Genomic DNA, 237294 nt, shown 5'->3' with positions numbered 1-237294 from the left:
AGGGAGTCAAATCCTCTTATTTTCTTCTGTTCTCTGTCCACAAGAGGAAAAAAGTCCCAAGAGTAAAAAGGTCAAGAGTCTGTTTGAGACTGAAGAAAAGCTGGAAATGCAAGAGCTTGTCTAAACCACAGTTTGGGAGAGACTAAAGGAGCCTGGAGTGGGGTTTTGGTGGGTTTATGTGGGATTTCTGCTCACCTTTCTGGCCCCAGAATACTGGAGGAATTTCTTTGCTAAGAAACACTCCAAACTTCCTCAAATACACAAATGGGCACCTGTAGGACACACTCAGAACTGCACCTCTCCTGTGCTTTTGCAGTTTGGAGCCAGCACTGTCAGATTATTGTGGAGTTAAATGTAAAATGAAGCACCAGCACAATCCCCTGTGGAAAGCAGCTGTGGCCAAATGAGCTTTGTTCCTTCCTTGCATCATCCAGGCTCTTGTTGGAGTCACTGAGCTCCCTTTAGGTCAGGCAAAATTCCAGCCCATGGGAAAATGAGCCAGTGGTGGTGCAGCAGGCTGCTGGATCCTGTTAAAATGCTGCCTGGCAGCTTCTGTGCAGGGATTTGGGGATCCTCTGGAAGGTCTGCAGTGCTGTAGGTGGGTTTTGTTTAACTTAAAGGTTAGTTTAAGTTTTTTGGTAGATTGGTTACAGTGTGGGGTTTTTGTTGGCTTTTTTTTTCCCCTTAAGGATGATAAATTATCAACAGAGTTCTCAACTGCTTTCCCCAGGCTGCCAAAAGGCTCAGTGTACTAATTCCTAATAGTCAGAGGAAAAAGCTATTAAAGAGAGCTTCACTAATCCAGTTATTCTTAAACCTTGTTGCTGGGAGTGAAGGGTGAACTGGGAACTGAGATACCCACGATAACTCCCCATGCTTTTTTGGTCCCCAGTTTCTGTTGCTTCTCCTCAAAATGCACAGACATGGAGAGGGGGGAGAGACTGGGATACCATTTCTATGTTCCAGCTAATTATGGCAACCTAAATGATTTTAAAAGGTATGAGGAGAAAATTATTTTAAAAGATATGAGGAAATGACCTGAGCTAGATTCCCCTTTGGCAAAACGTTTCCCCCCAAAAATGGGTGGGTTCTTGAATCATAAATACAGTCCTGTGTCTCAGAGTGGTTTGGTTTTCAGGGTAGCTTTTTTAGCTTGGGTTTTTTTCCTTTGTGTCTAAGACCTGCCTGTGTTCTATATCCAAACTGGCTCTTCAGGCAGGTTACAGATGTGGTTTCACTGCCCTGTGGGGCTTTGTGTGGCGTGCCCAGGTCGCTGTGGGCTGGGGTGAGGCTCTGCAGCACCTGTAGGTGCCCTCTGGTCTCACCAAGCTGCACCAATGTCCTGTCTGGTGCTGCCCTCGTGAAGCAGGACTGCTCTTTTCTCAAATGTACGCTCCTGACCACAGAACAAAGAATTCATAAGAGGAAAATGCTCTTGGCATCTCTTTATTCAACCCTCATCCTCAGGTCGAGTTCATGTCCTTCTCCAGCAAAACCAAGCCCCTGTGGAGGTTGAGCAAACCAAGGTCAGGTGTTCCCTCACCCTCCAAGGGCACAGCCAGCTCCAGATGTGGAGATCACAGCTTTTTCACCCCAGAGCCGTGTTTGGGGTGTAAAGATCTGCTGCAGTCACACCAGCACCCCGGCCGAGCACGGGAGCTCTGGTCAAACACCAGCAGAGGAGCCCAGCGGGATCCTTGATCTTCTGACATCTCCCCTCTGAGTCTCTGCAAGCGCCTGCAGGTGGAAATGAGCAGTTCTGAAGCTGCCACTTGCCCTGCAGGGTTTTCCCTGGCTCTGAGCTCGGTTTAAGTGTCCAGCTTGGCTCTGTGCGCCGCAGGGCTCTGGGGCTGTGCCGTGTCGTTGGCCACCACCGCGGCTTCTCCAAAGGTGTCGATGCACGTCCCCACAGCAGCCAGGACCAGCTGTAGCCGCCTGTCCAGGGCCAGGAGATGGGGCTCGGTGAGCACAGGGGCCAGGGGGTCCTGCAGGAGCGATTCCCTCATCACGTCGCTCAGCCGGTACTCGGGCTCCGCCAAGAGCTGCAGGCGCAGCAACGTCGTTCTCTTTATTCTGGAAAAAAAAACAGAAATCAATGATTTAATGCCTCCCAGCAAGAGCAGCTGAGCTCCTTGACAGCAGGAGGGCAGAGATGGGTGAAGAAATTTAAAGCAGTATTGGACAAAAGTTCTTTAATTTTAATTTTGGAAGGTAATGAATTTTTTTTTTTTTTTTTTTTTTTGGAAACTTCTTCCTTTGTTTCTCCAGAGTATTTGTACTTCAAATTTCTGTCAGCAGAGAGAAAAACACGAAGTTCTCAGTAGTGAGTGAGTCAGAGATGACCCAGTTCCCCAGGTTCCTGTGGGGTGGTGGCATCTCCCCAAGGGTGACATTTATGAGATGGGAGCAGAGGGGGAGCTAAATGAAAAGACATGAATGAGAAAACGTCTTCTGTCAAAACTCTGAGCAAAAAGAGGGAATATTTCCTGGAACTGATGTAACTGTGACTTTTCACCTCAAGGGGTACTGAGATTCAAATGTGATTTGTTTTGACAGAAAATGGGATGAAAAGCTGCAATCTTGGAATGCTTCTGGGCATGAAATGAAGTGTTCTGAAATCATTTGTTTAATCCTCAGCAGAAATGTGTTGACTTCAGCATGTATAATACTGAAATGAATCAGGGCTTGTAGTTACTGCCCTTTAAATCTTGGAAACAAAGTGGTCCATGTTTGTGGAACCATTTAGCCCATTCAGAATTTTCAGGTGGGAAAAGGTACAGTCAGATCCATTTTAGGCAGCTCAAGATTTTGTATTTGTAGGCTGTCTACATCCACTGGGAATGTTGCTCTGGATCTGTGCAGCTCCAACAGGCCAGGTGCTGTTTGGGAAAGGGTTGTGGCTGTTCCAGCTGCTGGGGACAATCACTAAGGTTGGAAAAGGCCTTTAGGATCAGCAAGTCCAGCTGCTGTCCCAGCACCATCAAACCATGTCAAGAGCCACATCTGCACATTCTTTAAAGAATTCCAGGGATGGTGACTCCATGATTTCCCTGGGCAGCCTGTGCCAATGTTTTAAAACCCTCTCCAGGAAGAATTTTTCCTAACATCCAATCTAAATCAGGAGTGAGTGTGGAGCGAGGTGTGTGTGGGCAGCGTGCCTGTAGCACAAGGATGCTCCTGCCACAGGGGCAGGCAACACCTTCCTGCATTAATATTCCTGAAGAAAATAAAATAACCAATTGATCAAGAGTGAGGGCTGACAAGGAAGCTTTAAAGCCCAGCTGTGAGGTGCTGCTGCTGCCAGGGAAAGCTGTGCCCGGAGCAGATGTGAACGAGCAGGAGCTGCTGTGGGTAAACACCAGCTGTGTTTGCTCTGGTCCCAACAGTGACAGTGTTTGGAGGTGGAGAGCAGGCTGCTCTGACCCGTGGGGAGCAGCTGACTGAGAGCTGGAACAGTTTCACAACAAACAGGCAGAGCACGGAGAGGGCTGAGATGGAAACGCTGCCGCTCCAGTCCCACGGGGGCTGTGACCTGCTGGCTGTGCTGAGCTGCCGGACGTTTCACCCCGAGCCTTCCAGGGACATCAGCAGCCTGGCTGGGGCTGCTGTCAGCCTGCCTGTGCCTCCAGGAGGGAATGGGTGCTCTCAGGGAAAGGAGCATCTCATGGCGTGGCTGTACTGGTGCCACTCATTGGGAGAGGAGAGCTGCAGGCTTCAGCGTGTGGGACAGGGGCTGGGAAAGGCAGCTAAAACCAGGCTCAAATCTGCTGGAAGGCAGACTTGGAGCAGAACTGAGCTGGGAATGAAGTGGATGTGTTTAACAGGGAAGGAAGCTCTCAGCATCCCTGTGCTCCCAGCGCTCCTGGCTGGAGGAGCTTTCCTGCTCCCATGGCTCAGCTGGTGTCGGAGCACCGAGGTGACTCGGTGGGCTGAGTCCAGGTGGTTGGTCAGGGAAGGAATTTGTTACCTCTGTGTGCTTACTCAAGTAAAACCTCTTCCTTTCCTTTCCAAGTGGTTTTAGACACTCTCCACTCCAAATGGGTCAGCTCTTGTGGGAAATGAGGGTTTGTCTGTCTCCCTCAGACAGCACGAGTTGTTTTTATGCTGTTCCTGGCCCAAGTTTGCTTATGAAAAAGTGTTCAGGTCCTCTTACCGCTGCCTTCTACAAGAATTAAATTAAGAGGAGTTTGTGGGAGGTGGATCTGGAAGAATAGGAATGATGTGGCCTGTGGATATTACGGTATGCAGGTCAAATTAAGAGGCAGAGTTAATTTCAAACTGCACAAAATTTCAAGAGAAGGATTCCCTGAGAGCCTGCAATTAGAAATGAAAAGACTTTATGAGTGCAAATAACAGTTCTTGAAATTAAACTTGGTGGGAGGAAAGTGCAGTTACCACCCTGAGGGGGAGAAGGAGCAGGTAGAGCAAGAAAAAAGGCTCCACATCTGAAGAGAAACCCTAGGAAAGAGCAGCTGCTTCTGCCTCTTAAATGTAACTTTCAGCTGCTGATTAATGTGAATTAATGAGGTGGGAACATCAGGTTAAATTTATGAGCTTCTGCTTCATTCCACGAGAAGAGGGAGCTTGATTAAGTGGATCAAAGTTCCACCAGGATTTTGGATGGAGATTTCTGTGTTTCCTACTAGCACCTCATGTTGGTGGGCCGGGAAAGGCTGTTAGAACTTTCTGGAAGGGTTTGATCCACTGGCCAGTGTCTCCTGGTCTATCAGTGAATGTTTTCCCACTTGTGATCCCCTTGGCAGGTACAGCAGGGTCCTCCTGGAGCTGCTGGACGGAGCCAGGCCTGGGTGACCTCCCCAGGGGCAGCAGGAACACCCCAACATTCCTGGGAAGGAAGGTGCAGCTGGAACTTACACACAGCACTGGGAGAGCGGAGCCAGGATGGAGATTTCATCGTGGGAATGCCGCCCAAACCTGGGGGTGAAGCAGAGTTCAGAGCCTGCCCTCCTCCTCCTCCTCCTCCTCCTCCTCCTCCTCCTCCTCCTCCTCGCCCACCCCTCCCGCTGCCTCACCCTCTGGCGTTGTCCAGGTGCAGCAGGAAACCATCGTCCCCAAACTTGGTGAACATCTCGTAGTGGTGCCGGTCCATGTTCCCTGGAAAAGGACAGACAGAGGGACGGAGTTTCCCTTGCAGGGAATTTTCTAAATCACACCAAGCTTGCTTTCAGATCTGCATGGAATATTTGTTGCTGTGCTGGAAGTGGCTGAGGTGCTGCTTTCCCCTTGCTGGGGTGAGCCTGGGGGGCTCCCCTGTGCCCCCACTTTGGAGGGGCTGTGCTGGGAGACAGCACGGTCTGAAGTGTCTGTGGAGGAGAAGGGAAAGGGGAAAGGGGAAAGGGGAAAGGAAGGAGAGGAGAAAGGAGAGGAGAAAGGAGAGGAGAAAGGAGAGGAGAAAGGAGAGGAGAAAGGAGAGGAGAAAGGAGAGGAGAAAGGAGAGGAGAAAGGAGAGGAGAAAGGAGAGGAGAAAGGAGAGGAGAAAGGAGAGGAGAAAGGAGAGGAGAAAGGAGAGGAGAAAGGAGAGGAGAAAGGAGAGGAGAAAGGAGAGGAGAAAGGAGAGGAGAAAGGAGAGGAGAGGAGAGGAGAGAGGAGAGGAGAAAGGAGAGGAGAAAGGAGAGGAGAAAGGAGAAGAGAAAGGAGAGGAGAGAGGAGAGGAGAAAGGAGAAGAGAAAGGAGAGGAGAAAGGAGAGGAGAAAGGAGAGGAGAAAGGAGAGGAGAAAGGAGAGGAGAAAGGAGAGGAGAGAGGAGAGGAGAGAGGAGAGGAGAAAGGAGGAGGAAGGAGAGGAGAGAAGAGGGAAAAAAAGAGAGAAGAAAGGAGGGGAGAAAGGAGAGGAGAAAGGAGAGGAGAAAGGAGAGGAGAAAGGAGAGGAGAAAGGAGAGGAGAAAGGAGAGGAGAAAGGAGAGGAGAAAGGAGAGGAGAAAGGAGAGAAGAAAGGAGAGCAGAAAGGAGAGGAGAAAGGAGAGGAGAAAGGAAGGAGAGGGGAGAGGAGAGGGGAGAGGGGGGGAGAAAGGAGAAGAGAAAGGAGAGGAGAAAGGAGAGGAGAAAGGAGAGGAGAAAGGAGAGGAGAAAGGGGAGGAGAAAGGAGAGGAGAGAGGAGAGGAGAAAGGAGAGGAGAAAGGAGAGGAGAAAGGAGAGGAGAAAGGAGAGGAGAAAGGAGAGGAGAAAGGAGAGGAGAAAGGAGAGGAGAAAGGAGAGGAGAAAGGAGAGGAGAAAGGAGAGGAGAGGAGAGGAGAGGAGAGGAGAGGAGAGGAGAGGAGAGGAGAGGAGAGGAGAGGAGAGGAGAGGAGAGGAGAGGAGAGGAGAGAAGGAGAGGAGAAAGGAGAGGAGAGGAGAGGAGAAAGGAGAGGAGAGGAGAGGAGGGAGGGAGAGGAGAGGAGAGGAGAGGAGAGGAGAGGAGAGGAGAGGAGAGGAGAGGAGAGGAGAGGAGAGGAGAGGAGAGGAGAGGAGAGGAGAGGAGAGGAGAGGAGAGGAGAGGAGAGGAGAGGAGAGGAGAGGAGAGGAGAGGAGAGGAGAGGAGAGGAGAGGAGAGGAGAGGAGAGGAGAGGAGAGGAGAGGAGAGGAGAGGAGAGGAGAGGAGAGGAGAGGAGAGGAGAGGAGAGGAGAGGAGAGGAGAGGAGAGGAGAGGAGAGGAGAGGAGAGGAGAGGAGAGGAGAGGAGAGGAAAGGGAAAGGAAAGGAAAGGAAAGGAAAGGAAAGGAAAGGAAAGGAAAGGAAAGGAAAGGAAAGGAAAGGAAAGGAAAGGAAAGGAAAGGAAAGGAAAGGAAAGGAAAGGAAAGGAAAGGAAAGGAAAGGAAAACCTTCCCCTCCAACATTACCTATTAGGAAGTCAAATATGGCCATGTCCACGATGTTGAGCAGCCGGTTGCTGTTGCTGTAGGGGTAGATCTCCCTCACTGTGTTGCAGTACAGAGGATTCATTTCCCATCTGCAGAAGATGGAGAAGGGGAGACACCCTCAGCTGGTGCTGCCATGTCCCAAAAGTTCCCCAAAACCCATCTTCCAAGTGAAGATGCAAAGGAGGAGGAAATAAAAAACAAATCTCCCCTTGTGCATGCAGGAGACTGGAACTGAAACACAGCCAATGGCCAGGCTGTGAGGGTTATTACACCAATTATTACACTAATTATGGACTCCCAGATTCCTGTGCCTGTTTCTGCAGGTCTGTCTGCAGAGACGGGCAGCAGCCTCACTTCCCACTTACTCCTCTTTTCCATGGAAGGAGTAGGAGCGGATCCACGGGTTGGGGATGGAGAGCCGTGGGGCCAGGTTGAGGGAAGGCAGGAAGGCGGAGAGGGAGCCCTCCAGGAGGTGAGGGTTCCCACACACCGCGTACTCCGTCTTGCACATGTACGGGCACTTGGCGAAGAAGCAGACATTGCTGGCTGGGAGGAGAGCAATAAACAGGGAAAAGAGCAGAAAACAGGGAAAAGGGGCTGTGATCTCCAGCAGGATGCAAGGTGGCCTGGACTGAGCCCTTCCCCACCTTGGGACAGCAGTGATTCCTTGTGGCAGGGATAATAGAGCGAGGGAGAACAGGGGAGGAGCCCCAAGGGGCTGCAAATGAGTGCAGAGCAATTGAAAAGCCCTGTTTGATGGATTTTTCATGGGAACACTCTGGGGAATCCCAGGAAAAACAAGGTAAAACCCAAAGCATCCACGTCATGGATGTCAGCCTGCCAATTCATAAATCTGGGTCCTGTGCTAAGGGAAAAGTTAAGAAAAAAGGCCAAATGTGTAGATCTGGTGGATGATTCCAGCTGGAGGTTGGGAGGGGGAACTTCTGCTGTAACCATGTCCTTGTGCACATTTAACCCAAGAATTTAATTTCTGCACCACAGCACGAGTCCTGCAGCCCCTTTTCCTGCAGCCCCTGCCCTTCCTCCCAGCACAGGCTGGGCTGAGGTGTGAAGGGACCTTAAAGACAATTGGCACCATCATCTGCCTCATCCCTCGCACACCTGGTGACACGAAGAAGACGCTCTGCAGGACCTCGTTCTTGGTGACCTCCAGGATCTCCTTGGTGACATTGATCAACCTCCCCACGGTGGGTGGCACCCTCCGGAAATCCAGGATCCTGCACAGGGGGCACAGGGGATGGGGACAGGGGGTGTTGCTGCACCGTGGGGTGGCAGGTGCTGCCCTCTCCCCTTCCACCAGTGAACCAGGATCACCACACCCAGACTCTTTCCAGCAAAAAGCCACTCTGGGCCAAAATGCAGCTCTGTTTGGATTTTGGTATTTTAATAGCTGCCTCCTGGAGCAATCTGGATGTTCTCCAGCATTCCTGTCTCTTTCCCTAGCATTGCCTCGGTTTCTCCCATCCCTTTGCACACAAACAGGGTCCACCCAGGGCCAAAGCAGCCCTTCAGGCCCTTCTGCAGGGTTGGTTTGACACGGAGCAAAGATCTGGATCCTGGTACAGCGTGGCTGAGGAGGCACCCCCTCCTCCAGAGGCACTCATGCCCAGCTAATTCCTCAAAAATACTCTTAAAAACCTCAGGGCCTGGGGCAGGAAAGCACTGCTGGCAATCAGTGGGAAGCTGCTGCTGATTGCTGAGTCAGTAACTCGGGGTGAACTGGCTAATGCTCTGCTTGGCTCCTTGGGTAATGCCCTCTGCTCCTGGGAATTGGGCACAGAACAGGATTTAGCCTGTTACTTATTGAGCAATGCTTGGAGAGAAAAAAAATATTTGCTTTTATCCAGCATCTTTCAGCTCTAAAAACCACAAAGCACTTCACAAAAGCAGCCTGGCCTCATTTTTGTGGCGGTGGAGCTGCAGGGGTGAGGTGGTGGTGGCTGAACCGAGTAGATGTTGAGTCGAGTGAGAATGTTGGGGCAGAACTGGGAAGGGAATTCAGCTCCCTTTGTTCCCTTCCTCAGAGTCTGAGCTACAGAACTGCTTATCCTGTGGAAACTGGGGACCCCCACCCACCCTGACCATCAGGGACCACTTCCCTGGTGTTCAGCATTCATCCCACTGAGGAGAGAAAGGCTGCTGCCCTCATCTTCTGAGAAGGGTATTTTTGGTTTTATTAAACACACACCCTGCTGGGAAGAGTTGCCAGATTAATTGCTCATTATCTGAGGGCTTAAAAGTGCATTGCTGCAGTTTATCAACCCAAAGCACACCTTGATTGCTGATTGAGTGCGTGCCTCCCTCACCAGGAGGGACCCAGAGCTGCAGGGGAGGGACAGTGTGTGACAGCCAGGGGAGGAGGGGCTGACCTGCTCCAACCTGGCCTTCACCTGTTCCCATGCAGTGGCCAAGGCAGAGCTGCCTCTGGGCTGTCAGGTGAGATCCAGAGCCACTCCTTCCCTAAATAACACCTGTGCTGCAGAGCAATCCCTTCTCTGAGCTCTGCAGGGCTCTTCCCGAAGCTCTCGTGGGCAGAGTCGCAGCAGGAGCAGGCAGGGGCTGGGACAGGCCTTACCTGTCCAGGTGGAAGGCGGCGATCTCCGCGTTGTGCCGCTGGAAATCCACGAAGTAGAAAAAGTCCTCAGGAGTCTCCTCCTCGCGTTTCTGCCTGGGGGAAAGCAGGGGCTGAGCCTGGACACTGGGGGCTGGCACCAGGACAGTGCACCCAGGACAGCTGGTGGGCTCGGGGACACTGGGGACAAGGCCAGACCCCAAGGGCTCAGTGCCGAGCTGGAGCCCTCGCCCGCCGTGCCAGGGAGCAGCACTGGCACCCAGCTACTGCCAGGTGGCTGGGGGACACAGAACAGCTGACTGGGGGTTGAAATCTGCTTGAGCAAGAGCTTAGACCCCCTTAGGGCAAAGTTTCAGGTGGGTGTTTGTCACATCCCCCTGGAGGCAGAGGAGGGCTCAGGTCCGGTGCTCTCCTATCCCTGAGGTGGGAACTCCACTAAACTCAATTTTCTGGCTCTCACACGGTGCCCCAGCACAGAAATTTGATGTTCATCCTCCCAGGCAGCTGCAGGACACAGGAAAGCCCTCCTGGCTCAGCAGGGCATGGATGCTTTCCTTCCCCTCCAGGACCTGATGGAGGCTGGGCAGAGGTGGATGGAAACCCATGGGAGAGGAGCTGGCTGCCTTCAGGGTGAGGATTTTATCCCAGGCCCTGTGCTGCCAGCTGCTCTGCTCACACATGGACAGTGACAGGGAGGAGCTGGGACGAGTCCCAGGGGGCTGCAAATAAGTGCAGAAGCAATTTAAATCCTCTGTTTGATGGCTGTTTCTTGGAAACACTCTGGGGAATCCAAGGAAAAACAAGATAAACCCCAAATTCTGCTGGGGAAGAGGCAGTGAGCAGTCCCTCATGGCAAAGATCTCAGGAGAACAAGCGTCCCCAGGTCCTTCTCCACCCACAAACTGAGAAATTTCCAACACCAACAGCAGGGTGGGAACGCTGGTGTTTATCCACGTGTGCTCCTGGGATGGTGTGAGCAGCCAAGAATAACAAAAAATAATGGGACCTTTTCAGCTGCCCAGGTAGCTGAGGGCAGGAGAGGGAAGGTGTGGCTGTGGTGTGGCTTCTTGTGCCAAGGAAGGTCACAGCCCTCCCTGCAGGGGCTCAGGGGGGCTCTGCTGGCCTTACCTCATGGGCTTGAACATGGCTTTCCCAAAATCCTGGAACCTGAGGACCAGCTTCAGGTGCACACCGCTGGGCTTCACGACTTGGGGAGGAAAGGGGGTGTTAACTCCTGGGAAATGGGATGATAACTCCTGGGAAATGGGATGATAACTCCTGGGAAATGGGATGATAACTCCTGGGAAATGGGATGATAACTCCTGGGAAAGAGGGTGTTAACTCCTGGGAAAGAGGGTGTTAACTCTTGGGAAATGAGATGATAACTCTTGGGAAATGGGAGGATAACTCCTGTTTAAGGGGCTGTTAACTCTTAGGAAATGGGTGTTAACTCCTGGGAAATGGGATGATAACTCTTGGGAAATGGGGTGATAACTGGAAACACCCCAGTTACACATCCCAGCACATCCTGCCTCTCCAACCCCCTGAGTGCATCCCATCTCTCCTTCCAGCTGCGCCCCTCCCTCTCTTCCCATTGATTTTCCTTCTCTCCCTTGTGCCACAGAGAAGATTTCCCTTCAGCCTCCCTCCCAACCACCCTCTGTTACATCCCCTTGGGGACTTTTTCCTCCCTCCCCAGTAGAAACCAGTGGTGTACTGGTGTCCTGATACCCACAGAGAACAGCTGCTCGTGGCAGTGGGGCAATTATCACCCCTGGGTGTTAAAGTGTGGATGCGGCTCCATCATCTCAGAGGACTTTTCCAACTGAAATAATTTTATGCTCTGTGATCCCAGCCTCTGCTGGGGTGGTGGGGGTTCATGGGAGGGAGCAGAGCCTGGCTTGGCATTTCCCTGGCCGGGGTGAGGATGGAGGAGCTGGGGACTGGGGCCAGCCCAGGTGATGGCATGTGGGGACCCCAAGTGCCACACTCACTCTGGCTGCAGTCACAGGCTCCCAGCAGCGCCTTCTCATCCTGGCTGTAGTCTGCAAGGGCAGGAGGAGCAATGAGACCCTGCCAGGCTCCATCTCCTGCTGCTCACCCCCCTCCCAGGCTCCCAGAAGGGAGGACCGGGGCCTTTCAGCTGCACACAGCTGCCCCCATCCCCATCCCTGTCCCTGTCCCCATCCTTGTCCCTGTCCCTGTACCCATCCCCATCCCCAGGGCAGTGTGAGAAATGGAATTGTAGAGGATTCTTAAAACTGGACTGAAAGCTCAGTCCTGTACATCTGTGTGCAAACTCTGGGGTGAGGTGTGCTGGCTTAGCTAGGCCATGGGATAGGGAAAACATTGAGAGATTGAACTGGAAACAAGCTTCAAACGATGGCCTTGCCAACAGAACAGGTGTTTTAGAGAATCAGAACTGTGAAAGGTGCATTGTAACAAGACCATGTGAAGGAGAATGCCAAGTGATTAGTGTTAAAGGTGTTAGCAGCATCATGTGGCAAAAACTGATGGGCTAAAACCATTTATAAAGTATTGTAACCAGGGAATGAGCTGGCTTCTAATAGAGTAGCGTTGAGTTTTACATCTCTTATGTTTTACCCTTCTATGAGACTAAGAATAGAATAGAATTCTATAGTAGAATATATGTATATTCTATTATAATAGAATATAATATATATAATATATAATATATATATAAAATAGAATATAATATATAATATATAATATATAATATATAATATATGATATATAATAAATAATATATAATATATTAAATATAATATATGATATATAATATATAATATACAATATATAATATATATTACATATTATACAATATATAATATATAATATACATTATACAATATATAATATATAATACATAATACATATTATATATTGTATATTATGTATTTTGTATTATATATTATATATTATATATAATATATATTATATGTTATATATTATATATTATATAATATATATTATATATAAAATAGAATATAATATATAATATATAATATATATATAATATAATATATATATATCAAATAGACTATAAGAATAGAATAGAATAGAATAGAATAGAAAATATATATATAATATACATAATATATATTATATATATAAAATAGACTATAAGAATAGAATGGGATGGAATGGAATGGAATAGAATAGAATATATATAATATGCATAATGTATAATATATATATATTAATAGACTATAAGAATGGGATGGGATGGGACGGGATGGGATGGAATGGAATAGAATAGAATAGAATAGAACAGAATAGAACAGAACAGAATAGAATAGAATAGAATAGAATAGACTAGACTAGAATAGAATAGAATAGAATAGAATAGACTAGAATAGAATAGAATAGAATAGAATAGAATAGAATAGAATAGAATAGAATAGAATAGACTAGAATAGAATAGAATAGAATAGAATAGAATAGAATAGAATAGAATAGAATAGAATAGAATAGAATAGAATAGAATAGAATAGAATAGAATAGAATAGAATAGAATAGAATAGAATAGAATAGAATAGAATAGAATAGAATCGCCTCTCAGAGGCCCCGGAGGGCAGGAGGGAGCTCACCGGCGCTGATGGTGGGGAATTCCTGCATGTCCCGGAGCAGGCTGCTGACGGCAGGGCTGGAGCGGGGGTAGAGCCCATCGCGGCTGATGCCCAGGTGGAACTGCAGCCAGCTGGCCTCGGGCCGCAGCGGCAGCGGGGCCGCTGGGGAGGTCAGGTTCTGCTCCTCCCGGTAAAGCTTGTGTCTCCTGCGAGAGAGAGGTTCTGGGGATGAGCCACGGGGTGGAAAACTTCCCTTCTCTGAGCCTGGAGTCTGCTGGGGAGTGGGGAGGTGCCAGGAGCAGAGCATAGGGTGGATAAGGGGAAACTGAGGCAGCGGGAGATGGCCAGTCTCTGACTGTCTCTGACAGTGTTTTTTCCCTGAAGCTGGAGGTTCCAGTAAGGGGGGAAAATAAAAAAAATCACAAACTGCCTTTGTGACCAAATTCACAGTGAGCAGGGGTGCTACGAGCTCATCTGGCAGCATCTGCCCATGATCTAAAAATCAAGGTTCAACCCCATCCATTTTTGGTAGGTGGAGCTGAAGGAGCCTCCCAAGTTCAGCAATAACCCAAAACCATCTCCCCGCTCCATCAGCATTTTCCTCAACCTCGAGACCTCCAAGGCTGGGACTGTGGAACTGGAAGGTCACTAATTCCAGCCCGCAGAGGACGGAGCTTTAGTTTCTCATTAACATTGTCCAGCCCACGTAGGGAGCAGCCAGTCCTGATAAAGGGAAAATGAACTTCAGTTTACACTGAAAGTGCCAGGATCCATCCATGGAAGCAAACAGGAGCTGGGGGCTGATAAGGAGTAGGACATTAACCAAGGCAGGTTGGAGTGGCTGGAGAGGGGGAAGTGCCACATGCCTGGCCAGACTCCATCCAGAGCCTGAGCAAGTGAGCTCTGACCATGCACCGAGGCATTTATCAGCCAGGGAATGGTACTGGGGACTGGGAAGGGCTCCTGGGGGATGGTGTTTTCTCTGTTTCCCTGCTCAGCCCAGCAGCTGGGCTTTGGTTGGGATTTTTCCATCACCTTTCTCCATCCAAGCAGGCTGAGCCATGTGGTTAATCTGGCTGTGAGCAGGGGATGAACCCTCCCACAGGTGTTCCAGGGCTGTCCTTGGAGACATCTAGGAACTGGAGAGGCAGCTTGGATGTGCAGCTCACCGTTCCCTCTCCCAGTTTGTTTGTCTTTCCATTGGACTGGGTCAGCCACAGCGTGAAGTCCACGTGTGCGTGGCCAGGGGGAAGCTGGAGCAATTCCCTCCCACAGCAGCTCTCTGCTCAGGCTGCCTGCAGAGGAGGCAGAAAATTCCCTGTGCACGAGGATGTGGCCCTGGAATGCCATCAGCTCCAGCAGAAGTGCCTCGACCCCCAGCCTGCTGCCCTGCACCAGGTTTCCCGTGGATAAGTGAGGCACAAGCTTAACCCTGCCACAGCCAGGGACAATAAACCCCAGCACAAGGGACAGGAATGACTCAGGATTTTTCCCTAGGGAAGCTGCCCAAATATTTTACCATATTTGCTCTCCTGCCTGCCATACACACAGGCTGTTCCCCCGGGGTGGCAGCGAGCAAGGGATTACTGAGGGGGAAAAAAATGCAGTGGGAGGCAGATCCCAGCCCTACATCCACACTGTCCCTGCTCAGGCTGAGCCAGTCCCTTCCCAGCCTTTCAACCCAAAATACAGCTCTCTCTTCCTCCCTGCTTCCTTCAGGATTCCTGAAATATTTCCCTGGAAAAAAACAGATCTCTGCAGAAGGCATAATGATATAAAAGCAGGGTTCATTTCTACCCTGCTATAAATAGCCCTGGGGTTGCCCTGGCTTTCAGTTCTCTGCTGGGCTGGGAGGGAGGCACAGCGTGGGGTGACACTGCTCAGGCCACCAGCATCCTGAGTCTGGGGTTTTGAAGCTTCTCCTTCAAGGATAAAAATAAGCTCTGGAGTTTTCAAGGGATTTTTTTTCGGTTTTGAAGAGGTGTGGATGTTTTTGGTTTGTTTTTTTTTTTCTGTTTCCTTCCTGCATCCCCATCAGTCTCTCCAGCTGGTTCTGCATCCTGCAATCAAACTGCTGGTCCTGATTGGAGTGCTGGGAGCAGCCAGGGATGGGCAGCAGGGAGTTTGCAGGAGGAGGACACACTCTGGCCCTGGCTATCCCAACAGGACGTGTCCTGGGGCCGCTCCAGCTGGCAGAGTCCCTGTCCAGCTGATGTCCATCTGGGCGCAGAAATGAAGGCAGATGTGCTGTGCTGGAGGAACGGGGTTAAACTGCAGCCTGTTCCACTCAAGGGGAGTGTCCTGCTGCTCCCAAAGCTGCTCTGTGCAGAACATCCACGGCTGATGGAGAAATGTGCTGTCACCCATGTGGGGAGAGCATGCCCATGGACCCTGAGCCTCTGCTGCCTGGCTCTGGATGTGCAGCTGCTGCGGACTTCTTGCTCCTCAGTCCTCAATGGCAGCAGCAGCTTTGTTGAACCCATGCAGAAGGAGAGAAAGCCACGGACTCCTGATTCCCACGAGGACCCTGCCCTGGCCACCTCAGAGAGGACACGGGCTCTGCAGTGCTCCTGGTGAGGCAGAAACTCCTTCGTGCCCACAGCAAATGAACAATCTAATAAAATCCATCAGCTCTGGCAAGTGTCTCCTGATTATACACTCGATTTGCAGCACCGATGGGTGTTGGCAGGTTTGTGGTTGTGTCACCTCAGCCTGTGCCTTCTGGAGGTTTCACCCACTTAGGATCATCATATATTTTATTTCAGAGTGACTGAGGAATAATCAATACTCTTCCTCCCTTTCCTTCCTGGAGGTGCAAAGCGAAGTCAGTCAAGGACAAATGGCATCACTGTGTTCTTGCCAGTCACATCACAGCCAGACCTTGGGGCAGAAGGCAAAGTGCAGCCATGGCTTCATCACAAATTCCATGTTTTAGCAGAGTGGTGAATGAAGTTGGGGAATGCAGACTTCTCACTGTCCTGCAAGTGAGGCTACAGCAAGTGCTCAGGGCTTCTGATGGTGCCATCAAGCCATGAGCTGCTTTGGTTTAAATCCCCCATTCCCACCGGGATTTTGCTTGGGAAACATCCACCTTGGTACCCAAATCCTGATGTCTTCAGAAGGCAGTGCTCAGCTCTGAGAAGGTGGGTCTGTGGCACAGCCAGGGATACTCAAACCTGCCATCCACAAAGGATTGAACATCCAGACTGACTGGAGAAAGGGAAGAGTCTCTCAGGGGAGACCCTGGCTGAGCACAAAGGTGGTTCCAGACCCTGGTGCTGCTCAGGCCATGAAGGTCATTCTGTGTTCCTTCCATTATCGCTTCCCATCATCTCCTCCAGCAAATCTTGCATGGAACCAGCACTGGGTGAGTCCCACAGAAACAGGAGGAACAGGCATGGAAGTGGAGAGAGCAGGAGCTTGGGAATCCTGCCTGTGCAGCTCAGCAACCACCACACAGGTGATGGGAGGTGTGGGGGCTGCTCCGCTGCTGGAAACCAAACCTGGGCAGTGGGGAAGTGCCAGGACAGGGATCCCTGGGGTGGTCCCAGGATCCAGGGGCTGTCATCCCCTTGCAGGTGTCCTGTCCCACAGAGGGGACAGTGAGGTGATGCCATGAGCTCAGCACACCAGCAGCTCCGTGCTCTGTTGTATCCCAGTTTATGCATGAATGGAAAAGTTCTTGGGGTGCAGGGAGCAGCTGTGGGGTGCTGTGTGCTCCAGCTTGGCCCCAGCCCTCATGGAAGGGGGGGTTAGATCCTCCCAAGGTACAGATAATTGATGCTGGGAGCTGGTGCTGAGGGTCACTGTCCCCCCCAGGGCAGTGACCCCAGGGCAGTGACAGTCCCACCCCAGGAGCAGGGCACCAGGGAGTTTTCTTGTTGCTGGGGCTGGGAGAGGCAGCAGGAAGAGGGCTCTGAGCTGGGGGTCCCTTTCTCTGGGGCTCTGGCAGTGCAGCAGGGTGGGAGACACCCCAGGAAGGAGCAGAGCCCCTCAGCCCGGGGGTTGGAGCTGTGAGGGCACAGAGACAGAATGGGGGGGCAAACTGGACTGGGGGTGCTGAAGCAGGGGAGGGGTGCCCAGGAGAGCTGCCCAGAAAGGGAGTGAGTACCTGTGGGGTACCTGAGAGGGTGCCTGGGGGTGCCCATACAGGGAGTGCCAGGTGAGAGTGCCCAGGGAATGCCAGGGCAGGGGTACCTGTGCAGGGGGTGCCCAGAAAGGGGGTGCCCGGGAGGTGCCCGTGCAGGAGGTGCACTCACACGGGAGCTTGGGAAGGGGGTGCTCAAGAGATCCCAATACGTGGAGGCGTCCAAAAAAGGGGTGCCCAGGTGATGCCAGGGAAGGGGGTGATCATGCAGGGGGCGCCCAGGAAAGGGGTGTCCAGGAGATATCCCAGAAAGGGGTGCCCATGCAGAAGACACCCGGGAAGGGGGTGGCCAGGAGATGCCGGTGCAGTGGGTGCTCGAGAAAGGGGTACCCAGGAGATGCCCAGGAAAGGGGGGATCATGCAAGGGGTGCCCGGTAGGAGGGTGCCCAGAAACTGCCCGCACAGGGATTGTCCGGGAAGGGAGTGCCCAGGAGATGCCCAGGAAAAGGATGCCCAGGAGATGCCCAGGACGGGGGTGCCGGGGAAGGAGGTGCCAGGGCGCAGGGGTGCCAGCAGACGCCGGTGCACTGGGTGCTCAAGCAAGGGATGCCCAGGAAACAGGCAGGAAAGGGGTGCCGGGGAAGGAGGCGCGCAGGAGCTGCCCGGCGAAGGGCGGTGCGGGGGCTGCGCGCTGCGGGGCGCGGGGGTGCCGCGGCTGCGGGACGCACCTGTTCCAGCGAGCCGCCTTCCGCCGGTAGTAGCGCAGGGCTTCGCGGGCGCCCAGCAGCGGCTCGGCGGGGCCCGGCGGGGCGGCGCGGTACAGCGGGTGGGCGAAGAGGCGGCGCAGCGCGGGGGCGGCGCGGGGGGCGCGGGGGAGCGGCGGGCGCGGAGCGGGGCAGGGGCAGCCCGGGGAGACCCTCCCCAGCTCCCGCCGCGCCCGCGGCCAGAGGTGGAAGTAGAGGTCGGCGGCCAGCAGCGCCCCGAGCAGCAGCAGCACGGCCGGGCGGTCCCGCCGAGGGCCCGGCATGGCCGGTGCGGGCTGCGGGCGGCCGCGGGGCCGGGGACAGCGCCGGGCGAGCCGCCGGCGGCCCCCGGGGCAGGGCGCACGGGGGAGCTCGAGCGGAGGAGCCGGGGGTGCGGGCACCTCGGGGCGGGACCGGGCAGGGCGCTCGGGGCCCGGGGCGGGGGAGCGGCGGTGGGGGACGGCAGCCTCCGTGGGAGCCTCCCCCGGAGCGCGTCCCGGGGCGGGTGCCGGTGCCGGTGCCGGTGCCGGTGCCCGCGCCGGTGCCGGAGGGGACCGTGCCGGGCGGGCCCCGGCTCTGCCGCCCGCCCCCCGAGCACCGCCCGCTCGCCCAGCGCAGCCCCCGCGCAGGTGGCGGGTCCCCCGCCCGCCCTCGTCGCCAGCTCCTTCGGGGGCTTCGTCCCCTCTCCCGAAGGCGGAAAGTCGGCCCGGCGAGAGCTTTGGCAGGAGCTGGAGGGCGCTGGGATGGGATGGGGGGCCGGGGGGCTGTGTGGGAACGGGGCGAAGCTGCTCGAACCCCGCTGGGTGTCTGCGGGCAGGGCCCGGGGGGGCTTTGGCCCCACAGAGCTGGGCTTGCAGCCCCTCCGCTGGCAGATGGTTCAGACGCCGCTTTTATTTTCTTAATTCCTAAAAAAACCACCACCCTATAGTTGAGGCAACTCCTCCCTGCAGTTTTCCGGGAGCGGCTGGGCCGTGGGGATGTGCGGGGACCCACGGCACTGATGCGGGGATGGAGAGCCCGGCTGCCCAGCCCAGCCTGGAGAGCACCGGGCACCCAGGGGAACGCAGGAGAAACCGGCTGAGCACCGGGGGAGCGTGACCAGACCGGCCTGGCTCCGGCACCGTGCTGAAAGGAGAACAGAAAATAAACTGCAGAAAGAGGGAAAAGCCGGTTGTGTGCTCAGCTGGCTGGAGCAGGGCTCTGTGCGCAGCACGGCCAGGGGAGGCTCCGGGAAGTGCCTGGGATGGGCTGGACTGAGGAAAACGGAGTGGCAGGGGCTGCTTGCTGCCCGAGCATCTGTCCTGAAGTGCGAGATGCTCCTTTCATCCAGAAGGGGAGAGAAAACCGTCCCCTGGGCTGGGTTGTGGCTGCAGGAACCTGAAGCGCGCCTGTCGTCTTGGTCTCCTGATCTTTGGAAGACGGTTCTTACTCTCCTTTAGAAATGCAATTTCAAAATCGCTCAGTCTTTTGATATTTGAAGAGTTTGGGTTTCAGGTTTGGGGATTTTTGCTCTGCTTTTTGCTCTGGAATTTTTGCTCTGCTTTTTCTGTTTTACCAAATTGTATGTGTTTTCCACAGAAGATTTACAAGCACAAACTGCTGCTGGTGCTCCTGTGGCCAGCAAGGATCAGTGGGAGGAAAGGATGTGCTCCCCACACTGCTTGGCTTTGGGGGACACCAGCTGTGCCCCCCTTCTGTACCCCTTGGGGACAAAACTGATAAAATGATTGCGCTTGGATCCCTTCAGGCTCTAGACCAGGGGTGTAAAGATGGGAAATTTTAGGGTGTTGCCTGTACTGAAAGGTTTGGGGGGCATGGGGCAGGCAGGGGCTCTGCTCAGAGGTGCTGGGTTGGGGTCTGCAGGATGGGAAGCCACAGAGCTGATCCTTCTCAGGAAGAGAGAAGGAGCTTTCAGGACATGAAATTGGGTGCAAACAGGGGGAAATGAGTGCCAGCTCACCGGTCAGGTGGTTTAGGGGAGAGCAAAGAGGGGTGTGCTCTGTCTGGGGACACCCTGGTCCTCAGCCCCTCCATGGCCAGGTGACCTGGCAGCTCCCCCACACAGTCTAAACCCGATAAGAGGTGACCTGCTGGGACTAACAATAGGACTCTTCTTCGTTTTTTTAAACTTACTTTTAAAAAGATTGCCCAGATGAAGTTAAACCCCAGAGTTCAGCAAGCCTGGAGGAATCCCCAGGAGCAAGCCCTGCTCCATAGCTGCCAGCCCATTGAAGGACACTCACGAACTCACTTCAAACTCAAAGAGCAGCTTTTGACAAGCACTCCATCAAAACCTGGCTGATACTTGCTTGGCTCCTAATCCTCCCTGAGCTATTTCCCTGTTGCTAATCTCTCCCAGGAACCATTAATAAATCTTTCCTGGTTTGCAACGCTAATTCTGGACAAAGGCACCAGGAACCAGCAGTGCCTGGGCCCGTGTCCCTGTTGTTTGCATGCTCTGCAGGAAGATTGTTTGGCTTTTAATGAGGCTAATTAAAAAGAAACAAAAAAATAATAAATCAGTCCCATTAATCTGTAATAAATTGAAGTGCTACAATCCTTCCCAAAGCAGTTGGGACTGCCAGCTCCCAACAGGCTGCGATGCAAAATCACTGTTATTATTATTTAGAACAAGTCAGTGGTTCTCCATAATGCCACAGTGATGCTTCCCTGCTCATCCAGGGCTTGGAGTTCCTCTGGAGGAGGGGATCCCACTGAAGCTTCTCCCACACACATCCCTGGGCATCTCCTGCTGTTCTGCTTTCTTGGCTGGTGGCTCTTCCTGCCCAGCTGGGGTCCCTGGGCTGCAGGTGAGCATCACTTCCCACCCCAGGGCTCAGCAGAACTCATTCCAGCCTGCTGGAAGGGGTGGATACGTTCCTAAAATTAACCTGGAAATACTGTTTTGATAGGCCACTGACAGCTCCAGCGGAACCAAATTACCATTTGGAATTACCATGAGATAATTGGCCTAATTTACTATTTAAAGATGGGGGAAAAAAAAGCTCCTTCTTCCAGACAACTGCAGTGGAGAAATGTTCAGGCACAGATGATGTCCCAAAACATATCATTAAAGCTTTAAATAAATGTATGATGACATCTCAGAGTAAGAAATACTTTCTTTGTATTTCAGATAGGAGCCAGCCAGGTCCTTTTCAAAGTCATTTTTTAATAAACAAAGGATATTCCTCTTGTTTTTCCAGACATGCAACTTACAATATTTGGAGTTGTAAGTATGTAATTTAAATTCTTTCACACATTATGGATTTAAAACCCATCTTCCTTAGAGACATCTTTTACTTGCCAAAAGGTAAATGCCTCTGTTTGCTGCTTTTTGTCTTTTTAACTTGAAATGCTGCAGAGCTGCCCCGGTCCCACCCTGCAGATTGTAATGTTTGCAAAAGGGAGGAGATGAGAATTATCCCTTTCTCACTGCTTAATGAGGATTAAACACCAAGGCAGCTACACAACATTACAAAGGAAAGAAAAATCTGAGTTGGAGCAGCCAAGTTCTGCATTTGCTGCTTCACTGACAAGAGCACAGACAGGCCAGGAGCACATCCTGCAGCTCTGGTCCTGTTCCTGGTCCTGCTGGGACACAGAGCATGTTCTCCCTGCATGGTGCTGAAGGTGGTGGGGATGGTGGTGGTAGTGGTGATGAAGATGGTGGTGATGGTGATGATGGTGGTGATGGTGGTGGTGGTGGTGGAAGTGGTGATGAAGATGGTGGTGATGGTGATGATGGTGGTGGTGGAAGTGGTGATGGTGATCACGGTGGTGGTGGTGATGTTGGTGGTGGTGATGATGGTGGTAGTAGTGGTGATGATGGTGCTTGGGTGGTTATGGTGGTTAAGATGCTGATGGTGCTGGTGGTGGTGGTGATGTTGGTGATGGTGATGGTGGTGGTGATGGTTGAAGTGGTGATGGTGATGGTGATCATGGTGGTGGTGATGATGGTGGTGATGGTGCTGATGGTGGTGATGTTGGTGGTGGTGGTGATGTTGGTGATAGTGATGGTGATGATGGTGGTAGTAGTGGTGATGATGGTGCTTGGGTGGTTATGGTGGTGATGATGCTGATGGTGCTGATGCTGATGGTGGTGGTGATGTTGGTGATGGTGATGGTACTGCTGGTGGTGGTGATGCTGGAGGTTGTTTTGAGGGTCCCCAAAGAGCATCTCAAACCAGGGCTGGGTTTGTTTCCCAGGAAGGTGGCACCTCTCACCGGGGTTGGGCTGGGGCTTTTCCCACCCCCAGGACGTTGTGAGATCCCTTCCCAGTCTCTGCTGCATTCCTGGGAGAAGCTCTCGCTGTTGCTCTGGGCTGTCTCACGCTCTGTCTCGGCTTGTAATTAAAAATGAAATATTTGGGCCAAGTGCTTGGATGAAGAACACATTTTTGATAGCTGACAATGCCGAGGAGAGCCCTGGAGACCCTGACAGGGCAATTAGTGCCTCTCCACTTGCATTGGAGAGGAGCCTTGAGAGAAGTCTGTTCACTCCAGGGGGCTTTTTGGTACAGAAATGCAATTATTGGGTATAAAAGGAAATGTTTAGAAACACACAAAGCGGGAATGAGTCAGGAGCCGCCTTCACCACGGGGCAGGGAAGGCAGAAGGGAAGAGGTGCCCCAGGCATGAAATCTCTAACACCTCCCCATCCCTGGCAGCAGCTCCCATCAGTGGTTTCATTTCCCTCCTCCCATCTACCTCTCCTGGCTGCTGTTCCAGGCTCATCCCTTGGCCCCAGTGAGCTCCCAGCTGCTCAGGGCTCGGGAATCTGGGTGGATCCTCTCCCTCTTGGCAATGAACCTGCACAGCTAAGCACGAACAAGAGGAAAGCCCCTTCATGGTCCAAGCGAGCGGCTCTTGAGTGCTGGGCTTTGCTTCCCCCCTCCCTCTCTCCCTCTGAGCATCCCTGGAGCTGGCTTAGAGCAGAATCCTGGGGAGCTGTGGCAGCTTTCCATGGTCAATCCCAACACCAAACCATCCTCTTCCAGGAGGGTGGGGCGAGTCACGAACCCTTGAGTGGTGTGGGGGGGGCTGAGAAGGCTCCGCCACTCTCCCAGCGCTCCTGTCCGAAATCCAACGGATGGACCCCAACCCTGGGAGCCTGGAGAAGCTCTGTGCAGGCAGAGCTGGTGGAGAAGGGTGACCTGCATGTCCCTCAAGAGCTGGGGTGACATGGAGCCCAGATGACACAGGGCTGTTTGTCTTGGACACGCTGGGATTGACCGGAAGACGGCGCCGACCTCTTGAGCAACACCGGGGGTTTTTGGCCGGCCGGGCAGGGGCTCAGCCCGTGCTGAGTTTATAGGATCTGATTTCCAAGCTAGCAAAAACAAAACAATCCCTCTCCAATGGATTCGCTGGCTGGAGCCACCCCTGCCATGGAGACAGGAGCAGCCCGCTGGTGTCATTAAAGGTTAAATCACATTCCTCGTCTGGAAACGACGCGGGGCTGTGCGCACGCGTTATTTAATGAGTATTTAGTTTGTGGAATTGCTTTTATTGGTAGTTAACTGTGCAGTGGTCTCCTTGGGACATCTGGTGCACCATTTGAAAGGAATATTCCTCATGCCTTGCTGAGTGAAATTGTTTTTGTAGACAAGTGGAGGCTTTGGGGCCATTAAGAAGATGAAACACAGATTGTTTGCAGAGGGTTTTTATTTTATTTTAATGGCTTTTGAAGAGAAGAGCTTTTATTATTTTATTTGTCTATTGTTAGCAGGCAGAAGGGCTGGGAAGAGCCACAGATGTTCCCTTTGCTGTTGGCTGGGCCAGGCCCCAAACCTAGGGCAGAGGGTTTGAACCTCTCTCCAAAGCTGCTGTAACATTTTCCAAATCTTGAAACAGCTCCTCTGCCCACCAGTTTCTCAGTAAAACCACTGAAGGCTGGGGTGGGACTAGCTGTATTATAATTTGAAAGCTTGACAGTGGATAAGACAAGGACTGTGTACAAACCAGAGAAAATGAAGGGCTTTGTGCTTCCTTCCAGTAATGGGAAAATCACAGATGGATCTCAAACCTCCAGCTCTCAGCCCAGCAGCAGTTCATCCAGACCACAAAAGAAAGCAGCCAATCTCCAGTTTTGGGGCATGGATGGACATTGGGACACCTTTGTCCTCAAAAGCCAATCCTCTAAAGAGAAGAGCATTAATTTCCAGTAGCTAATGAGTTGCCTCAGGAGTTAATTGTACATTGTGTCCCTCAGTGGAGGAGGCTGCCTGACTCCTGTGTGTCTGCAGGAACACTGATTTCAGTTCTTTGGAGGAAATTCTACAATCCTGGGGGCTGTTTGCTCTTACAAAGGCACATCCTGTCCCAGGGAACACCACAGGCACACCTGGGCTGGGAAATGAAGGTTTCAGTAGGAAGATAAAGTGGAAATGCTAAAGGAGGTAGGGATGGATGCTTGTCTATCCTGGAGGCATGTTACAGGTGAGATCAGGATTTGGGAGGGACTTTGGATGGCACTGGAAGTGCCAAGGGGTCAATTATGGGATGAATGAGAAAGCATCTTCCCCTTCCCATCCTTCTCCCTCTTCCCTTTCCCTTTCCCTTTCCCTTTCCCTTTCCCTTTCCCTTTCCCTTTCCCTTTCCCTTTCCCTTTCCCTTTCCCTTTCCCTTTCCCTTTCCCTTTCCCTTTCCCTTCCTTCTCCCCCTCTTCCTTTGCTGTTTTATTCCAGCACCTCTCTACACCTTGATTTTTGGGAAATCCCCTCATGTATCAGACCTGCCAGGGAAAGAAAAGGAAAGGGAGTGAGTGTTTCAATCCCAGACTGTTTGTTGGGGGGAAGGGGGAGGGGAGGAAACCCTTTCATCCTCAATCTAGAGTGGAAATTGTTAATTAACAAGCACAAATAAATTGGGATGGTAAAAGGCAAACTGCAGAGTGGTCAGGTGTGTGTGAGCACAATGCCAGGGGGGGAGATCCTCCCACTTCCCAGGCAGCTTTTGGGATACCACTGCCCTGCTCAGCTTTTCCAGAGGTTTTTTTTCAGTTTGTGTGTGTTTGTTTTTCCCTCTCCTGCCCATATTAATCTCTGCTGTCACTAGGGTCACCTTAACCTTGGCTCTGCTGGCCACAGAACTGGTAACTCCTCTGGGGGTGTCCCTGTGGACACAGGATTGGGTAACAAAAGTAACGATTTTGGAACACAGCGCTCATGTAGGCATTTGTCCAATGGCTTATTCTGCAATAAATGTGGCATAAATTAAGAAATAAAACAACTACTCAAAAAGGAGGAGCTGGGAAGGGCCTGGAGAGAGCAACAGCTCCATTCCTAAGGATGCCAGGCTGGATGTGGCTGCAGGATGGGGGTGATCACACCCAGACTCATCACCTGCCACCTCCCCTGGCTTTCTGACCACCAAACTATTTAGGCCTTAACTGCTCATCAGCTTTGCTTCCTGTTTTCTCCCTTCATTGGAAAGCAGCTGTGTTTTGGCTCAAAACCCTCAACCACCAATGTTGAGGTTTTTTTACCAGCAGAACACAAACCAAGGAGAATCCGTGAATCCCTTGCAGTAAGAGAATTCGTGCTGAGCCTGGGGCTGTTCTCTATCTGTTCTCAGTTCTGTGTCCAGATCAAATGAAAATGGAATTATGGCTCTTGGACCCCACATAGGTTCCAATATCTCTGTGTAAAATATCCCCAGCATTGTAAACATGAATTCCTGTGCCAGAGCAAAGATCTTGGACTGAAGCTGCCCTCCAGTGCTGCTGTAGGGGTCAGTTCCCCTTGGTTCATCTCATTTCACACCAGAAAACTCCCTGTCCTGCTGGAGAACCAGCAGTAAGTTATTTTTTGAAGCAAAAAAACAGTCAGGATAGTTTTAATGGGGCTCAGAAGGAGGGGTCTCTCATCAGCAGAAAATTCAGCTGTTTTTCAGTTCTGTCCTTCCTTGACTCCCTTATTTCCCACCAGCGAGTGAGACCAGGGGAACCTGGGCTGCAGATTCTGGTGTTTAATCCCTGTTCTCCTCTCCTGGCACCTCCAGGAGTGGAAAACATTCCTGACCTTGTTTCTCTCCATGTTTTCAAGCCTCTGCAGTCCATGGAGAAGGACACAGGTAGACTTCTCTCCCCCAGCCCAGAGTGCTGGATGGAGAAAGCCTTGGAGAGAGCCGGTGCCAATTTTAGCACAAGTTCCTGCAGCAGAAATAGATCTTCCTGAGCTCACATTTAAATCTTAGTAAATTATATCTCAGGTTAAAGTGTTTATTCAAGTGCTGTGGGGGGATTTCAGGCTGGCTGTGTTCCTCATCACAGGAGATGGGCTGGAAATTACAGTCATTTGGAAAGAACATGGATTTGAATCCCGGGGCCCGTGGTGAAAGTCAGTGCACAGTGAATTATTCCACTCAATTCCTGTTCACACATGGATTCAGCTGGAGCCAAAGCCATTTCCAAAGAATCCCGTTTCTGCTGTGAGCTGTGAGGGCTCCTGGGGAGGGGTTTGTGCTTGTCCTTGTGTTTTTCATTCTTCTGCCCTTGCTGCTCCTCCAGAGGCAAATGCCAATGAGGTGAATTTGTTCATTTGCTGTGTGCAATAAGCACAGAGAAAGATCTTTTCATGCTTCTGTGATGGTGGGAAGCAAACAGCTGAGGAGCTCTGGTCATTTGTGTCCTGCCTGGCAGAGCTGTTGATGTGTGGGGCTGTCTAATATTTATATAAGAAACTGTCAGGGAAACTCTTTAATTGGCAGTGAGAGAAGGTCCAGCTGTTCCTGCAAACAGCTGGAATTTTCTCTTGGCTTTCTGCTGCTTCAGATGTTCCCCTGGGTGTCCCTGCAGCCATCTCTGAGGGTCACAGAGTGATGGGGCAGGGACAGTTTGGGCTCACAGGGCTGAGGGTGCTGGGCTCACCTCCCCTCGCTCTCTCCTGTGCTCCAAATCTGCTCAGGAAAGTGGGATCCTGTCTCTGACACAGAAAATGTCTCTTTTGGGGGGTTCAGAGGTCGGTCTGCACCTCCCTCATGGAATTTGTAGCTGCCTCAGCTCAGGGAAGGCACCAGCTGGCTCAAGCACTTTGAGAGTCAAAAATAAATCCCAGAGGGAAGCAGCTGATGGGCAAAAATCTGTTGGATTGATGGAAGTGATCACCCTTTCCATCAGATCTGGGGGGTACCAGAGGTGTTTGTTCTCCTCCAGCCTGGCACTGTGCTGTGGGGGTTGGATGGGGCCTCTTGCAGTTTCCAAATCTCCATTTTCGGTGTTTTTCACTGCACAAAACATGGACATTCAGTCCATGCACCCAAAATGAGCTCAGAACGGCAAGTTCTCCCCTTGGCCATGGTGTGGGTGCTCTGTTGGCTCTGACTGCCACATTCTGAGAGCTCTTAAAAACACCTGTGAACCAAATGGCTCAAAGACCAGGAGGAGAAATGCCTCGATTTTAGCTGTGGTTAAAGTTTTCTCTCATTTTCTAAATTACCCACCTTTCTTCCCAGCCCAGCTGATGGCTGCAGAAGTTTTGGGTGGTGCAGAAGACAAGCCCTGCACTCCATCTCTCTTTTTGTTGTGTGGGGCCTCCACAGGACAAATGTGAAGGGTCAAAAATGAATATTTACCCAGCACTCGATTGCTGCCCATCTTCCTCATCAAACTGTGAGTGGTGATTGCAGCTATTGCTGAATTCCCAGCTTATTCATGACATGCAGATTGCAGGGCAATAATTGCAGCTGGGGCTGCTGTCATTCTGCTGGATCCCTGAGGATCCACATCTCCTAAGGGTTGGGATTTTTTTGTTCATATGGCAACGTTTGGTTTCAGCTGGAGACACAGTTAATAGGGGAAGCTCAGCTGCAAAATGTCCTTGAACACAAGGTGACAACGGAGCTCTGTCTTTGTCTGAGCTTGTCCCATTATATTCTGGATGTTCTTGTGGGAGCTGGCACGGGCTCTGAGGGACATCAGCAAAGATTGCTCTGGGCTTGGTCACAGCTCTGTGGCTGTTTAGGAGCCTGCTGGAATGTGGGTGATGGTGGAGAGGAAGGGCATGGCCAGAGTGGGAGGCTGGGAATGAGATGTCTTTCACCTAGGTGTGATCCAGAATGAAGGCTTCCCAGCCTCTGAGATACTCCAAACAAGCAATATGAATCCCTGGGGGGAAAAAAAAATATAAATCCCTCCCCTCTCACAGGTGCCCTCTGCAAATTGAATTCACAGCCCTGAAAACCCAGAGCTGATGCCAAGCATTTTAATCTCACCAGAAGTAAACAGTGAGCACCAATTTACATAAAAATCGACGTGTAAAATGGTTTCGGTGTTAACATGGTGGCACTCTGAGTGTGCTGGGTGACTCTGGGGCCACTCAGCGCTTTTTAAGTGGCTGCTGCTGCCACAGGAGATGCTGCTCGTGGTTCTTTCAGAGGTTTGTAGGAAATGACTTGGGGAGGAAAAGCTCTGCTTCAGGAGAAACCCCGAAGGAAAATGGAATGGAAAGAAGGAGCGGATTGTCCAAGGAGAGTCCTGGAAGTTTTCCTGGCAGGGTGATTTGGGGAGGGTGGGAGGTTTGGGATGCTCCCTCCGGGTGCTCCCCCAGTGGGTGACATTTGCTGGCACTGAGGGTCCCCAGGGTTTGCTCACTGACTTTTCCTCATGCTCTTCCCCCTCAGCTCATTCTCCCAGTGTTGTCTGAGAAATCTGTGAGTAGGAAAATGGGAGCAGGACTCGTTAGTGAGGGCAGAGAGTGAATTAAAGAGCAGCCTCTGTGGGAAAGGGCCCTGGCAGGAACGGCTGGAGCTCAGCTGGCCCTGGCCTGGGGAGTGTCACCCATGGCAAAGCTCTGAATTATCAAACCTCCAACCCTCTCCAGTTATTGGATGAAATATTTTAGCTTGTGGTGAAAAGAAGCTCAGGGAAGATTCTTTAATGGCTGCTTCTGATCTGAAACACAAATATTCCCTGGAATGCTGCCCACACCGAGGAAAACATCCCTGAGCTGTGCTGGCATTTACTGCATGAGGATGTACTGAGGTTTATCCAAGCACAGAGTCTGCATTTTCAGACCTTTGGAGATTACTTTTATCTTCTTTCTACTATTACATATAGCTCAGCTCTGCTGCACTTTCCCACAAATAAAATTTGCTGGTGATTACTTCTAGGAATCATCCATGGAATATTTTTAAGGAGCTGTTCAGCCATGTGTTTGTGCTAGATGGGATCAGTGTTGTGCAATCCACAGTGTTCCCTCTGCACTGTGATTATTTTTTGGCTGGTTTATGTGGGAAGAAACCTTCCCTGCATCACCACTTTGCCTGTCTTTTAAATCTGAAATTGGGGTGGATTTTTTTGGAGAGGAGATGGTTGTGTGGAGGCGGCAGGGATTCTTCATCAGGAATTGTAGGGACAGGACAAGGGGGAATGGGCTCAAACTGAAAAATACCAAGTTTGGATGGGATATTAGGAATAAATGATGTCTGTGAAGGTGGTGAGGGGCTGGGATTGAATTCCCAGAGCAGCTGTGGCTGCCCCTGGATCCCTGGCAGTGCCCAAGGCCAGGCTGGACAGGGCTTGGAGCAGCCTGGGACAGGGGAAGGTGTCCCTGCCATGGCAGGGGTGGCACTGGGTGATCTTTGAAGTCTCTTCCAACCCAAACCCTCCCACGACTCTTTGACTCTGATCTGGAGCTTTCCCCAGGGCTGGGAGCACAGAAGGGATCAGGGATGGGGAGGAGGGCTCACCTGATGATTTCTCAGGCTGGGGGTTGTGAAGCGTTGATTTGTGTCTGGGGGTACTGAGGGCACTGGGGGATCAGCTCTGGTATCTGTACCAGCAGAGAAAGGGCAGGGGAAGGGGAGCAGCTCCTCATCCCCTCTGGGGGAAGGATGCTCAGCTCATCTCCTCCAGAGGAAAGCCACCGAGGGAGGAGGAATCACACACACACACAGTGCCAAACGGCATACGATGACTCAAGGGAAAAAAAAAAATCACACTTCTTTATTACCCAGATTCATCTTCCTGTGCCTGACAAGCAGCAGCAGATGCTCCTCTTCTCAGTTGCTTTATTGGATTCTGGGACATCCTCGTAATTGCTGTAAGTGGGAGATGATTCCCCAGCATCTGGCGTGTGTTCATACTGATCCTGGGAGCTTATCAATCCACTTAGGGAGAGCACAGACGTGCTCCCTGTGCTCTCAGAGGCAGCCTGGAAATTCTAAAGCATCATTTGATGCTACTTTTCTTCCTCTGACTTGCTGAGTGACTGAGGCCTGGCCACTGGGCCTCCTGCAGGCTGGCCAGTTGGAGGTGGGGAGACATTGCCCAGATTTCAGCCCTGCTTCCAGGGATGGGCAGGAAAACAGTCCCAGCTCCCCCAGCCTTGCCCCCCAGGCTGTATTTTGGGAGCTGCTGGAATGTTATCCCAACACAAGTTGTTCCCTCAACTCATGGAAGCGCATTTAACAGTTAAAGTCCAAAAGAAACCTTTGAATAAATTAAAATTGCTTCTGATTTTTGGTTTAGGTTCAGAAGGTCTCATGCTCACTTTGGGGCTGGTGGCAGATATCGATGAGCAGCTCTTGGCCATCATTTAATGGAGTTTCCCAGGTGGGTGGGATTCCCTGGTCAGCTCAGAGTGAGGAAAAGTGGAATAAAACCAGTTAAAAGCAAATACTTCAAGAATTGCTCCAAAGCTGCTGTTTTCATTCCAGGTAAGAATTAAAATATAGGGTTTAGGCTGTTAAACATTTTTTTTCTTCCCAACTTCCTTCCTCCAAGCAGCCTGGCAGGGTTTGGCCCAACAAGAGTTGATGCTGGCATGTGGTCAGCAGCGCTGGCAGCTTCTGTTTTCCAGGCACAGCTTTGGAGCTGGAGCTTTTGGAGGGACACAATGGTGTAAAAGGGTCTGTCTGAATGACAGAGTGGAATACTTCCCAGCTTCAGGAATGCTGCTGGCTGTTGAATAGCAGGGAAAAAAGGGATTCTCCAGGCCTGCAGGGCTCCAGCACTGTCTAGACTTGGTAATGCAATGCTGCAAAACCGCCCTCCCTGAACTCCTGCCATGGCCTCTCAGCATCCTGTAAATGGAATTGGAGAAACTTCCCGGTGCCAAAGCCTCAGCCATGTTAATGAGCCCCCATCTCCTCTCAGATTTGGCAAGCCAGCCTCTAAACCAGTGAACTTGCAGCAGGTGGGAGAAAAGCTTGTTTCCTAAACCCACATCCTTCTGGAAGCAAAAGGCCCCTCCTGGCTTCCCGTGGCCTCTCCCTCCAGGCTGGTGGGGACTCCAGGGTGTGGGGATGGATGTTCCCACAGGGAACACTCAGACCACCATTCCACAGAGGGTATCTGGGTCAGCACATTGCTCTTGAGTCAATCACCGTCAAGTCATCTCACAAAGGTGACACTCCCTGCCCAAAGCCCACTGCATCTGGCACTGACAGCACCAAAATCAGTTTTCAGCCACCAGAATCAGAAGACAGAACCAAGCTTTGCACAGCTCTTGGCTCCAAGTGAGCAGGCAGGGCTGGAATCAGAGAAAAGCTGCCTGGATCCCAGTGCGGGCTTCATCCTCAATGGGAACTTGAGTTTGGGATGAACAGGATTTTCAGATCTGCTGAAGCTCCAGGTTCATGGTATTTTTGCCTCTTGGACTGACACACCTTATGTGGGTTATGGACCAGGGGGTGATGTGTCAGGGCCCATAAAGAAATCTTGTTTCCCATAAGAATTCCCATAGGAATGCACTCCTCCAATCCATCTGGTACTAGGTCTGGCATCCCAGGAATGGCTGAGAAGGTGCCCAGAATGGCCAGTGAAGTCTTTGCATCTCAGATGAGCAGTCACTTCTTAATTTACATGCAGGAGAATGGGCACAGAGACCTTCTGTGCTGAACTCCCTAACAAATGCTGAGAAAACCTGGAAAGTCCTGCTCCCATTTCCTGCTCCAAATCCCCCACAACAAACCCTGATATCCAGGGCTGGGAGCCAAGCCCTCTCGAGTCAATGGAAAGATTCCCCTTGACTTTAATGGCCTTTGCATGAGTACCTAATTCCTTCCTGTTCACAGCCTCTCTTGGACTTGGTCATGGAAAGAACTGCAGCTATAAAGTGCTGCAGTGAGCTGTAAACCCTTCAAAGCAGTGCCACGGCAGATTTCCCTGTCCTCCCAGCCACTTGGAATGGGATTTGTTTGACAAAAAGCCTGCTCTGTGTTCTCCCGGCCAGGCTGCAGTGTGAATGAGAGTTTTAACAAATATATTCCTGCAGACAGGGTTTGTGGTCAGCCTGCCGGGGCTGGAGCCAAGCTCTTCCCAGCAGGATGGGGAAGGCAGAGAGCCCTGGCAGTGCTGGGGGAGGCTGAACCTCTGTGGCTCTCAGAGCTGGGCTCCTGGCTACTCCAGCTTCCAGGGACCACATCACTGATGCTGCCCAAATGTGTCAGCTCCTTGGGAAATGTGTTTTACCCCAGGCTGGGCCATCCTAGGCCACTTTGGTGCCTGGCTCCACAAAATTCAGACAAAACACTTGGAAAATGCTTAACTTTAAGGATATAGGTGTGTTTGGCTGGGGATGAAACACATTTGGCTGGGGAGGGGTCTTGGTGGATCTGGCTGTGTGATGCCAGCAGGAGGCAGGTGGAATTTTCTCCCAGCACCTGGGATTATCAACTGGCACCTCAAAGCGTGAGATCTGCCTGCTTCAACCTCATCATACAAGGAGTAATAGCAGCACACAGATTTTTGAGCCTTTATCAAGCCAGAGTCACCAAATCTGACTGTGAGAAGGACAGCGATGTTCACAGAGGGCCTGAGAAGTTTTGCCACTGGGGAACGCTGCTCAGCTGGCTCTGGGGGAGTGGAGGCTGATGATGACTGCTCTTTCTTTCTTCACATCCTAAAATCTTTCTAGATTGAGCTTTAAGTTGTTTTTATTTCACTGTTCAAACACCTGATGGGTTTTGCTGTTTTTTTTTCCCAAAGGCAACCGGGTGTCTGCACCTCCCACCTGCCCATCCCTCTCTTCCTGTGCAACCTGAGCCCAAATGTGAGCCCAAAATGTGATCCCAAAATGTGAGCCCAAAATGTGATCCCAAAATGTGATCCCAAAATGTGAGCCCAAAATGTGAGCCCAAAATGTGAGCCCAAAATGTGATCCCAAAATGTGATCCCAAAATGTGAGCCCAAAATGTGAGCCCAAAATGTGAGCCCAAAATGTGAGCCCAAAATGTGATCCCAGAATGTGAGCCCAAAATGTGATCCCAGAATGTGAGCCCAAAATGTGAGCCCAAAATGTGATCCTAGCGTGGCCTCCAGGGCTTGGGCACAAATCCCCACTTCTGGAGCCATGTCCTGCAAGAGGAAGCTCGGCCTCGCTTTCACAGCTGTGCATTCCTGAGATGAAAAGGGCAGCTCAGGCCCTGGACATTTCTCAGCAGAAATTCTGACCTGGGCAATCCATGGAAAGGTCTGGCAGCTGCTGGAGCTGTCTGGCTGCTGGAAAAATCTGGAGTGAGCTCTCTCCTGACACCCCGGTTTGGGGAGCTCAGCCCTTTTGGATTTTGGAGTGTTTGCCCATCAGTCTCCCTAGAAATGTGGCTGCTTGAGGACTCCCAGTCCAGCCATGTGGGAATTGTGTTGGCCTGGCTCTTTTGGAAGGATTATTTGCTTTTTAAAGCCCTTGTCTGCAGCCCAGGCTGATCATTCTGTTGCAGAAGAAAACAGGCAGAAGCCTGAGACGTGGATGAAGTAATGAGTTCATCTCTCTGCGGTCTAGCCAGGTACACATTTTTTTGCTCCCAGGACTCAATTAAAATGCAGGCATCTTTCCTCACACTTTTATGAAGCTCAATGGCAAATAACGGTCACCCTGTTGTTACGTCAGCATTAACTTGTTTTCTTGTCTGCAAAGGAGAGATCCAAGGGCAATATCCCTGCTTGCCCTGTGTTTGGTTACTCTGGGATGCACTATCTCCAGCAAGCAGCCAGAAACCCGGGGTTTATAGCAGGACCAGGACTCGTGTGGGCTGGACTCTTCTGGGGACAGAAGGAGAGACTTGTCCAGTGGAAAATACCTGCAGCAGCCCTGGATGGCTGATAAATCCTCACCTGGCTGATGCTCTCCCTGTTCTGCTTTGTGGGCTCTGGCACTGACCCCATGGACATCATCCAGGCCCAGAGGCCTGGACTCCTCCCCGTGTCCCCAGGGCTCACTGGAGAAAGGGAAAATAAAAATCCAGGCAAGTTTGATTGAATAATGAGTTTATTTACTTTACCCAGCCACAAAGTAAGTCATATTCACCCAGAAGAAAATGAAACAGAGCCCCACCGGTGCAACAGAATCATCTGTCCTACAAAGGAAACCTCCATCTCCTTGTGGGAGGGGTGTAAAGCTGTTGATGGAAATGATCATGTCATGATCTGGAGGCCTTGCAGTGCTCTGTGATTTTGGTTACTCCAGACTATCATCAGCACAGCCAGACCAGTCCTCATCCCAGCCCAGCTGGCCACTGGCCCCAGCAGCTGCTGGCTGCTGTGCCTCGTGGCTTACAGGGACTTCAGACAGTCCCAAGAATGTCTTTGTGCTGCTTTGCAGCATCCACCCAGCTTGGTTGCACCCTGAAGGGTTATTGGTTATGAAATGGCTGGGTCTACAGGAACATTTTAAAAATTCAGCTCTTTTTAATATGGAATTGGTGTCTCCTGGTATGAATATTGCAGTGCTGTGTTCTGCTTGAAATGATGCTGCTCCAACAGGCCAGAGCTCAGCACTGTTTGTTCCATGTCCCTGGCTGAACCTGAGCAGTCCCATAAAATCAAAACCCATCCTAAAATACTTTAATTTCTCAGATTACACTTCATCCATGGGGAATGGACACATTTAAATGATGCTGCCAGGATGGCTGCACTGAGGGAGAAGGTTTTGCATGAGGAGAGAAGGTTTTGCACTGGGGGAGAAGATTTTTCACTATGGGAGAAGATTTTGCTCTGTGGGGAGAAGGTTTTGCTCTGTGAGAGAAGGTTCTGCAGGAGGAGAAAAGGCTCTCCATGAGGACAAAAGGTTCTCCATGAGGAAAGGCCTGGCACTGTGGGAGAAGGCTCTCCATGAGGAGAGAAGTTCTCCATGAGGACAGAAGTTCTCCATGAGGACAGAAGCTCTCCATGAGGACAGTTTTCCATGAGGAAAGGCCTGGCACTGTGGGAGAAGGCTCTCCATAAGGACAGAAATTCTCCATGAGGAGAGAAGGTTCTCCATGAGGAGAGGCCTGTCACTGTGGGAAAAGTTTCTCCATGAGGACAGTTCTCCATGAGGAGAGAAGTTCTCCATGAGGAGAGAAATTCTCCATGAGGACAGGAGTTCTCCATGAGGAAAGGCCTGGCACTGTGGGAGAAGGTTCTCCATGAGGAGAGAAGTTCTCCATGAGGACAGAAGTTCTCCATGAGGAAAGGCCTGGCACTGTGGGAGAAGGTTCTCCATGAGGAGAGAAGTTCTCCATGAGGACAGAAGTTCTCCATGAGGAGAGAAGTTCTCCATGAGGAAAGGCCTGGCACTGTGGGAGGCCATGCAGGCCCAACACCACCCCTCAGGGGTTTGGGTGTTGTCCCAGCTGAGCAGGGGAAGGAAGCAGGTGGCTCTGACCATCTGCAGGCCGAGGAGGAGGTGCCATCCCTCGAGCCACCCTCCAATTTCCCGCGTGCCTGGAGAAGGTGCCATCGGTATCCGACAGCATCGGGACCACAATGGCTCATCCCTTGGGATCTCCTTTGTGGCCCAGAGAGCTGTGGCTGGAGAGATGGGAGCACCAGCAAGGGCAGAGGGTTTGGAGGGCCGAGTTAATCAGCTGGAGCACAGGAGGCTGCAGGAGCACACCAAGGCCGTGGAGCTAAAAGAACAGTGGGGACAGCACAGAAATCGTGCTGGCAGTGGGATTTATTGAGCTGTGAGCTGTCTCTCACTCCCAGCAGCAGATGCCTCACCGTACGTGACATTTGAAAGAGGTTTTCCTGCAGGAAGAGCCAGTCTCTGCTGCCAGGGGGGCACTGGGCTGAGCTGGTTTGCGGCGCCTGCTCTCGCGGCCGGGGAGGGAATTTTCTAAATCAGATTTTTATGAGGTGTCTAATTGACTCATCATCCCTGCCCCCCTTCCATGCACAAACATTTGCTCTGCCCTGAAATGTGAGATGAGCAAGGCTGGCGAGAAATGTCTGAGTACAGCAGGGGAGCAGAGGAGGGTGAGGAAAGAGCCAATTCCTCCCTTGCCAATCTTTAAAACAAGATTGTAAAAAATCCCGTATAAAAATAACAACAACAGAAAGAGCTTGTGGTTTCCTAAGCCAGTTTGCATTTCTGGAAGTTGATGACCCCCTGGATTACTGTTGTTTTTTTAGACCTCTTTCAGTATTTTTTTTTTTTAGGACAGTTTGTCTGCAGTGTGGCTGTGTGTGGGTAGAGAACTGGAGAATATGCAGAAGGGAAAAAAAAAAGCTAAAAATGGGCAGGAAAAGGAGGACTGCATATGGTTTTTTTTATCCTTATATTTAAAAAAAAAAAATTAAAAAGAGCTTGAAGTTGTTAAAGATTTGTAGGGGTGGAGAACAGGCAAATGAAGTTGATGCTGAAGACCACATCTAATCCAGGATTTTTTTGGGTCTCTCCTCGACTGCAGGAGAGCTGTGTCTCAGTTTGCAGAATAACCACTCCAGACTTCTTATTTACATCCCTTGGAAGCTGCAGGGAGGAGAGGGGGAGCAGCCAGGCCATCCCAGGGAGCTGGATGCTGTGGTGGGCCTGCAGGTTTGTACTGCTGCCACCAGGAAATTGGTTTCTTTTCACTGTCCAGTTTTTAGTGTCACATCTCATTTGGGTGTTTTGCTCAGAAAACAGTCTGACCCTTCAGAAATAGTTCTCTCTCCTCTGTGATGCTCCTGCATGTGCTGAGCTGAGCTCTGCTGGTCTCCTTGGGGTGTGGCTGCTTTGCAGGAACTCCAAAAAAAGGGGAGTTTTGTCCCAGGGTGGGACAGAGGGAAAGGTGGATCTGGGGGCTGAGGTCTGCTCCCATCCCTGTGTGCAGCAGCCAGAGCACGTCCTGCCCCTTCTGCTGCTTTCCTGCTCTGCATTTGCATTGCTTGCACTGCAAGAGGGACCAGAAGGGACCTGTGGAGGGAAATTAGAGCAAAAATCCACTTGTTGCATCCTTGTCTGGGGGTGAGAAATGCCATTTCCCACTGTGCAGGGTGTGAGTGGCTCCTGGGGACATGGCTCTGTGCTGGCAGGGCTTGGCTTGGGCACCAGTGCCCATTAAATTTTCACTCCAAGCCCTTCTCCACCCAGAAGCCCTGGAGTCACTCCAAGAAAGCATTTTTTTTGTTTTATTTTTTTCCCAGTTACCAAAGCAGAGCCTGCCATTCCCAGCCAGAGTATCCACCTGGTTTATTCTGTGCCCATTGCTCCTTTCCAGCACAAAAAGGTTTTATTTGAAAAGTTCAGTTTTTCTCTCCCCCTTTTGTTTCCCTCAGCTGGAAGCTTCCCTTCAAAATATTAATATCCCTATTATTCCTTTCCCCCCAGCAGGTTAATTAATACTTGATTCATCACCTTGAAAGCTAATGGGTGTTTATCCAGATCCTGAAGGCAATGAATGCCTATAAATAAATACATCCCTGACAGCCCATCTTTATTTATTCTCCTTCAGGAAGTGACCTCTGCTTGGCTCTAAAGGAGTTAATCCCAAACTTTTCCCAGGTTTGGTTTGGGATTGGCCTGGCTCCATGTTTTCCTGTTTGAGCTTATTTTGCAAACATGGTGCCTTTTAATGAGGGAAAACAGCAGCTTTTGTGGGGACAGACCCAGACAGCTCAGCAGGATCACTTCAGCCTGGGTCAGCAAAAACCATTGGAGATCCTGGGTGTTTTTATGGGCTGGGAGGGCTCTGTCTTTCTCTGAAATATTATTTGGTTTTGGCTCTGGGAGAGCCTTTTCCAGGTTCTCATCTGCTTCAAATAAATGGTGTTTATCATCTCTGTCTCCAGCCATTGTCATCAGTGACCTTAATTAGGTGCATATTAAAAATAATGTTGAGTTTGTCACTCATGCAGAATTTTAGAAAATGGTGATTTACTTCTGCTGTTAACTCATGTGTTCCTCCTGGGTGCTATTCCATCCTCATGAGAGCTCCTGGCTGCTGTCACCTCAGCAGTGACACGTGTCCTGAGGCAGGGTTAGAGGAACCAAACAAGCTCATCCCTCACCTGGGGCTCAGAATTTGGGTTTTCCCCATAAGTGAGGCCATTTTTGGGGCTGCCCCCAGGAAGCTCCATCCTCTGGACTCCCATGATTGTGTAACATCCTCGGTTTTTGTACGTTTTCCCACCCCTCATGGAAGTGTCAAGACCAAAGGAGCAGCCAGACATTTTTCATGATTATTTTAAAATCCCTGCTGCTTTGAATGATGAACTTTTTTTTTCTCCTATTCTTTTTTTTTTTTTTTTCCCAGGGACATTGGCTCATCAATTTTTAATTCTTGATCTTGGCAGCGCTGGTTGAATTAGAAACAGAACAACTGATTCTAATGAGTGAGAGATTAATGCAGATGAACTTGGCAGGGACTGTGATCCAGCTGAGGAGAGGTGATTGTCTCCCCCCAGCTCCCTCCTTGGTGGGCTGTCACATCCCAGCACCACTGGAGCAGGGAACATTCTCATCCCAGCTCTTCACCTGCGGGAGGGCTGCTCATTATCCAGCCTGGCTCACTCAGGATATTTTGCTCATTAAGCCCTGGCAGCTGCTCTGGGCCTCCCCCAGCCCTGCGAGGTGCAAGGGGAGGAGGAAGGTGAGGATGATGTGCACAGGCACAGGAGAAACTTCCCTCTGGACGGGAAGGAGAAGATTTTTGGCTGCTGGGTGAGGCCACCACAGCTCCAGCAATGGTTGTGATCCACACCTGTTGCCTGTCCCTCTGTGCAGAGATGTAATTTTATTTTTGGGTCATATAAGCAGCTGATAAAAGAGAGCCCAGGACATCCCTCAGCAGGCTGAGCTCTCCCACTGCCCCACATGAGCTCAAGGACTTGCTTTCCTACACACCTGAAATGCCATATCTGCAGAGTGAGTGGTTTTATTACCAAGGAAAGATGGGCAAGACTGAGCTGAGCTAATTTAATTTGATTCTGTGGGCAACTGGCAGTTTTATATCCCTGTTTTATTATTTTTTTTTTTTATGTGCTTTAATCAGGTGGTGCTTGCAGCCATCACAGAATTGTGGGTTTAACCTCCTGGGCTGTCGGGTGGATTGGGCAGGAGCTGAGTGGGATAAATAATGAGGATTCTCCCAGGAAAGCAGCAGGAACTGGTGAGGAAAAAGCTGGAGCAGCAGCTGGAGAGGTCACCCAGAGATTTATGTCCAGCTTTAGAGGGACCTGCCTGACCCGTGGCATTGTGGCCATGGAAAAGCCATGGATGGCATCAGGTCCTGTTTCAACATCCCACCCTCAGGGTGGAAGGAGGAGCTGTGACCCCAAGCCCAGGGTTCCACGGTGTCTGCAGGACCCTGTGTGTCCTGTGGGGGTTAAAGGGTGGGACACAGCAGTGGGGAGGGGGTGCAGATGGGGGGGATGTTACTGTGGGTCTGTTCAGCACCCACAGTTCAGATCCTGGAGGTCCAGTGGGAGGGAAAAGGGGCACCTGGGGGAAAAAACATCTTGTCTGGGTCTGAGTGCTGGCCACCTCCAGCTCTGTAGGAGCAGCAGGCTGGATGGAGAGCCCATCTCGGTGCAGTGGTTCCATCTGGACCCTTTGCAGGCCAGATTCCCAAATATCAGCTTCCCTTCTGTGTTCACAGCCAGGACAGCCAGAGATGTCCAGGGCTGGGGATGAGGCCTGGCTCTGCTGCCTTGGGCTCCACCCCTGTGTACCCCAAAAATGCCAGGGCAGGGGGGCACTGCCAGGCTCTCCCAGGGGTGTCTGGCACAATCCCCTTCCAGTGGCTTTGGAATCACCAAAGCTTTTCCTCACCAGTGTCCTCAACATCTCCCCAGCCTGGTTGGGGCCAGTTCTGTGCTGCTGACCTGGCCAGGTGGAAATGTCAAGAGAAGTTGGGGTTTTTTGGGCTTTTTCCCATTTTCAGCTTGTTACAAACTGTTGTTACCTTCCCATCTGCCAGCCCAGGACAGGAGCGCTGCTTTAGCCCGGAGTCACCAAGGAGAGCTTAAATATTGTCATTAAAAAATTCCAGTCTTGCATCATCTTCTCAGACACACAGGAAGAAACCTTTGCAATTAAATTCTCTGTGCTCCAGCAGGAAGGCAGAAGTTCCTCCTTTTTTTTTTTTTTTTCCTTTTCTGTGATGATGATATTCTGGGATTTTAGAGCAGCAGGGGGGAAAAAAACCCTGTTTGATTTTCCTCATTATGTTAAGCCTGGTTTTACTTTCTGATTGCCAAAGCATGATAAATGGAACACAGATTACCTAGAGATTTTCAAAGATTTGCTTTCAATTTGATTTTTCCTGAGCCTCATTAAGCCTGCAGGTTTTATCTACACTTTGTTCTTCCAGTGGAGTAACATTATTGTATATTAATAGCCATATTTTTTTTCCCCATTTGAAATTAAAACCAGATCTATCTGGCTTCTCATGTTTTGCTTTCAAATTCTATTTAAAAAAAATATTGATCACGTGTGTGTGCTGTTTTTCCTTTCCCTCTGACCCTGCTGGCTCTGTAGAGGACATTCCCCAGAGAAATGCTTCCAGTCGTGGATCTCTGGGCATTGCTGGGTGCAGTTTTGTGAATTAAGGGATGCATTTTAGAAGGTAGAATGTATAGATGGTAAAAAAAAAAAATGTGGCTTCCAACAGAAAGGCAGGCAATAAATATAAGATTTAAAAGCAGGAGCTGTAAAATCAGGGAGTAGAGAGGAGCTTAGGCAGGGTAAGGTAACCTTCAATGTGCTCAAGTGCTTCTTGCAGGAGTTAATGCCATTGGAAGGGATTCCAATCTCCATGATTTTAGGAGAAATGGCCCAAAATCCATGGCTTTAAGAGAAATGGCTGGGAGCCCCCAGGCACAGCCCGAGTGCTGCTCTCTGGGAGAGGCTTGGGGGGTGGCAGGGACATGGGACAACACGGGACACACACTCAGAAGCCATCCTGACACACCTGGTGTGTTCCTCCTGCGGGAGCCAGGAAACCTGAGCCACCTTTGGGGCTTTCCAGGCTGTGTTTCAGTCCAGGGAGGGTTCCAGCACATTCTCCTCTTTCTGTGCCCATCCAGAGGTCTTTGGGCAGCTTGAAGAGGTGATGGAAAGGTCTCCCCACAGCTGGTGTGGGAAGCAGCTTCCTCATGTGCATCAGGACAGGGTGCCGGGAGCTGGCTGTGTCCTCCCAGTCCTGGGGAAGGTGCTGGGGATAAAACACCCAAGGCAAAGCTGCTGTGTTGATGGCCTGACCAGGAAACACAGTGGGGGGAGAACAGAGCATCCTTGGGGTGCTCCTGGCCCGCCCCAGCCATGGAGCAGAAGTGAAACCCCTGACTTCCAGAGCTATCTCCGTGGGCTGAGGCACTTCTCAGGGTGTTCTGCTCCAGGCACGACCCCAGGAGCTGTGCTTGAACTGGACACTGCTCTTTTGGAGAGGTTCCCTGTCGTCCCTCCAGCCCCACTCGATGAATTCTAATTATAACTCGCTGCTTTCTATTTATGAACGAGAGCAGCACCGAGGAGCTGAGGCCACCACGGCCCCAGTGCTCCCAGCCCTGCCCAGCCCAGCCCACGCTCTCCCCTCTGCCACGGAGCTCTTCATCTCCACTGCCCTTCCAGAGCCTCATCCTGCACTGGAAAGGGCATCTCCCCATCCCCTTTCCTTTGGATAAACACACCTGGGGTTTTTTTCCCACTTGTTTACAAGAGAATGTTTTCTTTTTAAGAACAGGGATTGTTTTTGCAGCAGCTCCAGCCCTGCCTCATAAACCAAACATTTCCCAAGCACTCCATGGCCCGGGATGACGTTGTTGTTACTGGAATGCCAGTGTCAGTATCCAAAATGTGTTTCTTGGTGGAGCCAAGAAACTTCTTGGGGGGTTTTGTGCTCTGTATCCCCAGATGTGACACAGAGGAGTCCTTGTGGCTGAGCCAGGGGGATGTGGCTGGAGCTGAGGCTGAGTTGGGGAAGGATTTGTGTTTATTTTAACGTGCTGGAGCCCAAGGCCAGCTCTCACCATCCTGCAGCAGGGGAGCCTCCCCTCCACTTCTGCTGGCTCAGGCTGAAGGTGCCTGTGCTGGTGACAGGTGACAGGGACTGGACCTTGCTGCTGGTTCTGGTTTTACCCCAGCCTTGCCTTTTTCCCCCTTTCCAGCAGCATCAAGCACCTGCACTTCTGAGAGAATCCTCCTTTCCCCCAGAAGCCTCCTCTCACTATCACCACTCCATGCAGGATGCCAGATCTGATGAAAATGCTCTGATCTGTTCTGACAAATCCTCTGTTCCTAAGCAGATAATAACCAGAAAATCTTCCTAAATAAATCCTGGTTTTGGATCTGTGCCCACACTTTGTCATTCTTTCCCTGCCAATTAACTGCTCCTTCTTGCCCTGAACTGGGAGCATCCTCAGCCCCTCCAAGGGGAAAGGAGACACAGATTTATGGAGCTCGGTGTGGGACTGGGAGGAGAGTTGTGACTGCAAAAAATGAGAGTCTGATTTGGCAGCATGGAGGCACCACTGACCAGAACCTCTCTCCTCAGCTGAGCAGGGATTAAAGGCTGCAGATAGCCATAATCCCAAACTGCAGCAGGAAGGGCTGGGATACCTTCCCATGATACAGAATCACAGGATGGCTTGGGTTTGGGTAAAAATCACCTAATTCCAAAACCCCTGGCTATGGGCATAGCAGTATTTCAAGGAAGCTGGCACTGGAGGAGAGACAGGGATATATTGGAAGAACGCCTGCTATTTTTTATTTATTTTTTTTATTTTCCTCTCCCTTCTGTATCAAGTGGATATAATTGATATTGAGATGTCCCTTTGGGCAAAGGGAATCCCAGGACTCATCTTCCCCCAAAACTCTGATGCCACTGATGAGGTCAGAGCTTCACCACGGGCAGGTTGAAGAAAGGAATGTCCCTGCTGGTGGTGGCACTCCCGTGGCCACCAGCCACATCCAGAGCCCTGGGGAGCAGCTGCTTGACCTCCTCCTTCCACCGGCCTGGGCCCAAAGCGCCAGTGCTGAGCTGCAGAACAAAGGTCTGGGGAGCAACAGCTGGGCTCAGCTGGGAGACAAAACCAGAAAACCCTGGAGATGCACACCTGCAGGTGGCTGGGTTTTGGGCAGGGATGTGGGGATGCAGGGATGAATGGATGCAGGGATGCAGGGATGCAGGGATGAAAGGATGCCGGGATGCAGGGATGCAGGATGCAGGGATGCAGGGATGAAAAGATGCCGGGATAGAGGGATGCAGGGATGAAAAGATGCCGGGATAGAGGGATGCAGGGATGCCGGGATGCAGGGATGCAGGGATACAGGGATGCAGGGATACAGGGATGCACCGCCCGCTGTCACCAGGAGGTGGCACAGCCAGAGCGCGAATGTCGCACCGGGTCGCGCCCTCCTCCGCCGGGACCCCTAAAAAGGGAGCGAGGTGATTCATCGCTTCCAGGAAAGCCAAGGAAAAGTCTCCCATCATTTTCCTGGGAAAACCTTTGTGCAGAATCACTTCCGCGTGGAAAACAAACAAACAAACAAAAAAAGGCACAAACTCTGTTTCACTTGGAGAAAAGGGAAATCCTTGTGTGAAATGTGGAGCCCTCGACATGATGTGGGCAGGAGGCTTCTGTTCTCTCCTGAGAAGGAAACAAACAGCAGATTGCAAGCCAGTTATTTCTCAAATTAAAATAAAAAATAATTAAACAATACCCCCCTCCCCTCTTTTTGTTAATTTTTTCTGGATTCTTCCTTAGCGTCCTGAGAATTCTTGAGAGGATTTGCATTTGGAACATGAAATGAATTTCTCACAATGAGGCCAAAGAAAACCAAGGTCTGTGGATGGATGGATGGATGATGGATGGATGGATGGATGGATGGATGGATGGATGGATGATGGATGGATGGATGGATGGATGGATGGATGGATGATGGATGATGGATGATGGATGGATGGATGGATGGATGGATGGATGATGGATGGGTGGATGGATGGATGATGGATGGATGATGGATGATGGATGATGGATGATGGATGGATGGATGGATGGATGGATGATGGATGGATGGATGGATGGATGATGGATGGATGGATGGATGGATGGATGATGGATGGATGATGGATGGATGATGGATGGATGGATGATGGATGGATGATGGATGGATGGATGATGGATGGATGATGGATGGATGGATGATGGATGGATGATGGATGGATGATGGATGGATGATGGATGGATGGATGATGGATGGATGATGGATGGATGATGGATGGATGATGGATGGATGATGGATGATGGATGATGGATGGATGGATGGATGGATGGATGGATGGATGATGGATGGGTGGATGGATGGATGGATGGATGATGGATGGATGGATGATGGATGATGGATGATGGATGATGGATGGATGGATGGATGGATGATGGATGATGGATGATGGATGGATGGATGGATGGATGGATGATGGATGGATGATGGATGGATGATGGATGGATGGATGATGGATGATGGATGATGGATGGATGGATGGATGATGGATGATGGATGATGGATGGATGGATGGATGGATGGATGATGGATGGATGATGGATGGATGGATGATGGATGGATGGATGATGGATGGATGGATGATGGATGATGGATGGATGGATGGATGGATGGATGGATGATGGATGGATGGATGATGGATGGGTGGATGGATGGATGGATCTGTCCATAAAACCATCTGATGTCTGTGATGGAGATGCACAGGAAGAAATCAAAGATCTCCACTGCTGATTTCATTCAGAACCGTTCTAATTGAAACATCATGTCTTACACAATCACCTTCTTCTTCATCCCCTTCTTTCACTCTTCTAGAAACCATTTCCTGCTTTTCCTAGCTGGACACGCTGTCCTTCCTCCTGCTCTGAAGCAAATGTTTTGTTGGGTTTGGCTGCTGCCAAAGCCACACGTTGTCTTCTGCCTGATATTTGAGCCATCTGCTGCTAAAGAGAATATTTGGGGCTGGAAGTCTCCGAAGGGTTTGGAGGTGCCAAGATGAATCAGGAAGCAGCAGAGCAGGAGGAAAATCCTTCTCAGCTTCACCTGCAGAGTAATTCAAGTTGAAATGCTTTAAAAATGAAATGCTTGTTCCAACAGCCTGGTGCTCCCGGGATCTGATCCACCCTGCTCCCCCTCCACACGGACACAGAATTCAACCCCCATTTCCTCTTGTCTCAAGCGGATGGAAAAAGAGAATTGGCCTCCTGAGCCATGGAGGTTGCCAGCATCTGCCTTGCCTCATTTCTGCTGCTTGGTGAACATCTGGCTCTGCTCTGGGCCAGCCCCCATGGCCAGAGCAGGGACAGGAGCTGTGTGCTGGAGGTGCCCGGGGCAGGTGACACCCCTGTTCACAGTGCGTTTCCTTCCAGGACACACACACACACACAGAGCTTTCCCTTTGATGTTGCTCCAGCCTTTGCCTGGGTTGTTTTTTGTCCAGCTGAGCTCCAGGATCTGGAGATGCCTGCCCAAGGGGACTGCAGGGGATACAGGAGGGGCTGTGAGGAGCTGCAGGGGCTGGGGGATGTGCCAGGCACCTGTCACAGGACCCAGTGTCACAGCCCTGCCATGGGATTCCTCTGCAGGACACCAGCCCTGTGCTTGGCATCCCCTCCTCCCACCCTGCAGGATTCTGTCTCAGCTGCTTTGGAGCTTGCATCACTGCTTTTTGGGAAGCTCAGAGAATTCTCAGAAATATCACTTCTTGTTGGGTTTGCTACCTTGCACTTCAGGGGAAAACAACCAGGGTGTCTCTAAAGATGTGTCCTCCAGATGCCAAAATATGTTTTGAAGTGTGGGATGTGCCCAAAGAGTGATTGCAACACAGCCACCACTGGGACTGTGTGGAGAGAACTGAAGATTTTCTGTGAGAGTTTTAACCTTTGCAAATTCAGCTGGGCACAGGGGTAAAAGGAGGGAAATAATTGAATAATTTGTGTTGGAAAGAACATTAAAGGTCATCCAACCCAGCCCCTCTGCAGTGAGCAGGGTCACTTTTAACTAGACCAGGTTATTCCAAACCAAATCCAACCTGGCTTTGAATGTTTCCAGGGATGGGGCAGCCACAGCTTCTCTGGGCACCCTGTGCCAGGGTCTCACCTCCCTCTCAGGGAGAAATTTTTTCCCAATATTCAATCTAAACCTGCTCTCTGTCAGTTTGAAACCACCTCCCTTATCCTATCACTCCATGCCCTTGTAAAAAATCCCTCTCCAGCTCTCTTTAGCTACTGGAAGAGTCTCTTAGGAATCCCTGGAATCTTCTCTTCTCCCCCTGGGTGGTTTCCAGGGGAAGGACTGACAACGACTCGCCCCAGAGTGGAGGGAGGGCAGGGCTGAGAATTTGCTGAGCCAGGCAAACATCTCCCTGCCCTCTGCAACGTCCCCATCCCCAGGGGAGGGAGCTGGAGCTGTTCCTGAGGGTCCCCAGCAGTGAGGACAGGCAAGGATGGAGCTGCAGTTTCTATAGAGATGTTTATTGGAAGGATATGAGAACAGAGTGCAAATTCCAGTAAGAACACATCGTAGGCAGATAGTCCCAGACATTGGTGGGGGAGGAACCCAGGAGGGCGGCAGCGTGTCCAGACTCCTTGATGCACCCAGATCCAGAGAGATCTGATCCCCAGAGATGGATTAGGACCCTTCTTTCTGCAAAGCTTTCAGTCCTCCTGCTTCATCCTGCCTGGCTTGATGAGAGCTCTCACCAGAGCAGTCACTATTTTCCCAACCAGCCTTTGGAAGTGCAGCTTGGAGCAGAGTGCAGGTGAAACATCCTCTGTGTCAGAGAGGAGCCTGGTCCCCTCTCCATGGTACGCTGAGAGTGGCAGTAAATATGTGCAGTTTGGTTAATACTGAGCAAGGCATAAACGAGCATTTAACAGTCCTCCTGCTGCAGCTGTTTCCAGTCGAAAGTCCCATCCAAAGTCAGGTCAAAATTACCCTTTTCCTGCTCTCGGGAGAGCTCCAGAAACACCTGGGATGGGCAAGGTAACACTTGGGTTATTCCTCTGTGCTGCTCCTTTGCAGGAGGCACAGCTCTGCAGCCCCTGGGAGAGGTGTGGAGAGGTTTTTTGGGGGACAGGGGAGCAGGAGCTGAGCCTCCTGTGCTCTCTGGAGTAACCAGACAGACACCACCTGCCTGAAGGGGTTTCCATACGGGTTTTCACCACCAATGGTTTGACTTAAACATTCCTCATCTTTTCACCAGCCTTGCACAAGCAGCAATAAATAATCTGCTGTTTCCAGGGCACCCAGAGGGGCTGGGCAAGGGCAGCTCCATCCTTGGGTGTGCTGTGTGCCTTTCTCAACCAGGTGGGGTCTGAGACTTCATCCTGACTTGTCCCCACCACACAAAATCCCAGCAGCAAAGAATCCAAACCATTTCCCACCACTTTACCAGTAGAGAACCCCTCACCCACCACCCTCAGGAGGTTTTTTGGTGGAGCTGCCTTTTGCCACTGCACCAGCCTGGGTTTGGCTGCAGCTTTTGTCCCTGCTCCTGCCTTTACAGCACAAATAAAAATCACCTGCCTGAGTCAGGGTATTCAGGGAGAAGCTGTACTCCTCGAGGCTGCAGCTCTGTTTGGCTGTGGAGAAATGGGAAGAGGGTTGGAAATGAGCAGTTGCTGTTCTGCCTTTTTGAAAAGCCACCTGGTGTTGCTCTTACCTTCCTCCAGCTTGGAGAAGGACTGGGACAGGGGCAGTGCATCTTTCATCGGGACCTTGTAGACAAGCAAAGAGGGGAACCTTGAGGAAAGAGAAGAAAAGGTGATTCTTGCTCTGGATTGAGCAAGAATCTTTATGGATGCATGGATGTCTTGCTGCTGGGATCACAGCAGGGCTGGAAGTGGTGAGGTTATGAAATCAGATCCCCCTACAGGGAGCTGTTCATCCCTCTGCAGCTGAGATCCATCGCACCAGGCATGTTTTCAGGGATGAGGCAGTGCTGGAACCTCTCCTCATCCCATATTTTATAGTTACCTCTCCTGACGGGCTGCACCTGGGAAAATCCTCAGAATCTCAGAGTGCAGAACATCAGCGCTCTCTGGATCCTTGACCTTGATTTCCAGGAGATATCCTTTGCCAAACTTGTTCTTCAGGTACTGGATGGAGCCAATGCACCTGCAGGGCAGGGAGGAGCAGAGATGACAGTGAAATCATTGTCACCTCAGCACCTGCTCCTTCCTGAGATGGAAACCATGGGACACTTCATAAAGCCATGGCAGGTGAGGCTGGAGGAGCAGCTGGGATCACTTCCAGCTCAGTTCCAGGTGCTGTCACCCACCGGAGCTGCCCGGACACCAGGATGGCCACGCGGTCACACACGGCCTCCGCCTCCTCCATGTAGTGCGTGGTCAGGATGGCTCCTGACTCCTTGGATTTCAGGGCATCCCGGATTGTTTTCCTGAGGATCAGAGTAAAAAAATATATAAAAGAAATTCTAACGCTCCCTAGAAATATCAGGCATTGTTTTTATGTCTTTGTCCACCCAAATGCCTTTCCCCTAAAATAAGATTAAAATTTTCACACGCAGCAACTTTAGATTAATGAGCACACGGTGATGCTTTGAAATAATGACAAAAAATACTTTTGACTTGAGTCTCTTTATGGATTCTCCCAAATCCCATGCAGGACTCCCCTAAATCCTGCAAAAAAGATGAAGATAAAATAGTTTTTCTCTCTCCTTGCTCATCCCTGAGTTAGAGAGAGACAAGAAACGTGTTTTCCAACAGAAGCATTGTAACGTGAGGGACAGCACCGTCTGTGGATGGGGTAAAACCCTTTTCACATAACTTTAAACACCTCTTTTTGGCTTCCCCATCCCTTTCCCACCGTGGTGGCCCAGTGCCCGGGCTCCTGCTCACCAGACACGGCGCTGCCCGTTGGGATCCATGCCGGTGGAGGGCTCGTCCAGGAGCAGCACGGAGGGGTTGCCCAGCATGGACAGTGCCACACACAGCTGTGACACAGAGAAGGGGCTCAGCCAGACCTGCTGCACACCCTGGCACTGTGTGCACACACAGCTGGAGCCTCCTCCTTTATGGTTGATGGGAAAAGCTCATTTCCATCACCCCACCCACCACAAGGCTCTCCCGGGTGCCTCAGGGCACAGGTTGGTCACTCCACTCAGGAAGGAGAGTTTTAATTGCAGAGCTCATTATGGGTGACCCAAAACACACCTTTCTGGTTATCCCAGCAGGTAATTTTCTGACTTTTTTGTTTAAGTAGTCTTGGAGCTGCAGAGCGTTCACAATTCTGCGGGGAAAATGAAAAAAGAACATTTTTATTATTCCCGATCAATACTCTCATCAAAGGCTCAAAAAATGACAAGAAAAATGAACTTTCCTCCCCTTGCTCTTGACTCCTTCTTGTTTTCATTAAACATTTATTGTGTTATTAAAATGCAAGTGACTATTTGAAGCAAAGTGTACTGAATAAGCCACAAGCTCTTTTCTAAACCCACCATCAGTGTCAACAGCATTACGAATCCATTCCCCCTTGCCAGTGTCAGCTCAGCACCCTTTCTTGTGGAGCCAAACTCCAATATCAGAGATTTCAGAAAATCTGCCTAAAGATAACACTCTTAAAAGGGCGTTAGTGGTAAATTTATCCCCACCAAGTGCACTTAGGAAAATCGGAGATTTTCTCAACCCACTCACTAAATCACGGCATTGAGCACAAAAGCACTTTTGCAGCTGAGTTCCCTGAGTTTCTTTCAAGGTTTTTTTCCTGTGAATTTTGGCTCTCCCCATGGCTGAGGGGTGGAAGATGGCCCATCCCAGAGCTCCCTCTGTACCTGTGGACAGCAGCGGCCGCGTCCTCCTTGCGCAGCCCCTTGACGGCCGCGTAGACGCTCAGGTGCTGCTGCGGGGTGAGGTCCAGCCAGAGCGGGTTCTCCTGGGGGCAGAACCCCAGGAATGCAGGAGCCTGGCCCTGGGAGCCTCCTCCATCTCCCCTCTTCATCAGCACCTGCACCACCAGGCATTGTCCTCACACACAGCCTTGCCCAGTACAAGGGGTGGTTCAGGGGAGGATTTTGGGGTTTAGGTGAGGAAACGCACAGTGAGGGAGTGATTTCACACTGTTCTTAAATATAAACATGGCAATTAGGGCTGATGCAACAGCTTATTAAAAATAGAAGCAGCTCACAGTAATTTTATCAGTACATTATTTAATTTTATAGCACGATGAACTTGATTGAAATGCTGATCACTAATAATGCTCTGACAAAAATTGCAGCCTAGATAAAAATGATGGCTTAGCTCAGGTGCAAGGTTTGGATTTTTGTCATGGATCCATGCCTTGTCTCCAGGTGTCTCTTACCTGCCCAGCAGTTGGGTTTGTCTCTCCAGTGATCATTTTGATAGCTGTGCTTTTCCCAGCTCCGTTGGGCCCCAGAAGTCCCAACACTTCTCCTGCAATCAGTACATGGAATTTCTTAGGATTATTCCCCATTCAAGAAATACATTATGCACAGTCCCACGAGAGAAAAAATAGACAAGGCAGCACACCAATATCACAGATTTAAAAATAAATTATTTTATTGTACAAAATACATGCTTGGAGAGCCCATAAAATTTCAGCTTAAACTGAGACTGTGAATTGCTCCCAGAAGCCACTGTTAAAGTGGTCCCCTCTCCCCAGGATTTTTATTTTATTTTAGATAATGGACAATCACAGGTCATTAATAGGATGCACCATTAACACATTAACCCCACACTGAAGGTGCTTTAAAAACAGAACAAATAGATTTGACCTTTCTGTCCTTGCTCAGCTAACCGAGAATGTGCAGGGAATTAACTCAGGGTTCAACACAGTCCCAGTTCTCACCTTTTTTAACACAGAAGGAAAGGTTTTTGGTGGCTGTTTTCTTCTTCTTCTTAAAAAATGAGCCAGCTTGCTTTATATTATATTCCTTGCACAGGTTGCTGACTATAATGACTGATTTCTGAAAGTGAGGAGGATGAAACAAGATTCATTTATTATCTTGGACAGCATTGGTTCTTCAGTTATGTTTTTACATTAAAAAGGCAGAAAAGCTTCTGAAGATCTCTGCTTTATAGTTCAACAGGAATATGAGGTGCAACAGGACACTTTATTGTCCGGGTTCCTCTTAAGAGCTTTCTTCTCCTGATGGAAGCCAGGCTTTTGGAATTTTGATTTTCCCAGTGAGAACAGCACAGCCAGAGCACTGACCTGCCCTGGTTTGGTAGAAAACCAAACAGAACAAGAAGGACAACACTCAGGGGTACCTCCTCCTGACTCGGAGCCACCATGGCATTTCTCACTTCTTCCCTTTCAGCTCTGACATCTTCATCTTCCTCCTCCTCGAGCTCCTTGGGGTGCTGCTGGCTGCTTTCTTTTCTTGGGGAGATCCTGAAAACCCGCCAGATTTACCTTAGGATTTTGTTCTTTACCTTTGTTCTCCACCTTTTGGATAAACCAAGAGTGAATTTCCCTGGGATTGAATTTATATTATATTACAATGATTACTATTAATAACACAATCATTATTGTTAATGTTGGGGATGATGATGACATTTATAACCTTTGTTTTGTACCAAAACAGAAGCTGGTACATCCCACAGCACAGGCAACATCCTGTGGATAACTTAAAAGCTGTTTTATATTATCCCACCACTGCAGTATTTAAGGGGCTATTTAAGTAATCAAAAAATCACCAGTATTAAAAATAAATACGTAAATAAAAATGGAGACACAAATGCAGTGATGTTTTCAAGGAGAAGCAGTGGGGTAGGAGTTTAGATCTCACACGTGCATGTGTGTTTATACAAACCTAAATACTGGGTCTTGTCTCAGCACTGCTTTTCCATATTTTAACTCCAAAAAGCGAAGAAGAAGAACGAACGCCACAGAATGGATGTAGGGCTGAAAAACAGAGGTTGCCACATTAACAGCCTTGCATTGCCTCCCACCATAGCTGGCACTGAGGTGGTGGCAGTGCCATAAAATACATGGGGGAAACAGGATTTTCATTTTCAGTGAAAATGGAGCCCATTAACACTGAAACTCAGGGTAATCAACACTGCAGAAAGCACTAAGGGCAGAAAAACCCCAGTTCATAAAATAACACACAACTCATAAATTCATAAAAATCACAATTCATAAAATAAGCATGAGGTGATCTGGGCTTATTTCATTTTGCTTTCCCCATTTCAAAGGTGTGAAATTATTTTAGCACTATGGGTAAAATGTCATCCAGATCCACTCAGTTCCTCCTCCTGCTTCCTCATACCTGAGGAGGGGCTTTAGAAAACCCACATTCCTAAATAAAAGCAATGTTAAATGTTTTCTTACTGCAAAGACAGCAATCAGGATATGATTGCCTGAAGCCATATTAAATGTCTCATTGTCCTTCATCATCTGTAAGAATAGAAAGAAAAAACTCTCAGTGAAGACTTCCAATTCTTTAGCATCGTTCTGGTTAATGCAGTAACGTTCAAAAATGCTTTGAAAATCTGCAAAACTTCTGATTTTCCCCAAACATTCAGCATACAGATGAACAGATGCAGATGTTTGGCTTTGGGAACCCTGGTCCTACACCAGAATATGTCACAGCTCTCAGAACACAGACTCTCCTTCCAGATGTCCTGTCCCAGGAAAACATCTCTGCTCTGGGTCCCACTGGAGAAGAGGCGAGTGGGACAGGACAGAGGAGATGTCTTTCTTCCTTGGACTTCACCCCTCAGTAATTTATCATTTATCAACAGTGTTGCACATAGCTGGGGGGTTTTGTTAAGATCTCAGCTGACTTTCCACCACCCCCCTCAGCTGGCACGGAGTAAAGCCCCTTGTGAGTATTCTGAGTTCTCGCTCAGGTTTTTTTCCATGCAAAGACTGATCTGTGGCTTCAGATTTTCTCCTAGGATTGGTCAAGCCAAGCTGATTGACTCTGTAGCTGCTCCATCCTTGGCAGTGTCCAAGACCAGCTTGGATCAGCCTGGTCTAGTGGAAGGTGTCCCCTCACATGGCAGGGGGTGGAACGAGATGAGCTTTAAGGTCCCTTCCAAACCAAACCATTCCATGATTCCATTCTATGACTCTGCATGGAAAGAATTAGGAGTTTTTACCTAATCCACAGTCACAGCTGCACAAGAAGTCACCCCCAGCCATAAAGAGCAGCTGGAAAAATGAACTCTGAGCTGAAACAGCCGCCTAACAAAAATCCCACCCAGGATGAGCCTTCCCAGACTGGAGTGGGCAGTTACTGCCAGACCTTGGGGCAGTTACTGCCAGACCTTGGGGCAGTTACTGCCAGATTTTGGTTCAGTTACCACCAGGTTTTGGGGCAGTTACCACCAGATTTTTGAGCAGTTACTGCCATATTCTGGGGCAGTTACCACCAGATTTTGGTTCATTTACCACCAGATTTTTGGTCACAAGGACCCAGGGTTGTGTTTTAGGCCTCTCCTTGCCCAGAAGCACCACTCACGTGCTGGGAGTGGATCACAAAGTCGATCAGAAAACCCATCATGGGGTACACAGGAACCAAGAGGGACAAAACGTAGAGAGAGGTGCTGGGGTGGTCCAGGTGATCAATGATTCTGCCGATGAAAAAAGAAATAAAGCACACCTGAAAATAAAACAAGACAGCAGCTCAGCTGATGGGGAGGGTTACTCGCTGCTCGTTAAAACTGTGTGAGTCTAGCTCTGCAATTCCCTGTTGAATTTATAAAAATGGACAAAAAATGAGTAAGATGAGAGACAGAGACAGCTCAGGAGATCCTCAGCTGTCTCCTTCTGTGGGTTGGCTGCTGCTTTGGGCCAGCTGGGGAGACTTCTCCCCAGGGACAGGGCTGCTTCAGGCAGAAAAATATCAAAAATCAAACATGGGATCCCATTCTGTTCATTCCCATCCCAATCCACGCCAATAATCCATCTCCTTCCAGGTCAGGCTTGGATGATCAGTGTCTAGCCTGATGGCTCTTGTCTCAGCACTTTACATCTCTCGGATGTGGGGTGTCAAGCAGAGTGATAAATTAATTTTTTGCCTCCATTCCTGCACCAGTTCAGGTTGGATCCAGGTATTTCCCCATGTCACAGCAGGATTGTGGCAACAGAACACGGTGACACCAATTTAATTCAGAATTGGCTGCTATGAAACACACCCAGATTTATGTTCCACATCTCTGCTTGGTGTTTCGACATCTAGCTCCTCCTTAAGGTCTCAAAATGTCTGTAAACCCAGCAGTGCATTATCCAACCATGTGCTCACCAATATCAGGATAAAAGACCAAAGATCACAGCTCCATCCTTTGCGGGAGTTGAAGGAGATCAGGTAGACTAAGAGAACGAGGGAAATTCCATAACCCAACATCCCCGTGACCTACAGGGACGAAAGGCTTTTGTTGGAGAAAATGGAGTGAAGTAAACCACCAGAAACCCACCTGTAGCAATGGGGAGCAGTGGAAATGATCACACAGTAAGATCAGGGCATTTAGAAATTACCACAATTTCACTCTCAGGTGTAAAAGAATATATTAAGGCAAGATTTATTGCCTTTTACTTCCAGCTGGAGAAACCCAAAGGATGGGAGGTGAAACAAGAAGGTCAGCAAGAGGATCAAGAGTGTTCCAGCACCATCTGCACCCACAGTGTCTCAGCTGCCCCCACACACAAAATATTTCCCCTCAGTCCCTTCCCAGCAAAGCAAGGACCAGAACGGGACCTACCAGCAAGACAAATGTGCTGGCACTGCCAGAAATCTTGTTGCTCATGGAAAACTGGAGCCCAATCATGGAGAAGAGCAGGATCCAACAGAGTGGGATGTCCACCAGTGCCTGGCCACACCAGTAGGCTGAGGGAAAGAGCCCCGAGATCCGCAGCTGGGCACGAGCTCCTGCCTGGAAAAGCACGATTTTAAAGGGTGGTTTATTGTCTGTGCCTGGTTGGCCAGCTGCACCCATGGGAATGGCCCCAGAAAATGAAAAGGGAATAAAATCTGGCACCATTATGATTTGGGGGTAAAATTCGACCTCCTTTTGTCTTTGAATATTTTGTGCTGGCTGAAAAACTTCTCATGGATCAAAACACCCCAAGCTGCCAATCACAGGGCTGGATTCAGCCTGTGTTTTCCTGCAATTCAAAACTCAGAAGTGTTTTCCAGCCTAAATGATTCCATGATTCTGTACTCAAACGTCCTTCTGGCAGTGCAGCTGTAATCCCTTCTGCCCACCCCAAACCTGCTCCATTTTAGGAATTTACCTTGCAATCCTGTGTGTAGCCCATGGCAAAGTGAGGAGGAAAACCTGGGGCTAACAGCATCATATAAACGAGGTAAATGGACATGAAATAATCCCAATATCCTGGACTGAACAGCTGAAAACAGAAGAACAAAGCATTTGTGGAAAATGCCTACAATTCATTTTACCATTCATCGTACTGCATTTCTCATGGATTACAGGGCAGTATGAGCAAAAAGAGGGATTTGAAGGAAGGTGGGTTTACATGTTCAGACAGCCCTACGAGGCTTCCCATTAAAATCTGATGAATTAGTGAGACCTTAAACGGTTTTCTGACACCTTTTGGCTTCACTTACAGAGAAGAAGGGGTGGCTCCAGACCTGGATGTGCCCGGTGGAGTTGAGGGTTCTCAGCAGGGCATTGCTGATGATGTTCACCAGCACTGGGAAGCAGTTGACAGCCTCCAAGTGGCACAGCACGGTGAACCTGTAGCTCTTCAAAGAGCAGGAAAACAAGGTGAGAGCTCCTGGCTTTTCTCCTCTGCAGGGAAGCAGTAGAAAAGGAGCACACCAGGAAAAATCCAGGCCTGAAATAGCTTTGCTTATGCCTTGTTTCCTAAAAAGCAAATGATGATGTACTGGAGGTCTGTATTGCTGTGCTAAAAATGTACATTTTGAGGTGGAAGGCCAGGGAGATGAGGTCTCCTCTAGCATGGGCTGCTCAGAACACTTCCTAATTTTCGTACCTGTGGTACAAAAAGTCAATGGAGCCGTCCCACAGGGAGAGCTGATGGAGGCACCTTGCTTAATTATTCAGTTGTTGTGAGGAAACTGGAAGGAGAGGAGAAAAATCCTCACCTGACCTTGGCGGGACACTTTTATAGCCCCGTTGTGCTGTAGTTCCTCTGTGATATTTTCCTCCTTTGCTATTTCCACTGTAAGATCCTGGCTCTGGAGCACATGGATGAAGTTGTCAATGCCTGTGCCTGGTGCGAGGACCAAAAACAGAGGAATTGTAACACTGGAAAACAAAAGAGTCTTTGACGATTTTATTTTTATTTTTAAATCCATGACCACCAAACTAAAACAGAGGAAATCTAATAAATGTGGACTTCAGCCAGCACATGTGTGCTGGATCTTTGTGCTTTAGTTTTTTGGGAAGTTAATGGATTTCAGTCTGAATTTTTGCATTGTGTTTTTTTCCCCTAGCCTTTTCTGAAGTGCTACAAAATGAATTTTCCTTTTGGACCATCTGATGTAGATACCAGTGCCATTCTCTGGCTAATTAACATGAAATATCATCCACTCATGGGAATGTTGAAGTAAAGCTCTGGAAGCAGCCCATTAATTTGACTCAGCATGAGTGAGCCTGGAGTGTGGCGCCTGCTCTGAAAATCCCACACTCTGAAATTGCTTGGATAAGAGACCTGGATTCGTGGCAGGGAGAGAACCCTGTCCCCACCTTATTTTCCCTGCTCTGATGCCCTTTTGCACATCTCTCAGCAGGGTCTCACCAGCTGCTGAAGCCACAGTAGGTTTCCCTCACAACCCTTTAAAGACAATCCCTACCCCCCTCCCTCATTAAAGCCTTCATCCCCCCTTGGATCCTCTGCATCTCACGGATCTGCTCTGTCCTGCATTTTCCCTTGGAGCAGCAAGAACCCAGAACTGGGAAGGATGAGGAAAAGCTTCTTGCCCTCACCTGTGTGGTTGTAGACCAGGAGGGTGGTGGTCTCCAGGTAGGATCTCCTCCCCAGGGGCAGGAAGTAGCGCGCAGGAGAGAGCTGCCAGGCACTCACACTCTGCCAGCCAGCCACCACGCACAGTTGCAACACCAGAGGAAGCAGAAAAACCACATAGAGCAGCAAACTGCGTTAAGAGAGAGATGAATAAACACTCTGAAAAGAGATGTCCAGCAGAAATGCCTGCAGAATGCATTTGTGTGTTGGAAACGGTGGATGATAACCAGATCACCCAATGCTCTGTTAAAAACTTCTGGCAATTTTCATAGAATCATGGAACATCCTGACTTGGAAGGGACCTACAATGATCATGGATCCAATTTTGGCCTTGACACCCCAACAATCCCACCCTGGGCATCTCTGGCAGTGCTGTCCAAACTCTCCTGGAGCTCTGGCAGCCTTGGGGGCATTTTCAGGGGAGCCTGGGCAGTGCTCAGCACCCTCTGGGGAAGAACCTTTTCCTAAAATCCAGCCTAAACCTCCCCTGGCACAGCTCCAGCCATTCCCTCAGGCCCTGTCACCTATGCTCAGAGAGAATTTTATTTCCGTAAGTCTCAAACCTTGATCATTCACCAAATGTTTCAAAATATAGCAGGGAGAGAACGTCAGGTCTGGACTGCTCAACTTTTTAGGGCCATGAAATGCCTTTCAGACTTCCATTATGTGCATAGTTTTCATAAATCAGCATTTTCTAAATGATTTAGGGCCATGAAATGCCTTTCAGACTTCCTTTAGATACAAGTTTTTCATAAATCAGCATCTTCCTTTAGTTTCTTGTGCCCCACCAGGAAGCTCCAGCTTGAACATCAGTGGGGCCAAATGAGTCACTGGCAACACGAAAGAATTAAAAAAAAATAAAAAACCAGAAGAAGCCTGAAAGTACTTTCTGTACACACTGACTAATTTTAAAACTTCCTCCATTTGATATAAAAGTATTTCTAAATGATTCTTTTCTTTGGAAAGAAAATGGGCTTCTCTTGCATAAATTATTCAGCATAGAAACGAAAATGCACAAAAGGGAGATTTTGTGTTACTGGCACTGGAAAGGAAAAAAACCTTCCCCCTCCTCTGAGTGCAGATGACCAAGATCATTCCAAAACCTCATATCAATTAATCCAAACTCATCAAAACAGGGGCGTGGTGCGACCGTGTCCACTCGCAGAGCTACAGGGGAGGAACCCTTCATCACTTACATCGACCGCAGGTTCTTCACCGAGCTCTTGAGCTTCAGGAAGTGCATCCATGCCGTGGCAGAGACCTGCTGCCTCCAGAGGGCCAGGCCCTGCACCGAGGCCGTGCCGGTGTCCGAGAGCAGCAGGGAGCGCGGCCTCGCCTCGTCAGCGCATCCTGCTCCTCTCCACTCCTCCCCAGGGACGGGCTCACCTGCAGAGAGATTCCACCTGCACATTTGTGTCTAAGACCAGCTTCCAGGCTGGGATTCGTGGAAGTTTAAGAGCTGCCCTCGGAGGTCACTGCAGAGGAGCTGATCTCTTTGGCTGTGGATTGTAAATTGTACCTTCTTGATGGGCCGTGGCTTCTCCCTCCAGCCTCAGGAACACGTCCTCCAGGGTTGTCATGCTGACTCCATAGTTGATAATTCCCTTCTCAGAGGAGCTGTCGAGGCCACTGAACAGATCTGCAGGACAGAGATAAAGGCATAAGCACAGATATCCATTCCACTCTGCTTCAGCCAGCCTGACTGGAGCATCTCCAGTGAGAGAGAACACAACAAAGCAATGAACTGCCAGGACACAAAGGTGTGGAGGAACACAAAACTGCCAGAGCTGACCCTCATGGAGGGTGTTTTTCTGCTTAGCACCAACATTTCAGACTGTTTTCATCCTCTGTACGATGGTCAGGCTGAAGCGACGGGCTCGGTGGGTGAGAAATGGGCACAGAGCAGTGCAGGTTGTGTGGGGTTTTCTCTTTTTCTGTCTTTTCATTTAACAGAAGGAGAACTGAACTCTCAGTAACACACATGGCCCAGTTTAAACTTCAGGGTTTGTCACTGCAAACAGTAGAAAAGCATTTGTTGCACAATTTGATCTTAAAAGTACGATAAAATTGTGGGGAAAACCCAAACTGTGATGGTTCTGAAGTCCTGATGTGACTCCTGTAAAAAAATCTCATTTGCATTTTTCCCTCCCCACATTTGTCATAATTTTTTTTTTCCCCACAGATAATTCTCAATTATTTTCATATTCATTACCTGGGAATTTATTCACGTTTTCTAAAGGCAGTTTATATCTCAGTTCATATTGGGTGTGTCCTGAGAAGGTGGCATTGGGGATGTACCCTTTCACCAGGGATGTCAGATTCTCCAGGTCACAAGACTCACTGACATGGATCCTGTTGTGTGGAAAAAGCCCACAGACGTTTAGGTTTGGCATAAAAACAATCCAAACCCACCCAGACAATCAACATCCACCATTTTATGGATGCATAAAAAGAAAACTCCAATATTCTTCATTCATTCATTCCCTACTCTGGATTAACTAACCATAACCCTAAACCTTCTGTTTAGGATTTAATGCAGGATTTAATTTAGGATTTTAATGCAGGTAATTTGTTTGTTTTGATGACCTCTGCTCATTAATTTTGGTGTCCCCTTGTACTGGCATGTTGCCAGGTATTGTTGGGTCTTAAGGACATACCTTAAATGATAGCAAATCCCCCATTTTTTCTTCAGGAACAGAGAAGAGCCAACACACTTCAGTCTCCCGTGCGAGATAAAAGCCTTGCGGTCTGGAGAAAGGAAAAGCCAAAGGAATTTCTAGTGCAGAGCAGTCATTGCCATCTTCTGGGGCTTTGTGCTCCAGGGTTATCCCGCAGGGATGACATTGCCCGCGCTCACCCGCCAGGATATCAGCCTCGTCCATGAACTGGGTGCTGAACAGGATCACCCGCCCCGCCCGCTGCTCCCGCAGGAGGCTCCACACCTGGTGCCTGGAGAGAGGATCCAGCCCCGCTGTCGGCTCATCCAGGAACAAAACCTGCAGGAGGGATGGAATCAGACATTCCTTGTTGCCGGAGTGGTTGCGCGTCTTTGGGGTTTGGTGTTCTGAAGGCAAGAGACCCAGAGCATCTTTGAGACAAGGGCAGCTGCTCTGGGGGCTGTGAGAGCTCTGTCTGCTTCAAAACTCACCTGGCAAGGTGGCTTATGAATTTAAAATAGAAAGAAATGATGAATTTTATTCATTCTAATTTAAGCACTTTAGAGAAGTCTGAAATCCAAGAGCCAAATGCATGCCCAAGGTTTTAATTATGCTGGACCTGAGTATTTCCTACGTCACAGAGCCATGCCTGCTGCTTTACCTGAGGGTTTCCAAGCATGGCTATTCCAATGGATAACTTCCTTTTCTGCCCGCCACTCAGTTTTTCAGCTTGAGTGTCTTGAATGTTGCTGATATCCAGCAGTTCCAGAACGTTTTGCACCTAGAACAGCACAAGGACGTCCATTTTCAGCAGCCATTGTCCTTCCATCCTTTATTAGGGTAGATTTAGATGTAAATCAGACAGCAGAAGGAAATTGTTCCTTGTGAGGGTGGGGAGGCACAGGGTGTCCAGGAAAGCCGTGGCTGCCCCTGGATCCCTGGAAGTGTCCAAGGCCAGGTTGGATGGGGCTTGGAGCTTCAATTCTCAAGAGATCCAGGTGGATTCTTTGAGCTTCCCAACGCAAAAGGATCCTCTGTGGGATGGTGAGGCACACACGCTCACCTCTCGCTCCACCTCTTTGGACTTGATGCCCTTGATTTCCGCAAAAGCTTTCAGGTTCTCTTTCACCGTCAGGACCTCAAACTGCGTGTTGAACTGCGGGCAGATCCCGATCATCCCCCGGATCTCCTCCCTGTCTCCCGTCTCGGAGAGTTTGTAGTTGTATATGGTGGCAGAGCCTGCTCACGGGGACAAATGGGATCAGGGGGAGTGCATTGGTGGTTGGAACCTGTGGATCAAGGCCACCCCATCCCAGCCTCCTCCCACCTTCCGAAGGGAAGCTGAGCCCGCTGAGCACGTTGAGCAGCGTTGTCTTTCCAGCCCCACTGTGGCCCAGCAAGGCGGTGATCTGACCCTCATAAATGTTTAAAGACAGACCTACAACAGAAATAACATCAAGTTCGGGGGGGAATGAGGTTTGAATCGCCCCCACTCACTGTCAAAAGCAGGAGAAGGCAAAAAGTACAAGAATGAAGTGATAACAATTAGCCAAAAGAGCACTGAGTGGGGCAAAGCTCGGCACACCTTTAACTAAAAGTATAAGGAGTTGGTCTGTATTTAGCAGAAAAGACAGAAATAAAATGATTTTAAAAAAAGAATTAAAATCTGCCTTCTCTTTAGTCTTATTAAAAATAGCAAATCAGTAAAAACTGAAGAAAATAGTGATCAGTCACATCAATTAATATTTGACATAAATTTTCAAGCAATGCAAGTGGGTTTATCATTGACTGTTTGCACAATGGTGTTTCCTTGTCTGTAACAGGAATAAATCTCACAGCTTTCATACCTCTTAAAGCCTCTGTCTTCTTGTCCTTCTTCTTATAGACTTTTTTAATATTGTGGAGCCTAAAGGGAAGGTAAAGAGCTTATTACTTGATTTCTGTAAATGCTTTTACCTGCTGCCCTTTTACATTTTTATGGACCTTAAGTTACAACGACAGAAATGGCATAAAGAAAATAAAAGGAGGTGAGAAACAAAGCTGAGATCTGCGGGTTTGACAGGCTCTGTGCCCAGGTGTGATCATCACAACCTGGCACCAAAAATGGGGCACCAAGATTGGCAAAGACAAGGCCAAGCTCATTGCAACACTTTTACAATGGGTCCCCTCTTCATTCTCCCTTTTGTCCCTAAAGGACATTGAAAGTCCACAATAATAAAAAAACAAAACAGTTATTTTTTAATCTAAATTTATCTAAATTTTTTAGTCACTAGTCTGAATTGCCTTTTTATCTCTAATTTTTCTCTGTGAAACATTTTTATCTCTAATTTTTCTCTGTGAAACAAAATGTTTCACAAGAGCCTCGTGAGCACGAAAACTGCCTGGGAATCTCCAACCCAGGCTGATGATGGGAGGAGTGGGGAGCAGTAAACCAGACACAAGAAATTCCTTCTCTCTTAACCTGATGGCCTCTCTCCCCAGGAATTCGGGGGGCACAGGTTCTACATCATCCCCAAGGAGCTCCTCAGGGTTTGCTGTGGAACTGGGAATGTCCCTGGTGGAGCCTCTCCTGCTCCTCATCCAGTACGAGGCCTTCAGGCAGAACAGAGGAGGGTCTGGGATCCCATATTTGCCTGCCAGGAAAGCAAACAGATGTTCTGTCATTAACCAAAGGCACAGCCAAGACATCACCCTAGACTAAACTTTTAGGAGTTCCAGATGAGTACAAAATTGGTATTTTCTCCAGTCAAACCCCCCCAGGTTTAGAGCAGAGGTAGATGAGACAAGAAGGGTGACTTCAGGGATTTAGGTCATGAATTCAGTGCTTTTTGTAATGAATATTATTACATTATAATCTCATAATTAGAAAGAAAAATATTAAATATAAACTATTAAATACTTTGTTGTCATTGATTCTGTAAATCTGGTGTGCGCCAGAAACAGAACAGTCACTCCATGACATTATAAATTTCTTTTAGTCAAAACTTTATTTTGGTTGAGTCCAAGAATGGAGCAGCCCATCATTTCCTTGTTATAGCCCATGCAATCCATGTAAACAAAAATAAATCATTCCTACCTGGCAGAATTTTGTCAAAATACAGAGCCAGCAGCATGTACAAGACCGAGTCAAACACCAGCAGTATGTATGTTGAAAATAAAAAGTATGCTTCCTCCATAAGGTTGGAAAAGGAGAAACCTATTCTATATTTCTCTAAATGGAAAATCTGAAATAAAAAGGGAAAGAAGAATAAATTTCAGGCTCGACAAATACCCACATGCCGTGGATGCAACTCTGTTTGTTAACCCAGAAATCATCTGCAGTCCTGAACAACTGCTCTTATTTTCTTTCTAAAGGGGAAGGGGAATGAATTTACTCCGTGCAGAGATCTTCATGCTTTAATCCAGAATTTTCCAGAACAATCCAGAAACAGAAGAAAAATTCAGAATTTTAGAGGACATAAATTCAAAAACCTGATATTGGCACTCTTGATGTGACAGAGTCACAACAAAAAATGTTAAAATTTACATAATGATTGATCTAACCATATGGCAAATTAACAAAGTCAGTCTCTTTTTCTGCTGAGGCAGAAATCTCCTCTCCCAGGCAGATTTTTAAAAATACAAATCAAGAAATCCAATATTAGATTACCAGAGCTAGGAAGAGCTGTGGGGATATGACCAATGGCAAACTGGGGAAGTGCAGGGGTTTATCCAGGGTGGGGATGGAGGCAGGGCAGCAGCAGCAGGAATCCAGAGCTGGATTTGCAGAGTCCCCTCTGCTGGGAGGAGGGAAGGGGCTGGGCAGCCAAGGATGCTGTCCCTGCTGTTCCTGGTGAGGATAATGGGGCTGCTGTGTGCAGGGATGGGGCTCCCTCAGGCTCATGGGGAAGCTGCAGACGTGAACAACAGCAGATTTTTTTTTTTGGTGCCAAGGGCCTTGCTTGTTTTCATTGCTTTTAGAGCAGGGGAATGGGATGGGGGCGTTGGAGCTGCTCTGTGCTGCCCAGCTCAGCTCAGCTCAGCTCAGCTCAGCTCAGCTCATGTGGGGGTTTCAAACAGGCTGGGGAGAGGAAGGAAAAAAGCCAGAATGTTTTAGAGGTGGAATTTTGAGCCAAGGGCAGGAATTCCTGTCTCCAGCAGCAGGGGTGGTGCCCCCATACCTCGGCAATGCCAGTGTTGAATGCAAAAGGACACATGAGACCAAGAAACCACTTCAGAGGCTCGGGGACATCCTCTATCAGCACCGCCAGGCTCAGGAAGCCGAAGATAAAGATGATGAGGAAGCCCATGGAGCTGACAAGCTTGGAGGTCCTTAAGAGGGAGCAGAGCATGAAAACCAGGTGGATCTGTAAGAACAGAGCTTTCCTTCAACCACTGAAGGAAATAAATTATCCTTAACAGCAGCACTTCCATTTGCCAGGCACCAGATCTCTGCTGAGCTGAGTCTGTATAATAAAATCCACTAAAGCCCTTCCCAGTGGGTTGATCTGAGTTTCAAACGTGGCCTTTTGTAGCCAAACAAGAACCTGTCAGCCCTTCAGGCTGCAAATCAAACCTCTGCTGCTGACCCAGAGAAGCCACCCCGATGTTTCAGCCAGCGTGGCCCACAGAGGTCCTGAGCACTGTGCAAAAGGCTCTGGAGCAATGCTTAGGCTCAACAACACGGTGATAAATCATGTGGGGAGGAAATCTGGCTTTAAAGCCTGACTTACACATGCCAGGCCATAGAGGAAGAACAGGAGTGAGACTGCAGGGAAGCTGCTGGTGTAGAAGGGCTCCCACAGCACCAGGGCTGTCAGCAGGCAGGAGAAGATCAGCACATAAAGAGAGTACAGCAAGCTCCAGGACAGCCTGGGGAGGGAAAGGTGCCATCAGCCTCCTGGGGAATTAACAGCTCTGGTTACAGCTTCATCTGCATGTCAGAAGGGTTTAAATTCAAATACGAATTCTTTCCCGTGGCAATCATTTCTCTCTGACATCCTCAGAACAGACAGGTGATCCAGCTCAGGAGGAAATGCCCCGGGGAGCAGAGGACACCACTGCCATGCTCAGCCCTCTGCTTGAGAAACAACTAAACCAGTGACCAGTCACATCAATTCATGTTTGACATAAATTTTCAAGCAATGCAAGTACGTTTTTTTCACTGACTGACTGAAATGTTTGCACAATGATGTTTCCTTGTCTTTACCAGGAATCAGCCTTACAGCTTCGAGTGCTGGCTGAAAGTTATGAACCCATTTAACTCATTAATTGGCTTCTCTAGTGCCCAGGAACCGACTGATTTTTGGCAAAGATATTCCACTTTAAAAAGAGCTCACCAAAATGCAATGTCCTGCAGCCCCATGGTCTTCATCAACACTTTGAGCTGCTTCTTCTCTCGTGTGACATTCCTTGATAAGAAATACATGAAGGGAAAGAAGCACATGACGGTAACGATCATGAAGTAGCTGTACTCCAGGCTGATGGAGAAGATGATGCTCTGGGACTTCGTTCTGACACCAGCAATGGATTTCATTTCTTCCCAAACTGAATGATTTGCCACCATCTAAAGGAATGCAAGGTCAGTAGATCAGTGTTTTGCTTATTTTCTGCAGTGAGACTCATTTATACAAGGAATATTCTGTTTCACCCTCCCTGGATTAACTTTTAAAAGCAGCTTTATTCTCTGCCAAACCCATCCCTTGCTATTCCCACAGCAGAGGTTGCCTTTCCTAACTGTGTTTGAAAGACAAGGATGCCTCCATCAGTTCCTAAATTGGATTTACCTCTATGATGGCAGCATCAATGCTGGACTGCAGGGACAGGAAGCCTTTGTACCAGTAACTTGGGCTGTTGCAGTGCCTCGAGGAGAAATTATAACAGCTGTCTGTGAGGCAAAGGGCATCACACTGATGAAAAGGAACTAATTTTCACTATTAAATGTAATGACAAGAACACACTGGCACTGTGGGAAACTTCAAATGGACACTGACAAGTAAAAATAACCCCAGAACACCCAAACCCCCAATTTATTCCATCACTTAACAAATATGGATTATTCCCACCCTGTCCACACCAGGCAACCACCCTGAAATTCTCACTTTGTATTACCTATGTATCCAATGACTTCATTGGGAATAATCACGTGGGAGGTAGGAAACCTGAGGTGGTAGGAGAAGTTGTCCTTAAATACAACTCCTATTGTTTCCTTATCTGAAATCCAGGCTTTCTCCATGGCTCTCTCATCATCTAGTTCCTCTAGTTTTATACCTGTGGAGTGTCAGAAAAATATTGCCATGAGATTTGGTGAGTCTGGAGATGTGTCCACAGGCATTGAGGGAATGCTCTGCTTTCTTAGCAACTCCTCCTTTCCCAGCTCTCACTGGCCAGGGAGGCAGCTCTAAATACTTCAGCCTCCACCAGCTGAGAAGAAATGCACCTCAAAAGAACATTTTTTAATGTGTTTTAAAAGTATTAGGGAATATTAGGTAAGGCAGAGCTTTCCATTTCAGAAGGGCAGGCTGGCCTCACAGGTAGTTTAAATCCTAGAGAAGGAATATTCGCGGAAGTGGAGGATTCTGGATGAATTTATCTCCTGGTCAAGGATGCTACAACACAGCACAACCAAATCAAAAATTAAATGAAAAATTCAAAATTTAAGAAGCAAAACCCACCTGTCATGACAGAGCTGGAGGCCACTTTGCTCATGATGTGCCTCGTGGTGGCAGTGGCGGGGGTGAAGGTGACGGTGACGCCGGTGGCATTGAAGGCAGGGTCATCCAGGTGGCCCAGGGGGCTGTAGGGCACCTCGGGGTAGTGGATTTGCAGCGTGAACGAGGACACGATGAACACCAGGGGCAGGAAGAGCAGGGACAGAATCCACTCCTGCAGCAGGGAGAGCGGGGAGGGGAATTTCATGGCAGTATGAAAACGTGTTCTTTGTGGGTTTAAAATGGGAGAAAGAAGAATTCAGTCTTTGTGGGATTGAAATATAAACATGAAGAACTCAGTCTTTTCTCAGGTGTGGATGATGAGACTGTCTGCATTGTGCCCAGCACCTGCTCCAGGAGCCCATCTGTGCCCTCATTTGTCACAAACCAGACATAAATATCACCATTTAAAACAAAATTCAACTCTCTAGGTGTTCATCACCAGCCAGGCTTCTCAAAAGTACTTCAAGGTCTAATTTTACCCAAAGAAGTTGGTGTCTAGGGGCAGGCAGGGATTGGCCACTCTCAGTAGTTAGCTATTATTTTGGTTTTGGTTTTAATTTTTCCTTACCTGAAAGCTCTGCATCTTCATCCTCCACTTGATCAGGACATTTTTCCACAAGAGAATTTTAGTTTGCTGGAATACACTTATATTCCTCTGGAGTGTCTTCATCTTTGAACCTAGAGACAATTTCTTTTTGAAAATTGCTTTCAAATACAACAAAAGCCAAACCAGCAGTAACTGGTTTTATTTGCACAGTCCTTGCAGATGTGCAGTGAAACTTTTTCTCCCTTTCTACAGCAAGAATGAGCTGGAGAAACTCAGATGTTGTGTGCTGAGCACAACCACCCCCGCAGCGCAGGGTCCAAGAGACCTCATCACCCTCACACTCTCCAAACCTCACAGCTCAGCTGCAAACCCTGATGAAAATCAGAATTTCAGGCTTCCATGCTGCAGCATGGGGAGGTTTGGGAGGAGTTATTGATGAAATAGAAAAGGGACTATCACATTACATGATCTAATCAGCTTGGGTGGGCTCCATATCCAACAAACAACAACGATATAGTCAATTAAAATCCCTAAAATCCTTCTACTTGTAATTTTAATGTGCTGTAGGCTCAACACCAAGAAGTGTTGAGCAACTCCTGGCTGTGGTGTGTGCTGAGCTCTTGTGGAAAACAGCATCTGCTGAAGGAAATTGGGAGCCATGAGGGAACAAGTTCTCAGAAGTGCGTGGGAGAGATGTCACTGGCAGGTTTTTCATGAAAAATGAGGGAAAACCGAGTGGCCACGAGCATGCACTGATGTGTTACTCCAACAGACAGGGCAGAATCCTCAGAATGACATGGTCAAAGCAAAGCAAGGATTATTTTGCCTGGTTAATGCTGGTGGGAGGCTGAAAGAAGTGAAGCGTAAAGGTGCCTGTCAGATTTTTGCATCCGTAAAATAACCGTGAGGACCTCTAATGAGCAAAATGATTCAGTACCTCCATGTAAAAGAGCTCTGCTCATGTGGCCAAACTGCTCTGCTGTCACATCTGGAGCTAAAATCTGCTTTTAAACAAAACCCTGATCTTCTCTAAGTGATTCTCAGGTAGAAAAAGCAGAGCTTTTACAGACCTAACCCCTTCGAGCCTTCCTGCCATAGGGAAGGAAGGTTCACCTTGTCCTGTTCCCCAGGGGGACAATGCCTCATGGTGCTGACAGGCAAGGCAGAGTTTATCTCCCTCCAAATATTTATATTCAGCCCTCAGGGGCTGGATGTGTGATGAGACAGCAGGCACTGGACTGCTGGAAAAGCAGCAGCTGCAGCAAACGGGCTGCAAACACTCGCTCTGGCTCCTGCCATCATCTCTAAACAGATTCTTCCCTCACTGATGATCTCACTAAACCCAGGTGCATAAAATTTTGAATTTAGCCTGTGTCATAACCTCTAGACTTCCCTGAACAAAGTGTGGATTTAAACTTGCTGTTGTTTGGTTGCTTTTTCACCCCACAGGAGCGAGGGGTGGGATGTCGAGTGTCGCCTGTGCCCGTCTCCCCCTGGGACACGGGGTTTGTGTCACAGGTTGTTGTAAGGGTCCCACGGAGTAACCTGGGCAGGCTGGCACCCCCAGGAGATCCTGGCTGGGGTGGGGAGGTGGCACACCAGGAGCTCATCCTGGACATCCCACATGTCCCTCCTGTGGTCACCCCTTCGTGCCCACCCACCCCGGCCGTGCTGCTGCAGAGTTTGGGCAGCTGGGGGAAACGTGGTACAATGCATTTCTTTGTTCCTCTGGTATTTCAGGTGGAATCTTTTTACAGCATAAGATGGACAGAACTTTTAAATTCAAACTTCAGCTTACACTGGAGGTAGGGAATGAAATCTGCTCCTCTTATGTCCTGGATCACTTGAAATACTGAGCTGAAGCTGCTGCTTGTAGTGCTGAGAAACACTGGAAATAATCCTCTGCCATAAGCTGAGCTCCATTTGTGTGTTATTTCATGTCAAAGTAAGCTTAAAAAGACTTTATTGCCTTTAAACACCCCTGAGATTAATCACAAGCTTGACTCAACCTGTTAGAAAGATGCCCCGTACACGTTTGTACCCTCACCCAGCATTATTAACAGCATTATAATTTACTGGGGGGGTTCATACCTTCAAAATAACATCTTTTTATTTAGGCTTAGGAAGAATGCTTAAGCCTTACCTCAACAGGAAGTTTTGAGAGGAATCCAGAGCTTGTCCTGGAGGAGCAGAGGTGCTGAGCCTCTCTGGGATGGACTGGATGACTGGAGATTCCCGGCTCTCCCTCGTCGTTTCTTTCCCTCAGGCACTTCTGCAAAAGACATTCCTCACACCACAGCTTCTTTTTTCCCTGGCTTCCTTCCCCTTCCTCCCTGGCAGAGCTCCAGCTTTATTTGTGTCAGAAAAAGCAAACAGAGCACATCGCTGTTGAGGCTCTGGAGCGCACTGTCCGAAAAGTTAACTCGGGACATTCTTGAGTCGTGGCCAAGAGAAGAAAAACAAGTCCCACAAGGAACCACACAAAAATCCTTTCTCTGGCAAACTCCGTTGTGTTTCTCAGTGCAGCAAGAGAGGCTTGAAGTCAACAGCGATGTCACAGCACAGGCAGGGGAGGGCAAAAGGTGACAAACTCTTCCCGTGGCACCAGCCACAGAGCAGGAGCAGCGGAGGAGTGCTGCCTCCTGCACAGCAACAGCTTTTCCAGCTAAAAAACATCCTGGAAAGGTTGTAATGAACTTCTCCTGACTAACTCTGCACTTGTAAAGGGGATGGGTTTGGTTTCATCCCAGGCTCTGGAGCTCGGTCGCCCATAGCAGCGTCCCCAGGCTGATCACGGCTGAGGGACCAGGGGTGGGAGGGAGCACGAGCAACTGGGACAGAGGCTGGGCTTGGAGAAGTGGAGCAGCTGGATTTGCTTCCTTCTGCTCTGCCCAGCAGGAAAAAAACCACCCCTAAGATTGAAATCCCATGCAGATGTTTCAGAGCGAGGCAGACAGCAGAGGTGCAGTGTCAGGGCACGGGGTGAAGTTAAAACCTGTCCCCAGAACATCTCCTGGGTGTCCAAACCTTCTCCTCCCCTCCTTGCAAAAGGATAAAAAACCAACCCTGCTGTGAAGAGGTGGAGATGCCAGGTGAATCTCAGAGTCTCCTCCTGCCCTTCTCCCGATGTTGGGAGATCCCTGTGGAAAGCAGAACTCCAGGGCTGTGGTGCCAGCTCTGGGCACCTCTCCTGGCAGGAGCAGCCCATCCCTGAGCCACGGCAGCCACCTGCTGGCCCCTGCTCGCCCACATCCCCTCCTGCACTGCCAGACACGAGCCCTGCCTGCCCAAAGCACTGCGGAATTCTCCCTGCCCGTGTCCCAGTCCAGCATCAGCCACACCACCCAGGACAGGTGAGGAGGAGGAGGGTGCTGCTGCTGTGTCCATCCCACATGGATGGCACTGCCCTGGCCTCCTGGCAGGGCAGCAGGGCACAAGGGGAAACACGTGAATGCAGGGAGTTCCTGTTTTTTTTAACTGATTCTTTTATTTTTATATATATATAAATGTATTTTTTTAATTTGTTTTTTAACTCTCTCCATGGCAGGCAGATATCCAAGAGGAGATGCTGATCTGCTCAGCCAGGGTCAGGGTGCTGTGCTTGCCCCCATCAGTTGTCCCATCCCAGTTGTCCCCACAGGGGTGGGTGCTGGTGAGGATTCCCCCCTCTCTTCCCAGTGACCAAAGCAAGGCTCAGCCTGCTTCCTTCCTCAGCACTATTTTGGGCCAAAGCACACCTTATTTGGACTCTAAATAACAACTGGGTTTTACAGATGATGATATAAGAGCTGCCAGTTTTATTTATATTTTTCCAGCCACTGCCGAGTCCTTTCCTCTGTCCCTGGCCCCAGTGGTGGGGATCAGATGAGCCAAGTTGGCCTGAGCTGGAACTCACAGCAGGAGCAGCTTTTTGGGTCAAAATACAACCCTGTACCCCTCTCTCCCAGGAATCAGCACCAGCCAGAGGGGGGATGAGTGTCAGGCATCAATCTGTCAAAGGATAAAGGCTTTATTTATTAAAATAACAACTCTTTATTTCTCTGTGAGGCGCAGTGCCTGCGGGGCTGCTCGTGGCTAGCGGAGCGCTGGGGCTGCAGCTGGTCACAGCTCTCAGTGCCACTGATGAAATCCAGAAACACTGATGAAATCCATGGGATATTTCCCACCGTGGCTCCAAGACTCAGGGGTGAAGGGGTCTCTGCTCCACAGCCCCGTTGGATGCCACCTCCAGGTCGTGCTCTTCTGCATCCCTGGTGAGGTCTACAAACACCTGCAGCGGGACGCAGAGGGACCCAGCCCATCACTGCCATGGACTGGCTGGATTTGTGCTGGTCACAGGTTATTTCTTCCTTTCCCACAGGCAGTTCCCAACCTGGAGCTCCTGCATCAGCCTACCTGGTGCAAAGTGTTCAGTGACAAGCTGTACTCCTCAAGCTTGAAATTCCGTTTAGCTGCGGAGGGATGGAGAAAGGATCATTAAAAACCAAATCCACATAAACAGTTTGAAAGTGATTTCCTTATTAAACTGATGGTTTCTTTTTACCTGCTTCTAGCCTGGAGAAAGACCTGGACAGAGGTAGTGCATCTGCCACTGGAATCCTGTAGGTGAGCAAGGAAGAAGTCCTGAAAAAGTAATAAAAAAAAGAATTATTATTATTATTATTATTATTATTATCTTGTGACTCAGCATTGCAGTTTGGGGGGGTTTGTAGGATAACTGTGCTCCAGGTAAATCACTGAGCAAGGTCAGTAGGAGGAAAAGAGCATCCCAGCCCAAATCCAGGCTGTGGGCAGCCCATGGACACTGACCTTTCCTGCCGAGCTGCGCGAGGGAAGAGGTTCAGGATTTCGGAGTGGAGAGCTTCGCTTTGCCCCACATCTGTCATTTTGAGTTCTAGGTGGTAACTTGTGCCAAACTTACTTTTGAGATCCTCAGGGGAACCGATGTACCTGCAGAGGGGGGAAAACATTGCTCAGACCACCATAAACAGCAAATAAATCAACGGCTCGAGAGGGCTGAGGAGTAGCTGTACATCCTCCTCTTCATCAGCTCTTTATACCACGCTATCTCCTCACAAAACTGATTGTCACACACGTGGGAGCATCCAAACCAGTATTTTCCATTAGATTAAGAATGAAAAAAACCCAACTAACCCCAACAACCCCTCCAGACTAAGCCCCCTGCCCGCGGTGCCCACCGGAGCCGGCCGGCCAGCAGGATGGCCACGCGGTCACACATCGCCGCCGCCTCCTCCAGGGACTGCGTGCACAGGATGGCTGCCCTCTCCTTGCTCCTCATGGAGTCCTGGATCATCCTCCTGGGAACACAGGGACCACAGTCATCCCTGGGAACAGCCACGGAAGATCTCCTGGTCTGTGTCTCCCTCCCTAGAAACAACTTTTTAAAGAATTAAAAAGCGGACAACTCAAAGACTTCAGTTTTCTCCTTTAAGGCTGACCCGGATGCCACTGCTACGTTACAATTTGTCACACCAGCATCCCTCCAAATTTTGCTCTGATGGTGTAAACTGGTGATGAAAAGCTAAAGCAAACACAGCACTGAAGGGAAGACTTCCTACAAGCTTTTTCTCTCGCACTGAAGAAAACAGAGATTTGTGTCTTTTGTACCGAAAGCAGGGGTTCAGCTGGTGTCTAGGGAGATTTTTTGGGGTGTATTAATGACCATTATATTACATTTATTACATTATATTATAATGTAATATTATATCATAATTATAATAGAATATCACAAATAGAATATCACAAATAGAATATCATAAATAGAATAGAATATCACAAATAGAATATCATAAATAGAATAGAATATCATAAATATAATATAATATAGTATAGTATAATATAGTATAGTATAATAAGTATAATAAGTATAGTATAATATAGTATAGTATAAGAAGTATAGTATAATATAGTATAGTATAAGTATAATAAGTATAGTATAATATAATATAATATAATATAATATAATATAATATAATATAATATAATAATATAATATAATATAATATAATATAATATAATATAATATAATATAATATAATATAATATAATATAATATAATATAATATAATATAATATATTGCAGCTGCCAGCTGAGTGAGGAGCTCAGCAAGTTCTCCCCATCCCCTGGGCATCAGGAAAAAGGGAACAGACAGATCTACTCTGCCACCAGGGCAGAGCCTCTGCCTGCCCAGGAGTTCCTGCGATGGGGAGGGCGAGGCCCATCCCGCTAAAGCTGTCCCAGGTTCCCGTTCCTGCAGGCCAGGGCTGCTCACCGCACGCGGCGCTGCCCTTTGGGGTCCACGCTCACCGAGGGCTCATCCCAAAGCATCACTGTCGGCTCTCCCAGGATGCTCAGAGCAAATGACAGCTGGAATGGGAACAACAAGAGGTCAGGGCTCCTTTATCCTTTAAACCTGGTGCACCTTAATCCCCGTGAGGTTTTCAAAGCTCTGGATTCCAAAGTAGAAGAGGGACAGGGATTTAAAAAATCCCACTTCAGGTGTTCTCAGTTAATGTTTTGATCTCTCAAAATCAGATTTTCCCAGAACTCCTGAGCCTGCCAAAGATGTGAAAGTGGTTTTCCATCCCATTTGCTGGCAGATGTAGGTGGTGGGGCGTGAAGAGGTGACTGTAAATCCAATTTGTGGTTAGCACTTATTAAACACAGGTGCAGGAGAGGGGGAAAAGAGGGTGAGGAGGAGGGGGGGAACCCTGCCAGGCTGGATTCAAAAGGTATTGATGGAAATGAATGATGCCTGGCACCCACTCAGCCAAAGGTTTCCTCTGCACCACATCCAAGGGTTTGGTTACATATCAAGACAAATCCAACACATACCTTTCTGGCTTCTCCAGCAGATAAACTCCTTGCTGGGGTCTTGAAATGCTTCAGGAGATCCAAAGCCCTTCCTAAGCTGTGGGGAATGGAAAGGGAAAAGCCCCAAGTGACCATCTTGGTGTGCATGGTCAGGGGGTGCTGAGGAACCAGACACTGGCATGCTTTGGCTGATATCCATCCCCTTGGGCTACCTGGTGATTCTGCTCCTAACTTGGATGGTAAATTGAGGAATTTTTGTAGAAATTCAAGGCAGGAAGTGCAGCTAATGAGAGAAGTGAGTTACCCATGCAACTGGCCATGAGCTGGGACAAGTTTGATTTTGTTTTTCTGAATTTTCCCAGATAAACTTGGGCTGCAACCTTCATTGGCAAGGGACTGAGAACAGTAAAAAACAGCAGACCTCATCAGGAGAAGCCACCTCTCTAAGGTGAGAGGCACTGGGGATCTCTTAACCCACAAGCCAGTTTTGTTAACAGAGAAACCCTTCCCTTTGAAATCACAGATGGATTGGGCTGGAAGGCTCTGGAGGGAGGGAGAACCAACAGATGAGATCACTTGGATTCCTACCAGCTGATGGCAAGAGCAGCATCTTCGTCCCTCATCCCTCTGACGGCAGCGAAGGCCTCCAGGTGCTGCAGCACCGTCAGGTGTGGCCAGAGCGGGTCCTGCTGTGGGCACCAGCCCAGGGCCCCCGGGCACAGGGGGGCTCCATCCTGGCCCCTGAGCAGCACCTGCACAGACACACAGCTCTGGACTGGTGGTTTGGGTTGGAGGTGCCTTAGGGCTCATCCCATCCCACTGCCATGGGCAGGCAGGGATGCTGGATGAGAGGGATCAGGCAGGGAGCAGTGTCTGTGTGAAAATAAGGCACAGGACTTGCCCACACTGGCCTGAGAAATCATAAGGAGGAATCCAAACAGTGCTGAGAGAAGGAAAACAACCTCTGCAGATGTTGTTTGTTCCTTGTTTTCCTGCAAGGAACAGTCAAGGGATGTTGTTCCTGACTGCCCAGGGTTGGTGATGTGTTGGTTTCAAGACCAATGAGAGGTTTTACCTTTCAGACCTGCTCAGAACTGTCTATAAAAGAAGATCTGGAAGAATAAAACTCGCTCTCTTGTGCAAACAAAGCCAGAGAGTCTGTGTTGTCTCTTTGCTGTTCCTAACACAGTGTGACAGGCAGGGACGTCTTCCACCAGCCCAGGTTGCCCCAAGCCCCATCCAAGTGGCCAAGCAGTTGTGTGGTCAGTAGCCACTTGGGAGTGCTCACCATGAGCAGGGTGATCCTGCTCCATCTGCCTTTTCACTCTGGATAGTATTACCAACATCAGCCTGTCTTTTCCTAGCAATACTTTTCTATTTCCAGCCTTCAGTCCCAAATCTGTAAGAGCAATGGCATTTCTCCTCCCCCAGCACATGTCATTAATCATTCTGCACGTAATTAAGTGATGGATTGTTACTGGCCCAACACTGCTCACATTCGTTTTCAATTTCCTGGTTTTGCAAGGCTGTTTGTGGAGAGTGTTATTTTTGGGGTTTTTTCAGATGTCAACAATTCTTACAGGGTTTGTGACATTTCACAATGGGTTTCCAATGCCAGCTGAAGATTTCCTGTTGCTCAAACTCTTAAATCTGTAACACTGACTTTGATGAACACTAGAATTTATGCTTGGCATAAATCAACGCTTTTTCTCAGCTCTGTAAATACCCAGGACACACAAATTGTACATAAACATCCATAAATCCCCTGATTGTAGGGAGATGTTGCTGGATTGCCTTATCACATCCTTAGTTTTTAAAGACATCAAGGTCATCTCTGCAGCTGCTCCAAGGAGCCACCTACCTCCCCAGCAGTCACTGCTACACCTCCAGAAATCATGTTTAGAGTTGTGCTTTTCCCAGCTCCGTTGGGTCCTAACAGACCTAACACTTCTCCTGGAACAAATATGCAACAACTGTTAATAATATTTACTGGTAATATGACTTCTCCCCTGTGTTCTATGTAAAATTTAAAAGTACAGGAGGAGAAAGGGTTGTTTCATCCCCATAAATTAAAACTTTGAATGCAGGAGCCCAGAGCGTCAGGTCTGAATGCCTACAGGAAAATTCTAACAGAAATATTACCTCCAAATGAGACCTTCCTTATATATTTTAGTCATTTGTATTATAGGGAGTGCAGCAAAGTACTTGAACCTTTTTTAACACCAAAAGAGAGGTTTTTGACAGCAAGTTTCTTCTTTTTCTTAAAGATGGAAGTGGCTGTCCTGGCTTCGAATTCCTTGCGCAAACTGCTGACAACAACCAAGTTCTGTGAAGAGACAGAGAGGGAAAAGAAATTCTCCTTCTACCCCATGAGAGAGATGATCTGTTCTTGCTATTAGGCAGGGCTTTGAAAAAAATAAAATTTCTAAATTTAAAAGCCATGAAACAGAGGATAAAAAAAAAAAAAAAAGGAAAATATGCAGAATGGGAATAAAAATAACGGTGCCAGCTGAAGTCCTTGTGGTGCCAGGGTGAGATCACATCAGATCTGAGTGCATGAGCTGAGGAAGCAGAGGCAGCTGAGAGAACGAAAATGACGGAGAATGGAAAGCAAAACAATGCAGAGGGCTGGGTTTGTGTTCACCTCCTCCTGCTGCAGCGAGGCCATCGCGCTCCGCACCCTGTCCCTCTCCGCCTGCACTTCGGGGGGTTCCTCTGCAGGGAGCTCCTTGTTCTGCTGGGTGGCCGCTCTTCTCTGCTGGATCCTACCAGTGGAGAGGGGAGATGCTTTCACTGGGAATCACTTCCATAAAGGTTTGTGTTTAAAAGTTTTTTTTTCCCCAGGGCAGTGCCAACAAAACCCAAAATTTATCTGTCCTCGGGGAGCTCAGAGACTCAGCTGGAAGGGACACATGAGGATCACTGAGCTGTTCCACAGTGGCATGGCTGAGAAAACAAAGGCCAGTTTTAGCTTTTCCTTCATCTTTAATTATTGGCTGGTTCCCTGCTCCACACATGCCAATCATCTGTTCGAGGAGAATTAAAATACAAGGGGCAGGTTTGCAGTTTGGGCATTTAACTCCCACACTTGGTAGTGTTTGATAATTAAATACTTCTTGTAAGTCTTCTCCCACCTGACTTAGGTGGTTGGTGACAGATAAGTAGAGAGCAATTAGAAAACCCCAACCTGATGAAGATTTAGGGAAAGTCTCCATCCTGTTTGGAGCAATACTGATACATTTGAAAAGGAGTTAAATTTTTTTCTGTTTAAATTTGGAACTATAATTTAGCCCCCTGTAGGGAAATGTCCTGAAATCTCAGCTATGAACCTTAAAAAAAAAAAGCTGAAATCACAATCTTTTATCCTCCCAAGGACACTAAAAAAAATTAAAACTACAAGCTTTATCCAAATGTTGGAAAACATTTTTCACATATGGTGTTTTTCCCTCCTGCTGTCGGGGTCCTGCCTGGCTGTGCAGCTCCAAGCCCACCCTGGGATGACTGTGGCTCACGAGGAATCCCTGGGACACACCTGAAGACGGGATCAAATCCTGGGACTGCTTCTCCATATCTCATCTCCAAACAGCGCAGGAGGAAGGCGAAAATCACACAGTGGATGTACGGCTGAAACACAGACGTTACTTGGGTTTGTATGGAGACAAGGTAGCAACACACTCCATTAATTATAATTATAAAGGGGTGCAGTAACCTGTCTCATTAATTTCAGCTGTTGAAAAGGTCTGCAAGGGGAAGGAGCTGAATGGATGCTTTGCAGATATTCCTGTCTGATATGCAGATTATTTGCTAAAGCCTGGATTTCTTACAGCAGCCCCAGCCCAGATAACCCACCTGCACCCCAAGAAACATCCTATGGGATGTTTCTCATCCTCATCTCGTTCTTCTGCAGAAGCAGCATTGGGATGATCAGTTTATTAATAATATCTCTGCCTTCTACATGAGCTCCACTCAACCCCCTGCCTCGTATCCAAAATCCACGTGAGGCACAAGCCCAGGATTGCTTGGAATTTGCCTCCCCTGCCAACACTTAATGGGAGATTTTGACTACAAACCCCATCCTTTCTCTATGGGGAGAGTTTACAAGCCCAGTGCATCAGTGACAGGCATCTCTGCCCAAGCAACCACCTCCTAGTCCCTCCTTACCGCAAAGACAGGCATGTAGATGTAATTCCATGTCTCAAAAATTGTGTAATCATTATATATGAGGAAATTCTGGAAGAAAAGGAGACCAGTCAATTAGAAATTTGATCAATCAGGGCAGTGTCAGAACAACTGTGGAAGGTAGGGATGTTTAGCTTTTCTTCAGGATGGGATAAAGGAGCTTTCATCTGCCTTTCTTTGGTCCTTACTGCCTCAAGGGGTTGTGGCTTCCTTGGATACAGTAATTTAGAGGCCTCAAATCAGCCAGGTTAAGTCAACCTTTTCTATCATTGCTTCTCTCTTCCCAGTTCTTTGGCTTTCTCCCAGCTCACTTCCTCCTTCCTGGATTTCCCACTCCACCACCTTCCCCTCCCGTGCCACCCTTGCTGCCATAAAACAGTCACTGCAACAGCTCTTAGTGACCAAACAAACCAAAAATACCCAAATCAAACAAAGGATTCACAGGTCAGACCTTGGCTTCTTCTCTCACCCAAGACCCTGGAACTTCTCTTTTCCTGTTTTCTTTTCCCACTATCTCTCTTTGGGAATTTGAGAAGTGCCTCTTGCTTTGCCATTTTGCAGCATTAGGATAATTATTGAATTTAGCAGGAAGTGTTTTGCTTACTAGTCCAGAGAACATGATCCAGCCCACAGGTGGAAACACAGGAATCAGCATACAGATGTAGTAAAGTGCTTCATTATGGTCACTGTTCATAAAAGCAGCATAATTCACCTGGAATAAAGCAAAAAAGCTATTTCCAGTATTAATGTATTGTTGCTAAAAAAAAACGGGTTATTTGTCAGTGATCCAGGTTATTCTGCTGAATATTGATATAAATTGAAATTTATTGATGTAAATTTGAAATGAAACCCCAAGTGGCAAGGTGTGTAAATCAAACATTTCAGAGTGAAGATGCTCCTCACTTACCAAAATGAAGGTTAAGGACCAAACGAAGCGATTGCTCCGTCCCATGCGGAATTTGAAGGCCATTAAATAAACCAAGAGGACGAGAGATATTCCATAACCAAAGAGGCAAATGAGCTGGGGAGAGAGAGAGAGAGAGAGAAACATCAGTGACAAGGAGGTGCCTGTGGATACATGAAAACCTGCCCAGAGAAACCCACTGCAAATAAACCCTCTAAAGCCAAACCCTGGGGTGAAATGACGCAGAGCTCACCAGGGTCAGCACGGCTTTGGCCTCCAAGGGGCAGATGCGGGTGAAGAGCACCAGGAGCCCAAACATGAGGCACATCAGGCTCCAGAAGAACGGGATGTCCACCAGGGCCTGCCCACACCAGTAGGCCGAGGGGAAGAGCCCCGCGAGCCGCAGCTGAGAGCGAGCCTGGAGCTGCAAAAGCGACAAAAACGCCAAAAGGGAAAGTCTAAAACATCATTCCTGCTCCTCCTCCATTCCTGTGCTCCTCCCTTCCTCTCCTTCCTGAGCACTTCCTAGCACAACCACTCTTTGAAACCACGTCATTCCTAAAAGGAAAAAAATGAAATCATTCCAATCTCAAAAGCTTTATTAACATGTGAATTATTGTCAGCCCCAGCTGTTTCCCTGGGATGCAGAGAAATGTTGGGGTCAGGGGCACAGAAAATAACCCCTTATCTGTGGGGCCTGGCTCTGATACCCAGGAGAGCACTGGGTTTAGCACAACACCATGGAGACAGCTTTAAACTTAAGCAGAAAAACTGGGAATTTGAGTGTGTAAGTAGATAGAATTTTCTTAAGTCACTGGGTGAGAAATTTAGAGTTTAAGGTTTAAGGTATATTAGAGAATAAAGAGGCAACATGGAAGATTTAGGGTGTTGTTCCTTTCTCCTTCTTCCTTCTTCATCTTCTTCTTCCAAGGGTTTTGGGGTAATTATGAGTGATTGGATAGAGAATGCTGCAGTGCAGCACACAGGTCATTGGGTCACTAAGAAAAATAGCTCACTTGGCGTTTGTTAATTGGACAAATAGACATAGAAAGGACCTTGAAGAGGTTCTTCCTCAGCCATTTTGCACCTCTCTACCTTAGTGTAGCTCCTTGTACTCTGTGCATATGTAATATTGATAAGGAAAGAATAAACAACCAAGTCTGAACATGAGGAGACAGCCTCTCCCTCATCAATCTCGGTCCTGGGGAAAAGAACCCAACCACCAGTGTGACTGAGAAGTGCACTCTGGTACTCATCTGACTGATTTTCTTCTATCATCCTACCGAGAAATCACAGAATCACAAAATTATTTGGGTTGGAAGGGACCTTAATGATCAACCTCCACTATCCCAGGGTGCTCCAAGCCCCATCCAGCCTGGTTTTGGGCACTTCCAGGGATGCAGGGGCAGCCCCAGCTGCTCTGGGCACCCTGTACCTCCCCACTGGTGCTCTGCAGATATTTTGCATCACATTCACTCCTGGTGAACCACCTGCAGCTCCTGCTCTTTACCTTGTAATCCTCCACGGTGCCCATGGCAAAGAGAGGAGGCAAACCAGCAGCCAGAACCAGCAGGTAGGTGAATAAGCCGAAAAAAATGTAATTCTTCAGCTCTGTGTTTTCTCCCTGTGGGGAGAAATTCAGCCCTCCGTAATTGATGCTGCCCAGGGAAAGTCTGGGCAGGCTCATGAGGTGGTTGAACAAGTGAGCAAGAGCACTAATGGTAAGTCAGTTGTGTTTAACAACAGAAAACAAGGCAAAAAGAACAAAATAATGATGTTTAGCATCCTAGAATTTGTAGAAAGAATTTGGAATACTGCAAATTTTTGAGGATGGAGGACAACTTTTTGTTGCTGAGGAGAGGTGGGGTTTGCAAAGATCACTGTTGTGTTCCCACCATATTGATCAGCATGGCCTGGTTGGAAAAAACCTTAAAGATCATCCCATTCCACCCTGCCATGCCAGGGACACCTTCCCCTGTCCCAGGCTGCTCCAAGCCCTGTCCAGCCTGGCCTTGGGCACTGCCAGGGATCCAGGGGCAGCCACAATTGCTCTGGGCACCCTGTGCCACCCTGCTCACCGTCACAGGGAACAATTCCTCCCCAAAATCCCATCTAAACCCATCTGGCTCAGTGGGAAGCCACTTTTTCCCCTTTGTCCTGTCACTCCAGGCCCTTGTCTCTCCCCACCTTTCCATCAGAGACTGGAAGGCCACAATTAGGTCCCCCTGAAACTTCTCTTTCCCGAGAACAATCCCAACTCCCTCCAAACAGCACAAACGTAAATATCTCACGGTACCAAAACCCCGCAGAACCCTGCAGGAAAAATCATCTCCAAACACCCCCAGGAACCACCAGCAGCGGGACCACCGCCCTCAGCCCTGGGATCGTGCTCCCCCAGGCAGGTTTCCAAGCTGTGCAGTCCTCACCCCAGCTATCCCAGCTGGTTTTGGCCCTCACCGTGTAGAAGAGCTGGCTCCAGACGCGGAAGCGCGCGGTGGAATGGAAGAGCCTGAGGAAGGTGTTGCTGAGGATGTTCATCAGCATTGGGAAGCAGTTGATGGGCTCTGGGCTGCACATGACCGTGAACTGGTGGCTCTGAGGACGGCAGAACAAAAGGCCTTCATGTCCCTGGGAGGTGTGAGCAGCACCCTGGACATGGTATTCTGAACCTGGGAGAATTTCAAGCTCTCAGGAATGGATTGTTCCCACGGGAAAGTCTTTGGGGAACTTTTTCTTCTCTCTAGGATTGTTGTGTAAATAAGGTTTTACTTTCCCAAAACAAGACACAGATGTTCTGAGAGTGTTTTCTCTCTTGTCCCACCAATGGGATGAAGGAAGTGTTGTTCCTTCTACCAATTAGGGTGACCTGGATCGGAGCACCTTATAAAAGGGTTGAGAAAAACCCAAAATAAAGGCTTTTCTGCCTCATGCAAAAACCTCCAGCTGCTGTGATTCTCAGAACCTTTGCTCTATACTTTGTGTCCTCTAGCAACACAGCACTACCAAAACGATTTATTATGCCCCAAAAAATCAAATTCTCCCTTTTCTGGTGTGTTTATTTCTCTCCTTTAAATACTTCTCAGAAAATCCTGTTGATGTACAGGATGAAAGAAGGAAAGAATATCCCTCACCTTGCCTTCCAGGGATATTTTTATTGCTCCATTATAATCTGGAAGGCTTGTGATGTTTTTCTCCTGGGTTATTTCTGGGGTTATGTTTTGAGTCTTCAAAGCAGCAATGAAATCCTCGATTTCTGATCCTGAAATCAAGTCAAGGACAGAAATTAGAGTCATCAGAGGGTTTTTTTTTCTTTAAACAGAAACAGTTTCATATAAACAAGTTCCTACTTGCAAAACAGAGGTATGTTTAAGCCCCCAAATACTGAGATTCTAAGCCAATACATATTTCCTATATATTTTCTATTCATTTAAACTGGTTAAACAAAATATATGTTTCAAACTTAATTTATTTATTGCTTTTTATTTTTTTTAACTTGCCTGGTTCATTACTCTTTTACTTATCTATATCATCACTAGAACTGCATTTGCTTGTGCTCAAAAGAAAACACCTCTCACTGCACATTCCTTTATATATTTGTGCCATTTGCAAGGTTGCTCTGTCAATTATAATAAAATTCACAGATTTTGGTGCAGAAAGTCACATTCACATGTTGTTCCTCACCTGTGTCATTGAAGATGAGGAGGTTTGTAGACCTATTTTGAATTTTCTCTTTTGTGGGAAGAAAATACGGGCTAGAGGTGATTTCCCAGCTGCTGGAGTTGTGCCACAGATGAAACAGGATTAAAACCATCAGTGGTGGAAGGATAAATGTTCCAAATAACAGCAATCTAGATGGCAAAACAGACCATAAGCGAGGCCAGGGGAAATCCACCAATAAGTAATTGTGTGATTTATGGGGAAATTTAAAACTTAAGCAAGCCAGAGTTCTCCCACTAAGTCCAGGCTGCCCCTATTTTTGCAGCTTTGAAACATTTCCCACCTAATTCTCGGTTTCCAAACATCCCCAGCAGTATTTCAGCTGCTCCAGGGTAGGTGGGAGCCCCTGTACTTACACGCTCCTGAGGAATTTTGTGTCGTGCCTCAGTCTTAGCAGGCGGATTCTCAGCACAGCACACACTTGCTGCCTCCAGAGCATCATCCCACTCATGGCCAGCATCCCCTGCTTGGAGAACCCCGGGAGGTTCTGGTCCCTCTCCTCGAGGTCTCCATCTCCTGTGTGTTCACCAAGAGAAATGCCATTACCACAAAGAGCCTTCACAGGACACCTTTTAATCCCAAACAGTCATCCAGGATCTTCTGCTCTGAACACAGGGATGATTTTATTTTATTTTATTTTATTTTATTTTATTTTATTTTATTTTATTTTATTTTATTTTATTTTATTTTATTTTATTTTATTTTATTTTATTTTATTTTATTTTTCAGAGAGAGAAGTCAGAAGGACATAGAAAAAGGGCCACAATTCATCCAGAAGAGAATTTTTATTTTATTGTATTTTACTTTATTTTATTTTATTTTACTTTAGTTTATTTTTTTTTACTTTATTTTATTTTTTAGAGCGAAAAGTAAGAAGAGCAGAGAAAAGGGGCCATAATTTATTCAGAATAGAATTCATATAGGTGAATTCAGACTGTCTGGTGTGGCAACACATCCAAGATATTCACTGCCTTTGGGAAATGCCTTCTGCAAACTTTATCCCTTCCCACCTGCTGGTCTGGGCTGTACAACCCTCCAAAGGTAAATATTAACATGAGAATTAATTCTTGAGCTTAAAAGCCTTTAGGAAGCCAAGCTGGATTTATTTGGGCTTCTCCAAGATGTTATTCCTCACTGAAGGCAAATGGGATACAACTGCCACTCTGAGCCTATCAATATTCACATTTAGCAGAAATTCATTAGAAATTCAATTAAAACACGTTTAGATGGAACTTTAGGGACAGCACGCTTGAAAAACGGAGTCAACGCTTTACCTTCTGGATCGATGGCTTCCTCACCCTGCAGCCTCAGGAAAACATCTTCCAGGGTTGTCCTGGTCACCTCGTAGTGAACAACCCCCTGCAAGAGGCTGCTCTCGAGGTGGCTGAACAGACCTGGAGAAACAACCAGAGTCAGCCGGGGCTGGGGCTGAGCACGAGCTCAGCCAGCTCACACCGTGTGTTCCAGCAGTCACCACTGATCCCCATAACCTGGCCATCAATTCCTGTCATCTCAAATTCATCACAAATTTATCGTGTTTTTTACAGCTGGAAAATTCAGTGGTTTTGGTTTTCATGGATGTAGTGCTTTAGATTCGTCAAAAAAATCTCAATGTTTTGAGTTTTTGTGGTTTTGGGTTTTTGTGTTTTTGGGTTTTTGGGTTTTTGGGTTTTTGGGTTTTTGTGTTTTTGTGTTTTTGGGTTTTTGGGTTTTTGGGTTTTTTTGGGTTTTTGGGGTTTTTGGGGTTTTGGGGTTTTGGGTTTTTTGGGTTTTTGGGTTTTTGTGTTTTTGTGTTTTTGGGTTTTTGGGTTTTTGGGTTTTTTTGGGTTTTTTGGGTTTTTGGGGTTTTGGGTTTTTGTGTTTTTGGGTTTTTGGGTTTTTTTTTGGGTTTTTTGGGTTTTTGGGGTTTTGTGGTTTTTGTGGTTTTTTGGGTTTTTTGGGTTTTTTTGGGTTTTTTGGGTTTTGGGTTTTTGGGTTTTTTGGGTTTTTTGGGTTTTTGGGTTTTTGGGTTTTTGGGTTTTTGAGTTTTAGTTTGGTCAAATTTGAGTTTAAGCATATTGAAAACAGAAGAGAGTCAGTGGAATTTAGTTTGTAGATTAGTTAGTGGATTTTCTTTTTTTTAATCTTCATTATTAATATTAGCACGTGCTTTCTGTGAAGCTGATATTTATGCAGCTTCCTAACATCACACATTATGGACCAAAGAATATAATTATTCCCTTCACTGTAACTTTGATTTCTGCTTTTCCCACCAGTGGATTTCCCTTTAAAACCCTGGCACAGGCATGGGTTTCTTACCTGGGAAGCTGTCGGTGTTTTCCAGAGGCAGCCTGAAACACAGCTCATCCCTCCTCTGTCCCTGGAGCACAGCATCAGGGATGTACTGTCTGACCACGGACGACACAAGCTCTGGGTCACACAGGTCATTTATCTGCATCCTGTTACAAAAAAAAATAGAAATGTTAAGTTGTTATAATGTTAAATAAGGAAAAAAAAAAAGGTGCATCATCTGGTTGGAGTCCAGAGGCAGATTCTTCCTTAGGGAAACCTCACGAAACTGGGCAGAACTTCAGTGGAATGTTTACAGCCATCTGCAGTGCCCTTGCTTTTGCTACGCATGCACAAAATGGTTGAGGTGAAGAATTATGATCCTGGAATCCTGGAATCTTGGAAATTTGGGAATCAAGCTCCTTTTGCATCAAAGCCATCTCCTGTCAGGCAGAGATCAGCTCACCCTGTCCCCTTTCAGCTGCACAGGAGGTGCAAAGTCACCTCAGCTGCGTGCTCAGAGCTTTCCGGGTCGGGTTCCAAGGAAAGGCAGCTTGTTGTCCAAAGCAGGGAAATTTTGGCAGCCTTTAAGTTCTTCTAAAATGAATTGTCAGGATTTCTATTACTGTCTATATAAACTCAACCAAAACCACAGATTCTACAAGAAAATACTCACGAAAATGAGAAGCTTTTCACAAAAGGAACAATGACCAAAAGCAAAGGTTTTACCTTAAGTGATAGCCAATTCCCCACTTTCTCTTCAAGTAGAGAGATGAGCCAACGCTCTGTAATCTCCCACAGGAGAGGAAAGCTTTCCGATCTAAGGAGGAGGGAATACAAAGGATTTAGGGGGATTTACAAGACTGACCTCACTCTGCTCCTTCTGAACCCAGCAGACATTTTCATAATAAATTGAGAGGAGTAAAACCAGGCCAGAACTGAAGATCATTTTTTTTTTGTTATTTGTAAGCCAATGCCTTCCTCCTCAACATCATGGTTAATTATTTTAGTTCTGCATTCTTGTGGGCTCGTGGAGAATTTCCCACGCGGCACAGGAATAATACGGAAATGGGAGTAGCAGCAAGTGAAATCCAGGAAAATAAACCACGTTTTACTGACACAGAGACAAATCCAGATAACGTGGAAGTGCTTTATCCTGGAGAAGACCGAATTATCCTGCAGAGGAGCAGGAGCAAAGCCTTGGAGGGACACATCAGCCTGGTGTCAGGGCTGCTTGGGTGGTCGCTGTCAGGCAAAACGCGTGCGGCGAGCACCAGCTGTGCCACAGTGGGACCCACAGCTGGGCTGTGCCCTGGGAACCCCCGTTTTGCACCTCCTGAGGTGCCCCCCTGGGCTCACCTGCCTGAGCATCGGCCTCCTCCATGGCCTGGGTGGTGACGAGCGTCACGCGCCCGGCGCGGCGCTCCCGCAGCAGGCTCCAGACGTGGTGCCTGGAGCAGGGATCCAGCCCTGCCGTGGGCTCGTCCAGGAGCAGCACCTGCAGAGGACAACGGGATCAGAGCTCCCCTCGCCCCAGCCGTGCTCACGTGGCTCAGTTCCACGCTTGCACCGCTTCGTTTCGCGCTGCTGGTGGCCTCGCTCGGAGAGGAGAAGGCATCCTCAAGTATCGCTCGTTTTTATTGCTCTTCCTCCTGCTGCAGTATCGCCACCCCTCTAATTAAAAATACAGCTCTGATTGAACCAGATTCCCCAGTCCTTCCAATAAGGGAATTAGCTTGGAATGGCAGGGGAAAATCACAACAGGCTCTGTGGCAAGTTAAAATGCAAAGCTATGTCCCAAAACAATAAATGTTGTGTGTGTGCATAAACGCGACCGGTCCCTACCTGGGGATCCCCTAAAATTGCGATTCCAAGGGACAGTTTTCGTTTTTGTCCCCCACTCAGGGCATCAGCACAAACATTCTGAGCGTCGGTGAGGTCCATCATGACGAGAACTTTCTGCACCTTGGGAGCACACCAAGACAAGAGTCACATTTCCAAAGCACTGGGCACCTTTGAGTTCCTAAATGGCTACAAATATCACAACTTCCAAGATTTCAAACTCACCTACTCTTAATGGATTTGCTTGGAGCTAAATAAGACAAATCTGAGTTTTAACTCATCATGTGAGGATAAGAAAGAATTGGAAAACCAATCTGCCACTAAATTAGGTTTGTTCTCATTTCCAGAGAATAAGATGTAGGTGAACATCTTTTATAAATAAAGCACAAAGTGCCCAAGATGCCATAAAAGAGAGTGGCTGAGAAGCACATACCAACCTCTTCATCTACTCCCTTCCACTGAATCCCCTTGATGTGAGCAAAAATTCTCAGGTTTTCCTTCACTGTTAAGGCTTCAAAATGCAAATTAATTTGGGGGCAAATCCCAATCCTTTCCTGCATTCCTTCCATATTCCACATTTCAGAAGCACTGTAGTTGTAGATCATGGCAGAGCCTGCACAGGGGGGTGGATGAAACATTTGACATTAATTCCAGCACCATGGATGTTTCTCAAGTGTTAAATTAAAAATTCAAAAAAACAAAGAAGCAAAATAACCCTATAGCCCAAAGATTTAACACCTTTCAAAAGTATTTCAGAGCACCAAAACCCTCCCTTAAAAATAAAAACGGATTTCCTGTAGGTTTGCAGCTGATGGAAAGCAGCAGGTCATCCAGATGGACAAATGACCATGGTGCACACCTGAGGGATCCATCATCCCTGGAGCTCGTGTTGAAGCAAAAATCTTCACTGACAACAACCCAGCAGGAATTACTGAGGGAAAACTTGGAGTTTTTTTCCACATTTCCCCCTTACACTTGAAGAAACCAACAGCTGCCAGCATCCAGGCCCATCATCATCATCATCAATCATCATCATCATCATCATCAATCATCATCATCATCATCATCATCATCTCACCTGCTGAAGGCTTGGAAAATCCACTGAGCACGTTTAACAGAGCAGTTTTCCCAGCCCCACTGTGACCCAGCAGTGCTGTGATCTGGCCTTCATAGATATTTAAGGACAAACCTGGAATAAAAACAGGACAACAGTGGGATGGAAGCACCTGAGCAGTGGACTTGGACCTGTAGCTGTTGCCACAGGTGCCAGAAGTGACATTTCTTTAGAAGCTGAGAGGCAAAACCAGATCCAAAAGCACAGGTTGGTTCTTCAGGAGTTAGGCCTGAGCTTAGTAAGGAACCATGTCTTGATTGAATTGAGGGAATAAATGTATTATCTTCAATATTTAAAAAATTTTGACTTCAGTTTTCTATGAGGTTTGTAACATTTTATTTTAGTGTGGCTCAAGAAGAGTCCTGAGGAAGAGAAGAGCCCAGAGTTTTTCCAACATGTGAAAATTTCAAGACTTATTTCAAAGCAGACAGACTTTTCTACCTCATTTTCTTTTTTTAAAAAATACTTTGCCTTTCTGTGGGTTGCTCAAGTTGTGTCTGTTTAGTTTGTTTCCACTCAATCTAGACCTTCGAGGCCATATTGATATTTTTAATATTTTGGGTTTTTTTCATTTTTGATATTTTTGCTTGGAGTCCTTATTAAACAAAGACATTTAATACCCCATGACTTCACTATGTGCCAAATATTTGCATTGGCAAGTGCTTGGAGAGCACAGCTCAGGCAGGGACAGCAGATTTGGCCATAAAATCCCAAGTTTGCCCAAAATAGTTTACATTTGAAAGGGAGATTTGAGAGGGGATTTCTAGAGTGGTTCATCACTGCAAAAACACAGCTTTTAAGGAGACTTCTGCTGTTGCAAAAAATAATAAACAGTGATTTTCCTGGAGGGAAGAGGGAGATAACAACCTGGTAGATATTTGCCAGTAATTTACCCTGGCAGAAATAACCATTGCACAATATAATTGAACAGGCCCAGAGGCAGAATTCGGTACAGCCAGTACATTTCAAACCACTTTGGGCTCTTATCTAGTGAAAAATGAATAAAAGAATCACAAAGCCTCTCCTTACCCTTTAAAGCTTCGGTGCTCTTGTTGTTCTTCTTGTATATTTTTTTAATATTGTTTAGTCTAAAGAAAAGCAAGCAAGCCATTACTTATTGAATCACAATTTGGGGCTGTTTCCTCTGCCTCAAATTAACCTTTGAAAACTTTTGGGGGAGTATTTTCCAACCTCCTCCTCCTCAAACTGGTCCTGGGGAAGGAATCACTTGATGTAATTAATTTCTGGATTTAAAGCAGGATTAGTCCTGTACTTTCCTAAAAGCTGTTTAAAAGGTCTCAAAGATAAACTTGAGGAATGTTTAGAGAGTGAAGGAGGAGGCTCTGGGGAATAACACATGGATATTTAATTAAGGGTGATGATCTAGCTGACATTTGGGCAGATTTCTGTTTGATTTCTGGTAACAACCAGTGGGCAGCACCAGCCACGAGCCCACCCAGCCCTGCAAGGATGGGCAGTGCAGCATCCTCAATTTTCTTTCTCTGTGCTTGAAGATGATGGGGAAGAGGAACAGACTTGCTGCTGAGAGGAAGTTGGAGGATGCCCCACATCCAAAAAAATCCAAACAAATGTTCAAATCCAGCTCTGGAGCGGGATGAAGCACTGAACAACCCCTCCCTTCCACATGTTTGAGTGACTCTTATCCACAATGCCGGCCTGACAGCCAGCAGTGCAGTGTGGCTGTGCTCTCTAGAGCCAAACAATCCCTGCAGAGCTGTGTTTTTCACACCAAAAGCAGCTCCTCACCTGATGGCTTCCTTGCCTTCGAAGCCCGGCGGCATCGGCTCAGTGTCACCGCCGAGAACGGGGTCGTGGCTGCTGCCAGCTCTCACCCCCACGGACCCACTGCTGCCCCTGAGCCAGTAGGAGGGTCTCAGGAAGAAGGCAGGAGGATGTGGGACCCCGTACTTGCCTGAATCAGAGACAGAGAAGGTGAAACAGCAACCCCAAAACCTCCGTCCGTCAGCTCTGAAACGCCCAGCCCAGCCACCGCTCCCCCGGCAGCTGCAGAGCGTGAACTGCCAGCAGAGAGAAAGAGCCCACAAATTCTGCAGTTTAAGTTGTCCACATCTGTAAATGCACGTGGGGAATCATCACAGCACATTTACAACCTTTTTGGTTCCAAAAGCTGGGGTCAAGTCCTACAACACCCTTCCAACGCCCGTGGGAGCAGGATCTCAGTGCCTCACCGCAGGGCTGCAGCTTTCTCTCCTCTCACATCCCCTTTGGGAACTTTCCCTCCACAAAGCAGGGAATTATAGAAGAAAAAGCAATGAATTTTTAATTTTCCCCCTCACATTTTCACTCACCAGGCAAAACCTTATCGAAGTAGATGGCTAGCAGGAAATACAAGACACTGTCCAAGCTCAGGATGAGGTACAGCTTACAAAAAGGGTGCAGCTCTGGGGTAAATGCTGGTCCGTATTTTTCTAGTTTTACCATCTAGGGGCGGGAAAAAATAAAAAAGCACAGTTCAGATGCAAAATTTCCTTCAGGCAGAAATACTTTGTGCCAGCTCCTGCTGTGTCATCACAGCCATTTTCACCAAAAACCCAATTCGCTCGTGACCACGACGCTGTTTCTAAGGAGGCAAAGGGTTTCTCCTGACCATGAGCACCAGAAATGCCTCAGTAAGCTGAATTTCAAACCATGCAGAAGTTACAGAGTGATGCACGTGCTGCTTGCAAAGGCAGCACTTCCAGCCCTCGCAGTTCCTGCCGCTCTTGGTACCCACCAGCCACATCCCACCTCTCATTTTGTGGAGACTTCAATTTGCTGCAGGAAAATCCGTGATGCAGTTGAGTGTCCAACCATCTCTGCCACGATTTAGCACTGATTTTTTTGGGGGGGGGAACTGGAATAAAGAAAAAACTGGGTATCGGGAAAATCACGGGAATCGGGGGAAAAAACGGGAATAAAGAAAAAAACCCTGGAAATCGGGAAAAAAAACCCGGGAAAGAAAACAACAAACCAGGAATAAAGAAAAAAAAGGGAACGGTGGGAGAAACGGAAAAAAGGTACTGGGATCAAAGGGAACAGGGTCAAAGGTCCGGAGGGAGCTGAGCGCCTTCCAGAACGTGCAGGATGAGTGCCGAGGGTGCTGAGCACCCAGGGAAGGTGCTGAGCACCCTCGGGATGGTGCTGAGGAACCTCGGGACTCATCCTGCACCCTCGCGATGGTGCTGAGCACCCTCGGCATGGTGCTGAGCACCCACGGGAAGGTGCTCAGCACCATCCAGAGGGTGCTCAGCACCATCCCGAGGGTGCAGGATGAGTGCCGAGGGTGCAGGATGAGTCCCAATGGTGCTGAGCACCATCCTGAGGGTGCTGAGCACCGTCAGGCGCTTGCTCAGCACCATGCCGAGGGTGCTCAGCACCATCCCGAGGGTGCAGGATGAGTCCCGAGGTTGCTCAGCACCATCCCGAGGGTGCTCAGCACCATCCCGAGGGTGCAGGATGAGTCCCGAGGTTGCTCAGCACCATCCCGAGGGTGCTCAGCACCATCGCGAGGGTGCAGGATGAGTCCCGAGGTTGCTCAGCACCATGCCGAGGGTGCTCAGCACCATCGTGAGGGTGCAGGATGAGTCCCGAGGTTGCTCAGCACCATCCCGAGGGTGCTCAGCACCATCCCGAGGGAGCAGGATGAGTCCCGAGGGTGCTCAGCACCATCGCGGGGGTGCTCAGCACCATCGCGGGGGTGCAGGATTAGTCCCGAGGTTGCTCAGCACCGTCCCGAGGGTGCTCAGCACCATCACGGGGTTGCAGGATGAGTCCCGAGGTTGCTCAGCACCCTCCCTAGGGTGCTCAGCACCATCGCAGGGGGGCAGGATGAGTGCCGAGGGTGCTGAGCACCCAGGGAAGGTGCTGAGAACCCTCGGGATGGTGCTGAGCACCCTCGGGATGGTGCTGAGCAGCCTCGGGACTCATCCTGCACCCTCGCGATGGTGCTGAGCACCCACGGGATGGTGCTGAGCAACCTCGGGACTCATCCTGCACCCTCGCGATGGTGCTGAGCACCCTCGGGATGGTGCTGAGGAACCTCGGGACTCATCCTGCACCCTCGCGATGGTGCTGAGCACCCTCGGGATGGTGCTGAGGAACCTCGGGACTCATCCTGCACCCTCGCGATGGTGCTGAGCACCCACGGGATGGTGCTGAGCAACCTCGGGACTCATCCTGCTCCCTCGGGATGGTGCTGAGCACCCTCGGCATGGTGCTGAGCACCCACGGGAAGGTGCTCAGCACCATCCAGAGGGTGCTCAGCACCATCCCGAGGGTGCAGGATGAGTGCCGAGGGTGCAGGATGAGACCCAAAGGTGCTGAGCACCATCCTGAGGGTGCTGAGCACCGTCAGCCGCTTGCTCAGCACCATCCCGAGGTTGCTCAGCACCATCCCGAGGGTGCAGGATGAGTGCCGGAGGTGCAGGATGAGTCCCAATGGTGCTGAGCACCATCCTGAGGGTGCTGAGCATCCTCAGGCCGTTGCTCAGCACCATGCCGAGGGTGCTCAGCACCATCCCGAGGGTGCAGGATGAGTCCCGAGGTTGCTCAGCACCATCCCGAGGGTGCTCAGCACCATCGCGAGGGTGCAGGATGAGTCCCGAGGTTGCTCAGCACCATCCCGAGGGTGCTCAGCACCATCCCGAGGGTGCAGGATGAGTCCCGAGGTTGCTCAGCACCATCCCGAGGGTGCTCAGCACCATCGCGGGGGTGCAGGATGAGTCCCGAGCTTGCTCAGCACCATCCCGAGGGTGCTCAGCACCATCGCGGGGGTGCAGGATGAGTCCCGAGGTTGCTCAGCACCATCCCGAGGGTGCTCAGCACCATCCCGAGGGTGCAGGATGAGTCCCGAGGTTGCTCAGCACCATCCCGAGGGTGCTCAGCACCATCGCGGGGGTGCAGGATGAGTCCCGAAGTTGCTCAGCACCATCCTGAGGGTGCTCAGCACCATCGCGAGGGTGCAGGATGAGTCCCGAGGTTGCTCAGCACCATCCCGAGGGTGCTCAGCACCATCGCGGGGGTGCAGGATGAGTCCCGAGCTTGCTCAGCACCATCCCGAGGGTGCTCAGCACCATCGCGGGGGTGCAGGATGAGTCCCGAGGTTGCTCAGCACCATCCCGAGGGTGCTCAGCACCATCCCGAGGGTGCAGGATGAGTCCCGAGGTTGCTCAGCACCATCCCGAGGGTGCTCAGCACCATCGCGGGGGTGCAGGATGAGTCCCGAAGTTGCTCAGCACCATCCTGAGGGTGCTCAGCACCATCGCGAGGGTGCAGGATGAGTCCCGAGGTTGCTCAGCACCATCCCGAGGGTGCTCAGCACCATCCCGAGAGTGCAGGATGAGTCCCGAGGTTGCTCAGCACCATCCCTAGGGTGCTCAGCACCATCGCGAGGGTGCAGGATGAGTCCCGAGGTTGCTGAGCACCCTCCCGAGGGTGCTCAGCACCATCGCGAGGCTGCAGGATGAGTCCCGAGGTTGCTCAGCACCCTCCCGAGGGTGCTCAGCAGCATCGCGAGGGTGCAGGATGAGTCCCGAGGTTGCTCAGCACCATCCCGAGGGTGCTCAGCACCATCCCGAGGGAGCAGGATGAGTCCCGAGGTTGCTCAGCACCATCCCGAGGGTGCTCAGCACCATCGCGAGGGTGCAGGATGAGTCCCGAGGTTGCTCAGCACCATCCCGAGGGTGCTCAGCACCATCCCTAGGGTGCAGGATGAGTCCCGAGGTTGCTCAGCACCATCCCGAGGGTGCTCAGCACCATCCCGAGGGTGCAGGATGAGTCCCGAGGTTGCTCAGCACCATCCCGAGGGTGCTCAGCACCATCGCGGGGGTGCAGGATTAGTCCCGAGGTTGCTCAGCACCGTCCCGAGGGTGCTCAGCACCATCACGGGGTTGCAGGATGAGTCCCGAGGTTGCTCAGCACCCTCCCTAGGGTGCTCAGCACCATCGCAGGGGGGCAGGATGAGTCCCGAGGGTGCTCAGCACCATCGCGGGGGTGCAGGATGAGTCCCGAGGTTGCTCAGCACCATCCCGAGGGTGCTCAGCACCATCCCGAGGGAGCAGGATGAGTCCCGAGGTTGCTCAGCACCATGCCGAGGGTGCTCAGCACCATCCCGAGGGTGCAGGATGAGTCCCGAGGTTGCTCAGCACCATCCCGAGGGTGCTCAGCACCATCCCGAGGGTGCTCAGCACCATCGCGGGGGTGCAGGATGAGTCCCGAGGTTGCTCAGCACCATCGCGAGGGTGCAGGATGAGTCCCGAGGTTGCTCAGCACCATCCCGAGGGTGCAGGATGAGTCCCGAGGTTGCTCAGCACCATCCCGAGGGTGCTCAGCACCATCCCGAGGGTGCTCAGCACCATCCCGAGGGAGCAGGATGAGTCCCGAGGTTGCTCAGCACCATCCCGAGGGTGCTCAGCACCATCCCGAGGGAGCAGGATGAGTCCCGAGGTTGCTCAGCACCATCCCGAGGGTGCTCAGCACCATCCCGAGGGTGCAGGATGAGTCCCGAGCTTGCTCAGCACCATCCCGAGGGTGCTCAGCACCATCTCGAGGGTGCAGGATGAGTCCCGAGGTTGCTCAGCACCCTCCCGAGGGTGCTCAGCACCATCGCGAGGGTGCAGGATGAGTCCCGAGGTTGCTCAGCACCATCCCGAGGGTGCTCAGCACCATCCCGAGGGTGCAGGATGAGTCCCGAGGTTGCTCAGCACCATCCCGAGGGTGCAGGATGAGTCCCGAGGTTGCTCAGCACCATCCCGAGGGTGCAGGATGAGTCCCGAGGTTGCTCAGCACCATCCCGAGGGTGCTCAGCACCATCCTGAGGGTGCAGGATGAGTCCCGGGAGTGCAGGATGAGTCCCAATGGTGCTGAGCGCCATCCTGAGGGTGCTGAGCACCGTCAAGCGGTTGCTCAACACCATCCCAGCGGTGCTCAGCACCATCGCGGGGGTGCAGGATGAGTCCCGAGGTTGCTCAGCACCATCCCGAGGGTGCTCAGCACCATCGCGGGGGTGCAGGATGAGTCCCGAGGTTGCTCAGCACCATCCCGAGGGTGCAGGATGAGTCCCGATGGTGCTCAGCACCATCCCGAGGGTGCTCAGCACCATCGCGAGGGTGCAAGATGAGTCCCGAGGTTGCTCAGCACCATCCCGAGGGTGCTCAGCACCATCGCGAGGGTGCAGGATGAGTCCCGAGGTTGCTCAGCACCATCCCGAGGGTGCTCAGCACCATCGCGAGGGTGCAGGATGAGTCCCGAGGTTGCTCAGCACCATCCCAAGGGTGCAGGATGAGTGCCGGAGGTGCAGGATGAGTCCCAATGGTGCTGAGCACCATCCTGAGGGTGCTGAGCATCCTCAGGCCGTTGCTCAGCACCATGCCGAGGGTGCTCAGCACCATCGAGAGGGTGCAGGATGAGTCCCGAGGTTGCTCAGCACCATCCCGAGGGTGCTCAGCACCATCGCGAGGGTGCAGGATGAGTCCCGAGGTTGCTCAGCACCATCCCGAGGGTGCTCAGCACCATCGCGAGGGTGCAGGATGAGTCCCGAGGTTGCTCAGCACCATCCCGAGGGTGCTCAGCACCATCCCGAGGGTGCAGGATGAGTCCCGAGGTTGCTCAGCACCATCCCGAGGGTGCTCAGCACCATCCCGAGGGTGCTCAGCACCATCCCGAGGGTGCAGGATGAGTCCCGAGGTTGCTCAGCACCATCCCGAGGGTGCTCAGCACCATCGCGAGGGTGCAGGATGAGTCCCGAGGTTGCTCAGCACCATCCCGAGGGTGCTCAGCACCATCGCGAGGGTGCAGGATGAGTCCCGAGGTTGCTCAGCACCATCCCGAGGGTGCTCAGCACCATCGCGAGGGTGCAGGATGAGTCCCGAGGTTGCTCAGCACCATCCCGAGGGTGCAGGATGAGTGCCGGAGGTGCAGGATGAGTCCCAATGGTGCTGAGCACCATCCTGAGGGTGCTGAGCATCCTCAGGCCGTTGCTCAGCACCATCCCGAGGGTGCTCAGCACCATCGCGAGGGTGCAGGATGAGTCCCGAGGTTGCTCAGCACCATCCCGAGGGTGCTCAGCACCATCGCGGGGGTGCAGGATGAGTCCCGAGGTTGCTCAGCACCATCCCGAGGGTGCAGGATGAGTCCCGAGGTTGCTCAGCACCATCCCGAGGGTGCTCAGCACCATCCCGAGGGTGCAGGATGAGTCCCGAGGTTGCTCAGCACCATCCCGAGGGTGCTCAGCACCATCCTGAGGGTGCAGGATGAGTCCCGGGAGTGCAGGATGAGTCCCAATGGTGCTGAGCGCCATCCTGAGGGTGCTGAGCACCGTCAAGCGGTTGCTCAACACCATCCCAGCGGTGCTCAGCACCATCGCGGGGGTGCAGGATGAGTCCCGAGGTTGCTCAGCACCATCCCGAGGGTGCAGGATGAGTCCCGAGGGTGCTCAGCACCATCCCGAGGGTGCAGGATGAGTCCCGAGGATGCTCAGCACCATCCCGAGGGTGCAGGATGAGTTCTTGCTACTGAGAAGTGTGACGAAGCCGCATCTCTCCTGTGCTACAAGGGAATCCCCTCCCGCGTGGTTTATTCGGGGTGCAGATTGCCCAGTGACCTCTGCACCCCTGGTTGCCGCAGGGCCCTGTGGCACTGAGAGGTGTGGCGAAGCCACGTCTCTCCTGTGCTACACGGGACACCCCTCCTGCGTGGTTTATTCGGGGTGAAGGTTGCCAAGCAGCGTCTGCACCCCTGGTTTCCGTGGAGCCCCCGTGGAGCTCCGGGGGGCGTCGCAAGGCGACGGCCCACCTGGGCTAAGCGGCGGGGAAAGCCTCTACGTGGTCGAGCGAGGGGCAAACGCTGCCACAGCATCTGCACCCCGATCTCTCTAAAAGTGTTTCCGCTGCAGTGTCCAAACCGTAGCTTTCCGACGACTCTGCAGCGTGGTTATGTGCGAGTATTACTAAGTGACAGCCGAGAACGGACGGGAGGTGCCTGGCCAGCAGCCATCGCCCGAGCTCTGAGAGACGAGCCAACATCAGTTAAATAAGAGGTGAGTCACAAAGCAGTCTATCACGGGTCAGAACTGTTCAACCCCAGACAAAAAGCTGTATAAGCAACTCCAATTCTTCCTGAAAGCCAGCCAAAGTAATTTGCCTAAACGAGAAGTAAAACCCCTCCTAACCTGGATTCGAGTTAATTTCCCAAAGGCAAAACGCTCAGATTTTTTTCACTAGAGATTTCTGGGACACAGTCGGTAATAAGCTTTTTAATAACATTTCCCGCCGAGATATGGCAGCTGCTAAACTCCTGCCAGCCTGCAGAGCACTGGTAGAAATGTGTGCTGCGAATACACAACGCGCGACCAGCTCCCCGTAGCCCGCGACCTCCGTCTCTCCTACCCCTACACCCGAGCACGCGGCCCCCGTTCCCTCGGTCCCCGCCGGCCCCCCTCCCTTCCTGCCCGCTCGGACCGGTGTGCCCCCGCCCCCCGAGCACGCGGCCCCCGTTCCCCCTACCCCAGTGTCATGGAGTTACTTTACCTTTAAGAAAGTTTAAGTTGCTGGGATCTGCCTGGCGTCTTTTCTCCTGACCAATTATCGGTCATTGCTGAGAATTGACAGCAGTTTAGGCCATTGAAAAGTGGGATCAACTTGTGAACCCTACCTTAAAGTGTAAAACCAGAGCTCTCTTGGCTCTCTTTGTTTCCTGGCTGGGAAGGGCGGCAGAGCCCCAGGCTTCCCGCTCCCTGCCCAGCCCATGCGGCCGGGCGGGGACTGGGCTGGGCCCAGCGTCTCCCGGCCGGGGGATGCGGGCCCTGTGGAGGGGGTTTTCTCCGGGCTCCGGCCGGGCCGGGCCGAGCCGATCTCTGGCTCGGCTGCAGGTTTTTTGCTGTGGCTGGATTCACTGGAGACTGCTGAGTGAAGAAGGAGAGAGGGCTCTGGGCCTGCAGCGGGCTGGGCGCGGCGACTGCACTCTCCAGAGCAGCCGTGAGGAGCTTTCCATCGCAGACGGCTCCAGCTCCTGCACCGGCCGAAGCCACAGAACTACCTACAACAGCCTGGGCAAGATTTTAACTCTTTCATTTCCCAGATGAGACTTGCGGATTAATCTTTTTATCCAGACAGAGAAAAGAGAGTGATCAACATGAAAAGAGACTTTATAAACTACTAGTGACAGGAAAGAAAAGAAAAGGTAGAGAATTAAGAAGATGCTTTAATTAAGCTGAAATATCTTTCTGTTAAAACTATGGAAATGGACAATAAGGTCTCGAAAACACTCCTTTAATTCATGACAGTAAATAGGGAGGAATAGAGTGTTCAAAGTGTAAATTTTGAGTAAAAAAGTAGAGTAATTATGGTACAGTGAAGTGCTGGAAGATTTGAAGCCTTGAGAGGCAATGAGAAAACTGTTTTCTAGTGAAGCTCACGGAAACAGATGAAGAAGACTTTTTGCCTTTGAATAACTTATCCTTAAAAATCCCATCCCTAGACTCATGGCCCATACACACTTAAGAGTGATGTGAAAATGGGAGGAGTGGGCTCTAATAACAGCAGCTCTGGGCAGCTAACATTAGAGCAATGGAAAACTATAAGAAAAATAGTTTTTCTTGTGAGAAACTCCATAAATTAACAGGAAGAAACTTCTGTTTCTCTATAAAGACTGGTGAAAGGACTGTAGCAAGAATTGGGACTGTTTTAACCATCAAAGTTCCAAAGGTTTTGTCTCTTTTGTCATGTGAACAAGGGAATAGTGGGTAGACAGGGGATGAAAAGGTTTTTCTGGAAGTTTATTCTGGTGTTCTTATTGTAGTTTGTCAATAAACTTTCTTTTTTTTCCCTTTTAAGTTTTATGCCTGTTTTGCTCTTGTTCTAATCCATATCTCACAGCAAGAAATAAGTAATTTTCTTAGTTATTGGTTTAAAACCACGACACCCAGTCCCGGCACGCTCCGTTCCCACCGCCCCCCCCCGCTTTTGCCCCCCTCCTGCCGTCCGAGCTTCCCCCGCTGCTGCGGTCCCGCCCCGTTCCACCGTCCCCGCGGCTATGGGCCCCGCCGCCGCCGCGGCTCCGCCGGCCCCCGGCGGCGCGGTCCCCGCGGTCCCGCCTTCCCCCGCCGACACCGTGATTCCCGGCTCCGCCACCCCGCCCGCCCTCGGCATCGCGGTTCCCGCAGCTCAGCTCCCCTACGCCCCCTCCGTGCCGCCCGCGCCGCCTTGGTGCCCCGCGGGCTCCGCTTTCCCGGCGCCCGTGGGGCCGCCGGCCCCGCCGCCGCCGTGCAGCGACACCGATCTGTGCGGCGCGGGCCGATCCGAAATTGGCGCTGCCGTCCACCGCTCCCCCGTGCTGCCTTGCGGCGCTGACGTCATCCACGCATGCGCAGTCACCGCTTCTAGCGCCGATGCTCCCGCCGCCGCCGTCCCCGGGCCCCCCGTGCCACCCCCCCGTGCCGGCCTCTCAAACCGCGGAGGGGGAGAAAGAGAACGGGCACGGGACCCCGGCTCTACAACTGCTGACACCCGCGTCGCCTCTGCCACCGCCCGGCCCAGCCACTGTCCGCTCCCCGCCGTGCGTCTTCGCGTCCCCGCGTCCACCAGCGAAGCCGCCCGGCGCCGGCACACGGCCCCCGCCTGTCTCTGCCCCGCTGCTAACACCGGCACAATAAATAAACGGGAATCGGGGGAAAATCGGCAACTGGGGGAAAAGGCGGGAATCACGAAAATGGGAATTGGGGGGGAAAATATCGGGAATGGGGAAAAAGAACCGGGAATAGAGAAAAACGGGGAATAGGGAAAAGCCCGGGAATCAGGAAAAGAAAAACCGAGAATCGGGGGGGGGGGGGGGGGAACTGGAATAAAGAAAAAACTGGGTATCGGGAAAATCACGGGAATCGGGGGAAAAAACGGGAATAAAGAAAAAAACCCTGGAAATCGGGAAAAAAAACCCGGGAAAGAAAACAACAAACCAGGAATAAAGAAAAAAAAGGGAACGATGGGAGAAACGGAAAAAAGGTACTGGGATCAAAGGGAACAGGGTCAAAGGTCCGGAGGGAGCTGAGCGCCTTCCAGAACGTGCAGGATGAGTGCCGAGGGTGCTGAGCACCCAGGGAAGGTGCTGAGAACCCTCGGGATGGTGCTGAGCACCCTCGGGATGGTGCTGAGCAGCCTCGGGACTCATCCTGCACCCTCGCGATGGTGCTGAGCACCCACGGGATGGTGCTGAGCAACCTCGGGACTCATCCTGCACCCTCGCGATGGTGCTGAGCACCCTCGGGATGGTGCTGAGCAACCTCGGGACTCATCCTGCACCCTCGCGATGGTGCTGAGCACCCTCGGGATGGTGCTGAGCAACCTCGGGACTCATCCTGCACCCTCGCGATGGTGCTGAGCACCCTCGGGATGGTGCTGAGCAACCTCGGGACTCATCCTGCACCCTCGCGATGGTGCTGAGCACCCTCGGGATGGTGCTGAGCAAGCTCGGGACTCATCCTGCACCCTCGCGATGGTGCTGAGCACCCTCGGGATGGTGCTGAGCAACCTCGGGACTCATCCTGCACCCTCGCGATGGTGCTGAGCACCCTCGGGATGGTGCTGAGCAACCTCGGGACTCATCCTGCACCCCCGCGATGGTGCTGAGCACCCTCGGGATGGTGCTGAGCAACCTCGGGACTCATCCTGCACCCCCGCGATGGTGCTGAGCACCTTCGGGAGGGTGCTGAGCAACCTCGGGACTCATCCTGCTCCCTCGGGATGGTGCTGAGCACCCTCGGCATGGTGCTGAGCACCCACGGGAAGGTGCTCAGCACCATCCAGAGGGTGCTCAGCACCATCCCGAGGGTGCAGGATGAGTGCCGAGGGTGCAGGATGAGTCCCAAAGGTGCTGAGCACCATCCTGAGGGTGCTGAGCACCGTCAGCCGCTTGCTCAGCACCATCCCGAGGTTGCTCAGCACCATCCCGAGGGTGCAGGATGAGTGCCGGAGGTGCAGGATGAGTCCCAATGGTGCTGAGCACCATCCTGAGGGTGCTGAGCATCCCCAGGCCGTTGCTCAGCACCATGCCGAGGGTGCTCAGCACCATCCCGAGGGAGCAGGATGAGTGCCGAGGGTGCAGGATGAGTCCCAATGGTGCTGAGCACCTTCCTGAGGGTGCTGAGCACCGTCAGGCGGTTGCTCAGCACCATCCCGAGGGTGCTCAGCACCATCCCGAGGGTGCAGGATGAGTCCCGAGGTTGCTCAGCACCATCCCGAGGGTGCTCAGCACCATCCGGAGGGTGCAGGATGAGTGCCGAGGGTGCAGGATGAGTCCCAATGGTGCTGAGCACCATCCTGAGGGTGCTGAGCATCCTCAGGCCGTTGCTCAGCACCATGCCGAGGGTGCTCAGCACCATCCCGAGGGTGCAGGATGAGTGCCGAGGGTGCAGGATGAGTCCCAATGGTGCTGAGCACCATCCTGAGGGTGCTGAGCACCGTCAGGCGGTTGCTCAGCACCATCCCGAGGGTGCTCAGCACCATCCCGAGGGTGCAGGATGAGTCCCGAGGTTGCTCAGCACCATCCCGAGGGTGCTCAGCACCATCGCGGGGGTGCAGGATGAGTCCCGAAGTTGCTCAGCACCATCCTGAGGGTGCTCAGCACCATCGCGAGGGTGCAGGATGAGTCCCGAGCTTGCTCAGCACCATCCCGAGGGTGCTCAGCACCATCGCGGGGGTGCAGGATGAGTCCCGAGGTTGCTCAGCACCATCCCGAGGGTGCTCAGCACCATCCCGAGGGTGCAGGATGAGTCCCGAGGTTGCTCAGCACCATCCCGAGGGTGCTCAGCACCATCGCGGGGGTGCAGGATGAGTCCCGAAGTTGCTCAGCACCATCCTGAGGGTGCTCAGCACCATCGCGAGGGTGCAGGATGAGTCCCGAGGTTGCTCAGCACCATCCCGAGGGTGCTCAGCACCATCCCGAGAGTGCAGGATGAGTCCCGAGCTTGCTCAGCACCATCCCTAGGGTGCTCAGCACCATCGCGAGGGTGCAGGATGAGTCCCGAGGTTGCTCAGCACCCTCCCGAGGGTGCTCAGCACCATCGCGAGGGTGCAGGATGAGTCCCGAGGTTGCTCAGCACCCTCCCGAGGGTGCTCAGCACCATCGCGAGGCTGCAGGATGAGTCCCGAGGTTGCTCAGCACCCTCCCGAGGGTGCTCAGCACCATCCCGAGGGTGCAGGATGAGTCCCGAGGTTGCTCAGCACCATCCCGAGGGTGCTCAGCACCATCCCTAGGGTGCAGGATGAGTCCCGAGGTTGCTCAGCACCATCCCGAGGGTGCTCAGCACCATCGCGAGGGTGCAGGATGAGTCCCGAGGTTGCTCAGCACCATCCCGAGGGTGCTCAGCACCATCGAGAGGGTGCAGGATGAGTCCCGAGGTTGCTCAGCACCATCCCGAGGTTGCTCAGCACCATCCCGAGGGTGCTCAGCACCATCGCGAGGGAGCAGGATGAGTCCCGAGGTTGCTCAGCACCATCCCGAGGGTGCTCAGCACCATCCCGAGGGAGCAGGATGAGTCCCGAGGTTGCTCAGCACCATCCCGAGGGTGCTCAGCACCATCCCGAGGGTGCAGGATGAGTCCCGAGGTTGCTCAGCACCATCCCGAGGGTGCTCAGCACCATCTCGAGGGTGCAGGATGAGTCCCGAGGTTGCTAAGCACCCTCCCGAGGGTGCTCAGCACCATCGCGAGGGTGCAGGATGAGTCCCGAGGTTGCTCAGCACCATCCCGAGGGTGCTCAGCACCATCGCGGGGGTGCAGGATGAGTCCCGAGGTTGCTCAGCACCATGCCGAGGGTGCTCAGCACCATCCCGAGGGTGCAGGATGAGTCCCGAGGTTGCTCAGCACCATCCCGAGGGTGCTCAGCACCATCCCGAGGGAGCAGGATGAGTCCCGAGGTTGCTCAGCACCATCCCGTGGGTGCTCAGCACCATCCCGAGGGTGCAGGATGAGTCCCGAGGCTGCTCAGCACCATCCCGAGGGTGCTCAGCACCATCGCGGGGGTGCAGGATGAGTCCCGAGGTTGCTCAGCACCATCCCGTGGGTGCTCAGCACCATCCCGAGGGTGCAGGATGAGTCCCGAAGTTGCCCAGCACCATCCCGAGGGTGCTCAGCACCATCCTGAGGGTGCAGGATGAGTCCCGGGAGTGCAGGATGAGTCCCAATGGTGCTGTGCGCCATCCTGAGGGTGCTGAGCACCGTCAAGCGGTTGCTCAACACCATCCCAGCCGTGCTCAGCACCATCGCGGGGGTGCAGGATGAGTCCCGAGGTTGCTCAGCACCATCCCGAGGGTGCTCAGCACCATCCCGAGGGTGCAGGATGAGTCCCGAGGTTGCTCAGCACCATCCCGAGGGTGCTCAGCACCATCCCGAGGGTGCAGGATGAGTCCCGATGGTGCTCAGCACCATCCCGAGGGTGCTCAGCACCATCGCGAGGGTGCAAGATGAGTCCCGAGGTTGCTCAGCACCATCCCGAGGGTGCAGGATGAGCCCCGAGGTTGCTCAGCACCATTCCGAGGGTGCTCAGCACCATCCCGAGGGTGCAGGATGAGTGCCGAGGGTGCAGGATGAGTCCCAATGGTGCTGATCACCATCCTGTGGGTGCTGAGCACCCTCAGCCGCTTGCTCAGCACCATCCCGAGGGTGCTCAGCACCATCCCGAGGGTGCAGGATGAGTCCCGAGGTTGCTCAGCACCATCCCGAGGGTGCTCAGCACCATCGCGAGGGTGCAGGATGAGTCCCGAGGTTGCTCAGCACCATCCCGAGGGTGCTCAGCACCATCGCGAGGGTGCAGGATGAGTCCCGAGGTTGCTCAGCACCATCCCTAGGGTGCAGGATGAGTCCCGAGGTTGCTCAGCACCATCCCGAGGGTGCTCAGCACCATCGCGGGGGTGCAGGATTAGTCCCGAGGTTGCTCAGCACCGTCCCGAGGGTGCTCAGCACCATCACGGGGTTGCAGGATGAGTCCCGAGGTTGCTCAGCACCCTCCCTAGGGTGCTCAGCACCATCGCAGGGGGGCAGGATGAGTCCCGAGGGTGCTCAGCACCATCGCGGGGGTGCAGGATGAGTCCCGAGGTTGCTCAGCACCCTCCCGAGGGTGCTCAGCACCATCCCGAGGGTGCAGGATGAGTCCCGAGGTTGCTCAGCACCATCCCGAGGGTGCTCAGCACCATCCCTAGGGTGCAGGATGAGTCCCGAGGTTGCTCAGCACCATCCCGAGGGAGCAGGATGAGTCCCGAGGTTGCTCAGCACCATCCCGAGAGTGCAGGATGAGTCCCGAGGCTGCTCAGCACCATCCCGAGGGTGCAGGATGAGTTCTTGCTACTGAGAAGTGTGACGAAGCCGCATCTCTCCTGTGCTACAAGGGAATCCCCTCCCGCGTGGTTTATTCGGGGTGCAGATTGCCCAGTGACCTCTGCACCCCTGGTTGCCGCAGGGCCCTGTGGCACTGAGAGGTGTGGCGAAGCCACGTCTCTCCTGTGCTACACAGGACACCCCCCCCTGCGTGGTTTATTCGGGGTGAAGGTTGCCAAGCAGCGTCTGCACCCCTGGTTTCCGTGGAGCCCCCGTGGAGCTCCGGGGGGCGTTGCAAGGCGACGGCCCACCTGGGCTAAGCGGCGGGGAAAGCCTCTACGTGGTCGAGCGAGGGGCAAACGCTGCCACAGCATCTGCACCCCGATCTCTCTAAAAGTGTTTCCGCTGCAGTGTCCAAACCGTAGCTTTCCGACGACTCTGCAGCGTGGTTATGTGCGAGTATTACTAAGTGACAGCCGAGAACGGACGGGAGGTGCCTGGCCAGCAGCCATCGCCCGAGCTCTGAGAGACGAGCCAACATCAGTTAAATAAGAGGTGAGTCACAAAGCAGTCTATCACGGGTCAGAACTGTTCAACCCCAGACAAAAAGCTGTATAAGCAACTCCAATTCTTCCTGAAAGCCAGCCAAAGTAATTTGCCTAAACGAGAAGTAAAACCCCTCCTAACCTGGATTCGAGTTAATTTCCCAAAGGCAAAACGCTCAGATTTTTTCACTAGAGATTTCTGGGACACAGTCGGTAATAAGCTTTTTAATAACATTTCCCGCCGAGATATGGCAGCCGCTAAACTCCTGCCAGCCTGCAGAGCACTGGTAGAAATGTGTGCTGCGAATACACAACGCGCGACCAGCTCCCCGTAGCCCGCGACCTCCGTCTCTCCTACCCCTACACCCGAGCACGCGGCCCCCGTTCCCTCGGTCCCCGCCGGCCCCCCTCCCTTCCTGCCCGCTCGGACCGGTGTGCCCCCGCCCCCCGAGCACGCGGCCCCCGTTCCCCCTACCCCAGTCCCGGCACGCTCCGTTCCCACCCCTCCCCCCGCCTTCCCCGTCCCACCGCCCCCCCCGCTTTTGCCCCCCTCCTGCCGTCCGAGCTTCCCCCGCTGCTGCGGTCCCGCCCCGTTCCACCGTCCCCGCGGCTATGGGCCCCGCCGCCGCCGCGGCTCCGCCGGCCCCCGGCGGCGCGGTCCCCGCGGTCCCGCCTTCCCCCGCCGACACCGTGATTCCCGGCTCCGCCACCCCGCCCGCCCTCGGCATCGCGGTTCCCGCAGCTCAGCTCCCCTACGCCCCCTCCGTGCCGCCCGCGCCGCCTTGGTGCCCCGCGGGCTCCGCTTTCCCGGCGCCCGTGGGGCCGCCGGCCCCGCCGCCGCCGTGCAGCGACACCGATCTGTGCGGCGCGGGCCGATCCGAAATTGGCGCTGCCGTCCACCGCTCCCCCGTGCTGCCTTGCGGCGCTGACGTCATCCACGCATGCGCAGTCACCGCTTCTAGCGCCGATGCTCCCGCCGCCGCCGTCCCCGGGCCCCCCGTGCCACCCCCCCGTGCCGGCCTCTCAAACCGCGGAGGGGGAGAAAGAGAACGGGCACGGGACCCCGGCTCTACAACTGCTGACACCCGCGTCGCCTCTGCCACCGCCCGGCCCAGCCACTGTCCGCTCCCCGCCGTGCGTCTTCGCGTCCCCGCGTCCACCAGCGAAGCCGCCCGGCGCCGGCACACGGCCCCCGCCTGTCTCTGCCCCGCTGCTAACACCGGCACAATAAATAAACGGGAATCGGGGGAAAATCGGCAACTGGGGGAAAAGGCGGGAATCACGAAAATGGGAATTGGGGGGGAAAATATCGGGAATGGGGAAAAAGAACCGGGAATAGAGAAAAACGGGGAATAGGGAAAAGCCCGGGAATCAGGAAAAGAAAAACCGAGAATCGGGGGGGGGGGGGGGGGGGGAACTGGAATAAAGAAAAAACTGGGTATCGGGAAAATCACGGGAATCGGGGGAAAAAAACGGGAATAAAGAAAAAAACCCTGGAAATCGGGAAAAAAAACCCGGGAAAGAAAACAACAAACCAGGAATAAAGAAAAAAAAGGGAACGATGGGAGAAACGGAAAAAAGGTACTGGGATCAAAGGGAACAGGGTCAAAGGTCCGGAGGGAGCTGAGCGCCTTCCAGAACGTGCAGGATGAGTGCCGAGGGTGCTGAGCACCCAGGGAAGGTGCTGAGAACCCTCGGGATGGTGCTGAGCAACCTCGGGACTCATCCTGCACCCTCGCGATGGTGCTGAGCACCCTCGGGATGGTGCTGAGCACCTTTCCGAAGGTGCTCAGCACCATGCCGAGGGTGCTCAGCACCATCCCGAGGGTGCAGGATGAGTGCCGAGGGTGCAGGATGAGTCCCAATGGTGCTGAGCACCTTCCTGAGGGTGCTGAGCACCGTCAGGTGGTTGCTCAGCACCATCCCGAGGGCGCTCAGCACCATCCTGAGGGTGCAGGATGAGACCCGAGGTTGCTCAGCACCATCCCGAGGGTGCTCAGCACCATCGCGGGGGGGGAGGTTTTCTTTTTAAAAGCAGAGGGGGTGACTGGGTTGTTCTGCAGATGCAAACTGTGGATTTTGCTGCTCCCTGGCAGAAATTCTGGGGCTGAGGTTTTGTGCTGCCCTGGGTTTGTTATGGACATACCGTTGCGAGGCCAGCTGTGAAGGCAAAAGGACTGAAGAGGTTTAAAATCCATTCCAAAGCCCGTGGCAGTTTTTCAAACAACGTCAAAAAGCCCAGTGCCCCAAAGAGGATGTGAAGGAGAAATCCCACAAAACTGGAAATATTTGGCTGCTTTAGCAACGAGCTGAGCAGGAAAGTGAAGTGAATCTGCAGCAGAGAAAACCAGGGTTAGCAGGGTGCATTTCTGCTGCAATTTAAGAAAACAACCAACATGAAAACAGGAGCAGAGTTAGAGACCCAGCTGGGTTTCAGTTGCACAAGGCTTTGTTTAGCACACAGCTCTGGGATTTAGGGCAGGTTTATAGGGACAGACAAATCACTCCCAGCCTCATTTTAGCACCTCTCTTTACTCTGATTTCGAGTCAGAATCTCCCAAAATGTAACGGGAGTGGTATAAAAGCCTACTAATAATAAATTACAGTATTTTTGTTACTTTCTCACATAATACTAGCCCTAAAAACTCAGTCTTTCAGATATTTTAATTAGGAAATGGCGGGGGGGAAAAAAATGTGCATCACATAAGAACACAAAAGCAAACTTACAGATGCCGTGCCATAAAAGAAATAAAAAAAATACAGTTCCAAAAAGCTGTTGTGATTGAAAACTTCACTCAGGGTGATCCAGGTCAGCAGGCTGGCTGTGATGGAGACATACACAGTGTACAGCAAACTCCAGGATAACCTGCAAAGGAAGGCACAGCTGTTTCTGTCCCTGAGCCTGACAGCACTTGCCACGGCATAGCCAATACAAGGCACAGTGGTTTTAGTTCAAATATTTTGTATTTTCATCCATGTAGAGCTTCCAGACTGGACAGGTGCAAATATCAGAGAGCCACAGGAAGGGCCAGGTTGGAAGGGACGCGGAGGGTTGATGTCTCTGCTCAAAAAGGGTCATCCCAGAGCAGAAGGCACAGGAATGTGTCCAGATGGGTCTGGAGTATCTCCAGTGAGGGACACTCCACATCCTCTCTGGGCAGCCTGTTCAGTGCCTGGTTACTGCTCAGGTGAAAAGTTCTTGACAAATTCAGGTGCCCAGATCTCTGCAGGTGCAATGATGGCAGCAAAGGGACATAGAGGATCTGCAGCCAGCACCTTTTATCCATCTGCTTTTCCTGATGCTGTGAAATGTTCATGCCCATTAGGAAAGCCTCTTTGGATAGACCCTGTGTCCCTCCTCTGCTTCAGCATTCAGGGGTTTCTCCAGAATTTGTTGTTTATTCGCTTTTTCTGTGTGTTCCACCCATTTTCTGGAGGCAAACAACCCCTCCACACCCAGAGCCCTGCTGCACGCACCCCTGCTCCACGAGGAGGGCTCCTCCTCTTTTTCTGGGGGGGGAAGAGCGACAAAACAGCTACAAAAAACCTTTCTCAGGCTTGGAAACAGAGTTCTCCCAGCAAAGAGAACCCCAGAATGGTTTAGGAACCTCAAAAACCCCCTAATTCCACCCCTGCCATGGGCAGGGCCACCAGACCAGGCTGCTCACACACTTGAGAAAATAATCCCTTTAATTACACATTAATTTCTGAGACTTACCAGAAGGAGATATCTTGCAGACCCATTGCTCTCATCAATATCTTCAGCTTCTTCTTCTCCTTGAGAACTTTGACTGATAAAAAGTGCATGTATGGGCAGTAGCTCAGTATGGCACAGATAATGAACCAAATGTAATCCAGTTTAAACAGAGGTTTCAGCACGGTTTTCAGGTGAACTCCAGTAATTGACTTCATTTCTTTCCACACAGAGTGGTTGGTTTTCATCTAAAGGAAAGAAATCAGACATTCATTTCATTTTTGCAATGAAACAGCCAGCATCAGAACAAACAGGGAGTTACAAACATTAGAATTATCAGCTGGTCAATAATAAGTTTATAAGCAAATAATCAGTATTTATGATCTTTTTGTGTTGCCTTGCAATAAACATCATTCCATTCGCTGCCTCGAGCCGTGAGAATGATCTGTCATTCTTTCAAATTTTGAATTATGTACTTAAGAAGTTGATGACCACAAAAAATCAGAGCATCCCAGAATGGTTTGGGTTGGAAGGGACCTTGAAGATCCCCTTGTTCCACCCCCTACCACGGGCAGGGACCCCTCCCACTATCCCAGGTTACACCAAGCCCTGTTCAACTTGGCCTTGCACACTTTTAGGGATGGAAAAATGAACTGGCTTGGTGCTTTTCTTGGTGGTTGGGTTTGATTATTTTCCCCCCTCTGATTTTGCTTTCATCAGTTTGGGTTTTAAGTTTACACAGAACTCTGGGAAGAACAGCAAATCCCATCATGAGCACACTTACCTCTATGACTGCTGCATCGATGCTGGACTGGACTGAGAGGAATCCCCCGTACCAGTACAGAGGAACCTTGCAGTGCCTTGCTGAAAAATCCCAGCAGGTTTCTGTTGGGGAAGCAAATTATTAAAAAATAATTAATCAAGATTAATTAATACATTTCCATATGCATGTGCATGTAAGTGCTTGTGCGTGACATGTGGGGTTGGAAATGAGTTTTACTTAAGTGTGAGGAAATCAAGGTTGGGGTTTACTCCTTTTATCTTTTAATGTGTTAAATCTCTGTTATTGCACACACAATTCTCATTTTCCAGGCATGATTTGATGTGTTAAGGTACGAAAGGGAGAGGGGCAAAAAGGCACTGGATGATCCCTGAACTCCCTTCCACCCCAAACCATGCTGGGATTCTCTCATTCTCTGCCTGTGGATGACATTTCTGTCCCTACAACTTTTTTCTCTGACAATTTTTTTTTCCTTTTACAGACACAAACCCTCAAATTTTAACTCATGTCTCCCTTGAGCCACTTGGCACACACATCCTCTGTGCCTTTGGGCTGGCACAGAAGCACAGAAATCCAGCTGAACAGTTTCTAATGCAAAAATCAAAGCCTGGGGTTTGATTTCATTTCTTTCATTTCTTTGGTTACCGATGTGCTCAAAGCCTTCATTTGGAAACACCGCTCTGCCCACTGGAAATCTGAGAGTGTAGGAGAAGTCATCCTTAAAAACAACACCAATGGTTTCCTCCTCAGAAATTGCTTTTTCTTCCATTTTCTCCTCATTTTCCATCTCTTCTATTATTACACCTGCCGTTAGAATAGATAAATAGTATTAATTTAAATGAATAAATAAAACCAGCACAGCTGACACTGATTATTCAGGCAACGACGAAAATGGGCATCACCACCATTTGATCCCTCAAAAATCACACGGGACAAATGCTCTTGTCCCTCCCCTACCACCAGGGTGGGTCAGGTCCACATCAGACCCTGCAGGAAGATGGATTTAAGAGCTTTTACCCCTCAGTGGCGAGCTGGCGGCCACTTTAGCCATTATTGTCCTGGTGGTGTTGGTTGCAGGGGTGAACATGAGCGTCACCCCCGAGGCGTTGAAGGCTGGGTCGTCCAGGCGCCCCAGGAATTTGTAGGGGAACTCCTGGGTGGGGTAGTACATGATCAGACTGGCCGAGTCGTGCAGGATGTAGAGGAAAACCAGCGATGCCACCCATTCCTGGAGGAAAGGAAGGAAATGCAGAGGTGAGGGGCAGCCCAGGGAATTGCTGGGGTGGGGATGAAGCCTTAGGATTGAGCTTTTCTATTTCTCAGACCAGCACTGCTTTAGTGTGGAACTCCAAACCCCACAGCCTGTCAGCTGCTGCTCTCCCCTTTTATTCAGGCACAACAATTCCTCTCCAGGCCTGGGAACCGAGGACACCTCACTGCCTCAGGCCTGGAGAGATGGAAACAGTGAATTTGGGGGAAACTTGGGGTAAATGGCTTCATTACCCAAAGCTGTAATTGGAGGATTAACCCCTGCCATGTAAATGGGCCAAACTTATAAAAGTGTGAAAAACTCGTGGCCACCATCCAGCCCCTGGAGGCTTCTGACTGCCCAAGCTGCACCTACTGAAGGCCTTCAATAAAAACCCACTTTTATTCTCCTAATCTTGTCCAGCCTCTCTTTTAGGAGCCACCCCAAGGCATCAGGGAGGCTCCTCCGGGGCCCTTCTAACCCAGCTCCCACCCCACTGCCCCATCCAGCTCCTCCAGCCTTTCCCCCGTGCACCAGGGAGAGCTGGGCCACAGGTGTGATGGTTTTAAAATCTGAGCGAGGTTTCAGATGGAAAACATGTTTTCTTAGTCCCGGGGCCAGCGAGGTCTGTGGGTAATTTGACACTGCAACCATGAATTGGACATTGTGTTCCTCTGGACAGGGCAGGAGCAACAAGCTAAAGGGAGCAGCCAGCTTTGTCACGAGGCAGATTTGTAGTGTCCCAGGAAGAAGGAACTGCTGACATTTCCCAGGGAGCCACAGCTGAGCCTTCTCACATCCCCTCACACTAAAACAATGCACCCTGAAAATTCTTTGTAGTAGAAATGCTGATTTCCCTTCGGAAGAACTTGCCTGAAAACTTTTTGACTTCATCCTCCACACCAGAAGAATATTTTTCCACAGGAGAGCACAGGTTTGCTGAAATATTTGTGAGGCCTTCTTGGATACCCCCTGCATTTTTCCAGCTGAGAAAGAAAATGATATAATTTAGAATAAAACAGATCACTCATCCTTCCTCATCCAGACTCATCCTTCCTCATCCAGGTTCATCCTTCCTCATCCAGGTTCATCTTTCCCCATCCAGGTTCATCTTTCCCCATCCAGGTTCATCTTTCCTCATCCAGGTTCATCCTTTCTCACCCAAATTCATCCTTCCTCATCCAGACTAATCCTTCCTCACCCACACTCATCCTTCCTCATCCAAATTCATGCTTCCTCATCCATATTCATCCTTCCTCACCCAGATCCATCCTTCCTCACCCAGGTCCATCCTTCCTCATCCCAAAGAGGCTTTGTGGAACGAGACAACCGCTCACTTTCCTCGTTTCAGTGCAGAAAGTGAATTTGTGTCTGGCCTCAGACACGTGGTTTGTTGGCAAACCGCTGCTCACGTGCTCTGGGTTCTGAACCAGACCCCAAATCACGTTACAAACGCTGGGGAGATGCTAAAAATAACCCAAAATAGAGGCTGCCACTGCCAGCCTTCAGCAGGCTGGTAGGAAACCAGATTGTTCTGTTTTCACCCAGATATTAAGGAACTTTAAAGCAGTTGGAGCAGGGCAGGATTAGAACACCCATGTGCTCCTTAATATCCTGCTAAACACCGAGCAGGGAGTATTTCTTTGGGATGTTTATTTCAGCTCCAGCTTTAATCCTGTGGCCAAGCAGCAAGAGCAGGAGCAAGTTCAGAGCGATGGGTTTCACCCCGTTCCCAGGGGAGCAGGGCAGGGAACCTCCCAAAGTGTTCCTGGGGTTTAATCCTTTCAAATGGCTGGAACCTCAAATCAAAGCAACCTCAGAGGCAGAGTGCTCCATTCCCCTTGGACAGCACTTCCTCATTTCACAGATGGGGCAGCTGGAGTTAATAAAGGGTTCCACTGTCTGTTCCCTTCACTGCTGCTTTTTGGGAGAATTAAATATTTGTGTACTGCAGGAGCAAGGGATCCAGGATCCCAGTTCAGCTTCTGTGCTATCACAGGGCTTATCTATCTTATTTTATCTCCTGGTGCTCTGCTTGCCCTGCCCAAGCTTCCTCCCACACTTCCTCCCTGCTGCACTGAAGGTTAAAGGTAAGCAGGAAGGGATTTCTAGGAAGTGTCACTTTAATTTTCATTTTTTTTCCCCTCAGGTCTGGATTTCAGTCATGAACTGAAAGCAGTGGCTCAGCCCAGGATGCTGGGGCAGTAAACAAAGTGTGGTGGTATTTGGATAACAAGGAAAACATGATGGTCTTTAAAAGATGCACAGAATCTCTACAGTCACAACAGTTTTAAAATGATGGAGCAAATCTAAAACTTTTTAGAAAACTTTAATGAAGTTTCTATCAATTTTAATTTACTTTTTGCCTGTGGAGCAAGGAGCAACCACCACTGGGAGCCAAATATGAAGCCAGGAATTCAAACAAGTGATGCTGCCTACAAAGGCTTAACTTTCAATCAGGTACCTAATAAATATTACCTATTATTAACTTCAAATTAGATATCTAATTAATCTGTTAGATAATTACCAAAAAGGTTAAAAATATAGCCAAGAGAGAACCCTCTGCAAGGCCTGAGGCTCAAAACTTAAGATGCAGAAGGCAAAATAAACACATCAGAAACTGGAGGCAATGATGTTTGGGAAACTTTAATCTCATTAAGAGCATCACTTGTAAAGCTGGATGTCCCCTGGGGCTCATTAAGTGCATCCAAACTTCCTGCTCTCCAGGAACTCACTGCCAGGGTGTTGCAAGAACTTTTCCTGGCTCCTGCGTGCAGCTCTGCTCTACCAAAACTCGTCCCAGGAAGGCACATCCCATATAATCCCTTTATTTACTGTCTCTGGGAATTCTGCTCTTCAGACCGTGTTCCTTTATAAATTCACCTTACTGAGGTCTGTTTGAAGATGTTCTGCCCCTTGCAGGGGGGTGGGACTGGGTGATTTTTAAAGGTCCCTTCCAACCCAAAGCGCTCCTGGAGTTTATGATTTCAGTTCCTAAAATCAAGCTGCTCTTCAGGAGCTCTGGCAGGAGCCTCTCGGTGCTGGGTTCAAAGGGAGAAACCCACGCTGCATCTCACACTTCCCAGAGGCTTTTCCAGAGGCAAGGATTCATCCCTGCACGTGGAGAGTGCAGAGGTGCTCTTTCCATCCCCTCCTGTTTGCCAGTTCTCACAGTTTTTTGTGCTTGCATCTGACAAATCCCAGACAGATTTGCACTGACTCCACTCCAACACAGACTGGAACAGGTTGTTTTTTCCTACTCTCAGCTTGAAAATAACAGCTCTAAGCCTGCCCTTCATCAAAGCTCAACACTTCAGCTGATACAGAGAAGGGAAATTTGGGGGTTTTGCATTTTTAGAGGCCTTTAGTGACAGCAAGGCAGGAGGAGGAGAGCAAAGGGAGGGGTCATCCCCCAGTGCTCAACCTGCAGCTCTTCACCTGCAGCCATGGGGAGAACCAAAACCCACACACACCCAGAAAAAGCTGAATATTCTTCCTCCTTTTCCTCTAAAATATTTTGTTGTGAACTCACAGTCCACCAGAAAACAGAGCTGGAAGGTGCAGCCTTTATGCATTCAGCATCATAAAGCATTAATTAGGAAAAACTGATCATCCCCTGGTGAAAACTCAACCCCTGCATGAAACTGCCCCGGGGAGAATTTTTCCACCTCTACTTCTAAATTAATTTTCCCTTGGAAAAAAAGGAGAAACCTCTACTTTGAAATTAATTCTCCCTTGGAAAAAAGGAGAAACCTCTACTTTGAAATTAATTCTCCCTTGATGAAAAAAGGAGAAACCTCTACTTTGAAATTAATTCTCCCTTGGAAAAAAGGAGAAATACGTGACTCCTTACCTGCTGGTGTGTTTTCCATCGGGAAGGGTCTCCTCCAGCTCTGAGGTGTCCGGGCTCCTGGTCCCTTTTCAGCCCCAGGGAGGCTCAGCTCGGTGGCCCAGCCCGGTGGCCATGCCCCTCTCCAGCCTGACGTCACCCGGGCAAACCCTCCCAAAACTTCTGGAGCGATGACCCAACGTTGGAACAACACCTACAACCGGCTGGCCCCGAGCCTGGGGATGTTTACACCACGCTCTGGAGGACTGAACTCAACTCCTGCAGATGTTCCCAGCAGGCAGCAGAGCTGGGGTGGCCTGGGATGGGGTGAACTTTCACTCCTGAGAGGTGGCAAAGCCACTTTGTCCCTGTCCCAGCTTCTCCAGAGGGAAAACTCTGCTGCCTCGTCCCCATCGTGCCCAGAGCCTGACTCAGCTCCTTCCTCTGCTGAGACAAATCCTGCATCCCAGCACCAACGGGATTTTAGCTCTTGTTTAGTTCTTTCTCCTTTCCCCTTCGTTTTGAGCGTTTCTTTCCCCAATTTCCACTCCTTTTTAATTGCTTTTCCAGCAGCTGCCGCACAGCTGGAAGCAGGATGGAGCGTGTTGGGCGTTTCAAAACAAAACATCTTTCCAGTGGATCTTCATTCAAAACAGGGAGGTGAGGCAATCAGACAAGCCAGGGAATCCAAACGAGCTGGAAGGGCGCATGGCCATGGGAAAATTCAACCAGTTAAATGAATTTGACCGTCCCAGAACTTCCCCAGCTTGAGGATTGTGCCTGGGGTTTGCAGAGCTGCCTCAAACCACAAGGGCTGGCTGGTTGTTGCTTAACAAAAGGCCAGGGCTCTGCTGCAGCTGCTGATTTACTCATTTTCAAGGCATGAGCTCATTTAGGAGAGGAGCAGAAGCGTTTTCCGGCATCCCTTCGCGTTGGGCAACAGGGGAGCAGTGGGGAAGGCTCCTTGTGACAGCAAAAAGCCCATCTGAGGTGCAGTTCACCAAAAAACAGCACTTTTCTGACCAAAACCTGTGCCTCAGCGTGGGACCCAGCCCTGCCCTGACTGCACATTAGCTACAGAAAAGGCTTTTTCACTGAAAAACGACACCTGCTCCAAGCACTCCTTGGGTCCTGCTCCGGGCCCTGCTGCTGAAGTGGGACCCCCAACCCCTCAGGGCTTCACTGGGAGCACAGAGCACCTCAAAAATACCAAAATATCACTCATGAAATCCCCCAAGCAGATGCTCCACAGGATTTCTGAGCAGGACACTCAGGACCAGGCTTTGTATCTGCCAGGAGGAGGAGAGGGGCTGGGAAGGGAGCCAGAGCCTTCCAGGGGGACATGCCAAGCGAAGGAAAAAGGAACAGAGAGAGCTCCGGGAAGCCCTTATCAAAGAGAAATTCAGCATGTTAAATCAGGGACTTTCTGGACATCTCTTAAAAGAAGCATTATAAGGGAATGAATTAATTTTACAGCTTAAAAAAAAAATAAAAATGCATGGCACACTGCCCTTCCACACCATCAGAAACAAACGAGGATGAACTGCTGGGAACTGTCACCAAGCTCAGATTAAACTTCTTTGGGGTTATTTTCCTTTCCACTGAGGAGCACAGGGAGCACAAACAAACCCTTTTTATTTTGCTGCAGCCTTCAGCGACCCATGAGGCTGGAGGTGACCAGCTCCTCCTGTTCCTCAGCAGGGTGTGTGCAGGGAGCTGGCAGGAGCAGGCAGTGCCCTCCATCCCTGCAGAGCACCTTCCACGTCCCACCTTCAGCCCAACCTGCCCCCATTTCACTGCCCCTCAGCCCAGAGCCAGCACCCACACAGAGAATTCACCTTGGCCACAGCTCCAGGCACAAAAATGAATTGTTTTTTTTTTTACTGGGGTTGGTTTTCCAGTGGCTGGAGGCGATTCACCCCTGCAGATGGATGATGTGCCGTGGGGTCACTGCTAGCCCAAAGCTGGGCTCGATGGATCCGGCTGCAAAACGCCACCCCAAGTGTTGCAACGCTGCAAAATTCCCCCAAATTCAGTTTAAAATATGTAAATACTGCAGCCTGAGAGCCCTGGCCATGCCAAGAGCCAGGGCCCCCCACGCTCTGCCTGAGCCCAACCACCCTGGGGCACCCCAAAATCAGCCCAGGCTTTGAAAACCATCCCCATTTCCAGCACAGCAAAACAGCCAGGGAGCCAAGAGTTTAACAACCCAATCCATCTTTATTTTGGAAGTACTTCTTGCTGGGAAAGGAAAATCCCCACCTTTCCAAGTACAGCCAAGTGGTGAAAGAAAGGCAAGTGTGTAAAACGAGCTGCACGTGGTGCAGCAGCAGGAGGAGCGTCACAAAGGTGTCACCCTCGGGCCTGACACCTTCTGCTCCTGCTGCCAGAGCTCTGGCTGCTGGCTGTGCAATAAATCTCACTTGCTAAACACAGATACTCTTAAATAAGGACTTGGGAACGTAAACGAAACCGGACACTTTAAATTCTCCACAGGAAAATACAACCTTGTAACAACACCACTGAGTGAACGCGCTTTCCAAGCTCCGGATACGACTCACAGCAACCCTGCAGCTCCAAACATCTCCCTGGGAATGGTGACCCAAAATGGGTGGATTTACCCCAAATCCCCCCCAAATCCAGTTTATCTCTGGGAGCACAGGCTGGGTGTGTGTTGGATGGATGGGATTTGGAATGTCACTGCTAAGAGCTGAACAAAGGGGCTTCAAGCCGCAGGAATAAAGCTCTGCTGTTCCCAGGGCACTCCCTGCTTTCATTTTCCCTGGGTTTGTCCCTGTTTTGGCAATTACAGACATTTTAGGACGCTTTGAAACACTTCTGATATGAGGACAGTGATGTTTTGGGGTGGAATTTTACCCCATTTTGACACACGATGCCACCAAGCCAAAAAAGATCCCGCCCTAACAGGGAATTAATTTAACGAGCCAAATTCTTTGTCCTTTCTGTAGCTGCACAAAAACAAGTGCCACCACCCACTGGGCTCCTCCAAGATAAACAACAGCACCAAACTGAGCTAATCCAGCTCCTAATCCAAAATTTTCACACCTGAAATGTGAGGAAATATGGAAATATCTGAAACAGACAGCACAGAACTATTTTACAGACTATTAACTCCAAGTGAAAGAATAAATTCAAGGCAGACACCAAGGCTGCTCACAGCTCACACAATTCCCTAAATCCACGTGACAAGAATGTGCTGGATTGATGGGAAGGTGACACTTGGCCGAAACACCATTGGCAAAAAGAGACCAAAGAAATGTGAGATTTGGGAAAAATGCACTCAACTTGTACACACCTGCATGGGAAAGTGCCAAGAGAATTCTAAATCCCAAATTGCTCCAAATAAAGGCAAAAACTCAGGGTTCCCAGCCAGCAGCAGGGCTGGGGCTAAATAAATAAACCACCTGAATTTGGGGTTTTTTTCTTTTCTGACAGGGAAGTTTTACCCCTGTCAGGCAGTGCTGGAGCTGAAGTTTGATTTCATCCTGTCCTTTTAATCCCTCATTTCCAGGGCTGTGGCTCCCTGGGGAAGCAAATGGGATGTCCAGAGCTTTCTCGTAGGGCTTGGGCTCCAGTTTTAACTGCAAACCCAAAACCCTGCATTTCTGTGGGTACAAAAGAGGAAGTGAAATTCTGCTTAAGGAGTTCCCATCTCCCTATGTAAGAAACCAGTGGAAACATTTTGGCTGAACACACTGATAAACCATTATCAGACATATCAAACATTATTGCCTGGGACACACAGCTCCAACTTTAACCATTTTTTTTTTTTTTTGAGTTTTCTCAAGAAAAACAAAGGTCTTTTCTAACCTTAAAGTGAAGATACATAAATGACTTATGAAGCCAATGTCTCAACAGAAACACATCTCTGTATCTGCTCATTGCAGAGCAAAATGAACCGGGAGCAATCTTATATTTCCCCTTATAAAACTAAAAATGCGATGTTCGTGTAGAAAAAACCAAAAAAATAATACATTTTCAACATACATCTGTCATATCTCAGGCTAAAGGACCACAAATTCTACTCTTAGTGCTTCTGTGCAAACCAAAGGCACCTTTCTGATGGATGAGGCTGTGAGTTGGGACTGTTTAATTTGGGGTTTTACAAAAAAGGGGTGATGAGTGGCCAGGCTGGGCCCTGTGTCACTGACTGCAACCACAACAAGGAGGGGCTGGGCAACACTGCAGCTCATGGCAGGGAAATGCAAACATCAGTGTGTGAGAGCAGCTGGCAGGACACTGTCCCAGGCAGGGGCAGGAGCAGACAGCTCTGACACATCTCTCCAGACCCCACAGCCCTGGCTGCGTCCTTTTAACCGAGCAGGGGAAGGAGCACATCCACTCTGCCCACCCCCTGTGCCCCCCAGCACGCAGGACAAGCCCCATGGCACCCAGAGCTGCGGGGGAGAGGACTGGGAGTGCCAACAGTGCCGTGTTTGGTCTGAAAATGAACTTTCTCAGGTTTTCTGAGCAGAGCTGGCTCAGGCCCCTCCTGGCAGCGGCACAGCCACTCTGCAGTGGGTTCCCCCCTCTCCTCTGAGCAGGTGCATCTTCAAAGCAGAAGCAGGGATGGCTGGGCTGGTGGAGGAGCAGGGCTGGGTGTGCAGGAGGGCAGCAGAGCCCGGCCAAGGGCACGGCCAGAGCCTGCAGCCCTGGGGCAGGACCCTGCAGCCGCTGGCTCCGCTCAGACGCAGGATTCCCCTAAGGACAGCCCGGCCCAGCAGAGCCAAGGGAAGGCAGCTGGCAGCTCCTGAACCAGCCACCAAGCCCAGGAGATGCCAGGCTGCCGTGGCAGTGCCCTCCTGCCCAACACAAACCGGGGACGGCCAGGGGAGGAGGGATTGGGGTCAGCCAGAGGAGCAGGGCGATGCTCACCGCTCCTGCGGCCTTATTGCCAAGGCCAGGATGGTGGGACACGCTCAGGGCTTCCAAGCCAGCTGTCCTTGCCCACCCCAGCTCCAGGAGCAGCCAGAGGATCGGAGCTGGCACCCACAGGAGCACGAGGAGCTCAGAAAATGACTCGGTCCTCCTGCATCCTCTCCCACCACAGGCTGCTGTTCAGGGTGCCAAAGCTGCTGTCCTCCTCCTCCTGCTCTTTTGCCAGCTCCACAAACACCTGGAAAACATGGAAAAGACCCCCTGCTCCTTGTAGGAACTTCCTTGGTCACAAATACAACCCATGCTAAAATCCTCACCAGTATTCAGTGTATTGCTTCATCTCTGAGTAAGACATTTCTAGTGTTTTGAGGTTTTTCTCCTTATTCCTACCCTCCCACCTCTTTTCTTCAAGAGCACAATGAAAAGGAAGTTCAACACTGAAGGACATTAATTGTCAGCAATAATTAATCCACAATAAGCAATTACAAGTCTCAGCTTCACCCTCCTTCCAGCTACAAACACCAAGTGCCTGTTCTTGGAATAAATCAGAGAAGCTTTTCCTCGAATAACATTCAGACATCATATTTAACATTACAACAGTAACACATTTGCTTTCTTCCAGTCACTGCAGTTGGCATCTTATTTTTAGAGGAGAAAGCAGGAATAAAGAGGAGCTGGAGAGCTGGCAGACGTGATTCACTGTGCAAAAAGGGAATTTAGTTTCCCAAAAATGCCCCAACAGGCATCAGCAAAGCTGCCCCAGTGGCCTGAGAGCAGAGCCTGGGGGATGAGCTGCCTGCACAGGAATCATGGAATCAGGGAATGTTTTGGGCTGGAAGGGAGCACAAATCCCATCCAATCCCTGCCATGGCAGGGACACCTTCCTCTATCCCAGGCTGCTCCAAGCCCCATCCAGCCTGGCCTTGGGCACTGCCAGGGACAGCCACAGCTTCCCTGGGAATTCCATCCCAGCCCCTCCCCACCCTCCCAGGGAGGAATTCCTTCCCAACATCCCATCTATCCCTGCCCTCTGACACCTTCACCTGGCAGGGTTTACAGTCACAAAACAGAATTTAACACACCTGTTCCAGTGTTGCTTGAGAAAAGCTGTAATCCTCGATGTTGAAGGCGTGTTTTACTGGTGAAAGAATCAGTAAGAGCAGATTTAGGGACACTTTACTTACTCTTGATTTCACAAGAAATGGGGTTCAGGACAACATCAGTTAAAGAAAATTAAATTAAATTAATTTGGAACAGAAATGGAGGTGTGGCATCATTGGGCAGGACTGTCAGTTATGGGAGACAAAAGGATTTGTGTGTGTGATGTTTGGCAAGTGCTTCATTACCTTCCTCCAGCTTGGAAAAAGAATGTGAAAGCGACTGTACATCTTCTTTAGGAATTTTATACGCCAAGATAGAAGCAAAACTGGAACAAAGAAGGAAAACAAATTTAGCTTCAAGCAAAATCACTCAAAGAAAAAATATTAATACCCCACAGAATGGATTTTAACTCCTTTTCTGAAGGACACTGCAGGCATTTTGACTGTCAGGATCACACAGGAGAAGGGGAATGACGCAGCTCCAGGTGCATCAGCTGAGATCCCCCTGAGACTGTTGTGAGTTCCTGCTCTTCCACTCAGATTCAAACATTTCTATTCTGCTTATTCATGGCAGATTTTCTCCCTGGAACTCCCAGAGTCCTGAGGTTTTGGGTTTCAGCTGAGCTGGGAGGTGTCAGCATCTCCTGGGAGTTGGTTCCTGCACAGGGAGCTGCTCTGCCCTGCACCCTCTGCTGCTGGACAGGGACCTGCCCTCCCTCCCTCCCATCTCCCACCTTTGGGGAAGGATCACACCCACGATTCCCCAGGGATCACACAGCTCTGGATGCCTGCAGTGCCCTTTGTGGAGTCTCTGCAGTCACAGAGCCCAACCCAAGGGCACAAACTCAGAGCTGCTGGTGGAACAGCAGCCAGCCCACCCTCAAACCGAGAGCCCCAGAGACCTCAGGCACTTCCAGGTAGGGGCAGTGAGTCAGAGACTTGGATTTCAGCCCTTTCCTGGGGGCCCTGACCCAGGAGGAAGCTGTCAGGCAACAGCTATGCAAAAATGCAGTTTTGCTTCCTCCGTGCCAAACATCTGCGTGGGCTCCCGGCCCCCGCCCTGGCAGTTTGGGCTCTGCTGCCTTCCAGATCCCTTCCCTTTTTTCATTCTTCATTTTTGTTGTTTTAAATATTTGCATTCCCTCCCCAGTGCCAAGGAGCTGCTGTGAAATCAGAGGGTTTTACTGCCATCAGTATTTTCTGGGCACCTGTCAAACCTCACCTTTCCTGGCGGATGGCGTTGGGGAAGATGTGCAAAATCTGTCTCTGCAGATACTCCACCTGCTGCACATCTGCTGTTTCCCTTAGCTTCATTTCCAAGAGGTATCCTCTGCCAAACTTGCTCTTCAGGTGTTGGACAGTGCCTATACACCTATAAATTACAGACAGCAAACACGAGGTGTACTGAAGGAACAGCCCGATCCTTTTTGCTGCTGAGGATTAATTTCACTCCAAATTGAAGGTACCAAATGGATCTGTATTTTCAGAGAAATGAAGCCCTGCCCCAGGGGGGATCTGGGGCTACCTGAGCTGCCCTGACACCAGGATGGCCACACGGTCACAGACAGCATCTGCCTCCTCCATGTAGTGCGTGGTCAGGATTGCTGCTCTCTCCTTGTTCTTAAAGGCTGCTCGGATCGCCCGCCTGCAAAACACAACCCAAACCATCCCTCAACACTTGGCAGGGAACAGCAGCTCCTGCCTCAGCAGGAAAGGAGGCTGGGGTGGACCCTCTATTTATGGATTAATGCTACTCCCACAGCAACAATTAACACCTGAATTTCCTAAAGACAGCTCGAATCTGTCTATTCCTTATATCATTTTAAGGATTTCTTTCAGCTTTCAAGCCTGCAATTCTGTTCTGGGAGAGGACACAGCTGCACTGCACCTGGGCTGATCCTCCCCTTCTTGTGAGACCCCAGCTGCAGTCCTGTGTCCAGCTCTGGGGCTCCCAGCACAGGAGGAGCTGCTGGAGCGACTCCAGAGGAGGCCACGGAGATGCTCCAAGAGCTGGAGCACTTCTGCTCTGGATACAAGCTGAGTGTTGGGGGGTTCAATCCAAAGAGAAGCTCTGGGGAGAGCTCAGAGCCCATTCCAGTGCTTAAAGGGGCTCCAGGAGAGCTGGAGAGGGACTGGGGACAAGGGCTGGAGGGACAGGACACAGGGAATGGCTCCCAGTGCCAGAGGGCAGGGTGAGCTGGCATGGTGAGCAGAAATTATTCTGCTTTAGTGCAAGATCCCCCTGCCCAGGCAAGAACTGGACAATCCCCATGGTCCCTTCCAAGTGGGTTATTCCCTGTCTGTGGCTGTCCCTGGTGCCAGCAGGGAGGCCCCAGCCCAGGCTGATCCCTGCACTCACCACATGTGCTGCTTGGCTTTGGGGTCCATCCCGGTGGAGGGCTCGTCCAGCAGCGTCACCCGCGGGTTGCCCAGCATGCTGAGGGCAAAGCAGAGCTGGGGGGAAGCCAGAGGGGCAGGGTGAGGATGGGGAGGGTGCTGGGGACCCCCAGAGTGACCCCAGAGCCCCCCATACCTTGCGTTTCAGCCCCATTCCCAACTTCTTCGTCGTCTTCTGCAGGTGGTCCTTTAAATCCAGCACGCTGGCGATGCTGGGGAGGGAAGGAGCAGGTGGGAAAGGCTGGGAGGGGGATGGCTTGGCTTCCCCCTCGCCAGAGAATGCAAAACTGTCCCTTCTGAGGAGCTCAGTGACAAATATTTGTGTATCAAGCATAAAAACAGCAGAGCAAAAAGCAGAATTGGAGTTTCCATACAGAACCAACTGTCCTGGAGGAGCCTTGGTGACAACACAGAAACAGCTCCAAGCCCAGGACTCCTTGCAGCTTCTACAGAGATGACTGTTAGTGTTTTATAACCTTAAAAAAATAACTTTAAAGAAGATGTATCAAAATTAAAAAATCCCAAGTGAATTTTGTGTGGATGAACCTTCATCTCCTCACCTATGAATTCACAATGGCGGAATTTCAACTGAGCTTAAAGCCAGACTTAAATGGAAACAAAAACTGCATTGGGAAAGGTGAGAATGGGGTAAAAACCCACAAAAAAGAAAAGCTAAAGAGCTTCTCCAGCAAGAAGTCTGAAGATTACAAAAAGCCAAGGCAGCTTCAGTAAAACCAGAGAGATTTCTGTCATGAACCACTCACCGCTTGATGACTTCTTTAACATCAGACTGGCTCATGCCTTTGATAGCACCATAAATCTCAAAGTGCTCCTGCAGGGTGATGTCTGGCCACAGAGGGTTGGTTTGAGGACAGTACCCCAAGAATTTCACGGAGTCATCCTCACTGCTCAGCCCCAAGGAGTCATCTCCCATCAGAACCTGTGAGGAAAATGCCCAGACCTTATTCCAGAACATTACGAATTTCCAAACTCCTCTTGCGTGGTTTTAGCAAAATGCCCTCAGGAGTTCTTGCAATAACACCAATAAAATTGAGATGAGGGTTGATTTTTGGTGAAGCATGGAACATACCTGCCCACTGGTTGGCTCAATCTCTCCAACAAGCATATTAATTAATGTGCTTTTCCCAGCTCCATTGGGTCCCAACAAACCCAGGATTTCTCCTACAAAAGGACAACACAAACATTGCCCACGAGATCAGAGAAATTCTTCCAAGAATCTTTTTTTTTACAAATAAAACAGCTCAACAGCAAGCAGCTGAACTCCAACCTTTCTTCACGCAGAGGGAAACATGTTTGGTTGCCACTTTCTTTATTTTTCTCCCCAGAAGAAATTCCTTCCTTTCATCAAACTCTTTGTGCAGGCTGCTGACCAGGATCGCTGGCATCTGGCAGAGGGGAGAGGCTGCAGATCCCAGCAGCTCTGGGAGCCTGCAGAGGTGAGGTTTGGGCAGGGCAAGGCTTTACCTCCTCGCTCCTGGGGCTGCTCAGGATCTCTTTGACTCGCAGCCTCTCCGCCTTCACGTCCTCGTCCTCGTTCTCCTCGTGAGGGACATCTGGGAACTTCCAGGGCTTGGTTTTGCTGAAACATTTTCTGAAAGGGAGGAAAGGAGCACGGGGTCTCTGCTCAGCTCCCAGAGGCTCAGGGCTTTGGTGCCCAAAGGTGTTTGAAGGTTCCTGCAGCTCAGCCCAAAGCTCAGGGGATGTCACCTCCCTGCATCCCTGGCTGTGCAGTGGGAATGGCAATCCCCTGCTTCTCACACAGGGAATGGCCTAGAATTCCTGATTTTGCAGTGATGTGACTTGAAAGGAAACAAACCCCCCACTTCTGCACCTCAGTGACAATTTCAGGTGGGATATAACAAAAGGTGTTTTATTTCTTCCACTGCACACCCCAGCTGAACCACCAGCAGCACCTTCAAAACCAATTTCTTTGGACAATGTCTTGGGGAAAAACCCATTCAAGAGACACACCTGAAGAAGGGATCTTCTCTCACCGTCCTCCCTCCGTTCTTCAGCTCGAAGCAGCGCAGCAGGAACAGCCACACCACACACTGCAGATAGGGCTGGGGCAGACAAAAACCACCCTGGTCACCAGCCAGGCTGGGGACCCTGGGGGTGACCCCACCACAGCCACGAGGGACAGGAAACTCCAGCTCTGCACCACCATGCAAGGGCTGGTGTTGCCAGAGATATTAAATATACCATTAAATGCTGCTCAGCGGGTCTGAGGATGCACAACCAAAGTGGGTTTAGATTTAAAAGCAATTATTTGGGGTTTTTTTTTGTGCAGAGAAGGGACTGTCCCTGCTCCAGAGCTCTTGCTCCACCAGCAGGGATTCCCATAATAATCAGAATTAATAGTGGCAGTGTTCATCAGGCCACAGGGGCAGCAGATGCTGAGCTGGTGGGCACAGCAGCTTTCCTGACTCTGCTTGTGCTGCAGGCTCAGCATCAGAGCAAAACTCCAGTGACAAAGGTGATGGACAGCAGGGATCCCAGCAGGAACCACAGTTCCCTACAGCAAACTGGGAATTTTTCCTTTTTATAAAAACAGAATCCAATGCTCACAGCCAGAACTGCCACCAGCAGCCGGTCCCAGGGGTCGTGGTATCCCCCACTCTCACTCTTGCCTTTCCAAGAGACCTGGGAATTCAGGGAAAAACGGGGTCAGGTAAAGAATCACCTGCCAGAGGTGATTTCAGCTCAGTCCCTCAGGCTGAGGTGCTCAAGCACTCCCTGAGCTCTCCAGAACAAATCAAACAGCTCCATCCAAGCCCTGGGGCTGCTCCTGCTTTCAATCCACCCACTCCCAACCAACGTCCCATCCCGGGGTTGGCTCACTGAGGAACACGTGGTTTCCTTGGAATATCACAGAATCATGGAATGCTTTGGGTTGGAAGAGACCTCAAAGCCCATCTCACTCCATCCCCTGCTGCTCCAAGCCCCGTCCAGCCTGGCCTTGGACACTTCCAGGGATCCAGGGGAATTTCTTCTCAAATCAGGAATTTCTTCCCAAAATCCAATCTAACCCTGCTCTCTGTCAGCTTGGAGCCATTCCCCCTTGTCACTCCACTCCTTGTTAAAAGTCCCTCTCCATCTTTCTGGCAGGCTCCCTCCATTTAGAGAAAGGAAATTTCATGGAAAACTTGCTGCTTTCCCCATTTTAAAACCAAAACACTTTGCTTAGTAGGAAAAAGGTGATTTTTTTTTTTTCCCCAAGCAGTTGTTATTCTTCAGGTGTTAAGTGGTTAAAGAGGACACACTGAAGACACCCACCCAACCCCAGCCATCTGGAAAGGATCCCTGGAGTCCCCCCTTACCTTTATAAAACAAATCAGGCAGCCAATAAGGGGATAAATAGGAATGAAGATGGAGAAGACATAATGCAGGACCGTGGTTACCAGGTAATGGTCCAGGAAAAAGGACACCTCAGTGACAACTGTGCAGAGCAAGGCTGTCTGTACCACAGAAAAGGGGGAAAAAAAGTCCATTTTCATTCACTTCAGACTCTCTAAGCATAAGTTAATTAATTTAAAGCACTTTTTCTTGAAGCTTTTATCGCTCAGGATATGGCAGGAGGGAGAGATTGGTAAAAGTTTCCCATTTCCTCCACATTAGGGACACACAGCTCAACAAAATAAATGTTTTTTTTTTGCTGTGGCTTTGGAGATCACCAGTCTTCCCACTTATCCCAGCTGCAGGCCAAGTCACTCACCACTGAAAATATAAATGACCAAAATTCCTTCGTGTTCTGGACTTTTCTGAAGGTGAAGGAGACCACGTAGGTGAAGAGCACGACTGAGGGGACGTAACCAATCAGGCAAAAAATCTGCAGAGACAGGAAAGGGCTCTCAGGAAACCTGCAGCAGGAATTCCTCTGCATAAAGATCAGCTGGAATTACCTCAGTGTGACACACAACTGTGGAGACATCTTTGTCACTTTATTTGATGTATTTTACTTCCTTGGTGCATAGAGAATATATTATTAAAGACACAAATTAAAGAATGTGTGGAGAGGCAAAAACTCTCCCCACCTTCAGTTTCCTTTAAACTCTTTCCCATTTTTTTTATTTTTTTTTTTTAACACAGGCTCCCATAAATGCTGACTTCAAGGTTCTGGCAAATACTAAGAATTCCACCATAGCATTTCTGTAGAAATTCAAACAAGGGTAGAAAACCAGCCCTGCAGCCACGTCCCAGATATGATTAACTCTGGAAAAGCAGCTGGGAAAAGCTGAATCCTCTCAATTCCAGGCAGTATCACAGGGAAGCCCACCCTGAATATCAAAGATGTGAAGTCTCGTGGTCTCCTCTGTTTAATCCCACCTGCAGCTCGCTGCAGAGAGGGGCTCTGCTCAAAGTGCCCTTGCTGGAGCAGCCAGAGCAATTCTCCATCACAGCACAGAGCACAGAGCTGAGACAGCAGGAGGAAAGCAGCACTTCCTTGGAAAATCCTGCCGGATTAAGAATCAGCAAGGCTGGAAAAGAGCTTTGAGGTGTGAGCCCAGTCTGTGACCAAGCCAGCCACAGCACCAAGGGCCGTTCCTTAAACAGGGACAGAGACTCCAGCACCTCCCTGGGCAGCCCCTTCCAGTCCCAGCCACCCTTCCTGTGAAGAAATTCTTCCTGTGTCCAACCCAAACCTCCCTTGGCGCAGCTTTCATTTTATTCCAGTCCCAAATGAAACTCCCAACTCTGAGCCATCCTCCCCATGAAAAATATTCTGTCTTTGTGCCAGCAGCGTTTTCCCTGTGTCTCCATGGGGAAAATTCAGCTGAATCAAGAAAGGAAAAGGTGTGTAGAGAACAAGGTGGCCCTGCTCTCAGCCCAGCCCAGACTCACCACAGCGAGGAACTTGCCCACGTAGAAATAAACGCCGTAGTGGAAGGCGAAGAGGCTGCCGATCATCAGGATGAGGATGAAGAAGAACAGAGGCAGATCCACCACAGCCTGGCCAGTCCAGTAAGCTGAGGGGTAGAGCCCTGCAATCTTCAGCTGGGTGTAAGCCTTGATCTGCAGCAGGGGAGGAGAACACAGCGTTAATCACACGGAAATTAAAATTAACGTTATGTGAATCCGCCCCTCTCTTAGGCCCTCACTGCCAAAAGCTTTGCACAGAAAAGCTTTCCCCAAATCTGCCCCACCCCAGTGCCACCCATGGCATTGTTTTAAACCCCTCTTCAGCTCTTCCCCCAAATGCCAGGATTTTTAACTCCCTGTGCATCTCTGCACGGACGCCTGGCCGTTACCTTGTGGTTTTCCGCGTTGTCCATGGCGAAGTAGGGTGGCATCCCAGTGATGATGATCCCCAGCAACACGGCTTCAAAATAGATCTCCAGCCTGAAAATCGTGTCTGGAAGATCCTGGGATAGAGATCAGGTTTGTTCAATGCCAGAATGTGACCAACAAAAATGCTACATTAGTTGAAGCACGGCTGTGAAAGATAAAATATGAAGTTTGTGCTTGTCAAGATCACCTGCAGCAGGAAGAAAAACACCTGTGGAAGTTTTGGGAGTATTTCTATGAGGAATAAATGGTAACTAAGGAACTTTCAGAGCATTTGTCTCCTGCAGCAGGTCCCCCCCAGCTCTGCACAGCCCAAGAACTGCAGGCAACCTCCAGCAAACTCACAGTGAATTAATTCACAGCATCACAAAATGCTCTGGGCTGGAAAGAACCAGAGGGATCATCTCATTCCAACTCCTTCCACTGGACTGGGCTGCTCCAAGCCCCACCCAGCCTTTAATTCCTGACTCAACACCATCCTCTTTCCAAGCCCCTTTTTCCTCCCCTTCCACAGCCAAAATGCCAGCACCTTTCACATCCTCTCAAACCCTGCAGACAGCCCCAAGCAGCTTTTCCCTTGGTTTGTGGGGTTCTTCTGCACTCCCCCTCCCAGCCAGGGGTGCTCTGCCCTCTCCCCAGTGTTCCAGGGTGAGTTTTTGGGAGCTGCTCACCTGAATCAAGGGGTTGCTCCAGATCTGGATGCTCTCAGTCACGTTCAAACTGCGCAGGAGGAGGTTGCTGACAATATTCATCAAAACTGGCAGGGAGTGCACCATGGTGCTGTTGAATATTATGCTGAAAACATATTTCTAGGAAGAAAAATACGTGATGTGTTAATCCTTCTGCCCTGAGAGGGCTCTCCTTAATTAAACCTGAACGCTGGGATAAATCTTTGCATAATCAAGTGCTTTGCAGCTGCTCAGGGTGCTTGTCACACCCAGGAAATTCAGGGAAACAGTCCTGAGAAGGAACTCTTGGGAATAAATTCCCAGCATGTTTCAGGGAGCAGTGACAAATGGCACTCCAGACAATTTTACAGTCTGGGAAACAAAACACAGGAGGATGGGATGATCCTGCTAATGGATTTAAAACCAGACAGGCAAAGGTGTGCAGGAGCTGGGGGCTGCACTGTCACACTGCAGTGTCAGGGAATGGAAATGGGAACAAGAGCCAGGGCTGGCACATTGCAAAGCAGTTTTTTTGCTGGAGGTTAAACAGGATCCCAAAGTTCAGATCTTCCTGCTGCTGTGAACACGTACAAGCCCAAGAAACTGATTTTTCTTTACACATGAGAGCACCATGGAATTATACTTCTGTCAAACTGTAATTCAGCCAGTACAAATAAAAAAAAAAAAAATCATAAAGAATTCCTCTGTCAGGTGTCCTGTGAAGTAGAACGTTTCTCCTGACACTCTGTGTCCTTGTGGGGAAGAAAAGGGGACAAAAGTTTGATTGGCTTGCTGTAATTATAATTATGCAAGAACATTTATTTTGCTAATATTCCCACCCTGCCCTCTTTGCAGCCTCTTGTATAAGCAATATTATATGGTATTATTTGATCCCATGACTCCAGAGCTGCTTTTCAGGTAAGAATTTCACAATCCAGCCCCGGCAGCTGCTCCCTGTGTGTGCCTTACCTGCCTGGACTCGAGGGCAAACACGTTGAGAGCTGCACTGTGAGGTGCCACTGAGACATAATCACTGTCATTGAACATCTCCCAGAGGATGTTCATGCTCCCCAGGGAGTGCACAATGTCACTGATGTCCGACTCTGGGGGCAGAAAACAACGTTTTAAGCTGGAAATGATCTTCAGGATCATCAAATTCAGTCACTCCCCACCCCTAAGCCATGTCCCTGACACATTTCCCTTATAAATCCCTCCTTATCACCAGCCTGGAGGATTTTAAACAGAATTAACAATGCACAGCTCAATAATTCTGCTGGTTTCTACTGCCTGGGTTACTGCTGGGCACTTCTAAAACATCCTCAGTTGAAACAAGAAGGAAATTTCCCCAGATCTTTTACAGCAGCATTTTAATGTCGATTTATCTCAATGTTCCTGGGCACTTCTTTCACCTGAATCATCTTCTGACACAGCAAGAACAAGGCCATGAGATGGGAGGAGGATCTCCAAACCAAATCCCACGGCACAGACAGTTTTGCCACCCCTGGGCACTTTGAACTCTTCACCTGGGTTGATTCCAAGGAAGAAGTTCATTCCCAACCCCAAAGACTGGGAGAAGGAGAGAACTGGAGACAGAACCTGTGGAGTTCTGCAGCAGCAGCCGGCTCCTGTACTTGTGGTAATTCTCTCCAGGCTTCAGCAAGTACAAATCTGGGGAGAGTCTGATGGCAGCTACAGCATTTTTGATGATGTGGTGTATGAAAAACAACAAAATCTGAACTACCAGGAAAATGAGGAAAAGCAACAACCTGAAAGAAATAAAAGTTTGGGGTTTATTATTATTATTATTTACTCAGCAAAAGCCAACCCAGTTTTATGTGCATGCTATTAAAAAAAAACCCCATCTCCCTCACCCCCCAAAAAACCATTTATTAACAGAAATTACAGCTTGTTGTTTTTCTGATGTCACTCTGAAAAATGAAGGGAAAAAGGAAGGACAGGGTGTGCTGTCTCTCATTCAGACAGGTTTTGGGACTCACACACCGAGAAGCCCCAGCACTCACATTACTCTGACACATTTGTTCTCCCGTTTCAGGCTGAGGAAATGCACTTTGGCTATGGTGGAGACCTGCTTCTTCCACAGGGCTGAGCTGCTCATGGCTGGTGCCCTGGCCTCGGACAGCATCAGCAGGCTCTGCTCCATGTCATCCAGGGACTTGGTGTCCAGCTCGTCCTGCGCTTGCTGGGAGTGGAACACGCTGTAATCTGCAGCGGGGCACAGAAAACCCCAGGGAAATGATGCTCTGACAGAGCTGGGGGTGCAAATGGGACAGGAGGGGGAGCCAGGGGCCAGAGATTCCTTGTTCTTCTTGTTGTGGGAGTCACCTCACCCATCCCATCCCCAATTCCAATCCCACCCCATCCCTGTATCAATCCAAATCCATCCCATCCCATCCCATCCCCAATCCCATCCCATCCCCAATCCCATCCCTGTATCAATCCAAATCCATCCCATCCCATCCCCAATCCCATCCCATCCCATCCCCAATCCCATCCCCAATCCCATCCCATCCCATCCCCAATCCCATCCCATCTCCCTCTCAATCCCATCCCCAATCCCATCCCCATATCAATCCAAATCCATCCCATCCCATCCCCAATCCCATCCCATCCCCAATCCCATCCCCATATCAATCCAAATCCATCCCACCCCATCCCCAATCCCATCCCATCTCCATCTCAATCCCATCCCCAATCCCATCCCCGTATCAATCCCATCCCCAATCCATTCCAATCCCAATCCCAATCCCTCAATTTAACCCCAAACTCAGTGACACTGATCCAGCCCAACCACACCCATGGCAGACAATGAAAGCTGAGACAGAAGGAATAAAGGAGCGTTTCCTTGGAAAATCCTGGTGTTTTAAATCACAGAATGAATCAACAAGGCTGGAAAATACCTTTGGGATCGCTGAGCCCAGCCTGTGACCAAGGGCCACCTGCATTCCTGAAACACCTCCAGGGACAGACTCCAGCCCCTCCCTGGGCAGCCCCATCCAGTCCAAACCACCCCTGGGACTCGATGATTCAAAATTCTGCCACCAAAAGGTGCAGATTTGCCCCATTTCCATCCCCTTGGCCTGTGTGTGCACCTGTATTACCCAGCACCTGCACATCCAGCTGCTAAATGTCCTTAAACCCACACAGAAACTGTGCAGCAGGGCACTCAGCCTATAGTACATCTGTTTACTCCTACTAGTAATTCTGGATCACACAGAGAGCTCTAGAACAACTAAAGCAGCTCACACCCCTCCAAAGTGACATCCAAAAAAACAACTGACTCATTCTGGAGTAATATTAAGCAGTCCCAACTTTTCATTTGGACTGAAAGTTAATTTAAAGTGAGACAAGCTGAGCTGCGTCAGCCCCAAGTGCAGCTACTAAAGGCTGAGAATTAATTTTATCCTGCACATTTATAATTTCTTGAAAGCAAACTCCATTAGGAAAATAAAGGACATTTTAAAAGGCAAGTGAACTGTGAAGCCAAGCGGTCGCTGGGTGAAAAACTGATCAAGTGAAAAGCTCTTCCCCTGGATGCTCCCAGAATCACTCCCCACACAATCCACTGCCTTCTCCTGGTTTCCATGTGGAATATTCCAGCAGCCTGGAATGCTGTGAGGCCCAAAGGATCCCCAGAGGCTGGAGCAGCACCCTGTGAGGGACGTTTCTCTCGTTCCCTCCTTCTGGCAGCGCCAACTCCAAGCGAGCTGACACCAAAGCAAAGCAGCTCTGGTCCTTCCCACCTGCTTGATCAATCTCTGCCTCCACCTCCAGCTTCAGGTAAACGTCCTCCAGCGTGGTCATGGACACGCCATAGGTGATGACCCCCAGGTGGGAATGGGTGTCCAGGTCAGAGAACAAACCTGGGGACACAAACTCTGCTCCAGCACCTGCAGGAAACTCCAGGCACCTCACACACGTCCCCAACCCCTCCTGCTGGCTGGGGAAAAGAAAATTAAAGTAATAAAATAATGAAAATAATATAAATAATATAATATAAATAATATAATATAAATAATATAATATAATATAATATAATATAATATAATATAGTATAATATAATATAATATAAATAATATAAATTAAATAATAGAATAGAATAGAATAGAATATAGCATAATGTAATATTTATATTATATATGCTATATAATATAAACATTCTATAACATAATACAATAAAATATATAATAAATATAATAATATATAATATAATTATATAGTATAATATAGTAGAGTAGAATATAATAGAATATATAATAAATAGAATAGAATAGAATAGAATAGAATAGAATGAAAAAAATAAAATAAAATAAAAAATAATAGAATAAAATAAAATAAAATAAAATAAAAAATAATAAAATAAAATAAAATAAAATAAAATAAAATAAAATAAAATAAAATAAAAAAGAATAAAATAAAATAAAATAAAATAAAATAAAATAAAATAAAATAAAATAAAATAAAATAAAATAAAATAAAACAAAATAAGGAAGGTGGGAATAGTAAATACATCAGAAGGTTGTGGTTTGAGAACTGGCATGGGATAGGCTCCTTTCAGCAGGAAATTTCAGCCTCTGTGGTCAGGAAATGTGGCTTTGCTGAAGTTGTGGTGCTTCTAAAAACTGTCTCAGTATCCTGAGGCTCCTGGGCTCAAAGTTTCCTCAGGGAAGGTTCAAGGTGACCTCTCCTGGAAAAATCATACCCAGGACAGCTCATCCTGCCTAAATCCCTGCCCAGGCACAAAGGATCTTAGAATTAAAACCACTGAGTCATTTTATATCTATAAAAGTACATATTTACATATATATTAAAAAGAATTCCCAGATGTTTAAGGCCAGGTTAACCAGGCAGGAGATGCTGGACAGGACACAGAGCTTGAAAACCACAGTGAGGTTCAGAATGGGAGAAATTAACATCACCTTGGGGTGAAAAATGTTACTGGCTTTTTGTCCATCCTATGAAATAAAGATTTTTAAAAAAGGAGCTTCAGAGCCAAGCTGAGGCTGAAGGGAAATTCAAATGGATAAAATGGGAGGAGCACTTGGATATTTGACAATACTCCTCAACCCTCCACAACCTCTCCAGCCCCAGCTGACAAGCTGTGCTCCCAACCTCAGCTCCCCCCTGGAACAGTTTGGGGGGATTGATTCCATCTCAGCCTGTTTGCTGTAGTGCACCCAGTGGCAAAGCTCATAAATCACCAACTCCAAAGCAACAGGGGAAAAAAAAAACATTTACAGAGCATCAGCTGCAAGTTCCCATCGATATCGATCCTCCCCTGGCTCCCCACACGGCACAAAGGACCTGGGCTTTATTCAGTTTATTTTGATTTTATTATGGGAGGCGAGCAAGAGCCCTGCCCAGGGCTGCTCAGATAATTGCTGCCATCTAGTGAAATCCTCCCCTCTGCTCCCTCTCTCCACGGAATTTCATCAAGAGTTGTCAGTTTTTGTCGGGTTTTTGAAGGGCTTTTGTGGGGTTTTTGAAGGGTTTTTGAAGGGTTTTTTGGGGGTTTTTGTGGGGTTTTTGTGGGGTTTTTGAAGGGTTTTTGAAGGGTTTTTGTGGGGTTTTTGTGGGGTTTTTGAAGGGTTTTTGAAGGGCTTTTGTGGGGTTTTTGAAGGGTTTTTGTGGGTTTTTGAAGGGTTTCTGAAGGGTTTTTTTTGGGGTTTTTGTGGGGTTTTTGAAGGGTTTTTGAAGGGTTTTTGTGGGGTTTTTGAAGGGTTTTTTTGGGGTTTTTGTGGGGTTTTTGAAGGGTTTTTGAGGGTTTTTTTTGGGGGTTTTTGTGGGGTTTTGAAGGGTTTTTGAAGGGTTTTTGAAGGGTTTAGGACTTTCCTGCTTCCTGCTGGAGGCCAGCCCTGCTCTTTGGAATCCTCTGCAAGAGGATGGTGATTCTGCAGGACCAGGGGATGCTCAGGGTCTCCTCACCACAGAGCCCTCACTGTTGGGTACCCACAGCCCTCACACCTCACTGGAAGAGGTGACAAAATCCTCACTCACCTGAGAAAACCCTCCCTGAGTCCCCACCAGCCAAATAACAACAAATACAAAACCATAAAGGCACGATTGACGCTTTGACGAGAACACCAGGCTAAATAAACATCCCCTGCTGCAATCACTGAGCCCTGCAACACCAAACCCCACAAATACCTGCAAACTTGTCCATGTCCTTGAGAGGGAGGGTGTAGACGAGCTGCTCGTGGTTCTCCTGGATCAGGCTGGCTGCAGGGATGTGCTGCCTGATCAGAGAGGTGGTGGCCTCGGTGTTGCAATAGGCATCGATGTGCATGCTGAGAAAACACAGCAGGAATCGGGGTCTGGAGCTGAGCTTGCTCCTGACACCGCACCAAACGTTCAGCTGCACCCTTGGAGGATAAAAGGATCCTTTTGAGGGGTGCTCTCTTAGAGATTCCAAGAGGAAACAGTGAAAAAAAGAGAGGCACGACGGCACCCAAGAGATCCTGTGGTGGTTTTTTAAAGCTAAAAGTCACCAGAAAACTTACTCATCTTCTTGCTGGGAGATATGGATTAGAAGGGCAAAACAGGCTTAAAACTTAAAAGGAATAAAGAAAGTTTATTAAGAAAACAACAAGAATAAGTAACCAGAATAAAACCTCCTTCTTCCCCACCACCCAACCATTCCCTTGTCCAGCTGACCAGAGGTACAAAGCTGGGCACAGAATTACCTCAGGCGGTAGCCAATGCCCCACTTGCTCTTGAGGAAGAGGGAAGAGCCGAGGCATTTCAGCATCCCTTGGGAGATCACAGCTTTCCGATCTGGAAAGGAAAGGCAGCGAGGCCCCTCTGGAGCAGAAAAGCGACGTTCTCCTCCCCAAGCCCACTCTGGATTGCACACAGGAGGCATCCCAGGGCTGGGGGTGAAGCTGGGCTGGAGCAGGACTCACCAGCCAGGATGTCAGCCTCGTCCATGAAGTGGGTGCTGAACACAGTCACCCTGCTGGCTTTCCTGTTCCTCAGCAGGTTCCAGACGATGTGGCGGGAGCAGGGATCCATCCCCGCCGTGGGCTCATCCAGCAGCAACACCTGGGGACAAAACCAGAGGGCTTCTCAAAGCCTGGCCTTAGCAATCCCTCCCAGCACAGCCAGAGGGGCTGGTTTGAAACCTGCCAGTAAATTCCTCTAGAACAAAAAACATCCCAGACCAACAAGGCAGCTTTTGTCGCTGTGCCTTGGATAAATCCATCTCCTGTCGTGACCAATGGAAAAATCCTGTAATAAATCCATGCCACAGCCTGTTTTATTCTGGTTCCAACAGAATTATGGAGTAGAATAATGCAGAACTGATTCTAAGTGTAACTCAGCCATGGGTTCACTCTGTCTACTGAGGGGTGGTTAAATGCACACAGCTGCTTTTAAAAGCCCCAGGAACTGTCACACACATCATTTTTAACCAGACCTCAAAGCAGTCCCCGTCCTCACAGGCCAGAAATCACAGAGCTGTAACACAAAAGAGCTCTCTGGCTCTGTTCCTGCTGCCAGCTCCTGGATGGCTTTGGAAGGAAAGCATCCCAACAATTCCACTGCTGGGGGATAAACGCTACCTGCCAGAAATTGCACACAAAACTTGCCACACTGTTTATGTGCCCAAGAGATCAAGCCCAAAGCTGCTGCCATCACCTGAGCCTCCAGCACAAAGGCTGAGACTGAAATTATTGTAATCAAACCGTAAAAGGCACTCAAAGGAACAATTTCTGCATTTTGCACATTAGCTGGTTTTGACAAGAGAGACCAAGCCTTCCAGGGATCAGCAACACCAAGCTGAGAATAATTCCATCCCTCTCACCTTGGGGTTCCCAAGAACAGCAACTCCCACTGACAGCCTCCTCTTCTGCCCCCCACTTAATTTTTTGGCTTGATTGTCCCTGATGGGCTGCATCTCCAAATCCAGCAACACCTTCTGCACCTTGAAAATGCAAGAAACACATTTATTTTAAAAGAAACAAACAACAAACTATGAATTTTTTAAACCAGATTGTTAACAATTAACATTCAAGTTAACTGCTGCTGGTTCCCAGTTCTGTATCTGAACTGCACAACCTACACACAAAATTTAATGGTGCCTATAAGTGGACCCAAATGCCAGATTTAAAACACTTCATGGGCATTTTAATCTTAGCAAAAATTAAAAGTTTATCCTTGTCTAAATATCTGCCTGTACCTCTTTGTCCACCGTACCACAAAGTTACATTTCCCTGCAAAAGGGAAGGATAATAAATGAAATAACGGAAAGGATAAAAGAAAGGATAAAAAAAAGCAAGGATATTTTGATTTACAGGTTAAAAATGTAGATGTAAGACAATCCCTGTGGCCAGGTGAGTTACCTCCTGTATCAGATCGTTCTGAGGGATGCCCTTGATGGCAGCAAAGATGGAGAGGTTCTCCTCCACGGTGAGAATGTCGAAGTGGATGTCGGCCTGGGGGCACACCCCCGCGATCTGCCGCACCTCCAGCATCTCGTCAATCTCAGACACCCTGTGCCCATAGACTGAGACAAACCCTGCAAGAAATCAACATCAAATCATGGAATGGTTGGGGTTGGAGCGGGCCTTGGAGCTCGTCTCACTCCCACCCCCGGCCATGGGCTGGGAGCTCTGCACTGGAAGGGGCAGAGAGGGGTTTACAGGACAGGGATTGCACCTGGGCTCTTTCAGACTTTATCCAAAGGGATTTTGGTGCATCCTGGAATAGCCACCGAGGTTACCAAGCCTGGTTTGGAAGCTGGGCAGCCCCAGCCCTGCACTCACCGTCTGTGGGAGGGCACAGCCCGCAGAGGATGTTCATCAGCGTCGTCTTCCCGGTGCCGCTGTGGCCCAGCAGCGCCGTGATCTGCCCCTCGTAGATGTCAAAGGACAAATCTGCTCCCAGGGCACAGCGAGAGGAGAGTCAGGCTGGGATCCTGAGCTCCCTGAGCCCAGCCCCAACCCAAATCCTCACACGTGGGGCTGCATTCCCTCTCTGCCCCTGGGGACAGCCCATGGCCGGGCTGGGACGGTCCCACACCCACTGTGGGGTGGCCACGTCCCAAAGCCACCCAGGGAAAGGAGGTGCCAACATCAGGGAGGTGGGGCAGGAGGGATCACAGCATGGGATGGGCAGAGGAGGAGCTGGGGGTGATGCCCAGGCTTTCCCTAGGGATGAAGGGCTCATTTTTGGGGTGCTGGTTTAGACACCGCCGTGTGAGAGGGGACAGTGCACATCTGGCATTGGTGCTCCAGGGCCCCACCCCTCCAAAAGAAACCAAAACCAGCCTGAAGTGAAACAGAAAAGATCACTCAGCAACTCGGGCACTGCTCCTCTGCACCCCAGGAGCAGCTGGAAAGCTGAAATGTTCTTACTTCTGAGAGCCTCCACCGTCTCCCCCTTTCTCCTGAATGTTTTCTGAACACAGCTGATCCTGAAAGAAGACACATCATGGCATAAACTATTTCAGCACCTTTACGTGGCATTTTGAGCTATCAGCACTCAGCAACAACCACAAGAAGCCAACCAGACCACAGTGGCACCAGATGGGTTAAAAACCCATGGAGGCAAGTCAAGACACAGGACAGGTTCTGCCAAAACTTCGCTCATCTCCACCCTGGCATCCTGAAAGCTTTTCCTGGTCATCTCCTAAGGTATTTCCTGTGATGATAAACTGAATTATTTCAAATCTGAGTCTCTTTCTCATGGTGGAACAAGGCTCCAGAGGCTTCCCAAGCGAGGGAAGGGAGCAGCTACTCCCCAGCAGCTGCACAACACGACAGGAGACTCCACAGACACGACATGGAAAAGCAGAATGGACTCCAAAGATGTGATTCCTGACAGCTCTTGATCAAAAACAGGTGAAAGAACGCAGGTATTTTTCTTTTCAGGAGAGGTAAAAACCTCCCTTGCAGCCCTGCTGTTCCTCCAAATGAAAAGAACAGGCAATCTGGAGGCACCAAATCAAGGATGGATTTTGGAAGCCTCATCACCCTGAAAATGAGGATGGTGAGAGGATGATGGAGGGTGAGAAATGGGGAAGAGAATGAGTATGAAAGCAAGTAAAACTTGAACGTGGAAAGATGACAAGCCTGTGTGAAAACACTGGAGCTGGTGGAGGGATGATGGGGATGAATAATGCAGCAACAGCCACGATGTTCTCATGGAACACCAGGATTAGAACTGGACTCCTCAACCTGTGGCAGATGCCCGAAGACACCTGGGGGGTGTGGGCAGCACAAAACACAAAACTGGTCACTAAACTCAAACATTTGAGACCAGAAGTACCACACAGTAGTGTGTGGTAAAAATTTAAAAACAAGCATGTTACCTCATCCATCTCTAACACAAAATTAAAACCAAAAATGCTCTCCCTAAGGCCAGTGCTCCAGCCTTGGAGCCAGGGCCCCGAGGATGGGGATGCACCGTGGAGGGCTCCGTGAGCTGCCTGATCCTGAGCAGTGACTGCTTTCCAAGCTTCCCACTGAAATTCCAGGTGAGCTGCTGTCCCCAGCTGGGCAGGGAGGGCTGTACCTGATGGCTTCCTTGCCCTGGAATTCCGAAGGCACGGGCTCCACGATCTCGCTGAAGCTCAGGCTGCCGTTGGCGCTGCTCTCGTACAGCTCCTTGTAGTTTTTCCTGTGCTTTGACCAAAACGAGGGCTTCATGAAGAAAAAGGGCGTGCGGCGCAGGCCAAACTCCCCTGGGGGACAGCACAAAAGGCAAATCCTCAGCAGCAGCAGCAGCCACAAACATTCCTCAGCTTTGGGCTCTGCTCCCGAGGGATTCCATCGGCCAAATTTCCACTCGAGCCACGATTCCCCTGGAACAGAGGCTGGGCAGAGCTCAGGATAAAGCAGGGATTTATTGAAAGGCCTCAAAGGACAAACCTTGGCCAGAACAAGAGCCTGGCCAGGGCTGCACCCAAGATAGACCCAAAATGGACCACTGGTCACGAGGTCTCACAGTTTTACAAGTTTTGGTCCATCTGTGTATCAGGGTTAATTGTCCAATTACAGCTCCGGGTTCTGAAGTCCCATCCTGCTTGTTTTCTCTCTTCACTGTTGTTTATGCTTTTGGGCCTGAAACTTTTAAGATTGTCCTTGGTATCAAGCTAGAAAAGGAATTGTTCTGGCTGCCTGCTCTGTGAAGAGAGCTCACTGACACTGAATATGAAGCTCAAAACTCCACACCTGGGCAGGGCAGAATCTGAAAAATATGTAAACTAAAACTTAAGGCACCGTTTCCCCCCTTCAGAGGCTTGACAAGGCCTTTATTCTAAATATCTAAATAATAATAGGTATTTAATAACAGATAATTATCTAACAATAGTAAGTAACTAACAGTGATAAACACCTAACAACAGATAAATATCTAAATAGGCACCACCCCATCCCCACTGCTGGCAGGCTCCACTTTTGCTGAATATTTAAATAAATTTTTATTTAAATCTCCTCCTATTCCAGAGAAATCCCCAGAGCTGAATGAGCAGTGACTTAAACGTGGCAGAGAGAAAAGAGAGGGACTGGAGCTGAGGGGCTTTACCAGGCTTTCATCTCAAAATTAACAACTTTATTCTGTGTTTCAGCTTCAACTGCTTCTGTCACAGGGGGAGATCTGGGAGAGGCAGAGCAGACTTTGATTTCCAACCCTCTAAGAGGAAATTGTAAAGGCTGAGGGTGTAGTTAACTCAGCAATGAAGTTTTTATTTAAAAACCTCCAAAAAAATTAAGCTCTTTAAGACCAGGCCTCACACCTCACTGCTTTAACAGAATATAAATTTATGTCAGCTCAAATTCTATGTGAAAACAGCATCAGCTCCTTTCTGCAGGGAATTTAGGGGAGAGATGTCCCTGGGCTGGGGGCTCAGGACGTCAGGGTGATCCCCCCAGAGCCCAGTTTTGGTCAGGAACATACCTGGGATCACCTGGTCAAGGTAGACAGCCACCAGCAGGTAGAAGATGCTGTCCAGCAGCAGCAGGATCAGAGAGATGCAGAGAGGGTAAGGACCAGCGTTGATGTTTGCAAACGTTGCCCCATCCTCGTAATCCTCCAGATGCATGACCTGCAGGGAGAGACGTCACCCACCAAAAAGGGAAAACAGCACAGGGAAGAACTGGGCAAAAAAATCCCAAAATAATGAGAAGTGGCTGAGATCACCACGAACACAAAGAGTAACAGCTCCTTTACGGTGCTGGGTGTGTTAAACTGCTATGAAAAAAAGCGTTTTCCTCACCAGCACCCGCTCCTTGAAAATAAAATATTGATTTCAAACCCCCATCAAGGGCTGTTTGCAAACACTCCCTGGCTGCTGCAGGATTTACCTGGGCAACACCAATCAAGAAGCTGCACTGACACAAAGGGCTGAGGATCCACACGAAGGATTTGGGGAAATCCTCCAGCAGGACGATGTTGAGGCCCACAAAGCCAAAAACCAGAGTTGCCAGGAACTCCACTATCCCCACGTGCTTGGACTTCTTAAACAGAGGCGTCAGCATCAGGGCAAAGAAAACCTGAGGCAGAGGGAAAAACAGATAGGAAGGGACTGTAGAAGTAGTAAAAATAAAAATAAAAATAAAAATAAAAATAAAAATAAAAATAAAAATAAAAATAAAAATAAAAATAAAAATAAAAAACAACAACAATAACAATAATAACAATAATAATAATAAATTTTATAATGATAATAATGATGATAATAATGATGATAATAATAATGAAATAAATTATGATAATCATTTTAATAATATTAAATAGTGTAGAAGTATTAATATTAATATTAATAATATTAATAGTATAGAAATTGTGTGGAAAAACTAAGGGAAAATGCCATAGCTGCCTCTGACAATAAATAATACAGCAAACAAACAAAAAAATAAATAAAATAATATAAAAGAATATAAAATATATATAATTACATTATGTTATTCATATATATTACAATATACATTCATATATATTACAATATATATTCATATATATTACAATATTATTATATATATTATATATTATACAATATATTTATATATATTCTATATTTTTATGTATATTTTATAGTATTAACTATAAATATATTTATATTATTTTAAAATATTTGTATTATAAATATAGATTTAATAGAATATAAACAGTATCTATTTCTATATTTTATATTATTTATTTTTATATATTATATTTAAATATATTATATTATTTGAAGTTTAAAAATTAATTATAAATAAATAACAAAAACCAATTTTCCTGGTATAGTCACTGCAGCATTCACCCACAAAGAATCATGGAATCATTTTCAGCTGGAAAAGACTTTCAAGATTGAGTCCAAATGCTCCTCTTATGAACTCAGACAAGCAACTGGGTACATAAATATATTTATAATGTGTTTTTTTATAGTTCTCTGACAGTTTATTAGGGTTTTAGCATTAAACTCTGTAGTAACAGGAAATGTTTTGAAGAGGGGCTGGACTGCAGAATGCTTCTGTGGAGAGTTTAGATCTGAAAAGCTGAAGGTGAGTCTAAACTCAGATATTTCAGGAGGGAAAAGCACTTTCCATGGTGATGGGTGAGAGCTGCACAGCACCCCAAAAAGAGGAGAACACCCCACAAGGGATGGGATCCATGGGATGGGATGGGATGGGATGGGATGGGATGGGATGGGATGGGATGGGATGGGATCCATGGGATGGGATGGGATGGGATGGGAGGGGATGGGATGGGATGGGATCCATGGGATGGGATGGGATGGGATGGGAGGGGATGGGATGGGATGGGATGGGATGGGATCCATGGGATGGGATCCATGGGATGGGATGGGATGGGATGGGATGGGATCCATGGGATGGGATGGGATGGGATCCATGGGATGGGATGGGATGGGATGGGATGGGATGGGATGGGATGGGATGGGATGGGATGGGATGGGATGGGATCCATGGGATGGGATGGGATGGGATCCATGGGATGGGATGGGATCCATGGGATGCGATGGGATGGGATGGGATGGGATGGCTGCATCCATCAGGACCAGGAACACTCACTGAGGAGACTCCATAGAGGAAGAAGAGGAGGAAGATGACGAAGGCACTGCTCTGGGGAAAGAGGGACGAGGCCGTGGCGATCACCGCCATGAGGATGGACATGACAAAAATCAGGCTCACGTAGAGCAGCACCCAGGACAGCCTAGGGAGAAAAAAACGGGGGGAAAACCAGAAAAATGAATTAATTCAGCCATACAAAACCCATCACTCTTTAAAATTCCTGACAGCTGCACCAAAGGCCAAGCAGGCAAAAAAACCTAAATAAAGAGATGCTGTGATCATCCCTGGGATTGTTCTCAGCACACAGGCCAGCTAAAGACGCACAACCAGCTGATCCACCATTATTTTTTTGCATAATTAATTCCCTGGTACAGGCAAAAGAGGGTAACAGAGTCGTAGGTTTCAATAATTCACGAAATTCTGTTTAAAGTTTAATACAGGGCAGGGTAATAAAATCCTGCTCTGTTGAAAAATGGAGCTGCGAGTCTGGGAGCAACTCTGACCTCAGCAAACAGGGGTGGTTTGTGTCCAGGTAGCAAAAAAAAAAATGACACATTTCCTCTGAAAAAACAGAAAAAAAATCATTCCAACCACCCCAGGTGGCAGCTTCACTGCAGATGTGAAAACCCTGCCAGAAAGGGCAAAGCAAAACCTGTTTTTATCTCCTCAGCTGTCAATGATTTCAAATGAACACATCATTTGGGAGAAAAATAAAATATTCCATTGCCCAGGTCAATTTTCATCAGGGTGAGGAAACAATTGAAAACCTGTTGCTGAGAAATTCAAATGATAGAGTTGGATTCATTTAATTATGTTCCAGGCTGCAGATTACCTGCTGAGCTTCTAGGAAAGGAGGCAGTGAGCCAAAAGTGTTTAAAAACCTCCATAAAAACCTCACACACAATGAGGTTTAATCCCTCTAAGTCTGACGTAGCTTTACATGGATAAATGCAGCAGGATTACTCATTAAAATATTCCTATGTTCACAGTGCTGCAAGTGTCTCTCTGTTTTACTGCACAGAATATCTCAGTTTTTGGTTGTTTTCAGTTAAAGACTGGAAATATTTTAAGGAGGAGGGTGGGATGGAAGAGGTTAACTAGAAATATTCTTTTAAAATATTTCTTTACATTTTTCTTTAGTAAGTAAAAGGTTACACCAAACACTCACCAGAAGGCAGTGTCATGGAGTCCCAAAATTTTCAGGAACTCCTTCAGCTTCCTCTCCTTTTCTGCCACGATGTGAATTGCCAAATAATATCCAAAGGGAGAAAAGGCAATCACCAGGTAAATTAAAATGATTGCACGAGGGAAATTATCAATTTCCACCACTGCAGCCTCTCCCATAACCATGGCTCTGGTCAGATCCAGCTGTTCCCAAACAGAATGATTTGTTTTCATCTGGGAAGAAGAGGAGGAAGAGTTATTTTGACATTTTTCCTGATTTTACAGCCCCATCCCAACCACTCCCCACTGGCAGGGGGAGAGCCCAAAAACTTCCTGACCCCAAAACCCCAGGGCAAAAGCAAGGACACTGGAAAACACCTGAATGCCTGGGGGTAAAATTGGGAAATGTGGAATTTCTGGCACTTAAAAAGATGGAATTTGCTGTCACCAGGAGCAGGGTGAGGGGAGGGAAACTGGGAAAAATCCCTGGGCAAAAACAACACCAAAATAAGGTAAATACTGGCACCAAAATAAGGTAAATTCTGACACCAAAATAAGGAAAATACAGACACCAAAATAAGGAAAATTCTGACACCAAAATCAGGCAAATTCTGCAGCCCCTGTTTGGAATGGCATTTTGGGGTGAGCATTTGTGTTCTGAGGAGGGTTGTGCTGGATGTTCAGGATCACTGGGATACAAATGGAGAGGAAAATCCATAAAATCCAACCCAGCAGGATTGGGGAAATCCTGGAGGAAACGCTCCCTTCCCATCAGAGCCCAGCTGGGATTTGACACAGCATCTCCCAGGATCAGCAGGCAGCAGCAGCAAAGCAGCCAGAGCCTGGCAGCACCTGGATGTGCCTTTCCTTGGGATGAGGATGGGATTTTATGGGATTTTATGGGATTTTATGGGATTTTCCCAGTGGGACCTGGACAGAACTGTCCTGGCCAGAACACAGCCAAACCCAGCCCAAATTTCTGCCTCCTCATCAGATCCTGGCTGGGATCTGACACAGCATCTCCCAGGATCAACAGACAGATTAAACAGCCCTGGATCTGTCCTTTCTTGGGGTGAGGGTGGGATTTGATGGGATTTGATGGGGTTTGATGGGGTTTGATGGGGTTTGATGGGATTTGATGGGATTTGATGGGGTTTGATGGGGTTTGATGGGGTTTGATGGGGTTTGATGGGGTTTGATGGGATTTGATGGGGTTTGATGGGGTTTGATGGGTTTTGATGGGGTTTGATGGGGTTTGATGGGGTTTGATGGGGTTTGATGGGGTTTGATGGGGTTTGATGGGGTTTGATGGGGTTTGATGGGGTTTGATGGGATTTGATGGGGTTTGATGGGATTTGATGGGATTTGATGGGGTTTGATGGGGTTTGATGGGATTTGATGGGGTTTGATGGGGTTTGATGGGATTTGATGGGATTTGATGGGGTTTGATGGGATTTGATGGGATTTGATGGGATTTAATGGGATTTGATGGGGTTTGATGGGGTTTGATGGGGTTTGATGGGATTTGATGGGGTTTGATGGGGTTTGATGGGATTTGATGGGGTTTGATGGGATTTGATGGGATTTGATGGGGTTTGAGGGGGTTTGATGGGATTTGAGGGGGTTTGATGGGGTTTGATGGGATTTGATGGGGTTTGATGGGATTTGATGGGGTTTGATGGGGTTTGATGGGGTTTGATGGGGTTTGATGGGATTTGATGGGGTTTGATGGGGTTTGATGGGGTTTGATGGGGTTTGATGGGATTTGATGGGGTTTGATGGGGTTTGATGGGGTTTGATGGGGTTTGATGGGGTTTGATGGGGTTTGATGGGGTTTGATGGGATTTGATGGGGTTTGATGGGGTTTGATGGGGTTTGATGGGATTTGATGGGATTTGATGGGATTTGATGGGGTTTGATGGGATTTGATGGGGTTTGATGGGGTTTGAGGGGGTTTGATGGGGTTTGATGGGATTTGATGGGATTTGATGGGATTTGATGGGGTTTGATGGGATTTGATGGGGTTTGATGGGGTTTGATGGGGTTTGATGGGGTTTGATGGGGTTTGATGGGGTTTGATGGGGTTTGATGGGATTTGATGGGGTTTGATGGGATTTGATGGGGTTTGATGGGGTTTGATGGGGTTTGATGGGGTTTGATGGGGTTTGATGGGGTTTGATGGGATTTGATGGGGTTTGATGGGGTTTGATGGGGTTTGATGGGGTTTGATGGGGTTTGATGGGGTTTCTCACCTGGATGATGGCAGCATCGATGCAGGCCTGCAGTGCTGTGAACCCCGAGCTCCAGTAGGTCACTGACTCGCAGCTCTTCCTCAGGCTGGAGCACGTGGCTGCAGGGAAAAGAGGGAATATTCCTCTTTAGGATCCCTCCCATCCCACCATTCCACGTTAAAATCCCAAAAAATGGGAGTTACAGCTGCCCTGCCCCGCCCGGTAACGCCACCAACACCCCCCACCAACCCCAGGGAATAAAAAAAACCTCCAAAAAATCAAAATATGGGATGGTTTTGGAGCTTATTCCCTTGCAGATTTACCTCTGGATTCCATGTAGATGGAGGACATGGCGATGGAGTCGTGGAACCTCAGCTGGTAGGACATGGAGTCCTTGAACACCACCCCCACAAAGTTGGAGGGTTTGAGGAAACTCGCCTCTTCCAGCTCCTCCTCACTCAAATACTCCTCAGTGATGAGGCCTGGGAGTATTAATTAAAAAAAAAAAATGATTAGTTTTTTTTTTTATTTATTTATTCCCTGGCAAAGAATTTTAAAAAAAAAAATGTTTTATTTATTTAATTTAAAGAAGCGTCATAAAAGTCACGAACGACTTCTCGGGGTTTGGAGACCCTTCCCAGCCAAACCATTCCACCATTCTTTGATAGAAATATTTATTTTTATCACAGGGAGGGAAATATTCTCCTGAAGAGACACTGCAGGAGCGCAGCTCAGCAGCAGGATGAGTAGGAATCATTTATTCCAGAATTTTTTTGCCTTTTCCCCCCCATTTTTTGCTGCTCCCACAGGTTCTGTGCCCCAATCCTTTGCTGGCTGCCCCGGAGTTTATTCCCAGATTTGTCAGGAAAAGCAGGTGGATGGTGAAGATGGAAAAAACCAGCAAAATTTGGTATTTTTGTCACTGATTCCTGCAGTGGACGGGAAGAGAAGAAAGAGGAGCTGAGGAAGATGAAGATGAGGGGCTGGGCTGTGAATCCAAAGTAATTTTGAAGGGTGAAAAATATAAAGAAAAGAATCAAAGACCTCAAACTGGGAAAAAAAAAGAAACAGAGCAGGTTTGGAGAAACGAGTTTTTGTTGAGTGTGAGGCGTGCAGGAAAAGGGTTGGGGGGAAAAGAAAGGAAAAAAAAGAGAGATGAGGGATAAAAAAATCAAGATTTAAAGGGTGAATACCATCCTCAAAGTTATCAAAAGCCACTTTCTTCATGATTTCCCGAGCCACGGGTGTGGGTGGGGTGTAGCCGATGACAAAATTCACCAGCACCGAGGGGTCCAGGGGGCCCAGGTCGGTGTTGGCCACCTCATCATATTTCCTGTGAGGGTGCATCATGCTCATCAGGATCAGCCAGAAGAGGAAAAACAGCGGGAAAAGCACTTCCTGCAAAAGAAATAAATGGAATATTTTAAATATTTAGTGTTTCAAAGGTTTAAAACAACGCGGGATGTACTCATGGGGATCGGCCAGAACACCAAAAATGGTAGGAAAAGCACTTCTTGCACTGAAAAAATCAGAGTATTTCAAAATTCCGTGTTTTAAAAGTCAAAAAAACCTAATTCTATACTCATCAGGATCAGGCAGAAGAGGAAAAATAGCAGGAAAAGCACTTCCCGCACCAAAAATATATGGAGTATTTCAAAATTCACTGTTTCAAAGGTCCAAAAAACCTAATTCTACACTCATCAGGATCAGCCAGAAGAGGAAAAATGGTAGGAAAAGCACTTCTTGCACTGAAAAAATCGGAGTATTTCAAAATTCCGTGTTTCAAAAGTTCAAAAAACCTAATTCTATACTCATCAGGATCAGGCAGAAGAGGAAAAACAGAGGGAAAAGCACCTCCTCCAGCAAAAAAATATGGAATATTTCAAAATTCACTGTTTCAAAGGTTTAAAAAACCAAATCATATACTCATCAGGATCAGCCAGAACATGAAAAATGGCAGGAAAAGCACTTCCTGCACCAAAAAAAGTATGGAATATTTCAAAATTCTGTATTTTAAAGGTTCAAGAACCTCATCATATTCTCATCAGGATCAGCCAGAAGAGGAAAAACAGTGGGAAAAGCACTTCCTGCACCCAAAAATATGGAATATTTCAGAATTCCAGGTTTCAAAGGTTCAAAAAAAATCTCATCATATTCTGATCAGATCAACCAGAAGATGAAAAACAGAGGGAAAAGCACCTCCTCCAGCAAAAAAATATGGAGTATTTCAAAATTCCATGTTTCAAAGGCCCAAAAAACCTAATTCTACACTCATCAGGATCAGCCAGAAGAGGAAAAATGGTAGGAAAAGCACTTCTTGCACTGAAAAAATCGGATTATTTCAAAATTCCGTGTTTCAAAAGTTCAAAAAACCTAATTCTATACTCATCAGGATCAGCCAGAAGAGGAAAAACAGAGGGAAAAGCACCTCCTCCAGCAAAAAAATATGGAATATTTCAAAATTCACTGTTTCAAAGGTTCAAAAAACCTCGTTAAATCCTCACCAGGATCAGGCAGAACAGGAAAAAAGGCAGGAAAAGCACTTCCTGCACCAAAAAAAGAGAATATTTTAAAGCACAATCACAGAAAAAACATTCCCAAGGTCTCCACACAGCTCAAAGAGGGGCTGAGTGCTCTGGGATGCAAAATTCCCTGAATTTTTTTCGGTGCTGCAGAGATTTGGATGCCAAATCCTCGCCTGGCGCCAGAGCAGGGTTTTCATCACAGGAATTGGGAATTTAAGAATTTGAGGTGCCAAAGGAACTTTAAAACCAAATTGAAAACAAAAGCTGGGAGGCACTGGAGGAGCCCAGCCAAGCACTGCAAGCCCTCAAAATTCATCCTGAAGTGTCAGCAAATCATCTGCACACAGGATAAAAGATGAAAAGATCTTTGGAGGAGGTGTGACCTGACTTTTCAGTGCAGAAGCTTTTAAAAGTGCACTGAGCTGGCAATACTCAAGGATATTTTAAATGATATATTCATATTTATATGATTAATATGTATAATATATACTACAACATATATATTAATGATTAGACTAATACAATTTACTAATATATTAATTGATATACTATTTAAAAGTGTAATTAGAATACAATGACTATGCTTGCTAATATAATTTACTATTATATACTGTTCCAAATGTATTATATATATGTATATAATTTAATATTTGGTGCTATTATCTGGATAAATCCTTCCACATCAGAATATTTTTGAAACAAAGGATCACAGAACACCTTCTAAAAAAGCCTATTTCACCCCAAAATTCAGAGCAGACCGTAAAGCTTCATGAACTTTAAAATAAAACTGAGTTTTGCCCCCGATTTGGGAGTTATTTGAGCCCAGGATGAGCTGGAAGCAGCACAGGAGTTCCCCTTACCTGGACACTGCTTTTCTTAGTCCTGCACTTGATGAGACAATTCTTGAACAGCAGAGCTCGGGTTTGCCTCCACACTCCTGCTTCTCTTGGAGCAGCCGAGGCCATCTTTCACGACTCCTTTAAGGAGAAAAAAATATCAATTTTCATTAAATGAAATCCCCAAAGCCGAGGCCAGGCAGCCTCTGGTTTTGGTGTTTGCACAGGAAGCTCTCATTTTTGGTTTTTGGTGTTTTAATGCTTTCTGATCCACCTTATGTGCATAATAATGAGAGAAACTGGCGGTGGGGGATGAGGGAAATTGGGAATCCAGCTGGGAGTTTGGGCTGAAGATGCCCCAGGAGACACCCAGGGCAGGAGCAGCTCTAGGCCAACTCACTCGCCCTGACTTAAACCGGGTTTATTTCCGTTTTTCTCCATGGGATTGGATGTTTTTGGGATGAGATGCCAGTGCCAAGTGCTCCAGTTGCAGGAGCCGAGGGCGGGCAGCCAGAGCGCGGGAGCAGCGCCAGCAGCCCCGGGGTGAGCTGTGCAATTGGGCATGAGTAACCCCCTTCCCTGCTGGAGCACGGCCAGCACTGCTCACTCCCTCCACAAACCATTTCAGCCTTCCCAGCAGCCCAGCAGGGCTGGATGTGGCCTTTGGGAGGGGAAAAAGAACGGAAATTCAACGGGAAATGGAAATACACGTACCTGGGGAGGGCTGCGGGGCTGGATGGGCTCTTCTCTCCTGGCTTCTGCCACCCTTTCTGCTGCCTGAGGTTGGGAATCACGGGGAAAACTGCATCTCCCTCCGCTTCCTCAGCTGGGGATGGTGGAACATTTCACCTGGGCAGGTGAAACAGGAGCTGCTCAGCGGGGACAGGCGCCACAACCCCCCCTCAGCAGCACCTACACGCCCCCAGGGAGAGTCACTCCTCAAGCCTCCAGCCAAAGCACAGCGGTGAAGGGAGGGATTTATCCGTGTTCCAGGCTCTGCAGCTCCCAGCTCTCATTCCAGAAGCAGGCTGATGTTCCTGGGGCTCTCAGTTATCTGTCCCACACCCACACGACCCAAACTTCCTTCCCTGGCTGGATTGTAAATCTTTTTTTGGAGCATGGACATCACCTCAGTAACGGGACACAGGAAGGTTCCTCACACATTAACACTGCTTTAAATACACAAATATGTTATAGTCAGAGCCTGTGTGAGCATGGCAGGGATGAGAGGAGGGCAAAGGGGCTAAAAGGAAGCAAACCCCAGCTCCCAGGCTGGCTCTGGGGTCCTCCATGGAGCAGCACCCCCTGGAAGCCCGAGGGATGTGGGATACAACTGCACATCACTGCAAGAGAAGCTCTGGGAAGGAATCCCACCTCCAGCCTGGAGTGCTGCCCTCACACTGAGACTGCTTCAAAAATGAGAGTAAAATTAAAAATAAGAAAATATTTTGCTTGAAAAAAGGAAAAAAATCCAACCACAAAATGTGTCAACACCAAGCTATGGTAGTAACCAAGCCCTGCAGGAAAAATGAGTCCAACTCCTCTGGATATTTTCGGGCAAGAAACATTTCCCAGTGACGGCAGAGTGTTTGAAAAATAATCAAAAGCAGCAGTTCTTGCTTACAGGTCATGAAAATGACTGTGCTGGCCCCTCTGCTCACAGCATGCCCTCAAGTGCCACTGTTTGCACATTCCAAGAGCTCTCCCAGGAACAGAAACTCCACCGAGGTCCCTCCTCAACACCACACAAGGGTTTAACCCAGCAGCCCCTTCCCTCAGCCACAACATTTTAATTAAACCCCCAAAACTGGCAAAGATGATTTAACGACATTCAATCACCAGTGCCAGCTACTGTTTCTCTAATTATTTTCTATCCACTTCTAAAACCCAAAATACTCCCACATCTCCGCTGGAACTCTGCCATGCTTTCATTTACATCACCTAGGTTGGAGGAAGGGTCATTTGAAGAATGTTAATTAATTTTTCATATTACACCTGCCACCTCCACGTAAGCTACAGAACGATGAAGGACACTGAGGAAGCATCACTTGAACGGTGAGAAATTGTGTTTGGGGGAGGAAAAAAAACCCAACCAAAATCCTCTTTGAAACTCCAGATGAAGGAAATGAACACAGAGGCTGAGCAGGAAAAGCTGCCGAGGCATTTTGATTAATTAATAGCAAACAAAATGAAGATACCCTCAACCTGTGAGAATCCTCCTCAATTTAGGCACAGTCTTGTGATTTGTGCTGATATGGGAAGCGAGTGACACGTAAATACTTGTGGGCATCTCAATCAAAGCCATCTCAAGGGAATGGCTGGGTTTGCCCTTTAATTCCACATCAGAGGCTCCCAAATAATGCTCAGCCCATCCTTGGGAAGCCTCCCCTCCCTTCCCCAGGCATCGACCTGGCAGCGGGCTTTAAAGGTCACACGGTGATTTAGTGCTGCACATCACGTCTGCCTTGTCTTTCAGGCCAAAAAAAAAAACCCCAAACCAAAAGAAAACCGAACAAGAGGGGTGTCAGCTAAACGAGCTGTGCCTCCAGGCAAAAACAACTCAGCAGTGAAAGCCCCACGGAACGGCGAGAAAGGATTATTGCTCTTGCTGCTGCATGACAACAGCCGAGGTGGGACTCAAGGAAAACTCTGATGTGCTCATACAGCGCTTGGATTATTTAAATTGCGACTAGAGCGACACATAATAACATACATGCTTTACGTGGTAATTTAGAAAAACGGGCTGAATTTTCTCCCTTCTCTGAATTTTCTCCCTCACCAGCTCCAAGGGGAACGCCCGCCCTGCCCGGGGCTGCAAATCCCTTCCCTCCAAACTCATCCCTGTTTCCCTGCGGGGACAAGGAATGACACGGAGCAGAGCCGGGTCGGGCTGTCCCCGCACGGCTCCCGCAGCATCTTCAGCATCCTCCTGCATCTCTGAGCATCCTCCTGCGTCCCTGAGCATCCTCTGAGCATTCCTGAGCATGTACAGCATCCCTGAACATTCTCTAGCACCCTCTGAGCATTCCTCAGCATCCTCCTGCATCCCTGAGCATCCCTGAGCATGTACAGCATCCCTGAGCATTCTCCAGCATCCCTGAGCATTCTCCAGCATCCCTGAGCATTCCTGAGCGTCCTCCTGCATCCCTGAGCATTCCTGAGCACCCCCAGCATCCTCCCGCATCCCCACCGCGCCCCAGCCCCGGGGAGCCCCGCGTGTCTCAGGGGGAGGACACTCCTGTTTTCCACATCCCCCTCTTCCCCCACTGGAAATCCCTGGAAATGCGGTTTTCTCACCGTTTTGCGCCCAGCCCCGCCGGCCCGGCTGCCCCAGCCATCGGCACCCGCGAGTAATGACGCGCACTCAGGTGCAGCCCAACTCCTCCTCTTCCTCTCCGCTCCTTCCCCTTCCCGTCCCAGCCGAGACGGGAGGGGCCGGGCCCGGCTCCTGCCACCGCCCCCGGCCCCGGGACCGCCCCGTCCGCAGCGGAGCCTGGCCCGCAGAGCGCCCCGAGCCCCGCCGGTACCACTCGGTACATCCCGGTACCACTCGGTACATCCCGGTACCACTCGGTACATGCCGGTACCCGCCCCATACCCACCGGTACCCCCCAGTACTGCTCGGTACCCCCCGGTACCCGCCGGTACCCTCCCGGCACACCCCCCGGTACCCCTTGGTACCCCCCCAGCATCCCCCGGTACCCCCGCTACCCCCCAGCATCCCCCGGTACCCCCGGTACCCCCCAGCATCCCCCGGTACCCCCCGGGACCCCCCAGCATCCCCCCGGTACCCCCCGGTACCCCCCGGTACCCCCAGTACCCCCCGCACCCCAGCCCCGCTCCCCGCCCCGCAGTGCCCCACACCTCCCTGCTGGTGACCTCCCTCCTCTCCCGGGGACACCCCCGATCCAGGGATCCCCTTCCTCCCCGGGACCCCCCTCCCGAGGGCTCCATCCCCCGGGTGACCCCTTCCGATTTTCCAAATGCCCCCTGCGAGCTGCAGGGAGAGGCTGAGCTGAGCAGGAATCCTGAATCCTGCTGCAGGATCGCTGCATCCAGGCTCAGGAGAGCAGCCAGCAGCTCCTGCTCCAGCACGGATCCGCTGCTCAGGCCTGGGAATTCCTTGTCCGCGTTGGTTTGTGCACGAGCATCACGCACAGCAGTGACCAAGCTCTGTGACCACAGCATGGACTCCACGTTTTTTCTTGGAAAATGGGGATCAGGACACTGTGTCCTCATCTGGAAAGAAGAAAGGGCTATCACAGCACAGTATCAAGTGAAAAGCAGTGTTTGCACGAGGTCCCAGCCGTGCTGAAGCCTTTGCATCCTCTCCACGCCCAGCAATGGTTGGGAATACCCTGGATCGAAGCCCCAGCCTGGTCCCGGGGCCCTCGTTAGGCACAAACCCCACAGCAAAAAAACCTCATGGAAACTTTCTTTCTTTCCCTTAGTTTCCACCTTAACTGAGAGTATTAGCTCAAAGGACTCTAATTAAATAACTACCTAAAGAATACTGAGTGAATACGATGACATAACTACAACTTCAATAAAAAAACCCCAAAACCTTTTATCTTCATCCACCAAGCGTTAAACACAATAAAAGCCTGTCTGGGGCTGAATTCTTCTGGTCACTTTGTTGTGGTCTCTGTTTATACTTCAAAAGTTGTAAACGCTCATATTCATGTTCCACTTCTTCCTGGCCTAGTGGAAGTTGGAATGAGATGGTCTCTGAGGTCCCCTCCTGATGCTGGGCTGGAATTCTTTTCTTTTCTTTTCTTTCTTTTTTCTTTTCTTTTCTTTTCTTTTCTTTTCTTTTCTTTTCTTTTCTTTTCTTTTCTTTTCTTTTCTTTTCTTTTCTTTTCTTTTCTTTTCTTTTCTTTTCTTTTCTTTTCTTTTCTTTTCTTTTCTTTTCTTTTCTTTTCTTTCTTTTCTCTTTCTTCTTTTCTTCTCTTCTCTTCTCTTCTCTTCTCTTCTCTTCTCTTCTCTTCTCTTCTCTTCTCTTCTCTTCTCCTCTCTTCTCTCTTCTCTCTTCTCTCTTCTCTCTTCTCTCTTCTCTCTTCTCTCTTCTCTCTTCTCTCTTCTCTCTTCTCTCTTCTCTCTTCTCTCTTCTCTCTTCTCTCTTCTCTCTTTTCCCTTTTCCCTTTTCCCTTTTCTCTCTCCTTTCTATGTTCTCTGTATTCTTCACACATATATTTCTAACTCTGTTCCCTGTTGTATTAGTGGCTCTTTTTCCCAGTGCTTTTCCAGTGCCTTTCCCTAGGCAGAAAGACAAAACAAATTCCAGAACTTCCTGGGGGGCACGAGGCTCCAACACGATCTCAGTTCCTCCTGGGAACCAAGGTTGAGGACCACTCTTCAAGACACATTCTCATGACAAAGTCCAGCTAGTGCTGAGGGGGGTTCTAGAGAAGGGGCCTGATTGGTGCTTTTTATCATTTTTTATCAATTATGCTAATTTCCTGAAACCTATAAATGTGTACTTTTTGGGTGGGTGTTTCTGGACATCTTTCCATAGCTGCTCCTGAAGGCCTTCATTAAAGACCTGCTCTTACACTGCTCGAGTTTCATTTCCAGGTTGGGAAAAGGCAACATCCAACCCAAACCTCTCTGTGAATCTGTGATTTGATGCTCTGCTTGCAAAGTTTGTAACTCCTTGGAGTCCAGGGTATTTTAGCCCAGTGACTCGTCCTGAAGAGGTTCACAGCTACAACCCCCCAGGACAATTCATAGCAACAAAACGTGAGGGGTCTGCACAAAACACAGGAGGTGGGTGCTCCAAAACATCTGGCTGTGTCATTTGGGAGAAAAACATCCCCTAAAATGTTCCTGGCAGGTGGGTGAGACACCCCTGGCACTGGCTGCTGCTGCAGCCAGGGGAACACCAAACAGAATCAGCACCTGAGAGTCAAACCCAGCCTGCAGCACAGCGAGAGAGCCTCCAGAGAGCCATTAAACCTAAAACACTGCTGCCTTTCATCTTCAAAGCACCTTCAAACCAGCACCTAATGAATTTTTACAGCAGCCCTGTGTGCTCAGGTGCCTCAGACATCATCTCTGTTTGTGGGTACAAAGGGCCAAAGGTGATGGAATTTGTTCCAGACCAAAAAGAGCCTGTGCTGAGATGGAGGTGGGTGCTGTGTTTGCACCACAAACCTGCCCAGGTTACACTTCCAAGCAAAAACATTGAAAGACAAAGAGGAGAATTTAATCTCTTTAAGTGGAACAGGGATCTAAGAAACTCCACCAGGCAGTGGCACCAAATGATGGCAACTTCCAGTGGCTCCAGGTGCAAGAAGGCTGAGGGAGCTGGGGCAGAGGGAGATTTCTCCAGCCCTCACTTTGGGCTGAAGGACTCTGTGCATCACCCCAGGAGTGCCAGGGTCACAGCAGCACGTGTAGAATGGCACTTCCTCCCTGCAGGCTGGGCCAGCTCTTCCCCTTTCTGTTTAAAGGATCTCCTTCCAGGGGTATTCCAGGGAAATTGGAAGTTGTGCCCAGGTGCTCACGTCAGGAACTCAGCAAGCAGGGTGTCATGGAAGCACAGTTCAGTGCACTGCACAGAGAATGCATTCATTCACCCAGAAAGGAAACATGACTAGCTGAATTTCCTTCCTTTCCTTTCTTTCTTTCTGTGACTCGGCCTTTTGAAAGGAAATAGAAAAAAGAAAGAAAAAAAGTCATTCAAATCACAAAGGACAGTTCCCAAAATCCTTGGGACATCCCATGGTGTGGAAAACCTTCTGTGCTGGATGTGGAGCAGAGCAGGAGGGAGGTGCTTCCAGCAGGGCAGGCTCTGCTTCTTCAAGGAGAACATGGGAGGTTCTGTGCTGGGCAGAGCAAGTTCAGTATGGAGAGCAAATAAACGGCCAGAAATGGAACATTATTCCGGTGGATGTGGCCCTTCCCTCCCCTCCTGCTCCCCGTCTGCTCCAACTGCTCTTCCCGGTCTGCAGAGCCCTTTCAGGCAGCCCAGGAGTGCTGGAATGATTTTGTGCAGTGATGCAGAAGCTGCAGGTAAACAGCTGCTCTTTCACAGTTCCTTTTTTTATCAAAGCTTTTGCAGAGCCCTTTGGGAGCCAGAGCCCCATCACGGAATCTGCTCTGAGTCAACTGCAGAGAAACCCAAATTATTTTACATTTTCCTTTGGAGCCCTGTTCCTGCCCATATCTTGTGACTGTTTAGATCTCTTTTTCGTGTGCACACAGCTGGCTCAGGAACTGGCTGAGGAGATCTCCACACGTACTGGAAGTGATGTTTTGGCATCAATAAACCTGTGGATAAGCACAAGGACAATGCACTTGCATCCTCTACAGCCCAGATTCCCTGCCAGGGAAGCCCTTCAGCAGGAATTCAGAGCACCTCATTTGGAGGCCTGCCTCTTTCTGGGAGCTGGAAAGAGGCTGAAATAACCCTAATTCCTCCAATATTTAATGCTTCAAGGCTGCAGCTGCACCAAATTGCAAAGGGTTCTTGGCCACTGTCAAAGCCACCAGCTCCTGGACATCAAAAATATCCTGATATTCAGACCCAGGGCGTGATAAACAAGTACAATTCATCCCTGGATTCAAAGGAAAGGGTTTAAAACCCATCTGAGAATTGCAGCATTTTTGCACCTCTAGAAGTGATTATGCAAAATTCAGCTCTTTAGGAGCCAGGTTTGCTCACACCATGCAGGACACAGGTTTTACACCTTGCCCTCACCTTCTGGAACAACATCCAGCCTGGCTCAGAATAAAATTTCATAAGAGAAATTTCAGTCTTGGCCTAAGACTTGGCACAGGGAGTCCCAGCCCAGAATAGATTTTTACGGGAAGTTAAAAACCTCTGGAGGAAAAAAAAAAAAAATAAACCCAAGCTTTAAACTGAAGCATCAAGAGAGTCTCCACAAGAGCCGTGTCAGCACGCTGATTTTTTATGTGCACAACATATACACTGTGTGCAATGCCATAATTACAGCCAGATGGGTACAAACATAGATTCACTCTGGCCACGAGTTATATCTCATGATTGCAGAAAAAAGAACCCAAATGCCAATTTTAAATCAGCAGAGTTTGAGGGGGGAAAATGTGACCTATCCCTGATGGGGATGTGACAGAAAAGAAGTAGTTTTTTGTCATCCCTTGGTCCTGCAGCCACTTGCCCACATCCAGCTTGTTCCCTTTCCAGTGGTTTTACTGGATGGATTATTAAATATGATTTCCTGCTTGAAAAGAAGCTGCTGGCTGGTTCTGCACTGCAGCATGCTCCAGATATCCATGTCAGCTAAAGGAAGAGATGTTCCCTGCTGCCATCCCAATAAAGAGATCCCTTCAGACAGAGGTGCCACCTGTCCTTGTTTACCACTGGAGCTGCTCAGTCTCATTCCACTGTAGTTTAGAACATTTTTGCAGTGGGTTCCCTCTCCTCTTTCCTCTCCCTGGCTGCTGGTGAGGCCTCTGCTTCTGTCCCTAAATATCCAGGTTTCTCCTTGCCTTGCATATCCACACTGGGAACTTTGAGGCTGGCTGGGACCCCAGCATTGCAGCCACCCTCAGAAAATCACTCTGCATCCCTGGGGATGCAGCACAACGAGCTGGTTATGACTGAACCCTTGGCTGAGGTGCTGAAGGAACCTGCAGCTCATTTTGATGGAAAAAAAAAGAGTGGAAGGAAGGAGTTGGGGACAAAGAGCGAGAAACAAAGTCCAAAGGGCAGAGCAGGGCCCTGAGGTGAAACCCTCCTCCCTAAATCCCAAATCCCAAATGCTGATATCTTCTGGGAGTGAGGGGGGCAGGGCAGGGCTCGAGGCAGGGCTGAGGCCACATCTCCATGCAGCCATCAGTGACCCAGCAGTGTCACCCTGCAGTGTCACTGATCAGTGTCACCCCACAATGTCACCCCACAGTGTCACCCAGCAGTGCCACAGCTCACTGGGGTCCTGCTGCACCTCTCCTGCCTGGGAAGGAGGGAAATACCTCCCCAAACAGGGGCAGGCTGGCTGGAGGCTCCTGAGTGGGATTTAAGGATGCCTTGACTCCAGGAGAGCCTTGATGGGGTCATTTAAAAGCCCCTGGGAGCAGCACAGGCTGCGCTCAGCCTGGTGGAGGGGCTGGGCTGTGGGTGACTGGACAGAGTTTGAATTCCTTTTATTGCTCCTGGCTTTGGGATGGAGTCTCTGGGCATTCAAACAATGCCTGGTGAGTGACCTGCAAATGTTAAACCCTCGTGGATCTGACCCTAAAGAATGAAGCATCCCCTGGCAGGGCTGAGCAGGCTCAGGGCTGTGAACAGAGAGCCTGGAGCTGGGGATGTGACCCGGAGAAGGCAGCAGACACAAAAGGGGCTGAGGGCTGCACAAAGTGTCCCCAGCAGCCCAAAGGATGCATTTTGGGTCCATTACTGCAGCAAAGCAAACACAGAATCTGTTACACACAGGGAGAAGTGCAGGCAGGGCAGAAGGAGCAAATGCAAACACTAAAAAAACCCCAGCAGTATTTGCAGCACTAAAACCTATGCCAGCAGCCAAGGAAAAAACCACCACACTCAGCCCTGTCCCTCTGTGACAGCCCCAAAGTGGGACAGAGGGATGGGACCTCTGACTTTCTGTCTCTGGGCAGTAATACAGAAAAATGTGACCACAAAAAAGATGCAAGTGGTAAAATTTCAGGCTTTTTATAAGAAACAAAACCATCCCCAAGAGCAGGAATGCAAGGCTCAGAGGGAAGGAAAAGCAATGTAAGACAGGCCATATAAAAACACCTTTCCCCCCAGCCCCAGATCAATTATTTTGGAATTGTGAGGCTGCTTTAGTTCACCTGTGCATTAATTGCATATTTTTATAAAAATTTTAAATTTCTACCTGATTCTCCACCTCTGTCTCTCCTCTTTAGGTTAGCACACACAAACATCCCCCTCAGCCCTCCTGGAGCTGAGTGCTTGACTCATCATTATTGCCCAGACAGATTTATGTCTCTAAAACCTGTTTATTACTAAGCTGAAAGTCATTTTTATTTACTGGCCTCTGCCTCTTTTATGAGCTGCATGTACTTATTGGATGGTTTTATCCTCACAATTGCCACCTCCTCAGCTAAAGGAAGATTTTACCAACATCCCACCCTGTGTGTGCTGGGGCAGCGCAATTTGTTTAACTCCTGAGAATTCCAAGTCCTCCTGGGCTTTCCTCCATCTCCTCAGGATCCAGGGTGGAAAACTGTGCTGGGAGTTAAGGGCTGCAAGGGGAGAGGCTGGAAGAGGACGAGGAGGAGACCGAGGAAATTCAGACAAAAGGTAAGATGGGGCTGAACTCCCAGAGCCAGTGTTTGGCTTTAAATTCCTGCAGGCTGCAGTTCCCGGGGAACAAAGGAATGCAGGATATCAGCCAGCAGCATTCAGCCCCTGAGGAGCAGATGGTGCCTGCTGCCATCAGGACAGCTCATTGTTTCTCACCTCCTCTCTCCCCCAGCCGCATTCTCCTCCCCAGCATCTGCACCCTCTGTTTGCTTTGGTTTATCTTCGAGCTCCTTCCCCAGACATCCCTCGGGAGGGTTCCTTTTCCCAGCCGGTCCCTCTCGTGTTGGAGAACTTCCTGCAGTTTATTCATCTGCTGTAACAGAGAGCCTGCCTTGTGTGCTGCCCCATGGCAGCCAGGGCCTTTAGGGTCATCATTCCTACTGTTTTTAATTTCCAGCTTGTTTTATGAGCTGCATGTACTTATTGGATCGTTTTATCCTCACAATTGCCACCTCTTCAGCTAAAGGAAGGTTTTCCCAACATCCCACGCTGTGTGTGCCTGAGGAGCATTAGGGAATGGTTGCATTCTCTTGTCCAGCTGTTCCGTGGGGAGTGACTGCTACCTGAGCTAAAAAATAAGGAGAAATTTCCTGAGATTCTGTCCAGAGGATGGGATTACACTTGAAAATGTCATTGTCTTGTCTTTCACAGGACAGACCAAGCCAAACCTCGTCCCAAATTATCCTTCCTTCCCCACAGCTGCCATTCCCATTCTGGGAGCAGAATAATCAAATAAAAACATAAACCAGAACCAAAGAAACTGAAATAGCCACTGGATGCTTCAGCATCGGAACTGCTGGAGCTGGTCCCACCTCCTGCTCTGTAAAGTTTGGTCACCAAGCTTCTGTACTTGATTTCTCCATTTGCAAAATGCATTGTTTTTGGAAAAAACAGGACTTCTGTCTGTCCCTGCACAGGGCTGTCATCCAAAATTCACACCAGCTTCAGAGCAAAACCTATGGCCCCCTCCCACCTCATGACATGCTGGGAAAAATCCTGATTTAAACTCCAAAACCCGCTCTTGGTGTTCAGGGATGCACCAGGAGGTACCACAGGTGTTCAAGACACATTTTTGCAGCTGTTTCCCACCACCTATGGTTATAACAGCTGAGAATCACACGTGAGCAGCACGGAATTTTCCAAATAATTCCTAGTGAAGGGAGATTGAGAGGAATGATGGATTTGTCTTTACAAACAAGCTGTGGGTCTGCTGATAGATGAAACCAGCACTGAGAGATAAAAGAAACAATGGGATGGATTCCACTGATTGGTGAATGGAAAAATATATTTGCCTTTACAAACAAACTGTAGGTTTGCTGATGAATTGGGTATTGAAAGGTGAAAGAGACAATGGGGAAACACCATAAATTCCATAAGAATTAAAAAATAAGAGGGAATTAATCAGCTCTAATGCACATTTTCCAGCCCGAGGAATGAGTGGCAGCACTGCTCTCACTCCCATCTGTGCCCTCCTTGCGACATTTTCACTGGGTTTTATACATTTGTCATCAGTATTTTGCAGGGATGTAAAATATCCTCAGCACTCATTTAACTGTAAATGGTTTTGAAGTGCACATTTCTTAACGCTCAGTTGTTTTTATTATGTTTTATTTATTTTCCACCAGTGTTTCTATAAGGAATATTTATTTATATAAATAATGGTAAACATTGCTTTGGGAAGGTTTAATTTTACCTTTCCTCAGAGTTTTTTCCCTTAGGGGGGTTCTTATGTGGCAAAGGGGGTACCCATTTCCCACCCCCCTGAGTTTCCCATGTGGGGCATCCCCATCTCAGGGAAACGTCACCAGCTCAGGTCTGTTGGCTCTTCCCACGGGAAATCTCCATTTCCACATCAGAACACCCTGTTTGACTAGGGATGAGCTCACTCCACCTGATCAGCCTGCAAGGGGAAACATTCAAAAGCCATGGATTCAGAACTTGCTGATGGCAGGAATACAGGCAGGGGAAGGGGGAGGCAAGGATGGATGCAGGGATGCAGGCAGGGATGCAGGCAGGGATGCAAACAGGGGCAGAGGGATGCAGGTAGAGGTCCAGGCAGGAATGCAGGGATGCAGGAATGGATGCAGGGATGCAGATGGTGCGCAGGGATGCAGGCAGGGGAAGAGGGATGCAGGGATGGATGCAGGGATGCAGGAAGTGGCACAGGGATGCAGGCAGGGGTCCAGGGATGCAGGCAGGGGTCCAGGGATGCAGGCAGGGATGCAGGCAGGGATGCAGGCAGGGATGGCACAGGCAGGGGGGCACTGCTCGCACACTGGCACAGGCATTTGGGGAAAAGAACAGCGCAGGGCAGAGCGGTGCTGTGTGAGGTGATGTGATGCTGTGTGATGCAGTGTCAGCTGATGCGATCTGAAGCGGTTTGAAACTGTCTGAAGTGATCTGAAGTGACAGGATGTGATCTGAAGAGACTTGAAGTGATTTCAAGCAGTTTGAAGCGATTTAAAGCCATTTGAAGCAGTTTGAAGCCATTTGAAGTGGTTTGAGGCGATTTGAAGCGGTTTTAAGCGATTTGAAGTGGTTTGAGGTGATTCAAAACCATTTGAAGCTGTTTGAATCGATTCAAAGCAATTTTAAGCTGTTTGGAGCGATCTGAAGTGGTTTGAAGCGTTTTGAAGCTATTTTAAGCTGTTTGAAGCAGTTCGAAGCTGTTTGGAGTGATTTGAAGCCGTTTGAAGGGTTCGGAGCGGTGTGAAGCGAGCGAGCCCCGCCGCGCCCCCTGCCGGGGCCTGGCTGTGGGGGTGCAGGCCGCGGGACTACATCTCCCTTGAGGCGCTGCGGCGGCGCCGCGCGCGCGCAGAGCGGGACCCCCCGCCCCCCCTCCCCGTGCGCGCCGGAGGCCGGGGCGGCCGCCCCGGCCCATCATGTAGGTGCAGCCGCGCCGGCCCCCCGCCAGCCGCGCAGGGCCCCCCCCCCCCGGCCCGGCCCGGCCCGGCCCGGCCCGGCCAGGCCCGGCGCGGCGCGGCGCGGCCCGGCGCACCCCGAGCCCCGCGCCGCCCAGGCGGGAGCGCGCGCGGCGTTCCGGGGGGGAGCGCGCGCCTCGCATCTTTTGTGCTCGGGCAGCTCGCCCCTCGGCGGAGCCGCGCGGGGAACGCTCTTTGTGCGCGCTCCCTCCCCCCCAGCCCGGCGGGGGACGATGTCTCAGCCCCGAGGTGAGCGCGCGCGCGTGTGCGCCCGTGTGCGGCCCGCGGGTGGGCGCGTGCGCGCGCGCGTTTCGCGCGTGCATGTGGCGGGTGCAGCCGCGCGTGCAACGGCGGCGGGCGCGCGTGCACTCGCTCGTGCAAACTCGGCGGGCGCGCGTGCACTCGCTCGTGCAAACTCGGCGGGCGCGCGCTCGCTCGCTCGTGGAAACTCGCGGGGGCCTGTGCAAAACCGCGCGTGCAACCGGGTGCGCGGCCGCGCGTGCACGCGCGCGGCTCGCGGGTGCGCGTGCAAGCGGGCGTGCAGCGGCGCGTGAACGTGCACGCGCGGGTGCGTGTGCACGTGCAAGTGCATGCACGACGCGCGGGTGCACGCGCGTTTGCACGCCCGCCCTTGCCCGGGGGTCGCCGCTCCCGGTGCCGGTCCCGGAGCAGCTCCCGGTGCAGCTCCCGGTGCAGCTCCCGCTGCATTTCCTGCTCGCTGGCGGTGCAGCAGCCGGGAGTCTCTCCCGGGACGAGCGAGCCCCCCCCGGCCACCTTTGGCACGGCCGGGAACGAGGGGGGTGTTGGAGGAGCAGCTGCAGCCGGGGCTCGGCGCGGGGTTAAAGCAAACTTTTTAAACAAGTCCGCGAGGGAGATGAAAGGTGAAACTGGAGTGGAGTTACCAGGAATTAAATATATACCTATGTTTCCATGGGAAAGTATTGTTCTCGTGCCAGCGCTGAGATAATTTTCCACCCATTTCTCTCTCCCCCCGCACCCCCCTTTAATATTTGGTAACTTTTGGTCAGAGGCAGCAGTGGGGTTTGTCACACCAGCACGCTCCGAGCGTGCAAAAAGGCAGGAATGGAGCGTTTGGGAAGTGCAGGAAGGCAGGAATTGAGTATTTGGGAGCTGCAGAAAGACAGGAATGGAGCATTTTGGAACTGCAGGAACGGGAGCATTTTGGAGCTGCAGCAGGGCAGAAGTTGAGAATTTAGGAGTTGCAAACCGGCAGGAATTGAGCATTTTGGAGCTGCAGGAATTGAGCATTTTGGAGCTGCAGGAATTGAGCATTTTGGAGCTGCAGAAAGGAATAGAGCGTTTAAGAGCTGCAGGACTGGAGCGTTCAGGAGCTGCACAAGGGCAGAAGTTAAGAATTTAGTCGCAAAAGGGCAAAAAGTGAGCATTTAAGAGCTGCAGAAGGGCAGGAATTGAGCACTGTGCAGCTGCAGCAATGGAGCGTTTTGGAGCTGCAGAAGTTGAGAACTTGGGAACTGCAAAAGGGCAAAAACGGGAGCGTTGAGGAGCTGCGAAAGGGCAGGAGCTGAGCAGCGGGAGGGGGTTTGGGAAGGGGACAGCAGTGATTTATTTCCGCCAGCGTGGTGGTGGCAAGGAACGCTCGCTCTTTGCTTTTTAACTCGCTGCTTATTCCGGAGTGGCTCTGCCTTGTGCCCTTGCAAGGGCGGGGAGGAGGGGGGGAAGGCAGGGTGGGAGGAGGTGGAGAATTTAATATTGCAAAAATGCTGCGGGAATGCAACAGCCCCTGCAAGAGCAGGCGGGGAGAGCTTTAAGGAGGAGTTGCTGCGGCCATTCATTGTGAAAATAGATGCTCGTGTGTCAGCGAGCGGCCGCAGGGATGCAGCTTTTTGGAGCTTTTTTGGGGTGCTCCGGTTGGATGCTGCAGCTTGGCTCCCCCTGCATCCTGCAGCCCTCGCACATATTTGGGACTGGGGAGGGTGGGAGGCAGCGTTTGGCCCGGCGGGATCGGGTCCCAAACTGGGTTTGGAGCTGCCTCGTGTTGTGTTTGTTTATTTATTTATTCAAACTAAGCTGTCTGCGAAGCCTTCCACAATAATCCTTGCAAGGGAGAGCGTTGGGAAGGAGGTGCCCGCACGGCTCTTGCCACACAGTTTTCCTTTGTAAAAGAAAAATGTAAAGTTGTTGTATAATTTATTCCTAATTTGGGTTCGCTGCAGTCATCTTTTCCAGCCGAGCAGGGAACTGTAAAAGTTTCCGATGCAAAGAGCCAAGGAAGTTTGATAATGCAGGATTGAACCCGGTGATACCCAGAGCACTCTGCCACCGGCAGAGGGTCCCTGGGACACCCCTGGGGGGGACAGGGTGGTCCCCAAAAAGCCTGGGGGTGGCAAAGGCTGAGCGTGCAGAGGTGGTGACAGCAGGACCTGTGCTGGTGGCCCTGCAGGGCTGCTGAGTGTCCCCCACGCTCCCCAGCATGGCCTTCTGCATCCTCCCCAGCACCAGGAAAAAGGGAAGATGGAAGAAGCCAACCCACAAAACACGATCTCAATGAATGGCATCATTCTTGACTCCCTTTCCCGTCCTCCTCGCTCCCTGCAGCACCAGTGCCTGCATTCCTCGCACAGATAACTTTTCCAAGTTCAGCTGTTCAGGCCGAGCTTTGCTCGGGAAGGGGTTTCAGCTCCGGGCTTTGCAGCAGAGGTGTGGTTCTTTGGGATAATCTGTGTTTCGGGATCAGCTTTCATGTGTTGCACAGGAGGTTCCTCGGCAGCTCTGGAAAATACAGCCCAGAGCCCCAGCCAGCTGCTGAGCCCTCTCCCTGCTTTGAATCCTTTCCAGAGTTGTTCTGAGAATTTGCCAGAGTTTAATTTGCTTGATGCAGAGTGTCAGGGGAACACGTGAGCAGCAGAGTTCCCACCTGGTTCAGGGGGACCCTACCTGTGCTACGCAAAAATCTGCTTTCTGCACAATCCACAAAGGTTAAAACTCTCCCTGGAATTCAGAAACAACACTTTCCTTCTGGCCTTTTCTGTAGCAGGAATGAGAGGATGCCTCCTCCAGCATTGTGCTCGTGGTTCTGGGCCGTGTTACCCATCCCCTGCACACAAAATGCACCTGAAGTCAAAGACACCCCTGCATTTCACCCTGGGCTTGTTCCTGCCTTCATTCCCTCTTTTAAGCTGCAGATTGGTATTTTCTTCTTTTTTTGTTGGATATAGCAAATCAGCTTTCCCTGAGCACAGCAGGTTCCTGCAGCCTGCTCCTCACCTTCAGAGATGAGGCTGCTCTGGCCAGGAGGGCCTTGATGGGAGCTCAGAAATTGAATCGTTGCCCAAATCCAGCCCATTTGGCTGCCACGATTAATAGGATATTATTTTGGAATTGGAGAGGGGGGAGAAAAAAAAAGTGGAAGTCCGTGTTCATTTCAAGCCAAGCACAGTCTGAGGCTGTAAATCCAGACTCTGGTGACAGCAGATATATTCAAGAGTCTCCCAAATTCCTGGCAACGGGGGAATTATTCCCTGGCAAAGCTCACATGGCAGAAAACACCTGCAAATATGCAAATTTCTCCACTGAAATAAGAAAAGGGAAGGGGGAGCAGTATCCATGAGAGCACTGATTCATAAATACATTGAAGTGATATTTGAACTAAGTATTGCTGCCTGTTGATCTCACACCTGAACCTCAGACTCACAATTTTCAGTGCTCCAGCTGCAAAAGGAAGCTGAGACTGTGAGCAGCACATCCCACGTGATGCTGGCTGAGCGTGCACCCTATGGACTTTGACCAAAGGCCCTGCACCTACTCCAAATACCACAATTTTATGTGAAACGCTCTTGTTTTCCCCAGCCAGGAGTCTCAGTGGAGCAGCTGCAGAGCTGAAATGTTAGCTGCTGGTGGTTTGTTTGCAGCCCTAGGTAGGTGGCAGGTTGTTGCTGGTGTAAGATTAACCTGCAAGCAGCTCCTGTGGGTTGTGCAATGTGCATTTTGCCTCATCAGCACCACCTCAGCTTCTCCCCACTCACACTCCCATGACACAGGCACTTGGCAAGGGCACAGCGAGCAAAGCCGTGGCACGGTCAGCCCAGGTGCAAGCCTAGCAAAGCCTGGACTAGCAGCACATTTCAGCTCCAGTTGTCGATTTATCTTTAATTAATTTTTATTTTTTTAAGGTTGCCCTGTTGAATTAGTTTAAGCGCTGTGCTGGAGGTGCCTGCTTTGGGTTAAGAGGGGGAAAATGTTCATTAAGAAGTTTAAAAACCTCCCAGGCTGGAGGAATTACCCAGCTGGGGAAGAGGAAAATGTGGTTTGTGCAGAAAGTGTTTGGCTGGGGAAGAGGCAAAGCACTGCTGTGTGTCCCCAGGTGAGCCAGGGGAGCTGAGACACCTGGGTGAGCCCCTGCACTGCCCTGGGGAGGTGTTTGCCCTGTCCCCATGTCCCAGCATGTCCCCAATGTCCTGACACTGGCCAGGGCAGCAGCTCCCCAGTGCTACCCAGGCTCTTGGTAGGGGAAGGACATAAATAATTGCAATTCTAGCAATAAAAGTGCTAAGTTGCAGGAAAAAGGGGGCAGAGAGCTGAGTGCTCCTGCCAGGCTCCTTTTTGTTGTTTGAGTCACCAAAAACTCAGAGCTTCCTTAGGGGTGAATTCCCTCCCCTGACACGTCCCCAAGCTGCTCAGGTGATGCTCCATGAGAACCACAGGAGGGGTTTGGAGAGGTGGGACACTTCATATGGAACCGTGGAATGTGGTTACAGCAGATTTGCAGATTCTGGGTCCTGTAGTTGAAAATACACAAGGACGTCTAAAAAGTTGCCTTTTTCCCCCCAAAAGTACCTGTGTTTGTTGTCACTTGGGCTTTTTCTCTTTCTGAAAAGAGCTGTGACAGTACCTCTAGAAGCCTCTCCAAGAAGGATTGGAAACCAGCACACCCGAAAAAAAGCTCTGATTCCTTTTTTAAGCTGGAAAAAGAAGAATACTCTGGGAGTTTTGTTAGCACAGGAGTGGGGATGCTTTTCCAGCCCTCTGCAAACGCACTTGGAGGCCCAGAGCTTCTTCCCCTGGCCATTGCGATGGTTCCCAGCCCTGCCCCAAGGGATTCACCCCATGAACTTGCATTCCTGGTGCTGCTCCAGCTCCAGAGGCAGAGCTCTGCCCCTCTGGGGCAGTGGAAGCACAGGGCAGGTCACAGCTGTGATGGCAGCGGCTGGCACAAGCCATTCTGAGACAGAGTTACTCACCAGGAGTCCCTTCCTGCTGTCACTCACCTTTTGGGGGACCATTTTGGGGTGCATTTACAGGTTGGCAGCGTGGCCACCAGCAGCATCGTTAGAGGAAATGTTGAGTCAGCCTCCAGTGGCCAGAGAAATTGCAGGAGCGTTCTTTTCATTTTGAGACGTGGACAGAGCTATAATTAAAAAAAATAAAAATCTGTTTCATTACCTGTGGAGTTCCTTAGGGCCTGTCTGGGAATAGTTTTAAGGGATTAGCATTATCAGCTCGAGCAGGGTTAGCAGGGAAGCAGATCCAGGAGGCTGGAGCTGTGCCACGTCAGATATTATGGTCTGTGGTGGCCAAGTGGTGAAGGCCATTTTTGGTGCAATTTCCATATCTTCTCATTGCGCAAAAAGCTGGGGCTTTCTCTTATTTTTATTTTTTATTTTGTCTTCCAAAGCCACAATATTCTGCACTTGACAAGTGTGAATGGCAGGCTGACTCCTGCTCAGTGGCCTTGGCTCGGTGAAAAGCAGTTTGGAGAGGGGAGGTCTGAGGCTGTTGCTTTCTCTTGCCTCAAAGCCAGAATTAAACCCATCCTTCAAATCTCCCCGTCCTTTTAAACTGGGCATTCCAAACACAGAGGGTTCATCCCAGCAGGAAAATCTCTGGGGTGCTAAAGCATTTCTGGGTCATCTTTCCTTTGGACACGGTGCAGGGAGATGCTGAACATCCTCAGTGGGAGCTCCAAGAAGCCTCTCGTGCATCCTGGTCCTGCTGGAGCTGGCAAAGCTGTGGCAAATCCCTCTGGATTTACATCCCATCCTCAGTCAGGACTGCTAGGGGCAGGCTCAGGAAGGCTCAGGGGTAGGAGCTACTCTGGCTACATCCCCCAGTTGCTGTTGGAGCAGTGGCTGTGGCTTGTTGATGCAAAACCTTGAGTCCTGTGTGGAGCCCAACGCAAACAACCTCTGCAGCTGGGGTAGGGTTTCAGGTTTGTAAGAGAAAAAGCTTTTTTTTTTTTTTTTTTCTCCCCTGCTCGAGCAGGAAAACTTCACAGAGCTGAGCTGATCCAGTTTCTTGCTGGTGCTGTTTTGTTAGCCTACTTAGCCTGCAATTTTATAATCAAGGCTGGGTTTTCTTAGCCTGCACCCTGGCAGATCAAAAATCGTGAGGAGAGCTGAAGCCCGAGCAGCAGCCACTTGTACTGCATTCAGATGAAAACGGTGTGGGGGGGAAAAAAAGAAAGAAAAAACCCAGCAAAAGTTGCAGATGAGATGCCAAAGATAAAAAAATCAGTGCAGGAGGCAACACTTCACTGTGTCTGCAAGAGGCCTTTAATGAAGGCTGAGTCAGCACGGACTTGGGAGCTGCTTTTGAAGGAGAATCTTTTTCTAAACAAAAATAATGTAATTGCACTCAATGAAAAATGCTTATCAGTGCCAAATGGCCTCAGAGCATCGCGTGGCTGCTCCGTGCAAGTCCCAGGGATGGGGTTTTTGTGCCGGTGCTCATCCTGCAGTGGGGGCTGACCCTCGGCTTCCTCACTCCTGGCTTTTCAGCAGGGCTTATTTCACACTCACGCAACAAGTTATAAAAATTACAGCTTTGCTCCATGGTATCATTCCTCTTACGAATGTTTATTGCTTCTCCAGTAGTTCAAGGTCAGATATAGAAAATGACTCAAAAGTCTTTTGTTGTTCTGACAGCTCTAAAGTGATGGAAGGCCCAATCCAGCAAAGACAAACCTTCCCAGAGAACTGGCACCAAAAGGGAAGGGAGAAAGAGTATTTTAATTTTAAAAGGCAAACCCAGCATTGATTACTGACATTTTAAAGTAGGTTTGGATTAGATATTAAGAAAAAGTTATTTCCTGTGAGGGTGGTGAGGCACAGGGTGCCCAGAGAGGCTGTGGCTGCCCCATCCCTGGAAGTGTTTAAGGGCAGCTTGGACGGGGACCTTGGGGCAGTGGAAGGTGGAAAGAGATGAGCTCTTCCAAGCCAAACCATTCCATGACTGGATGATTCTTTCCCTGGATTTGCTCCGTTCTCTCACATCTTCAGTGTGCAGAGCCCCGGTCAGAGCCCGCTGGAGTCGCTGCCTCAAGTCCCTGCACGTAGGAGGGGAAACAATCCCTGCCCCAGTCCCTGCCAGAGCAGGGCACACCAGCTCAGCACAGCAGCTCTGCCTGCAGGGTTTGTGCAGCACCAGGCACAGCCCTGGGCACCTCTCCAGCGCTGGCAGCTGCCCCCACAGCACAGCCACACTTCCCAGCTTGGGTTTCAGCACAGCCCTTTTTCCTAGGGCTGCTTTAATTGCCTGCAATTAGGGTCTCCAGTGCTGCAAAAGTATGAAGAAATAAAACCCAGTCTGGCTTTGTAAGAGCTGGGATTGATTTCTTCTCTCAAGCTGTGACCTTTTAGAAAGGAACTGTCAGTTTGTGGCTGTGGGGTTTGTGCATGTGACTGCCCAGGGTTAAAGCACAAATATGGGATATTTACTGTAGTTTTATCCAAGGTGCACCTGTAGGAGCTGAGAGGAGCTAAAGGAAGAGACAGGGACTTTACATGCTGCCATCAAAATGCCAAAACCCCTTTGGGCTAAGCTACATCTTAAGTAGATTTGTTTAAGCACTTGACAAAAACGCCTGGAGCAGAAGCCCAGGGCACAGCACAGGGCTGTGGCAACCCTGGGGGTGCAGGGGGTCACCCCAAGCCCTGCAGAAGGAGGTCAGGGTCTGGCCAGCTGGGTGCCAGAGGTGCAGACACAGCTCTGACCGTCATTTCCTTGCAGGTTTGGCAGTAGCAGCAGGACAGGGAAGCTGCTGCAGCTAAATCTGAGCCCCACTGAGGTTTGGGATGTGGAGATGAATCCTGCAGTCAGTCCTCTCCTGCAGGTTTGCTTCTCTGAAGAGAACGATGCTGCTGGTTAATGCAGAAGTTCCCTCCCAAGCAGACCTTGGTACTTAACTGTGTTAATTAAATGCTTTCAAAAACCACAAGATTGACCTTCACTGCTTGCCCACAGATTTTTCTCTCATTTAACAAGCAGAGGGTTGTCAGAGTAGCCTATTAAAGGAGAAGAAAGGCACTGCTCTAATACTATTGGGTTTTGACCTGTTCCACAGTGTTTTTCTGCTTTTTAACTCCCAAGAGATGAAAACCACAGTCCCCTAACAACCCACCAGGAGAAACCAGGCTGAGACAAGGAGTTCTTGGCTGAAATAAGGCATGAAATCTGATAAAATAATGAACATACTTAAAATTTAGGTTTTTTAGGTATCTGTGCAATATGCCAAGACAACCATTGTATCTGCAGGTCCTTGTGCAGCCAGAGAGCTCTGCTCTGTGACATGGAATTGTCCTTTGGGACCCTCTAGAAATAAATAAAAGCAAATAACCCAGACTCTGAGTTCCTTACCTTTCCCAAGGACACCAGCAATTTGCTCATTGCTAATAAAACTTTGGAACATCTCTACAGAAAACCTGGATCCCTGCCAAGCAATCGGTTTTATAAATTAACCTGAAGGGCAGATCATGCATTGCATGGAAGGACATCCCACATCCCAAAGCAGCCCCTGACAGCAGCATCGGAGCTGGTGGGAGAGCCCAAAATAGCCCCTGGCAGCTGGGGAGGATGACACAGGTGCTGCATTCAGAGATGATGAGAAAAGAGTTGCTTTCTGGAGACAAGAAATGAATAAATTCTTCACTGAAAGAGTGATTGGGCACTGGAATTGTCTGCCCAGGGAGGTGGTGGGGTCACTGTCCCCGGACTTGTTTGGAAGAAGCCTGGACGTGGCACTGACTGCCATGGTTTAGTTGATGAGGAGGTGTTGGGTCATGGGTTGGACTTGATGATCTCAAAAAGTTCTCCTTCAACCTAGTTCATTGAGTGAGTCTGTGAAATGAGACAAGGCTGAATTGGCAGTGTTTGGCAGAGGGAGGCACCCCAGGGTTGTCCCTCTGCAGGTCCCTGTGGGGTGACAGCCAGGGAATGTGCCCTGGGAATGTCCCCTTGCTCAGAGCCACCTGAGCTGGGCAGCACCTCTGCCTTCCTCCCAGCATGGCCTCAGCTCCATTCATGTCACCAGGCAGCTTCCTTTACAGCCAGGCATGCCTTTTTTATTCTTCTTTTTTTTTCCCTTTCTTTTTTTTCCTTCCCCTCAAAAACATTGGGTACTTCCCCCGCAAGAAATGAGGAGCTTTCTGTCTGATAAGGGGCTGGAACAGCTTCCTGCAGTAGGAGAGAATTCCTCCTCTGGCTCTTCCTGCGCCGAGCCTGAACAATGCCAGCGCTTCCAGCGTCGCTTTACCTCGGATAATCTCATTTAGGGTCCATCCTGTGCGAGCATCTCCTGCCAAGGGGGGCTGCTTTTCCAGCAGTTTGCTTTTAAAAGGTTTTTTTAAAAGGCATCGCCACGGCAGAAAGGCAGGAGCAATCCGGAGCTTCACTCAGCGCTGATGCAGAGCAGGGCCCTGCTTGGAGCAGTAGGGGCTGAAGAATTTTTTTTCTTTTCCCTTAAAGGAGAGGCTAAATAGAATTTTTTTTCATGTCTTCATCCTGAAAGTGCACGTGGTAAATGGGAGCATCTGAGTCCTTTTGCAGGGCTCCGTGGGACTGAATGTGCTTGGTTAGGGTTGAGCACACACGAATAAGGATTTACAAAGTTGGGGTGTATTTTGTTCTGGTTGCTAAGTGGGATGGACATTATGGATCTGTGTTGATGATTTATGTTATCCTGCTTCTCTTGGTTACTTTTCCCCTCCTGTTTCTGCTTTCCTTTTTTCTCAATTCTGCTTGTCTGCTCATGCACATGGAAGGCAGGATCCTTTTTGGGAGTGTGAGTGTATGAGTGAAACTACAGCCTCAAACCTCACACAGGGAGTTCTGTGGAGGCTTTGACAGAAGGGCTCATAAAGGGACGTTTGTATTTTCAGCTTCTGCTTTAGAAGGCTGGGTGGAGAGATGTGACCTGACGGGCTTTGATCCATGTGGACATATGTAGAGAGGAAAAAAAAAAAATCTGCCCACTTGTGTCACTTCATTGGGATGACAAGACTTGCTGTCACAAGTCTGTCACAGTGCTGTGCTGCCATGGATTTCTGCAGTGTGTTTTCCAAATTGAGATAAAATTGCATGACAAAACCTGGGGAAAGGCTTTTGTTCTTGATGTTTGGCTTGTGTTCTTTATATGCCAGACAAGGAAGCGTGTGCTCTTCTGGGGGAGACTGAGGAAAGATCTCAGCAATCTACAGCTTCTCCCCAAGGTGCAGCTCCAATCTCTGCTCTCTGTGACAGGGACAGGACCCAGGGAATGCTGGAGCTGTGTCAGTGGGATTGGGATGGATTTTAGGGAGAGGTTCTTCCCCAGAGGTGCTGGCACTGCCCAGGCTCCCCAGGGAATGGTGACACTCCTGAGGCTGCCAGAGCTCCAGGAGGGTTTGGAGAGTGCTCCAGGGATGCCCAGAGTGGGATTGTTGGGGTGTCTGTGCAGGGCAGAGTGGGATTGTTGGGGTGTCTGTGCAGGGCCAGGAGCTGCCCTGGATGGGTCCCTTCCAGCTCAGGTTGATTCCAAGGAGGTGTCTGTCAGGTCGTGCTCTCTGACCTCTGCCTTAAACGGGTTTGAACTTGAAAGAGCGTCCCTGGAATCTGCATCCACCTTGCCCTGCACAGCCTGGAGCTCCTGGAGCCTTCCTCCCGTGCCAGCCTGCACTGCCCAGGTGTTGGCAGCGTGCAGAGCTGGTGCCCTGGTGCTGGTGGAGCAGCTCCAGCCCTTGGCTCTCCGTGCCCGTGGGCTCCTGGCGCAGCCCTGGCCATGGCTGGCAGTGCCCTGGATGGGAGGACAGGGCTCCTGGGCTGCCAGGGCTCAGGGATGCCCTCTGAGGGGTTTGGTTTTCCTGCAGTTCCCGTGGCTTCTCCCTGGGAATGGTGTTCCTGGGTGAGTTTAAAGCAGGACCCAGGCGTTTGCTGGAGGCATTGCCGGCAGAGGGAGCAGGAGGTGGTTCCTCCCCTCTGCACTGCTCTGAACTATGAAATACCATCTTGAATCAGCATCTTTAATAAGCAGGAAAGCTCTTGCATCATTAAAGAGTAGCAAGAGAGCTGTGTGATGCTGTGGCACACAGATGGGTTGATCATGACCCTGACCATGCTGAAACTTCATCTCAATATTTGGCTGAACCTTTTGCCAAAATTCCCCATGACAAAATGCAAGGAAGCAGATCCTTTCCTACCGTGCCAGAGCTGCTGGTGTTGTGGTGTTCCTCTCATGAAGGAAAGCTCTGGGCAAAGTTGCCACCTGATTTCTGCCCTGCACATGAATTAACACAGCCCTCCTGTTCACCAGGGCCTTCTGCAGAAGGTGAGGGTGCTCAGTAAAGCAATGGCTTGTGGCACATTCCTGTTTCCATGGGTATTCCCATTTGGCTCTGAACATTAATGATGTTTAATAACTCAAACCATGACCAGATCAATGGGCAGTTTTCTCTCTGTGCAGCACAAATGGCCCATTTTATCCCAAGGTATCTTTACTCATGAGCAGAAAATTATAACTCCCAAGTTTTACATGCAGAGCATCAGCAGGAGATGTCTGCTAGCAGTGCACTTGAAATGTCCAAATTTACAGTATGCTGAACAAACCAAATCTGTGCTTGGTAAAACAAGACTTGTGTGGCTGCCTGGGGTCCCTGACAACAGAAATAAAACTGTACCTCACATTGCCCTGGTTGGATTTTATTGCAGCCTGCTGTGAGGGGGATGGCTCCAGGACAGGGATCCCACAGGGAAGCAGAAGCATCTCTGAGGGGGAATGGGGCTGCATTAGGTGTGGGAAGCAGGAGCTGGAGGATAAATCTCTGTGCCTGTTCTTCTGGGGACAGTGACACCCCAGAAGGTTTGCTGGCTGAGCCCCCTAGGCGAGTCCTTCCTGGCCCAATCACACCCTTGTGATAGCCAAGCCCTGCTTTTCCCAGGGTTAAACCTGACTCTTTTGGCTGAGTCAACAAGCCTCAACACTTGCCATGGGGCTTTGCCAGTGGGTTCTGTGGGGCAGCATGGGGAGGGTGGGGGTGAGGAGCCACCGGTGTCCCTGTGGGCTGTCAGGCTGTCCCTTTTGGGGCTGGGAGCCGTAGCCAGGTGCTGCAGCTGAGCCAGGAGTCTGGCACTGCCTTAACACCCCTGATCCTGCCCAGCCTGGCACTTAGGCCAGCCTTAACGGGAGCGGGAGCTCAGGCTGAGCAGCCCAAGGCACAGAACCCTCCCAGCCGTGGGTGGCAATGTCACCTTCCTGTCCCAAAGCCATCTGCACTTGCAGCTGACAGCTCCTGGAGGCTCTGGCTCAGGAAGTGGGTGCTGGCACTGCCAGGGGCAGAGGCAGGAGCTGCTCTGTGTTTTCAGGGGAGATGCAGCTCTGCTGCAGAGCTCTGCTGTTTCAAAACCCCTTTGCAAGATCTGCTGGGAGAAAATCCCAGCTGCACCGAGCACCTTAAAAACCTGAAAAGCAATATTGGAACTGGAGAGAGACCTTGAGAAAAAATGCATCTGTGGGGTCGCTGATGCGAGCACATCTTGTCACCCTAAGAAAATTGGGGTTTGAGGCTCCACATGGCAGTGGGGAAAGGAGTTGAACTTGATGATGTGGGTCCCTTCCAGCTCGGGATATTTATAATTGTATGGGGTGGATACTTTACTGTTGGGAGCAGTGGCTCTGGGAAGTACAGAAGTGTTTGTAGCTGGGCTGGGGCTCATGGATTTAAGGCAAACCCTGCTCCCCTTGTGGCTGAGGCAGATGGAACACCTGCTTTTGTGTTTGTAAATGTAGGACAGTCGCTGCTGCCTGCTCGGGGTTCATGTGGGAAGTTGGTTGGAGTCCTGTGGTCACTCACAGTGGTGTTCAGAGGTGAAATCTTGGTGGGTAAGGGGAAAGAAAAAAAGCAAGTGGCATGCAGAAATTGCAAAAAAAAAAAAAAATGCAAAAAAAGCAAATACTGGGATGGTGCCCAGCTCGTGGGTGAACTTGCAGCATCCCCTCAGTTGACATCCTGCTGTGGGATCTTCATCCCCTCAGCCATGGGGCTGCATGGGGAGCACCCACAGGCATGGCAGGCTCCCTCAGGGGTTTTTTAGGGTGCTGCTGCCCTGAGGAGCAGAGCCCTCCCTGCCTGCTATCAGAGGGGGTTTAGGTAAGCCACAACACCGGAATATTTGGGAAGCTCTTGGCCCTCTGTGCTGCTTTTGCAGTGCTGGCAGGTGTGGGAGGTGTCCGTGCCCCTGCCCACGAGTCCCCTGTGCCCGGGCAGAGCCCGTCCTGTCCATCCCACCTCTGCTCTGCCACGGCCAGGTGCTCTTTGGCATGGGGAAAGCTGACACGGAGGTAGTGGCAGCAAAAGCAGCCTCGTCCTCCAAATCCTCCTGCACAAAAGCCCTTTTGTTCCCCGGGTGAATTCCAAGAGCTTTTCTCCACTTTTGATTCCAGCAAACTCCCACTGCAAGGAGACAGGCGAGAGCTGAAAACAAAGTGGCAGCGAAATGAAAAGTCCCGTGTAAAAAAAACCAAAAACAACCCAGGCAGGGCTGGAGGCTCTTTCCTAACAGCTTCCCTGGCCTGAACTGCTGTGGATTTCCTGATTTGAGATAACAGCTCTGGGATGGGGAGGCAGTGAAGCCAGTGGGCCTTGGCAGAGGGAGAATGGGGGTGTGATTGATGGTGTGCTGGCGCCTGCCCCATCCGCGCCCTCCCCGAGCTCCAGTGCTGGGATCTCTCATGATACGGGGACAAGGGGAGAGACCATGAGGCTCCAGTGGCTCCGTAGGATCTCCATCACCCTCACATCTTTCCCAGAGCAGAAGGAGGATGTGGCCTTCCCACTGCTGGAAGCCACAAGGGGTGCAACCAGCTCCAGTGACCACGAGGAGCAGAAAACCGAGTCCTTCAGGGCACCTCTTGGAGCCCAGCAGGATTTCCTTGAACCTTGGCTGTGTGTTTCTTGCAGCTTCCCTGTCGTGCAGCTGTGAGTGACCTGCAGGATTTGAGGGCGTTGGAGATGGTGTGATGGGGGGAGTGGAAGGGAGGCTTGGGCCACCTGTGAAGTTTCTGGGTGGAAAAACAATTAAGTAAAAGAAGGTGAGAAGAAGGAAGAGGCTTTGGTCCTGATGGGATGCCTGTCAGGCTGTGGGAGATGGGACAAAGCATGGAATGCTGCATTTTGTGGGCTGCATCCTTTGGCAGCTGCTGCAATCCTCATCCATGGAGGTCCCTTTGGTGGATGTGACTCAGATCCCACAGCAGCAGAGGTGTTTCTGCCTGAATTCCTCACTGCACCAGGCAGAGGGGACGCACAGACAAGGCTTGTGCAGCTCTGGGAGTTGGTGATATCCTCGTGGGGATGTTTGTGATTCTCCGTGTCCCACATGGCCATGGATGGGGTTATTAGTGCTGAGATTTGCATGAGCACATCCTGGTTCTCCACCCCTTCCACCACCACCTCCTCCCCTCTCCATCCCATGGGCCCGAGGCACTGCCTGTTCCTCACAGAGGTGAACCAGGAGAGAGCTGAGCATTCCCACTTGCAGCCAGCTGCGAGGAGGGTGTTTGGGATCCCCGAGGGCTGGGGGCAGAGTTCCCTGCGGTGGGGTGCTGTTCCTGCGGGGTGATGACACACCACTGTCTGCACAGAGGTGCTGCTGTTTGGGAGGAGCTGTGCCCTTTCCCCCAGGCCATCGGTGTCGGAGCAGCCGGATGCACACGCCAGATGGGTTCAGCCAAAGTGTTGTAACAGGTTTTTTAATATTCTGCTCTCCCGTGGCCTGTGCTGAAAGCTGTAGGCAGGCAAAGCGCTCCCATCTCCCGTCAGCACCTAAGGGAGGATGGATTTTGGGCTGCTTGGCGCTGCAGCTGCTGTCAGAAGGGGAGCTGACTGATCCCCAGGCTGCCTGGCAGGGCAGGGTGTCAGGGGAGGCTCTGTCTGGCCTTGTCACATCTGTGGATGCCAGCGTGGTGCTGGCAGCAGCTCAGCAGGAGCAGGACGGGTGGCTCCACACTTCTCCCTTGACAGATTGGAAGTGACGCTGTGTCTGGGCTGGGAATGGGCATTAACTCTGGGAAGGGACATTAACTGGGAAAGGACATTGTCTGGGAAGGGACATTGTCTGGCGAAGCTGTTTGTTGTCACCTCCCCGTCAGAGAGCATGTGGCTGCTCTTTGCTGGTCTCTGAGCCTGGAAATGGGCACTGAGGGCCCCATTTCCTCTCATGTTGGTTTTCCTGCAGGCCAGCACTGGAATGGGGTAGAGGAAAGCCATTGGGGCAGAGCCCAGCTGGGAAGTGAAATCCCTGGTGCTGGAATGTCCAAGCCAGTGTGGCAGCCCATGAAACAGCTCAGCGAGGTATCAGAGATGTCCATAGGACACAGAGGATCCTAAACACCCATTCCTGTAGGATCTTGTCCGTCAGAGAGCCAGCCTTTATCTCCAGGCTGGCCCTGGGTGCTGGTGTCCCACAAAACCTGCTGTGTGTGATTATCCCAGTGCTCCCTGCAGGAGATGTAGGGGGGTTGTTTGGTGGGGGGCTCCAGGGGGTACAGAATTGCCCCAAAGCTGTATCAGCTGCCAGGGCCCTGCAGCCCCCCTTCAGGACATGTCTCAGTGCAGGATCTCACATCTGATCTCTACCAAAGCGTTTCTTCCCTTTGCACTCAGGACGTCTGAACTCCTCTAAGATTTGGAGATGTGCTCTTATCAGGATGACAGACAGACTCTCGCAACAAAAATGTGCAGATAAAGAAGAAGAAATCGCATCCCTCTGGTTTCAGTATTGACATGAGTAACCCAGCAGCCTGCAGCCCTTTTGCAGGGTGTGTTAAGAGGAAAATGGGCAGAGTAAGAGAGATTAGCCCGAATCAGGAAATTGCCTTCAAAATTGAATTACTGAAATACAGAGCTTACTGAAAGGCGGGCAAATAGGTCCTAATATTTGCAGAGTTTGGTGACATTTCTGTCCGTGTCTGCACCGCAGGATCCACAGATTAAGTCTGCTGGAGTCCGTGTTGCAGAGCTCTCTGCTCTGCCTTGTTCCAGTGTTTTCGTCTGGTGCTGTTCAGGGCTTCTCCTGCTGGAGGCTGCTCTGAGGCAGGCACGAAGCCCTGACCTTGTGATTTTACCTCGCAGCAAAGCTGAAGATCTTTGTCTCGGCGGTGTTTGTGCCTCAGCTGGGCTGACCCACGTCAGCCGCCGCTGCCGCAGCAGAGCCGGGCCCTGGGACACAAATAACCCTGGCATTGCTCAACCCTGCCAGCAGTTCAGCGGGTGCACCTCGCCCGCTCCCTGCACAGCCCGGCTATTTCGGTTTGGAGCCTCTCCTGCCCCGGGTTTATTACAGGTTGCAGGGTTGAGTCAGAGGAGCGAGTTCAGCCCTGCGACGGAGAAACCCCGGGGCAACCGCTGGCACGGCTGGGTGCTGGGCACAGCTGGGGCACAGCTGGGTTAGAGCTGGGTGCTGGGCACAGCTGAGGCACAGCTGGGTTAGAGCTGGGTGCTGGGCACAGCTGGGGCACAGCTGGGTTAGAGCTGGGTGCTGGGCACAGCTGGGTTACGTCTGGGTGCTGGGCACAGACAGATGTGGGCACAGCTGGATGCTGGGCACAGGCAGGTGCTGGGCACAGACAGATGTGGGCACAGCTGGGTGCTGGGCACAGGCAGGTGCTGGGCACGGCCACCCTCGGGACAGGCCAGTGATTTGCAGCCCCACCGTTCCGCTGTGGGTGCTGACGGTGTCAGGAGGGAGTTTGGGATCAGCTGGTGTGTGGGCAGCTGTGCCCAGGCCATGCCAGTCCGTGCTCTTCTCTTCAGGAGCGTTGGGAATTGAAATGGGATGTGACTGCAGTGTTGTCTGCTCCTGTGGTGTGCCAGTGTTTCAGGGTTTCCTGCTGTGCTCTCGTTCTGGAAAAATTTCACCATAAAAGTGCTCTTGCCTTTGCTGCTGCCTGACCCAAACTATGACTCCTTGGGGGCAGAAAGGGAAATAAATAATGCTTTAATTCAGACATAAAGGTGTGAGTTTCAGTGTGGACACCATGGGGCCGTGGTGTGCTCAGACCTGGATGTGCCAGCAGCCACCAGCTGTGCCAGCAGCTCCATGGCATCCAAAGCAGAGGAGGAAAGCCTGGAGCTGGGAGCCACCTCGGCCCCAGGACCGTGGCAGGCTCAGCTCCATTCCCCAGGCAGCCCAGAAATGTTGTTAAGGAAACACATTTCAAGTTTGCTGTTTCCAAGGAGTTGTTGGAAACTGCCATGAGGCAAGACACAGATAAAGGATGTGTGGGAAATGTCCCTGTCCTGCACAGAGGACACACCATCATCCCTGGAACATCTCCTTTTGCTGCCAGCAGATCCAGCTGCTCCTGGCAGTGATGGAAGAGCAGCCAGTGGCACTTGGCCACTTACTGGTGGGGCTGAGGAGAGAGCAGCTCCCTCAGGTTTCAGGGTGAAAAATGAAGCCCAAATGCACCTCATCCCATCCCTTGGCCTTTGGTTGAAACTTCTACAGCCTATAAACATCTCTTGCGTATTAAAATCTTTTTGTGCTTAATGAGAGGTTGTAAACCAGGTTTTCAGATCCACTTTTCCACATCATTGGTGCTTACATGAGATTAGGGATTGGCTAAAACTGCATTTACAAACTGGATGGTGGGCACAGCTCAGCCTCTCACCCACCCTGTCCCTGGCACTAAGGGGATTTGGGCACCTTTCCCAGGGTGTTACCAAGGCAGACAACCCAACCACGGGGGCAGAAGTGGTGAGAGAACTTCGCTCGTGCCTCCCTGCCACAGTCACCAAACCCCTGTCACCCGCAGTTCCATCCCACAGGCATTTCAATCCAAAATCCATAGCCTGGTTCCACACCTGGACTGCCCAAATGGCAGATTCCAAAAGACTTCAATTTCAAATGGTTGCAGCCCGTGGGAGGGAGGTGGTGGTGCAGGAACCACAGTGGTCATGGCTGTGGAGATGCCACATGAGGGGACACGTGTGGATGTGGCCACCAGGGTTTTGGACTCCAAAACCCACCAGTAGTGGCTACTTGAGGAATGTGCCCCCATCTGTGTTTTCTTTGAGGGCTTGATTTCCATTTCAGCTGGAGCAGAGCCAGAGGGAGTCTGGGTACGGCTCCAGCAGCACGGCTTCTCCTCAGGCCCACTCATTGAGAATACACTTTGTTATCTCTGTGTATTTGAATTTTACAGCTGGGCAGGGAGCCCCAGACTCTGCTCGTGGCTGTTGTTTAGTCTGGAGTGGGCAGTGTTTGACTGTGGGGACACCAGGAATGCTCCCAGCCTTCCCACTCCTCTCCTGCCATGCTGGGATGTCCCCATGGGTGGGATGCCTTGGGGCAGAGACCTGGACAGCTTTAAAACCTTAAAACCTTGAGCACTGGGCAGTGGTGACGAGCTGCTGCTGGGGCAGGAGGGAAGGAGATGGACAAATCCATCCCCAGACCGTGCCGAGATGGTTTGTGTAACAGCCCTAAGAATTTGCAAGTATAAATCATGAACCTGTGAGATGATTTGTAATACTTGTTAAAAAGATTTATTTTTTTTTCACTTCTTTGATTATTTTTGGTCATTCTGTCAAAATATTTTTCAATACAAGGTTGTATTGATACCTACACCTACAGCAGCAGTTGCACCAGGTGACCCTGCTCTGCTCCGGGTGCCGCCAGCAGCTTTGAGATATCCCAGTGTTTGTGTCCAGGAGGGTTAATGAGGGAATCTCTCAGAGATTTGGATATTTCCAGATATCCTGCAAGGCTTGAAGTTCTCTTTGACAGCATCAAACCCACCATTGTTGCTGAAATGTGGGCTGAGCTGTGGATAAAAGATGCCCTTTGCACTCGCATGAAGAGCTCGCTCCTGCTGGGCATCTCCAGGGTGGCTGGGACACAAAAGAAATAATCTTAATTCCTTGGTTTGGCCAGAAACATCTGGGTTGGGAGTTTTGCACCTAAACCATGGCCATGGGTCCTCTCCCTCTGCAAAGTGGCACTGCAGGATCAGGCCAGACATTGGTCGTGGAGCCTTGGGAGCTGCTCGTGAGCTGCCAAAATTCACTCTTCTTCTTCCATGGCAACCCAGCAAACATTCCCATCCTGCCCTCCTTATAGGGGTGGGGGTTTGATCACACACAGTACAGCTGATAGGGGAAAACCAGATCATTTTGCTTTCAAAACCTTCCAAGAAATCAGACCAAAAAATCCTTGGGAGAGATAGGAATCGTAAATGAGCCACTTTTATCTCCTAAAGAAATGGGAGAAAGAAGCGTTTCCTGCCCGTGAAATTTTACCAGTGAGTTATATGCTTGAGAGTGTTGTTTGGAAGGAAATGTTGCTACATGGCCATTGGACATATTTTTAATAATAAATTGTGGTGAAGACAGAACTAGTTAATATCCTTTGAAGGAAATAGGAGCTTTTTGTGGCAAGGAACCATTTATTTTGGATTATATCATAAAAAGTTTTTGACTGCAGTGAAAAGTCTGGAGAGTGGGGAATGGGATTTTCCTTCAGAAGTTGATTTTCTGTTACAGCCCATGTGGGCAGCAAATTCCTCTGTCTTCCCTTTCTTTGTTATTCTCTTTTCTTTTCACAGTGAAACGCTGAAGTTTCCTTTTCAATATTGATATTTAACAATGCCCTAATTGCTGGGAGTTAACAACATCCATCCCTGGGCTCTGTCAGTGCTGGTGGGAAGAGCTTAACGAGCCCCTTGGAAGTGTGTTTTTCTCCTCTCCCTCAGGAATTGGGTTTAAGATCTTCACAGGGAAGTATTTAATGTGCTTTCATTAAGTCAGGGTTTCTTTTTCCTGTTCCAGTTTTGCTCTCAGGCTTCGTTTGTTTCTCGGGGCTGGCTGGGCTGGTCCAGGCTCTGCAGGAGCAGTCGGGGTCGGTGCTGGGGCAGGTTCAAGTGATGCTGCAGCCAGCTGCTGGCATTAGAACCAGAAAATCAGCGAGTCATCAAGGATGGAAGAGCTCTCCAAGCTCATGGGATGCAAACCCAGCACTTCCAAGCCCACCACCGTGTCCCCACTTGTCACACCTCGAGCACTTCAGGAATGGTGATCCCACCACTGCCCTGGGCAGCCTCTTCCAATGCCTGACCACCCTTTTGGTGAAGAAATTCCTCCTAATTTCTAATCTAAACTTCCCCAGGCACAATTTGAGGCTGTTTCCTCTCATCCTGAGGTGGAACCGCTGCCTTGAGCAGTGCACTTGCAGGAAAGGCTTTGTACAGGTGGCACCTTCTTCAGCACCACTCGGTTCAGTATTCACTGTGGGTCATTTTTTTGGCCAAAAGAAAGCAGATTTAAGCTTCTGCTTAATGTCACAAATACCCTGCACGTTTTGCTTATCAAAGCTGGCTTCTGGACATGTCTCCCAGCATCACTCCAAACCAGGCTCGGTTTTTTTCCCCCTCAATTATTCTTAAAACTAGTTTTTTGAGTCAAATGCTTGTGGATTTCTCTGTGTGCCAGATTGCAGGGAGAGCTCTCAAATGAGCTTTAGCTCGAAGGTTCAGGGAGCAGCAAGGCTCCAGGGGTTGTTTACACAGAAAATTCACGTCTTTTTGGGTGCTGGGGAGCAGATGTACGATCCCATCTGCTGAGCCACCAGCAGAGCCTTCTGCAGGAGGAGCCACATTTAGACTTTGTGCTGCGTGTGGTGGTTCACTGGGCCTTTCCTTACTGCAGATCCCAAGGGATTGCAGTAAAAACCCTCTGCTGGGTTTTTGTGCCACCACAAAACTGGTGGTTTGTGCCTCAGGATGGAGCCTTGTGCTGTGATTTTGGTGTCTGAGGCAGCCTGCCATGGGTGGCTGCTGTGTTTCAGTCCCTGAGCTGGGGACTCCTTTATTGAATCACCTGCTTTTCTCAGATTTGCAATCTCCCAAAGCTCAGTTTCCCTGTCAGATGGGGCTGGAAGGGGCCCGTGGCTTTGCACTTGCCGCAAGCGACACAGACCGGCAGATAAACACGCCGTGGTTTTCTCCAGGAAACAAAGCTAAAAATAGTAATGATTCATAAAAACACCGTGGAAAATACTGGTTTTTCTGGTGGATGGAGCAGGTACCATCCAATTTTGTGTGTTATTAAACTGCCCCCACATTTGGAGCTCCTGTGCAGATGATTTTAATACGGCATCATCTCCCCAAGCCGACGTCTGCTGTGGCAAACTGGGGGATTTTATTTTGACAGCGAGACACTTGCTTGGCAGTTCCTGTTGAACAGAACTGATCTGGAGACTTCCAATTATTCTTTTCCTTTAAAAAAAAAAATAAAAAAAGCCTTTCAAGTTTGTGTTTGGGGAGAAAGTCAGTCGTGTGTGAGCTGGACTGTTGAGTTCTGGAGCTGGGGATTGGGGTGGAGGGGGATCCTGGTTCCTGCAGCCTGCTGGAGTGGCTCTGCTTCTCATTTCTGCTCTCAGAGCATGCCATGCTCAGGATTGCTGATCCTTCCTGCACACCACGCACAGACATCGGCCCCAGAGGCTTGGATAAAGTGCTTTGCATGTTGGAACAAAAGGAGCTCGGAAATTTGCCCTGATCCGGTTAAAAGCCATGAAATCGCCTGATTTCAGCCCAGGATTCATGAAATAATCATAGAGTCAGCACATCAGCACCTTTGGGTGCTGCTAGTGCAAGTCCTGGCCATGGCAATTCCCACTTCCCATCCCTCCTCCTGGTGCCATCATGAAATCCATTATTCAAGCTCCTGTTGTTGCTTTCTGCTTTCTTGAAAAGAAAACCCCAAAGAATGTTAAATTCTGCCTGTGCCTTGGCAGCTCGAAGGCACGGACAGATTGTGCTTCAGAAAAATGGCAAAATTTCAAAATATTGTGTTCTGTGAAGAAGAGACAAGGAAAATAAACTCCCCAAAGTGCAGATTTTATTTCCCAGGGAGGAAAGGCTTTTAATGTTTATTTGGGTTTGGTGTTTTGCTCCCTGGTTCTGCTGACACCGCTTGTGAACCACGATAAGATTGAACCTGTTCTGGGTCCAGTTCAGATCATCTCCAGTAGGTTCATTTTCTCATTTTCTCCCTCTCAGAGCAGGTTCAGGGACAGCACATGGGGTGGTGCAAGCAAATCCACGAAGGATAAAATGAAAAAAAGGGAATAACAGAGCGAATCTGTGCCTGTTTCTTGTTTGATTTTGGTTGTGCCTGTGTGATTGCAGCAAAGTGAAGGGCTGATTTAGTTCAGCCCTAAAAGCAGCAGTTCCTCCATAGGCAATTTGATGGATTTTTGTGTTTTTCCACGTGCAAAATCAGTTTGAAGATGCTTTTCCTGTGCCTGTCTCGTTTCCTTGAGGATGCAGACAGGAGGCAGAGAGGTCTCTGTGATGGCAGCTTGGAAAACAACAGAGGAACAGGGATTTTGTTTGCCTGCACTGGCAGACCTGCAATTTTGAGATTCCTTTATTTGGATAATGTGCCAACATGCAGAAGACCTCTCCCTGTTTAACATCCCACAGGTCTGAGGTGCACTTGGCACAGCTTGGGCAGGAAAGGGAATCTGGAGCATCCAGCACAGCAGGGCTTGCTCCTCACTCCCGCCTTCTGCATCCAACTGGAAAGATAATAAATGGATAAAACTGAAAAACTGGAAGGAAAAGGGTCAAAGAGCAGCTCTGCTCACTGTAGGAATTCCTCCACTGGTTGTTAGAATCGTTTTTGCTTCCTTACACACCAGCTTTTGCTCTTTGGGAAAACTCTGAGCTGTTCTTTGTGCTCTCCATGACCTTTCTGCTTTTATTTTGCTTTTCCTGTGTGAGCTTGGGAGCTCCTGGGAGCAGAGAATTGGGGTTTTTTTTCCAATTTTTCTTCCCTATGTACATTCAGAGCTCTGTTGATTTCTAATACCAGCAGTGAGTGTGCACAGGGGTTTCCAATAAATGCTGTTCCCACGAGGTGTCTGCTGTGTTCTTGCAGCCTGCCCCATCCTGGAATGATTTTGTCAAAAGGAGAGAGCATGATCCCATCTTTTGAAGCAGACAAGGAAATAAAATACTAAAAAACCCACAAAAAAATCACTAAAAATTAAAAAAAAACAAACAAACCAACCCAAAACAAAACTCCAAACCCAAACAAAAAACTTTTAAAACAACCTCAAACAAAACAACAACAACAACAACAACAAATAAATCCAGAAAACTAAAACTCTAAAAAAAATTGCTAATCTGAATTGATTAATTGATTCATAAAGGTCATTTTCCATTCTGGTTTGTCTGCCCTTTGATCCAGCACCCCTCTGGCACTGGGATGCACAGGCATCTATTGATGTGTGAAAAGGGAAAACAAATTCAGACATGTATAGGTGAACTTTGAGAGAGAGGGTTGGGAATAGAGAATAAAACTCCCGCTTAAAATAAAGAATAATTGATATAAAATGTTAGATTAAAAATGCTCAATGCTAAATTAGATAATTAGATGCTTGTGCCTTTTTTGGGGGTGGATGGACCAGGGATTTTATTACCCAGCCCAGCAGCCAGATGTTTACCTTGGGGTTTGGTGACATGACTGATGTTTCCAGGCTATTTTTTTTTTTTCTTTTCTCCATGAATTCGAGCCCCCGTGCTGAAATGGGGCTGGATCTGTGCAGTCATAAAAAGGTTCTTGTGTTTCTCTGCTCTGCCTGGCTCTCGTGGCTGCTGGTTTGGACCTCCTTTCCAGGAGAGCTGCAGCAGAGCTGCCTCAGATCTTGAGCTGCATCCAGCTCAGAAAAGCTTGGCTGGTCCATGTGAATAGAAACAAATGGCTTTGAAGCCTGCAAACTTGGAATTCTGCTTTATTTTTTGCTGGGTTTGCATAACTTTAATGACCAGGAGACGAAATGTGCCACTAAACAGAATCAGAATCTGCACTTTGAGATGCAATTTTAAGGAGATGTTTCATCCTGCCAGGGTTTGAAATTATGTATCTGGAGTGGTTTTAAATCTGAGAAATGTTTGAAGGGGTCCTACGTGGGTAGGAGGAGAAATACCTCTCCCTTTGCATGTTCTCATGGGCTGCCTTTGCCAGAGCTCTTGCCTGTTTTCTGGACCAAGTTGGCAGCCAGAGCTCGCAGGTTTAAATGAAACCTTGCTGAACAAAGGCACTTTATGTTTGAACTCTGTGCCCTGAGTCTGCCCCACCAGCCTGGACGGGCATTTCTGTTAAATAAGGTCAGCAAACACAGACAAGCTGTGTTTTACAAATTAACCCCAAACAAATCATAACAACAACAAAAAAGTGCCTTTCTTCAACTCTGCCTCTTTCTTGTTTCGCAGGCAAGAAGAGAAACCCTGGGCTGAAAATTCCTAAGGAAGCCTTTGAGCAGCCACAGACGAGCTCCACGTAAGTCTGCAAACACTGAGGCAGAATGAAAAGCAAACCACGAAGCCCAGCTGCCTTCCAGCCTTGCCTGGTGCCTGGAGGTGTCCAAGGCCGGGCTGGATGGAGCTCGGAGCACCCTGGGGTAGTGGAAGGTGGGAGGGAGTGGAATGAAATGGTCTTTAAGGTCCTTTCCAATCCAAAACATTCTGGGATTCTGGGATAATTTCCCAGCCCTTGCATTTTCCAGGGGGTCTGGGCCCATCACCTTCTGCCCATCTGTGTCTCCTGTGCTGCTGAAAGATGCAGGAAAAGATAAAAACCAGAATGAGCCCCCAGTTTTGACTGGTGTGGCACTTGGGCTGCCAGTTTGAGGAGCAGGCATTTGGTCAAGGCATAAAAACTCGTCCCCTTCCCATCTGCTCAGCCTTGCAGAAGGAATCCCTCTGTTTTTAAGGCACTTTGTGCAGCTCCAGCCTGCTTGGCCTTCTTTGCTTGGGTGAGGATTGAGTGTTTTTAGCCTGTTAACCTGTGCAGTGTGACTGAGGTGATGATTTATAGCAGGTTTAGATGTTCCTGCCCCTTTAGCCCATTTTTCATACAGGCTGGCAGAGATTTGGTGCTTGGCACCTGCCTTGATTTCACAGTGAGTCCCTCTGGGTTCCTGCAGGGGCGAGCTGGGTGTGAGAAATCCAATTCCTGAGCCCTTTTTGGGGTGACTTTGTGGATCTGTTGATCCTGCAGAGCCAGGAGGGTGCTCAGGGCTGCTGGCCTCAAGGTGTGAGGGGGTGACTTGGGGGTTGGATTTACTCACTGAGGGAAAATTGATCTTTGTAGGGAATATTTCAAATCTTTTCCCTTTTCTTTCAGGCCACCCAGAGATCTGGACTCCAAAGCCTGCATCTCTATTGGTGAGGAGGTAAGACTGAGACCAGGTGATCATCCTGGGCTGGCTGCTTGTGGGATTGCTTCCCTTCAGCACCCCCCAAAACAGGCAGATAATGAAATACCAGCTGTTACAATAACCCAGCTCATTTCACCTGAAAGAGAAAGCAGTTGCTGGGTGAATAAAAGCTGAGAAGATCCATCCTGGGAGGTGGTGAGCTCTGGGGGCTGGTGAGCCACGTCCAGCCATAAATATCCCAGTGGCACCTGGTGTTTGTGCTCCTGCAGCCAGGGCTGTGTGGGTGGCAGCCCAGCGTGGCCAGCTGGAGCTGCTGCTTGGCACTGCCCTGCTGGACGTGCCCCCTTTGCCTCCCATGACACGTGGGCTCCCTTCATATTTTCCACCATGGAAATTCCTTCCTCGCTGCCCTAAGGTGCAGCTAATCCCCTGGAAATAACCATGATAAAGCAAGTGGGTTGCTAACAGAGTTGTTTCACTCTCCTCTGCAGTTCCTTTGCTGATTTGAAGCCTTCACCCAAAATATTTCTCTTTGCTAATATTGATGGTCATCTCCTCAGGAGTTGAACTCAGGGTAGATGTTCCTGCCCTGGAAGCAAATCCTTCTGGCAGCATGGAGACCAGTCCACCTGGATGGAAAAAAAATATCAGGGGAAAAAAAAACAAAGCCCAGGACAGTTATTTTGATGGGAGAAAAAGGCAGAGCAGAATTCCAAAAAAGCACTTTAAAGCTGGACAATAAATTTATGAGGTGCAAAAGATAGGCCTTGGTGTCGGTGAGGTGATTTATGCAGTGAAATGCTAATCCAAGAGTGGTTTAAAATGCCCGATTTTGGAGGCTTTCCTTTCATTTTGCATTTTGTATTTCCCCTGGCTTGGAGCAAGGGCAGAGAAGCACTGTGAGATGCAGAATGGTGCAGCAGGGAGGCAGAGGAATACCTGCTCCAAGAAAATCACCCATCCCCTGCAGTCCCAGGGGTGGGGGAAGGCTCCAGAAGGGCTCCATGCAGGGCTGGACGCTGCAAAGGGAGCCACACTCAGCCCTGGAGTTTTCCAGGCACGGATCCGTGGCTGCCTCAGGGACTGGCACGCCTTGGCTTGCATTTCCCAGGGACCTGTGACCTGTTGATCCAGGTTCCTTTGGGATGGGCACCAGAATTCCCACGCTCCCCCTGACCCCGAGGGAAAGCCACTCACCCTGCTCTCCCTCTAAACTCTGCTTAAACTCTAAAACAACTCCAAGCGCGTTTCTGGAGAGGCTCCTGGTGAACAGCAGGAGTCAGAGATGCCTAAATCTCTGCTGTGGCTCCAAAATGTGTAGTCAGGGCTCCTTGTGCACATTCCCAGAGTGTCTCCCTGCTCTCTGTGGCATCCCCAGCTGGCTCATTGCAGGCTGCAGGGTTTTTTCTGCTGCGCCGGCAGAAAGCCGTGTGGGATTATTCCCTGGGAATCAGCTCATCCTCACCCACTGCAGGGGGACTGACTGCTGGGCTTGTGCTTGCAGCAAACAGAGTGGCTGGGTTTAGTGGCAGAGGCAGATTTGAAACATCAAATTATTATTATTATTATTATTATTATTATTATTATTATTATTATTATTATTATTATTATTATCATTGGCTGCATGATATCGTGGCAGAAAGGAGAAGGGCAGGGATGCAGGGTCCATACAAATTGATCCCTTGTGTAAAGGTAGGAGAAAATGATGATGGACAAAGGAAATCCTCCCTGATTTGAAAACAGGGCACATTCAGCTGTGAATTCAGTATTTGGCCAATCTGCAGGTCTGGAGAAATAAGCTTTAAAACACCTGGATTGTTTGAGGGAAGAAGAGGATGGAAGGAAAATAAAATGAAGTGAGATTTGAGGTGATTTCCTGGGGAGGAGCTGCTGTGGTGTTTCCTATTCCAGCCCTCAGAGGATGGAGAACAATGAAAAATGAAAGTGCTGCCAGCTGAAGGTGGCTGGGAGGGACGAGACAAGAGCATGGAGTGACAGGACAAGGGGAAATAGATTCAAAAGGAAAAAGAGCAAGGCTAGATTGATATTAGGAGGAAATTCCTCTCTGTGAGGGTGAGAGGCCCTGGCACAGGGTGCCCAGAGCAGCTGGGGCTGCCCCTGGATCCCTGGAGTGCTCAAGGCCAGGCTGGACAGGGCTTGGAGCACTTCCTTGGACAGGGGAAGTCCCTGCCATGGCAGGAGGGTGACATGAGATGATCTTTAGGGTTCCTCCCACACAAACCTTTCCAGGATTCCAGCTCAGAGGACTCTGTGATGCTGTGATCCATGATTCCATGGCACTGGGGTGTGGGTGGGCAGAGCACCCCACGGGAGGAAGCTCAGGACGCTCCTGGACACAGCCTGGGCAGCGAGGATGGACCCCATGGCCCCAGCGTGCTCCCTCCCACCCCTCCCCACGCTGGGACTGGGATTTTGGGACTCAGGCCCACAAAACACATCCACGTCCCACAGGGGGGGACGTGGGGCACAGAACAAACACCCAGCAGCCACCCATGGCTTTTGTCCCCCAGAACTTTGAGGTGAAGGCCGATGACCTGGAGCCCATCTCCGAGCTGGGACGAGGTGCGTACGGGGTGGTGGAGAAGATGCGGCACATGCCCAGCGGGCAGATCATGGCAGTGAAGGTAGAGTGAGCCTCGGGGGGTCTGTCCTTTTCGGGGTGCTGGGCACACTTGGAATCACCCTTGTTCCTTTCCTGAGATTTGCTGCTTTCCTCATGAAATCCTCTTTCCACGCAGGGCCCGAGGGAGGTTTGGGTTATTTAACTGTGGAAAGGGGGTGTTTTAAAAGTGGGATGCTCCAGCGTTGTGGGGCATCCGTCACACTGCTCACCTCTATCCACACTATTCCTGTTTGCCTAGGATTCATTATACCATCATTTTTTAAACACACACAGACATAGAAATTCACATATTGCTTTCTGCTGTAGCCCATCAGATTCACTTCATAATTATAAAGAAGAATAAATCTAATTGTACAAGAGACTCTTCTTCATCTGGGACTTTTTCAGTCTCCTTGGAACAGGGAGTTTTTGTTGGGATTTTCACGTTTTGCCTGCTGCAGTGGGATCTTGACTCATGGCAGGCTTGTAGATATTATCACGAAAAGTTTTCATAACAACAGCTTAGGCTCATAAATTTGGAGATTAGGGAAATGGTCATGGGAAAAATTGTAGTTTGGGAAGGACCAGTTTTTGCCTGGCTGAATTTTAGCTTCCTTTCAGAGTAAGAGAAGCTCTGGAAGCTCTGAGCAAACTCTTTGCTCATCAGTTGTGAGGAGGATTTTGCTCTGGGTACTGTCTGGTCCCAGGGCCTCTGTGCTCTGCATTTGGTCTTTTTGTTTGCTTTGGTGTTCACCAAAGTGCCAAAGACCTCTCTGGGGGCGATGGGGGATCTCAGCTGGGCACGGCAGGAGCATTCAGGCTCTCTGTGATGCTGAGCAGTTTAATTCTGTAGCTGGCCTCGTGTGGCCTGGAGGATGTGTGTGACCTGTGTGTGCCCTGCTGTGGTGTTAGCCAGCCCGGGGTCTCCAGGTGTTTCACCTCAAGGACGTCTCTTCCTGGGAACCGCCCCATTTCCAAAGCCATGGGAGCCCAGTGGAGGGGGCTGGAGCTCTCCTCGTGCCCAAAACCTGCTGATGTAACACATGTCCACTGGACTCCCAAAGTCCCAGCTTTCCACCAGCCTGGAATTCGATTTCCTGCTCCCCTCTCCTCTCCCAAGCCACTTCTTTCTTTTGGCTCTTGCATAAGGAGTGGTGTTGATGGGAAAGAACCAAACCAGCAGTGCTGGGAGGACCCCTGGGTGCTCCTGCCGTGGGTGCTGGGCTGGGGACGTGCCTGTGACACAGGTGGTGACAGAAGGGTGCTGGAAGGGTCTGGGTGAAGTGCCAGGGCCCTGGGGCAGCCAGCCCTGACACGCTGTGCCTTCCAGCGGATCCGAGCCACGGTGAACAGCCAGGAGCAGAAGAGGTTGTTGATGGATCTGGATATCTCCATGAGGACGGTGGATTGTCCCTTCACCGTCACCTTTTACGGGGCGCTTTTCCGAGAGGTGAGGCTTCTTGGGACTGAGTTCCCACTCCTGCACTTCCTCCAAGTGCCAGGGGTTTAATCTGCACCTGGACACGGAGATTGGCTCGGTGCTGGCCTAAGGATGTGTCACTTGCTGTGGCTGTGAGTGTGGGACGGCCACCAGCCCACAGCCTGGTCCTGTGGTGTTACAACTGCCTGGCTTGGTTCCCTCCATGTGGGGGAAGAGTGGGGAAAGCTCTGGAAAGCAGGATTTATTGGAGAGCTTTAAGCACAGCTCTGCAGAGCTGAACTTCTCCTGGCTGGGCATCGGGAGCCTCAGCTCCTGATAACTTTCTGGATTTCTCCTAAATCACTCTGGCTCTGCTTTGGGAAGAGGAGGCCCTAAATGGTAGGGAATGTGATCAGCACTGAATTCCAGAGCAGGGAAAGGAAAGGCCAGGACAGCTTTGCTGAATGGGTGTTAAAAAACAGGGAGGGGCCAACGAGGCCAGGGAGGGGAAGGGAAGGGGAAGGGAAGGGGAAGGGAAAAAAGAAGAGATGCTTTGTTCCAATATGTGGCTGTCTGCTTGCTTTACTCTCCAGGGAGACGTGTGGATTTGCATGGAGCTGATGGATACCTCACTGGACAAATTCTACAAACATGTCATTGACAAAGGCCTGACGATTCCCGAGGACATCCTGGGGAAAATCGCAGTCTCTGTGAGTAGCAGCAGGGTGAGGAGGGGAGGCAAAGGGGTTTCTCTTCTAAGCCAGGTCCTTCCTGAGCCAAGCTCCTGCTGTATGTGCAGGAGGAGGGTGGTCCATGTGCCAGCCCATGGGGCCCTTCCCACAGCTGGCCTCACATGTCTGCTCTGAAGTGATGTTATTTATAAGCCATAAATATTTATATTTATAAGGCATAAATGTGCCCATCCATACACGTGATGGAGAGATGGCCCAGTGTGAGATGTGGGGAGGCTCGTGCAGCTCCTTTCCCTTCTCACCGGGGTCCTGGAGCCCCCAGGAAGGTCCCTGGGTACCCACCAACACCTTGGGTTGCTGACAGGGTGCAGCACTCATGGGGGACGTGTTTTTCCTGCTACCTCCAGGCAGCTCTGGGGGTGAAGCCAGGTATCATTTCCTCCTCCTGGGTGCTGCCAGCTGTGACTGACTCCGGATTTGTCGTTTCAGATTGTAAAAGCACTAGAACATCTCCACAGTAAGCTCTCCGTGATCCACCGAGGTGAGTGCCAGGCAAGGGCTCTCAGCCTGGCAAGGGCTCCCAAAATACCCGAGATAAAGTGGGCCTTTGACAGCAGAAATTCTCCCCAGCATCTCATGACTTGTGGCAAAACCCAGGCAGAGGAGATGGCTGCAGTTTGCTCCTTGAAATCTGCCTGCTGCTCCCAGTGTTTCCCTGAAGTGGGGGAGAAAGGGCTGCCGGAGGAAGGGCTGTTTCCCTGGGGCTGCTTTCCCCTAAACCCAGGCTGAAATTGAGCCAGGCCTTTCCCCTGACCTTGGAAAGCTTTTGGAGCAGGCTTTGTCCCGCTGCTCCACGGCTCTGTGCTGATGTGCAGTGAGAGGGATCTCGCTGCCATCCTCATCCTCCTGCACTGCTCCAGCCATCCTCACCCCCCCATGAGCCTCCCTGAGCACAGCAGTCTGACACCTAAACCAGCCTCAAATGAAATCATAAATTCCCCTCCTTAAACCCTTCTGACTTTTTCCCCTCTGGAGCATCTCAAAGCTGCTGTGAACAAACTCAGAAACAAATTTGCAGTTGCTGCTTGACACCTTTATTTTTTAAAGGGTAATTTTCAATTTGTCATGAGGAGGAAAGAGCCCTCCCTGGAGTGTGTGAGCAGCAGAGTTCAGCTGGAACAGGCAGTGGCACTGGCTGTATTCTTCTGTGGCTGGGGGTTGAGTTTCTGCCTCCTGTATCACTGAAAGGAGGTGGAAAGCCCTTCTGGGCTGCTGAGTTTCTGTGTGCACTTGTTTGATTTCCACTGAAAATGGTCTTATTTCAGTGCAGTAACAGATGGTGAGGATTCTGGATACCTGAGGTTTTTGATTGCAGAATGCTGATTAGAGAGCAGATGTTAACGAGCTGTAAACCCACAGTTCTAATAAGCAGGACTCAACCGCAGCTTCTGGCATCCTTCAAAGGGTGTTTCAGCTCTTTTATTTAATTCTTTATCACGTGGAGACAGAGGATCTTCAGGAAGTGACCTGTTACTTCTGGGTGACAGCAGGGAAAGGATTGCTCCCTTTGGATCATCCCAGAGAGAGCAGGGTCACCTGTGCTGAAATTCCATCTGGGATCAGCCTCACAGAGCAATTGGAGAACACCTCCATGCTCTCCTGGGTATCACTACTTGGCACCTCTGGATGCCTTCATTTCCTTTTCTGCTGGGGATTGTCTCTGCCCTCACGAGCATGAAGAGCACACCAGGGATTTGTAAAGCCACGATGGGAAGGGATAAATCTGGCAGCAATAGGTAGATGAGACTCTGGCCTGATTTCCATGGGGTGTGGAGCTCCCACTCTCCTGCTGCTGCTCACGCTGCAGTCGGGCTTCGTATCCTTAAAATCAGAGGTCATTTCTGAACCTCTGATCCTTGTCTCAGTTTGCTGCTCCCTCCTTCCCCTGCAGCCCCACATCCTTCCCCCATGGGTTTTTCCTTGTGCTGGCATGATTCCAGACCCACGGGGCCCTGCCAGAGCAGACACCCCACGGAATGGCCCGCAGCCCTGCGGAGCTGCTCGCTCCTGGTGTCCCTGAGCATTCCCTGAGCATTCCCTGAGCATTCCCTGAGCAGTGGGATGTGCAGAGTCACCTCCTGCTCCCCCAGCTGGGAGAGGGGAGTGTGTGAGTGAAGGGACAGCAGCAGGACACATGACAGGCCCATGAGGCTGTCACCTGAACGCGCCACAGCCGCGGCCAGCGGGTTTTTGGCACACCCGGAGCGCTGGGCTCTGCTGGGCTCCTTGGCTGCCCTCTGCTGATAGAACCCTCTGAGGCTGCTTGTGGCTTGGCCCAGCCACCCCCTCGTGACAGTGACTGTGGTCTGTGTTCCTTCTTGCAGATGTAAAGCCCTCTAACGTGTTGATCAATACGCAGGGGCAGGTGAAAATGTGCGATTTTGGGATTAGCGGTTACCTCGTTGACTCTGTTGCTAAAACCATGGATGCAGGATGCAAACCCTACATGGCTGTAAGTTGAGAAGCTGCCTGGGGAGCAGCCAAAGGAACATGAGGCCGGGGGGAAGGATCAGCCTCCGGCATCTATCCCAGGGATTCGTTTGGGAAGACGTGGCCCTGAAGTTAAGGGACACAATCCCTTTGGGAGGGGAGACGGATCTCATGGCTCAGATCTCATCTCCTGGGCACGGCTTCCTCTGCCTTCTCACCTGCCTGTGACCTTGGGAAGGCTCTGGAATTGCTCCCTCTTCCCTGTTTGCCGTTTGTCCCCGTTTGTGGGGATGGCAGTACTTAGCAGGGGGAGGAAAAGCAGTCGGCAGGGACTGGGTCCCTCGGGCTGCTGCTGGGAGCTGCTGTGCAGGATTCACCCTTTGTGGAGCACTTGGAACAGGGTAAAAACAGTCCTGGAGAGCTGAGGTTTGTCAGCCCCTCTGTGCCAGGTCAGCTCCACCACTGCAGGTGCCACCTGTTCCTGGTGACAGGTTCCACTGCCTGCCCTTGATGCCTGGAGAGGCTCCCTGGAGCAGAGGCTGGACAGAGTTAAAGGAGTAAAGTGATTTAAATAAAGGGATTCATTTAAAGCCCTTCCAAGGATGCACCTTGGGCACTGCAAGAGCCTGGCTGAGGTTCCACCCAGGATGGATGACAGATCACACCTTTTCACACCTTTATAAGCTTTGGTCCATTTCTGCATTGGCGTTAATTGTGCAGTTACAGCTTCAGTTAATGAAGTCCCATTCTCCCAGATTGCTCTCCTCAATCCGCTGTTGTTTTTGGGCCCAAAGCTGCAGCGGTGTCCTTGGTTCTGGGCTGGAAAAGGATTGTTGTGTGTGCTGAGCTGTGAGGAGACCCTGCTGACACTTTCTATGAAATTCAGAGTTATGCACCAATGCAGAACCGGGGAGAAATGAGAGCCAAAACTGAAAGCATCACCTGTAGTGGTGAGGATGGGGAACCAGCTGGGCCCAGCACAGCCAGGAGGGCGAGGTTTGGGCTAAGGGGTGCTGAGGCTGCCACCCTGAGAGACCCAGCCTGGGTGTGGGCAGGGCACTGGGGCCGTCCCTGCTCCTCAGCCACCCTTGTCTCTGTTCACAGCCTGAGAGAATTAACCCGGAGCTGAACCAGAAGGGATACAGCGTCAAATCCGACATCTGGAGCCTGGGGATCACCATGGTACGGTCATGGAGCCAGGAGGGCTCCGTGGGGCTCAGGGATTGATGCTGGTGGCCCAGGGTGGGAGCAGGGAGAGCCCAGGAGGGCACAGGGAAGATGACACAGGGAAGGAGGAGGGAGCTGCTCGGTGGGATGTGCCGGCTGCAGCTGCCGGGAGATGGCAGCATGGGCTAAGGAGATGGAGCAGCTTGGATTTCCCGGCACAGAAAGTCCTGCCAGCGCTCAGCAATTCCCAGAGGCCCCCTCAGGACACTCCCCCAGGCAGTGTTCTGGGGGGAATCCATCTGCTCCCAAAGGGTTTTCCCAGCACGGTTGCCCTGTGCTGGGGCTGCCTTTCGCTCCCAGCCTTCCCCAGGAGGTGGGGGACAGGGGGACAGGGGGACGGGGGGTGACAGGGGGACAGGACACTGCACGTGGAGCTGCCTGGCTCTCCTGAGCCTCTCCTGCTTGCTGGGGGAGGATGAGCAATGTGTTGTGGCCAGGTGGGGTGAGGAAATCATAGAATCCCGGAATGGTTTGGGTTGGAAGGGACCTTAAATCCCATCTCATTCCCACCCCTGCCATGGCAGGGACACCTTCCCCTGTCCCAGGCTGCTCCAAGCCCTGTCCAGCCTGGCCTTGGGCACTTCCAGGGATCCAGGGGCAGCCACAGCTGCCTCCCCACCCTCCCAGGGAAGAATTCTCTCATATCTAATCTACATCTCTCCTCTTCTAGTTCAAAACCAATCCCCATTGTTCTATCACTGCCCATGTAAAATGTCACCCTCCCTCCTTTCTGGAAAGCCCCTTTAGATTCTGCAAGGGGCTCTGAGATCTCCTTGGAGCGTTCCCATCTCCAGGCTGAGCAGCCCCGTTTGTGTGGAGCCTACAGGAGCACACCCCGGGGTGGGCAGGCGGCAATCCCAGAGCTGTGGGGTGTCCCCCCAGTGCTGAGTCTGGGCTCTGTGTCCCCAGATCGAGCTGGCCATCCTGCGCTTTCCCTACGACTCCTGGGGCACGCCCTTCCAGCAGCTCAAGCAGGTGGTGGAGGAGCCGTCGCCGCAGCTCCCAGCGGAGAAGTTCTCAGCGGAGTTCGTCGATTTTACCTCGCAATGGTACAATTCCCTCTTGTCCCTGCTCTCCCTGGCCCTGCTCGCCTTCAGCACATGGGTGCCTGTCTCCACAAGCAGCTCCCAACCCCAGATTTGGGCAAAACATTCCCTGGGGAAGGGCAGAACATTCCCTGGCTGAGCACCGTGCAGGCACAGCAGCTCTGGCCGTCTCTCCGCGGAGCAGGCTGGGCTGCTTCGAGGGGACACGCAGGATTTCGGTGTCTCCTCACCCTGGCTGCCCCACAGGGCTGCTGTGAGCAGGGACAGCTCGTGTCCCTGAGGCTGGGAAGGGCAGCAGGGTACGGAATGGCTGTGTCCTCTCTCAGGGGACACGGCTCTGAGGGCAGATTTTCTGTGGTGTCCCCCTCTGGCTGGTGTCTGTCCCTCTCCCGGGGCTCTGGGGCTGCTGCTCTGCTTTCCCCAGGCCTGGCAGCTGGAAGCAGCAGGAGCATTTGGCTGTGCTGTAGGAAAAGGGCTGGAGCAGCCCTGCTGCTGTCTGCAGGCTGCACAGAGAGAGAGCTCAGGCACCCCAGCACAGCCTGGAGAGAGCTCAGACACCCCAGCACAGCCTGGAGAGAGCTCAGACACCCCAGCACAGCCTGGAGAGAGCTCAGACACCCCAGCACAGCCTGGAGAGAGCTCAGACACCCCAGCACAGCCTGGAGAGAGCTCAGACACCCCAGCACAGCCTGGAGAGAGCTCAGACACCCCAGCACAGCGTGCAGAGAGCACAGCCTGCCCTCGCCCTGGCTCCCTGCAGCTTCCCTGCACACCGCCTGGCAGCAGGATCAGGTTTTCCAGGCTCTGCAGTGCCACCCACCCTCCTGCCAAGTTGTCAGGCGGCTGCTGGGTCTGCCTGGCGGCCACAAAGGGCGGCAGATGGACAAACAGAAATGTGAGACTGTTCCCGAGCTGCCGTGCCCCTGGAAGGGGATTATCAGCTGCTCCTGCCTGGGCACTCTCAGTACCCACGTTTAGATTCTTCAGAGTCTTGTTCAAGCATGTTTTCATGTCCCTGTGGTCCAGCTGCTCAGCTCCTGACCCATGCTGGGGAATACCTGCCATGCCCTCCCTGCCCTGGCTCTGGGAGAGGTGGGAGCTGCCTTGGAAAAACCCTCTCACGAGATGCCCCCCGTTCTTGCAAGGCCCACGCTGAGGTTTTGGGGCAGCTGCTGTTTTCCAGCTTGTGCCAGGCAGGCTGTTCCTCTCGGAGGGATTTGCCTTTCCAGGCTCTGTGTCTTGCAGTTTGTGGCTGCTTTAGGAATTACATCCACAGCCACTTTGGGGAGCACGTGGTGACTCCTGGCTTTGCAAATCCTGTCCTCCAGGGACACCGAAGATCCCTCACTGCCAGCGGAGTGGCATGGGTGGGGAATGGTGAACTTTGCACCAGTTTTGTGTTATTGGGGTCTGGCAATTCCTGACACCCAACCAGGTCATAGCCACCCTGTATAAAGCCTGGTTTAGGACTGTGTTTATCCATCTGCTGCCTGGGCAGTGAAGTCTGATCACCTGTAGGCACTGCAGGAAGATTCCTGGGATATGTGAGTCAGGATCAGATCCCAATATAACTCTTCATTCCTGAAAATTTACATTGATTTCAGGAACTTACCGCCAGATTTCCTGCTATTAGTGACCTGGGGATGAATTTGTTTTGTAGAGGGTCTAAATTAAGAGAATTACACCAAATCTGGACACAGCTAACCTTCAAATTCACCTTGTCATCTTGGCTGGGGCCGCTGCTGAGCTGGGAGGATGTGACACATCCCGTACCTTCGGGCCGGCGATATTGGCACGTATCGGCCCCGGGTTCCTCCGTTCATTCACAACATGACACTAAACACGAGCCCTCTACACACAGCAAGCAGGAAATATCTATTCAGTGTGTGTCCTCTGCTTCCTCTGGGCCCCAGCAAATCCCAGCAGAGGTTCTCACTTTTGTTTTGCTCAGTGTGACACCTTTTCCCCGCCACCGCCGCGTACGTGTGTGAAGATCTTTTCAAGTCGCTCCAAGTGTCTTTCCCCTAAATACACTGCCAGGAAGTGAGTAGAGATTACGTCCTGTCTTTTAAAAGCTATTTTCTGCTGGAGGGAAACCAAAATATCTTCCAGCTACAACCCTCCAGGGCCATCTGTTGTAGGAGAGGGGAGAAAAAAAGGATGTCCCATGGAAGCGTCCCCGCTGATAACAGCGCGGTGATAAACAAACAGTTGTACACGTGCTCTGCAGCCACTCAGTCACTGCTCCCAGGCAGAGCTTGGAGGCTGCATCCATTCCCTGAGTCACTGGCCTGTTGGAGAGCACCCAGACTCCCAGTTGTACCTGGCCCCCAGCAAGAGGCAGTGTTTTAAGTGGTGTTTTTGGTGGCTCCAGATCTCTCGGTGGACTTTGAGTTCTTGTGCCCAGCACTGCTGTCGTTGTCCTCAAGGCCTAAATTGTTTCCTCAACTTGGATGAGTAGCTGAACGTGTTCTGCAGAGTCTTCAAACCTTACAGCTGTCGTGGTATCATTTTATGGCCTTACTTAAATTGCAGACAGAATGTAAATTCTAATTTTTCCTTTTTTCTCCCAATTAAAGCTTGAAGAAGAATTCCAAAGAACGGCCAACATACCCAGAGCTTATGGTGAGTGTGGCTGCATCAAGCAATTATTTCAGAATTGTGGCTGCATCATTTCAGAACTGAAATGGGTCACAGTGAGGTGCTGAGGGCAGGGATTCCAGTAGTGATGGTGTTTTGGGATGCTTTGCATCTCATTTTTCATACCAGATGAGAAAATTGTGACACTTCAGAGTCCTGGGAGGGTGGCTGCAAATCAGAGATGCTCTTTGAAATCTCAGCCAGGTGCTTTTCCAGTCAGATCAAGGGAGAAAATACATATTAAAGCAGGTAATGGATGAGAATGAGGCTGTGAAGGATCAGTTAGTGAGGCTCAGATCCTCCTCTGGGGTTTGTGTGATCAACTCAAACACCTCAGTGTGCCACAGATGCTGCAGGAGCCCAGACTGGGCTTTGCTGCCCTGGTGCCTTGGAGAGGAGGATTTTTGGACAGAGCAATTCCTGGATGTTGGGGACAGAGACGAGTCTATGACTAATAATTCCAGTTATTGAGTGTCATCTCTGCCTAGAGACTGTTTACTGTCAGGGATAACCAAGGAATAGCTAAGGAGGAGAATGCCAATAAGGGCTGGTGGCAGGGGAAATGCAGGGCACTGCTCTGTGCCCAGCCAGAGCTCTGGGCTGCAGCTGGCAAGAACAGATTTTTCTGCTTGGGCTCCACTGCTTCGTGGCCTTTCTCTCTCTCCTGACTTTCTGGTATTGATCCTGGTGCTCCTAAAAGCTGGCAGAAAGCAGGAGAGCTCAGGAAGCTGGTGTTTCACTCCTGCAGACATTTAATCCTTTGTTACTCTCACACAACTTGCAGCTTTCTAAAGGCAGGAAGGTGCCTAAATTTGTTATTTCTGAAGCTCCTGACCCTGCTTTCCCACCCCTGTCCAGTCTCAGAGTCAAGATCACCTGGTTAAGGGTGGCAACTGCTGCAGGATTTCTTTAGGCACTGGTATTCCCTACCTCGCAATTTTTGGGATCTACATTCTGCCACCAGAGGGTCAGACCCATCACCACCTCACACCTTCTGCTCAGAGCTGAGAAGGTGCCAGGTTTAAGGTGATTTTTACCTGCAAGTCATGCTGGAAATCCACAACCCTGAGTGCAAGCAGTGAATAATTCCCATGGCATTTGGTGCTGGACCCTGTAATGCAATTCAACTATAAATAGATCTGATTGACACACAGCTTGCCCCCAGACTGGTTTCAAACAAAGGGAGGCTTGAGTTTTACAGCTTTTTTTTCTTAATTTTTTTTTGAGGGGTATATTATTTGATAAATCCATCTGTATATTTTAAGCAAATTTCTGAACTTTGGCAAATGGCCTTTTATCAAAAAAGGTTCACCGAAGCAGCTCCGTCTGCTGCAGCATTAATACCCATTGGCAAGGGAGTGCATTTCTATTGAATTAGGTTCTTGGATCACCCCTGCAGAGTATCTCAGTGCTGTGGCATTTTATGGCTGACATGGATGTTGTGAGGTCCTGTGGTTGAGGGTTGCTGTTTTGTTGAGGTTTTTTCCTCCCTCTTACAGCATTAAGTTGCGGTGCTGGATTGGATTTGTCATTTAGACCAAGACTGCTCCCTTGCTTTCCTGTGGGATTGAGGTTTCTCATGGAAAATGTGACTCTGTGCTATCTTGAGCAGCAGGAAAGCTGATAGGAGTGCTTAATTTCATTTAAAAACCCACTTCCCCAGGTGAAGTGGAGCGTGAAACTACTGCAGGAGCGGTGGTCTGCACATCCCGCCTGGCACAGCCTTGGCTTCCCTGGGGCACAGGCTGGAGGGCATTGCTGCCACCCCTGGCACATTTTTGGATGTGTCCAGGCTGTGGTAGCTGTGCTTTGGGTGTCACTTCAGTGGGATGTGAAAGCTGGGACAATAACAAAAAACAAAGCTGGGGTAGTAACGGGACATTGGGGTCACCTCTCTGAGTTACCCACACTTCAGTTCCTGTCAGTGTCTGACCTAGGGAGACCTAAAGTTTTGCCTGGATCTTTGCCTCAACCCACTCCAGCCCTGTTTCCCACATAATTGTGCTTCCTCTTCCTTACTGGTGTGTCTTTGGATTGCTTCCCAGCCACTCAGAGCTGCCTCATCTTATTCCCTGGGTGACTTTCCACTCAAGCCCACCTTGAAAAATCTCTTTTCTTTGCTCTTCTTCTCCTTCCACTTGGCCACTGCCATGAAAGATCATTGAAACAGCCAGTGCTCAGGGACTGAGGTGAGGGGCAGCTTGGAAAAAACCCTGGAAACCCCAAATTGTCTTTAAAAATCTGACTCGAAACGCGAGGGCTGGGAATGAAACCCTGGTACAGAGCAGAGATCACTGTGAGCCCTGCAGGGCCCTGGCTGCCTCTTGGTTCTCACTGACGCCCTCCATACAAATAAACCCGATTATCTGCCAGGATAGTGGGTGTCAAACTGGGTTTTGGGGGTTTTCAGGTGGGATCTCAGCTCAGTGTGTTGCTGAACCAACCAAAGGGAATTGCTGGTCCTGGCAGAGAGGGGCTTTGGTTGCTCTCAGTGGGGTTTGGTTGTGTTTTTTCTCCTTCCCTGTATTTTTCCATTGGTGCAAGGTTTTCTGGCAGGCTGTCTCCCCACGTGGGTCAGGATGAAGTGGTTAAACACACAAGTGGGGATGGTTTTCCAGTCAGGATGGCTTTCCTGTGTGGTGTTTGGGGTGAAGGAGCCGCTCCTGCTGCGAGGAGGGGCAGTTCAGGGAAGAAATGAGACTCAGGAGTCACCAGAGGGTAAACACACAGATAAAGCTGAGGGAAAAGCACTGCAGTCAGCAAGGTTTTCCCTGCTCTGGTTGGAGTGTGGTCTGGAGGGTGTTTGGGGCAGATGGAGAGGGTTTTCTAAGCCTTCCCCTTTCCTCCAGAGCTGCCCAGCTCAGCCCTCCTCTCCAGGGCAGGGTTTAGGTGGAATCCGTGGCAATTTCACGGAGCACCCTTGTGCTCCCCGACTTGCCTCAGCTGTAAAAGCCCAATATTATGATGCTAAGGAGAAAACCTTCTTCACTGTCTAGAGGATTGTCTGAAAAGCGTTTTGCTCAGCATGGTGATTAATAAACTTGGCTGTTTTTTTTTCTCTCTTTGCTTTCCCAGCTACATCCTTTCTTCACCCTGCACGAATCCAAAGAGACAGACGTCGCCTCTTTTGTCAAGCTCATCCTGGGAGACTGAGAACTGGACTTGTAAAAGAATTGCCCTTCTGTGGACTGGTGGGTGCAGGGGAGGGGCACGTGGCAGGACTTGTCATGGAAGCACCAACAGAAAGTCGCCGTGTTTTGTTTCGTTTTGTTTTTATTCTGAGAAACCCCCGCCTCGCCCGAGTTTTTTTAAAGGGTTCTTTGGTATCCATAGTGACATAGAACGAGCTGGTTAGTGGAATGAATTTTAATAAGGTTGGTAACCTTAAAACAAAAACAAAACAACAACAACAAAAAAAATCTTTTTTGAAAGAGTGATTTACATATTTAATGACAGTCGAAGTTCCTCTTCCTAACTTGCTCCTCATCCCCCTTCCCTTCCCCTTGAACCAGAATTTGCTTTGTCATGGTAATAGGTGCTATGGTAGTCATGAAGTTGTATGTAGATTTATATTTTGTCCCTTCCATTATTTTAATATTTATGTTAAGTGCTTGATGGAATAGATTTCTGTTTTATATGAGGATGAGTGCGTGGTGATGATGATGATGATGATGATGATGATGATGATGCAAAATGAGGCCGCAGCAAGCAGCACTTGTAGGGCTCGCTGGGGAAAAGGTGTCCGAGGAGAGGAGAGAGGAGAAGTGTCTCTGTTGTGGAATGTAGGTGATGTGCATCATAAAAGGAACGGATAAGCAAGCCTTGCTGCTCGAGCTGTGTCAGGGAGGGAGGCCCCGGTGTCCCCTGTGGTCACCTCCTCTCCCGACACCGCGCTCCGAGTCCGGCCGGCGCTTCCAGCCCTGCCCCACCGCCCTGCTCTGCTGGAGAGGGCAGGCTGGGAGCTCTGGGAATTGCTGGGACAATGTCTGGGACAAAAGGCCCAGAGGGAAGGAGTTGTCAGAGAAGTTGCACAAAGAAGAGGAGGAGCAGTCCTGGTCGGTGCCCAGCAGCGTTGCAGTGCCCGGGGCTCCCTTGGGCTGGGGATGAGCTGCTCTGGGGCTCGGGGGGAGCTCCTCTCTCGGATGAGCCGGGATCACAGGATGCACAGCACCCCTCAGGGGTGGGATGGATTAGCAGTGGGTTCTGGGCTCCATCCCTCCGTGCTTGCCCGGGGATTGCAGCGCTCCCAGGAGCCCGTGCTGGCCTGGGCGTTGGGCTGTGCCCAGCCCCAGCTGGGATGCTGCAGGCAGCCGGGAGCGCTGGGCTCTGCCTGGGGAACCACGCAGGGACACCACAGCCCGCCCTGACCAGGAGCTCCCTGCTGCTGGCCTCGGGGACGAGCTGCGAGCCAGGGACAGGAGAAGGTGGGAGAGGAGCTGGAGAGCGTTGTGCCCTCGGGTCAGTCACTGTCTGGAGCAGGGGGCGCTGGGAGTGTTGGCTCCACGTTAACGCTGGTTTGAGCCATGCCTGCCCAGCTGCCTGGCCTGGGGCTCCTTCCCCCAGCCCTGGAACGAGGCCTGCACGAGTGCCTCGTGCCCCTGCATGCGCTTCCATCCCCACCCCTCGCTTGGGCACAGCCCCTGGGAGCCAGAAACACACGCTGCTCTGCAGGGCTGAACCTTGCAGGGTGTCACTGTTACTGTGCAGGGTGTCACTGAACCTTGCTCTGCAGGGCTGAACCTTGCAGGGTGTCACTGAACCTTGCAGGGTGTCACTGAACCTTGCAGGGTGTCACTGACCCTGCTCTGCAGGGCTGAACCTTTGCAGGGTGTCACTCATCCTGAGCAGGGTGTCACTGACCCTGTGCAGGGTGTCACTGACCCTGAGCAGGGTGTCATTGCCAGGTTAGCAGCTCCAGGCTCTGCTGGTGCAGGTTGGAACAGTCTGAGGGGATTTTGGGAATCCCTTGGAAGGGCTGAAGAGGAGGGCAGTGTTCAGAGCAGGGGCTCTGGGGTGCTGGGGACACGCCAACACTTCCAAGAGGCGCACAAAGACACCGCCAGTGCCTGGGCTGTCACTGTCCCTGCCACCACAGGGGTGGCTGTGAGCCTGGGGTGGTGCAGCCCTGCCCTGGGGCTGGCAGTGACAGAGACAGGGGAGCATTTATCGGGATTTATGGATCCTTGTGCCCTCAGCTGCAGAGCAGGGGGCTCACAGAGGGCTTGCAGGAATCAGGGTGCCATTCACGGGTGGTGCAGGCTTTGGGGAGCAGGTTCCCCTTGCTCAGCCCTGCCCCAGGAGCCCGCCCAGCCCTCGGGAAAGGATAAGCTCCACACCCCGCTCCGTGCCGAGGGGAACCTTTCAGGTTACATTTCATGGCAGATGAAACACGAGGATGTTTTATTTCACAGTGTAATTTTAAGAGGCCTCGCATGGCTCATGATCTGCCCTCTCATATTCCGTGGTGTGTGTGTGTGTTTTCTCTCTCTCACTTTCTCAGAGTCACAGAGCTGTTTTGATTGATTGTCCTCAGCTGCAGCTGAAAGTCCAGCCAGCCAGTTTATAGACTTGGTTCCAGCATCAATTCTCACTTTGAAAAACATGACATTTAAAACCACCCTTTGGTTTTCCTACATATGGATCTGATGCTTTTGTTAAAGATTGTTTTTGCTGCTTTTCCCCTGCAATATAAGTCTCGTTTGGACACCGCATCTCCTTGACCTCAGAGCACCTTCATTTCAGTGCCATTGTAATTGACAGGTTGAATTTATGAGATACTGTCAAAGCTCAGTATTTATAGCAGATATTAATGTCACCAGCGTTTTCCAATAGAGAATTAATGGCAGTGTTTTCTGCAGCTGGTAACCCTCTGAAAGGATTCCTCCGTGCCTCCACACAGGGCTTGCTTTTATGCTTTCTGCTCTAATCCTTTTGTTTTAATGACATTACAATAGGGCACGCAACAAATCACTTCCCTTCCCTGCTCCTTCTCCGTGACTCTGTTCCTTTCAAAGTCGTTTGCGTCAGCCCAGGGTAAGTGTGGAGCTGTGTGAGGGTGAGGAAAGTGCTGTGAGATGCACAGGGCTCTGGCCCTGCATCCCTCCACAAAGCTTGGCCTGACCCAGGAGTTCCTGAGAGAGAAGCCTGAGCTTGGTGGCTTCAGCTCAGGGAGGAGAGCCAGGGACTCCTGTGTGCCTCAGAGCCCTGCTGGGCTGCAGGATGAGAGTCAGGCTCTTCTCTCTGCTGTTTAATGTGACCTCTGTGAAGATGAAAAGCCTTTGGTTGCTGCTCAGATCTTTGCTTGGCCAGAGCACAAGCACAGGGACAGACACAAGCTCTGGGACGTGAAACCTTTCCTGGCAGCCTGGCCCCCTGGGCAGCCCAGGTGTTGAGGTTTAGGGATGTTCTTCACAAAGGTTTTCTGTGTTCACACAGCTCATTTGGGCTTGGGATTGCCCCAGACTGAAATTTTTAGAGAAGCAGGTCTTGAAAGAACCTCAAAGGCAGGGAGCAGAGGGAGAGCAGAGCTGTGGGAGCTCAGCACTGAGCTGTGAGCTGGACCAGCTGTGGAGAGGGCCTCTCCAGCCTGCCACAGGTTACCAGCAGGCACAGCCCATCCCCAGGAGTGCCCAGGTGTGTGTCCATCCTCCTCTTCCCACCTCCTGCAATCTCCAGAGTGCTGCAGGCCTTGCCACTGCTGGAGCTCTGAAGTGTCACTGGCAGGAAAGGTGTTTTTTGGGTCCCCAAGAGCCCTTTGCACCCTTAAATCTGGCAGAGTAGTTGGAGGGCATTTTCTGGTTACTGTTTGAAACCCCAGGTTCATGCTGCTGCACTGGGTGCAATGCCCATCTTCCCTGGAGTTCTTCCAGGTGCACAGACCTTGACACAGGTATCTCTGTACTGTATTTCTCTGGTTTCCCCTGGCTTTTGTTGAGTTTACTGGTGACAAAGAGGCAACTCTGACTTGTTAAAGTTAAAAAAAGTTAAAACTTCATTTCTGGAGGCAGTTGGTGGGTCCCTACTTGGAAAAATCTCTAAAAAAAAATCTCAATTCATCTCCCTGTAGCTGAGCAGGTGCTGCTGCACCTTTTTCTGCTGGGAAGGCTCAGCAGGGATTTCTCCATGCCTGCTGCCAGCCAGGGGTGTACCTGCACGTTTCCCTTCTTCCCTGCATGTTCTGGAAGAGGAAATCCTGCTTGATCAACACAGCATTGCTTCAGTGGCTGCTCTGGTGTGGTTCAGACAAGGTTCCCACCAAGCTCCCGTGTTTAATAAATCTGTTTTATTCAAAACAACCCCCAAACTCCTCTCTCAGAAAAACCAGCCAAGATGCTCCTTTTTTTTTTATTTCCCCTTCCATCTTGTTCCTGTTAGAGGAACCCTGGGAGCCCGTCTTGGTGCTTTCACTCTTTCACATGCCAAAGATCCCACGTAGTTATGCTCCTGCCAAACCAATTCTTGTAGTCCTGCCTCTAAAACCATCCATTTCCCTGCTCCTTGGGGTTCCTTTTGTTGCTGTTGCTTTTTCATTGAATTTCCTCGTGTTTATTGACATGTCTATTGTTGAGCTTCCTGGACACATGCAGCTCTCTTTTTTGGGATACAGGGAAAGACAAATAGTTGCCTTCACTTGTGTGCCCCTGCTGTTGGGGAAATACTGTCAGTGGTGTGATTCCTACAGATGGGATGGGTCTCATGTCGAGCTGGGCTCATGGAGGGTGTAAACTGGCACTGCTCCATTGGCTTGGCTGGAACAAGGCCAGTTTTGTCCAGCTGAGAATCTGTCCTTAGATTTTAACTGTCTAAACAGTTACTACACACTAATAAAGATTAATGATGGTAAATCCCCAGGGATTAGACATAAAATGGCAAGTTTTGCTCATTAATCTTTATTGCCATGTTATGGTTGTTGCTGTTAGAGCCTCTCTCTGCTCTGGACGTGCACAGAGGAGGGGGCTGAGCCTGGGGAGATGAAGGCTGGACAGAACACACAGAACACACCAGATGTCCACATGTTTTACACTCTGTGTCTTCCCCCCAGGTTCCTTTATTCCTTGAAAGCCCTTTAACCAGCAGCAGAGGATGGATCCCAGAGCTTCGCCTGCTCCTCTGGCCTCTGCCTGGGCTGTAAAACCCAGATTGTTTCTGGTGAGAAGGGATCAGATCTCCTCATTAATATTTCAGCTCAGCCTTTGCTGGAGCAGATGGAGAATGTCAAATTTGCCCTGTGCTCTGCAGAGCTGGGAGATTCGCCCTGGAGGAGTGGTAGCTCTGTTGGAGGCTGAAAGGACTCTGCTCCTTCACATAACCCCACTCCATAAAAACAGTGGCTTTTGTTAATGAATGGGGGCAGAAAAAGCTGCATCTCAGTTTTGAGGTGTTTGCAGATGAATAAACACAGCCAGGAGCTCTGGTGGAGCCAAGTGCTGCAGGCACAAAGGTCCATTGCTGGAGAAATGAAAGGGACTCTGAGAGTGCAGTGAACTTTAAGGGTGGGTTTAATGGCAGTTAAAACAAAATGAGTCCTGTGATGGGCAGCTGGTGTCAGTGCACTCTGCCAGGGAGGGTCTGGAGCAGCAGGAGAGGCAGGACACAGCCACAGGTCCATCGAGGGCACAGCCTGAGAGCAGCCTGGCTGCCCCTTCCCTCCCCACATCTTCCTTCAGGCCCAGATTGATGGGCAGTGGGTCCCAGGTTGCCACTGGGAATCTGAATCCAAATCCAGGGAGCAAAATCTAAAACCAAAAAGGAAAATATTTTTCCACAGGGAAAAACCTGCAAGTGGCCCAGGGCACGCTGCTGCTGCATGGCCTGAAAGGACGGGAAAAGCCTGGGAGAGACCTCTGTAGCTGAGAGAGAAGAGGGGAAACTTTTAAGGTCTCTAAGCAGCTTCATGCTGTAATTACCCAATTTTCAGGCCACCAGGAGGAGGGAGTTCACCAGGGAGCAGCTGGGGCTGCAGGATGGTTGTGGTGTGGCTCCCTCAGAGCATCCCTGGGATGCTGGAGAGCTCTTGGCCTCCCTGGACACCTGACAGGGAGAGGCACCTTCATCTTTCTGTTCCCATGTCTGGGATTTCACCGGCCCCAGCGGGAAGGGGCCTCAGCTGTCCATGGAGTGGAGAAGGAGCTGCCTGTCCTCTCCAGTTCCCTCTCCCTGATCCCACAGCTGGGAGCTGGCCAAGCAGCCACCCTGCAGGGCTCAGCCCCAGCGGGAGCTTGTCAGGTTTGCTGCCATTCCGCTAGAACTCCCTTTGGGAACGCTGGGCAGCTCTGGAGCTGCAGCAGCCCCGCTCTGAGGCGCCTCAGCAGCCAGGATGGGCCACAAGCCCTTCCTCGAGAGGCTCCTGGTTTTTAGAGGCCGGGGCGAGCGTCCAGCGGCCGCGAGGTTCTGCGGGGACAAGCCGGGAAAAGCTTGGAAGCGCCTGAAGCGCGCTGGAAGTAGAGATGGAAATCTCAAAAGATCAGACGTCTTTCGGCGATTTCCAAAGCTATCTGGTTTTAGCCAGACCTGAAATCCTTTCCTAGAAGTTTTATTTCAGGGTATTTTGATCTGTTACTTTCACTTTTGGGCTTAGCTAAATCCAGGAAACTCGGAGCGGTGTAATTTTTGAATAAAGACTAAACACACCCCGGGTATTCCTGAGCTGATCAGGAAAGCTGCTGCTTGGTTTATCTTCCAGGAATAATTCAGGCCAGATCAGGCTTTAATTCAGTCTGGTTTTGCCCCTAGATAATGATTGTTTTTGAGGAAATAAAAAGAGCAGACCAGGATCTTTCCAAAAGGCTGTGACCTGACACACCAAACCATTCCAGGAGATGGATGGAGATAAATGCTCCAGTGAGAGGGGCCAATGTCTGGAGGCTGCAACAGCAGCCTGGACTATCTGTGGCCTCCAAAAACTCACACAGACACAGGAATTGTGGGATGGAGGTGTTGGATTCTGCCATTTCTTGGGATTTTTCCCTTTAGGAGAGAGCATTCAGCCATCTCAGAGTGTCCCAGAACACCCAAAAGCCTTCAGCATTTTTATATTGGTTTTTCTTTTCAGGACGGATACTGTGAAAAGTCAGGAAGGGCCAGCTGTCCTTGATTTGCACAGGCAGGGTGAAGAAATGTGGCTTTGGTGCCTGATAAAAGCCAAGAAAAGGTGTGTTTAAAGATAAATCCCAGTCTCTGTCAGAGCTGCTGAGCCAGGATCAAATATTCCCAAATCCAGGTACAGCTGCAGAGCTCTCCATCCACATTTAGCCCAAATTTCATCACAAATCCTGCATAAACACCTACAGCGTGGACTGTGCCTTCTGGGGGGCTTCTGGCAGATTTGGGGCTCAAAATCCAATATTCCCCAACCCAGGATTTGGCTCTGAATATTCCCTTTAAAATCCATGTGTAAAGTGAATTTCCAGGGCTCGGCTGCTGTTTTTATTTTGGTGAATGGAGTGGTTTGTGCTTGGTGAGAGCTGTCCCTGTGCCAGGGGCTGCTGGAAATCATCACAACATCCAAAATAGCTGGAATTCTGCATTTTTTAAATAGGAATACAACAAGGGGAAGCTGCTAAATGTAGCTCCTTGTAAGCTGGAAATGTGTTGGAGTAAAATTTGTCATTTCTTGTAGAGAAAAAACAAAACAAAACGAAACAACTCTCCAAAATTGTCCAAAATCTTCAATTTAAGGAATTACAGTTTTATTGGCAAAGATCCACGTTCAGAAATCCCATCAATAGATGGGATTTTTAGACTTTCTGTCTTAAGGTGTGAAATCTGCTTTTTCTCAAGATGGTGGGAAATCTGTAATAAGGATATTTCTAAATAATTCTGGCTAGGGAAAAAAAAAAACCCCAAACACCTCAAAAAAATGGAAAAGCACCGAGATCCCAGTGTTCTCTGGTGTTGAAGAGGGCACATGGACATGTTAGGAAGGAGAAGACTTTTCAACCTGCTGTAATGCAAGTCCTTATTTTACTTCATTTTTAGGGTTTTTTTTTTACAGCAACATCACTTGGTTTCTTAACTGGGAAAGTCTCTGCTTTTCCATCCCCGTGGAAAGCTGATTATTCTTTCTCATATTCTTATTTATTATTTATCCCTTTCTGGTACTATCCAAGAGGTGCTGAAGATATCTCCCAGCCTGCCCTCGAGCCATGTGGGATCCCTGTGGTAGCTCCTAACAGCTGGGATGGCAGTAGACAGCTAATTATGATTTTAAATTATATTTATAGCAACTTAGATTATTATTTTTTTGTTTTTTAGTGTCTTGGTTTGCATTAGAATTAGGGACGGGGATAAGGAATCTTGTTTTAAAATATTCTAATTTTTTTTTTTGGAGTTTTGGGGGCTTCTGAAGAAACCTGCTCACTTTTAGGTTTTTAGTAGGGAAGCACGAGGTGGGTTTCAGTTGTTCCTTTGAGAGGGGATTGAGTAGCACCAGGGTTCAGTTTAGCTGGTAGAATGCTCTGTCAAATCATTAAAATCGATTAAATCAATCAATAAAATCAGCTGAACTCTGAGAAAACAGCCACTTTCCACCTGAAAATTCAAATCTGGTTGGTGACAAATTTGGTTCGTCCCAGGCTCGTGCCAGGCTTTTCTCTGTCAAACCTGGAGTTTGCTGGAGCCCTGGGTGGTGAGGACTGGCCAAGGCAGGGCTGGGGACAGCCAAGTGTCACCTCTGGGGCTGGAGGACACCTGTCCTGCAGAAATAACGGAGCAATTCACGAGCTCTGGGGGATGCTGAGGGGAATCCCTCAAGTGTGGGAGAGAATCAGGGCTTTGGGGCTCAAAACCCATCAGGTTTTGTTCTTTTTATTCCCTTTCTGCCCTTGGAAAGGTGCTTCAGAAGCCTCCCCAGCCTTTCTGATAAAGAATAACAGAACCAGAGAACCACAGAGTCACGGAGGGTGGAAAAACCTTTAAAATCATCGAGTCCAACCAAAAACTCAGCGCTGCCAAGGCCACCACTAACCCGTGTCCCCGAGTGCCACATGCACACATTTTCAGCCCTTCCAGGGAGGGTGACTCAAGCCCTTCCCTGGGCAGCCTGGGTGCTGTGGTGCAGCTGTTTTCAGACAGCTCACACCACTTTTCTGGTTTGTTTTCTTTCCCCAGCGTATAAGAAACGCTGGGTAGCAGAATGTGGAATTGATTAGAAGTTCATAAAGCAGGGACCTCAGAAGGATGTGGGTATAAATGCTTTTCAGGCATCCGAGGTGAACTTTAAATGGAGCTTTGGCCCTCATTTGCTTTCTGCTTTTCAAAAACCATTTATGAGAAAGTGGAGCTGTCAAAGCCATGCATGAACTTTGCCTTCTTGCAAATAACTTGTCTCAAAGTAAATTGTCCAAATGCACAAGAAACTTGTCTCTAAGTAAATCCAGTAGCTCTACAGAGCTGGAATTGTGTGCATTGGAGGGTGTGAGAGGTGTGTGCGTGTGTGTGTGTGTGAGCACGTGTTGTGCTTGGGGAGGTGCAGGGAGTAACTCAGCCATTTTGAGATTTAAAAAAAAAACACAATGCAAGTGCTTTTAAAAAAAAAAAATAAAAAAAAATAAAAAGGCAGCGTAAAATATTTATTTCTTGGCAGAAGTACATCAGACCACATCTCCCATCCTTCTTTTAATTGCTTGGTGTTTGTTTGTGTTGTGTCAGGCTTTGCTGGTTTCCTCGGCAGGGCTGCGCGCCGCCCGTCACCTCGCACAACCCCGCTCCGAGCCAGGGCACGGGGCAGCTCCAGCTCCTCAGGAGAGCCCTGGGGTGCAGGCAGTGCAGCAGAGGCCAAGGTGCTGTTGGGTTAAAGGCAGTGGAGAGTGGGGGATTTTCAATTTTTAGCCTTGTCGAGGGAACTCTTTCCATGTGAGAATCCAACCCGCCGCGCCCTGAGGCAGCAGCACCCCGAGTCCCAGCCTTGGGGAGGGTGGGTTGGCCAGACAGGGCAGCTCAGAGGGTGTCACTGAAAAGGAAAGAGGTGCTGGAGTGAGTGTGAGGCAGCACTGGGTGCTGGTCAGTGCCTGTGGGCTTTGCCCAGGGTTTGGACGCTCCAGCTCCGGCGCCCAGCCAGGTGCAGACACTTCATCAGTCAGAGAGTGCCGAGCTCACCTGGCTGCCCACCTGCACATCCCCTCCACCTGCAACACCTCCTGTGTTGTCTTCACCCATCTCAGTGCTGTTCCTCGTGCTCTGGAGATGAGCAGGAGCAGCAGAGGGACAGTAGGGCCGTGTGTGTAACGTTTGAGGGGCTTTTACTCCATGTTGTTTTAAAGAGATGCTTTTAGGATCCATGCTGAACTGGTATTATTTAACCTTCACTGCCACAGATTCTTTCTCCCCACCCTCTTCACTTCATACAGATTGGCAAAACACATTTGACTTGAAAAGAAAACACCCCCAAACCCTGCTGATGGGATAAGTTACTCCTCTTTACTGTGCTTTGATTTGATTTCTCAGGATACCCAGAGGTTTTTCACTGCTGCTGAGAGGGGACAGTACACCTTTTTGGAGACTTCAACCACTGTAACAGTTTTCCAGATGTGTGTGTGCGTGTGTGTGTGTGTAAGCCAGCACTGTGCGTGCGTGTGTTCTGCTGAATATCGTGTGCATCTCTGAAATGCTTCAAACAACTGCCTGGAAGTCAAAAACCAACCACCTCTTTCCAGTCATATGTTTGCCGTGACTTTTCATAACCACACTTGAAACTAGTGGTCTTGGATGGAAATATTCAAAGAGCAGGGCATCTTTATAGCAATGGTATGTCAGTCGAATTACGGAAAATGTACACAAAGATAAATAAATGAAATTTAAAAGTAACATTCTCTCGGCCTACCTGCGTTTCCCTCAGTGCTACCGGTTGTGTCGGGGCACGCTTTGGGCTGCTTTTGCCGTTCCTATGGGAGGTTTTTGGGGATCATCTTACTCCCAACAGCTTTTGGTACATTACTGAAAGCCCAGGAATGCTCAAGCTGCTCGACAGGGATAATTGTCAGCCCTGCTGCCGCTGGTTTCCCTTTCCCTGCTCGGGCTGGCGGGAGCAGGCGCAGCCACATCCCGTCCAGCCCACATCAAAGGCACGGCCCGGAGGGACGGCAGCAGCGGCTTCCTGCCCCCAGCCCTCCCAAAAAACAGCTCTTGCAGGGTCCAAGGGGACACAGTCCCATGGCCAGCTCCGGGTCCTGGGCTGGGTCAGAGCCCAGCACCTCGCGGGGATGTGGCCCAAGGGGTTGGGTGCAGCTGCTGGGCTGCAGAACAGATGTGGGGCTTTGCTGGTTGCCCAGGTCCTGCATCCCGGGTTCCCCTGCCAGCCCCATCACTGTCACCTGCCTTTCTTTAAAGGGTGACTCTCAGGCCGTGCCTTTGTCCTGCTGCAAGGCCAGTGTTCACCCTGAATTATTGTCTGAGCCAAAGCGCTTCGCTGGAGTAAAGTGTGCTGGGCTGGTCGTGCTGAAACGTGAATCGCTGCTTCCCTCCTCCTCGTGTAAATAAAATTATCCTTCCATTTATGTTAGAAGTGTAGAAAACAATATCCCAGCTCCCTCTGCTGATCCTGCAGTCCCAGTGAAGGTGAGATGGCTGCAGAGCTGACGTGCTGCACAGTGAGCTCCAGAGAAACAGCCTGCTTAATAAAACAGCTCTGAGGGACGCAGGTTTCACACCGTGAGCTTTGTCATGCAGTTATTTGGGTTGGTGAGATGGCAGATCCTGTTCCCTCTGCCTCCCCTGCCTGTTTCATAGATGAAATTGGGAAGTAATTCCTGCACTGTCACAACTAATGCCACATGGAAGCGAGGGAGAGAACGGGAGAAGTTGTGGTGTGAGGAAAATCAGTGTTTATCACCTGGAAGAAGCACAGAGGCCTGGGCTGAATGCTTTGGGATTGCAGCAGGAATATTACCCAGCAGTGGGAATGCTGGTGATGCAGAGATTGCCATAAAAATGTCTGAAGGGAAGAGTTGCAAGAGGCACAGACCCATTTCTGCGAATCCTGAACAGCTGCTGAAGTTCTCCCTGTGCTGCATGTGCATGTGTGTTCTGTTTAAAAGGAAGAAATTAAGAGCCATACTTTTATTTTATCAAATCAAATTACCCTTGTATGCTCCGAATATTTATTCATCAGTGCTTTTTTTTTTTTTTATTAGGGCTTTATCTCTCTGTAATCAATTCCAAATACTAACCTATTTTTATCGCTGTAATGCAGCAGTAATTTATAAGATGTAGACGGAACGCACACGAGATGCCAAAAGCAATTTTATGGAGCCTCTTTTGTTGTCATCTACAATGCATCAGCTCTTGCCTTCAGCCTCCCATCAATTTTAAAAGCCCCAAGATGAAAAAAAAAATAAAAATTAAAAGGAGCAAGTACAGCGAAGCAGCTGCCAGGGCCTGGAATAGTCTGAAATCCGTGTGCACCTTTGGGATGGGGCTTGATTGAACACGGCAGAATAATGAAAACCGTGCTGAGCTTTGTAATGCAATTATCTGGGTTGAAAATGACAGATCCTGTTTCCTCTGCCTCCCCTGCCTGCTCCATGTATGAAATTGTGAGGTGATTCCTGCGTTATCCCAACTAACACCACAGGGAAGTGAGGAAAGGAACGGGGAAGGTTGAGGTGTGAGGAAGAGGGGAAGTTGGGGTCCCTGGGGCTGAACAGAACTGCCCTTCTTCATCTTCTCTTTTCTCCTCTCCTTTGGGAGCCCTCCTGTAAGGGCAGTAATGCTGGCTTCCAGAGTGGAAATACGCCAGCCAAGCATTCCAGAATCCCCATCCCAATATCCCAGTTCTCACAGCAACCAGCTGCCTTTGAGCAGCTTCCAGCAAGCTCTCGTGTCCCTGAGGGGCACCTGCAACAGGAGCACCCATGGGTGTGTTCATGGGTGAGGTTCTCCAAGGATTTCCTGTCAAGATCTTGCCCATCAGACATCACTGCTGCTCTCCCAGATTTTCACACTTTTGGTCCCAGGTCTGGCTCTCTGGTGCTGGAGGTGCTTGGAGCGATGGTGAAATCAATGTAATCGTGATTAGACAGGTGGGAATGGCCTCAGGCTCAGAGTAGGGTCAGATTGGGAAGGAACTGTTTGAGGGTGGGGAGGCACAGCTGGGGCTGCCCCTGGATCCCTGCCAGTGCCCAAGGCCAGGCTGGACAGGGCTTGGAGCAGCCTGGGACAGGGGAAGGTGTCCCTGCACTGGATGATCTTTAAGGTCCCTCCCACCCAAACCATTCTGTGAGCTTATAAATCTACAAAGATCCTGCAGCGTTTTTGAAGCATGCACTGCACCTAGAGGTGATGCAGTTTATTGATGTTAAAGACACAGATGTTTAATTCTGTTTCATTTACTTGCTGAATCCCACTAACAGACAATTGGAAGCACCTTCAGACTAAAAGCACATCCCATTTAATACCCAGTGATTACTTTTAAGGCTTGCATATAAATAGGTGTCTTTCAATAGGCTTCTACTAACCACAGGGACTGAAAATAAATGGAGGAACCTTTCAGAACACTGACAAATTATTGATGGCAAACATTACCGAGGCACCTTTGTTGTCTGCCTACCCCTTTCATATTGGAGGGCGTTTGGGAAATAACAATCGAGGCAGCCCCTCCTGGAGGAATCATTACTAAAGCATTTCGCATGCAGATTACTTCAGGCCTCAGCACCGCGACTGCTGGGTCAGGAGAGGAGGGCCAAGATTTGCTGATTGAGATCAGATGGCTGGTGGCGAGAAGGAATCTAGATGACTTAACTGGAGGGATTAGACTCAAGTCTTTTGGCTTCCACTTGGCCGTTTTATAAACGGCGCAGGCGGGCGGCGTTCCCCTCGGCGTGTGCGCGGGGCGGCTCGGGGCACCAGCCAGTCCCTCAGCGCTGGCAGGGCAGCTCTGCTGGGTGAGAAAGGCAAAGGCACTGCAAGTGCAAGCTAAAATTAGCCCCAGAGCTCCAGCCCTCGCACCTCCAGCCCTCGCACCTCCAGCCCGCAGCGCTCTCCAGCCTCGCCAGCACCACCGTGGTTTGGTGGGTGATGCCATGGGGCCCAGCTGGTGCTCCCAGAGCTGCAGCCAGTGCTCCCAGAGCTCCAGCTGGTGCTCCCAGAGCTCCAGCCAGTGCTCCCAGAGCTCCAGCCAGTGCTCCCAGAGCTCCAGCCGCTATTCCAGAGCTCCAGCCGCTATTCCAGAGCTCCAGCCAGTGCTCCCAGAGCTCCAGCCGGTGTTCCCAGAGCTCCAGCCGGTGTTCCCAGAGCTCCAGCCGGTGTTCCCAGAGCTCCAGCCCTGCCTCCCTGCCCTCCCCAGGGTCTCTGAGGTACCCAAACACAAGCAGTGTCCCCACAGCTGGCACTCGGGAGTGTTTTGTTATCAGCAGTTCCTGTTTGAAGCCTCACCCATTGGATGTATCCCCACGGGAGCAGAAGGAGCTTTCTCCTTTCTCTCAGAGCCTAACTTTTAATTTTACAAGGCTGATTGAAACCAAGAGTGGAAATAAAAAGTCAGAGCTGCTCTGTTTTCCTTCCCCTCCCTTCCATTATCTTCTTTCTTTTCCATCCATCCTCATTTTACATGCCTCTTGGATTGTGTCCCCCTGGTTTCCCAGTTATTTATTGACCCAGACCTAATTCCTTATTTCCAGAAATGTGTCATGAATCCTGCCATTGAATCATTTGCTTTCTGCTTTCCAGGCTCACCCCTTTGACCGTGTTTTCCTGTGAAAGATAAGGATATAAGGCTTGTGGAGTAATCTCAGCAGGATGCCTGGGTTTCATTCATGGATTTGTTGCCACTGGCTCATTACAGAAAATTAGGAGAGTTATTTCACCTTTCAGTGCCTCACCTCAGTGTCACCATCTGTAAAACAAGGCTCATAATTGTTATCTCTTCCTCGCAGGAGAACTGGGGAGCTTCACTAATGACCATCTGCTAAATGCTCTCAGAGCCTCACATGAACATTTCTACTGAAGTGCAAATTATTATTAGAAACCAGGGATTGTTACTGGATTGATATCAAATCGTTGTCGACAGCTTCTCTGCAGGGAAAACTTAGGCACAGCCAACAAGAACAAGCTGCATGTTTTGAAGTTGTGCAGTTGATTATGTTGGCTTTCATCTTCTGGTAAGAGGATCCTCTGCCATCTGAACTCTCTGATCTCTGGGAACACAATTCATCCAATCAATCTGCAGGAAAATAAACCTCCGCAGACAAAAACATTAAGTATCCACCTGAGATCAGATGAAGATGGAAGATGTTAATTAATTCCCAGCCCTTAACTCTTGCACAGCCGGCGCTTCCCTGGCCCAGCAGGCAGTGCTGGAGGGGAGCACTGGACACATCCATGGCCCATCCCAGGCTTGCAGAGTCTCCTGGGCTCACTTTTAATTGGAAACATGCAAACATTTAACGATGAAATTGGTGCCACTGGAGGCTCCTATGGACAGTCTGGGGGTCACGTGCTGCTCTCGTGGTCGCACTCGGAGATTCCAGGTGCCAGCACAGATTCCAGATGTGGCTCCTTCCCAGCTGTGCTGGTTTAACCCCAGCCCCAGCAGCTCGGCCCCACAGAGAACCAGAGAGAGAACCAGAGGGGCAAAAGTGAGAAAACTCACAAGCTGAGAAAAGACAGATTAATAATTAAAGCAAAAGCCACACATGCAAGCAAAGCAGAACAAGGAATTCATTCCACACTTCCCGTGGCAGGCAGGGGCTCAGCCATCCCTGGGACAGCAGGGCTGCATCACACACAACAGCGAGGACAAAGGCCATCACTCCAAATGTCCTCCCCTTCCTCCTTATTTCCCCCTTGTCATGGTTTTAAAGCATTAGCTAAAAAAATCACTAGAAAACTTACTCATTTCTTGCTGTGAGATATGGATTAGAAGAGCAAAACAGGCTTTAAACTTAAAAGGAATAAAGAAATTAATAAGTTTTCTAGTGATTTTTTTTAGCTAACGCTTTAAAAAGCTAATGCTTTATCTCCTGAGCTTGGAGGGCCTGGGATGTCCCTGGGGTCAGCTGGCCTGGCTGTGTCCCTTCCCAGCTCCTTGTGCCCCCCCAGCCTCGTCACTGGAGGGGTGAGGAGCAGAAAAAGCCTTGACTGTGCAAGCACAGCTCAGCAACAACAAAAACATCCCCAGGTTACCAACCCTGTGTTCAGGACAAAGCCAAAACACAGCTCACAGTGGCTACTGGGAAGAAAACCAGCTCCATCCCAGTCAGCACCAGTCCCCCAAGGAGCCGTCCTGGGCTGGAGGACATCCCTGCACCCCTCCTGAGCCTGACCCAGCGAGTTCCCTCCTCTCTCAGCCCCAGTGCTGGCAGCTGATGGGTTTAGCTGAACCTGGAGCTGACATTCAGGACCTACAGAACCCCTGGGACCCCTCTGGGGTGTGCCCATGTGCCCGGGAAGCTCCACTGGAAATACCCCAGGGAACCTCTGTCTAACAGAGTGGCCTCCCACCCTTCTCGTGCCTGGCCTCATCTGCGGTGCTTTCCCGGAGCTGGGGATGGGGAGGGAGGATGGCTGGAGGCTACAACCCATTATGGGGCATTCACCAGGGACAAAGATCCCTGCTGACAACAGAAATGGGGCTGGGGGCAATTACCGGGGCCAGGCTGAGAGCAGCGGAGAGCTCAGCCCTGCTGTGACACCAAAAGTGACAATTTACAGCTGGAGAGGTTTAGGAACAGCCCCGAGCCTTCCCCCACTGACACCATTATGTGCCATTAGGGTCACTGTCTTATTTTTGCAGGGTTTAAGTAGAAAAATATGGTTTAATGATGCTGCTGCAGTCCAAAATCATCATTGGTGCTACACTCACACAAGCAAAGCAACACGGAGGGGAAAATGGGGGATTTTTTGGGACCTGCCAGGGATAAATCAGCATGGAAAATGGGTGAGGCTGAGATTTTGGGAGCTGCCAGGGATATTTAAACATGGAAAATGGGTGACTTTGAGTTTTTGGGAGCTGCCAGGGATGTATAAACATGGAAAATGGGTGACTTTAAGATTTTGGGAGCTGCCAGGGATATTTAAACATGGAAAATGGGTGACTTTAAGGTTTTGGGAGCTGCCAGGGGAATATCAGCTTGGAAAATGGGTTACTTTGAGATTTTGGGAGCTGCCAGGGATATATAAACATGGAAAATGGGAGACTCTGTGTTTTTGGGAGCTGCCAGGGGAATATCAACATCCCTACACTGTGCTGGGTCTCTGGAGACAGGACTCGCTTCTCTCTGCCAGTGCAGAGCTTGTTGAAAATGGAAAAAAAAATAAAATAAAACAAGCCAATAATTTTTTAAATTAAAAAAGGATAATAACCTCTTGTGTTAAAACTGTGAAAATCAGTCCTCTAGATTTAAAAATGGGCTTGTAAAAGCATACGTGCCTTTTGGCTATTTCCTAGAATGTATAGCTTTGGTCACATGGCTCTCATTAAGACACCAGAAAATGTTGTAAACTGGCATTTATAAGCTCGCCATAGGAAATTTCTGTATTTTTATTTTGAATTTATAATCCCACTCCAAGATTTGCTGAAAGATATGAAACTTTACTTGAGGTTTTGGAAAGGGAATGATGTCCGAGCAAAACAGTCTCCTTTTGGTAAAAACTCCCATCTGTTCAAGTTCTGACGTGTTCTTCAGGCAAATATGATTTTATTTTTCCTACATGTATTGAAAAAACCAACAAAGCAGATCTGGCTAAGAGCACAGTCGCTAATACTTTAACTGTTAATATTTCATAACATTGCATTTTTTAAAGGTAAAATTACTTAAAATACATATAAACACACTCAGTCCCATGTCTGCAGAGCTGAGGAGGCTGCTGGGGATCCCTGGGTGAATTTAACACTGAAAACAGGGAGGTTTCAGTCTCAAAATAAAAAGGAACATTAAAATCAAGGAAGATTTTAACCCCATTTATTTTTTACACCGAGGTTTGAATACCACCACCCCAGGCTGTAAATAACATCACCAGATGGAAACATCCCTGTTTCCCCTGAACTCGCATCCCTGGCCATGGATCAAGCTATAAAACGAGAAATAAAATAAACTAATTAAAGTCCACGAGGATGAAACAGGGGTTGCTGCCCGTCATCCCTGAAAAAGGAGGGATGTGGAAGCAGCAGGTTGTAGGAGCTGATTCCAGCAGCTCTTTCCCGAGCAGGCTGCAGGTGGCAATACATTTATTGCTGATGGTGTCTCTCCCTGCAAGCCCCGGGATGCGGGAGGAGGAGGCTGCTCTCGAAGAAGAAATCCATCAGCAGGGAAATGTGACGGCTGTGACCGCAGGGAAGGGGTCAGGAGGAGATCAGACGGGTTTCCTTTCGCTGGGAAGGGCTCCTGGAACCCTCCCAGCCCCTGGAATTCGTGTGGTGCCAGGAGCTGAGCGCAGAAATCAGCTGGGAGATGGGCAAAGGCACATCAGGGAATATCCTGAAAGTGGGAAAAAAATGAAATGGGGAATCTTTAACTCCCCTTCCCCGACCCCATTGTTGTGTTGTCCCCCAGGAGTGAGAATCCAGACTCGCGGCTCTCCTTCTTTCCCCAAGGAAGATTAGGCAGAATAAAATTCTGATTAATTAGATTTATAACACCCCTAAGTGTCTTAGGGAGCCCTGGCAGTGTCCATGCAGCAATCCCACTCCTCCAGGTGCTCCAGCAGGAGCTAAAGGCATCTCTGAGGGGATTTTTTGCTGATCAACCCTGGGGCAGTGTTTTTAATCCTGGGAGATGGAGGGGGGCAGCCTGGGAATACTGGAGGGGAGAAAAATCCCTTTCCATGTGGAGAAATGCTTCTGAAAGTGGGGCAGCTTTGCCAGGAGCACCGGAAAAGGCTCTGGTGTCACCCAGGAGCTCGGGCAGAGCAGGGCTTTCACCAGGGCTCTGTGTGGAGGTACAAAATGAGGCTGGGAAAGGCTCAGGCTCCGTGGGTTCTTCACATCAGCCCAGAGGAGGGATTGCTGCTTGCTGTCTTTTTGTGTGGGCTCTGAATCTTTAATCTCTGCTAAGTGCCTCCTCTGGAAAACGGCCCTTATTTGCTCTGCTGTGGGAACAGGATTGTTATTAAATGGTCGCAGGGAGTAAGTGCTTTAAAATAATATTGCAGAGCGCTCGCTGTGCTCTCACTCAGTAACTCCAACAACAGCTTGATCAGCCCTGAGCGATGCCACTGGTAATTCACCAAATGGAGCACAAGAGCCAGCCAGAAAAGGCCTTTTCTGACAGGAAAGAACGCCCTGTTTCACTGAAAAACCAACGGTGCTGGAACCAAACCCCCCTGGTGAAGCAGCCGGGTGACACAGCTCGGGCTGCTCCCTCAGGGGTGTGAACTGCAACTGGAAATATTCATGGCAGAGTTCCCTGCATGCTGAGGCATCTCTCTGCCTCCTCCACCTCACCCTGGGCTTTTTTGGGGTTTCCATCACCCCTGAGCGATGATCTGCCCTCACAGACTCACCTAGGCTGGAAGAGACCTTGAAGATCACCCAGTTCCACCCACACCTTCTCCTGTCCCAGGCTGCTCCAAGCCTCATCCAACCCGGCCTTGGGCACTTCCAGGGATCCAGGGACAGCCCCAGCTGCTCTGGGAAATCCATCCCAGCCCCTCCCCACCCTCACAGGGAGCAATTCCTCCCCAACATCCCATCTAACCCTACTCTCTGAGAGCCTGAAGCCGTTCCCTTTGTCCTGTCACTCCACTCTCTTCCCTCTGTCCTTCTGTGAGTGAAACCTGCTCGTTAACAGCGAGTTTTTAATCAGGGTCTGCGTGGTGGATGGGCAGGACACCTCAGCAGCCTCTGACCTTCCTTTGGGAGCCTCCAGGCTGAAGAACAATCCGTGGGGTGAGCAGCTGGGCACGGTGATTTCCTTGGGAGGTGCAGGGGACAGATGCAGACTCAAAATGTGGGTGCTGTCTCTCTTCCCTGCTCCCATCCCAGGGAGCAAAAGGGCAAATCCAGCAATACCTCTGGCTTATCAGTGACAGCACAAATTGATACCAGACTTTTATGAGGGTGGGGAAACGTCTCTCCATAAAAAGAATCTAAATTTACCATCGTGTTAACAATTCTGTAAGAGTTTTTGGCAACTCCTAATGGAAATTTCAGGAGCAGATGGAAATATTTGGAAACGTATAGAACACATGAGCCTGCAACATCCATTTTTATTTTCTCATTGGGAGTGTGGAGTGGTTTCAGGTTGCCTTTAAATTCTTTTTTTTTTCCTTTCTTTCTTCTGGATGCTAAGAAAAGCAAGAGGGGAAGCAGGAGATGATGGATATAGGCAGGAGGGGTTTTTTTTTTGGTGTTGCTCACTTGATTCCCCTGTGTGGTCTGTGACAGATCTGAGGGAATGGCACCAGCAGGAATAACCTGGTCCCAGGTTATCTGGGAGCTGGGCAGGAATGGCAGGGCACCTGTGAGGTCCAAGGAACCAATTAACCTTTTCCAGGTTAATTTGAGGTGGATTGCCTGTATCCACCTCCCAGGCAGCACGTGGGGTTTAATTAATGAGTGTAAAACCAGCCTCCGTGTTCTCTGATGGAAGATAATCTCTTGGACTACCCCTGGTGCCCAAGGTCACAGACTCCCTCGGAGAGAAAAATCCCTGGACAACACTGAAAAAGTGGATCAAATATTTCCAATCCCTGTTGCCTTCCAGGGCAAGAAAAGCTTTTGCATTTTATGTGTTAAAACCCATCCTAGAGCAGAGAATTTGGTGCCCTAGGAGGGGAATGAATAACAGTAATAGACACACTCCAAAGCCGAGGGAAAAAAAGCTCCCAGCTGCCAAATTTCTGGACCTCTGCTGATCAGGAATGATCAGGAATTAAAGAGTTTTTCCATTTCTCTGCTGTCTGAGCAGCACAAGGGCCAATGCACGGCCTTCAGTGCTGGTGTGCTCTGGTGGATCAGGGTTTGTGTGGGGAGCTCATCTGGAAGCCGAGGCGTTTCCCGAGGTGTTTACATTGTCCCGCTTCCACCGGATCCCGGCGGCTCTTGGAACGTCCATCCCTAAAGCCTTTAATTGGGAGAGACTTGTGGGGCTGGTGGTCCAGGCTTTTATTGTGCTTGGAAAGGGCCTGAGCAGAGGCCCCCGGGCCAGCAGCAGTTCCGACAGCGATCCCAGCGCTCCGGGATGGGGCAGGAAAGGGAGCAGCCCGAGGAAACGGAGCTGGGTGATGACAGAGAGGCTTCTCTCAGCCCCCCGAGATCCCACGGGGAGAGGGAGCCTGCAGCCCACTGGAATCGCTGCCTTTCCTGGCACTGCTGGCACCCCTGAGCCCTGCAGGGACAGGGAGCAGCTCTGTGCCATGGTCCAGCTCATCCCTGATGCCTCAGGGTTTCAGCTTTTGTATTTCCCATCTATTTGTGATCCTGCAGCTCTTCAGTGGATAACTCCAAACTCCACACACAGTGCCAGCTGCTGCTTCCCCATTTGGCTCAGACACAACAATTCCTCTCCAGGCCTGGCAATCAAGGACACCTCACTCAGGCCCCGAGAGATGCAAACAAAAGGGAGTTGGGGGCAGCAAACTTGGGGGAAATGACTTCATTCCCTGGAGCTGGAATTGGGAGATTAACCCCCAAGATGGAAATGGACCCCACTTATAAAAGTGTGCAACCTGTGAGCCCTCATCCATTTTGGGTGGGCTTCATCTGCCTGAAATGTCCCTGAAGGCCCTTCCATAAACAGAACTGCTTTTTATTCCCTGAACTTTGCCTGGCCTCTGGGTTTAGGTAGCTCCAAAGGCCCCATCCCTGCTGGCCCTTGCCTCCTCTCTGCTCCAGTCAGACACAGCCTGTCCCCTCTCTGCTTTCCCTGCCCAAACCCTTTTTCCAGGCGGGATTAAGGCGAGGGATTGGGGTTCAGTTTTCCTGGGTTGGCTGTGAGACAGGAGCGCATCTGCCCAGACCTGCACAAGTCATTCAGGCCCCGAATCCTCTGGGGTGTGTCCCTGCCCAGAGGTTTTTGTGGCAAAGGAGCAGGGCTGGAGCGTGGGCTCGTGCCAGGGCTGCGGGAAGGTGACGCTGCTGCCATCCTGTCACCTTCTCCTCGGCCCAGAGGCAGCGGCTGCTGAGCCACAGCATCTTCAGGGGGTCACTTCTCCCTGGAAAAGGTACCTTGTGGAGCACCCAGGAAGCATTTGGGGTGATTAACCGTGGGCTCTTCCCTCCTAATTTCACTGTCACCCATGTGTGACAGGGACACTGTTGGGATAACTCCTTTTTTTATTGACTGTTAGTGAATAATTGTGTTAGAACACCTGATAAATATTCAGAACACACTTGCATCTGCTCCAAGGCAGGTTGGAACCACATGCTCACACAACTTTGCCAGATGCTGTGTACTCCTATTTGTCCCAAATCATAAAATAAACCCAAACAAATTCCAATATTTTTTATTCAAAACAAAGATCAGATATAAAAATTAAAATGAATTGAAAATTAAATTGAAATTGAAATTGAAATAATTGAACTGAAATTATTAAGTTTCTATGGGTTGAGAGTAACACGTCCATGAAACCACCTGATGGCAAATATATTTAAAAAACTTCTGTTTTCTTTGCAGGCCACTTTTTATCTCTGTAGCACTTGATGTGAAACCACTTGAAGATAAATGTGAAACCAGCCCAAACTCATTTTATTCGCAAGCGTGAGGCACCCAGGTAAGACATTAATAATAAAAATCAATTGGATTCTTAAAAATTAATCCTGTTTTAGTCAGCCAGGGAAGTGGTGCTATTCATAATGCAGGCAAATGTCTTCCCTGGACCTGTGACTCAGGAGCTGGCAGTGACTCTTCTCTTCCTGCTGTCCTTCCTCTGAGCTGCTTCACCTTTCTCTCCAGACCTTCCTGGATGAGGTTTTATCAGCCAAGAGTGTTCCCATCCAGCCCTGTGAACATCCAGTGAGGGCTGTGGATGGCCAGAGGGGGCTGGGGGAGCTTCCACCCTTGGCCACCATCACTGAGAAGATGCTGGGGAAATAAATCACCTCTGAGTTAAGGGGGAGATCCAGGAGCTGAACTGGAGGGGTCACAGATGCCAAAACTGAGGGTCCGTCCCCCTCAGACAAAAAAGGGAATTTCATTACCCTGTGGCCCATGTGGGCTGGACCAGCTCCTGATCTTTGATCCCTCTGTCCTGTCTTTTATTGAATCCAGTCCTAGAGCTGCATCGAGTCCCTCCAGAGCAGCTCTCTTTTCCTCTCTCCTCTTTGGTCTTCTCCTTTCAGCACAAATACTCGGGCCTGTGTTCCCTCTTCTGTGCCCTGCTGAAGGTAATTCTGCACAAAAGCCAAAATGGCAATTTTTAAGGCTCTCCATGTGTTGGGGTTTTTTTCATGCTCAGAGAGGGCCAGAGTAGGGCCAGCTCAGGAGCCCCTCCCCAGCCTGCCCCAAGGCAGAGGGGACAAGTGGTGTTGGAAAACAGGCAAATGAAAAAAAAAAAACAACAAAAACACCCCAAAATACAGATTTTCCCCTTCCGTGGATGTCTGGAAAACTCTGACCTGCTGGGGAATGGAGGCAGGTTAAACACCCTCCAGGTTGGAGGGTAAGATGAGCCTCCCCAGGCTGGGGAAAATGATGCTGGGTGCTGAGTGTTTGACAAGAAACCGGCTCGAGTTACACCAAATCGTTTCCTCATCATCAGTCAAAATTACCCTTCCTTTCCTCCTTCTCCTCCTCTCCCTCCTGAAATGCCAGAAGATGACAAGAAGAAGGGAGGGGGACAGGAGCAGGGAGTCAGACAGCCCAGGAGGTGCAGCTGGGGAGCTCCGATGCCTGCCCTGATCTCCCCACGCGGGCTGGGGGGATTTGGGAAGCGCTGGGAGCCGAAGCCTCACTGAGGATTCACACCTGGCCTTTGCAGGGGGGATTTTTCTTTTCCCTGCTCCAGTGGATGCCTGAGTGCTTCCCTCATGAACCCCAGCTGGGGTGAAATGCAAAATTCAGCTTTGCCTCCTGTCCCTGGTGCTACAGACCCTGCACAGGGATCACTGTGGCTGCTGCTAATTCACGTCAAGATCTACAGGAATAACCATGGAAAATACTTGGCATGGCTCAGCCCCCCCACAGAACACAATTAAATATATCTCACAATTATGCTTTGTCTAAAATTATAGCCCCTTAAATACCTCTCATGCCTCTCACAGCTGGTGGGTCTAAATTTAGGGATTCCCTGTGAGCGGCGTGGTGGGATCACACTCAGGGAGGGGACGTGCTGAGGACACTCAGGTCAACCTGTGGCCACAACATTTTGCTTTCCCAAATCCCTCTGTGAACTCTCACAGCTGTTTGAAGGCTGTGCAGGTGTTGCACAGCCCCTGGCACAGCTGTTGGGATTGTGGTTCCCACCCATCCCAACATTTGCCCACCCATCCCAGCACCTCTGGGCACAGCTCTGCCCCTGCCCAGCAGCCCCAGGGAAGAAAAGGACTCTTTCAACTCCCTATTTCCCAGTGGGACTTTATTTTATTTTCCACCACCTCTTGACCTTGGATGTGGAAATAACGTCCAGAGAGCTGAGAAAGTTCTCAGCATCTTCTTTCCTTCCTGCAGACATCAAAAGGAGATTGTGGGCTCCATCACAGATTACATCAGGGCTGGTTTTGATCCTCTCAACAGAGGAGACATAAATCTTCTTCCTCTTTCTTTCCCTGTTTGGGTGTCGATTCTTTCCTGTGTTCTGAAGTTTCTCAGGAGAAAATGTAAACGGGTTTCATAAGCTGATTTTCTGCCCACAGATTTTTACCTTGGCGGTTCTTGTCATTGCTGCTGGGTGGAAAAAGGATTGGCAGGGTTTGGAAAGGATGAGAGCAGAGCGCAGAGGGGATAGCAGGAATTTTAACAGCCCTGATTCAGTGAACCCACAGCGGTGCTGCTGTGGTGGGGAGATGCCTCCAGCAGTTTGGTAATGCTGGTGTCAATTTTTCAGCATGGCCAGGCAAGGAAGGAAGCAGAACCAGGCTCCCCAAATAGCCCCCTTCATGGAAATTCCTGGCATTAATCGGGGAAGCCTCACTAAGGCTTCAAGTGCAGGGCAAAAAATGAGTATTTCTAATTTTACAGCAAGCCTGGGCACTCCATTCCCACAGAGCCTCCCAGTTTGGCTGTGGTGTTTCTTCCAACATCCACTGGCTGAGGGAGCAGAAATGGGACCCTGGGATCTTCTCAGGAGAGGAGCACCTGGACCAAGGGCTGTTTGAAGTGCCCAAAATCTTCAGCCTCTACCTGGGAATTCCTTTCCCAGAGGGGTCTGCCTGCCCCAGGTTCTCTGTTCAGAGCTTTCTTCCCATCCCTGAGGGAGGGAGGAAGGTGAATTACACAGAACAGGAGTGAACAGAGCCAAATCTGCTGCTGCTGGAGCATTTATTGAGCTGCTCCTGGAGTGGGGGAGCATCTCCTGTGTCCCCAGCAGCTTCACCTCCCGTGCCTCATCCTCTGTGTGAGCGACATTAGGACAATACTGATGGGTTTGTGATGTCTTTTTAATCTGCTGGAGGAGCTACTAAATATATTCCACGGCGGAATTTCTCTTTTCCCGTGTGCGTGTCTGTGAACTCGCTCTGCAGGCAGCACAGGGGTGTGGGGCTGGTCACCATCATCATCATCATCTTCACCATCATCACCATCATCATCATCATCAAATCTCAGAACCACTGGGGTGGGAAAAGCCATTTCAGATTATTGTGCCCAACCCCTCACCCAGCACTGCCAAGGCCACTAAACCCTGTCCCCAAGTGCCACATCTGCACATTTCCTAACCACCCAGGGCTGGTGGCCCCAGCACCGCCCTCCATCCGTGCCCAGAGCTGTGGTGCAGGCTCAGCTCGGCCTCCAGCCCAGGTGTCCGGGCAGGGAACACACAAACTGCACGCAGCAATCCCCCTGGGGACACCTGGGAGCACATCCCCTGCCACATCTCCCTGCCACAGCTCCATCTCACAGCTCCCACCCCTGTGCAGGACCCAGGTGATGCTCACAGCCTGGCATCACCCCCTCCCACCCTCCCCTGGGCCGCTTCCAACCGCTGCAAGGCAGAAATTTCAGTGATTTACAGCCAGGAGCGTGGAAAAGAAAAAAAAAATCCATGGGAATGGGGAAGGTCATCCCAGTTTCTTCCTGCTTGCAGCTTTCGGATACAGGATATGGCTGAATGGCAGCCTCCACGCTGCATTTATTTTTAAGCCACCGATAGCTTGCACTGATAGGAGTGACCTCGCCGTGCAGCAGCAGCACCAGCCAAGGAGATGTTTTTTTCCGGCCCTTCGACGTCAGATTGCTTCCTTTGACACCTCTGAGAGCCAAAAAATGGGAAGCATTCTCTTCCCAAGGTGACTTTATTTTTTCCCCCTGTGACAGGGCTGCTGGGGCTCTCATGGAGGCGTGGATGGCACTGCCCTGGGGACGTGGCCCCTGGGGACAGCTGGAGGTCACTGCTCCGGGGCAGAGGTGCCTGAATTATCTGATCTTTAGGAAAAATAATTGCCTTGACTGGAGCCAGAGCTGGGGCAACTTGACTTCCATTTAAAAGAGAATGCACTTGTGACTCTTTTTTTCCCCCGTTTTTTTCCTTTTTTTTTTTTTTTGTTTTATTTTTTGGTTTTTGGTTTTTTTTGGTGTTTTTTTTGTTTGTTTGTTTTTGTTTTTGTTTTTTTGTTTTCAGGGCATCTGGGGCTTTCCAGGATATCCCAGCTCCCATCTCCACAAGCTGTTTACTGAAATCTTAGATTCAGTTTCCCCGGCTCGTTCACAGCTTAGTGCAAACAACTGAGCACTGCTCGAGGCTCTGAACACCAGGAAAATGCTTCATCCCCGTTTTTGAAAGCATGGGAAATTTTAAGCACACTCACACAGAAATAACACTAAAAATTTCCCAGGGTTTATTTGTGACTCCAGCAAATTTCTTGCCTCAGTTTGCCCGTTCCTGAAGCACGGCTTTGCACTGAGTTCCTGATTACACCCCACGTTACCAGTGTGGGAGATGTCTCTGCAAGCTGGAAGAGAGGATTTTATTTTAAAATATTATTTAAAATAAAATAAATAATATTTTTTAAAATTTTTATTTTAAAAAAATATTTTTAGAAGTATTTTTTTTACCAGTGTGGGAGATGTCTCTATCCATTCCCCCACTGCAAGCTGGAAGAGAGGATTTTATTTTAAAATAAAGATGGAATTGGTTCAGCTCGAGGTGCAGGTGCAGGTCCCAGTTGCAGCTTATTTTTTCAGAACCTCTGTGAGAAACCTGGTCTAGTGAGAGACACCCCTGCTCTGGAACAAGATGAGCTTTAAATCTCTTCCAAACCAAGCCATTCCACGGTGATTCCAGCAGAAAATTCCTTGGAATTCAAGAGGAAGAGCCTGGCTGGAGGACACCATCATGTGGGTAAATGGAGCTGCCCAGTGCTGCTCTGCACGGGCCTCCAGGGTTGTTTTGGGGCTGGAAAAATGGGACACCCCCAGGCTGGGACGTGCTGGGTTCCCATCCCCAGCTCTGCTTTGTCTCTGTCCTGCCTCCAAGCGCCTCCAAGCACAAAAATCTGCCTGAGAGGGATCCTTCAAAGGCTCTTCTTCCTGCGTCACTCACCAAGGAGAGGGCACTAGGGCTCAGATAGGGATTTCTGAGCTCAGAAATGTCAGGAGGAAGCGATGGACTCGGAGGAAATTCTTGCGACGGTCTCGGAGGAAGCGGGAGATGTGAAAATACACGATGTATTTTCCTCCCACAAGCTGCGCGCTCTGTTTTTATTATCATAAACCTGGGCCCGGAGGATGTCAGCTTGTTTATTTATTTGTTTAAATGAGGTTTCTCTCCTTGTTCAAACATTCCCATGTTGGCAGCTGCTGCGCTGCTGGGCCCTGTCCCGCTCCCCAGCTCCCCTCCCGTAACCAGGGATGTGCCAGCCCAGGCAGCACCTCTGGAAAATGGGGGGTGCTGAAGGTGGGGGAAATTTTTGGGTGTCCCCCCCAGGGTGTCACTGGAACCCCCTTGGGGTGGTGACACCGCCATGTCCTCGTGCATGTCACCGCAGCCTCCCCGGGCTCACGCCTCCTCTCCAGACTCTTGGAGTAGAATCAGGAATATCCCATTTTTTGGCCTGTCTCTCTGGGTCAGTGTTTTCCTTCTTCTTCTTCTTCCTTGCCCCCCCCGCTGCGCAGAGCAGCTCCTGCAGGGGTGTGCTGGAGGTGGGGGCCACCAGTGTCCACTCTTCTGTCACTCTGAGGCAATAACTGCTCTGGAGAACCCTGCTGCACACCTGGATCCTGAGGGCTTTCCAAGGGCTTTCCAAGGGCTTTCAAGGGTTTTCCAAGGGCTTTCCAGGGGTTTTCCAAGGGCTTTCCAAGGGCTTTCCAAGGGTTTTCCAAGGGCTGCCCAGGCAGTGCTGGAATTGGTGGCGGTGATCCCTTCCACCTTGAGCTCCCCCAACACCTGGGGCTGTTTCCAGGGAGCCTGAAGGATTCCAGGAGCCCCACATGGACCCAAATAACACCCAGGTCCTGCTCTCCCCACTACGGAGCTGAGGGGGACTTTACCACCTCACATTGGTCAGCCCAAGACCCTTGGCTGGGGGGCTTCCCCCCTGGACAAGGGGCTTGTCCCCCTGGCTGATGCCGTCCTCTCCCGCAGGGTCACGCTGGCAGGAAGCCGCTCTCACCCCGGGGAGCCGCGGGAGATGCACCTGGGAGGAGAAGCGCTTTGCTGGAGGAAGAAAACAGGATCTCACATATAAACAACATCCTCAATGGCTCAGCAAGTGAGTCGCTCTTTCCAGAGCCTGTTTTTGAGCTGCTCTTGTGTCCCCCGTGCCCCCCCCAGCTACAAAGTGGAATTAAACCAAGTAGGAACCACCAGAGCCCCTGGGATGGTGCTGTCCCACTGCTCCTTCCAACAATCCATCCCTGGATGGACCCAGCCAGGGCAAGTGCTGCAGAAGCAGAGGGTAAGAGTAACTCCTGGCTCTTTCCAGGGGATGTTTGGGGCTGGAATGCACCTGTAGGATGGGAATTCCAAGCCGCTGGTGATTAATCCAAAGTTTATTTGGGGCTGGAAGGTACCAGTGAGCACCGGTGAGCACGTTGTCTCTTGGGGCAACACCAGGGCTCTCCCACAGACTCACCTGTGCTCCTTCCAGAGGATTCCTCACCAGGAAGAGAGTTTTTCTGGGTTTTGCACCCAGCTGGTAGAACTTCCACGTTTCTGGAATGCATTCTCCTGTGTTCTGGACTCATTGGCCATGGCACTAAGCAGAGCACCCCATACAGATCTGAATTTTGACTAATTTAAAAAACAAAAGTAGACAACTTTTATTTTTCATCATTTATTCCTTCCTTCCCTCCACAAAGCACAGATAACTGAGGACTGAGTTCCTGGCAGCCAATGAGTCCCAATCAAAGCTCCTTCCCAAAGGGATCCTGTGGGTATTCCAAACACAGAAAACTCTCAAAATCTTGTAAATACAAGCTTAGATATAGACATGGACACAAGGCTTGACTTGAGGCCTTGGAGAAAGCTTCCAGACTTAAAATCATAAGTAAAAATGTGAATTTAAATAGAAAGACGTCAGGTTAAGTTGTAGGAAGTTTTAAGGTTTTAATGTTAATATAAAGAAGTAGTTATAAAGGTAATAAGAAGTTTAAAGTATAACAAGTAGCTTTGTGTATCATTGTATGATTGGTTAAGAAAATCCTCACTGCAGCAGAGACGTATAAAACAAAATAATTAACTATTGGTGTGAAGGTAGAAACACTCTTTTGTGGCATTAGTTTATTGGCTAAATTACTTTTAGAAGACCTTGTGACCTGTAGTTTTGTGACCACTGACTAAGACATCCAGTGAATCAGGTGAAGATGAAGTCTCCTTCATGAGACTGTAGAATTAAAATAATAAATCGCGCTTTGAAACGTCTTTAAGTGGCCCCGTCTCTCTCACAAAACCCCGACAGGATCCCACTGGACCAACTGGGACATCCCAAAGGGTTAAACTGCTGCCCAGCACAGGAAACCTGCAGGCAGAGCCAGATTCCCAGGGAGGAAGCATTCCGTTTGTTGTGGGAGAGAAGGTGAGCGAAGCGTTCACGGGACTCGCGAGCGGAGCAGAGGTCAGCGGCGTATCCTGCTGCAAACTTCCTGAGCAACCTCCGAGGAGAAAACAACAACCCCGGCGTGGCATGGCATGGGGTGGGACGTGGCGGGTTTGTTTTTCACTCTGATTACCTTGGACCTACTTTCTCGCCCTGGCTGCTGGTTGCACACTCTGTCCTGCCCCAACGCGGGATCCTGAATTTTTAATGGATTTTTTTTCATGTTTCTCTGGTGTGACTGGTTGTGTTTTTATGCCTTGGACTGGAGTAGAGGAGCAGAACTGGGGAGGAAGGAAGAGAACGAACCTTTCAGGCTCTTTGAGATGTTCAGGTGGGAGCAGGAGGAGCACAGCAGCCCCACAACAGCTCATCAGAAGGAAAATCCACCAAAACTTCCTGTATTGTCTTTTATTTTGGCTTCTGAATCTCAGGACACGGAGCAGAAGGCTGGGGGATAATTGTGGGAACACTTGGGGAAAACACCAGTAGGACTAAAAGTGCCTCCTTGCCTTCCCAAGGGCACAAAAGTTGGGACAAAAGTCCCCAAAAGGGAGCAAAAGTGTCTCTGCTGCTTCATCCATCCCTGATTTGCATTAAAATGAAGGTTTTTACAGTTGGGTGCTCTTGCAAAGAAAAAATAAACCAAGGTAAAAAATGCCCAGTATTTTATGCCAAAAATGATGCTTCGATAGAAATGGCTCAGAAGTTTCCAAGCTGAAGTGTGATGTAAATAGTTTTATTCACAGAGAAGCACAAGAGCAGGTGGGGTCATGATCAGTGTGAGAAATCGTTTTGTTCAATCCAGTTTTCCTGTGTGCTTCCCTAGCAAGTATTTGGGAGAAAGGGGAGGCTCCTGGAGTTTGAAATTTTCTTTTTGAGGACGCAGATCCACCACTCAAACAGGGCCAGCTCAGATCTCCCTTTGGGCTCTTTGCTGTGGGAGGAACAGCCCTGGTGGGATTTTAGTGGTGGCTGAAGTGCTGGGATGTGCAGTGACACTGCCAGGCTGTGTCCTTCTGTCCCCTTTCTTTCTTCCACCTTCCCTCTGAGGGTGGGGAGAGGCTGGGATGGAATTCCCAGAGAAGCTGTGGCTGTCCCTGGACCCCTGGAAGTGCCCAAGGCCAGGCTGGACAGGGCTGGGAGCAGCCTGGGACAGTGGGAGATGTCCCTGCCCATGACAGGGGGTGGAACAAAATATTTTTAAAGATCTTTTCCAACTCAAACCATTCCATGATTCTATGATCCCATAGATCATCCTGTGGATGATCCAAGATGGAAAGTCCAAGGATGCAAGGCCCAGCTGCTCTTGAAGAGGCTCAAAGAGACTTCCAGGCTTCCCAACACGCGCTGACACCCCAGCCATGGCCAACTCCAGCGGACTGGACTGAACCAGAATTCCTTCTTTTCCCTTCCCTTGGGATCCAGCCACCAGACCCTGGCCCAAGGGCTGGACAGGGACAAGGTCTGGAGCCACCCCTGGAGCTCCATCGATGCCGTGATTGGTCTGGCTAAATTGGAATCTTACGATCCCAGGGGTGCTTACAGAAAATGCCAATTAGGATGCGGTCGGCATTGTTGCACGGAAATGTTTTCCATTATATTTTGCTGTCAGCAGATGCTGGTGTGAAACCGGTTTGCAGCCCTCATGTGGCCACCACGAGGAGGTTGGGGAAAGCATTGGAGTCTCCCTCCAGGAGATGTGGATTTATTTCTTTTTTTTCCACAAAATATTGGATGAGAATGATTTCCCAAAACTGGGAAAAACCACTGTTTTTTTCCCGTGGGAGCAGCATGTTTCCTTTGGGCAGCGGGATGGATGATTTTGTTTTGGAAAGGACAATCCCACAGGTCTGGGGGCTCCACAGGACCCACCAAGACTTTCCTGACGAGTACCCCCAGCTCTTCCCATCTCCGAATGCTCCTCGTTGCCTCTTCCGTAGTTTCCACACCATTTCTGTGAGGATAAAGTGCTGAGTCACAGGATCCAAGGAATCCTGAGCAGAAGAGCCGCAAGGGACTCCTATTTGTTAAGATGTCTGGGATGCTTCCTATTAAATAATAACAAAATTGCTGCAATAATAACTTGGCAGCTCTCCGCCCCCGCCAGGCTGATGCTCAATGTGAGTTTGCCTTCCTAAAATTCCTTTAAGTGTCTCAACAAGTTGCAGGGGAGGAAGGAAGGACACTTCACTCCCGACTTTTCCCTGATGAAGCTCTTGTAGAGAGCCTTGAGAAGATGGGGAGGAGGAGAAATTCCTCTTTGAGTTGAGTTCCCGGCAGGGGTTGTGGCACGGTGGATTTGAGGATAAAGCAGGGACAGGCTGTGGATCCCACAGATCTGGCAGGGGTCACCAGATGTGCAGATCTGGGGCAGTGGTTTTTTTCACATTGTGGGGAAGGATTACAAACCCTCCTGTGTTTAAAAACCAAAAGCAAAACTGCTGTCAGCATCTACTTTGCATCTCAATTTCCGGATCTCACTGAACACTCTTCAGCAATTTTGATTGATATATGATCATAAATCAATTTTAATTTAAGACATAGTTTAAAAGCCTGAAATAGGTTTGCATGGACGTTATTGTCTTTTTATCGTTAATTAAAGGCAAATTAAATTTGCCTGCTGGGTTTATCAGAGCAGCTCTTGTGGCCTGGGTGTCACCAGCTGCCCCTGCACACAAGGGAGGCTCTTCACAACCTTCCACAGCTGGAAAATCTTCCCAAAATGCTACAATTTTTCCCCTTGAATTCAGGATGCTGGAAGTTTAACCAAATAAAAGATCTGATACATTGTGCTGACCCCAGCATGAGTTTTGGGTTTTTTTTAAATGAGAAATGCCATGCAGGGGGTTTGTTAAAATGTTTTGCAGGAGTTGCTGCTTCACTTTGGAACTCTTCTGAACAATTTGATCTGAAATTCCAGAATTTCAGTCTATATTTGCCACATATTCTGCATTTCTGCTTTCCCTCCATTTGCTCCTTAAATGTCAGGGATGTTCATGCTCCCCTTGACATCACCTGTGTTATGGGACAGGGATCTCCCCTCTAACAGGAAAATAGAAGAGATTGGTTTTGCTCATCCCTGTGCAGTGAAGGCTCCAAAGATGTAAAAGAACATCAGGACGAACTAATAAATAATGTGAGGATCTGTAAACTATGGGAAAAGGGCAAACCTGACCCTGGGTGAGGTGGGGGAGTTCTTTAACCATGAGAGCAAGAGGGACTGGAGGAACCTTCACCCACAGAAGAGGAAAAACAACCGAATGTTAAAGGTGGAGTTGAATCCCTTTGGAAATGTGTGTGTGCAGTGGGATGGGGTGTAGGGATGAAGTGCCCCTGTGCATGCCTGGCTTCACAGCTGGCCCAGAAATGGTTCTAAACCCAATAAATAAATAAATACAATAATTTACTCTGTCCTAAACTGGGCTGCAATATGGGGAAGGGCAATTTACAACTGATTTAACATCATTAGGATTTTTTCCCCATGAGCTTGTGCCTGTCTTTTTGTGTTATCTGGAGGATCAGTGTGGAGTCCTGAGTCAGGAAAAGAGCTCCTCTCAATCCATTCCCTTGCTTTGACTCCAGAGTGATCCATGCATGTGCTTAACATTAAGGTTCTGCTTCCAGGCTGTCCTGAATAATAGGCTCGAGTGTATTTTGAGAACTCATTTTTACTTTTTATTACAATAATAACTTCTGCAGTGACATGAATTCCAACAGGGAGCCCTGAGGAATAGCATCCCCTTCCAAATGGTTTTCCTCTTTGCGCTGGAATTAGAGCACACATGAGCAGAGCAGCCCATTACAAGACAAAGCACTTTCCAGAAGGTGGATTTCACTCAGCCTCACAGCAGTTCCTTTATAGTCAAAGATTAAATCTATTACCACGTTCTGCTCCTGCAAGCTGCAGTCAAATGGATCATTGATGAAGGAAAGCAGGGACCCAGCTAAGGAATTTCTTGTGAAGGGTGCAGCTCTTGGAGGTGCTGAGGTCCTGGAGCTTGGGTTGGCCCTTCTTTCCTTTCCTTTTCAGATTTCCCGCTGGAATTCCATAAAATGATGTGTTTGCAAAGCTGTCCTGCTGCCATTCCAACAGGATATTGCACTGCTCCCAGAGCAGAACCACCACAG

General features: G+C 49.9%; 5 protein-coding genes and 1 long non-coding RNA gene across 8 annotated transcripts; 2 read left to right on the top strand and 4 right to left on the bottom strand.

Moving 5' to 3' along the window:
• Positions 1-1440: 1440 nt before the first annotated feature.
• On the bottom strand, positions 1441-18166 carry FAM20A (FAM20A golgi associated secretory pathway pseudokinase). Of its 2 annotated transcripts, XM_088065562.1 has the most exons (12): positions 17853-18166; positions 13653-13760; positions 13059-13243; positions 11442-11492; positions 10576-10654; positions 9451-9543; positions 7977-8092; positions 7220-7400; positions 6834-6943; positions 5034-5115; positions 4876-4935; positions 1441-2073 (listed from the first exon to the last, which is right to left on the bottom strand). In XM_088065562.1, the coding sequence occupies exons 1-12, from the start codon at positions 18149-18151 to the stop codon at positions 1809-1811; spliced, it is 1629 nt and encodes a 542-aa protein (XP_087921688.1). In that variant the 5' UTR covers positions 18152-18166; the 3' UTR covers positions 1441-1808. The 2 variants fall into 2 exon arrangements, with proteins under 2 accessions (XP_087921688.1, XP_014111209.1); XM_014255734.2 differs by lacking the exon at positions 13653-13760 and having other exon boundaries at positions 17853-18151.
• Positions 18167-46503: 28337 nt separating this feature from the next.
• Positions 46504-69563, bottom strand: LOC102099227 (ATP-binding cassette sub-family A member 10). The gene is made up of 39 exons (XM_005526837.3): positions 69029-69563; positions 66907-67016; positions 66300-66510; positions 65737-65895; positions 65412-65512; positions 64965-65191; positions 64359-64497; positions 63807-63992; positions 62723-62870; positions 62108-62279; positions 61494-61552; positions 60974-61084; positions 60710-60885; positions 60308-60427; positions 59847-59985; positions 59647-59737; positions 59202-59341; positions 58509-58628; positions 58186-58375; positions 56953-57119; positions 56109-56236; positions 55608-55745; positions 55274-55387; positions 54742-54912; positions 54285-54395; positions 53502-53642; positions 52367-52432; positions 51846-51937; positions 51301-51424; positions 50879-50996; positions 50372-50463; positions 49845-50017; positions 49228-49303; positions 48913-49007; positions 48333-48452; positions 48029-48169; positions 47715-47794; positions 47579-47634; positions 46504-47021 (listed from the first exon to the last, which is right to left on the bottom strand). Exons 2-39 carry the CDS (start codon positions 67006-67008, stop codon positions 46923-46925), a joined length of 4893 nt encoding a protein of 1630 aa, XP_005526894.2. The 5' UTR covers positions 67009-67016; positions 69029-69563; the 3' UTR covers positions 46504-46922.
• Positions 69564-70878: 1315 nt separating this feature from the next.
• Positions 70879-114295, bottom strand: LOC102114742 (ATP-binding cassette sub-family A member 9-like). 2 transcript variants are annotated; one of them, XM_088065452.1, is made up of 39 exons: positions 114188-114295; positions 111208-111320; positions 110103-110313; positions 109731-109889; positions 109089-109189; positions 108329-108552; positions 107338-107476; positions 106757-106942; positions 90075-90207; positions 89512-89677; positions 88774-88832; positions 87709-87819; positions 87068-87243; positions 86634-86753; positions 86148-86286; positions 85518-85608; positions 84819-84958; positions 83795-83914; positions 82877-83036; positions 82485-82651; positions 81935-82062; positions 81261-81398; positions 80314-80427; positions 79057-79227; positions 78807-78920; positions 78504-78611; positions 77882-77950; positions 77253-77344; positions 76365-76485; positions 75932-76046; positions 75582-75673; positions 74309-74472; positions 73742-73817; positions 73179-73273; positions 72084-72203; positions 71695-71835; positions 71429-71508; positions 71281-71336; positions 70879-71155 (listed from the first exon to the last, which is right to left on the bottom strand). In XM_088065452.1, the coding sequence occupies exons 1-39, from the start codon at positions 114204-114206 to the stop codon at positions 71066-71068; spliced, it is 4818 nt and encodes a 1605-aa protein (XP_087921578.1). In that variant the 5' UTR covers positions 114207-114295; the 3' UTR covers positions 70879-71065. The 2 variants fall into 2 exon arrangements, with proteins under 2 accessions (XP_087921578.1, XP_087921579.1); XM_088065453.1 differs by lacking the exon at positions 80314-80427.
• Positions 114296-116363: 2068 nt separating this feature from the next.
• ABCA5 (ATP binding cassette subfamily A member 5) lies at positions 116364-152734 on the bottom strand. The gene is made up of 40 exons (XM_005530692.3): positions 152619-152734; positions 150036-150170; positions 149346-149462; positions 147154-147358; positions 146284-146442; positions 145982-146079; positions 143734-143963; positions 142566-142707; positions 140856-141044; positions 140449-140596; positions 139066-139234; positions 137907-137965; positions 137316-137426; positions 136893-137068; positions 136355-136474; positions 135456-135594; positions 135237-135327; positions 134701-134840; positions 132296-132415; positions 130556-130757; positions 130131-130300; positions 129504-129637; positions 128538-128675; positions 127830-127943; positions 127423-127593; positions 126296-126409; positions 125901-126038; positions 125149-125223; positions 124552-124643; positions 124045-124171; positions 123848-123965; positions 123650-123741; positions 123324-123499; positions 122696-122771; positions 122522-122616; positions 121688-121807; positions 121385-121534; positions 120409-120488; positions 120145-120200; positions 116364-119300 (listed from the first exon to the last, which is right to left on the bottom strand). The coding sequence occupies exons 3-40, from the start codon at positions 149448-149450 to the stop codon at positions 119193-119195; spliced, it is 4947 nt and encodes a 1648-aa protein (XP_005530749.2). The 5' UTR covers positions 149451-149462; positions 150036-150170; positions 152619-152734; the 3' UTR covers positions 116364-119192.
• Positions 152735-152740: 6 nt separating this feature from the next.
• Positions 152741-153952, top strand: LOC148182686 (uncharacterized). The gene is made up of 2 exons (XR_015774313.1): positions 152741-152854; positions 153366-153952. It is a non-coding gene; the product is annotated as an uncharacterized LOC148182686 (long non-coding RNA).
• Positions 153953-162610: 8658 nt separating this feature from the next.
• On the top strand, positions 162611-213908 carry MAP2K6 (mitogen-activated protein kinase kinase 6). Its single transcript, XM_014259459.2, has 12 exons — positions 162611-162761; positions 187021-187087; positions 187934-187982; positions 190499-190612; positions 191921-192040; positions 192604-192720; positions 193192-193243; positions 195087-195214; positions 196297-196374; positions 197329-197468; positions 200045-200090; positions 203181-213908. The coding sequence occupies exons 1-12, from the start codon at positions 162746-162748 to the stop codon at positions 203256-203258; spliced, it is 1005 nt and encodes a 334-aa protein (XP_014114934.1). The 5' UTR covers positions 162611-162745; the 3' UTR covers positions 203259-213908.
• The last annotated feature ends 23386 nt before the right edge of the window (positions 213909-237294 follow it).

Source organism: Pseudopodoces humilis, chromosome 21 (genome assembly GCF_049639895.1).
Source record: "Pseudopodoces humilis isolate 2021_Gansu_Grassland_sample_001 chromosome 21, ASM4963989v1, whole genome shotgun sequence".
NCBI classification, from domain to species: domain Eukaryota; kingdom Metazoa; phylum Chordata; class Aves; order Passeriformes; family Paridae; genus Pseudopodoces; species Pseudopodoces humilis.
This window is presented reverse-complemented; position numbering and strand designations above follow the sequence as displayed.

Coding starts and splice junctions, on each gene's coding strand:
- FAM20A (XM_088065562.1), bottom strand. CDS start 18,151: ATGCCGGGCCCTCGGCGGGACCGCCCGGCCGTGCTGCTGCTGCTCGGG. Junction 13,761..17,852: donor AAGGCGGCTCGCTGGAACAG/GTGCGTCCCGCA, acceptor TCCCTTTATCAG/GACTGGCTGCTCCCTACGTG. Junction 5,116..6,833: donor CATATTTGACTTCCTAATAG/GTAATGTTGGAG, acceptor GTCCTTTTCCAG/GGAACATGGACCGGCACCAC.
- ABCA5 (XM_005530692.3), bottom strand. CDS start 149,450: ATGGCCTCGGCTGCTCCAAGAGAAGCAGGAGTGTGGAGGCAAACCCGA. Junction 139,235..140,448: donor CCTTGACCAGGTGATCCCAG/GTATGTTCCTGA, acceptor GCTGTCCCCCAG/GGGAGTTTGGCCTGCGCCGC. Junction 124,172..124,551: donor AGAGAAGATCCCTTCTTCAG/GTGTGTCTCTTG, acceptor CCTCCCTTTCAG/AAAATGTTTCAGCAAAACCA.
- LOC102114742 (XM_088065452.1), bottom strand. Junction 77,345..77,881: donor TCTACATGCCTGTCTTTGCG/GTAAGGAGGGAC, acceptor TCTGTGTTTCAG/CCGTACATCCACTGTGTGAT. Junction 76,486..77,252: donor GGATTTGATCCCGTCTTCAG/GTGTGTCCCAGG, acceptor CTCCACTGGTAG/GATCCAGCAGAGAAGAGCGG.
- MAP2K6 (XM_014259459.2), top strand. Junction 187,088..187,933: donor CAGCCACAGACGAGCTCCAC/GTAAGTCTGCAA, acceptor CTTTTCTTTCAG/GCCACCCAGAGATCTGGACT. Junction 195,215..196,296: donor GATGCAAACCCTACATGGCT/GTAAGTTGAGAA, acceptor CTCTGTTCACAG/CCTGAGAGAATTAACCCGGA.
- LOC102099227 (XM_005526837.3), bottom strand. CDS start 67,008: ATGAAGACACTCCAGAGGAATATAAGTGTATTCCAGCAAACTAAAATT. Junction 65,192..65,411: donor TTGATGCTGCCATCATAGAG/GTAAATCCAATT, acceptor GCATTCCTTTAG/ATGGTGGCAAATCATTCAGT. Junction 61,553..62,107: donor CTGGGGAGAGAGGCCATCAG/GTTAAGAGAGAA, acceptor CCTTCCCTTTAG/GCTCCACAATATTAAAAAAG.